This window comes from Coffea arabica, chromosome 7e, assembly GCF_036785885.1.
Source record: "Coffea arabica cultivar ET-39 chromosome 7e, Coffea Arabica ET-39 HiFi, whole genome shotgun sequence".
NCBI classification, from domain to species: domain Eukaryota; kingdom Viridiplantae; phylum Streptophyta; class Magnoliopsida; order Gentianales; family Rubiaceae; genus Coffea; species Coffea arabica.
The window spans coordinates 6,450,202-6,729,975 of NC_092323.1; the positions used below are offsets into that span (position 1 = coordinate 6,450,202).

A 279,774-nucleotide genomic window follows, 5' to 3' on the forward strand; every position below is an offset into this window, starting at 1 on the left:
CCACCGCCTATCCCTAATTTGTTTATCTATATCTCCCTCTGGGAGCACAAATTTACTACTAACACTAGCGTACTACTACTATATAATTTCCAGGACCTCTTCTCAAAGACCAGACCCCAGCAGCATCCGCATTCCTCCACTAGTTGATCAGCTCACACCAATGGACCAAGTTAAAAGACCTGTCACAGCAAAGAGACATGTTTTTGGTATGAGTTTGGGAGGACCATCAAATTGTAGACAACTAGTATCGACTAGTTTTGGAAGATCATGTAAGGATACATACACAAATGAACAAGAGCGCACTAAAACCAATAAAAATGTTCCAAAGGTGTAGGGAATGAAGATAAAGTTAACCAAATCAAAGCATCAAATCGACACTCCAGTGAGTGGTGACATCACCTGACACAGAAACCAAACTCCCAAAACAGACCAAAAGGAAACCAGCAATTTATCCAAAGTAAGAACCGATGTTAAAGAAGCGTATTGCCCCAAAACACCTTGTGTGGTCACTATTGCCCAATATATGCAAGAAACCAAACAGAACCCAAGTGCAGAAAACAGTTCACGAAGCCATAAAAATCTAATCTTTGCAATGAAATTGCACATTACAATCAATCCCCAGACCATCAAACAAATGGACTGATCAGAATAGCAGAAAGAAAGATAAATGCTTTTAAGATTAAATGGAATCAAGAACTCACCTTTGTAGCTGTTAAGCTTCCATGCGCATCAATGCAATCATTCAGCAACTGCTGCGTACGGAAAAAGTAATTCTGAAGGCTCGAAAGATCCCAAACACACAGTACAAGAGCAGTGATTGAAGAGTGGACTAATATACCAAAATACAGGAGAGGACAAAGGAAGGAAGCCACCACAATGGAGTTGCTTAGCTTAATAACTATCATAAAGGATCAGGGAAGAAACACACAAAAAACCACCCATCAAAAAGATGAGTTGTCCCTAATCTTTGCCAGCCACCACAGCAACACCATGTTTTCGCAAAAAGCCAAGCTCAGATTGTTCCCACCCGCACAGTCTCACATCTAGTATCTCTTTAGGGTCAGCTCCACAGCCCCCACCACCACTTCCTTTTTCCCCCACGAATCAGAAATGAACCCACATAAATATATTGCACAAAAGTGAAGAATATATATATTTATATTTATTTATATTTATAATTACTTATGCTACTAGTACTATATTTCAATTTCTTACGGTAATTCAGCTGTAAATGAAAAGTGGGTTGCTTCTTTTCTAGCTTCGTGCGATGAAAGGCATGCCCAGTGCCTCGCACTTTCTCCCACTCCCTACGAATCTACAGTGTTAGGCACGCCAATCTGACACAGCAGACTTTCGCTGTCCCTCTCCCTTTTTTTTTTTTTTCCTCAAATGCAATACCAGTGCTTTACTCAAATTTAGTGAAAGTAAAACTTAGAAAACGACTGATCCACCTGCCTCTCTCGGCCTTTGAATTTTTTTTTTTTTTTTTTTTTTGGGTGCAAACTCCTTCGTATTCGGTGACCACTGACCACCATATTGGATTCTGATTAATCCGGAATCAAACATTATTATAACTCGAGGCCCTTTTTACGAAATATCAAACTTCTTGTCCTTGAACTAACAGTTGATCGTCTCCGCCTTTGATACGACTTAGTACCTCCCGTCTCATATTTTTTTAGTACCTCCCGCCCTAGCCATGGATTATTTGAAATAATTTTTTAAAGAAAATATTTTAACACCTTGGTATCCAATGTATGTAAACTAAAAAAAAAAGTGATTAAAAATGTACCAAAATGCACATAAATAAATTTTGATAAATAATTCACTGTTCAATCAAATAAAATAAAATGTTGGACACATTTAAGAGTAGGCTTTTGTGTTACTATACCATACAACGTACATGACCACATAATCTGCATCGTCCCCTAATTGATTTTTTGTAAAACTCGTTACACAGTATAGTTGAGGTCTGCCACTGGCCATTTGGTCCAGTGGTCATCCCCTTCTTTGGGGATGCTGGAGATCAGAGCTTCAACTCCTGCCTCTCACAACTTGTCACTCTACGTGCAGGGGCGGAGCCAGAAAAAAATTTTAGTGGGGGCAAAAATAACATCAAAATTTTTTATCTACTCTTTTTCTAATTTTTTAAGCAAAAAAATAATAAATTCACCAACAAGTATAAATGGGGGAAAAAAGAAGAGCCGTCGGTTGTGAAGGGAAAATGGGGACTAGAGGAGGAAAGGGAATTGGGGAGTGGGGACCAAAAGAAAAGACTGATATAATTGGTACTTGGCTCTGTTGGGGGAAAAAATAGGAGACCAGAGGAGGAAAGTGAATGATATAAAATTTGTGATCTATTTTTTCACATTTGTTCTAAAAAAACTCTGGGGACACCTTTACGATTATATCAAAATTGTATAACTATTATACAAATTTGAGGGGAGGCAGTGGGGGCCCATGCCCCCAGTGCCCCCACCTTAAATCCGCCCCTGTCTACGTGGCTGGTCTTTGCCCCAGCGGGGTAGCTCGAGCGGTCCGCTCCCCCTCCTTAGGGTATGGCGACCTTCCTGACTTGTCTAGGGTTCAAGTCCTGCTGTTAACGTGTTCGGTGTGGAGTGGGACCTCCTCTCCCGAGCAGCAGGGGATTAGTCGGGCCCCGTAAGGAGTATAGTTGAGGTCTAAATCATACAGTGACACGGGCCTTCAGTTCCGCTTTTCAAGCATTTAAAACTGCGTTCACTGGATCTCGGTGAGTGATCTTTTTTGGTCAAACGGTGAATGATCTTGGTTACACGTCTTTTGAGTTTTGACTCATAGCTTCTTTTAATGTGATTTTGAGCCATACTTACTTTTTAAGTTCGAATTGCTTGGAGGGATTAATGGATCCAATGACACCATCATATATATATATATATATATACATATATGATATATGATCAATCGGCTTATAAAAGCTTGTCCAACGACTAAAGTAGTAATGTGAGCCTAAAAGCTCAGAGAATAATCTGGTCCGGGTCGCAAGTGCCTAACATTCATTGACTTTCCTTGCAAATTTTTGTTATGTTAGGGTCTTACCGCTGGTGTGGGAACCGCCCAAAATGACTTGTGGGCTAAAATTAAATTACTCGAGGTTTTATACTTGGTTGGGGGTCCAAATCTTTGTTTTTGTTCATGGTAGAAACTGTTCTTGTAATATTTAGGTTTATGAATAGAAGCTCCCTTTAAAAGTGAGAACAACTTTTAGCAAGCTTTTACAAGGAAATTATTTTTTAAAAATAAAAAATTTTGGGCTGATGGGGATTAAAGTGTAGCGGCGGTCATTTGCGGGTCACATCACATGGGTCACTCATGGCTTCTGAATTTGAAGGGGTATTTATTTAGGGGTAAAACCGGTACAGCCCCGCAACCGGTACTTTTGCCCCCCGCCCCCTTAGTTTTGTTTTAATCCATTTCAATATTCCGTTTGTTTGCTGGGAGTGTTGAATTGGATGACAAGGAGTTGTATTTTCATCGTCCCAACTCCCAAAGTTCATTTCTTCTTTCTTGGTTCAAGAATTTTACAGTACGATCAAGAAGCGAGTCTTGAGAAACCTGAAGAGCCACGGTGTTGCGATAGCGAGGGAATCCTAACAGTAACAGTAAGAAGAAAAAAAGTTGGTTGGTGGATATAATATTGGATTGAGCCGTCCAATCAAATTGAACAATCTCCCCCCATTCCCCATTCGCCTGGTGGACATTTTGTGACCACAACCATTTTCTTTTGTCCGCTCTCTAGATTCATTCATTCCCTCAGCCTCACATGCCTTGTTTCGAAGTCCACAGTCCAATTCCAATCCCCTCCCCTCCCCTCCCCCACAATGTCACCACAAATCCATTAAAAAAAAAAAACCATTACGACAAAATTTGCACCAATATTCTATTTCTTTCAACACATTTTTCAACGGGGTGTGTTTGAATAGGATATTATTTGAAATAATATTTTAAAAAAATATATATTTTTTAATGTAATTTATATGAGATAAAAAAGATGATTATAAAAATTTAAAAAAAAGATTGAAAAATGTATTTGTGATGTAATCAAAAAATTTTTTTTTACAAATAAAGCTGTATCCAAACACACTAACTAGTAATTCTTAATGCCAAAATATTTATATACAGTATGAAGGAAAAAAAAAAGGCGATATAGTAGTGTATAAGCTACTACTGCCCTCTTTATTTCTTTGCTTTGCTTTAGGAATCCAATGTTCAGTCAGCTGAGACATTTCCTAGTTTTTGCATGCAGAGGATCTGTCAATGATCCCCCGCAGAGCAGAGGAAACTTTGGTTCTAAATTTTTTTTTAAATCCATAACATGTCCCGACTTGAATCCTTAAGATCTGAGCCAACACACTGAACAAGAGGAGTGCGTCACGGCCCCACGCAGCGACCTCAGACAAATCACGAGGATTCAAATCCAGGGTAAGATTCGAACCCAAAACCACAAGAGTTCTTAAGAGTTCGCTTACCGCCGGACCACCCTTGTGAAAGGGTCACTGCATGGGGCGGTGGCGCACTCCTCCAGTTTGATGTGTCAACTCGGATCGTAAGAGTTCGAGTCGAGACTTGTTTCGGATTACCAAAAAAAATGATTTATTTAATTTGTTAAGTTAGATCAGCTTAATAAGCTGACATAAATTTGAATGACATGTTGGATATCCACCTAAGCTTAATGATTTATTTAATTTGTTTCGGGTTACCTTTTTGCATTAAGAAAGATTCTGTTTGGTCGGATATCCTTTCGGACTCGGTCAAAACAACTGCTTCTCTTACACCAAAAATGCAGCAGTTCCCACTTCCCATCACATGTTGCAGTGAATGCACTCGTGGATGCTTTTAAATCCTAGACAGAAAATCTATATAAAATGCAAAAAGGATTTTTAGCAAGTCCAACTCCCAATTCTCTTTTTATAAAATATTGAATCTTTTTTAATTCTTGAAAATCATTTCATGCCTTTTGAATTTAAAAGAAGTAAAAAGTGGTTCCACTAATACGAGAATTTGGCTTGAAATTTATTCACGAGTGGATCAATAAATTAAAAACATCACCACCCCTATTTAAAATAAAAAAATTAAATAATAATATTTTACCGTTCAACTTAGTAATACTAACTAAAATAGTCAAATTGTATAGGAAATACAAAATAAATAACATTCATCGGTTATGGATTTTAAAAAATCAAGAGTTGTACCTTTCATGAAGTCTAAATTAAAAACAATATCGCGATGGGGCTTTAACGTGAAAAATTTAATGCAAAATTTTTATTTTTGATGAAAAATAATAATAAAAACAACACTAGTCCCACCAAAAATAACAAATACATGACAATATAGTTTAAGGAAAAGATATAGAATGTTTGATTCTAAATCATACGTATTTAGTTTTTGTATATATCTAATCCAAATTTGGCTCTTGGTAGATATAAATAAGAGCATGAAACTCAACCACTAAGAATAGTTTTAGGCATTGTTGATTGTTTTGTATATTTTTGTTCTTTTCTTCATATATAAGTATGCAACACTACTATGTCATTTTTATATTCCAAATATTTTTTATTTCGCCATATGGTTACTAGGGATATTATAAGATACTATCAAATTTTCTTTTGCATTTTTCATATGCTAATACTTACCACCATTGTGATTGACTTCTAGTTTTATATGACTTCCATGTTATGGAAAGTAAAGTTAAGTGTATTCTAAAAATGTTAAACCAAATAGCAAGCTATGGTTTTTTTTTTCTTTTTGCTTCAAAATTATCTTTTCAAATTGGAGGTTGAATATAGATTCAACTAAAGAAGTTTTCTTTCGAAACGTTGACACCATTGAATCCAAACTTATACTAAAAATAACTAAACATGGTGCTTTTATTTTGACAAATGCAAAAGCAAGTATGTTTGAAAAATGTAAAAAAAAAATTTGCAAATTCCAAGTTTTGGGAAATTTTATTTTTCTTCAAAATTTATCTCTTCAATTTGGAGGTAAAATACGGATTCAAGTACAAGACACCTAACCTAAATATACTCAATAATTTTAGGGGTGCAAGATTGGAGAAAGAAATTTTTTTCTAAAATACAGGGGAACGAACTAGTTTTAATTTATTTATTATATTATAAAATTTGACATATGGCTATAACACAATATCTTTTGTTGGAAATCGGTAAATAGGTTTATAATTACTCTATCATGTAAAATGTTATCAATTAATTAATTTTATTGAAATTGTCATAAGATATTTCCAGACAACAAATAAAAAAAAATAGGTTTCAACTTATTCAAAATATCAAAATTAAAAAGTGCACTTTGTGTTCATGAAGTTTTTTCTAAAGCATGTTAACATACACGTCTTTGAATTTTTTTTAGCAATTGCCGTATGCTTTTATATACTATAATATATAAAATACTATAGTAATTTAAAATATAAATTCGTGCATAGTATTTTACTAATTTGACAAGTAAGGAAAGCCACCCAAATGCATGCATAGTATTTTACTAATTTGACGAAAAAGAAAAGCTACCCAAAGGCATTAATGTGTTTCTGGAAAAGTATATATAGATGGTCGAATTCAAAAGTAACATGTGGCCCAGCAATTCACAAGCTTCTCGAGAATTATCCAATTCTTCCTTCACTGCCATAAATTTTCACTCACCCCAACTCCCTCGACACACTTGGCTTTTATTTATCTTAGTTACTTGGCGGGGGCACGTAGGGGAGCAAACGAGCTGAACTGAGTCGAATTTTAACATAATCGAGTCGAGTCTCAACCTAAGTTTATGAAGTTCGAGTTCAACGAACTCAAAATGTAAAGTTCGAACTCGACTCAAATTTGAGTATAGCTCGAGTTTAAAAAAATAAAAATAATTATTTTATTTTTAAATAATAAATAAAATAATTATTTTTCTTAATAAGTAATAAAATATTAGGGATATATATAATTTTATTATTAAAATAAAAAATATATATGTATATATATATATAATTGAGTTCGAGCCGACTCATGAGTTAACAAGTTTAATATTTTTAAACTCGAATTTGACTTGGTTAACTCAATATCGACTCGAACTCGATGTTCACGAACTCAAATCGAGTTCGGATTCGAGCTCGTTTACTAGCCGTTTGCAGCCTTAGGGGCATGCACTTGCTCTTGAATTCTTACTAGCTCAGCTATTCAGAGCGACTCCTGATACAATTTTTTTGATTTCATATTAACTTTCAAAGACAGCTGATTTAAGGTTTGTTGCGGTTAGGAAAAAATTAGTATTATATTTTTTAAAATTTTCCTCTCAACTGTCAAGTTGAATAAAGACGGCACAGTCGACCCGCCCCAGAAAGAAACTACTGAGACCGAAAAGTTTTGACAGAAAAAGATGCTGATTCTTGTTAGTAGTATACTAGTTAGTATTAAGTGGATCACATGGACACAGATTCTCATGTTATACACAATTGCGATGGCTAAATCTAATGCAGCAGGGGGCCAATGAATAATCATTCTAGTCTGAGTTCCTCCTAAAGAACCAATGAGATTGAATAAGATTGATTTCACATGCATCCTATAAAATCTACTACTATCATATTTCAGTCCAGGAAAAAAGCACATACTACTACTACTACTACTACTAGTCAATAATCATTGACCTTCTTGATGATTTGGATTTGTTTCTGAGGTCTTGACCCCCCCCCCCCCCCAATGGCGTGATCGATTCTGGTTTGCGCATTCATTTGCAAAAGTATCAGCCGCCTTCACCTTTCCAGTCACAGTAATGAGTCTAATGACTCACTTCAGAGGTGTTAGCTTGCTTTTAAAGTGATACCTTAGTCTAGTATTTAAATTCCAAAAGTAATAATTGTTCTGCATTTCCAAAAGATAAAATAATATCATGATCAAAGCAAGCGAAAAAAAAGAAAAGAAAGAGAGAGAGAGAGAGAGAGAATATTTAATAAAGTTACAGACACGTTCGAACGTTTCATTGAAATCCAAAAGACCTTTTGGTAGGACAGGGAGACCAAATTCACTGATAAGTTGCTTAGTTTGGGGGAAATTGTAGAAATGCTTTATTGGGGGTTTCTTTAAAAGAATTAGGCGGTGAACCCCTTTTTTCTTTCCTTTGGAATTTAGAGAAGTAGTTAGCCTTTCTTTCTTCTTCTTCAATATTTTTATTTTATTTTAAAATTTTCCCCCTTTTGGTGGTAGAAAAGCTTAAAGAAGTGGTCGGCCAATAAGAATAAGAAACAGAAGGCAGACAAAGAATTTGTTGAAAGGTGAGATGAATGAATGAATGAATCCAATATCCGTCTGGATTAGATTATATTCTCATAGATCAGAGGCAACAAGGAGGTCCTACGCAGCGTCAGATTTGTATGCATGGATATGTCCTTGTTTGGAGTATATTCTTGGTTCATGTGATTATATCCCATCCGGTGAATGTAGCAACAATTACGCTTTCCCAGTTAGTAAAACTGAAGAAATCAATCTTATTTCTCATACCCTTTTGCTCTTGCCTATAGACTTTAACAGATTGCTACACAGCATCATGTTTTCCTTTTTGAAGAAGTGCATGTTTTACCCAAAATGGTTCACTTATCAACGTTATGATGTTAGTTAAAAAACAAAAAAAACAACAACTCGTCGATGGTGGGAAGGCATGAAATAGAGCGGTGAAGTTAGATAGATGTCAATGCTTTAGGACTGAATTACGATTGATGCAAACAGACCTTCTTCCTTCATTATCCTCATTATATGGTAACCAACCAGAGGTAGAGATTTTGCAGAATAATTTGATGCATGTATGTATACTTTACTACTAGGAGTAGTATTAAAATGCAAAGAGTGAATTTGAAGGACCACTTTCACTCACCATCATTTTATGCCAACGATGATGAAACAGTGAATTTCGTCCACCATACTTTCTGATCCAGCGAGGCCGCCGCCGCCGCCGCCGCAGCAGATTTAATGATCTTTTCCTAGCTCCAATTTGCCAAAACACACTTTCCCTCTCCCCCTCCCCCTCCCAAAAAAAAAATTTATGATGGGAAAGAAAATGTAAAGAAAAATTGAAAGGAACCCCCGGCTTCCATTTGGCGGTTTTGCATTATCTGCTTATCATCATCCTCATTGGGCCAGAAAACCAAAAAACAAAACAAAAGTTTATGAAGCATGAAAAACATATTTGTGAAAAGAAACTCCAAGGAGACTCTAGGCCCTGAAAATGAGAACTATTAACCTCACCTCACAGTCAATTGGCTAATGTTGACTTTGGACGTATTTGTTTTGGCAGTGGTTCTTAACATATCATCAGGACCCATTCCGGGAGCCACAGGCATAAAGCTAAGTCGAGAGTCAATCTGTACAACAAAAACCCACGCTGGGCCAAAATAAAACTAGCCAGTACAAGAGAGCCCAGAACTTTCATTAGATTGGCTGCTTGGGCCTACCACATTCTGAGCCTCAGAAAATATGTTTCCAATCCTTCATTTCATTACCGTCAGAAATCTGCATGAAAGCAGCATGGTGTCCCGTCCCGTATGCTACGAATGGCAATACGCAGCTCTCGTTCCTCTCTCAAATTTTTCTTCATTTATGACTAGCTCCCAGCAATTCTTTTCTCTCAGAATTTCGTTGCCGTGATTTAAGTATGTGTGTAATGTGTCTTAGACTTGAATGATGGTGCTCACTTTTACTGGTTCATGGACTGAAAAATTGTGCTTCGAACGTCAACCGCTTGTAGTAATGCCCCAGTGAAGCTAATTTGACAGCAGTACTTGTTACTGGTGGTTTTTAGGAAGTACAAATTATTAGAAAAATAAGAGAAACAAATATAAAGATGGCCCGCTTTCTTGATTTTAGGGATTCGTACATTTGTCACAATGTGTCTGTGGCTTAAGCATGTCGTGATTTTCAGTCATTTTTTTTTTGTAAGTGAGCTCAAAATGTTGAGATCCATAAAAGGATTCTAGATTTTGTCAACAAATATCAAAGCACTTGTTAGAATTATTTATGAGTAGATTTTGCGGAAGCTATGAATTCAGTTCACGCTCCTGGTGTCCTCGGTGAAACGTGGATGAGCTTCGTGATCTTGAAATTCAACTACCATCATCATGACAACTTGGAGAAACTTTGTTGATTTCCTTGTGAGCTTTTACCTTTTCAACTCATTGACATTGGCTTTGTATATATGTGCAGATTACAAGATCAAAACGGTTTAATCGTCCTTGCGATGGACCCTAAAAACACAGGAGAGCTGCAAAGGTCGAATTTCCTCGTGTTAATAAAATGAGTGTGAGTTGCAAAATTATCCCAGTTGTGATTTTGGCCTACTTTCTGATTCTGCTTTGGTGCAGGCACTTGGAGAAGCAGAATGAGCTCCTTAGGGATGCCCATAGGTCAATGTTACATGAATTGCATAAACTTCAGGTCCTCTTTCTTAATCTTTCTGTGTTGTTTGTGCTTTTCTCTTTTATTTCTCCCCATGTGGTTTTGTGTTCTTTCTGATGGCTACATTTGAATTGTTATTCTTGAGAATGGCAACTGACTACAGGGTGAGAATTAGCTTCTAGAGAAGGCTCAATAGTCATATCTTATTCATTTCCAAAGTCATCTACTATAGATATATGGTCCATATAGTAGCATTTCTCATCAATGGTTCCCGAAAACTTTTAGTTCCATATTTTTGGTTTATAGGTGGAGGAACAAACGCTAATGCGCAAATTCTACGAATTGTGGTCGGCTCAAGGTCCGAGTCATAAGGTATGTTTCAGCTGCCCTCAGATACTTGTACTAAAAATTTTTCATCAGAAGTGATGCAACTATATGGCTCCTGTAAAATACTGATCTTATATGGAGTATAACTCCACTTCTATGACTTGTCCGAATGGCATGTCATTCTCAGTATCAATTTTTTGTTTTAGTGTCAAGAATCTGTATTTGATTCTTCCATTTTGCAGAATGCAGAGGGAAATTTTGTGCAGAGTGACAAGGAGAATGGCCTTGCCAAAAAGCATCAATGAGTGTAACCGCTGGCAAACAGGAATTTAGATTTCAACTCTCTGATTGGTTAACTAAACGTGTCTGTAAATGTAGTACATTGATTATCTTGAATTAATATGCAATTCACCTCGCCATCTTAATTCGAGCTTCTTTGTAACTCAACTATATTGATGCTTCCGGGGTTTTTTTTCAAATGCTTCCGTGACTGTCAAAGTTCAATTTATGTTTTGTGTTTATTGGATACAAAATGGAAACAAGTGTTGAGGATGATGTGCATGTTCGACAAAGTTGGCTGATCCGAAGCTATAATATACGAGTCTTTTCTGCTTAACATGCGCGGCGATGATATATTAATCTGGCGGCAAAATTCTCAATACCGCAATGGTTCTTCTTCCCACAAGTCAGTTAAACTGTTCAAATGATCTCTGATCCTCCTGCCATGAAATGTCCTAGAATGAAGTTTCTATGATGAAATATCCTAGAATGAAGTTGATAGCTTTCCTGTAAATTGCAAATTGTAACACACAAGACTTGAGAGCAGATTGCGTTCCTAGTGAAAATTTTTGTTCTCCTAGGAGTTCCTAGTGAGATTTTGTGTTATTTTTCCTTATTCCGTTGTTTAAATTTGAATTTACTTCAAATCTGATTGTCATATCTGAATTTATTTCAGATTTGAATCTATGTCAACATATATTATAAGCTTTGTTGGAGTTTACAACTGTTGATTAATAGATTTGACGACTGCAACATGCACAGAGTGGGTTGCAACAATTTATTCTACGAGGAGATGATTTTAAAACTGATGATACTTTTTAGATTTGTTCTTAATTTCTCAGATCTTTTGTATCTGTTAAATTACAGATTTACAATTTTAGTGCATGTTTTCTTTAAAACTGATGATACTTTTTAGATTTGTTCTTAATTTCTCAGATCTTTTGTATCTGTTAAATTACAGATTTACAATTTTAGTGCATGTTTTCTTTGCCATTAGTGTAACGATATATATCAATTGCATGTTTTCTTTGCCATTAGGGTAACGATATATATCAATCGTGCTGGACGATTTTCAGCAATCCGTTACTGAAATATGTTTTGTTATAAAAAAAATGCCTGGAGCATCTAATTTAGCTTGACTTGTACGTAGTTTTGTTTCTTTTTTCCACCAAGAAACCGGAGACCGAGAGATCCCCACAACTGGGGTTTGAAGGCTCAAATTCCAGCACCAAAGACCAATTGATAGTTCATTTGGATATAATTTGATTTTTCTTCCAAATATGCACATAAGTGAATTTCGTGTATAACTCAGATTAGAAATAGGGCATTTAGGATTCTTAACGGAATACACAAAGGCGGTAAAGCAAGGAATATTTCTTAATTACTACAAGGCTAGCATACAATCAAGCCTACATAAAAGGTGATAAAGAGCCTTGCTTTCGCCTTGGGTGCCCCCACATGACAAGAAAGAGGTAAGCAAAATTTCCACAGCCCACATTTTTCAGTACTAGAAAAAGACTACAACATAACGATTACCTTGATCCGAAATCTACATGGAACAAAACTCACTGAACCCAAGCAGTGTGCTTCCCCAACTTCTACAGATCTCACTGGGCAAGAATGAATCGGCAATGGCGATAGCCTGCAATATGCACTCGAGTATCAATTGCAATTCATGAATACTTTTTTTTTTTTTTTGTTTTTGGTAAAATAAAGATCTAGCAATTCGTGAATACTTGAGAAAGATTACAAAACATGGCGCAAAGAAAGTGGTACTAAATATTGTGTTGTGAGGAGTTTTAAACTGAGTATTATATGCGTCTTGCAAAGAAATGCATTTAACCTTAACAAGTTCAATAAAAGATTTGTACTCTTAGATTATCAGATACGAGTATACAAGGGGAAGATCCTTACTCGGGTCAGAGTCGATAAGCATAGCTGTTCCTCCAAATCCACAAGTCCCACCATTCTTCTTGGTTTTCTGCCAGTAACTATTGAAAGCATAAGAAGCATGAGCCGTAACAGTATTAGGATAATAACAACTCCCACGAGGCCTAATGGCTTCACAATCAGCACCTCCTTCACCACAAGCATAGTCTAGAGCATCTTGCAATGTCTCTGGTGGCACACTCGGTTTTGCCACACACCAAAGCCCCCTCCTCACACTTGCCACTGGTGCAGCCACTGCACCACTACCTCCACCACCAGATGGATTACAGGGAGGTAAATGAAGACCATAAGGAGGGTAGGCAGGATTAATCACTGGAGGAAGTTCAGGAGAAACGGGGAAGGACAATGGTGGAGGCGAAACCTTTCCAGGCCATGGAGGAAGTGGGCTTTCGGCAGCATGTGATGGGGCAGAGGAACCCACAGGGGCAACGGCTGGGGCTAATGGGGATGGTCTTGCTGGGAATGGTTCTATAGTCTTTGTGTTATCAAGAATGAAGGTAAGCTTTCTGCCTGTGGGCTTTGGTTCTTTTGCCTCCTTGACTATAACATGGACTTTCTTTAGGTTGAAAAAGCCAAGATTTTCCATGGCCTCTAAGTGGGAGTCGAGCAAAATGTTGGCATTATCTGACAATGTGGGAAAGTGTGACGGTGGGTTCGCTAAATAAGGTGAGTTGATGTGTTGCAAGAAGCTTAGCAGGGGTTTAATATGTGTTTCTGCTATGTCAGACCTGAATGTTCCCGCATTTGGGTGCATACAGCTGGAAGAGAAAGAAGCAGAGACTTTGATTTCTTGATGCAAACCCCACCTGGTAAGAGTGTAGTGGATGTTCTTTAATGATGGCAAAATCAAAGTCAAGTATTCCTCTTGGCCTTTCTCGCAGAGGAGAGTGTGACCAACAACAATGGTGGTAATGTTAATGCCAGGGTAGTGAGCCAGAACATGTGCCCTGGTCCAACTTTCAGCCATGAGAATGCTGCTGGAAACCGCTTTGAGTTGCTCATTTGGCACCACAGCAGCTGTCTGAGATAAAGCCTCTCGACTCACCGGGATTGAGTGGTCATAGAGCTTTAATAGCTCAACTGATGATTCTTGACCTGATGCTGCAACGAAAATAAATTTTTTTTACATCTTCAATATCGAGACATTCGGCACATTTATGTGATGTACTTGGATGGAAGATGACTGGTGCTTACCATATAGAGCAAAAGAGATGAAGAACAAGTAGAAAAGCCTCAGCATTTGGATCATCTCTCAGCAAAAGAGAGTAGAATGTGCAACCAAAGAAGTGACTCCAGCTCCTGGAAGACCAAGAAGTAGGAAGCCTGCTTTCTCAGGCTCAAAGTTTTTTGGCCTACAAAGATCGAAGTAGAATAATAAAATATTATCATAACCACAATGAGATTTATTAATAGCTAATTTAATGTGGTCCTAATTCTTAAAAGTGTGACCGGAGCAGTTACCTGCATAAAAGCACTGGAGGGTAGAACTTAAAATGAGAGTGTACCTTTGGAAGTGGAATCGGACTTAAAAAGAGTAACCAAAATTTTCAACCGCAGTATTCTCTCGATTGAAGATTGAAGAGAGAATCGGTACGAGGAGCAGCAGAAGATTTTTTAAGTAGCGTCGGAGGTGGCAAAAGGTGAGTCGTGGTGTGGAATACTGGGACAAGACCACATGCATTGGGCGTGGGAAGTGCATACCTTGATACGGTTCTAATCTGGGTAGCATCAAGCCAATGGATTGTTATTTCATTCTTGATTATTTGACCCCACCAATTGATTGCTAACATAACATTTGGTCCAATTATTACATTAAGGATTTAATTTCTGCACAGTCCTTGATATTTTTACAGACCATTTTACCTTTTCTTTTCTTCATTATTTTTCCGTCCGACTATAGAGTGATTTTAGTCTCGGAATCCAGCTGTCTGTTGTCCTTGGTAGCTGCGACTTGCGAACCAGTGGGGAGCATCAAATGATCACGAGGCCACAATGAACAAAGGGGTTAGAAAAGTCCAACCATTTCCCCCCGGCTCTTGGATGCTCAAATGGATAAACCGTTTGGGCCAAAACTGTGAATTGAAGAATTGGGTCCTCGGAAAGGGCATCAGTAAAGATGGGATGGGACTACTGAGCCAGTTGACAGCTAACCTCTCGTGGGCCCAAATGGACTTCTGTGCCAACCTGAGTGACATCTCTCAACATCCTGGACCCCTTTTTTTTTTGTAAAAAAGAAACAGCCTACAGAGAGCTTCCTGGTGCTATTTTTCAGATTCGGATCCTTTCGCAGTTGCGCTTGTACTAGCAGAGCAGTTGATTTAAAATTCAAAAAGCTCCGACGGAAAAAACCACACTTCACCAACTGTGGATCCGTGTACTTGCGCTCCTGAATGAGCGCTACAACCAAATTGATTTATGCGTTTCAAACCTTTTTTTTTTTTTTTGGCACAGGAACAGAGAGAAAATTCAGAAATGTTGGGTGGTCATCAGTTTTTTTCAATGGAGTAAGTGTGGAATGCGTGTTTGGTGAGTAGAATGTAGGAAGAAACATGAAATCGTTGTTGAAACTTGAAAGGTGATATAATTGATTCCATTCCATTCCATCCCATGCACAGGTTTTGTGACTGGGGAAGTTCTCCAGGCTTTGCATAAAATGCGGTAACGAGTCCTGGGACGATACTGATTGAATCCTGAGAAGAAGCAATTGCCAAAGGCGTGTTTGCCGTGCGAGTTGGAACTGCCCTTTCTTTTTCCCTGGAATTATTCTAATTTGTACAAAGGGGATTCAAAGGTTTCGTATTGTCCACTCCAGGACAAAACACATCCTAGTAGTAACCTCGCTTTTACCGTTTTTTTCAATCTCATCTTTTGCTGCATCCAGATCCCAGAGCACATAACTTTTCCTCTTTAATTTCTGTAGGGCTATGTTGTTACGTTTCGAATGGTCTCTGAACAAAAAGTAACTTATCACTTATTTTTTGAAATAAGTTTTACCCAAAAAATTCAGCGCCACTTAATTAAATCAGATGTTTAATTTTTTATTAGGGTTAAAATGAAAAAACCCCCTGTGGTATACCTAATGCACAGAAAAACCCCCCGTGGTTTCAAAACATAAAAAACGACATCTCATTTTTTGAACTAAATTATAAATTAACAAAATTCGTTAAACTTAACGAAAATGACGATTTTGGCAGTTAAACTTACCGGATTCCGTTAAATTTACCGGATTCTATTAGTTTACAATTTAGTTCAAAATATGAGGTATTATTTTGTATGTTTTGAAACCACGGGGAGCTTTTCTGTGCATTAGGTGTATCACAGGAGACTTTTTTGTTATTAATCATTTTATTATCAAACGCGCCTAACCATGTTAAGATTTGAATTCACTAGATTTAAGTATTGAATGTGGTCATCAAGCAGGGCCTAATATTTGTTACGGATGATGAAGGCAAGTACAGTCCTATGCTCAAAGCCAGCCGATTCTTAGTGCAGATCAAACAGAAAAGGTAATCGAGCACGAGCAGCAGCTATTTTGCATCTGCCTGCCGTGGATGATTATATACGCTGCTGAAGCAAAGTAGATGCTTGACGTGCAGGACGATAATGGAATTTTCATCACTATTCCAGTATGCTATCCTTAACAAGCTCAATAAACTTTAAGGAGAAAAACACGGATTATATTAGTACCTCAAAAAGTAGCAAGTAGTATTTGTTACGATTTCCAAATAAAGTAGAAAAAGAACGGCAGTGACAACTGACAAATAAATTATAAAAACTTCAAAAAAGGAATTAAGAGCAATACAGGAATTTTAATTACTAACTTCTCCTACACCACTGTTGTCAAGTGCCTCCTTGACCTCGTAATACAAAATCCTGTGCGACAGTAGTTTTGTTTCAATTGCATATCATTAGCTTTGGTGGTGCAGGGGGGACAAATTAACATGCTGCTGCATCTTCAACCCTCTATTGGAGTGCTTTAAGAATTTAAGATACAAGAGCACTACAGGTTAAGATAAATCTATGGTGGGAGTACAGAAAGAACATTTGTCGCATAATAACAGTAGTGTATGAACTCAGGATGAAAGTTGCCCACAAAGGCATTCATTCATAAAGTAAAAGCACACTTGTTTTCCCCTTTTCCGCAACGTTCCACTTGTCTCGTTGCACCTGAAGCAAAGAACATCAGTAAAAATACAGTATCGTGTCTGATATACTTTGTTACTAACAGCGTTGTGGCCCTTGTGGGAAATCCGGAGACTGGATCCTAAGCTCTGGGAACATCATTTATTTAAGGTTCTTTAATGGTTAAACAAGGCCTTAATGGCGCAACGGTATAAGACAAAGAAGAAAAAGGGCTCTAACTTAAGAAAATTGACGTAAGAAAAGTCTAAAGCAATAATTTCAGAAATTCCTGCTGAGCTCCTTGAAGTTTTAAAAATTGTACTCATCCTTCTTATTCGCCTAAAATGATAATACTAGTTTTAACATCTTAATAAAACTTACCTTGTTGGGTATGAATAGATAAAAGATTGGGATTTATAATTATTTTTTTCCTTTCTCTTTCTTATTCCTCCTGTTTATATTTTTGCCAATAAAACCATAAAATATAAATTCTGACCACTAAATGTTGAACTAGTGACTTTTTTGTTTTTTGATGACTTTGAATGTGATCTAATTTTTATTTGTCGATCTTTTTTCTTTATTGGTGTCAAAAGAAACACTGGTTCAAAAAGAAATTACTCAAAAGACTACTTCCAGACTATGATAGTTTTACCAATCTAAAAATCCACAAATTCTAAAAGAATTATAACAATCCTTTCTTTTTAAAATTTAAAAAATATATATATCTCCACTAAGTCACCATTAAAATAACCTATCGTAGTAATAGAACTTTTTGTCATAATTGCTTATCAACAATAAACATGGTATTAAAAAATTCGCATTTTTTCCTTATATTTGTGCTAGATATGTTACGGCTGGTTTGGAAAGTGATTCAAACCTTATAAGCTGTGGATCTTTTAGCGCATTCAATTAAAATTTTGATCAAATTTAGGTCTTGTTTGGCAATTGAGTTTTTTTGTCAAGTTTATATGCTACAAGTTTTTTAAAAACTTTAGCTACAGTAACCACAAAAAAATTCTCATAGTTTTTAAACTATAAATTTCAAAATATTAAAAAATTTACACACTTCACAAATTTTTTAAAAAACTTCTACAGTAAGTTACAGTAAAATTTTGGACAAACACCCAAAAAACTCACTTGCCAAACGGGGCCTTAAAGTTTGGTTACCAAAAGCGTTAAATTAGCGAGAATAGGTGCAATTTTTAAAAATTCAAGGGAGCTCTTTGAAATTGCTAGAAATCTCAGGGAGGCTTATGAAATTATCCCATAGTTTAATAATCACTACTCTCTTTTTCCTCCTGGATGCTATCTTCGTCGACCGTCATGTCAAGTGAATTAGCTATTTTGTCAATCTAAATCTGTTCTCCAATAATGGTCACATCATTGATTCATGGTACAAAGTCAGTCGCGGTGGGCTTTTAGAGTTTAGAGCTAAGATCCTAGGCCTTGCATAGAAATAAAAAATCAGCTTCTCAACACCGACAATTTTTTATCAACTAACTACTCTACTCATTAGGCTTGGTTCTTATATTAAAAAAAAAGAAGGAAAAAAAAAATAAAATGTTCAAGATCTTTTGCACTGGTGGCGTAGAAATAATTTGTGTAGGCTAGAAGTCTGTCTTTAGAAACACTAATAGATCATATTCCTTTCTGGTGGAGAAATTAATCATTCGACTCCAGAGACAAATACGCAGTCCAATGAAACAACTATGTGAGACTAAAAGCTTTTTGTTGAAGTGACTATGATGAGAAATAACCGGTATAATTAATCATGAATGCTTTTATTTTATAATTCTCTCCATGCGGCCATTTTATGCCCATTCAATACTTCAATTGGTATTTTATTTCTTTGAACGAATTGGTCCCAACCAAAAAGTTGGCTGAAGAAAAAATATTTTTTTTTCTTTTTTTTTTTGTGGTAGAGAAGCCAGAAAGCAATTTGGGGAAAAAAGAAAGAAAACAGCAATATAATGTAGGCCACCAAAGTATTAGTCTAGTTTCTGCCGTAGATTTATTTATTATTTGGCTGTGCCTGTTATGATGAAAACGATAGTACCGGGACTGTCCAAACAATAAAAACGCCAATATATATATGTATATATCCAAGAAAAAGTGAAAAAGATGTGTAAAGGAAAAGCAGGATGCCAAAAACAAAAAAAAAAAAGCATATGCCGCTGGACTTGTGCTTTGGGCCGTTTCGCCAATCCCTGCTAGAAATCTAGACTCGTCAGTGGAGGGAGACGTGACTGCTGGCAGAGTCACATTTTGGAAAGATAAGGAAAAAAAAAAACGCTAATCCTGCAATAAAACGCACATCAAATCTCATTTCCTTGGGTCTTACAGCCAGCCATGATAATTAATGGTAGGAGTAATAATTTATTACGTGCATGCCTTAATCATTAGTACAGAGATTTGTTGCCCTATTTGACGTAAACTACCCGCGTAGAATCCTAGCCGTCACGAGTACCATGAAATTTATGGATATGACACGTGGACGATCACGGTAGTGAGATTACAGCTTGTATGAGACGGACGTAAGAAAAAGGTTGGTAGGGTAGAGTTTGGGACGGAAGGGCATACGTACGACTATAACGGCAAACATGAAGAAAAGAAAACGGTGCTACCCAGCCATTAAAACTTGGTGGGGTGGGAGACAAACGTCAAACATGAAGAAAAGAAAACGGTGCCACCCAGCCATTAAAATTTGGTGGGAACCTTGCCTCCCACCAAATGTCACATTTAAAGTGGCTTGGGTTCAAAAAAATTCAACCAGATGCGTAGTGCATCCGTCTGATCCGGTAATAGTTCAGTTCCTTCTGAATTATTCTTGGATTTCCTTAGCTCCGCCCTCTCCCTTTAATATAGAATAAATTAGGTTATACAACAGTTATCGTTTCCCAAAAAAAAAAAAGAAGAAAAGAAAAGAAAAGAAAACGGTGCCAACGTGCAATTACCGTTTTTAACAAGGAGGAGGAGGAGTAAATCCTCTAGTTTGGACGTTCTCTTTTCAGCTCCACAAAATAGGTAGTAGTACTAAATTATATGCTTCGGACAAAAAAGGGCTTGAACGCGGTCTTTCTAGCCCCAACACGACATGGCCATCATAGTCCTTCAATCTCAAAAGTACTGATAAAGTCAGTTGTTCTTCGCCACGTGGCATTCTGTTCCTCAAGAAAACTCATCTCCCTCTTGGGTTTTTTATTTCTTTTATTCCACTGCAAATTTACGGAATGTTTGATTTCCAAGTTTTATTAGCACATAAAGAAATTTTAGTACACAGTTGGAAAAAGAAGGAAACAGCGGCTACTGCTGACATCAAACCATTAACAGCAAGCATCAGATCTTGCAGCCAAAGAGAAGCTTCTCTTTACAGACTCACTACTTCTCTCTCCAGCTTGGTGACCACCGGGAGTTGATAAACAAAAATCAGAGATGAATTGGCGAAGACTAAAGAAACCAGAGATAGGATCATAATGAATGCTCGACGTATCAGCATCTTTTTGACTCTAACACTGATTGCATCTTTCACAACCCAGTCCCCCAAAGCATCCGCTGCAGGCCATGTGTCTCAAGATTTGATTGCACGCGAAAAGCTGAGGAGAATTCTACACCAACCCCTGTACCCAGTGACTTCAGCACCCCCGCCGGAGTCAGTCCCACCACCGCCTTCGCCTCCACCGCCCACACCAGCCAACCCTGAGTTTCCTAATCCAGACCAGCCCTTTTTCCCTGAAGTACCCACTGGCCCAACACCAGATCAGGCTCGACCATCCCCGCAAGCACCGGCAAATGCGACGGCGGTGCCTAATCCGGTTGCCACTCCGGCACAGTTGTCCAAGCCGACTAAGAAAGTTGCAATTGCTATCTCAGTTGGGATTGTCACGCTGGGGATGTTGTCAGCATTGGCATTCTACCTCTACAGGCACAGGGCGAAACACCCTGATGATTCTCAGAAGCTGGTTGGGGGGAATTCACAGACGATCAACGAGGAGTCGCGATTGCCCCCATCTACTTTCCTGTATATTGGGACGGTCGAGCCCTCAGCGCAAACATCAGTGAGCGAAACCAATGCTCCAAATGGCTCACCTTATAGAAAATTAAGTTCAGTCAAAAGATCCGATCGCTATAGGCCAAGCCCAGACCTTCAACCTTTGCCACCGTTAACCAAACCTCCGCCCCCTCCGGCCATAAATTCACCACCACCCATGTCATCATCTGATGAGGAGAGTCATGACACCGCTTTTTACACCCCACAGGGCTCGTCTGTGAGCAACGAGGAAGGGTCTTATACTCCCGGTTCCCGTCAGAATCAACGAAGCAATAACACTAGCCTGGTGACTCAGTCCAGGGCTGAAACTCATGTCAATAGCTCTGTTCCTCATTCCAAGAGAACATCACCAAAATCTCGTCTTCTTGCTTCATCACCTGATGTTAGTAGGCATGCCATCATACCTTCAATCAAGCAGCCTCCAGCTCCTCCTCCACCTCCGCCGCCGCCACCACCACGAACTAATCTAGAACAGCCACCTCAGCTATCTCAGCTTGAGCTCAGCAAACCAGCAATTCCATATGCTCCCAAACGCCCAAAATTTTCAGCCCCACCTCCACCACCAGACATGGCCCGGCTCCAACTAATAAGCAGCCAAGGCCAGGATACATCCAAAGCCCCATTACCACCACCACCACCTCCTCCTCCTCCTCCTCCTCCTCCTCCTCCTCTGCTACTTCCAACACCACGAAAAAGTGCTGCTCCAGCAATGCACACACCTCCAGTGGCTCCCAGACAACCAAAACTGCGAAAATCTGGGAGCCCCAGTCCAAAAACAACTGAAGTTGAGAAACTAGGACCTGAAGAAGAATTTAATGATGGTACAAATTCTTCAGAGAGGCATGATGGTGATGACATGGATGGACTGAGACCCAAGTTGAAACCTTTGCACTGGGACAAAGTGCGAGCAACCTCAGACCGAGCCACAGTGTGGGACCAACTAAAATCTAGCTCCTTCCAGTTAAGTGGATGCATCCAGAACACAGGGGTACTAATAGTTAAGTACTATTATCTGACAAGAAAAACTTATTTTTCTATCTTTGCAGACTGAATGAGGACATGATGGAGTCTCTTTTTGGATGTAATTCTGCTGCTTCAGTTCCAAAAGAAGCCACTAGGAAGTCGGTCCTCCCTCCAGTTGAACAGGAGAATAAAGTACTGGATCCAAAGAAATCACAGAATATAGCGATACTGTTGAGAGCACTGAATGTGACAAGGGAGGAGGTTTCTGAAGCACTTATAGATGGTATGTATCTTAGAAACAAATGGGAATCCTCAAAAGTTTTGGGAGAACATAGGAATGTGAAAGAAGTTCATTTAATTTATCATTTCTATATCTAATAAATCATTAGCCACGCGACCTGATTACTACTTCTATTAGTCTAAAATTTAAAAACAGAAAAATTTTCGGCAATTGTAATTTGCAAAAAGAAGGGATATTAAAATGCACTTCATAGAAATTACTTATTTTTACTTGATAGAAACTACCCCCTCCTTTGGTTTACTACTCTGCCATAAGATAATTCATATCCTCCTAAATAGTACTAGTTGTCATCAGACAGCAATTCTCCCAGTCATCTTCTTATGCTTCAAATGTAATACTTTATGGTACCTATCTACTTCAAATTTTACATTTTACACTTATCTCCCCAGTATCTGGTAAGTTGTTAATTTAAATCTTTTTAGCACAATTAAATCCAAATAACAAAATACTTCATCAAGTATGTGCCATCTAAAACAACAATGTGCTTGATTGGTGGCAACTTCACCTACAACTTGTCAGACATTTGGGCATTCCTATTTCGAATAGTAAATGGGGAGAGGGAAGAGCAGGATGCAACACACATGCAGAGAAAACAAACACACGAACTAAACATTTTTCTCCATTTGCTGAACCACCACCTGCACAATGGTTCCCTTCTTAGTTACAATAATGGACAACTAATGACATAAGAGTGACGCTGATGACATGCACCATCAAATACTAATAATTGAAAGAACTGAGTGTGGGCTGGGGAGTGGAAGCAGCTCTATCCATTTTCTTCCTCTCTGCAACCCACAACAGTTTCACTGTTTCATGCTGGCGTAGTATACCTAGCAATGAAATCAGGAGGTATAAAACCAAATGCCCAATTCAAGATTTTTGTACTTGGTTTATTATGGTTCCTAATTCATGAAACTACTTTTTGGGAAAGCCCATGTTTTTCCATTACCTTGTCATATGGTGTGTGTATTTATTGCAACAGGCAATCCAGAAGGATTGGGTCCTGAACTTCTGGAGACTTTGGTCAAGATGGCTCCAACCAAAGAGGAAGAAATAAAACTCAAGAACTACGATGGTGAATCCTCTAGACTAGGGTCAGCAGAGCGGTTCCTCAAGGCTATTCTTGATGTACCATTTGCCTTCAAAAGAGTGGAAGCCATGCTATACCGTGCAAACTTTGATGTGGAAGTAAACTACTTGAGAAAATCCTTTCAAACACTAGAGGTACAATTTGCAAATCAACTAGAGTTGGTTTCTGCGGTGACAAGACTAGACGTTTTATTCCTAACAATCATGTAAAATGCATTCAACTTCCACTGCTAATGCTAGTTTATCAAGTGTTATAGTTATAATATCATTTTAAGAATTTTTCGACTTGTGGAATAATGCATATTATTTATCAGGAGGCAAGTCAAGAACTGAAGAACAGCAGGCTATTCCTCAAACTCCTTGAAGCTGTCCTCAGGACAGGAAATCGCATGAATGTAGGAACTAATCGTGGTGATGCCAGGGCCTTCAAACTTGATACTCTGCTAAAATTAGTGGACATAAAAGGAACAGATGGGAAGACAACATTGCTTCACTTTGTGGTCCAAGAAATTATTAGATCAGAAGGTGCAGGTTCTGAGCCAACAAATGAAAATATTGCACATAAAACAAATCTGAAAGTCAAAGAGGATGATTTTGAGAAGCAAGGTCTGCAGGTTGTTGCGGGACTTAGCAAGGAACTTGGGAATGTCAAAAAGGCAGCAGCAATGGACTCAGATGTTCTCAGCAGTTATGTCTCCAAGCTAGAAATTGGACTTGAGAAAGTTAGATTAGTTTTACAATATGAGAAACCAAGCATGCAAGGTAAATTTTTTGAATCAATGAAGAAGTTTCTAGAAGAAGCAGAAGGGGAAATTCTCCTCATTAAGGATGAAGAGCAGACGGCCTTGTCCTTAGTAAAGGAGGTTACAGAATACTTTCACGGCAATGCAGCGAAAGAAGAGGCCCATCCTTTCAGGATCTTTGTGATTGTAAGAGATTTTCTCTCTATTCTGGATAACGTATGCAAAGAAGTTGGGAGACTGCAGGATAGATCAATAGTTATGGGTACAGGCAGATCATTCAGAATGCCTGCAACTGCATCATTGCCAGTCCTTAGCAGATACAATGCAAGACAAGATAGAAGCTCCGATGATGATAGCTCATCTCCTTAGGATTTGAAGAAGGTAGCACAGCAAAGGACAACATGTTATGGGTTCAAGCTAGTGACCAAGAAGATAAGGTGTGAATTATCTCATTACTTCAGCTGTATTCAGCATGAAAAGGGCCTTCATGAGTATTGCATGGACAGGGAAAGATCAACCAATCTGCTAGTCAACCCTTAATATAAGAATAAAAGACTTGAGCAAAAGCCGAAGCAAAATAAGGTGCAATACAATGACATGATACAGTATCAAGTGCAGTCGAACGCAAAGCAATTCAGTAGTTTAAGAGATGATGGTAAAGGACTGGAGGGACAGCCTAAGTTATTGTCCAACACATATACCAGTAGGTAAGACATTTTTGTATTGTATACACATATTCAAAGAATCATAAAACGAAATGCCACGCAAAATGGTAGTATTACATAAACGCAGTTTTGATTTCATAATAATCAAGCATAAGAAAATTCTTTCTGTACTTCTGTCTGACTAGTTAAATTGCCTAACTTCGGCCTGCCCACGTTAAATAGGGGAGAAGCATTCGATATCTTTAGCATGAAAAGGGACTGACTAGATGTAAAATTGCAGTTGTTATCCCAGTCAATTCGTATCAGAAACGTACAATGTGAACTCGTGAGTCATGATGTCTTCTAGATTATGTATATTCCTTCAATTTAAGCAGAAGTTGGCAAGCAGGATAGAGCAGACAGACATGGAGATGGCAATGGAAATTATGACAGACAGAGATGAAGACGGCAATGGAAATGCAACCCGCCAAAACAGTCTCAAACCCTCTATGGAAAAATTATGACAGACTATATGAGCAATTAGTTGTCACCCCAGTTAACAACCTTGCTCGAAGTGAAACATGAAGAGGACAAAAATCAGACTAATAAATTAGAAAAGGGTACCAGTATTGGTTGGCCAAGCACATTTTTCCGGAATCTAGGGCAGGAGAATTCCAGCTTCCATTAGTCCTTTCCTAACTCCTTTTTTTTTTTTTGGCGTTTAAATCTAGAAAGTAACAAAGGTCATATTGGGTAAGGTAAGGCAGTGGGCGACCGGAGATGTGCAATTGAGGGAGGGAAAGGCTCGAAAATGAGCACAAGAGGACCGCATAGCGCAGTGGATTAGCGCGTTTGACTTCGGATCAAAAGGTCGTGGGTTCGACTCCCACTGTGGTCGATGGCCCGCTGTGTTTTGCGATTAGAAATTCAGAACAGGAGGCAACAAGGGACCAGCTAATCAAAAGATTAGCATGTCTTTTGCTGATCGTGATTAAATCAAAATGTGGCCGTTACCACTATGAGAGATGTAATTAAATTTATAAAATCACAGATGTCCAAATTGCATTTTATTCCAAAGGTGTGAAATATATATATACTTTTTCGTGCTTTCCGGCAACCAAATCTTCAGGCTAGATGGTGATTTTTCAGGTGATAGATCAATTACGAAGTCCTCCTCAACAATCAATATGACAATATCCAACCTGCCGCCAATTTGTTGAAGATGGTGGATCTGGGAAGTCGCTTGTCAGTGCAAAAATTCTACCGGAGATTTAATTGGACCGACTGCAACTTGGTGAATACGGTCAAGATCAGGGAAGTGAATGATGACAATTTATTTATTTTTCTTCTTTTCGGCGAATACGGCCAAGAAGTGAGGCGAACGATTGTTGAACGTTTTCCTTTCAATTTCAACTTCCAACGTAGCGCCTTTTTTTCCTCAAGTCCAAATCACCCTCTTTTTTTTTTTTCTTTTCAGCTGTTTCGCAATTGGAGTATGGGTTTCCACAATCGTTCATGACAGTTGTACAATATACTCCCTCCGTCCCACTTTAATAGTTCTGTTTCTTTTTTCACACAGTTTAAGAAAAAATAGTTAATTTTATTGAAAAAGTAAATTTAGATTGCTATTTTCTTAAAATACCCTCACATTAAATAGAGTACAACTTTATGAGAACTTGAATTGATGGTAAAAAAAGAATCAACTCTCATTAAATAGGATAGGTTTATAGTAATAGCAACTTACATTGGATAAGAATATTTTAAAAAAATTAAAATACAACTACATTTTTCAATTGGAAAGTGGACTACAATTTGGGACAGACGAAAAAGGAAAACAGGACTATCAATGTGGAATGGAACGGAGGAAGTATCAATGATGGTAATGCACGTTGCATCCTTACATAGCAGCTGTATACATTAACCAAAAAATTAGGGTTAAAAATGATATGTAACTTTTAAAATTACAGAATAACCATTTCATTTTTCTAGACTTAGAATGTGTAAAAAATTAATTTCTACGACGATAATGTGCATATTAATATGATAAAATATATAAAGTATTAACACGTAAAAGATATCTTTTAACACGTTTTACCTTCACGGGTGGATGGTGTATCCTGACTCCTTAGTTGCAAAACACATTATTGTTTTTTGGAAATTATTTATGAAGTCCAATCAAAACCTTTGAATTCGTAAAATTACTCTCCATCTGATGGACCACGAATTTGACCTTAGAATTCGACTTGCAATCGTACAGCCCTTGAGGCTTTACCATTCATGTTCTTTCTTGCTATCAGTAGTTACCTTTCAAGAACGGATCCAAGGAATAATGGAAAGGGACCATTCATGTTCTGGCTATCAGTAGTTACCTTAAAAATGAAATATCCAATTTGCTTATATATCAACACATTTTGTAAAAGCTTCTTGCACACTGGAAGAATTGTACTAATCAAATATTGATTTTGCAATTAAGCACTCGTGCGGTCATGATGATTCCAGAGAGAAGAATGGAGCTCCCGAAATGCTCTTGGATCTCACTATCTTTCTGACCAATATCCTCCACTTAAGCTCGTCCTTCTTGTTCTCTCTCCTTCTCTTGTGCTTGAAATTCCTGAAACGGATGTCTCAAGTGTTAATAGAAGCTTCAAGAGTGATCTTATTTGAACTGTGCTGAACACTAATTCTCATGCCATCAAAAACCGGTTAAATTTGGCAGTTTTAATAATGGAAATGGGGCAAAATTGCACACATTTCTGCTTTTTTGTGATCAAGATACGAGACACAAAAAGAAAAGAAGAAAACTGGGGGAGAAGAAAAAAAAAAGAACGAAAAGAAAAAGAACCAAAGCCAACCTGCACAAAGGAACTCTACAGATGTTTGGATTAGCACAAATTCGAGAATGCAATTCCAAGATTTTCCACAGCCTCTTGCAGTGAATGCAGCCACCAGGAACTCTTCTCTTACATCCAGCGAAATGGCGAACCAGCAGTTCAAGCCCCTTACAAGCGGCATACGGACAAGGTGATTGATCTTTCAGCACAATCTTATCAAGTGGACCAATGGTACGGCATCCATCTCTGAATATATGAACAACAGCCTCCATTGCCTCGTATAGTTGTTCATAAATTTTCCTCTCATTGATCTTCTTAACCCTGTAATCTTGCTTCTGAAAATCAAATTGGCAAAACCATCCAGTTTAGAGAAACGAAACAAATTTCCGGGTCACTATAACTTAGAAGTGAGTAAGCAAGGATATGATAGAAGAAGAAATGCTTACGGCAGCTTCATCGATAATGGATTCAAGAATCTCCCTTTCAAGTACCGGGTGACTTTCCTTCATTACCTTCCATCCCTCAGTAACAGAAACGGGCTTGAAATTTTTGAGGATGAAACGGTGACAAATGAGGCTAAGGCGAGGCGCATCACACAGCATTGCAAGCTGAAAGATATCAATTACATTTTCTGTTGTCAGCAATCTGCGTTCTAGCCACCACTCACACAACTGCTTTAGCTGGGGAACCGCATAGGCATGTGACAAAGCCAAGAGATGCAGAGCATGTTCCTGGAGTTTGTCTTCTTCGTAGCTTCACAAAGAGCACAATAAATACTACAATGGTCAGCAGGCTAGTAGATATGTTACTAATTAAGTAATTATTCGAAGAAGAATTAGTAGGGGAGGAAGAAAATCTTTACCAGGAAGAGTATATGAATCGGATAAAAACTCGGATAGCTTCAGGTGGAACTCCCCGTATTGAGACTGACCGATGACGACCACGATTTTGGCCTTTTGTTTGTTTCAAGATCATCTTGAGAACAGGAGAGGCTACACCCTGTTGCAGACCACATTACATGAAGTTCAAGATCTATAGATTCTATGCATATATATATTTAGGACGAAATCCATTTCTCGAAAATGACGACTGATTGTGAAGAGAATACCATATTTCATCCCCCGTAAAGACAGTGAATGAAAATTAATTAAACGCATTCTGATCCAGAAAATGATTAAAGCGACTTTCCCATATTACTCAGCCGAGAATTTTGTATTCCATCCTTTTTAATCAAGAAAAGCACTCTAATTAATACTACAGAAAGTTCAAATTTGCACCGTCAAATGGAAACCGGTAAATTCAATAACTTACGAGAAAACTTGCGTGTGCATAGATGACGCCGCCATGATCCGTGTGAATTAAAACATCAGCTCGATAACCTCCATCAAATAGCCGGTCCAGTGCTGGATTTCCAGCCGTAGAAGCACGGCAACTTCCCCAATTCTGCGATGCCCTCGGGCTCAGTCTTTTCTGATGGAGGCTGGTTATTGCAGGATAGGGCAATGGAGGTGGGAGTGGGAGTGGGACTGGTGCTGTTTGTTCAGAAGTCAAGGAAGATTCCATGTCCCTGTGATTTCTCTTCACAAAACAGGGCCCCGAACTTCCCTTCTGCAGAGTTATTATAAAAGATAAAATTCAATATCTATTTTCTCAGAGACGTGAATTGCCGAATGCAATTTGGTTTATCTTGAGAAGAAGGATTAAATGCATCGTTTAGGGATTCACGTATTCTATGCATCTTTTACCGTGAACCCATTTCATCTCTAGTAAACATATTTGTCTTGCAGATGAATATTTCTAAATCTCTGGTACCTTTCATGGAGATATTAAAAGCTCTTTAAATGCAGAAGGGTCAGAGACTAATCAAAGGAGACATAAACCACGCTTACCTTTCTCTGTCTGTACAAGAAACACCAAACAAGACCGGCAAAAATGGCGACAGGGTTCGGTGTTCTCTGCTTCTCTTCCCTCTCAATCTCTAATGAATACGTTCCAAATAAGCGTATGTACAGATCTAACGTACAGGTTTATGATTACACAAAAACTAATTCACCGCAATCAATATTTGGAAACCCAATAATGTTACAGAACTCTTCTGACCCTTTGTGTTCTATACTGCCCTGCAATTCTAGACGACGCTACAGTATATACAATATCCTAAGCACCCCCTCTTGTAACAATGGGAAATTCAAAACGACGGAGAGAAGGGAGAAGGAATTCATTGAACGCGAAGCAGGTGATTATATATAGTCATGTTGCGAGTGAGAACGGGACGTGTGAATGTGAGATTAATGATTATTGATCGAGTCCCAGACAAAAGGTTGCTGATGTGGATTGGAGTCAGCTCCATCGCCAATGTTTTGCACAACAAACTTGCGGTGTTTAAAGGTCTGAATAGTCAAACTCGTGTGCAATTTGGATATCTTCACGTGTGTTTTTACAGTCTGTTTCGCCAATTCGCCATCCACGCGCTTCCCGCGTTTTGCTGCTTCCAACCTCCCACCTCAACAGTGCTCCCTTCAATCAAATCAACTACTCCCATAAATAGCAGAAATCCACCTTGCATATTTCCAAAGACACATTTAATATATTCCAATACCAACTCTTTTCTTTGGCGACGCTGGAGGTCCTACAACTTGACACATTACGTGGCTGGTTTTTGTTTCCGTGGGATAGCTCGAGGTGTCCGCTCTCCCTCCTTAGGGTATGGCGACCTTCCGACTTGTCCAGAGTTCAAGTCCCGCTGTTAACGTGTTCGGTGTGGAGTGGGGCCTCCTCTCCCGGGCCGCAGGGAATTAGTCGGACCCCGTAAGGATTGACCCGGACACCCATGTGTCGACAAAAAAAAAAAAAAAACAATGCCAACTCTTTTCTGGCCGAAATAATTTCAGGGTTCAACACAAAACTACCTTTTTTTTTCGGATTAATCTTTTTTACACTGACAATATATATACTGTCAGTATTTGATGAATGATAATTATGTAAAATTTGAATTTGAACTCCAACTTTTGCATATATGTCATGAATTGAACGGTGATAGTGTATACAATATTAGTGTATATAAGATTTATTCTCTATTTTTTTTTTTTTCTAAATCATAAGTGTCTGTGCATTAGAGGTAGTTTGAGCTAAGTAATAAAGTGGAAGGGATTGTAAGCAGCCTTTTTTGTCTCTCTACCTATAATGCTTACCTTTTTTATATGTGTCCATTGCAAGGGTACAAGATTTTCATAATTGAAGCATGAATCAACATATTCTGTCCACACTTTACAACTGGAATAGTCAGGACTCATGACATGACAATTAAAACACTACAGTCTTATGATTCTCTAACCAAGTGAATTGGGTGTGTTCTGCACATCGAAACATTTTAGTCTTGGATCTCTACCTGTTTAAATTTCTGGACGAAATTGAAGTTGTATTGAACTAGCAAAGGTTTTCTAGAGCGAGACAAAACTTCACCGCACATTGCAGGCCGTAAACACCTGTAGATTCGTTGGACACGGCTGATTTACTTTCACAGTGCTCAGGGAAAAGAGGTATCAGAAATCGCACATTTCTTATCTTATCCAGTACTATAACTTTCCTCCCTTGAGTTGCACAAAGGTTACGAGCGCAGCAATACTACTGTTCTTTTTTTTTTAGGGGGGGGGGGGGGTGAGTTGCCTATAACAATAATATGATTTTAAGTATGATTTATCCTGCTTTCGTAGCGAGTCTGCAGAAATCTTTACTCAGAGAGTGCAGCTGAATCCCAGTATCAAGTCTCAATCTCTCTATTTCTGTTGATAAGTTATTAACGTTCATCTTTCATCACCAAAATAATTAAGAAAAGGAGAAATGAACTCGCAAAAATTTTGTCCCTTTTACTTTTCTAGATGTATCGTTGGGCTCTGCTATTCGCCAACGTTTGGTTGTTATCCAGGGCAGTTAATTTGGGCAAACTTGAGTTCATCGCAAATTCATGAAATTGGGCCACTCATGTGATGTTTTTAGCTGTGCCCATGTATTTTGTATTTGGGCTTCGTAAGTTCTTTTTCTTGGTTAGAACCCGGAGACGCAAACGGGCAAGACAAAGATGCATATGTTGGCATTGCGCAATCAAGTTCACAGGAATCCTTTAATTTTGTTTTTCTTATAGTGCAAGTGAAACTCGTGGAGTATATTACCATTATCGATCAATGACATAAATTTTCTTTTAAAGTTTGACATTTGCAAATTAAAGCATAAAATAAAATTGTCCAGTAATACCACAACGAGGAAGAAATTAATAAAGGTCATCTATATTAGGGCTGCAAACAAATCGCACCGAGTCTCGACATAATTTCATTGAACTCGAACTCGAACTCGAGCTCGAGCTCGACGAGCTGACAATTTCAAACTCGAGCTCGAGCTTCGAAAAAAATAAAAAATAATTATTTTATTTTTTAAAAAATAAATAAAATAATATTTTTTCTTAATAAATAATAAAATATTAAAGATATATATGTAATTTTACTATTAAAATTAAAAAATAAAAAAAATATATATACTTAAAATAAAAAAATAAAATAAATAAATAAATAAATATATATATATATATATATATACTCGAGCTCGTGAGCCGGAGCTTAATATTTTGAGCTCGATTTTGACTTGAGCCAGCTCGAGCTCGATGTTGATCGAACTTGAGTCGAGCTTGACTCGAGCGCTCGCGAGCGGTTCGATTCGTTTGCAACCCTAATCTATATCAACGTAACATGTTATACTGAAACACCGAGACATATGGACTAGAAAAGTCAATCATCCCACAAGGTCCCAATAGAATTATTGCAATTATGGAGAAAAAGAAAATTGGGTGAATTGTTAGCTTAATCTTTTCTCATTTCTGCAACAGATTGGCCACTACAACTCGTTTGACCGATAAAAATGAGGGGGAAAAAAAAGATTGGCTTCCACAACTAGTGTTTTGATGAGACGTGGAGCGTCTCCGGTTATGATCTCCCAACTCAGCGGTGGTCCACCTTCCGCGCACACGTGAAGCCGCTCCCATGGGACAATCACGGTCACGTGTAATTACATACCATTATCAATACTCCACTTCTTTTTACAAGTTGACTTCGTTGGCAACAGCAGGCCATTTCTTCGTAAAAGGGCGGTCACGTGTTCGAATGCATTGTTGATGTGAGAGTTGTATTAATAGATAATTTATAAAAACTTTTGTAAATGAGCTATGATTCCAGAGGCATGCCCTGACCATTGCTGGTGACCAGAGACCCAACCAAACTTTTCATTACCCAAAAAAAAAAAAAATCCACTTCTTTTCTTTTGCTAAGAAGAAAACGTGGGGCAAAATTATTTTTCACGGGCAAAATCTTATAGCGTGGACCATATGCTACGTTTTTGTTGCTTTAGCTACAATAGTATTTGCCGGTTTAAGCAAATAGTATCATTAACGGCTTAATCACAGCACTCCCAAATCTATGTGGCAGAGTAATGGCTTAATTGTTAGATCTCGTGTCCTCTTTCTAAATTTAATTGGTTACATTAAGTTACGGTGGAGATATCAAGATGCTGGACAAACCAATGATACCTTAAAATAGAGTAGGAAGTCAAGACACAATTGTCGGGTCAATTAATTATTTGTCTTAAATGATGGCTTTTATGGCTTTCACACTATTATATGTGCTGTGCTTTGCATGTTTGATGATAATGGAAGCCTCAAGTGCTACGAGTCTTTAAGGAGTGTTATTCATAGAGGCCCGCCGGAGGGTATTCCATTGGGAAAATTTGATTACTATTGGCCATTGTTGTTCATATTATTGAGAGTTGCATGCAAATGAATTGCGAACCACAATTGACTGATACGTAAAAAACAATTTGCTGCATCAGTGTGGATTAATGATTTTGCACGCAGAGTGAGCGCAAGCCAAGTTTGATGGATATTGTAATGCTTATGACAACCGGCACGGTTTTATTATCAAATGAAGGGAGGTAATTACGCCATCAATTACACTGTAATCATAGAAAAGAATCAATTGAATTGCTACTTTTAGGAGTTTATATATAAAATATATTGTAATAATTTGAGATATATGAAGTTAAAAAATGATTGAAAAACATGTTTATAGAGAGTATTAAAAAATTTCTATAAAAAACTACTATCCAAACGAGGTCGAGAGACCAAAGCATTAGCTTGTCAAAATTTATTTGAGTGTTATAGTGTTTGAGGAACACTCCCTTTATATAAATCCCCATCGCAATCTCAATAATTTGTTTTCTAGCAAAAAATAGATTCCATTTGCATAAGTTATAACCCAAACTGAACCAGAGGGGATGGATGGCTTGGGTGGTTGAGAGGAAGGAGTGTGAGTGAGAGATTTGCGTTCGAGTCCTTCCACTTACACTGAAAAAAAAACTTACAAGTGAAAGACCGCAACGGATCTTCTGTCCCACACCCTGTCCCACTTTTTATTATATTACTATTTCTCCTTCATAAACATCATGTTTTAACTCTTTTTTGTTTCCTTAAGATCCAATAACTATTAATTGAGTAATACACAAAATTTAACAAACTCAAAAAAATCAAAATGCATAAAAAATGAGATTTTTTATGAATTTTCTGCTGTATTTTTTAATTTTCTATTATATATTACTTTTTTGAAGCTGTTGTATTTATTTTTTACTTAATTAATAGTTATTGAATCTTAAGGAAACAAAAAAGAATTAAAACATGATGTTTATGTAAAAGAAAAAGCAATATAATAAAAAGTGGGACAGAGAGTGGCACAGGGTGTGGGACAGAAAATCCGTTGCGATAAAAGACCCTTATAGAAGATACCTAATTAGAGAGAGAAAGAGGAGTAATTAATGCATAATGGATCCTAGCAAAATCAATAAAAAAAAGTTGATGGTGGTGAAGCTGATCCAATAGAGAGTTTGATTTAAGGAAGACAATGTTGGCATATTAAATCAATACAGAAAATTAGAAATTTTCTATATTCTTATTTAGTAGTGTTTTAGTCAAGTTAGGGTTTTAGTAATTCTATTGGAATCAAGTTATGGTTGTTTTATTGTTTAGAAATTAGTATGTTATTAGGAACTTTCTTGTGGCGTAAGACTTGTTTGTCAAGTCATCTAGTCTATAAATAGAAAGTTGTATTATTGTGTTTAATTGAGAAGAGTGAAGGATTGGGATTTTATGATATGATTAATAGGTTATTATTGATATTATTCCTCTTCTCTCACACATATTTTTATGTTTGTAAATTGCCTCCCTCTCATATTGGTTTTGTCAAATATATATCTCCAATAATTTTTTTAAGTTGACCCTTATAAAATTACCTAATTAGAGAGAGAAAGAGGGGTAATTAATGCATAATGGATCCTAGCAAAATCAATAAAAAGAAGTTGATTGATTAAGGGTAATCTTAGCAACATACATAAAGTTGTGGATCCTAACAAAATCAATAAAAGAGTTGATTGATCAAGGGTAATCTTAGCAACATATATATAAAGTTGATTGAGGGTAATCTTAACATTTGAATAGAATGCGCAGTGCCCTGTACCATGGTGTCAAAATTCAACAAAATCACTCGGCCCTTAATAAAAGCCACCATTGCAATTTTAGAAAGAAAATCAAAGAAAGAGTACTCAAAAGTTAGTATCACAATCCATGTCCTCTGCAAAAGAAGAAATTAAAAGGGGTTAGACAGGGAGCCATTTTTCATATTCACGTTTACGCATGGCATAACCCGGGACACTAGAATTTTGAGAAGTGCTTGTTCGATATAAAAGGGGAAAAGGAAAAAACACACACACACACACACACAATGATTTAGGTACTTTTTTTTTTTTGGGAAAGAAAATGGTTTAAGAAACTTGGATCCCGTACAAAAATCCCGGACTTCATTAACATGAGGAGAAATTAAAGGGTCGAGTAGACGGCGGCCTCCCTAATGTGTTGTTATTCACGCTTACTCGACCACTCCCCGTAGAACATTCTAACTGCTAACTTGCTAAGAAAGACGCTACATACATAATTCTCATCCCAGCCGCTAAAAAAGTAAAAATTTGGCGGCACCAAAACCGCTGCTAAACTCAGCCCCGTTCTTTTACCTCAACCGCCTTTTTATTCCCCGCCCCCCCCCCCCCTCTTCCTAGATTTCAGTAACCTCCGACTCCTTAGATTCAGCTCTCCAGAATCACAATCACTTTACACTCCCAAGATTTTCTTGTGTCGATATTGAGATGGAAACTTCTCAGACTACATCGTCTATCCCTAGCCTTTTGTGCGAAGAAGATGAATCTTGCTTCACTCTGAACAACGAAAGTGATGAAACCTTGTGCCAATGTTGTATTTTTTAGTACGATGATGAGTACATTGAAATGCTGATTCACAAGGAATCTGATTTACAGTCAAATACCAATAAATCTCTTTGCAATAGTTCAATCGACGAGACTGACGAACAGAGTTGGTTGAAACGTGCCCGCTTAGATGCTGTCCAATGGATTCTTGATGTTTGTTATCTCTTCTCTTTCACTACTCTGTGCCATCCTTTTCATTCTGGGATTTGTTTATTATTTATTCTTTTGCTCATTCTTTTTGGGTATAGACCAGAGCTTTATTTGGACTTCACTTCCAGACGGTCTATCTGTCACTGACATACTTCGACGGGTTCTTTTCTAAGCGATCCGTTGAGGTGAGTATCATTTTTCAGTTTCTCGCTCGTTCTTGTGATATTTTGCTCGTCTCGAAATGCGATTCAATAATAGACTTCTCTGATGGTGGAAAATAATTTGTGACACTGCCTGATCGATGTTGGTAGGATGGGAAATTATGGGCTATTCGGTTGTTGTCCATTGCATGTTTGTCTTTGGCTGCGAAGATGGAGGAGTATAAAGCGCCGGCATTATCTGACTATCACATAGATGAATGTAATTTTGAAGGCCGCCTGATTCAGAAAATGGAACTGTTGGTTTTGGATGCTTTGGAGTGGAAAATGAATGTACTCACCCCTTTTCTTTATTTTCGATACTTCATAGCCAAGTTTTATGGTGAGTCAAGACCGAAAGGGCTAATGTCAAGAGCCATCGAACTCACATTGGCTATGCTAAAAGGTGATCCATAGTTGCACTAAGTTGAGTTCCACCTCCTTTTGCAGATAACGTATTTTTCTTAGTTGGCTTGGTTTTTGTTAATTCAGATATTAGTTTAGTAAAATATCCACCGTCCATGATTGCTGCTGTGGCTGTTTTAGCAGCCTGCGATTCTCAGTTGACAATGAAGATGTTGGAGTTCAAGCTGAGCATAATCTCATCATGGGGTTCTTCACATAAAGTGAGTTTCCTTGCTTTTAATTGAAAGTAATGATTTGCGATGCATGATTCATTCTTCCTTCGTTTGCACTTTATGCCCGCGCAGAAAAAGTTATACTCCCTCCGTCCCGAAATGAATGTCGCACTTCGGGTCTTGAGCTTCTTTTCAATAGTGTCGCATTTTGGTCTAAGTTCCAGCGCTGCCCCTTCCGTGCATTACTCCATTGAGTGGTAGAAAGAAAAAGCAAGGATGACAAGATGTGTGGGACCCATACTTTACAAATGTGTCCAGCCATTTTTTTGAGAAAGTAGCTTGCACGGCCATTGTTTGCATTTGCGGTGAGACTCACGCATATTAGAGCAACTCTTGTAGTTTTATGGGACCCATCAAAAACTTAAAAAGAATCTGGTATATTTAAGGGCATGAGATGGAAATGAGGCAAAGTTTTATTGTCAATTATAGTAAGTGACATTAATTTTGGGACAGACCAAAAAGGAAAGCATGACACTTTCAATGGGACGGAGGGAGTACTACCTATCTGATTTCATGTATTGGTAATGCACTGGGACAGGACAATGTGCTCTTATGCTACAATCTAATGCGGGAAATTCAGAAGGCTAAGTCCAACACCCCAAATCTGCAGAGTCCCCTGAGTTTGTCGTTAAAGCAATCAAGCTCACGTGATTGTCGAGAAAGTTGTTGCATAATTGGCACCAAAAGGAGGCTTGCATACCCCGAAAGTGATCAACATCAACCTTCGCAGAGGACTCATCGATCTCCATAGGAAGATCAATCAACTTGCCAGATTCCCAAGTACTACTAATTAGTTACAAGCGATGATTTGGTGTGCATTGGATTTGATGGCAGATCCCAGTTTCCAATATGAACCAGAAGTTTCTGCCTCTTAGACAAGTGCAAAAATACCAATGAAGAAAGAGAAGCACATACTGCTAAGAAGCTGACTTCAGTTTGAAGAAACAAACGATGGCCAAATAGGATGTCCACAAGGTTGCTGGAGAGGTGGAGACTGTAGTAGTGCTTGCTATAGTGGTATCGGCCATCATAAATGAAAAAAAAAAATGTGCTAGTTCCGCCCTGTTAACTTTTTTTCAGTTTGCAAATTGTTCTTATTGTTTAGATCTTTGCTTTTTGTTTTGATGGGAAAAACCCATTCGCCCAGTCTTGGGATGCTTCCTCTGTTCCCTCCAAAAGGCTATTTAATAACCAATGAGCTGTAGGGAATGACAGTTGTCTTGTTTGATTTGATTCATCCGTCTTACATTTGGGCCATCCAAAATGTGCAAAAGTTGGATTTTTTTTATTTTTTTTATTTTTTTTTGGGTGGGTAGGTTGGAGGCTGCTTTGTGATGCTCGGGCAATTTCCCTTTCACTGTTTACTTTTCGCTGTACTTGGGGACGCCACGAACCCGGAAGAACTCAGAGTCTGAAATCATTTTGAGAATCGAACAGGGGACGTGTCCTTTGAATAATGAAGACTAGTAGTAGTAGTATTACCTTATGACCACTGGCTTAGTGGTCACCAGGGAGGGGCTTAAGTCCCTACTGTAGCGTGTAGGTGAGGGTTCAAACCAAGTGCGAGAGGGAATGGATTTATGAACTTATGATGTTATGCTTGATTACCTGTCTGCCAAAGGGAAAATGTACTGTCAAGTTAAAAAGCAATAGGAGGCCGTTTTGGTTAAGTACATTGTTGGTTATTTCTTGCCGTGATAGGACTTCTTTTGTGGGGATAAAAAGGTTTGCTGCTAGTTACTTGTTTAATATAGCGTGCTAAACCAAATGTGGATCCTCATACTTGGCGAATTTCTTGAAATAATGTTAAAACTAAAAATTATCACAAAAGTAGTGTTTTGTAGGGAGTGTGTATATCATAAGGGCCGCTGCAAGTCACAATATCGGCTTAAAGGTTGTTCCACTTTTTTTTTTCATTTTTTTTCACGGCTTAAGAATTTTTTAAGTTAAGATTTTCAATTGCATTTTTTTTATTTTAGCCAAAGATGGACCGTTGATTAACGTATTATAAAGGGTCGTGATTTGAAGGAGGAGGAAAAAAATTTTTAAAAATCTTTGGCCGCAATACTAATTTGTGGCGAATGAATTAAAAATTTTTTTCCCTTAACCGCACATCTGATTTGTGGCGTTTTGGAAAACTTTTTTCGTTAATCGTACATCAGATGTGTGGCGTTAGTTATTGTGAATTTTTCATTGAGAAAAGCTTTTTGACTAGTCAAACGATAGAACTTTCATTAGCCGCAAACGCCACAGCTTTCATTGGCTAACCATATGCTTTATCTTTTCTTAATACTTATCTTCTTTTTTAGGTTTTATTCTCTGTCGCGGATCGGTTCAATTTGTAAGATGTACCTCGATCCCACTAATTCTTCGCAGTGTGCTTATCTGGGACTAACAACGATACGTGAGATGACATTTGAGGCATTACAATACTTGAATTTATGAATGAATTGGCGGATAATATTCTGATTTTAAGATTTTTTCTTGTAAAATCTTTTGTTTTATTATCATTCAAGTTTTTATTGAATTATTGTATCTATTTATCGTTGAATGCTGCATTATTTATCGTTATTTAAATTAACATTAAAATCAAAATATTTAAAAAAAAAGGATGATTTGGCCAAATTTCATATTTAATTAGTTTTTTTTTTATTTTCAACTGGAACCTTAACCAATTTTATAACACGCTTAATCACCACTTATGAAATTAGCACAATTCTTGTAGGTAAATTAAATTTTAGGCTTCCATGGTTTGGGTTTACATATTAGGGTTTTAGTGCTAGGGTTTAGGGATTAGGATTAGGATTAGTGGAAAAATTTGTACTAGTGAAATGACTTAATGAAAAACCAGAACTAGATTGTTCTTCTGCTAACTAGTGTTTCATAGCAGACGTGTGAACCCAGAAATTGAGTCATGCAATTGCAATTGTCGAGTGGCGTAATTCCGTGGAACTTAATCAATTCTAGCTCTTGAAATTGGCTAGCTGAAATCAGAAATTCTTCATCTTTTTTCTCTTTCGCAAAACTTCTTATCCCATATTTCCTGATTTTAACAGATTGTTGATAGATGTCCAAATTGTTTGACCTGCTTAGTTCTGGGTTAGGAGCATTCTAAGAAAACAGATTTGTTACTATTAAAATTAAAAAATTAACATCGAAAGATTTTTTTCAAAAAGTAGATTGGAGGGATCAAGTCCCATCACTTAGGCTTCGTTTCAGAGTGGAGGATTTGGACAAAAAAGAAAGGGAAAGAAGAGAAAGTTAAGGCCTTGTTTGGATTGTCGGTTTCCATGAAAAATTACGGAAAATGCAATCCAAACACAACCTAAGTTTTCCTTCATTTGTTAGTTTTTAGTAGAAAAGAAAAGAAAGGAAATGTAAGAATTTAAGATGATGAATAGTAGCCAAAATTTTTCCTCCCACATTAGAAAGAAATGGGAAGAAAGTTTGAGGAAGTTTGTCAATTTTTTTAAAAATGCCTATTTTGTCCTTAAAAAGATCTTGAACAAATATTTAATGATTTCGATATCCAAAATCATTCCACTATTTTTCAAAACTCCCAAACAACATAACAAAATGTCTTCTCCTCTCTTCTTTTCTCTCATAACTTAAATTTTCCATTCTTTTCTTTTCTATCCTAAACTCCCAAACTAAGCCTTAAAAATTAATTGTGGATTCAAAATCCAGTTATATTTTGATTCAAAAGTTTCTTTGAATGGTAAAATTACGGGATTCTTTGGATTGCTAGTTTAAATTAAAAATATTCCTTACCATTACCTTTTTAGTTCATATACTTCAAGGTGTTATGGTACTACTCCCTCCGTTCTACTTGGATAATCTTGTTTTTTTTTTCACACAGTTTAAGAAAAATTAGTTAACTTTGTTGGAAAAGTAAATTTAGATTGCTATTTTCCTAAAATAGCCTCACATTAAATATGGTACAACTTTATGGGAACTTGAATTGATGGTAAAAAAAGAATCAACTCTTATTAAATGAGGTAGGTTTATAGTAACAACTACTTATATTGAATAAAGGTGTTTTAGGAAAATTAAAATACAACTACATTCTTCAATTGGAAAGTGGGTGGACTACAATTTGGGACAGATGAAAAAGGAATACATGACTATTAAAGTGGGACGGAGGGAGTGCAATTTTTTTATTTTATAAAAATTTCAAAAGATGGCAATCCAAACCGTGACTTTTATTTATTTATTTACTATTTATTTTCTGTTTTCTTCCTCCGATGTTGTTTGTCTGCTTTCCCCTCTCGCAGGCCGCCAAAACTAGTTTCAAATTTGAAAGTAATAAAAGGTACAGAACTACTTAATTGATGGGCTAACAGACCAATCAAAGCTTAACGACACTTCCTGTTCCCCACATCCCAAATCCAATCATGTCTTTCCATCCATCGGTCACCCAAACAACCTTCACAACGCGTAACTCTTAACCGTTCCCTCCCATTCCAAGACACTGACGACAGTAGAAACACGCACTTCCCCACTCACAAAAACGCGCAGCAATCCTTTCGATGGAGAAGAGGCTTCGCTCGTCGCTGAAGACCTCAGCAGAAGAATTCCTCTCAACAGCTAAAAAGCTAGGGTTTGCAAAATCTACAAAATCCACTCTCAAATCCTTAATTTACACCCTTACTCCTCCTTCTGACCTCGTTTCTTCCCTCCCGCCCTCTCTCCACCGCTCAATTTCCCAATCAATTAACAAATTTAAATCGTTTTCCAGTTCAAGCCCCCAAACTTCCCCTCAGACTCCACCTACTAAGCGCGTCCGCCGTTCCTCCCGCCACCTGAAAAGCGATGATGCTTCTCACACCACCGAAAACGAAAAGAAAAGGCAGAAGGAATCCGTCGTCGAAAATCTCGAGATTTACACGTATATTGCGTTCCTCTGCGTCACACATCCGAAAGGTTCATTTTCGGCTGCTGATTTACTCCCTGGAGTTAGCGAGTTGCACGATAATTTAGTTATATTCGAGTCGGATTCGACGTTGCTGTCGGAGATTGCTAATTTGTGTGAGGAGTGGTGGAAGAGGAATTTGCCTGGAAAAGAAGCCCTAATTTCGCAGTCATTGCCTTTTCTGCTATCGAGGTCATTGACTTTAAAGAAGAAAGTGGACGTTCACAGGGTTTACAGTCTTCGAGAGGCGTTTATTTTGTTTGATTTTGAAGATGAGGAAAGTATCGAGGACTTGAAGAATTTGTTAATGCGTTGCGTGATATCCCCCTTGTATTTTAAGACAGAGGAAGGAAGGAAGTTTATCGCATTTATATTTGGGCTGAGTGGGCAGCTAGTGACGGAGGCCTTGGCGATGATTAAGTCGCAGATCCCATTTGGAAGGAAATCCATGTTGGAAGCTTATGGGGAGATTGTTTTTCGGGCTTGGAAGTCCGTGGAAGGAGAGTCGAAGGACGAAATCGAGAACGACTTTTTGCAGGGGTTGATCGAGAGCGCTATACATGCTAGCTCCCCCGCATTTGCTGCTTCTATCAGGACGGTTTTGGGGGCGTTTATCATCCAAAGAACAACACATGGGGTTGAGAAACTGCTCTTTAGGCTTGCCGAGCCTGTGATCTTTCGTTCTCTTCAGGTAATTTTTACCGCTTCATTTTCTTGTGATTCAGTTAGTGGTATAGAGCTGTTTGTTGTGTGCTACCGTGGCTGTGCAGTGTAAAAGCTAACAATTCAGCTCATTACGTTTACAAGCATGATATGATTCTACAATCTGGTTCTTTCTTTTGCCACTCCTCATCATTCAAAACTGGTCTAGGAAATTTTACATTGCATTATCAGATGAAAATTTTAAATCATTTCTTTGCTAGGACCTAATTCAGTAGTCAGAATTGATTGAAAATGTAAAAGGAAACTGTCTTGCCGCTTTATATTACAAGTTGCAGCTTTTCGCAAATAGTTTAATGGGAACTTAACTCATTGACCTATATTGTTGTCTGAATGCTGTCAGGCTGGCTTAGTGATGGTGTGGCAACTGGAAAACTTATAGCTTCTTAGTGAATTGAAGAGAAGTTTGATAAATGGGAAAAAAGCATTACTAGTTACTACTGCAGGACTTTTTTATTTTTGAATATTGAGTTCTCTCACTAGCTCTCAAGTTTGAGGGTCATCATTGGTCTTTCTCAAGCTCAATGGAGGTAGCTACTTGTTTTCCTATAAGAATATATTCATACATTATGGTACTGGTCCATTTTTTTCAGGTAGCGAACTCCAATGTTCGTCACAATGCACTTCATTTACTTCTAGACCTATTCCCCCTTGAAGATCCTGATGCGACAAAGGAGGTTGAAGATACGCTGCTTGATAAACAGTTCTTTTTGGTGAATAAATTACTTACGGATGAATGTCCAGATGTGAGAGTTGTGGCTGTGGAGGGTGGTTGTCGCATACTTAACTTGTTTTGGGAAGTTATTCCTACACCATCCATCACAAAGATACTTACCAAAATTTTTGATGATTTGACACATGACAATTGTACTGAGGTTAGGTTTTCCACGGTTGATGGAATCATGTACCTTCTTGGAAATCCTCATTCCCATGAAGTCCTTAAAGTACTTTTACCTAGAATGGGGCATTTGATTCTGGATCATGCACTTTCAGTGCGCGTTGCTATCATGGATCTGCTTCTTCTTGTAAGGGATATGCGGAACTTTCAGTTTCATAAGGTACTTCCAAACTGGCAAAAATATTTGGGTAAAAATAACTAGCAATTGCTGACTTTCTCTTTTTCTAATTACTGATAACTTTTTTTTTGTAAGTGCACTCGTAAATGTGTCTGTTTGCCTGCAGGTGGTGCAGTTAGAACTACTGTTGTCTTCACTTGCAAATGATCACCCTCTTGTTGCTCAGAAAATCACAAAACTTCTTATACCATCATATTTTCCCTCTCAAGTAACCCAGGAAGAAGCATGTAATCGCTTTATTGCACTCATAAGAAGGTGCCCTGTTGCTGGAGCAAGATTTTGTGAGTTTTGTGTATCAGAGGGAGCATCATTGCAGTCCCTCAAGGAGCTTTTTGGTGTTCTCATCCGTTTAACTCTGTCATCTGATCGGCTTGATGCACAACATATGGATGGTTTACTGACTGCTGCTTCCCACCTTTGTGACAATTTAGTAAATGATCCATCTACCAAGGCTGCAATGAAGGAGGAAGTGAATGATGAAAAGCTGAAGCGAATTTTTGCTGCTGCACCTACTACTCATGCCAAATCTTGTGTTTGCAAGATTGTTACAGCCATTTCTCCTGATGCCGTGGATGGCCTTTTCAAAGATTGCTTGGGACTGATTATGAATTGCAGTGCTATATGCAGTGATATGAACAGGCAAGTTGAACTTAGGTCTGCTCATAAGATGGTCTTGTCTTGTGATTGGTTTGATCTGATGTTTGATGCCATGACAAAACATTTGCAAAAAACTGCACATGACTGCCATGTCGGATTTGGAATAGAACAAACAAAATTTATTGATGCCTCTGCTAAAAGGAGGAAAACTAAATCTACCTCGAGAGCCTCATCAAAGTTGGGAGATGAGAAGAAAAGATCATCCAAGTTTGTCAAAAGTAGATTTTATGAGGATTATGCTATTGCTACAGGAATAGCCTGGCAAATAAAGGAACTACTTTTATCTGAAAATATGCGGACTGCAATATTAACTTCTAGGAATTTGGAAGCTGCTTTTGATGCTTTGAAGGTGATATCTGAGGTTAGCATCTTGCAATGCTTACAGTGCGATACTATGAGTGCTTCTCCAGTATTGGCATATGCAACTCTCACCCTACATATGTCTCTGCAACATGTTAGCACAATTGGAAATACACATTCTAGCTCCAGGGAAGGAGAATGTTTAGACTCTTCAGATTCACCTCTTGAGGCAAGTGAAATGTTGATTCAGATGTATGTTTCCACAGTAAATCAAGTCTGGTGCAAAACACATGTGCTTTTCTTTGTCAAAGTCCTGTTGCTCTTAGAAGCACATTCTGTCAATTAGATTTGCATTTGCATGCTTTTTCTTGTTTCTTTTGATTTATTTTATTCTCACCCATCTTTGTTAATGTCTTGGAGATACTTCTAAAAATGAGCATGTTTGTCCTAAGTAAAATGTTTCATCCTGATATTGATGGTACTTGTACATTAAGAAGTTTGGTTGTTTTGATGTCAAGACCTGTTAAACACAGTGGAAAATTGGTTGATACTTCTTGTAATTCTGAACTGTTACAAGGGAAAGATTCTGATGGGGATTTAAAGCTTGTTTTGAGTTAGAAATCTTGTTAATATAACTATTATTTTCATCATTTTTAACTGTTAATGTTTTTATTTATTCTTTAAATATTTTTGTGAAGAATGTGGAGAGCCAAATGTGTAGTTGAAGAGAGGTTGTTGGCATTTTGTTGATCATCTATCCCCCAGCTTTATGGAACATTGAAACTGTATTGCAATGAAAGTTTGGTGAAGCAAATCAATTTGAACTTTTTTGAATCTTTGGTACTATCTTGACTTATAAATGGATGCTACAAAACAAATCTCCACTAACTTTTGCTCTAATTTGCAGTCCATTTCGAGGAATACTGTTTTGGACTCAACGTTCAATCATTTATTTAATTGTACATATAAGGTAGTCATGGAAGATGGATGTGTGAAGTACACAGATTTGCAAACTGATATGCCTAGACCAACTCATGATGGTGAGTTTCTTTCTTATGCATTCTATTTTTCTAGAACTTCTGCTTCCATTTCACAATGGTACACATTTGAACCTTTCAGAATCCAGCATTTGTGTACAAGAGCTGATACAATTAATTAGGACAAGTGCTTTGGTGGATAGGATGAGCAAACGAGTTGGTGTTGATTGCATCAGCTACACAATGGTTAAGAAATCAGAAGAGCTTTATAGACTAGTTTAAATAATATAGATTAAGTTGGTAGTTCTTTAGATGCGGGATGACTTGACTTTATAAATGCAGAATACCTGGTCGTCTAAGGATCTCCACAACAAAATTGTTGCATTTCTCTATGTGGCATTGGTGTTTTAGAATAGTCTCTGTGTGTGTGTGTTTTTTTTTGGTTTGAGTTCATGAAATTCTTTAACTGAGTCCAGTTTATTGTTTTTTGTTCAATTCTACACAGGATCCAGCTTCATTAAACCAAAAAGGATATCAAATATGTTGAAGGTGCTAACTGCAGTACTCAAGCTCATTGTTGATGCAATTTCCATTGAAATTGCTGATGATAATGAAGAATTATGTATGAAGTTTGCAATGACATGCATAAAGTTCATGATGTTTAATTTGAAAAAGTATTCCAACACTCAGCTGCAGTTCACAGAAGAAGGCTTGAGAGAAACATTTGTTTGTTTGAGGAGTTCGTTCACTTATGTTGCCAAGTTTCTCAGCTTATTGCTCAAAAATTCGTCCAAAGCTTCCCTTCTTTTACCAGCACCATGCAACCTGGCGAATGAGTTGTTTAACCTTTTTGCTTCAGTTGAAGAATGCTTAGGCTATGGATATGCAGCTCGGCTTATTACAGCAGTGAAGCCATGGGTGCCCGACTTAATTTTAGCACTAGGATCAATCCACCTGCTGAAACAGACTTCGGGAGGGACTGCATCTGACTGTGATGCATATATTTTTTCCTTATGGACAACCACTCTAGCAAAGATCGAGTTCTATGAACTTCAAGGCGTTGCCTCAGATGAGGAGGCGGTTCGCGGATCTAAATCTGAGCGGTTTTCTGCATTGAGGAAACTTCTGGGAATAATGGTTCAACTGTTAAGAACAAACCCTGATGTACTAGATGCTGTGGGAGTGATTTTCTTGAATGGTTTACTTCTTGGGCTAGATAGAAAGGAATTTGATCATGTACTGGGCATCCTGCATTTCGTCTGCATGAAGTTAGTCAGGCATCACGAGGAATGGGGGGGACTGAAGCTAATGTTGGCCTCTGTCCAAAGCATATATCCTCGAATCGAGGTGGAAGCACAGGAGTTAAGAGACAATGCGGATGGAAGGCAGCTGCTGAAGAACGCCAGAGCATTGCTCGAACCTGTTTGGCTGCATTATTTATCTGGTGAGCACAGGAATCAAATGGGAGAGGACTGAAAGTGTGTCGCTGCTGTTTGTATTAGGAATATGGCCATTGGGACACGTCATACGTATGTCCGTGGGTCGGGTAAACCTAAATTTGGTTAATTAGCCCGATCCTAATAAGTTGTAATTTAATCAAACCAGATCAATGTCGAGTGTCTAAATATTAAAGTAAAATTGTATCTTCGTGAATGTACTGAATTTGAATTCGGTGGATCAACAATTTCAATACAAAACCAATATGCATAACACGCCACAAATAAAGGAGAAGTTTGTGAATTCATAAAATAAAGGACAACAAGGCAGTAAATTCATAAAATCTTTATGTATTTTATAATGGCAAAATTGGCTGCATCGAGCTCAAAAAAAAAAAAAGAAGAAAGAAAACTTTGATGTACAAGTGTCATATGCTCGACAATCCCTCTAGGTCCAACTTCGATACAAAGTTTTTCTGAAAGAAAATGAAGTTGGAGTATTTTCTTTTAATTAAGTATTTTTAGTACAATAAGGAATAAAAATAAATTGCTCGTTTATGAGTTCTGATTTTGTTTTTTGGTTTTCTTCTCTCTCTGCTAATTTTACTGTCCACTAACTTCTATTGCACAAGATTTTTTTTCTTTTGTTTTCAATTAAATTTTTACTTTAGCACTCTTACAAAAAAAAAAAAAAAGGAAAAAAAATGTTGCAACCTAATAGTAGTATAAAGCGTTGCTGCGAGAAATTTAATTCTTCTTTCAACCAATAGATTAGTTTCCCAAATGTTGTTGTTGATGAGAAATAGGAACACTGTTAATATAATTAATTATTAGAGTTTCAATTTGAGATAACTTATACCATCAGCCCATGGGATTATTTGATCCTATCAATGTGGGATTAATTGAGATGTCTCATGTTGTGCATAAAAGGCAATCAAACATGGAATATCACAGAATTAATACTCGAATTCTATGTCATCCATGAATGAAATGAAATGATTTATGGTGCATGGTTCATTTTTTGGTTTGCACTTCAGTAGCATGCACAAAATTCTGGCATCAAAATGATTAAGTACCATTTACAAGTGACGATTTGGTAATTGATCAGTTGGAGTTGACAAGGACAATGGTCGCTCAAGTACAAGTTTTTGCCTAAGCTGTAAACCATGATGATGCTTTTCAGAGGCAAACACAGAGATAAGCTTTATACAGGAGTTTCAACATCAAGTTCAAGCAACACCGATTGCTAAACACATTCAATTCTACTCTATAGTTGCTCGACAAAAAGAAAGGAACTACCCTAAAGCTGTAGTTGGTCTTATAAATCTTCTGTCATAACCTACTATTCATGCTTTACAATTCTGCAAAAACTTGCCTTGTGAAGATGAAAAAGGGCAATTGGGAGAGAATCACACATCAAGATCTTCATTGGAAGCACATCTGCCAAGATTCCACCCTTGGGGAGTTCCTTATCAGATGTTTCAATTCTTCATGGGATCTTCAAACTGGAATCTGCTTTAAGTACGCAGCAATTGGCATGCCCAGGAAACCAAAAAGTATGCTGAAAAACCACTGCACTATCGAGAGGGGTGTTGTGTTTGCAAAGGTTCCTAGGTATTCAATGATAATAATCTGGAAGAAGACAGTTGCAGTGATGACTGCTACAAAAACTTGGTTGTCCAGTATGCCTTCGAGTACATCAATTTTGTCCATCTCTCGTGAGTTCACCTCATTAAAAACCTGCAAATACAAACAGTATATGCAAGTTTGGATCACTCGAAACAGTGAGGGAATACTGAGATTGCAACCATCCATCCATGGTTTTAAAGAGTTACCTGACAGAATACGAATGTGTTGAAAATAAGGGTGTTAAGGACCAAATCAGCATCAGGACCACGAATGAAAAAGATTGTTTTTCCAAATGCTTGAAGAAACCATATTAATAGAAACTGATACAAGGATTGTCCTAAGATGTTCCTCCACATGACATTTGTAATAAAATTTCCCGTCCTTCCAACTGGGGGTCTTTTCATTAGTTCTTCGTTAGGAGGCTCAGTGGCCAGAGCAAGTGCACCCAAAGTATCCATGATCATGTTGACCCACAAAAGTTGAACAGCGGTAAGGGGAGCACTTCCTGAAATAAAAAATGATATTTACAGTTTCTTTTTTTTTATTAAAAAAATGAATAATGCTCTGATTTTGTCTCAGCATCTTATAGAGACAAAATTGAGGGAGAGGAACAAATGACAAATGCTAACATATTAATATTATTGACAACTGAAATACTACGTACGATTCTTACCAGTCAAACAAGCCGAAGAAAAGTTGACAATCAACGCTACTACATTGACAGTCAGCTGGAACTGCACAAACTTTTGAATATTTATGTAAACAGACCGACCCCATTTGGCCACGGTTACAATCGTGGAGAAATTGTCGTCGAGAATTATAACGTCAGCACTCTCTTTGGCAACCTGAAAATATGTACGAATTTTTCCAAATTACGCTCTACTTTTTTAACGCCCAAATCTGTATCCTATCCTATAAGATAAGTTTAAAAAGTGGAATGGCTCCTTTATATGACGAACCTCTGTTCCGGCGATGCCCATTGCAAGTCCAATATCTGCTTCATGAAGTGCAGGAGCATCATTTGTTCCATCACCAGTTACTGCAACGACTTCATTGAATGTGGTTCGCAAGTGCTTCACCAATGTATGCTTGTCTAGCGGCGAAGATCGAGCCATCACCTTAAAAAAAATTTAAAAAAAAAAAATCGCAGAAATGAGTTGTGGTTTATTAACTACGAAGGTAGAGTAAGTAGGTAGTTGCTCATATATCCTATAAGCATCTATCTAGCACACCTGAATTTTGGGAATCAATTCAAGTAATTCCTCCTGGGTCTTTTCCCTAAAAACTGGACCTTCTATGGCAATTCCATCATCAGTAAGGATTCCACATTCCCTAGCTATAGCTTTTGCGGTATTGATGTTATCTCCTGTAACCATCCGAACAGTCACTCCAGCTGAACGACAGAGGGCCACAGACTCCCTCACTCCTGGGCGAACAGGATCCTTGATGCCTACAATCCCAATACATGTATAACCAGAAACTGGAATAGCATCTTCAGCAGAGAATCCATTTTCAAGTTCCATATAGGCAAGACACAGGGTACGAAGAGCTTCACTAGCAAACTGATCAATGGTAGCCTTCAGGTGTTTGACTGATTCCTCATCGAGAGGCACAACATCTCCATCTGAGTTAATCACCTTGTCACAGGCTGCCAAAACTATTTCTGACGCTCCTTTGCAATGAGCTCTTAGACCTCCTCCTTCTGGAAGCTCCAGTATAACACCCATTCTCTTCTTTGTAGAATTAAAAGGCTCGACTTTTACAAGTTTAGATGCTTGTCTTTCAGCCTGGAAATCTCCACCAAGTGATAATCCAAACTCTAGGATTGCTGTCTCAGTTGGCGTTCCCAATATCTCGCGTTTTCCATTTTTGCTAACCACTACTTCTCCTCCAGTGTTATTAAAAATTGATTGCAGGAGAACTTTAACGACAGAAGTTGGGAGTTCGGAGGACAATGAAGAACCACCATCAGCTGGCTTGCCGACCTCTCTGACATTCATACAAATGCACGATTTCACCACAGTCATGTGGTTGGTTGTGAGCGTCCCGGTTTTGTCACTACAAATTGTTGTGGCAGAGCCCATTGTCTCGCATGCAGCTAAATGACGAACAAGTGCCTTATCATTCATCATCTTTTTCATTGCAAATGCCAGGCTCAAAGTCACAGCAAGAGGAAGTCCTTCAGGAACTGCAACAACAACAATGGTGACTGCAACAGCAAAGTATTCTAAAATCTCCAGTGCATCATCTCCAGACCAGCTCCAGTGTGTTCCATGTTCCAGTTTGCGTCCAAACATCTTCTGCACTAACACGGCAAAAGTCACCACTGCAAAGAAAAGGCCTATCTTTCCAATGATTGTTGCGACTCCATTCAATTTAACCTGCAGTGGGGTTTCATCATCTCCCCCTTCACTAAGAGTAGCCATCAGTTTGCCCCATTGAGTCCTCATTCCAACAGTAGTAACCAGCATCTTGCAAGATCCATCCTGCACCTTGGTCCCAGAGAGCAGGAAAGGGTTTTCAGCACTGACCATTACTGGCTCACTTTCACCTGTCAAACTTGACTCATCAATTAACACAGAAAATCCTGATAGAAAAAGTCCATCTGCTGGAACCTGATCTCCTATGGCAAGATGTACGATATCTCCTGGAAGTAGATCGTATATCGACATCTTTTGCCTGTAACCATTCCTAGTCACTTGAATGGAAATCTTTTTCTTTTCTTTGTCTAAGTCCCTGAACTGTAAAGATTGACGATAATCACTGGTTGCAGTGACAAACACCACTAACAATATGCTGGCAACAATTCCAAGTCCATCATGAGCCCCCTTTGGCCATCCTTCAGTTGCAACACCAACTATCAAAGACACCAATGCGCACACTCCAAGGATCATGAGAGTCATATCCTGAAGGGCTTCCCACACAAATACCCAAAAACTCCGGGCAACACTCTCAGTAAATTTATTTATTCCATATACCTCCTCTCTACGGTTCAGGGCTGCAGCATCAGTTGGAATGCCGTTTGTGGTTGAAGTGACCAGCTTGTCCGCGATACCAGAAACTCCACCATGAAATTTCAACTTTTTCAGGTCATGACCTTCCACAATGGACCCTAACTCATCCCCACAAATCTGGAATCCAGCTTCTTGAACTTCCTTAGGCACGGTGTAGTCACTGGGTGCAACACCTGCAATAATCCACCGAAAAGAATGAATCTCCACAATGTATTCAAAATTTTAGCCTCCAGATCCATAAGAAAGTAGTAACAATAATCTCACCTTGTATAAACTGAAATGCAGCCTTTGATACTAATACTGCAATTCTCAGCTTCTCCTATAACAAAAAAGGCAGATAAAAGGTAAGAAAACTCTTTTAAGTACAGTTGCAATCTTGTTAAAGGCACATAACCGGGCTGGGTTTTTGGGGTCATGTAAGGCAGTCAATACAAGTATTTATTCAACTGGTGGCAAATGCTACAAGTATTTAAACATGGTATCATTAAATCACTTTTTTAATAAAAAAAATTTCAAGTATGAAAAGCATGAAGTCCATGCGTCAAGCCCTTGCAAATTCAGCAATGATCATAAAAAAGCAGAGGTCTTGGCTCAAAGTCACCAGAATTATTTCTGTGCATTTCCTGATTTTCTACTAATTTCCCTTCAATATACTCAAAAAGATCAAGGGATCACGAAAAAATATCATGGGGATCAAGAAAAAAAATTTCTTGATTCCATGTCTTGTAAAAATTCCAGCAGAAAAGAAAGAAAATAGGAAATGGAGGGGACCTGATTGGTACGGCGCATAGCAGCCGCTTCGTAACGCTTGGAAAGATTGGCAGTAAATCGAAACCGCCGCTTGGGATTTTTCACAACCCCACAGAGATCCCTCCATCGTTGCAAAACCTCCTCGGACGAATTCTTAGGCTTCACCTCAAAATTCTCATTCAAGTAGCTCTCCATTACTGTCAATCTTGCAATGATTTTGTTTCGTACACATGCACAATATCAAAATAAACGTTGTTTTCAACCAAGCACTGCGGTGCAGTGTTTATATAAGCAAAAACAAAGGAGGAACTACAAGGAAAAGTCTGGGATCGTACGCGGGCTGTGATTAAAAAAGGAGAAGGACAATTTCAAGTAGAAAGCAAAGAAGCATCCTCCGTTATATGCTTTGAGGATGACGCCAACATGGCGAAGTTTCTGAGCAATTTTCTCTTGGAAGGGGCGGAACGGAACTGAAATGGGACTAAGGGGATAATCAGAAAAGAACGAGACGAGAAATGAAGTAGGTAGAAAGGAGGCAGCAAATGAAGATCCGATTTCCTTGGGTATTAGTACATTACTTGGTGGCGCTGCACTGCACCATAGCCACAAAGCTTGTTGCTTGATGCTACTACTGCTATTACTTCAGTTACAACGGTCAATATGGATTTTGAGGTGTGATTTGAACGAAACATGCGGGATTCATCGCATTTTATTAGACTAGTTTATTGCATAAGCGTTTGCTTTTTTGTCTATCACGAGTTAAAATGTAGGCCCTTTGTTTTTTTTCTTTTTCCTTTTCATATGGATTTTTGAAACAGGTATTCAGAGGGAACTCGGCATCTGACTTAGTAAATTGTACATAATCTACTCAGTAAATATACACACAGTTATATATTTATTATATCTTCCTGCATCTGAATGCTTTTTAAATTAATACTAATATTTTTTAAAACCAACTCTAAGTACTCATTAATTAAATCCTTTATTTCGGTAAGAGTCAAAACCAAAGCTGACGTTAGAAGGAAAGTAACTCCCTTTATTGATTAGGCCGTGGCAGCCTATCGTTGCTTTACAGGTGATGGATTCTTTGGTGGAGGGAGGGTGGGGTCGTCAGTCGTTACGCGGACTGAAACCGTGTAGCAGTAGTTTTTACGCGGTAAGTATTCTTTGTCTATGTGCTAGCCTCTTTATTAAAGGTGTACAAGCGACTAGAAAACTAGATGCTCATCGGGCCACAAGTCGAGAGTTCGAATTCTATATATATAGTGAATAAATTTTTTAACTAGATGCACGTCTTCGAGTGTCTCCTCCTCTTTCGGAAGCTTGGTTACAATTGGCTGCGAGAATCTGTGAACCTGCACAGACATATTTATTAGTATTTGATCTCTTCCACAAGGGATTCTGTATAAAGAAAAAATCTTGGAATAAAACTTTTTCGTTGTTTGGTGTCCTATTGCTGTGACTCTGGTTCAGAGGACTGATGGGCTTTTGCGCGTACAATAATTGAAGGTGAGGGAACCGGATGCTAAAGGATTTCTTTTTTTGTTTTTTCAATTAAATAAGCAATGCTGAAACACAATAATGGTTGGTGTAAAACGCAGGCTGGGCCAGCCACTAGTATTCTGATTTCGTCCAGAGTTGCCTAACTCTGCCAACCGCAACTACCAAATCAACTTGGACCGATTTACAAACTCCAAGAACGTGACCCATGACTAATTAACAGGACAAATGTACTTTTATTATGTCTTCCTCTTTTTCTTTTTCTTTTGTTTCCCTGACTATCAATGGAAGCAATTTATCGAGCAAAAAGCAGGGGCAAATACATCCCATCCAGATAGATCATAATAAGCCTGTGCATAAATATTATTGTCTAGCATGACTTGCGATCAGATGTCAAAGTTTTCGTTTCTCCAAAAAAAAAGACTTGCGATCAGATGAACAAAGTTCTGTCTTCTCAGGACCCAATTTGTTTTCCAACTTTTAGACTGATGTGCCTCTAAAGAAGAAGATGTTTGAGTTTAATTATCTTACCGTCGTGTAAAGCGAGATGAGTTGAGTTGGTTATTTCTTCTCCTCTAATCATTAATTTATTGACAGCTCAGGGGAACGGGTCAACACTTGGCATAAATTCCCCTTTCCGTAAATGATCATTCCTTTATCCTGTTTTAGCTAGATAGCTTCCTTGTATTTGCATTCTCTCTTTCGTACGTCCCGATCAAGCAAATCAATTGCTGTATGGTATGAGACTGCTGATTAGGACTTTGAAGTTTGTCTTGTTTTGACTGAAGTTTAAGCTAGGAAAATGAGCGTACATATGTTGCATGAAGTCTTGACTACTACAAATATTCCTGCAAATTCTTGCTCCCATTGATTGGACCCAGAATTCATAAACCTCGATAGGTTGGGTATATGTATTTGATCTTCCTCTTCGGGACTTTTTAAAGGTACTTATGGAACATCAATATGCATTAAATTAAATTAATTTTTTTTAAAAAAAAAAAAGAACAAAGTACTTGTTATAACAGATGCAACAAAACAAGAGAACAAACAAGAACACTAGAACGATTTTGGGGGAATCAGATTTTATTAGGGTTTTGAAACGAATCAGAATACATTACAGAATGAATAGATGGTGTATATATATATAACCAAACAACCAAACGGGCTTAGGTCCAAAACCAAGACCCAAAATAAAAAAAACAGACACGATAACTAATATATGCCGTAAGTTTCGGAGCGTTGCCCGCTGGACCCCAACTAGCTGACCGGGTAGCGAGACTCCCAAATAACTCAGTGAAGCGCAATATAGTCGAATCGCCATAGGTCGAAGATCTGAGTCAAGGCATCCCAATAGTACTGTTTAGCAATAATAGCATAGTACTTGGAATTCGATAATAACTTGATTTTGTCAGCTGACGATGGAAAAATGACCTAAGCTTTTATATAGACAGCCATATGGATTTATACCTCGTACTTGATGAACTCGAAAGAGACCTCTCATTTAAGGAACACGAAGTTTTGGGGGACCTCTACGCCATTGGATGGTCCTTTCCAATTGTTTTTCAGTTAGGTCAACGTTCAAATTTGTTAGGACTTAGGATAGGTTGGGTACATGTATTTGAACTAGGAATGGCAACGGACGGGAGTCCCCCCCCCCCCCCCACACAACTGCCCGCTAGGCCCCTCGCCGGGACATTCACCCCTCACATTGCTATTGTGTTAAATATAATTAGAAATTTAGTATAGATGTATTAATAAATTTAGCTTAACTAATTAATAGGTTTTATTAGTATGCATGTATAATTGATAATATTAATTATATTATATATACTAATATATATTATATAGTATTTTTAATTAATAATAGCATTATTATAACTTTATAATTAATTAAATTAAATGTTATATATAATTATATTTCTTATTATTATTATTATTTTAACTGGTGGCACCCCGACTCCATCTTTAACCGAAGGGGAAATGCCCCATGTTTCGTCCCACCTCCCACACTATGAAATCCAGAGCATCTGTTTCCACTGTCATCCTTAGTTTTATTTTAATATACTAATATTTATTTGAGATATTTGTGCTATCCAAACACTCACATATTTGTGCTATCCAAACACTTACCTGTGAGTGTTTGGATAGCACAAATATCTCAAATAATATTTCGTTTATATCATAAACACATTTTCCAATCCATTTTTTTATATTTTCAATTATCTTTTTATCTCACATACATCACATCACAAAAAGTGTTACAGTAATTATTCCAAATAATATTCTATTCAAACAAACCTGAAAATGTATGTTTGGAACACCAATTTGCAGTAAAAAGAACAAAGTACCATTAAGCAATAATAGCATGGTAATTGAATACGAGAATAATTTCAACTTTGTCAGGTGATAAAATGAGCCAACAATAACTTCAATAACTTCGGCAAAACAAAAAACAAAAAAAAAACTATTAAATGTAAAAACTCATGGGCTTCTCTCTGGAAAAAATTAATGGGCCCAACCCGATTCCCAGCATTATTTAAATCACAAAGAATAAAAACCACCCGATTCAGATCGACGACCCAGATCCATGGTTGCTATATTCCCCGTTTGCCACCGATTTTGGTGGTGGCCACGAAATACAGTACCCCTCATTTTTTCCCTCTCATCACAGTCCCAGTAGTTGTCGATTCTCCTGATTCTCTCTCTCGAACTTCACTCCCTCCCTCTCCAGGAAAAGATGAGCAAAGGACCAGGTCTTTTCTCCGATATCGGCAAGAAGGCCAAAGGTAAATTCTCTCTTTCCATATCGTCTCTCTCTTTGTTTTCCCCGGAATTTTTATTCGAAATTTCGTTGTAATTCCTCTCATTTTCATCATATTTTTTATGTTATTGTACTCGTTTGATTCGTAGATCTGTTGACCAAGGACTATATCTCCGATCAGAAATTGTCTGTTTCCACCTACAGCTACAGCGGAGTGGTACGACCTTCTTTCATCTCCGTCTGAATTGGACTTCCAATTTTGATCATAAGGACTAGTAACTCCGCTACTGCGGTAGTATCTTTTTCTGATTGAACGAAAATAGCTAGGGTTTTGACTGATTAGTACTCTGTAGATTTTAACGGAATTTGAGATTGAATACACTTGGTTCAACTTATTGTTCTGTAATTATTCTGCGACTAAAATTAAGAGATTTATCATCTAAACTACATTTACTATGCCGTAGTATTAATTTTGTTCATATACTTAGCTGTTTTGATGAGGTCTGTTAATGGCTGCATTATGGTGCATTATTGTTATGTTATTAGGATAGATTGTTTTGTCGACAAAATGAGGGGCCGTAGATTAGCTATTTTGGCTCTTTTCTCTTTTATTGGATTTGTTTAGCCCCAGTTCTCGACGATTCATGGAATTATTCATGGATAAGGTGCATGCATGTGCTGGAGCTCTAGTGCATCATTTCATGGTCGGTCTCGCAAGAGCTTTCATGAGCAAAAATGTTTTTTTGATAATCTAGTCATGATTATATCCTAGAACTTGAATACAACTGGTACCTCTTCGAAATGTAGCATCCCAAGTATGGCAAAGATCTAATCTCTTGTACATCTTTAACTATTGAATGCTAATGTTAGTATTCATATTCAACAACCTATCATGATGTTTTACATGGACGTTTTCTCATTCTAATCAGTGGCTGGATATATTCTCATTCAAATCCGTGGCATTAATGGAGACCCTATTGAAAGTGGTGGAAAATCCATCTCGAGTAAACTTGTGGATTCTAAGCAATCTGGCTAGAGTGCCTTTCAAACCTGACTTCATGTCAGTCTTCCCTTGGATGCATAAAGCATAAGTAGTTACTTTTCTGATTTATAAAATATGTTGATATATGTTCCTTCTCATCAAGTGATGTGATTAAGCCACCCAAAGAGGGGTAATGACTGTAGGGATATCTCAGAGCTTTGCTTCCTTTTTTTGGGCTGGTGATGTATTTCCTAAGTTTAGGAAGTTCTTTCTCAGGAGGTGTCTTGCAGGAAAAGATTGAAGAGAATGGGTAACAGAAGATTTTTTCTGGGGTCAAATTTTACATCTCCTTGGATTTGTACAATTGATGTTTGTGAATGTGTACCTCTCATAATGGCTTATTTTGGAGTTATATCACTATGGTTTTTTCCTGTTAATTAATCTTCCTTTTCCCCATTGTTAATTGGATTTTGTACACTTGCTGGTTCTTCATTCTGTGTTCATTCTTTTTCAATGTTGAACGTCTTCTAGTTAGTTTTTGTTCTGTTTTTCTTGCTATCCTTGTAATCACATTGCAACTGTTTCCATTGCTTTCCTCTTATATTTTGGTTGTTAAGTCCCATGTGAAGTGATTTTAACTCAATTTATCTACCCTCTGGTGTAGGCCCTGACGTCAACTGCAGTGAAAAAAGGAGGGCTTTCAACCGGCGATGTAGCAGCTCAGTACAAGTATAAGAATACTTTGTTTGATGTCAAAGTTGATACGGAATCGAATGTCAGTTACTTTTCCTTGTCATCTCAGAAAATGTGCTTTGCACTCCAGATGGTGTCTTTTCTTATCCTATTTTTCCTCTTCCTTTTTGTCATAGGTCTCAACCACTCTTACTGTCACAGACATTGTCCCATCGACAAAGACCATTGCTTCTCTGAAATATCCTGATTACAGCTCTGGCAAGGTACAAATGTCCTAGATTTTGATCACGTGTTCACTTCTTTTCACTTGTGGCAGCTACCATTTATAAAATTTAAATAATTTTTTTCAGGTCGAGATCCACTACTTTCACCAACATGCAACCTTAACTACTGCAGTTGGTCTGAAGCAATCCCCAGCAGTAGATCTCTCGGTCACCCTTGGTACGCCAACCTTTGCCTTGGGTGCTGAGGCAGGTTATGAGACTGCTTCTGGTACGTTAACCAAGTATACTGCTGGAATCAGTGTGACAAAACCAGAGTCTTCTGCTTCAATAATTTTGTGAGTCCATAACCAGTATTGAGATTTGACAGCTTTTTTAACTGCCGCAACACCACAAACCAAAATGAACCCTTATATGATGGTTGGATTTGTCACCCGAACTAATTTTTTCCTCAGGGGAGACAAAGGGGACACGATAAAGGCATCATATGTACACCATCTAGATCAATTGAAGAGGAGCGCTGCTGTTGCAGAGATTACGAGAAGGTTCTCCACTAATGAGAACACATTTACTGTTGGAGGATCTTATGCTGTTGATGCCCTTACAATCGTGAAGATGAGGCTTAACAATCATGGGAGTCTAGGCACCCTCTTGCAGCATGAAGTCATACCAAAATCAGTCCTCACCATCTCTAGTGAATTTGACACCAAGGCCCTGGACAAAACTCCTAGGTTTGGAGTGGCCCTAGCTCTCAAGCCTTAATAGCATTTCCGGATGCCAGCTGCAATTCTACGTTAGAACATCTCATTTTCTTATCTTCAGGTAGCGCTTGAATCTAGCGCCAAATAATCAGTTCCACATATATTTCCTTCCTAGTTTTTATATACCATTGGTGGTTTTGCACTGATACTTGGGGTATTTTTGTGTTCTTTTCCTAGGTTTTTGATTTGTTACTCTCAATTTTTCGTCTGACCCTGGGCATTTTGAGATCTGAACAATCTTATTGGTTTTGTGGAGGAGCCCTATGGGAGTGATGCATTTTATTTGTGCTTTAGTTTAGTTATTCCATTGCCTATAATTCTTTTGGAGGTCTCTTGCAATTTGTGGTGTATTTTTCAAGATTTTAGAAATTGCTGCAGCTTGTGGCCCTCTTACCAGATGCTGCAGGTTATGTTTATTGTTGCTGCTGAAAGAATAAGCAATTTGGCCACGTTTTTGGCAAAGTCATCAGTCTGTCAACTAGAGCGAAACAACTGTAAATATGCTTAAAAAACTGCTTTTGGTTCATTGAAATGCTGGTAACATAGTATTAATTTGGTATTATTCAAAATTCCTCTCTAGAATAGGGGTATATAGTAACGGATTTTGCTTCTTTCGTCGCTAATCAATTATGCCAATTGACCTATCAGACAATTGAGTAATCGGTACCATGAATCTTTAGGCCCCCGACTTGAATTATTCACAGTGCAGAGGCATTTTGGGAACCGTACCAACATTTTGTGAGCTTTTTCGTACCCATTTTTTCCCCCTTAACCAGTTTCATTGTAGTTTAGAGATGACCCAATTTTTCCCCTTACCAGTTTCATTGATGGCTAGATGCCTAGAAATGGTGTTTTATGCCACAAGGATATATTTAACCATCAATACCATGCGGTCAATCGTCAGATGAGGCAAGGAAATGCTATGGTTTGAATTCTACAATCACCATAAGATAAACTAGTAAGTGGGTATGTGTTTTCGTAAAAACCCATGCAGTATTTGTTTGCAGTTCAGGAATGGCTTTCAGAAATTTTTTTTTTCGTTCTTCTATTTTTTCCTTTTTTCGTCTTTTTTCCCTCCTTCACCAACAGGTCCATCAACCCATAAACTAACATTAACCATCACTTCTGCCGCCACTTCCGGGCACAGTTGTTGAACTTCGAGGTCGGCTGTTCCACCATCAGCTGTTTAAGTCCACCGCCACACATGATTCAAACCGAATTTTTAGTAGATTCGCGTTTATCATTTCAATGGTATAGAAGGTCGAACAAAGCCAGGAGATCTCCACAGCAATGAACGTTGAAATACCACAAGAAACAAAACAGTTTCCTCCATCTTCATGCCCGAAACAAAGTACATAAATTTAGAATCCTTAATTTTCCACAAAGCCAGATCAAATCTATCAATTCATTTTGATACTGAACCTTGCCAGAAGCATAAAAATCGCAAATCATTCACCATCAACAGATTTTTCTGCACGTAGAGCTTGTTGCCTCTGCCTCCATTGGCACAAACAGCCGCCATTGGAGGGAGTACTTGGGAGCCAATACATGCAAAGCCATTGAAAAAAAAAAAAGATGAAAGAGCGAGGGAAGGGGGAGAGAGGGAGGGAGGAAAGTGAAAAGTTAATATCCTGAGCGGAGGAGATAGTCGACAGTCAAGGAGGGAAGAGGAGAGAAGTTGAGGAGCGGGGAGTGAGTTATCATACAAGATTCTATGATAGTTTTTTTTTCCTATTCTCTTTTACAATAAAATAAGAATAAGTGGATAAATCCATGAAATTGACCTATCACGCCCATTGGCCGAAGACAAACTAGACATATGGGTTTGATTGAACTTGAAACCCATTGATGTACCTAAAGCCCACCTACCAAAAATCCTTTTTAAGTACTATTTGTTTGTATTTATTTACAAGACTAATGGTTCGAATAATTTCCATGTTTCCATGTAGCGCAGTAGCTGTAAGCGAGAATTTCCAGGGACCCCCCAACGAAGATACAAAAGCCACACTTAGAGAGTAACAATTACTACACTTGCAGGCATAGGAACGCAATATTCATCATGCCGATCAGAATTACAAAGCATCAAACCTACATTATGCTCCAGTTCGCACACAAATGCCGCATTTTAAGTTAAAAAAATTAATCACTTGTGCATGAGAATGTTATACTTGTCACCCTTGTCTGAACCTTAAAAATCAAATCAGCATCACACTCAAGTTTTTGCACACCGTTTCCAGGAACAAACTTGCAAAAGCAAGTCACCATGTCCTCAAATTTAAAAGTAAATTCGTTTAGCATTAAACAGCTAGAAGATTCACTACATAATTACGCATCTGGTAAGTCGGCATCAGATTCTTTTGCCTTCTATTGCTTGCATCAATTAGCAGCACATACTAGACTATAATGTAAATGAATACAGCTGGATGTAATACAATTAAACGAGCAACTCGACGAAGCCAAGCAACCTAAACAAGCGAAATTTTCAAATATCAAAGTTTTCTTGAAATATTCTAAATCGAGAGGCACCCCCATCCTATAATTCTTAACTAGTCTACGTTACCAAGACAATGCTGCCTCAACTTTTTACAAACAATAAGGATTCTCGAAGGCCACTCCTTACATGAATATAAGCATCACAAGGGAAATAGCAATTCAAACCTAACCATATTTGCTTTTACAACAATCCCAACTTCCAACTAAGGAAAAAAGTCAAACATCCAACTCAACAGGACAGCTAATAATTTCGTATCAAAGACAAAGCTTATAGCAAACCAAACTTCAAAATCATAGCAACTTTTTCCATCTCTATTTTCCTAGCTACACATTCTGCAAATTTCTCACATTTTATTCTATTACAAATAAGATAAAGTGAAATTTTTATTGTAACCATTTCATCTCGGATATAACTCCATACATAACCCGGAATAAACCATAACCATGGCCAAACACGCACCAACCAGCACAAATCAACAGCTAGAAAGCTAATTTAAAACGACAAATCCAAACTAGCAAACATTCAAATGAACTAAAATTAAAGGATCCAACTATCAGCATTTGATTAAAGCAAAAATGATATAATAAGCCCAGCAACAAAATTCCATGCCTTAAAATCCCTAATCACCAAAAGAGTACGCACTTATCATAACATCTCTTCCTCTTACTCTCCCAATATCTAAAACGTAACAGCAAAACAAAATGTACCAAAACGACAACATATGATCAAATTTAATCAACACTCTGCATAATATCCTCAGCAGTGAACTTAGTACCCTTATCCTTATCAGCGGCAGCCCGACCCTTAGCCTTACGCTCAAGGAGAGACTTGCGGTCCTTGTCGAGGCGGAGCTTAGTGATGACGACGTTGGATGGATGGATGCCGACGTTAACGGTGGAGCCGTTCACTTTCTCACGAGTGATGCGTTCGATGTGGATCACCCATTTCTTGCGGTAGACTTGGACGACTTTACCTTCGCGGCCTCTGTAGGTTCCACGCACCACCTGAACCTCGTCGTCTTTGCGAACCGGCATGGACCGGACGTTGTACTTGGTCCTCAGGTCAGTTGACAGCGCTGCGCTCATCAACACCCGGCGCACGCTGGATGGAGCAGTGAAATGGGCCTTCCGGCTCTTGCGGCGGGAGGACGAGACTCTAGGGTTGTACTTCATTTTCTACTTCTTCGCCGCCGACGAATGATTTCGCTTCCCTAATCTGCTCCGAGATGCTGTGTTGAGTGCGGCAACTAGAGGATGCTTAGCTAGGGTTTTTGGAATATATAGTGGATCTAAAGAGGAAATTGGCAATTTGGTCCCTCACGTTTTCGAGATTTCGAGAAAAAAAAAAAAACTTTTTTAATCCCTGATGTTTAAAATCAATCAAAATAGTCCTCGGATATAAAAGTTTTGTCCATTTGGTCCCAAAACTCATTTTTGCTCAATTTTTCAATCAAAAAATGCATGGCCACCTTATCTGTTCCTAATTACTGAGGCAAAATGGAAATAAAATTTTTTTTCTTGGAAAAAAAAGACAAATGATCACACCTCCCCCCTCCCCAATTTTCAGACACTAAAAGCCTATTTCTAATTTTAAGTGACAAACCCTTATTTTCAATAACAAAATTTCAGCAAATGCACATTCACAAAAATGTAATGAAGAAAAAGGCATAGGGATCAAACTGAAAAAAAGTAAAACAATCGAGAAGCACCAATGAATTGCCACATACGATAAAATTTTGTCTAAATAGTGTAATATCATGATTTATTGCATATATTATGTAATATATAAGGCTATATGTGTTATTCATGAATTTGCAAAAAGTTTTGTTGTTGGGAGTTGGGGTTTGGTGTTTGAAAATTTATAAGTAGGATTTGGTGGTTGAAAATTAAGGGACATAGGAAATCTTGTTTTTGTGAAAGGAAATGAATTTTGTTTTATTTTGTCTTTGAAATATGGGTACGTGAGGTAGACATGAGTTTTTGGTTGAAAAACTTAGCAAAAATGAACTTTGGATCAAATGTGTGATTATATCTGAGGGACTATTTTTGTTAATTTTAAATGAGAGGGACTCAAAATATTTATGAAAATCTGAGGGGCCAATTTAATAGATTTTCCTAAATGTAGGGGCCACTATAGGTGTCATTTGTGAGGTATAGTAAGACTTGGATCCTTAGGGTTTGGTCGCGTTTGGGCTGGGCATTGGAAAGAGTTAATGGGCCTAAAGCAAACTCGTGCTTGTATGGAGGCCTAAAGTAGCTCGAAGTCCGTGTAGGTGATCCAATTAATAACAGATTGAATATGGGCAGGGCGACTTGCCGAAAGTGACCATAGCTCTGCCCGATTAACATTAGAAATGGCGACGGATCGGGAGTGGATGGGGAACGTTGCCCAAACATTTCTCCCGCAACCGCCCCGATTACCCATTCCCCCCGCCCCAGCTCACACGTCCTGCAAGTGTACAAAAAAATAAATGTATAATTAATAATTTAGTATAAATGTATTATTATAATTAATTAATAATTTATATTAGTATAAATATATGATTATTAGTATAATTAATAATATTAATTATATTACATATACATAATCTAATACTTATAACAAATAATTTCTATTAGGTGGGTGATGGTGCGGGGTTATAGTTGCCTGTCCTCCTGCCCCATTTTTTAGCAGGGGAGAAGATGACCCCCACCTCATCCCTAGGTATGTCAATAGATCGAGTATTACCCAAATCCAATCAAGATCTAATATATTTGGATAAGGTTTGGATTTAATTTATTAAATCCAGATCCTATCCAGACTCATATCTTATAAGAGAGTCGTGAATTTGGGTAGGGCCTGGTTTCCTAAATTTCATATCCAAATCTAAACACATATCAGATTTTATCCAGATCCATACATATTTAATTAAATAATATATATATTAGAAATTTTATAAAATAATATAATGATTATTGGAACGAATACAGTAAGATTTTTATGGCATTGGAATTTGGATTTAGTGTTCGTGGTTGGGTGATTGATGAAATTCGTGCCAAATTACTTCTAGATATGGTTGAAACATTAGTGACTACTGATGATTAGATTGAATCAAAGAAAAAATGAGTAAGTGCTTATAAATCTTCTTATTCTATTATTTATTTGTCATCGGTCCTTAATCAAATGATTTTTATCTCATTTACTATTTTAGTACTGGATTGCGAGACATCTACCAACATTGATGTTTAAGTAAGAAAAAGAGGTACACAATTACATTTTTTTAATAAGACTAAATATTTATATATGTTATGGTTGTTTTCTTTGTTAAAAACTAATCATAGTTGTCATTGTAATTGGTACAAACTTTTTCAAGAAAAGGAGAAAGGGTAAAGGCAAACAAATGAAATATTGATATGAATGCAGTTGAATATTTAAAAGGGTTAAAAATAAAAAGTCCCATGTGGTATACCTAATACGCAGAAAAGCCTCCCGTGGTTTCAAAACATATAAAACAACACCTTATGTTTTGAACTAAATTGTAAACTAACCGAATTCGTTAAATTTAACGAAAATGACGGTTTCGGCCATTAAACTTACCTGATTCCGTTAAGTTTACCATTAAATTTAAAGGATTCTATTAAGTTTTCCGTTAAATTTACTGGATTCTGTTAAGTTTAATGAATTCTGTTAGTTTACAATTTAGTTCGAAACATGAGGTGTCGTTTTGTATATTTTGAAACCACGAAGAGTTTTTCTGTGTATTAGGTATACTATTGAAGTTTTTTTTTGTTTTTAACCCTATTTAAAAATAAATAGAAGTAGTCAATAATAATTCGTTTTTTGAGTTCAAAATATTGCAGTCAATTTGTTGAATGTTAATTTTATTATTTGAAAACAAAAATTGGATGGTATTTTCTATTATTTATGAACTCTATATATTTTTAATACATTTTTACTTTGATATTTTCAGAAAATACCCATAGATGCCCATTGGATACCCACATCCATAAGGATCTGGATATCAACTTACTTTTTTAGACCCAAAAGGGTCTGAATCTGGATCTGGATCTAACTAAATTAAATGAATCTGAATCTAGATCAAAGGGATCCAATCCAAACCCTACCCATTGAGATACATACTCATCTCATACCCCATTAATCCACCGTGGGGTGGGGTCGGTGCCGCCCCGATTACCACCCTTAATTAACATGCAATAGTGTGCTTGATTAGTAGATTATTTGGAATGATACTAAAAGTCTTTTTTTTAATAGAATAAAATAGTTATTAGAAAGATAGAAAAAAGTAATTAAAAATACGTAATTATAATGCAATTAAACAATTTTTTACAGGTTAAGGGCTGTGAACTTTTGGATATCATGCACCATTTCAAGCCAACGTTTGAACATAGATTCTCCATTTACACAAGGAAAGATATTGAATTTTTTGATTTCATTACACCAACGTTTGGTAGAAAATATACGTGATGCCCATTTCTACTAGAATTTCATGCAAACTCACCAATGAGTTTACCGAGATTTATTCCAACAACTAGGAAAGTAAAAGGGCAATATCACAAATCTATTTTTTTCCTTTTTAATTTGTCGAAAGGGTTCGAGATATAAACGTTTTCTCTTAGGAAGTAAATTAAAAATTAAAATTTATGCTGAATGATTTTTTTATAAACGTGTTTCATTTCTATAAACAGAAATCGTTTGCTTCTTCACTTTATCGTTGCGGACAGACAATGCAGCTAGTGCGATTAATTGCAATGACTGAAAACTCAATAATGGTTTCACGCTCACCATAACTAATCATACTCGTCGCTCTTTATACCAGATGCATTGGACTGATACCCGCCCTCTCCTTCCTGTAACTCATGAAAAGAAAACGTTTGATCCCATAAACTAGATCGATATTTATTCCAAATCTTAAAAGCCAAGAGAATTCTTAGCATCACTATCAATAAAAATTAAAGCCCCACCAAAAGAATGAAGCAGGCATTTATGAATCCTCACATGCATGCCATTAATGCGCCAAGAGAATTCCTCACCTTCCCATTTACCCTAAAGAGTGCACAACACTAAGTGCAGCTACAGAAATCTTCAACAATCCCGTCCAGCAGCAAAATATTTTTGTCCAAACTTCAGAACTCCATGGAAGCTCTGAGCTTGAGGGTCTGGAAAGATTTAGGGGTTGTTGACACTATCTTCGAGGAAGAAGGTGAAGACCCCGCAACCACTCCTTCTGTCTCCCCATTGCTCTCGCCATCTCCCACTACACCTCTCCACTCTCTAGTAGAGGCGTGGTACACAACACACTTCAGAATTTCGTATTTCTTTCGTTGAGAGTAAAGTATATCCAAGTTAATTATGCAATATCTTCTCCGTCTATTTATTTATTCATTCATTTTTTGTTTTGCCCCTTAATTACCAGGTCACTGGCTTCTGGAGATGAAATAGATGTGGTGGTACATGTTGAGGATTCATGTTTCTACCTGCATAAGGTACGGTGATGTGAAGTTTTGGCCCTTTTTTTTTTTTTTAGTGTTTAATTAATTTCTGGCTATGATGACATTGAAGAATTAATGAATGATTAGTAACAGGAATCCGACTAATCAGACTAACTACAAAATCGATGCTGGTCTCGCAAATCAGTCATTTGTCAATAGAAAACAGAAGAAAAAAACAATTAAGAGCACAGTTTGTGGAGTACAGTTAAGATTATACGCTGATAGCTACTAGTGTTAATCCTGTTATTAGCTTTTCTGGAGGTCTGAATGCATATCATTTGAGTGGATTTGTGATCAGACAGCTAACAAAGAGTAAGAAATTGAGAAATCGAAAACTTTAATTGATACTGTCTCGCCATCACAATCACATGACCTGGAATAGAAGAAAAAATTCTCTCCCTATGACTACAAAATCGATGCTTTCAATATGAATGGTAAAAAGTCAAATTTGTGTAGAACGTTGTATCTAACAGTGACAATAATGGCTTGGATCCCCAACTACTCGTATCCTCCATTGACTATGTCAATGATCCTCATGACAATTGTGCAGTTTTCTTGTGACAATAAATCATTGTAAGATTTTAACAGACTAGTGTTCAACAGCATAAAGATTGCATGTTATATAAATTGTAGTAACTCGTTTTTTCCCCCTGATGGATGAAAATAGTTAGCTTGCTAGTTTTTTTTTTTTCTTCTTCTTCTTGTGTTCAGAAGGGGATGTCTTTGGGCTAATTGCATCCCTAGGCTGACTCTAATGTTCTTTCTCCCGCATTCCCCTAATTAATTGGCTCTCAAGCTTCCATTTTCCAATTGACAATACTCACTTCTCTGATTCAAGAAACTGTTATTTGTGGTAATCCTTTTTATCTGAAATCGAGTGTGCGTAGTACTATGATTATCCACAGCAGAGAGTGAGGGTAGTTCTCGCAATTAATGAAAAAGCAGAGAGGCTGGCGCATTTACTCTTTGCCTTTCCCTTTTTTCACTCTTTCGTATCCATCGTAGGCTCCATTAAGATCGCGGAGCGGGTATATGAAACGGCTGCTCAAGGAGGATTCCTCCGAATTAAGCCTCTCTCCGCCGTTAAACATAACGGCCGAGACGTTTTCTCTAGTAACCGAATTCTGCTACGGGGCCCACATTGTCATTACTCCCTTTAACGTCGCACCCCTTCGAATCGCAGCTGAGTTGCTAGAGATGACGGAGGCCAACGGAATTCCAGATGATTGCTTGCGCCAGAAGACGGAAACTTACCTCCGGCGTGCAGTCGCCGTTAACCAGGAGTACGCCACTGTTGTGCTGCGTTCCGCTGTGTCTATATTCCCGGAGGCTGAGACGACGGCGTGTCTCGTTAGTAGATGCATTGAAGCATTGATGTCGATGCATGACGGTGACGACGCCGGAGACATGACTTGCCTGAACGACGTTCTCAAGTTAGGGCCTGATGATTTTCAACTAGTAGTGGAGTCATTGAATCAGCGGTTGACCACTCATGACCTCCTTTACAGGGTACTTGACCTTTATCTCAAGGTAAAATCATTGCCGTCAACTGTCAAAAGTGATACTCTATTTTCGTAACCAAAATTTTACTCCTACAAACATAGCTTTGAATGTTTTGACAAAAAAAAAAAAAAAAAACATAGCTTTGAATGGTTTTCCTTGTTTTCTATTGATAGTAGTATATATGGTTATAAGATCTAAACAGCTGTGACGGGAATCTTGTGATCGTTTGTTGTTAAAAAAGGGGATAATGTGCTTCTCCAGCTGCCACAGTCTGTAATTATAACTTGATAACTAATGCATTATTGGATTCGCGTTGATTTACTGGCTGATTCTCAGCTCGAGCTTTTCTAGCTGTTTAAGGTTATGACTTGAAAAAATTAGCACCGACATCTCGAGTTGGTGACAGAAAAGTAAGACAACAACAACTTTCACGCAAGGCAATTAATTAAGAAAGCTGTTCTGAATGCTAATTGGTCCTCATTTTTTCCCCCCTTGGACATTTCAGAATTAAGAAAGCTCAGAATGATATATGGATGAGGGCTATAAACGTTTTTACCCTATTGGTACAAACTAATATGATCAATAAAATAATGTTCTACCTCGGTCATCATGGCAGACGTAAGATTCAGTCTTTTGCTCTTTACCTGCGTTTTCTTGTTCAATTCTTTTAGTTATCTAAATGTTAATTTGCATAAATGGCACCATGTGAGATCAAGAAGAGGTTGATTTGTTTCTTGAATGAACATCAATGAACGTACAGAACTGAAATTATTCCCGGTACATCTGAGTATATATGTAACGTGTCTTCTTTTTTTTTTTTTTTGTTGAAGAAGCTTCATTATTTCATTTGCGCGTATTGAAAGATCAAAGTAAACTACTCCAAGCAAAATATCTGCAACCATTGGCACTTTTTTTTTCTTTTAATTTCCTTATTAAATCCTGCTTCTAAGTTCCGGCTACTTTTTTTTCTTCTTTTTTTTTTCCTCAATGTCTTTATTGCAGGGACACGTTGGGAAGATAACAGAAGAACAGAAAACCCGAATGTGCAACCACATAGACTGCTCCATCCTGTCCTCTCAAGTTCTAATGCATGCAGTGCAAAATCCTAGAATGCCACTTATATTTGTAGTTCAGGCCATGTTTGTTGAGCAGCTCAACACCCGTCGCTCCATCTTCTCTGCAGCTGATCACCGTAGTCGTAAGAATTCCAATGAAGCATCTGCCACACTTGGTGCAATTCTCCAACGTGATGCAGCACTCCGACAAGTGGCACAGCTCAAAGCGGCCATGAGCACCACAAACTCGCGCATTCAGGATTTGGAAAAGGAGCTAAATGGGATGAGGAAGCGTTTCCAAGAATCACAAAACAGTCAAAATTCACTGGACTCTGGTAGATCACAAAGTTTTCGTTTTAGCTCGGAGAATAAAATCGAAAGAGGGCAAGTAGGATCGGTTTCTTCAGCAAGCTTTCGTATTATGACAAGTAAAGATCATAGAGGTGCAGGGTCTTCTTCATTTGATCAAGAATCGTGCGACAGGAGTCAGTCAGCTGAAAAGAAACTAGGGAGGAGATTAATGGATGGATTGAAGAGCGCGCTTCGAGTATCGAGTTTAGTCTCAAAGAAGAAGTTTGAAAGCAGCGGTGCTGGCAAATTTGGAGGAGATGGGGAGAACGTTACTGAAAAATGTGAAATTGGGAAAGGGGATGTCATAGTCATAAAGAAGGATCTTCCCTATCATCGTTAGTTTAGTTTGTTACCCAAAGTCAAGTGTGACAAATTTTGCTATTTAATTAGCTAGACCCCTATTTTTCTAAATTTAGCTAGGGGAAGAAGAAATTTTTATATGACTAGTGATATTTATTTGCATATGTGATGTTTCCCGAACACATCCATGTACAGATGTCTCGGAAAATTTCGAATTGATCATGAACCTTTTAGTCATTTGGGCGCACCCAAGAAAATGTAGACATGGTATCAATTAGCTGGTGAACTGATCAGTAATTAGGGGGGCCGTTCTTATGACTTTTGTTTGCTCGAGGGGAAAGCGATTTGTAGTCTAAACAATTATCTGCGGCCTAAACCTGTTAGATTGATCATGCACAAAAATTTTCACGAGCTGTACATTCAAAAAAAATGTTTTTTAATCAAACCATGTACATGTATAACATAATGCCTCTCTTCTCTATTTGAAAAGTCAGGTTAATATAACTGGCCGCCATAGTTCATACCAGAAACTGGAAGAGCTGACTAGACACTGGTGAAGGGAAAGATGATTTAGAATAAGTAACCCGCACATAAAGAAACGGATTCCTTTACTCGAGCAGTATAAACGCGTGATCACAAATCGAATTCACTGAGTTCCTTGAATTTCATTTGATTGAGAAGTACGCAATTAGCAGTTAGTTCATGTGTTTGGATTGCAATTTTTTGAACTTTTTATAGGAAACATAATGTAACGATTTGATACATGTGAAGTGAAAAATTAATTGAAAATTATGTTTACGAAAAAAGTAAAAAAAATTTTTAGTGAAAAATCCCTTTCCAAGCAAGGAACACAAGTCTACGAAGGCTTCGGCTCTCTTTGTCCATTCTTTTACGGGCTAAACAAATAGGTGGGATGCATTAATGCCTTAATAATTTAGGCCAGCGGAGTATCTTTTTGTAGCAGGGAGTAGGGTAAGAGTAGGTGACTGATGGTAATGCATGCACAAGTGGCTAGCTTCACTACAAGTGGCTAGCTTATTTGCTGCGTTTCGCTAATCTCGTAGCAGCATTTTTTTTTATCACTAATCTCGTATTTAAAACCGTATTAGTCAGGACAAAATAAACGTGGATATGCATTGATTAGGAGTCACATTTGATGTGTTTGGAATTGGACTAACGCACCAGGAACTTAAATGGTCTCAGTCTTGCGCTTCGATGAGTTGCAGAGAATGTTATAACCGGAAAAAGATTGGGATTTTTGGGAGCAATAATGATGCCAGCTCTCGGTCTTGCGCTTTGACGAGTTACGAGGAATGGTATATATAACCAGGAAAAGGATTGGGATTCTGGGGAGCAATAATGCCATCTTATCAATAGCACAGGCCAGTTGTTGTACAGAGAAAAATAATACCTGCGAGTATTGTGGAGTTGGTTATGTGCTAGTTCTACCAAACACAATAATTCGTTCAAAAGAAAGACCCAAAAAAAAAAAAAAAAACCAAACATAACCGAGTACTCCAATAAATAACCGAGTACTCCAATAAATAAATGCAAGTGAGAGACGCCATGCGTAAGCTCGTACACGAATCAAGAAGAAATCTCTGGCCACAATTCCTACCTACTACTACTCATGAACTAGGATGGACCTGGGGACGGGAAGGGGCCATTGGAAAACTCTGGGGAAGATTGGCTCTTCCATTACTCGTACACGAATCAAGAAGAAGCCTCCTCCTTACAGTTACAGTCCTATGTTCGCACATAAAGCTATCAGTAAGAATTTCACTTCAAAGATAAATAAACACAAATACGTGCAACACTGGAGAGGTGCAGATTCTTATTATTATTATTTTTTTTTTGGATAATGGGAGAAGTGCAGATTTTATGATGGGTAGCTCTGATGTGGAAATGTGATTTTTATATACACCGGGTATCGTACATAACTAGTGTGAATATCCGTGCTACGCACGGTGAATAAAAAAATATTAAAAAATTGTACCAACACAATTAAAATGTAATATTTATCTAACAATAGTTTGAAATATGATAGAATGTGTATATCATTCAAGAACTGTCTTTTTTCGAAAGATCGATCCTGAAAAAATAATAGAAATTTATATTAGAAAATGAATGATAGACAAATAAAAATGAATGTAATTGACTGTTGTTAAAATGAAATTCTTTATTTATTTATTTTTTTTTACCTTTTGTTATTAGAAAAATAATGATCATAAAGGGTATACTATAACAAAGTAGTATATGTTATTTATGAACACAAGTTATTTAATACTGGTGAGAATGGCACACCTTATATGTGTGCAAATTTAAAAGAATTTTATAAAAATATATTTACTTTTTTAGTAGTTGTTGGTTTTGGTTTTAGAAATGTGGAGTAGGGAACGTGAGAGAAATGTAAGGAATATGTGAGCATGATTATAGGATTTGTATGAGCGATTATATGATTAGTTAAGAGATAAGCATTGTTTAATTATAAAAATATAAAATTTTATTAAAATAGCATCCAAACTTTTGATAATTTTGGAAGCGTCTTGTCCAAAACCCCCCTCTGCAATATAGATATAGATATAGATACAGATGGTCCTAAGTTACTGCATTAATTATTTGTGGGCGTATAACGAAGTGCTATGCATTATCCAAACTCCAAAAAGCCCGCCGCCATCCCGGCATCCCGTATGAGCTTGCCACCCTATTGGTTGCTCAAAACTCAAAGCATTGAAATACTACTATGATACTAGTAGTTGTATGATTGTTAAAAGCAGGTTAGCACAAGGCATGATTGTCAAGTTGTTTTTTTTTTTCTTAAAAAAAGGCAAAAAATCAATAAAAAGATTCTCAAATCTCAATGTTTGTTTGGATAGGAGTTTATTTGGATGATTTTTATTTGGATGATTTATTTGAGATAATTACTGTAATATTTTTTGTGATGTAATGTATGTCAGAGAAAAAGGTGATTAGAAAGATAAAAATATAATTGAAATTTATGATACAAATTATTTTATTTCAAATCTTCTCAATCCAAACACACCCATATCTCACTAGAAACTCCATATATTTTTTAAAAAATTTGGATAGGTAAAAACCACGTTTATTGCTGAAATAAAAAAAAAAGATATTATGATAATTTCCTACTGAAATTAAAAAGAAAAAGATGCAAATGCTTAATGGCCAGTGGAAATTAATACATCAAAAGAAGGATCCCTTTGATTGGAAAATGTGTATCCCGTGAAACAATATTTGAGCATTTTTCATCGTACCAAACACTTGAAACACACACACACACACACATATTTATATCTTTTAATGTGAGACAAAATCCAGAAGATTTGTCGTCAAAAAATGAAAAGGGAAAGGAGGACCAATCACCTTATCACCACTATTATTTTTCTTTTGCTGCGGACCTATCACCCCGTTGGACCATTTTTCTGCCGACCGACAAGGGAGAAGAGGAACGTGGCACAACAGAAGACGGGCTTTTAGTGTCTGTCTTCTAATGGAGTTATATTTAAGCGTGGCGGCATCTTCCCCAGTAAATCCATATTCTGCTCCATAAAGGCTAGTCAAAAAGCTAGTCAAAAAGAAATTACACAAGATTAAAAGCTGGTAGAAGACACATTCTCATATTAGTGTAAATTTTTTTTTAAAAAAGTCATATTAGTGCAAAGCACATACGAATCCCAAAAGCAAAACTTTATTATAATATCGTCCTTAGTCACGATATCAACAATTTTGTATTCAAGACCATTAGTTTCTTATCAAGGATATTACCATCATAAAGACGTTTGATAATGGTATCAACAATTGTTTAGATATCCTTTCATTCGTATAAAATTTTTTTTGATTGTGCTATATATACCTTATCCAATCATTTTTTATTATACTGATTACTTTTTTTCAATCCCACATATATTGTATCACAAAAAATAAATGTCAGTGTCAAGGAGCACTTGTTAAGACACATAAATTATACTCGACCTACCATATAAATCTACATATTAACAATATCATCATATGTTACATTTATAAGCTTTCTCTTTTAATTTTCCAATTTTAAAATATTAATTACCATATCTTAACAAGTATTATCATTTATTGGGCATTCGTTAGATAGACTCATTATATTGTGATTAAATCTCATATACACTAATGGTATATATATTATTACTATTAAATTTATGATATACGTACAATTCACATTAGTGTATACACTATTACTATTTAATTCATGATATATGTATAATTTATTCATATATATTGATAATATATATATATATACATTCTTACTATTAAATTCATGATATATACGCAAAAATTAAATTTTACATATTTGTCTTTTATCCATCCTTTATCTATAGGAAAATTAATACTTATATTATTATAAAAAAAATCCAAATAATCGAGTTTGCCGCTGAGACTGTTTTCACACCAAAATTTGGCGCCACTCACCTTCTTTCCTACTGATACACGTGGACACAGATGTGAGCTGTGAAATGTCCCACTACCGCGCGTAGCCCGACCAACTAAAAAGAAATATCGTCACGACAGCCTCCACACCCCCTCGTCGGCGCGTCCATTACACTTCCATCCTCTTATTAAGGTGCCCTGTAGTTGCTAACGTCGTACCATTCCAATCCAATGTACGATGACGGTATTATCTCCAAATATGACCCAACAGAATGGTGATCCTCGTCACTCCCTACCACTCGCCTTCCCCCACTCACCACTAACCCATGGCGGATCCAACCCATTTCGCAATTTCAGGGAGCCACAAAATACATCAGAACCCACCATTCTGTCTAAATTCCAAAATGCGCATCCTTTCACGATTCATCTTTCTCCCCTGACCTCCACCCTTCCTAGAAAATACACCTTGTAATTTGTATAATAGGAGTTGCATTCCTTTTTCCCCCTCATGCATATTAGTAATTGAAGAATTGAGCATCTTTTTTTTTTTTTTAATTTATAGTCAACCCAGATGAACTTTTTATTTTTTATTTTTCAAATTTAGCTGCATTTCAATCCGGAATTTAGCAGCATTGCCCGTTACAAGGAAGAGTTTTTCTATCTCTGCTCCTCTTTTTATTTTTTTTTTCTTAAAAAAAATTGTTGTTGTCAATTTGCGTTGAAGAATTATTGGCCGTTGGATTGACGTTAGTAGAAATGATTGGGGTTACCAATAAGTCGTTGATTCTCCTGGGCTGTCCTGAGTTGGACTTTGGGAAATCGACATCGTCATCGTCCAGGAAGTTAGGGTTCCCTAAGCAACGGGTACCGGTTAGCTTTGATTTCTGTGGAATTAATAAAGGCTTGAGTGGTAGTCCCCCAGTGAGATCGAGCTTTCTGGCGCCACTTAAGGCAATGGACGGCTCCAGAACGTCGTCGACGGCGTCTTCGTCCTACCTCAATGACAAAGTTGCCAACTTTCCCGAAATTCACCTTTCTGGTTGCAATTCCGACGATAACGTCACAGTAAATGATTGTAATGATTCACCACTTTGCTTTTCTGTTTCAGTGACTATGTTTCTCTCTCTTTTGCCTTCATGTTTTATAAAAATGACAAGACTGTTATATATACCTTTCTTTTTGTTGGTGCAGGTATGACTTTCTGGAAATTTCTTTATTTTAGAATGTTTTCCTTCAAAGATTCCTAGATCGTCTGTTGTAATTTTCGTCATTTCATTTGTTTTTGGGTCTCAATTCGAAAAGTTTATGCAGTAGCTTTATCACTTTATGTCAGGTGGGAAATTATATGACTGAAATTTTGACTACTTATTCCGAACAGGTAAAGATGTGTTGAAAACGTCTACAGTGGGGAATTCAACGAATATAGTTTGGCACAAATGTTCTGTGGAAAAAAGTGACAGGCAGGAGTTGCTTGGGCAAAAAGGTTGTGTCATATGGATTACCGGTCTAAGCGGTTCAGGTGTGTGATTATAAGATCAATCACTAAAGGCATTTTTATGATTCTTTATTATTCTTCTGTTACTTTCATGATTTCATCCTTTGTAGCTTAATTTTTGCCTCCTTAACTTTGTAAACTTCAAAGCCTCTACCATAAATTAGCAAGACTTGTTGTCCCATTCAAGACTGAAAGATTCACTCAAAATTCTTGAAATATACGAATCTTGATTTTTGCTTTATGGGCGTCTTCCTGTCCTGTATGTTTACTGCAGGAGCAAATGTTTGTGGCAAATATATAGGCATTACTACTTCAAAACCCCAGATTATCTATCAGCTATCTACTCAACGTGTGTCCATATTCAAATTTAAAATTTGATAGTTCATCTATAGTCAAGTATTGGACTAAATGCTCTGAATATGTTTTGACATCAAATAAAGTATAAAAACAATTTTGGAAATGGGCTATCATTGGTGGTTTTTGTTTATGACCCGCCATAGAGACTATTGAGAAGCAAGGTTGGTATGATGACATACACTGCAAATTGATCTGTGCTACCTGATCCTGTCATGATCACATTGTGTTCTTCTAAATTTGTATTTTGTTTTCCTTTACTTCTGTGTAAAAGTATGGTTTTGTTTCATTTTACGACTACTCAACAGTAGGAGGCATTCTCTCATTTGGGAAAGCTTCTGTCTTTTAATATTGAGCTTGACTTCAGGAAAGAGCACCTTGGCATGTGCTTTATGCAGAGGGTTGCATGCCAGGGGAAAGCTTACCTACATACTTGATGGTGATAACGTTCGGCATGGTCTCAATCGTGATCTTAGCTTTAAAGCAGAAGATCGAGCAGAGAACATTAGAAGGATCGGTATGTTTACTGGTTGGTCTATGATATGAACATAGCTGTAAGAAATTTTGCTTGTCATTGTCTCAGAAGTTAGATCTGATGCCTTACTTTACGTTTTAATTAATCATGTCTAGGTGAAGTTGCAAAGCTCTTTGCTGATGCTGGAGTTATTTGCATCGCCAGTTTGATATCTCCCTACAGAAAGGACCGAGATGCCTGTCGCGCTTTGCTGCCAGATGGGGCTTTCATTGAGGTTAGAGTCTATGCTTGTGGAACTTTTGAGTGTGGTGTGAGAAATTGGTCTCATGACAAGCCAGGTTATTGCTTATCAGATATAACACACTGAAACTGACAAAGATAGTGATTTTGCAGGTCTTCATGGATGTGCCTCTGCAAGTTTGTGAGGCAAGGGACCCTAAGGGCTTGTACAAACTTGCACGAGCTGGAAAAATTAAAGGTACTTGACCAAAGACTTCTTGATGTTAATTGTAATGAGCCTTGATGAGGAGTGTTCCTTTCTTATCTTTTTGCTCATCAGATTTCTTTTTTGTCATTTTTTCTTTTGTGGGTTGGGTGAGTGCTGAGAGTGATTTTGTTTCTTTTTGGTGTGAAATTTAGTAGAACAAAGATTGGCCATCCTCAAGTATATTTCTCCTGGCAATCACCTTTAACTGTTTTTTGGGCATAACTTCTTGTGATTAGTTGTAGAAGGTGTACAGATGCTGGATTTCCAAGCTGATATTTGTCTCAACGAGTTCAATACAATGTTTTCTGTTTTCTTTTGTCGATTTTTTAGACTTTCTGATATTTCATCCTTCAGATGTTGGTTGAAGTTTCTTAATGCCAAAAACCAAGATAGAATTATCCATGGATCCTCATCTAGTTGTAGTCCTTTTTATTATTAATTTTTTTTTGTGTAATCAAACAATAACAGCTTTCACTCATAATTCAAATATTTATATAATATGAGCAACTGCTCTCATGTCTTCTTTGGCCAGACTCGTTAACCAAAGAGGAAAGGAATCTTTCCACTCAATTTCTTTACTCAAGTTAATGGCAAATTTTGCCAATCCGTGACTCACAAAGTTACCCTCTCTTAGTGAAAGAAAAGCAACAATTACAAAAACCGTCTCTCATCTGTTGGATGTCCTCAAGTATGGTTCCAATTTGGGGTCCTCCTGTTTTTCCCTCGTTAATTTTGTCAATTAGGTTTTTGCAGTCGGATTGAAAGCACACCATTTGCTGGTTCTTCCCTGGCCTTGATAAGTGCAAGCCTGATTGCTAAGGCTTTCCTCCACAATGGGGTCATAGTATCTTTCCTCAGGTCCAGCCCAAGTCACCTATAGTTTCCCTTCATTCATGATTCCAAGCTGGAATCCCCCGTCCAGACCTGTTCTTCTTTACTTGTAGTGCTGCATCAGTGTTCATCATCACTGTCCCCTCCAATGGAGGTTTCCATAGTACTTCCCTGGTTGCACAACATGCCTTGTGCTCTGCTAAATCTTCTACATTTTTCTGTACTTGGTCATATTCATTCCATTCTCCAATTGATTTGTTGATTGACGTGACTGGATTCTTTCTTTCATTTCTAAACTGGATTGCATTCCTAGATCTCCAAATCTGCCGGAGCAAATTAACTATTAGATTCATATGATCCTGGTTGCATCTCTTTTTTGCTGCATCCATAACCCTTCCCCAGAGCCAAAAATTATGTTCAGGCCATCCCAACTGAGAGGGGCACCCTTCCACTTTGTAGTCAGATTGTTCGAATAGCCATTTATCTATTTGTGTAATTCTCTGTTTTGTAGGCTTCACAGGGATTGATGACCCATACGAGCCGCCACTTAATTCAGAGGTACGTTTCTGCTTTAGTGGGTCACAAGTGTCATCCAAAATGCAGTAGTGTGCTCTCCTCTTCGAGAATGAACGTAAATATGTCCTGTTTGCAACCATTTTAAAATTTACTGGCATATGAACTGTGCAAGTACCTCGACCTTAAAATACCTATAACTATTTCTTGTCTAGGATTCTGGCCTGTTATTTGTTCATCCTTTCTGGTGCTGCGCACTTTCAGGACTTGATTTGGTGTTCATGGCATACTTTCATGATTGCAGATAGCGTTACACCAGAAGGTTGGGCTATGTGATTCTCCACATGATTTGGCTGAAACAGTGATCTCATACTTGGAGGAAAAAGGATACCTGGAGCCATAATTTGCATATGCCTGCCTCTTCAATGGACATTGAGGCACCGACTGCTGTACATTTCAAAATAATAATAAGCTTCATGTAAAGGAAACTGCTCGTTTCCTTTGTGCACAATTTGTCATGTATCCTGTAAATTTATTACTTCCATTGATTTGAATGTAAACCGTTCGTAGACTCTTTTTTTAAAAGAATGTATTGCGACTTTTAGTAGCTTGATTGCCATGAAGGAGCTCTGGGAACCAAAACCACCTGAATTGATTTGACGCAGGTTGAAGGTGATAAGTGCGAGCATAATTACGTAAAAAGAAAACCTTTGAAGGTAAACACCTCACTAATTTATGGACAGTCATATACATATCCTCACTCACATAATACTCCATTATAGAAATTACTTCTTGTATTAAATCTACTACCCAACCCAACTAGCATAATCTACATATATATATATATATATATATATATAGAAGTTGACCTTTGACAAAAAAAAAAAAAAACTAGCATAATCTACATGCTGGGGAATTCCCAAAAAAAAAAAAATAATAATAATTGGTCTCTTTCCCTCTTATTATTGAAAATTTCCGGAGTTACATTCGATATCCAAAGTCAATAATGAGAATGAAGAGACTCTTCCATCTCTCTGAGGCTCTTCATTCTCATTTTCCACTTATTATTTCGCACGGAATAACATCAACCGAATGGTATTAATTTTTAAAGAAGAGGGACACCCAGTTCACTTCCTCTCCGATAGGCCATTGAGAAGCAGACCATTAGAGCCGCCGTGAAGGACCTGGCGACGGCTGCAACTCCCTCGTAAACCACAGCAAAACGCAGTTCCTGAAGGCCCCAGATTATCGAAATGCACCGTCCCAAAGCGCCAACCACCCCTGCCAACAATAATATTGCCATCCGAGGCAGAGTCCGTAATTTAAGAGCTTCTCTTCTCTACTTCCGATTCTATGATAGTAACTGATTCGGATGAAGGTTAGTCTGAGAAGTGCGAAAGATTGTACTACTACTACTACTTAAACAGAAAAAAAGGAAAAAAGGTGGTGCGGTGTTCCGTGTTCGCTTAAAGAGAGAAAAGACAGAGAGTTGGGTTCATTTGTAGTTGGAGGAACTGGGAAGTTTGCCACCCAACTTTTTTAATCTGCATCAATGTCCACTTTCCTAGAGAATCACGTCATTAATGATAAATCACAAATTAATTAGACATAAAAAAAAAAAAAAAAATTAGACATAGCAACTTGCTATCTTTAGAACTAGAAATTTACTACTATGAAGACGGGGAGGAATTGGTTCTGCTTACCCACTTTTGATGCTGCTAATTAATTGCACCGGTGGCTTTCTGGGCTTTTACTTTTACCAAAAGGGTTAATTACATTAGCCTCCCTTATGGTTTTGCCAAACTGCCGTTGCACCCCTCTAGGTTTGAAATTTTACATTCAACCCCTCAAACTTGATGGATGCTAAATGATGTCAAAGAGGATCCTATTATGACATTAATGCCCAGCACATGACAAGAAAATACCAAAAAAAAAGGGTAAAACAAAGAGCAAAGGTAATTTGGGGAGGAAGGATCGCTGAAAGACGACATTGCAATTTAATTTATTTACTCATTTTTTTTCTTTATTGGCTTGATAAAAGGTAAAAGCTAGGGTTGTTTTGGGAACTTTATGTTACCATTTGGCCTTGCTTGTTGTGTGCACGCTACTCTCTTTAACGGGTTGGGGTTGATTGTTATTAGACTATCAAGTCAAATTGAGGTGGATGTAATATTTCAAACCTCAAGAGGTGTAATGGTAGTTTAGTCAAACCATAAGGGAGGCAAATGTAATTAATTCATACCAAAACGAGGAGCGGTGCGAGCTTTTAGTTTTAGCATGGGTAATTTTATTTCCTGGGAATTTGCTTCTAAAAAATGCCTGGGGACGTAGAATGCCGAGCTTCGCGTGATACTCTGATACAAATTACCATCGACTGGTGGAGATGAGCGAACAGTACTGATCTCTAGGCCAGACAGATTGCCTTGTTTGGATTATGATTTTGTACCGAAATTTTTTTATGTTTCTCAAGAACATTAATTTTTTAATTACTTTTTACACTGCTATTTTTTGACAAAAATTTTTAAAAATAGCAATAGAAACGAAACGGCATTGAATTTTGTATGATAAATGAACTCCGAAATGAGATGATTTAAAGTCAATATTGATTACCAGCCGGTCAATTACAATCACTTCCCAGCGTCCCACAACTCTTTCTTGAGCCATCGCGGAGAGAAGGAAGTTGGGGTTAAAAAATAATAAATAATAAAAAAAGGGGCGAGGGAGAGACCTGCGGGGAGGAATGAAAAAGGAAAACGGAGCACCGCCTTGGCAATTGGATTTTGTAGTTCCGGGTCTGAAGTTGGATATCATACGAGCAGCGGGAGGTTCATAATTTGTAAGTTGATGTTTGCAAGGAGCCCCAGAATCTTTACACGATCCGCATAAAACTCAATCCAGAAACCGCGCTTTCTCGTCTGAGGAAGCACCTCACCTCTAACTCTCTAAGTAGGAGTGGTAATTAGAGTAATAAAAAAAAAAAAAAAACCCTAATCCCTTCGGGAAGGAATCAGGTCTGCTGCAGTTGAATTCAGCTCAACCTCGGCTGAATACAAGTTGGACGATGGGGAAGAAACAGCACAGCAAAGATCGGTTGTTCCTAACGAAGACGGAATGGGCAACGGAGTGGGGAGGTGCAAAATCCAAAGAAATTCGCACGCCTTTCAAACGCCTCCCTTTCTATTGCTGCGCGTCCGTACTTTTTCTAATTTCCATTCATACTCCTCACCTGTTTTTTCTTTCTGGCTAAATCATTTGTTGGATTTTAATCGCAGTCTTACGTTCACCCCATTCGAGGATCCGGTTTGCACCAAAGACGGCAACGTCTTCGACATCATGTGAGCATTTTGTCTTTCACTATATTAATTCGGTCGTGACTCTTTTCTCTCTTTCTCTCTCTACTTGAATACGTAACTTTTTTTATTTAAGCTTGTCAATTTCAATAAGGGAATGTGGCTTTTGATGTTTTCGTTAGGAACATAATTCCTTACATTAGGAAGTTTGGGAAGAATCCAGTTAACGGGGCTCCGCTCAAGCCAGAGGACTTAATTCCACTTACTTTCCATAAGAATGCTGAAGGTGAATATATTTTCTTCAGCTGTCTTGGTATTGAGTTTTCCTCCTAATATTTTGAATAAGATGTTTAATTGCACCTGGATTGATTACTCAGTGCTGAACATCGTGACCGTGTTAATGTTTATATCTGTGATGATGAAACTTCATTTTTAGCTAAAAAAAAATACATATAGAAACTCTCCAGCAACCGTCATTGAGGACTTCAAGTTTTTCTACGTGAACTAAAGCAATTTTCAAAACTTATTGACCTTTGCTGTTGTTTAGTTAAAAGTCATCCCTTGTGTTTCTTATGGTGTAGGCATGTAGCTGATAATTTTCATTTTTCTGTACTATCATTTTTTTCTTTGGGTCATTTTCTCTTTTGGTGCATATATTTCATATACTTTGGGTGATTTTTTTTTTCTGTACATACAATCTGTGATTTAAACTGATTCACAGTGCAGTTGATACAAATCTCTTTCTTTGTCAAGAAACTGGTAGTAATGCATAAATTACTCTCATTGGTACTGGGTTTTGTATTTCTTTCAGCATGTTGATAACAGTGATTTACTAGTTGTCTTCAGTTAGTGTAGGCTAATACAGTGAGAGCTCTTCTGATATGGAAAACTACTAGTGCTAGTCCATGAAGTGGAGAGGAAGCAAGCTAGGATGATATTTTCCCTGTGCGATTTTGCTGAAGTTCAGGATATTGACTTCTCCTTTGCGTTATTGTTCTTATTTTAAGTTTTTATGAATTTCTGAATTACAAACTGATTGGTAGCCAGATTTTACGTTTTTGGGCAGTAAATTGAATCATTCAGTTATTTGCATCCTTTGTTCCTTATTATATTGACCCGAAAGTAGTTTACTATGCATGGTTCAGGATCTGTGTTTTATTCTGTTTTTGTCCACAAAACTGGAGTTAAGCCATGGAGTGGATTTATCAACTAATGGCAGGAGAGTGATTGGTATATCACTCAGTGGATGTTGTATGAAGGGGCAAGAAGTGTGAAGATGTCTCAAACTTTTTATTCTATTTTATTTTATTTCTAAAACTGTTTTCTGTACAGCAGTGACATAACCTGACAGTGCTATTGGTTGTAAACAAATAACGTATATAATCATGAAAAATCATGCTTGTCCAAGGACCAGATGTTTTGTGGCGCTTAAGATATACGCATAGTTTGTATACTATGAACTTTTCTCGCTGTAGTTGTATCCTGACGAATCTTTGTTCTTATTATCGCTGGTTCTCCATTATTACTTGTGCACCACCATTTCACCTAAACTTCTCATGTTCCATTTGGTATGGACAGGTAAATGCACCTGCATGATATGATAGCCATCTTTTAGCATGAAGTTTCTCAGTCTTTGCTCATCTGGTATAGCAATGCAGGCGTTTAATGCCACATATAGTGTTATCCATTATTGTGTTTATGCAGGCGAATATCATTGTCCGGTGCTGAATAAGGTTTTTACAGAGTTCACACACATAGTTGCAGTGAAGACTACTGGGAATGTGTTCTGTTATGAGGTACTTTTTTTTGTACTACATTTTCTGTTTCCTGATGTTAATCCCCTGTTGTCTTGGCACAAATTTACCATAAGATATTTTGTAGGCTATTAAAGAACTAAACCTTAAAACCAAGAACTGGAAGGAGCTCCTTACAGATGAACCATTCACTAGGGAAGACCTAATAACTATACAAGTAAGTTCCAATATAAGTCTCCTGCTTGGCAGTGATGTGCAGTTAATTTAGACATTTGGCAGTGTGATTGTAATACAGTTATCCTGATTTGTTTGATTGTCTGCTATAGAATCCAAATGCACTGGACAGCAGGGCTCTCCTTGATTTTGATCACGTCAAAAATAGTTTGAAAGTTGACGATGAAGGTGAAATATTGGTTTATTGTCCTTGTCAATTAGCTGTTATATGGGTCTACAAGTTTCACTTTTTGAAGCAATTTTTGCAGAATTAAAAAGGATGGAATCAGATCCCACATATAATATAAATGTTACTGGGGATATCAAGCAGATGCTAAAGGAACTTGGCACTGAACAAGCAAAGGAAATTGCTCTGCATGGTGGCGGTGGAATCAAGGCAAAAAATGAAAGAGCTGCTGCACTTGAGGCTATATTGGCTGCAAGGTCACGCATAAAGGATGAGTCCAATGGGAATGGTGAGTCAGCCAAGAAGGCTTATAGTATTGTGGATGCTGCTTCTGCCTCTGTTCATGGAAGAAGTGCAAATGCTGCAAAGTCTGCTTCAGATGATAAAACAGCTGCTAGAATAGCTTTGCACATGGCGGGTGAGAGGACACCAGTGAATGCCAAGCTGGTTAGCATCTTTTTATTTGAAAAGACGCCTGATATTTTAGTCTTGGTTCTGACAGACAATACTTATGTCTTCTTTGTGAATGATCTGCAACATACTAACCATTACTTAAAGACAAGCATACCCCAACTTTACCCTTAGGTGTCTAGACTGAGCTTCCTATTTTCATTCAATTAGTGGGTGTTTTGTGAGAGTGACGAAGGTTAAGATGTTGGCTAAACAAAACTCTCTTTTTTTTGGTTGCTTTGGAATTACCCAATAAAATTGGACTCGAGTAATTGCAGAAAAAGGTGTAATTGTCCCTTTCATTGTTTTACTTCTGGGGTATAAAAAGAATGTAAAAAAATCATTCAATGCCAGATGCTTTTCTTGCCAACAGTAAATACAATTAGGCAAAACTCAAATGATAGCTGAAGAGTTGAGTCATCATTGGTAAATCAGCATGACATAGTATTTTGTTCTTCTGTGTGCTCCAGGTAAAGAGTCGTTTTACCACTGGTGCTGCTTCGCGGTCCTTCACTTCTACTGCTTTTGATCCTGTTACCCAAAATGAGTATGAATACATCAAAGTTGAGAAGAACCCAAAGAAGAAAGGCTATGTTCGCCTGCAAACAACACACGGTGATCTAAATATTGAGCTGCACTGTGATATAACTCCAAGAACATGCGAGAACTTCATCAGTTTATGTGAACGTGGGTATTACAATGGAGTAGCTTTCCACAGAAATATAAGGTACTCTAAGCTTATCTTTTACACCAAAACTAGGCGTAGAAGATCTTTAATGATTGGAATATGCTTGTTGACAAGGAGGATTGTGCTTTATATGATATACAGGAACTTTATGATTCAAGGTGGAGATCCCACTGGGACTGGAAAAGGGGGTGAGTCGATATGGGGAAAGCCCTTCAAAGATGAACTAAACTCTAAATTGCTTCATTCTGGAAGGGGTGTTGTTAGCATGGCCAACTCTGGTCCTCACACAAATGGTTCACAGTTCTTCATCCTGTACAAATCTGCAAATCATTTGAACTTCAAACACACAGTGTTTGGTGGAGTTGTAGGAGGTTTGACAACGCTTTCTGCCATGGAGAAGGTCCCTGTTGATGACGATGACCGGCCTCTGGTTAGTGGTTCCTCTTTTAAGTCTCCTACTCATTCTGAGCTTTTGCAGTGTGTGATACAGGCAACATATGTTTCTAAATTCTTAGTTGTGTATCCCAAACATTACCAGTCCCAAATTTGGCAAAGCCTTTTTTTTTTTTTTTAACAAGAAGACAGAGCCCTTTTATAGAATTTGAAAGTCAGATGTTTAACTTGTACAGTTGTTTGATTATTTTGTGTTTATCTTGGTTGTCAAACTGCTAAAGAGGCGGTGTTTAAATTTTTTGGGCGCAATTCTTCCCTTGCCATTGACTTTTAATTTTCTTTCTCCTCCTGTTCCCTTGCAGGAAGAAATCAAGATAACTGAAGTAGAAATATATGTGAATCCTTATGCAGATTCTGATGAAGAGGACGAGAAGAAGAGTACTAATGAGAACAATGCTGAAGATGAAGAAAATGTTAGTCCTGGATCTGATATTGTTCAAGCTGTCTTGCGTCTGTATTTTTTCCCCCACTTCTACTATTTAAATGGCTTATTTATTTCTTTGCATTTCAGGATAAGGTTGGCTCATGGTACAGCAATCCAGGGACTGGAACTTTAGGGAGTCAAGGTTTGGGTGGTGGTGTAGGGAAGTACTTGAAAGCAAGGAATTCACAGGTTGAGTCTACTACTGCTGGTGACAGCAGTCTACCCGCGGTTTCTGTGACAAAGAAACGAAAAGTGGGTGTCTCAACAGGAGAATATAAAGATTTTTCTTCGTGGTAAGAGTTGCAATAACTGCTAACCTCCCTAGACAACTGAATTTGCTTGATGGGTTTAGCCAATGTTGATACAGTTTAGCTGCAAGGAGGATAATGGATGACTTGAACCCTGTAAATGCAGAAAGTCTGTATTTTATGGTGTATAAATGATGCAATTGAGAGTATTTGTACAGAATCTGTAGTAGCAAAGTTTATAAAGACCTTGGTACTTGAGGCGTTTATTTTAGTTTGATGTTCCCAGTTTTGATGGGTTTTTAGGAACTTTTGGGTGGAGTCCTGATAATGTATTTCTTGCTTCCCATTTCTAGTAGCTGAGGTTGATTTAATTGGATGGGAAGTATAAATGGGGGATCTGTGGAAACAGTTGTGTGTGTTTAGTAGCCTGGACCTGGAGTATCTTGAAAAATGTAGCGGCGGTCTGGCCATCATGGAGCTGGAAGCATCATAAAGCACACAGCGGCTCTAGCAAAAGGTGATGAGAAACCAGCATGATTGGCCCAGCATTCCACGGAAGCATGGCGCTCGGAATTTCTTACTCCTTTGAGAGCCCATACTGATGCCTGCCGTTCCAGTTCCAGTTATCATGGACCGAACATAACCTGCATCTGCGTGCATACTTTCATTATTGGTGGCAAAAGCCGTGGTAGTGGGCCACCTGACTCGCCCTGGACCGAGAGCTTGTCTTACAAAGTTTGTACTACAAATGATGACTTCTGCAAAGCTTATCATTCAGTTCTCAGGGGCCTGTTGACGTACGTCGCTGTGGCTCATTTCTGTGTCTTCTTTTGCTTGGGTGTATTTCGGCTGTTGCTTCAACTTCAAATGTACATTGAGATTGGATGTATACGACCGAGTATGACAATTTCTTACCCTTTTAAGTTTGAATTGTTTGGATTCAATTAAACTTGCCTCTCGTTTCCTACCCAAAATAATAATTAAAAGAATGCCTCTTTTTTGGTCAATATTGATTAAATCGTGGACTTGCATATCTGATGACGGATGATTGTTTGTCCCGAGTTTTCAAGATATATGTGCTTTCTCCCACTCTTGTTCAAATTTTCTTCGTCAGAAATGTATTTAGATTTATTTAAGGCTTTACTTGGTTCTAAACTTTGCTTGGGGTGTTCTTTTGGGGGTTTATTTTTTGGGAATTTTTTTTGTTTGTTTTTGTTGTTTTGGGAAGGAAAAGAATACAAGCTCAATTCTCATTCTATTCTTATATTTTGGGAAATCGAGCAGAGTGATTTGAAAACAAAGAAGAGTTAATGCTGATACATACCCATAACCAGTAAAATATTCACGCTTGTCTATTTTTAGTGCTTTAGTGTCTTCATTCTACAAATTCCTTCATAGTTTCCTCATGGAATTTGAGCTTGTAAGTTTCATCACTGCTAAAGTCAGGAGCTCAAATCCGGTGATGTCTAAATGTGTTTTTTTTTTTTTTTTTTAAACCTAATACACACCTAGGTAGACAAAGGACTAAGTCCATAGACTGGTTTATCAGTCTTTGTTGGCTTTTGTAAAGGATTAGAAAATTGTTAACCCAACCTTACTTACTGGATTAAAGTCATTAAACTACTCGAAGTTTGAATGAAGAAGAAAGAGGTTAACATATACTTTTCAGTCCAACACAGGAAGACTATTATCGTGTTTGGAGTGGCGACGTTTTGTGCATACATTATTCTACAAGGAGATGTCCTTTTGAGGTAGATTAAGTTATAGTATTAAAAGGAAAAAATTGCAGTAGGACCAACAGATCCATTGAAACATCATCATTGATCATATACTCTACAAATCTCTTTTGTCATGACAATTTGCATGAGCGAGTTACTTCAGGAAAAGGATATTGGTCTAATGTGTATGGTCGCTGCGATTATAATAATGCTTCTTGATATGCTCTTTCAATAATCAAGGAATTTAGTACTTGGAACACCTCCAAAACGATATTCTTCTTGGGAACTTGACCGACCCTTGCGATGACCAGCTTGTCCTTTCTCTGCAGAGTGGAAGAGAGGGCAACACACACACACACACACACTCTCTCTCTCTCCCTCTCCCTGTGTTTCCACGGTCGACAATTTGTCTTCGAATCCACTCCAAGCCCTACTCCTCATTTCTCGAAAACGAACAGCAACAGTCCAAACGTGGAATTTTCTTCAATCATTGATGGATATAGCCACGAATTCGAAATTAAAGGAGTCAAGAAAAGGATTAAGTATGAGCTACTCCACTCCTCACAAACTATCCTTCCTTCTTATTCTACCCCTATTCTCTTCTACTATCCCTTTCCAACTTCTCGACTCTTTTCAATCCATTGAATCTTGATCTCCAGTTGATAAATTTGTGCATTAAACACACAAAATAGCCCACAAGAAAAATGTCAAATGAGTAACATTTAGGCAAGATATTTATGTAAAGTACTTATCTCTTTTAGAAATTGTTTACAAAATTTTAACCTTCTTCATTTTTCTAGGTAACACTTCCTAGTCCTATTTTGAACCCAATGCTAGTGAGCTTGTGTGATCCTGTTCATTTGATTATATTAATTTGGCGCAGGCGTTACTCTCGAATCATCACAACAAGCGTGGACGGTGATGCGCTAACTAACGTCCATCTTGGAGACATCTGGTTTACTCAAGGCAGATGCAGGCGAAGATAAAATGCCTGTAAAATTAGTCTCGTATATTCATTGAGAGATGTGGACTTTGTAGTTTTCTAATCTACTTAATTAACAAGGGTTAAGTGATATGTTGGGGTATGACGTCCATATCAAATTCCACAAATTGAACCAACCAAACCGCTTCTTTTCAGAAGATTTGTAAGATTAATTATTTCAGAACACAGAAATTGCTTCAAAGCTCATCGCATCAAACTAACTTTTACTACTACTACTACTACTTGCACAACTATTGCACAATTTGCTAATAGTGGAATGACACAATTAACATGGCTCCCAGGGTTGGCTCGGCTGGTGTTGGGGAAGTCTCTTTAGGTCCTGGCATCGGGCGGTCGCGGTTCGACTTCTGTTTGGGCACAAGCACAGTGGGATTAGTCGGGGCCGGATTATTACTCCGTCGAATCCCGGATACCCACTGTGTTAGTAAAAAAAAAAAAAGAATGAAACAATTAATATTATTATTATTCATCTATATCTGATACCTATCTAGAGCAGGCAGCAGCTGCCTACTAGCTAGGTAGCCTGGTGGTTTCAAGTGTGCTTGGTTATGGAACATGATAGTATATACGTATGGGGTTCAGAGAAAAGTGAAGATGGGGAGCATGCCCTGGATATAGAAGAAGAATGCAAATATAGTATTTTGACGCCAACTTTAACATATAGTTATATGATACAAGCGTGTGGGTTTTTGAAGCGGTATGAGGAAAGGAAAAAGCAGGGAATTTTTGGCAGACTTTGGAGAGGGATCAGGAGGCAAGGAATATCAATTGTGAAGCGAGAAATGGTATGGCTGTGTTGGGATGGTGGTGGGTTGGATGATGATGGTGCACGCCGGCAGCTTTTCTCATGTCTCTTTCTCCATTTCTATCTCTCTCCTCTCCCCACGAAGAACCATTTCTCACGCCTGCTCCACTGAATAATATTTATTATTACTCCATCCCTAAGCTATCAAAAGCTAATCCACTAAAGCCCCGTTGGAGGGTATGGTCATTTCTCGACTCTTGCTAGCTAGTATCGTTTTTTCCTTTTTTTTTTTTTTTTTTTCCTATTCTTTTGTCAGATAAATTCCACAGCAGAACGCATCATGCTATTATCTACTCCGTGCCCACTTCTACGTTTTAATTTACCAAGAATTTCTATTTTAGTCAAATCCCTGTTAAATTTACAAAAAAGAAACTCCAATAACATAAACTAGAAATTAAACAAAGAAACCACCCCACCACCATTACTGTACTCCATTCCTATCATCGATTCCCCAAAAGAAGAAAAGCTAATTTTTGCTCATCAGTTAGATTCTCCCCTCCTCTCTCTTTCGTCTTTCCCCACCCGACCCGTCCTTGCTCCAACATATTATTCCTCTCTCCAATTATGTTTATGTCCGAGAAAAGCTAACTAATTCTTAGTAGCTAAACTCCAACTTGAAGATCCTCCTTTCACATTTCTTCTCTACTCTACTCCAATTCAGCGTTTTTAAACGCAAAACCAACTCCAACATCTGCTCCTCGTATCCGATACTCCCAACAGAATCTCGTTCAAAAAAAGCAAAGAAAACGGGCGTTTTAATTTTTGATGTGCTGTCTTCTGTTAAATGGATACTTTGTTTAGACTTGTCAGCCTCCAACAACCATCTGATCAGTCCTTCAACTCCAGCAGAACTTCAAGCAGCTCTAGATCTTCTAGACAAAACCACCATTACAACCAACATCAACAACAAGAAGAAGAAGAAGAATGCTTCAACTTTTTCATGGATGATGAAGACTTCTCCTCTTCTTCTTCCAGGCCGCACTACAATCCTTACCAGCAGCATCAGCAGCAAACTTCAAGCACCCCAACCCCTACCACCACTAACACAAGCAGCACCCCCACTCACCATCCCTATGAATCAGCTGATTTTTCTTTCTCCCCTGCCAGGGACATAAACCAAGAATTTGCTTCTTCGTTTTCTGGCAAGTGGGCTTCCGATATTCTCCTCGAAACAGCCCGAGCCATTGCGGATAAGAACAGTTCTCGCGTGCAGCAGCTCATGTGGATGCTCAATGAGCTCAGCTCACCCTACGGCGACACTGATCAGAAGCTCGCCTCTTATTTCCTCCAGGCCTTATTCAGCCGCATGACGGACTCCGGAGAGCGATGCTATCGTGCCTTAGTATCTGCGTCAGAAAAAACTTGCTCTTTCGAGTCAACTAGAAAAATGGTTCTGAAATTTCAAGAGGTTAGTCCGTGGACAACTTTTGGACACGTTGCTTGTAATGGGGCGATCCTGGAGGCTGTTGAAGGAGAGCCTAAGTTGCACATAATTGATATTAGCAACACGTTTTGCACGCAATGGCCTACTCTTCTAGAAGCCCTAGCAACACGAAGCGACGAAACCCCGCATCTCCGCCTCACGACGGTGGTGGTCAGCAAGGCTGGCGCCGCCGGAGGAGGAGCCGCGGGCGTGCAAAAAGTCATGAAAGAGATAGGTAGTAGAATGGAGAAGTTTGCTAGACTTATGGGCGTGCCCTTCAAATTTAACGTGTTACATCATGCAGGCGATTTATCCGAACTAAATTTATCTGAATTGGATATTAAGGAAGATGAGGCACTGGCCATCAACTGCGTAGGAGCATTACACTCGGTTTCAACGCTCGGTAATCGTAGGGACTTTCTCATTTCCATTTTTAGAAGTTTGCAGCCTAGGATCATGGCTGTTGTGGAAGAAGAAGCTGATCTTGATGTAGGATTTGATGGTTACGATTTTGTCAAAGGTTTTCAAGAATGTTTGAGATGGTTTAGGGTTTACTTCGAATCATTGGACGACAGTTTCCCGAAAACGAGTAACGAACGTTTGATGTTGGAGCGCCAAGCTGGACGCGCCATAGTTGACCTCGTGGCGTGCCCCGCTGCCGAGTCGATAGAGCGGCTAGAGACCGCCACGCGCTGGTCACATCGCTTACATGCATCCGGCTTTGGACCCGTTTCGTTTAGTGACGAGGTGTGCGATGATGTACGCGCCCTTTTGAGGAGGTACAAGGACGGTTGGTCAATGGCACAGTGCAATGAGTCGGCCGGAATTTTCTTGTCCTGGAAAGATCAGCCGGTGGTTTGGGCTAGTGCATGGAGGGCCTGATCATGATGGTGACTCTCTCACTAAAGAAAATTTTGGAAAATGGTGGTGATCTGCGCACGTGGGAGAGGGGTCTTATGGCACGTGCCTGGCGTGGAGTTTGGGGGTGGAGAAGATCGTGAATTTGTTTTTTTGTTTTTTTTTTTTTTTGGGAGCAGAGAAAGAAAGAAAGAAAGAAAAAAAGAAAGACGAAGAAGAAGAAGAAGATGATGATCATGAAGTTAAAAAAAAAAAAAAAAGAACGCACCAAGGCTTTTCGCATTAATCCAGTGGAGCGGAGTAAGATGGTTTTTTATTAATTGATCATGTAGTTTATTACCATTTGTGATTATTTTGTTGTTTACAAGAAACTCTTCTATTTTGGTTATATATTGTGATCTCTCGTGCAAGTTTCTTGATCGTCGCCTGGCTTTGTTGCATTCGTTCGTTCGTTCGTTCGTTATAGGCCGGCTCTCCCTCTCTCTCTTTTTTTTTTTTTTTTTTTTGGATAATTGGGCTACTATTATTCTTATGGCAGTAGTAATACTATTCCATTCATCAATCATGGTCACATCATTGATGACAGGTCTAACTATCCATTTTGGATATGAGTAACATAGTTGATATCAATTGTCTTTATGGTTAATTCAAGAAATGCTGGGACAAAGAGCTGTAATAACGTCGTTGATGAAACTCCAAATCATCTTGCAATCTCCCCAACCATGTCTGGACAAAACCCCTTCACATACACACCACTTTATTGATAAAAAATAAAGTTGGTTGTCTCTAAACATGACATCAAATTGCTTGTAGCATTTTCAATTAAGGGTCCAAATTAACCCGGGTGGAGTTGGTATTAGGTACGCTTAGATGATATCAGCTCTGAGGTGTTAAAGGTAGTTATTGATTTTTTATTTTTTTTTTATAAAAAGAAATTGTTTCTCAGTTTACTTTGAAAAAAAAGAAAGAAAGAAAGAAAGAAAGGTCGTCGCCATCTTTGTTGGGACCATAGAATCTCCGGACGGCCAAGTTTATGCTTGGGAATCTAACAAAAGGTGTTTATTCATTAGTGGAATTATGGGCTTGTAATACGAATATCAAATAGGAGGGAGAGAGGGAGGGCGGGCGGTGTCTGTGCCTCTCCCTTTCTTTATCGTATTTTTCTATGTTTTTGTCCATCATTTTCAGGGAAGAGCGAGAGCTCCTCTTTTCTTTCTTTTTGCCGTGGGATGGAAATGGGATTGGCCCCCACCACCACCACCACCACCACCATCATCTCATCTCCCACCTCCTCTGCCAGCGATCCAAATTCCCTTTCATCTTATTATGGTGGTGTTGTGTACTTTTGGCCCACGAAAAGAAAGAAATGCAATTTAGTAGTGGGAACTTCTTTTTAGGATTTCATATCTTAATCTTTCATTCTTTTGACGAGACCTGCCCCCCCTCCACGCTAACATTTTCACAAAACTTTTCTACCTTTTCGGTCTTCCTTTTCAAACCTTTCCGCCAATAATTTCTGTCATCTGCGTGGGTTTTAATCTGGGGTTTTAAGCCTCTAAAAAGGCGTGGCCTTGGTCCCATTAACTTGTTGATTACTATTTTATAACTGTGGAAGAGCCTCTTCTTCCTCGTTCTTCTGGTTGGTTTTGTCTTTTCAAAAATATTATTGTTGTATAAGATCGGTTGTCTATGGGGCCAGATTGATGCAAGTTGGCAACAAAGTGCAATTGATGGCTGGCTGATTGAGGGCTAATTTTTGATATCTCGATCGAGCTTCTCACCGATTGGATTCTCGTTCAAGTCAGGCAAACCTCTCACATGTACCGTTGCCCAACCCTCCCCCCTCCTCTTTTTTCCCTCATTTTCAGAATGAAAGTGAAAATTATAAAGATGAGGAGGAGAAGATAGTAAAAGTCACAAATTTTTACTGTACGTTTAGCTCCAAATCCTGCTTGGGGATGACCTTTCATCTGTACATATATATATATATATACTAGGGGAAAAAGCCCGCGCCACGCGCGGGAGTTTAGTACCTGTAATTAAAGATAGTTAATAATTATTATTTGGTATTTTGTAGTATAAGAATTGAAATATGACATTTTTATTACGTGATATTAAACAGAAAAATCATAAATTACATATTGAGTCAAAAAATATAATATGCAATGAAATATAATTATAAGATATGATCAATCATTTTGCGTTTAATTAGATAAAATAAAATATCTACTTATATCTGCTCATGCATTTTAGGGATATTAAAATTTGTTATTTAGTTTGAATTTGATCTTGATATGAGGGTAATCCACCACATTATCTTGTCATATAAGTGAGATTTGAACAGTTAGCATTCTTGAAGAAATTATTGCCAGTGGAATTTCAGTTCTTGCAAGCCAAATTCTTGAATTTATATTGATTCCAATGACATATCATCATGAAACCTCCACATTGACGAATCAATCAATTATGATTTATTGTATGATTTAGGACATATAGCAAAGCATCTCCTTCTCGATAGGGGTTACAGTTACAAAACATCAATTTTTGACCTAGTTGCGAAAATATACAATAACTAACACACTAATCTAGACAAATAATTATCTCAAAAAACATCTTAATCCACTCAATTCAAGAATTAAAAGTAATGAAGTACATACTTTTAAGTAGATGGTTAAACATATTGGGAAATCAAATGAAGTGAAAAATGTCTAAATGGAATCATCAATAAAGTAGCAAACAATTTGAAAATTACAGTAACTAATAGTTAAAACAACAAAAGAAGTAGATGCAATCTATAAATGAAAAAATTTATGATGATAAAATTATTTTAAACCAAAAATAACAATTAATAAATGTGATCTCCTCCCTATCAAGTCTATCTAACATAGACAATTGAATTAAAACACTAAAAGAAGTATTGCATATACAACTTGCAAGATCACATATTTCTTACAACCAAAAAAGTAGATTACCTAAAGAAAACATACCTATTGAGAAAGATGCTGCAAAATGGGAAAGAGGGGTAGCTAATATAGCAACATCCGAATTCAATAGACTATATGATTGTAATGGAACGAAGTTATAAGTAAATGAAATGAATTTGAATAGATGGGGATTACTATGACAACGGCCAAGAAACCAAACTTCTCTACTAATCAGCATTAATTGTGTCTTAACATCTATATATCATAAGTTTGCAAATGACTGATGAGAAAGGCTTTAAGAAATTAAGAGACTTGAATATCAATACAATTAAATGATTATAAGGGTTTTTATGTAATTTTACTAAAACACAAGTTGATTTCAATTGTACCCAATGTTCAATCAAATATCGGTCACATGTTAAACTTACCCCTAGCTTTAAATATCTAAGAGGACATTTAAATAATTATTAAATAACCAAATTAGCTATAATGATTCATATTCAATACTCCAATTGCACTTTAAATACTCTCATATTCCCAAAATAGCCCCATCTTTGCGGTTGAAATCTTTGCCCTAAACTCATTCTTATATAGTATAAGGATATACACACACACAGCTATTCTGCTTTTCTTGTCAGAATCTACCATACTAGTTAAGTACTGTCTGATCGAAGATATATCATTAATTCTTGTGAAAAAATGGCCAATTTAGTTCCTAAACTTTTTTTTTCCGTCGATTTAGTCCCTATATATTATTTGTAACCAATTTAATCCTTAAACTTATATTTCGGTTCCAATCAAGGAACTCAGCGGCGGCACCACCGCATAATTTTCATCATGCTCCTAATCCAGAAACCCAAAAGGGGTATTTTAGGGACTTCAATGTTGGGGACTACCTCCCTCCCACTCTTCCTTTAGTCAACAATGGCAACCCACATATCTGTAAAAATAAATGACACACCCAATTCCACCAAGAACCAGGACATCATAAACCCCAAGCTTTCTTTCTCTCTCATGCCCCAAAACCCACGGTACGACATCAGAGAAAGGCATCAATTTCATCCTCATAAAAAACTTGAAAAACTCACACTTATCATCCATTTGCCCAAAAAAAATATATCCCTATCAGTTGAGCCAATGCATCCCTTACAGCCCATCTCATTAAAACAAATCCAAACAGCCTTCTTATCCCCAAATTTTATCCATCCCAAATAGCTTTGAAAAAGTTCTTGGATTTCCCTAACAAATCATTCGCAACCTGATAAAATACAATTCCTTTGACCCAGCTGTAAGTAACCAAGAATGCCAAGATCGCGTACCCATATGCAACTGATAAAATCCCAACAAAGTATATCAATGCTGTGGTGTCGCATCAGCCTAATTCAAGACCCCCTAGCAAGAAGTGTAAATCAACAACAGCATTTGAATCCTTGGTGGAATCATTAGCATCAGGATGTAACGAGGCGCTTTCTTAAGGAATTTCTAATGGCTCTGGAGGGTGTATAAAGGCAACCACACCAGACCGTACTGCGAAAGAGACACCATTGTCCACAATGGGGTCGGGCGAAAAACCCTAGATTGGAGTTGAAATTGGAGAGAATCACAAAGGTTGAAGATGGAGTGGGCTTAATCGGAATCACCCAAGAAGAAGTCTTCGTCAAAGGTGTGATGACGGCGGCGAATATGGTGAGGGTGGTGGTGGTGGTGGTATTGTTGGTTGCCAAATAGGTTGAGATGGGAGACGAGGGACTTGAGAGAAGGGTCGCCATTGATGGAAGAGATGAGGTAGTGGACCCCCTTCTCGACGTTGAAACAGAAGGCGAAAACGAGATAGATGAGGAAGATAAAGGTGAAGGGATGTGAAATGAAGAATCGGGTGGTTTTCTTGAAGATTTGGACTACTAATTGATTGCTAATCGGGGAGGGAAGTGAAGCTACTGGAGCTGGTTCGGGAGGACGGTGGCGGTGGTTCATGGCGGAAGTGAGTTTGGGTTTCTTGATTGAGTTTGGGTTCATGGCGGGAGGACGGTGCCATACATGCATACTTAAGCCCTGTTTGGCACCTGAGTTTTTTGGAAATTTGTCTAAAACTTTACTGTAGATCACTGTAGAAGTTGTAAAAAAACTTTTATAAGATGAAAAACTTTTTCCTTTTCATTTTCTTTCTTTCTTTTTCTTTTTTCCTTTTTTTCCTTTCTTTCTTTTTTCTTTTCCTTCATCCCTTCCTCCCTTCCCGCTTCTTCTCCCTTCCCCAAGAAAACCGGCACCGGGAGCCTCAGCAACTCTCATATTTCCCCCGGCTCTCCGCAGCTTCCCTCGCCCTCAACACCCTCTCCCCTCGCCGCCCAGGCTGCAAAAAACAAGCCAACCGAGAAATGGGTTGCGTCCGCACCAAGACAGTAAAAAAGTCCTCCAGCCAAGTCATCGAGCGCTACTACTCCAAGTTGACGCTAGATTTCCACACCAACAAGAAAGTCCTTGGCGAAGTCGCCATCATCCCATCAAAAAGACTCCAAAAACAAGATCGTCGGGTTCTCCACCCATCTCATGAAACGGATTCAAAAGGGTCTAGTTTGGAGTATTTCGCTCAAGCTTCAAGAGGAAGAGGGAGAGCGCCGCATGGACTTCGTTCCTGAAGAATCCGCGATCAAGACCGACAGGATTGAGGTCGATAAGGAGACCATTGAGTTGCTTGCCGTCATGGGTATGAGCGAATTGCCTGGTATTGTCCTCAAGGAGGAACAGTCTCCTCTCATGGTTGGATTTTTCTTACACAAAGGAGTATTTATCGGCCCCTTCTAATTAAAAAAAAAAAAAAGAAAACCGACACCTAAAGAGTAAAGAGAAGTGATCGGCGCCGGAACGGTAACGGAGGTGGTGGCCGGCGACAGAGGTGGTGGTGGGTTGGGGTGGGGGAAGAAGAAGAAGAAAAGGGGAAGGAAATTTTTTTTTTTTTTTGTGTTTTGGGTATTTTGAAATGTGTAAGTGAAAAACTTTGAGAAGTTTTTTTAAATTACTGTAGTTAAAGTTGGTAAAAAACTAGTATAAAACAAACTTGAGTAAAAACTCAAGTTCCAAACAGGCCCTTAGTGTGACATTGGGTTGGAAAAAAAAATTACTCATCTGTCAACGATCCCAGTATTGACTAGTTACAACCCAACATTGAAGTCCTTAAAATACCCCTTTTGGGTTTCTCGATTAGGAGTATGATGGAAATTATGCGGTGGCGTTGCCACTGAGTTCCTTGATTGGAACCGAAATATAAATTTAAGGATTAAATTAGCTACAAATAATATATAGGGACTAAATCGACGAAAAAAAAGTTTAGGAACTAAATTGACCATTTTCCCAATTCCTGTCAACAAAGATGGAAAAAACACTACTTATTTTTCCATTTAAAGCTCTTGAGGATCTCTCAAAGCGATAGTTGCAGCAACAACAGTTTCAAGTAATCGCTATTGATTTTATTTCTTTTTCTTCATTTTCCTCGCTTAAATCCAAAACATACGCTGTCAGCATTAGATGTATAACAACTAAATTAAATTTAAATTTAAAGTTCAAATTTTACATATATATCATCAGTTGAGATTCTCTATATCACTGTTCGGCGCTAAATTCAGTGCCAATCCTACTTTATCATGTAATGGTAGAAAAAATTTAAATAAACAGCACATGACAAGTTAAATAAATAAGACACTTGGTATAAATATAAAAGTAGCACTGAAAAAGTGGCTCTGAAGATCTCATATGATATATCATGCATCCAATCACGATAATATATTTATTATCAGTGTATATAAAATTAATTCTCAGAAATAATTTTCTTTTGGAAACGGAAAGGGTTGAGCCCTTAGGGAGCGTTTGAATCTATCATCTTGGGCATCTAAATTGATATCCTTACTTACTGATGATTGGAATTGAACATACTCTTAATGAAAGGGTAAGTAGAGAAAATAATGAGACCATCCTTTTAAAGTTGGCTGATGATTGAGAAAAATAATGCTAAAGCCAGTGATTAAAGTAATACTACTGGGCTTGGCCGTGGACCAGAAACTAAGCAAAAGTTTCAATAATCGCATTCCCGGGCCATGGGACATGGCCCTTGGGCATTTGCTTTAGGACCTAATGCGCGTTAATCGTGAGTTTTAAGCATATTACTTTGCAAGAATATGGTCCCACTAACATCGTGGAAATTGACAATTTATTAGTATTATTATTTGAAAAATGTTATTTGTACTCTATTTTTGGTTATTTGCATTCCCACTATTTATTTTATCATATATTCTAATAAGTGAAAACTATATGATTACAATGATGGTGAGAGTGTAATTACCAAAAATGTGAGTGCAAATAACATTCCCCTTGTTACTTCTGTTGTCATGGTCGATTCTCGTTGTGATCGTGTAAAACAAATTCATAATAAAGTTGCACAAAATTAGATTTTTTACATGACATAGACTCGCATTTTATGTGAATTTAAGGTTTCTCATGGATTAAATCTAGCACATATGGAGGGGGAAAGATAGGGATTAGCAACCTTTAGATGTATTTCTTTCTTTCCCATCCAAAATAAGCACAAAAAAACTGGTGGCTTTTCACGGAAATCCAGCAGAACTGAAGGTACTCCATCCACGGCTCCAGCAGTAGCAATGATTCCCAAAACTTTTTAACTATTAATTTCGCAAACACAACCTTTTTAATTCTCAAAACCAGATTTCATCCATGTCCCACCATGAGACACTGCGTCTATTCGCAGTTCCTTAAAATCAGTTTATAGTAAACCTTTCAAGCTCAAAGTTGGAAATTCCCTAACGTATAATTTGGTAAGTCTCGTAAGACATGTCTTAAGACTAGGAATTTTGAGGATTTACACCTTTCCAAGCATCACAACAGGTTAAAAGGCGAGGTTCACAGATATAAGCATCATACGCCTCATCAGAATTTCACTTCATATGAGAAATCAACACAGTGGAAGTAATAATGCAATATCATCAGGGCCTAAATAAGCAGGGTGAGCTGTAAGCTCAACTCACTCACCTCCGACTCTAGCAATTTACATCTACTTATTGTTGGGTTGAACTGAAAAAGATTTTGAATAAAAATGAAAAGAATAATTATAGGATTGCGGAATATATGGTACACCTCTGTGTCAAATGCAACACGCCTGTCATGTATCATTGCTTTCCCTTCCATCGGTGAGGAAGCCTCCATTTCTTATGCCAATATATGGAAATTCTGGACCACATAGGGAACCCGAAACTGTACTCCAGAGGCTCATCTACAGGCCCTCCAACAGTCAGTGGCAACCATACATACCTTGAGTCCCTCAAATCAGCTGGATTCCATCGATCAGCCACGAAAATGAACGAGCCAGGAAATCCAGGCAAAGGAAGCACACAAGTGCCCTGAGAAAAAAATGTTGTCAGTCGAAAAATTTTGTTACCACCAATGCATGGGTTTCCGATGGTCTCCCATTGTCCCATTATTGATTCAGTAGCATGGGCTAGAGCCTCATTTGGAGCCCAACCAGTGCATCCTGATGTAATCATGTAATATGTGCCCTGGTGCTTGAATAGAGCTGGGGCTTCCCGGTGTTGTCCAACAAGAATCCTTCTCATGATATTTGTCACGTCCAGATAGTCTTCATTGAGAGGTCCGATATGAAGCTCACTGTTGTCCTCTGAAGAGTATACGAGGTATGCCACCCCATCATCATCTTTGAAGATAGTCATGTCCCTGCTATCAAACCCATGAGGTCTTTTGCTGTAAAGATACTTGAAAGGGCCGGTAGGAGAGTTGCCAATGGCCACACCTACTGAAGCTTTTGTGTAGTTTGTATCATCAATATGCATCCACATTACGTATTGACCCGTCTTATCATTGTAAATGACTTTTGGCCTCTCCAGAACATTTAACTTGTGCAGATCATGAGTTTCATTCTTTTCTTCAGCTGCTAGTACGATCCCTTCATTTTTCCATGTCCACAAATCTTTTGATGAATAGCAACCAACGCCAATAACATCAACCTGTAACAAAGAGATTACTACTTTTTTGAGCCATAAAGCTGCAATGTGCATTTGAAAATAACGTCCATGATGCCTGATTTAACAAAACAAAGACACTTAACAGGTAAGCACTGTGTATCAGTTATCAAGAAAAAACACGATTAATCTCCTGTCTAAAAGGCAATGATATGTAATAGGAAGCTTAGTATGGTTTTATGATATATGTCACTAAATATTTAGAGGTTCTTGGTGCTCATAGACACCATTTGCATTGCCATACTCTTCTGACTCTCTTCTACTATCTAAGAATTTTGTCAAAACTACCAAGATTGGGTGGACCATGTAATGAATAAGACCTACTTCTGCTTTTGTCACAAACCGAAAATGAATTTCCAATTTGACAACGATGACTAGTCCAGCTAATTCAGTTGCAACTCAGGCCCCTGTTAAAAGGGAGAACCTACATGAGTTGACTACACATGGAGCATGGGATTACCAAGTTCATCTGAGGATGTACTGCAATTAATGGCTTCGGTCTAAAACTGATTGATTCTCCTTAAGTGTCGGAATTCTTCAAACATCTCCTCAATATTTTCTGAGAGGAGAAAGATTAGAACTAGCTTTCTTCCTCAACTTCTTCCTATTCTGACTTCTTGGGGACTGGTCATAAGTTGAAACTAGAGTGACTCAAAAGTGCACCACCAGTTTACCAGTAATTTCCATTCATATGGATTCCATGCTCAAAATGATCTGTGAAAAGCCTAAAGCATGTCACTTCCGTTCAATCAATTTTTTCTGAAGCATTTCATTTTGAGAACAGAACATGTGAAGAAACTATGCCCCAATGGGGGAAGAGAAATTTATATGTCAAGAATTATATTGACATAAAAAAGTTAGTTTTGTTTGTTAAACAGATAATATGAATGAAGGTAGATTACACAAAAGAGTCTTGCAATCTGAGTACCTCCGTGAAGAATAGACTAGCCAGGGGCAACCAATTATGATCGAAAATCTAAATAGCAATTGCAACTGCTCTTCTGAAATTTGTCTTTAAGCAAATCAGAATGAAATGATTCAAATTTACATTTAGAAAGCAAAGGAAAATTGCAGGCCTACTTAGAAGGTAAAGGTTACTTCATTTTGACCAAGAAGATCACAAGTTCTATTAACAGAACAAGACTCTTTGTTTACAGGGGCTACTGGTTAGACAGCATTCACCGAACTCTCAACCGTGGAGACTTACGCCGTCATTGTCTATTTCTCAAAGAAGCAACAGATGAAGGAACTTTTTACTTTGGTGGCTGGTCATCTGTCTTAGTAAGGGACTAGGATGTATGGTAAATTGAAATGCCAACTCACTGGCTATCAAGATTATACTTTTTATTCTAACCAAGTAGGGTACATAATCTACAAAACTAATATTCAATAGTCAGACATAACAGAAACACCAACATATCCATAGCTCTGCATTTAATGAAGAATCGTCAGATCATGATGCAGTGGCTAAATGCAATCCTTTAAGAGAAGAGCACCACTATCCTCCTCAGAAGAAACATCAGACAAATTCCTACTGTTTGACCTATAAGTACAGCTGACATTAAACATTTTTTCAAACCTACCCGGGCTGCACCCTTTTTGTGAGCATGATAGGTGGGACCATCTTTAAACTCTCCATACCAATAGTATGTTTCTGTCTTTTCATCGTATAGAATACCACCTCCATGGGCTTGAATTGGATTTCCATCAGTATCCAACCAAATTCTACCAGGGAAATAGTAGGAACTTTCATTCCCAGTATCCTTTACGGGATCTATAGCCATAGTCTCATCAGGAAAGAAAATGCGCCTGAGCTGGGAAGACTCGTCAAGGAATTCATCAATCAAGCTAGTGTGGACTTTCCTAGGCCTCCTTTTAGCAGCACGAGGAGATCGTCTTCCCCTTGGTGTGGGACTTTGTATATTCTCCTCCTCAACCTCTTCAAGCTCATGCAATTGCAGGCGGTGGCTTATGCGCATCTGATTTTCTTCATTATGCACATCTGTATCATGGATAAAAGTGTACAGTTGAAGTATAAGAAAAAATCCCACCAAGCTCCATGCCAACAATGAGCATCTGCTCCCTGCATTGCAACGTAAAGTGGTTGGTTTCCGGTATTTGTTCCTCATCCTCATTTTTGTTCCCTTTTAAATCTTCAAGATAACACTGCAGTTAACAAAATGCAGCCTCTAAGGAGATTTAAAACTAGTGTAACAGGCATACAATTTCAACTTTTGAACATGACAACATACACATGGAGACGTGGAAGAAAAGTAGAAGAGCAATTTTTCGTAAAGCATGCTTTAGGGCATCAAATTATCCACCATCGCAGCTCATTGTTGCGACGTATCTTTAGAATAAAGAAAATCAACTTATCTCAAGGTCATAATGGAGCTAAATACAAATCTTTTCTTGAATGATGTAGATAAAATACTTTTACCCTTACCACTGAATTTTGCCTTTGCATACACAATAGGTATATATGAAAAGTCAAAGATTATGGTCCAGACACCATAAATTGTGTCACTCAGCAACTAAAATTACCTAAAGCAATCTTGAGGTGTGACTGAAACAAACACAAGGACACAGGTAAGAACTGAAGAACATTATTGGAGCTCAAGCTCAACCCATGGATAGGTCTAGTTCGACAGAATGTTAACAACAAAACTCAAACTAAATCAACTAATGGTAAAGGGAGAAGAAAAACCTTAATACAAAAATTAAAAGATTTAAAAAAAAAGTACCAACGAGAATGTGAAATCAGCATCTACAACTTAAAATTGAATACTGGAAGAAGATTACCTAGAGCTAGCAATAGTAAAGAAACTAAGAAGTTAGTTCAAAAAGATAATGAAATCCATGGTCGGACATCTATCCATCACAGGCCAATCCAGGTAATTCACATAACTTCCAAGCCAGTATTTAATTTCAAATTGTCTACAGAGCAAGAAAAAAAAATACTAAAAGCAGAAATGCAAACAAAATATACCACCACAACAAAAGAAACACAAAAAGCAATCAGTGAAGTTGCTGAAAAAAAAAAAGGGTTTACCTGAAGAAGAAGACAAACCAGGTGGATATGGAGCACAGATTCTGGACATGGAGTTTGCTCTTCTTTCACCTCATGTACTTAAAAATTCTCCAATCCACAAACATCCCAATTTTTTTTTACCGGGTCAATACTATAATCTCAGGAAGCAAAATCTCAATACTCTGAGGTCCCAAGAATTTTTTTTTTCCTTTTCTTTTATTCTCTGTAGGTAGGAAGGGGGAAAAGGGTCAAAATTGACGGAGGAAGAGCTGAATCAAAGACCCAAATAGTAAAAGAAAAGTAAAAGTCACAGAAAAATGGAAAAAGAGGAAAGAGGAAGTAAACACTAGATAAGGCGGTGGCTTGGGTGGGTTAGAGAGTTTGATGTTGGATCGACACTTGGTATTAAGTTGATGAGCTGAGCTGAGATGATGATGGCGACCGTGTGATTGCCGCATGAGAAATGATGAGGACGACAACCAGAGGCCGATGACTTCAGCCCAAAGATGCTCTCTCTCTCTCTCTCTCAACAAACATACATTAGTAGTACTAAGTCAGTAGTTAGCTAGTGCTCTGCTTCTTTCTGGAAGATTAATGATTGGATTTCTCCCTACAGTATTAAGGTTTAATGCGTAAATTTGGGACATTGGTCGAGTTGACTGCACCTGAATGGGCATACAAGAACATAAAATTATGTATATTATAAAAAATATAAATATACATTAATCGCATAATTATACGAAAATTACAACCTTCTAGCCCTTGTCTACTCGTCCATTGCTACTACGTCAATGTTTTTTTTTTTTTTTCTTTCTGCAACCAAAATTTTCCGATTGGAAACGTTAGTGGCCAAGGCCTAATTCTTGTGGAGTTCATTTAATGAGAGAGAACCCTGTACATATGTTTGTGTTGTTTAGGAGTTGCAGAAGATGGAGGAGACAGTGTACAAAGTACGCCACATTGAAATTTAATTGATTGGTCTATGTCTTATCCTGTTCCGGGGAATGAATGGTGTTGTATTAAGGCTTGGTGGGCGAGAGTTGAAAGGTTTAAACTTTACTTCCTATTAATTGTCATAATATGTGATTTTTTTGAAAAATGTATATGTGTATGTAATGCACTTGTTTAGTACGGTGATTCAGTCTCCATCAGCTCCTCATAAACCCAATTGAACCTCCCCTTAGATTAAATTAGAATAGAGTAATATAGATAAAACGGCGATGACAAAAAAAAAAAAAAGAGAAAGAATGAATGGTGTTATATTAAATGAGCATGGTCTTGAGGTTTGGAAGTAGCTGTACACTGTGTCTTTCTCTATTTGTCTCTAGTAGAATTTATTGTTGTTTAATGATTCGAGCACTAACATTTTTTCAAAATGGATAATTTTAGTGTATTATTTGAAATATTATTTGGAATAATTACTGTAGCACTTTTTGTGATATGATGTGTATGAGATAAAAAGGATGAGATAAAAAGGTGATTGGGAATATAAAAAGGTAGGTTGGAAAATGTGTTTGTGATGCAAGCGAAATATTATTTGGAATAATTTTGATATCCAAACACTCCTTTGTTTATCAGGTTACGTTTATATACCCGTATTAGACATAGGACCCTATTCGAACTTTTGTAGCTTCAAAGTGGTGAACAAGCTGTCCTGATGTTAGTCTTTGGTTGATGGTATATATTTTTTGAGTACGTTCATGTGCCTCGTTAAAAAGGTATGTACTTTCTGGTACCGTACTGAACCTTACAATCGTTTAAAGATGATGAAATTACCAAAAGAAAGAAGTGGGGAAGAAAATGGAACAAAAGTTGAACTGTTCTAAGGATTCTTATTTTTAATTAATGGCCTTAGTGCACATATTTTCATCCATAATGCATAAATTCATATTTATTGTCCGCCAACACTTTCCCTATTTTAACTAGTGGTTTAAGGACACTAAGTGGACTAATCCTGCTTTTAGTCACAATGACATGACTTTAGCATTTTAGGACTGTAGGAGATTATTTGTAAAAATTATTTAGGCCGATAACGTAGCACTTTTTATAATATGATGTGTGTAAAATATATAAAAAAAAAAGTAGGAATTATAAAAAAGTAGTTGAAATTTGTGCTTATGATGCAAGTAGAATAATATTTGGAAAAAGATTTTCCAAATCTTGATATCCAAACGGAAGTGTTTACAATTTTCATTCTATTTAGATAGAGTATCGATTAAAATTTCCAAGACTAAATCACAACGCTGCTTGCACTGAACTCTAGGGCTCAGCCCATCTTACCCATGAAGTAAACATAACAGGGCTAAAATTAAACTTACTCTAAACTTCTCCTATTGAACCACTCCATGTTCCAATCTGCCTTGCGACTTCATGGAGTAAAATTATGTTTACCTACATGAGAGTTCACTTCACCTGCATCTTTTTCCTATCTATTATCTATATACACTAATATCTGTCGCAAATTTTTTTTTTCCCCCTGGTGCTACGCAGGCTTGGGAACAATGGAAAACTTGGCAAAGGATCGGTGTCTATCTCGACAAGTTTTTGCCACCCAGAGTGAAACCAAAACCGTCATGATTAATGACAGCGATAAAGCAGATGACCATAGCATTCTTACTGAGGTTTTGAATGGCTTGCACTGGCGAACAACAATATCAGAAAATGCTTGTTTCACAGAGGTACACTGAGTCAAGCTCAGTAAATCCGGAAACACATTAATCAAGTCTTGAATGGAGTGGCTATAGGCTTCAGCCATCACATAGGAAGCCTCTGGAAGAAATCTTCCATCAATTAAGCATTCTTCAGAAGAATTGCCCTTGTAGCAGGTGAACCTCGATAGAATCTATCAGCCAAAGAGAGGAACTTGTGAGAATCAGCAGCAACTGATGTGATTACATTATGAAGCGCATAACGCCCAAATGTCAGCATTGAGACACCCATGGACGATCACTTACATTTGGTAAATCTCCTATTGGAATAGCATCTTTGTGACAATTTTGAGGTGCATAGACGTAATTGGGTGCACTGGCAAAAGGGTCGCAGATTTCCTGAAATCCTAAGGTATCTTCATTGCCTTCTTGAATTCCAAGAACTGCTTTTAGCTCTGTCAGCTTTGTATTTGCCTGCAGTTCCCACCAAAAAGCGACCAAGGATAAGTTATTTGCTAGGAAATTCGAAAGTTCAGAGTTTCCTCTAGCCTCGAGTTTACCTGGGAAATAAAATTATGAACAGTTTTGCCAATTTGTACCAATAAGTTGTTGGAATCAGATGGTGATGCACAGGGATGTATGAACCTAAGGCTACTGTCATCAGGATTTTCCTCAAACTTCACCAAAGCTGAACATGTGTCTCGTGCAAAACTGCATATCCACAAAATTTTGTATTGCCAAGTTAACCTAGTAAAACAAAGTGCATCTGTGCTGTAGATTGCTTTCATGTATGGACATATCAGAGTATGAGTATCAGAGGAATAAGAAAGATGAAGGGATTGATGCTCACGTCTGGAAGAAATAATCAAAACCTGTCAGAATCCAGCTTAGAGTCGTCAAGATCCAGCAGCAAAATATTATGCTAAAATACATGAGCAAGACCAGTTTGAGATCCAGCAGCCAATTATTTTGCTTAAATACATAAGCAAAGACCAATTGGAGATAAATGTAGCGATCAGGGAGATATGAAAGAAGAAGAAAGATGTTTCAGTTTTGAGCATCCAAAAAGCTCCACTTACACCATAATTCCAGGATACCAATGCAGGATCAGCAAAACTGAGCCAAAGCAGCGACCCATTAGTTAAACTGATTTGGTTTTGTCACACGTTTGTCAGAAACAACAGAATTGAAGTAACAAAAAAATAACCAGTAAATGTAACAAGGGATGCTTCTTTCTTCGTTTATGCATTTCTTCCTATCTATATATAAAGAATAACTTCCTTTAATTTGTATTCTTTCAAATGCCAACCTGAGTGCTTATCTGGGGCTGGTACTAAACCTAAGAAAACCACACAATCGAGCCCCCTCTCCCAAAACCCCAAAGGCTTCTTTCTTTTATTAGCACTTCTTAAAATCAAGTTCACTTGAACCAGCTATAGAATATGATAGGAAGAACGTGGCTACTGTATGTTGTTCAGGTTTCCAATATCAATCGAAAAGGTCATGTTTTAAAATTTATTTGAAAACTTGAAGCACTCGTCTTACGACCATACTGATTTAAGTGTTTGTTAGACATTGCACTATATGCTTGAAATGCATCAATTATATTAGAAAGTCTCACCTAATGCTGCAACCAGCAACATTAAATTGATTGTCACTACTGCAACAGTTGTGGAGTACCTAAAATTAAGTTGGAAATAAGGTACAATGAATTCTTTGAAATTAAAGAAAGCTTAAAGTGAACTTTGAAGCAGTGATTAAAAATTTACAGGATCTCAACTGCTTCGTGGCTTGGATGCTTGGTTTTTGCAACGAAATCTTTAATGAGTAGTGATTCCCTTCTTAGCCGATGGGAAGTTACATTCAAAAGATTGCACGTCTGTGGATCATAGGGACGCAACAAGGCCTGCATATCTACCAACGAATTTATAACTCTACGCATGGCTCCGGAAGCATCGCTTGCAGCACCAAAGACTGTATCTACGAGCATGTTGGCTCTCTTCTGACTGCTCTTACTTGCAGCAAAAACAAAGCTGCTAGCAATTCTTCGATCCAAAAAGAACAAGCATATCAGGTCCTCAGGATGAAATTTCTCATACTTAGGATAAGAACATGTAAACCATTTGGATTTGAGATTTTTTATATACATAACATGAAACAACAGAAACTAAGCTAGACAGGCACTCACATGGCAAGCAAAGTGAATAGAACAACCAGCGAGAACGTTGCAATGTAGAAAGAATGTGGATAATTCACAATTCGAAAACAGCTACCGAACAAGTTCTTCAGGATCAAGTAACTCCCAAATCCCAAGCCAAACAAGAACCATATGCCGGCGACCGCATAACCGTGGATTCCTGTAAATGCTGCAGACTGGAAACATTGGAGGCGGGGAAACATCAGTACAAAGCATTTTCCTGGGGGATGGTACACCTCTGATTATCTGTACCCGGAAATGGGAAAAAGTACGTATTAATCGATCAAACTTACGGCCCAGTAGTGTCGGTTTCTGATATCATAAACTCCATTATAAGGTTTGAAATGGCGCAGGGGATCAGGTCTTTTCAAGCTCTGTTCCGGAACGGGGGAGGCAAACACTAGGCAATTGTAAGTGAATGTAGTAGAAATTAAAAAGAAAAGTAAAGGAGTAACAATCCGGTTTGATTTAGGCATTACACTACTATGTGACTTCGGCTTCTGTTGCGGGAAGTGTGTATTTTTTGGATGATAAAAACAGCAGGAAAAATCAAGAATTGGTGTATGGAGGGAAAGAAAAAGGAATTGAAAGAGAAAAGAAGACATGGATGGTGGATAATCATGGCTTGACTTGATGATTAAGGTAAGAATAGCTTGTTCCGTGTGATCTGCGAACCTTTTGGTTGTTATTCTCTTTTGGTCTTCTCTCTGTTTTAGAAACCAGAACTGGTTTGCTGCAGTGGCGAAGTTTATGGCTGTCCTTCCAAACTCACGCCAAGGACTAGACGACTTTTTGGTACATCCCCACTTCTTTTTCTAGTATCTACGTGATTGCGTACCGTAGTCTGTACTCTGTAGCTAACATTTTAGGGTAAAAAAAAAAAAAAAAAAGAGCTAGCAGTTCCGTTCCTAAATCCTGAACTCCTAATACGGGTTCATAAACTTTCTAATTTTGCACAAGAAAAACGGGAGGAAAATTTAGGTTGTGTTTGGATTGCATTTTCCGTGATTTTTCATGAAAAAATTACTGTAGCGATTTGATGTATGTGAGGAAAAAAGATAATAGGGAAATGTAATCACGGAAAACGACGTAATTTTTCGATTGAAACCGGCAATTCAAACAAGGCTTTAGATTTTGTTTGATAATTCAATTCAACATATAAATTTAATGGATTCAAATCTTAACATATTCATACGCGTTTGATAATAAAAAATTAAACATTTAAACTAATTAAGTGGTACTAAATTTTCTAAACAAAACTTTCTCCAAAAAATAAGTGATATGCTATTCACTTGTCACTGAATGTGATATATACTCAAATGTATTAAATTTAATACTTAACAATTTAATAATTTAATGAATTCAAATAATCAAATTTTAATTTCAAACTTCAATATTATCAAACGCAGCCTTAGCTTAAGGGTGGCGTAAAGGTGGGAACCAACTTCTCAATAATAACTTTTGCAGCATAAATGTTTCTCTCTCCCTCTCTCTGTTTTTTTTTTTTTTGGTCCTATTGAGGGCCTAAGTCCCTAAACTAATTACATAGAATAAATTTAGGGTCAGTGACCCCTCTCGTGTCTGGCATGGAAGTTTCTTTAAAGAGAGATGCCAAATCAAATGTTCTCTCTTTGTGATGGATGGTGTACTAGCATTGGTTAAAACGTACTTGAACTATGTTTTGATTTAAATTTTTTTTTTTTTTTACAGGAATAGCGTCTATATATTTGACAAAATTGAAATCTTTCAATACATCTGCCCAATAGTTAGGCCTACTTGGGTGAAGAACTCTTTAACTTGGAAAACCATCAAATCAACTTAATTTACATGTGAAACTTTAGGTTCATATCACTGAATGACACAAACCAAAAGAAACAAATTATTGACATGTTAGATCTTGCCCGCCAGTTTAGCCTTAAGAAAAATTCATCCAGAAAAAGGAAGGAAAAAGCTATTCATTGCATTTTGTTTTTTTCTTTGCTTTCTTTTCTCTTTTCTCTTTTCTCTTCTTTTTATTTTCTAAAAGCTTCATGGCGACATGTTTCTTTACTTTTTCTCTTTTGTTTCTTATTGCAGGGCCATACATTGCTGACTGGCGCTAATGCAGATCCCTTTTACGTATTGAAGTAATCGAATAAATTTACTAGAAGTTATTTTGTTTTCATCAAATGTGATCCCCAAGCCCACTGGTTCTCTCCACTTTCTCTTTATCATCAATCTTCTCTCTACCGTTCTTCTACTTGGGAGGGAGATTTTGATCTTATGTCGAGATTTTCCTTGCTCTTCATCTGTTTTTGCTTTATATTTAATAAAATCTCTTCTAAAATATCCTAATGACAATTTTGTCTCCATCAGTGTTTTTACCAATGAAAATTTTCTTCTCTCCTAAGCTATCTTAGTTGCGGTTTTGTTTAATTTTTGTTATTTTTTTCCGCAAATCTAAGAGTTTTTCAAATCTATATGATAAATCTAATTTTTTTTTTTTTTGGATCCTTTTGTCAGATCTTAACATCAAATTTGAACTTGAAGCAATTGGATAGTAGATCTAAAGGAATAGACATGCATAGATATTTATGGAGCAACTCATGCAATTCGTCAGATCTTATACTTTTGTAATACAAGGTGTAATATTATATTTTTTGTAATCCTATTAAATTTAATGACTGTTCACGTTATATATATATTTGTGACATGTTATGTGTATTTCTTGTTAGTAGTGTAGCGATTTTTGTCGTGCAAATCGTATTTGATGATTTTCAACTAGTTTATTAATAATATTGACTTCTTTTCTATCAAAAAAAATTTACCAGAAGATTGTGTGAACTGGATAGTTGCAACAATTTGCCTCTTTAGTATATGCTATCCGAACTTGTGAGTTAATTAAATATTATTAACTCTTTGTGTTACTGTGTCTCCCATCCAAAGTGGCCCGGTTAGATGCACTTAATACTAGTTTTTATAATTTGTTCGATCGATACTGTTATCCAAAAAAGAAACAGATATGATGATATTCGAAATTTAAAAATTTGAGACTTAGGTAATCCAATTCCAGGTTGCGCAGACACGTAAAAATCATTGAACTTTAAAAATTGCAAGGGTTGTGTGCTAATGGGCCTCTTTGTCCGGTTAAATTTGTTGGTCCATCTGTCCTTGGACAAAGGGTTGTAGCTGATGAAAGACAGTCCTGTCTTTGACATCCATTACTATTTTACTCGAAAATTGGGCTGGAAGTAAATGTATTCAATGATCTTCTCATAAATTGTAGTCGAAAATTAAAGCGTGAGTTTGGGAATGCCATGCCTTTTTTAGGTGATAAAAATATTTTGAAATGTTTGGTGAACGCGATTCCATGCATTTAAAACAGTAATTTTTGTTGTTAAAAACGCTTTTAGCAAAAAATTCAAATTTGATACTTTTAAAATAGTTTTTTATGTTTTTAAAATAATTAAACATAAAAATTAATTATTTTATCGTCTATTATTATCTCAATAGAGAGATAAATATATTTAAAATTTAAAATCATACATTATCCAATATAATAAATACTTATCAAAGTTTCTAGTAAGTACTTTTATCCAATCAATATACTTATGCATTTAATAAGTACTCTTATTCAAACTTTTATTAAGTTAAGTTAATTTTTTTATAAATCACTGCAACTCTAAACGGGCACTAGCTAAGAAGGCAAAAGGGGAATCGAGAAAGACAAACATACAAGGTTCCTAAACCAAATAATTTTTTTTTAAAAAAAATCATATTCCTAACGCATACATAAGAAAAAGGGGGGAAAAAAAGAAAAAAAATAAAAGCACAGTTGACGAATAAACCCAATGGTACCCAATCATAATTGGACATGAGCACACGTGACTTTGTGTCCACGGACCATATTATCTGCAGCGTCAACCTAAGCCCAGACGCCGTCCAACTTCCAGGTCCAACCAATAAGGCAATAACACCACACTTACGGTGGCCGGCCACCCACGCGCCTGACTCTGCGACTGCCGCTCACTTCATTTTTAAAATTTGACCATCTCGTTCTCCCATTGGTCCACGTACCCCATAGGTACCGCGAATTGTAGCCACGCAGTGGTGTCCTGATTTGCAAATCCGGATTCTCACAGGGCCTTTTGGCAAAACAAAGACAAATCATTGCCATCGCTTTGTACAGAATAATTAACTCGCAATGTAGAACATAAAACGATAAACAGAGAAGGGAAAGGAGAGAAGTTGAACGAAGACAGAGGGAGAGAAGATTGTGGTTTGAGGTCTCTCTGTCTTCTGTTTGTTAGAGCCTAAAACCGAGATTTTGACAGATCTCTTTCTATCTATTTCTCTTTCCGTCCCTCTCGTTGTCGGGTCTTCGCATCTTCTGCAATATGGGTCTCTGGGAAGCTTTTCTCAATTGGCTCCGAAGGTATGGTCATGGTATCTATTAAAACGCAAGGTTCCAATCTTAGCAATTTTGGACGTTGGCCTATGCTGCTACATAGTTTCTGCGTTCTGGGTCTTTCTGTTTAATTGATTTATGCGTTATTTAAAAAGCTTTTTAAAAGCTTTCCAGGATCTGTTCTTTTTCTTTGATTCTGATATTCAGGCCTGATAGTCTGAATTGTAACTTTGATTGTTCATTTTCTGTATTTTGTCCATTTCTTCCCCTTGATTGGACTGGGATAAAGGATTAGTTGTAATTGATTTTGTGATCAGTAATGAGGCAATTGAGATATCTATGCCTACAAGGTTGTTTTGATGAGCTATGCTCCCTTTCTGCATTACCTGTATTTCTACTTTTTTGCTGGATAGTGCAGGATTTTTTTTGGGGGGGGGGGGGGGGGGTGGGGGGCTGTGGGGGCAAGGCACATCAAACATATGTCTGCAATTTTGGGCTTTAGTTTTTACCATTGGACATGTTGCAAAAGGGCTAAGTAATTTGCAGAGATCTTAGTAAGATGACATGCATGATTTGGAGGGAAGAGATCAGAGTTCCTTGAGGATGTCAGTGCCGAAAGTTGCAGAAACATGACTTCTAGCACTAGCTAGATAATTGTAGATATAACTAACTCACATACCTTCTCGGTAAAGTGATGCTTATATATGTCGTTTTCATGTGGGGTTTGGGAATTTGTCTGCTCATTGTCTGCACATTGTAACATGTATGTGATCCTTGCACGAGCCTATGGTGCTACAAAATGGTGAAAAAGATGAAAGCATGATCGTATCCGTACACACGGATCTGATATTATTAGATTAAGTGTTCGATTCTGGATGCTACTTGCTAATGTGGGTTGGTGATGAAAATGAGAGTTCAACTGTCACGTGGTCTTGTTATTCTGGCTTCCTGGTTAATCATGTTGAACAAGATGGAGCTTTGTCTCATACGAAGTTTTTGATGGCTGAAAAGATGAGGACAGTAATTCCATATCATGGTTTTGTTATCTTGTCTCTCTGGAGCTTTAGTTCAAGTTCCTCTTCTTCATCCATATGATTTTTGAACATTTTTAAGAGTTGCAATTAACCAAATTGAATGGTTGATGAAAGATTTACATGATCTTTCCATGGATGCAGTCTCTTTTTCAAGCAGGAAATGGAGCTTTCTCTGATAGGGCTTCAAAATGCTGGAAAAACTTCACTTGTAAATGTTATAGCTGTAAGTAGAGAGCATATCTTATTTTCAGATGGGCCATTATGATCTTTCTCAATTTCATTCAAATTTTAGATTTGATTTTTCCCTTTAATATAATCTAATGAACTAAATCCTGTTTCTTTTTTTTTATACTCTTAGACTGGTGGATATAGTGAAGACATGATCCCTACGGTGAGTTATCTTTCTAGGGGGATTTATTTTTCATCGAAATTTGAACTACATTCAAACTTCATTTTCAATGTTTCTGCCTCTCTGGGCTGTTGCTGATAACATCATGGAGTTTGATTGATCTCTAGGTTGGATTTAATATGCGGAAGGTCACCAAGGGGAATGTTACAATAAAGTTGTGGGATCTTGGAGGTCAACCTAGATTCCGGAGCATGTGGGAACGATACTGCCGTGCAGTTTCTGCCATTGTGTATGCATCTGCCTCTATTATGTTTACTTAGCTGCATAATATGAAGGTTGCTGATCCCCAATTGGACTTTGAGGACGAATATTGAAATGAAAATACTCATTCTTTATCAGTAGTTTAGTTAGGATCTGGGTTGAACCTTTTCCTAGTCAACTGATGGATTTGGGTTGACACACTTGAGAGTAATAGTATTTAGATTAGATCAACAAAATTTTTAGACTTTGTTGACTTTTGTCTCGACTTTTCCTCCAGGTATGTTGTTGATGCTGCTGATCATGAAAATATCAGCATATCTAGAAGTGAATTGCACGATTTGCTGAGTAAACCATCACTTGGTGGGATACCATTGTTGGTCTTGGGTAACAAGATTGACAAGCCTGGAGCCCTTACAAAGCCTGCTTTGACTGATCAGATGTAAGTGAATCAAATTGTATGCCGCGCCAATGCCCTTTATATTTTGTAGCATATGCTTGCCATCATCAAGATTTTATCTGAGGATTTCATCATCCTGTGCAGGGGTTTAAAATCTATTACTGATCGTGAGGTATGCTGCTTCATGATATCATGCAAAAACTCAACCAACATCGACTCTGTCATTGATTGGCTTGTTAAGCATTCTAAATCAAAGAGCTAAACACGAGACTCTTGTATTCTGAATTATTATATGTGGTCAGAAGTTGTGAGGATAGACCCGGTTTGGGTTGGTTTTTGGTTAGATCTGGTAATTGAAGTTCTCTGTTGATTTTTTCTTGTCCTGCATAACCCAAATGATGTGTATTGCAAAGTAAATAGTTTTGGCAATTGAGTGAATGAGCTGTTACTTGTGGTTTTTGGTGGACATATGTCCATCTCACTATGTTAAGAGCTTGCGTTTCTGTGTCAACATTTGTCCATCTTGCCCTGCATGCAGTTCTCTCCTTTCCTGCCCAGGTGTTGTACCTGACTACCTGTTCTGCTCATGGTTTTCTGAAGAATGTATACATTCTCCATGGGTTTTCCGCCCCGCCCTTCCGTGCTATGGCGATCAAATGCTTGTCCGTGGAATTTATTGTAAAACTAAAGGGTCTGTTTCTATACAATCCTAAAGTTATTTTTTTTATTTTTAATTTTTGAGCAGGCAAAAAATGGGTGGGAAAGAAACATTAATAATGTTATAACCTTATAGGAGCAGGAAAATGATTCTATTGATTCTTCCCCCGGATTTTGAGAGAGAACATGACTGGGAAGGGAAGGATTTTATTTGTTCTTGTGTAAACTCAAAAGGATTCATTTTTTCTTTTTCCTTTTTAGTTTGTGCTTGTGTGTTCGTGCCTTTTCGTTTGTTACGCATGGCACACCCCTTTTCTGCTCCTACCATCCGTCAACTCATCCGATCCGACTCGACTCTTGAGAATTCTGAAGTTCAGCAGATGGGTTGGGCTCCGCATAAGACGCACAGGGTGGCTTTTTATCCTCCTAGTATCTTACAAATAAAATAAAATAAAAACTCTTTGAAATTGTTGAGAAAACAAAACAAAGACAAAAATAGTTGAATTGCTAAAATGAAATGGGGACGATTTATGTGATGTGATGCAACACCTTCACAAAGAGATTTTTTTGTAATTATTTAGCTTCGTAGTTTGAAAAAAATATGTGCAGTTTTAGTCGTGTCAAAACTCAGGGGAGTCATCTGTAATTTAACCAAAATATACGGATTTAGGGCTTTCGGGTCGGGTGGCAGGCTTTCGGTTTCTCGGATATTTTCCCTGCATTCTTTCCCCCCATATCTTCTATCTGCAAATTCGCTTCACTCATCAACTTCGACCCCCGTCCCAGTAATGGAAGCCTCAACAGGGCCTCCCCCTCTCCCAGCTCCTCCACCCGAACAAAAAACAGAAAAGATTAGGCAAAAGCTCCTGCAAGAAGGTGTTGCCCCAACTCCCAAAATCATCCACACAATCCGCAAGAAGGAGCTCCAGAAACTCAACCGACGCCTGGCCAAACAAGCTGCCAAACAGCCCCTACCCGTCCTAACAGATTCCCGGCAACAACTTCTTGCTGAAGAATCCCATTTCAAGACTATAAAATCTGAATACAAGAACTTCAGAAATGCAATTAGTGGTGCAAAAAAGATGGTGGGTCGGCCATGGGAGAGACTGGAGACGCTTAAATTGAGAGAGCTTGCGAGTGAGAATAAAGAATATGGCGGAGACAAGTTGAAGACTGAGCACCTGATCGAACTCAGTGACATTATGGAGAGTGAAAAGGAGAAATTTCACTGGCTTTTAGATGATGATATCGAAGTGGAAAAAGATTGGCTCGATAAAGAAAGGAGTACGTGGGTCCCACCCAAGCATTGCCGGAGTGAAGCTGAAACAATTGATATTTTTCTGGAGAGGTAGGCAATCTTTTACTATTCAAAAAGTCTCTGCTTTTCATCTATTATGTGTTTAGCTTGAAGTTTCGATGATGGTGCCTGCCTGTTCTTTGATTTAAAGATTGGATGGTTCGGAGCCGCGTGTGAAGGACTGGAAATTCTCGAAGATAATGAAGCTGTCTGGATTGCAGTTCACGGAAAAGCAGATGCTGAAGGTAGTGGAGGGGCTGGGTGAGAGAGGCAAGTGGAGGCACGCATTGTCTGTTGTGGAGTGGGTTTACAGTTCTAGGGAGCATAGACACTTTAGAAGCAGGTAAGGTTTCTGCTTTGTTTTGCTCTGCGTTTGGCTATATTTTAGCCATACTAAAATTTTTTGTATACGAATAGTTTTGGCAAGTTTTTAATTGTGTATGCCACTGATACTTTATTTAAGTGTTGATCCTTTTTGGCTGAAGGAAGAAATTTACATTTGATTTTCTTGTTTTTGAAGGTTTGTATATACAAAGTTGTTAGCTATTCTTGGGAAGGCCAGGAGACCTCATGAAGTTCTTCGAATATTCAATTTCATGCGAGTAATGATATTTGTTTTCTAATTCGTGTGATTTGAATTTTGATAAAGTACTCTTTTGCAATCTAGTTGGATAGAATCTAACTTCATTTCTACCAAAGAAGTAAAAAGTAACTTCATTTTGTGTTTAGGGGGATGGACATATATATCCTGACATGCCTGCCTACCATAGTGTTGCTGTTGCACTGGGCCAAGCTGGCCTTTTGAAGGAACTGCTGAAAGTAATTGAATGCATGAAGGAAAAACCGAAGATAATTAAAAATAGGAAGTCTAGGAATTGGAATCCTGAGCTTCAACCGGATGTCATCATATTCAATGCCGTAAGGGACAAACTAGATTTATGACAGATATGTAATAATCCAACAATGTACTTCATTGAGCATTTTCCCCATTTCACCAGGTTCTGAATGCATGTGTTCCATCCCGTCAGTGGAAGGGAGTATCTTGGGTGTTTCAGCAGTTGAGAAAGAGTGGTCTTAGACCTAATGGAGCAACCTATGGCCTCTCCATGGAGGTAATCTTATTTTTATTTTTATTTTTCGATTTATCATGGTAAAACAAAAGATAAGTGTGTAATTATGGTACAATATTGATTTTTATCTTAATAAAGATTGACCAGATCTTTCTATGCGGTTAAGTTATGATGTCAGTAATTGACTGGTAAACTCAAATCCATGTCTTTATCAATTAGTCCTTTGCAAGTATTTTAATAGTGTTTCTCTTGTTTGCTGTTTGCTCTTTTTCTTACTGGTGTTGAATAGGGGATGTTTCTCTTCGAAGAGATTGTTCGAAGCAATTCCACTTAAGTTGTTGCCCTCAGCATCTAGTTCAATCATGTGCATCTAGAAAGAGTAGGGTGACATCTTTCTCGTAGAAACTTTGTGTTATTTGTAGTTTCCATACTATTTGGCTTCTATTAACCCATACTCTGCTTATATGCCATTACTGAATTTTCTGGATTGTACCTATGCATCTGCATCTATGTACTAAGTTAGGATCATTTAGTACCCTTCCTCGCAAAGCAATGATATTTGGACAAAATTTTGTTTTACTTGACTGATTTTGTTTGTCCTCAAGTTATACTTGTATTCAAGCCTTACAGGACGTGCTTCTTAAAAGGTAATGCTGCAATCTGGAAAGTATGATCTTGTCTACGAATTCTTTGGGAAAATGAAGAGAAGTGGAGAAGATCTGAAAGCCCTTACTTACAAAGGTACTATGGTGTAGCCCTAGCTGTTCACATTGTCTGCTGTGGTGTTTAACTGTTATGTTATCTGCTACTTTTAGTTCTTGTGAAAGCCTTCTGGGCAGAAGGCAAAGTCAGTGAAGCTATCCAGGCAGTCAGAGAGATGGAAGACAGGGGAATTATTGGGACGGCCTGTGTGTATTATGAGCTTGCTCGTTGCCTTTGCTTCCATGGCAGGTGTCAAGAAGCTATAATGGAGGTTGGTTTTACTGTAATTAAGATTTTTGCTATGGTCCACTAATTAGGGGTGCAATTTGACAATATGTTTGTTGACTACCTGAGATTGCTGTCTGGAAGTTCAAGCTAGATGTTGTAGTAGGAGGAAGTGGAAGTGGGATTTTACCTGTTACAAGGGTCCTTTGAATTTTGATTTTGACAGGAGGACAGCTTCCATAATAACCTTTTAAAGTCTTGTGACTAATAGATGTAAAGTCCCATCTTAGCTTATCTTGATGGTTGATCAGTGAAATTTGTTTGTTTATGTTGCATCAGGTTGAGAAACTAAAGAATGTTCATCGGACTAGACCCGTGGAGGTTACCTTTACCGGCATGATTTTGGCTGCCATGGATGGTGGGAATTTAAATGGTTGTTTAGCTATCTTTGAACATTGTAAAAGATGCTGTAGCTCTGACATTGGAGTCATTAATGCTATGTTGAAAGTATATGGGCTAAATGATATGTTTCTTGAAGCTAGAGAACTATTTGAAGAAATTAGGAGAGATTATCCGGGTTCTGGGATTTTTCAGAATTGTTGGGCATCTTCTCTTAGCCCTGATATTTACACATTCAGCTTAATGCTAGAGGTATCTGCGAGTGCAATGCAGTGGGAGTACTTTGAGTATGTATACAAAGAAATGACCCTTGGTGGACATAAGCTTCATCAAAATAAACATGCATCCATGCTAGTGGAAGCATCCAGAGCTGGAAAGGTAAACTATGGAGGTGTCACCTTTTGTATTGACAATTCTCCTTTGAATGTCATCATTGGTACTAGGAGTTCAAAATTTGCCTTTGGACCAAATATATTTAGTTTGTTGGTTCGGTATTATATTTTCATAATGTTAATAACCAATGTGGTTTCTCCAGGTGACTCTAAATTCTTTAGCCATTTTATATGATACATTTAGTTCTGCATGATTAGAAGGATGTGAAGTTTAGTTGGTCACTACAAATGCTTTCTGCGATAAATTTGCTGTTATAAACGTATTGAATGACCCCAAGATGACAATTACAAGATGAGCTCATTCCTGTTAGAACTAAGTTTGATATTTGGTTGTTAAGCTTTCTATGCTCTTTTGTCGGATGCAGTGGCACTTACTGGAGCATGCATTTAACACAGTTTTGGAGGATGGTGAAGTACCGCATCCTACATTCTTTACTGAAATGGTATGCCAAGCTGTTATCCAACATGATCATGAAAGAGCTGCCACACTAGTTAACACAATGGCTCATGCTCCATTTCAAGTTAGTGAAAAACAATGGATTGAGTTGTTTGAAGAAAATGAAGACCGAATTAGCAGGGCTAGTTTGAGGGAGTTATCAGATGCTTTGTGTAGTCATCATCTAGCAAACGAGGCCACAGTTCTTAACTTTACTCGAGCATTGCAGTTCCTCTGTGGTCCTTCAAGCTTGAGTAGCTCATTGGATTTAATATCTTCTGGCAACAATTTGACGGGTTTATTACCTCCAGATGGTTGTGATCAGTTATCTGACGGCACTGGAAGTATAAATCCCAATATAGCTGGTGTGAATCCACCCAAGAGTCTCCAAGTTAACAGAAATGACAGAAGCAGTTTCGATGGGTTGTCCAGTTACAATAACGGAGGGAATGTTAGTGCTAGTCCACACATAATGCTTGAGCATTCTGGCAATCCTTTTGCGTCTACAGATTTTGGTCTTACTTACTGGGAGAGCAACTCAAGTGACATCAAATGCAACGATCTAGGGGCCTGTGGTGATGATGATGACCTGGAATTTGAGGTGTCAGCCAGTGGACATAGCGATTCCCGTGGATCCAATGTACCTTCAGCCGATGAGATTCTGAAAAGCTGGAAGGAAATGAGACAAACTGATGGCAACTTCTTTTCCCTCCCAGTTGTCCAGAACCAAATTGAGATGCATTAAGCTATAGAGCTTCTTCTGAAGAACTTCTTGGCAGTTGAGTCGGGCATTGGTATACATACATTCATTTAAATTAGGTGTACTTGAGTCAAAGCATCATGTGTATCTGGTGTTATGTTCTATTTTGTTTTTCGATGATACACTTTGGGTGGCAAGATTTTCAATGATATACTTGCAATTCCCACAAATTACTTGTGCATAATGAAGTCCCTTGTTATGTTTCATTTCATTAGGTTGACTTTCGCGAGTTCATCGATGCAAACGTACGTGAGTTAAAAAAGTGACTAAATACATAAAATGTGAGGCTACAGATTACATTTATAATACAAGTAAAATATTACTACTATGAATAATTTTGCTATCCCAACATAAAATTGTTGCGCAGTATGGCAGTGACTGAAGTGAACGGGTATTGTACTAGTTTTGGGATCATGTCAAAGCAAGTTTTCTCGTACTATTAATGAATATGTTTCTACTTATCCGTCCAAACGACATCGTTAAAACGGTTGAAATGACAAAACTGTCCTTTTCCAGCTACGACTTAGAACCCTAGGGGAGGGGAGGGCTGTTGGAACCAGTGAACATCTCTACTGCTGGTTCAGTATCCCCATCGTCAAAGTCGCTCTCAGCAGATGCTGGTTTATATGATTATATTAGTAATTTAGTAGTTACAATATTTAGGATTAATTATATTGGAAAAATGTGAGCAAGTGATTGGAGTAAAATTTGATTTTTTATAATAGTAAAATTGAAGAAAATTTAAAAGATAACAAAAAGTCGTGTTTTAGTCATTCCCAGAGCATTCTCGAAGCTAAAAATCATTCCTTGGGTTCCAAACAAGGCCGCAGTTACAAATCACTACTAGCTGCCAAACATAAATTTAGAACCAACCATATTGGTGAGCATAATTTTCAGTTGCTCTTTGGGGCGAACATAAAATGCAATGCAAAACATATATAAGTTCCCAAAAGTTTTCACTAATTCTCCCTTTGTCGCCCTCACTGCTCTTGCGTATCATTTTGATCTGATACACCAAAAAATTAACTGAATCCCTCCACCGGCCACATAGGAACCTCCGGCATCGGAAAAATGGCGGGCTCTCTTCTACGCCTCGCGAGCCGATCTCGTCAAGCCTATCCATCTTTCCGGACCCCACTGTCGAGACCATTCGCCTCAGACGCATTGGTGGAGACCAAACCTGGAGAAATCGGCGTGGTCTCCGGCATCCCCGAAGAACATCTTCGCAGACGGGTATACTCTTTTCTGTTAACGTGTTTTTTTTTCTCCAATTATTTTTCAGTTATAGTCAGTTAATGGAGGTAATTTTAAGTGAAAAATAAAGTAATTCAATCGATATCTGAGCTAGGGATTTCAGTGGACCACTGAATATTTTCGTTATTTTTGTGTACAAATTGATTAAAGAACTTCTATTGTTGCTATAGTTGATATCATATGACTAAGTTTCTTTCAGAATTCTCATGCGTTACAAGTTTAATCTTGCAGGCTGGGGGTTATGAAATATAAACTCATAATCATTTAAAATATTTAAAGGTGCATAAGGGAAAAAAGGAGTAGTTATCTTTTCCTAAATGTAATTGTTTGTGGCATTATTTTCATTGAGGAGTCCAAAATTTATAGAACACGTTCAATAATTTCATGGCAGGTTCTGATTTATTCACCAGCTCGAACTGCAAGTCAGCAAGGATCAGGAAAAGTTGGAAGATGGAAGATCAACTTCGTGTCTACTCAGAAGTAGGTTTTATTTTCTGTACCTTTCTATTTGTTTGTTATGGGGGTTTGAAGGAAGTTTTGACAGATACGTGACCTCTAAATGCACATTTTGTTTCAGTTGATTTACTGGTTTCACAGTGCTATAGTTGTTCAGTTCTGACTAGGATGTTAGTAAAATATATTGCAGTTTATTTGCCAATTTAAAACAGAGTGCACCAACTTCTATCTGATTATTAAAAATTTGGGCCTTGACACTTCAATTAACAATCTTCATTTTGTTTATTTTTAAGAAAAAGCCTTTTACCAAAAAGCGCAAAAAAGGGAGGTTTTTTTTTTTTTTTGGTTGCGGAGGGAGAGAGTTTCGGATACATATCAGATGATCTGTACTTCTACTAATTAGACACTTTTGAACTTGTGTCTTAGTTACCACATAGTTTTTGAGCTTTGCAGCTAATGACCTGCTTCTTAGTGCATTGGCACCATTACTAGTTTAACTTCAGTATAGTTTCTTGTTTATTGCATTTATCAGACAAAATTAGCGTAGTAATGCCTTCTTTCTGAATGTGGAAAGGTGTTGCTTGCTCTGTTATGATATAGGAAACACTTACCTCTTTGGCCACTAACTAACGGATCACTGCACATTGAATCTTGATTCCCCTTTATGAAACACTGCAGTTTCCTCTTCATGGATGGCTCCTGAGTATGATGAATGATAAAGATGATCTTTATTCAAATTTGTATTGTTTCTGTCATATCTAGATGGGAAAATCCACTGATGGGTTGGACATCCACGGGGGATCCATATGCCAATGTAGGTGATTCTGCTTTGTGTTTTGATAGTGAAGAAGCTGCAATAGAATTTGCTCAAAGACATGGTTGGGATTACACGGTATGTGGACAATCCTCTCTTTTTATGATGGTCTATACCTTTTCCTAGTAAATTGTGTTAAGAAGTAACAACTGTTTTGAAAAATAAAGGCAGTTAGATTTGTAAATATTGTGTTTGAGGTTTCAGAGAATTGAGTGATTAATTGGATCTGTAAAGTGGTGATATGTGATATATACAAGGTAGTCAGAACTACAGGACAATTGAATAGTTCCTGGAATTACTTTTTAGCCTTTTTGTTCTGCAATATTGGGTGTCAACTGTCAATTTGCTAGTAGTCTGATGTTTTGTGTTTCCGTGACTTCTTATTTGCAGGTTAAGAAGCATCATAAACCATTTCTAAAGGTGTGAAACTTCTGCTTACCTGAATGATATCTTTACATGATGAGCTAATGGATGTAAATATAGTAACTGGCTTTATCTTTGGTTGATGAGTAGTGCATGCTTTTACCAAACGAAAGGCCTTTTTCATTTGCAGCATTATAGTTCCTGTATTTAACAAATATCTCATCAAGGGTAGCTCCCGCTCCATGAACTTCCTTCGAAAACTCCCCACCTCCCAAAAAAACCTAAAAATAAAGGCAATAATATGGGAATAACCTCCTTATCAGTATATTTAGATACATGTTTGTTATCAAGTGTTGGTTTGACTAGTTAAAAGCATTGAATTGCATCTTATGCGTGTTCTTTCACCCTTCCACCTTCTCCATGCTCGTCATTTCTATAACCTAAAGTGTAATTTAGTGTCTTACAAGTGCATAGGTCGATGCATCTTCTTTCTGCTTTTTGATGTTTGCATTTGCTCAGATACTACCAGAATCTAATACTACCAGGAAATCTAATTCCACCCGAAAGCCCAACCCATTACTCACGCGGGCCCTCTGCACAGCCACGGAAACCCGAACCCAAAAGCTCGAACGCATCGCCGACGAGCTTCTGGACCTCACTAAGATCGAGAGGCACGACTATGCCATCCTCTTCAGGCACAAAATGGGCCTAAACCGATACGGGCCTGCTGTTTCTGGCGTTGTAACTTCATCCGGTGCTTCAGCTTCCGGGCCGGATTCGGCCTCTGCAGATGCCAAGGCTGCTGAAAAGACCATTTTCGACGTGAAGCTCGAGAAATTTGACACCGCCGCAAAGATCAAAGTTATTAAGGAGATTAGAGGGTTTACTGATTTGGGCTTAAAGGAGGCTAAAGATTTGGTGGAAAAAGCCCCTGTAGTTGTGAAAAAAGGAATTACTAAAGAAGAGGCCGATGCAATTGTTGAGAAGCTCAAGGCAGCTGGTGCTACTGCTGCATTGGAATGATTAATGTTTCGCCAGTTCTTCTTCTTCTTCTTTTTTCCGCTTGCCTGCCTTGTAGAATAATTTGATACGTCATTTTAGTTGGAAATGAAAAAAGAGGTCTATCATTTGGGGCATCAGTTGTCTTTGTTAACCAAAATTTTCCCTTGTGCTTTTGTGAGAAAGTCTATCGTATTTGTCTTCAGACAGGCTATTCATCACCTGCGCAATATGCCATAAGCGATGATCTAAATCTTTCAATGCCAGAGGTTTGTTCCCTGATAATTTTCTCGATATGCAGTTGAAGTTTTGTTGTCTAATGCACGTACGGTACTTGCAAATCATGCAGTAAGGACGTGTGCTCATAAAGGGTGATCATTTCTATCACCAGACCTTTGATCTCACCTCATTGGTTTTTACAGATTAAAGGAGTTGTTCCGCTAGGCACTAAGGAAGAAAACAAGAATACTGGCAATTACAACTTCAACAAGTAGTATCAGAGGAGTTGAATTAGCATTAATGAAGACATTGTAAAAAATAAAAATGGTTAAGAAGAGACGCTGCTGCGAAGATTTTGAGATTTGGAAAAATCTCAACACGATTAACCATTTCATATTATAGTTCAGAGGAGCCTAACACATTTTTTTTGCTTCTGTTAAGAATTGCAAGTGATGAAGTAATTGTCCTCGACTCAAAATAACTTGGTTCATTGCAAGTAAAGCCTGAAAAATACTCTGATTTTTGAATATATTAGTTTTCCTATGAAATGAAGAATAAAAAATTCAGAACTTCTTACCGGCAGTTTTGTGCAGTACGCTGTTCTTTCGGTTCAACATTGACTTTTGAATGGACTTGGACTCGGCAATTCGTAGATGGACCTGTTTTATTTCTCAAGATATATGCCAATATGCATGACAAACTTAGCTAATCCATGTCCACTATTAATCTATGAAGTAAGATCTGATTTTAGTTCCATGAAAGTAGTAAAAAGAAGTGGTCAAGAAAAGAAGAATCTTAAATTCGTACAGGAGTTCGGTAAATTTTAATCACTTTCAAGTCTGCCTGCATGTTACGGGTCATGAGGGAGACGCATCTTTCTTTCCTCGTACATTATCCTCTTTGAGTTCCTTTTATTAAAGCTAATTGACATTTGAGAGAAATTAGCAAGCAATTAGCCTCGTGCAATTTGGCACCCCTTAATCTTAGACGGTAGGTAGCGCATAAATTAGGCGCCAAGGGATGTAACCAGCAGAGAGTGCGGCCAGGAAACCCTCCCAAACAAGGAGGAAGGTGCATAGAGGTGGACTAAGAACACGAAACTACAATTCAGCGTACCCAAATGAAAAGAACACAAGTATGTGGCTCAGAGACATAAAAGATGCAGTGCTTCGCTTCAATGAAGGGCCACAATGTCCGTTGCTCATATTTCCAGTTAAGCATCTGAAACTATATTTAAACTCTCTCCTTCCATTTTCATTGTAAAATCTATCAAAGAGAAGCTAATAATAATCCAAACACTATGGACAAAAACCCCCTTCAGATTTACAAAACTAGCTATATCTACAATTATTAACATGCTTGCAGAAGAGGGGGCAAGAAGGGAGTAACCATTGTCAGGGCATGGCTGAGTTCCAATGATCAAAGGGCGAGACAATCTGCAAGAGGAAAACTGCTATTAGTTCAGCAAAGCAAGTTTCTGTCTATTTGACAAAATTGATAAGAGAAACGTAATGTACAATGCAGTTTCTACTTATGAACAAGGTTCTTCACTCAAAAACAACCATAGCCCGAACTAAATTCAATAAGCTTTCCTTTTTATGCAAATTGATTTCCAATCGAGTAAAAAAGGATACACCCAACATGCACAGGAACACATGGCAAATACCGAAAGGCTACATGAATAGTCATGTCAGACTAAGTGAAGGTGTTTGGATGGTTGAACTGTATATATGAACAGGAATTTGACACCCTTGACTGCTTATACTTAGACCCATTTAGCTATTTACTTAGTGGTCTTCAGTTAGCATTTAGCCTGCTCTGCAGCACAATAATCTAAGAAATGTGGGGGGAAGGCCTATGCCTTTAGCTATGAGTGAACCTCATATGCATATAGCACGTGATCACAAGAGCAACATCCTACCCCTAGTCATTACGCAGGGGCAAAAGATCAAGGACATTGAATCAGCGAATACATCAGAAAATGAATAAAAACCCCTTCAACTAGCTCCAGACAGCATTATGGTTAAGCACCCATCTCAGCACAGGTACAACTATTATGACACAGTGCCAACCAAAACTTGAAATTAACAGAAATTGTACAGCTAAAATCGGAATGCCAAGGGTACAGCTAAACCACCATTTAATGCCCAATTCATCTTCCAGCTAAAATAACACAGGTATGACAAAAGGCAGAACAATATATGACTTTTTGGCATTGAGTTTACCAGACAAGAACAGTTCTACACTTCAATGCCTTCAATGCTGCTTCAGCAAAACACTGTGCCGCTTCTGCCTCTGCTTCTGCCTCTTCAGCTTCCCTTGCAGCCACCTCAGCCTCTGCTATTGCAGCTTCTGCTTCTGCAACTGCTTGTGCAGCAGCTGCAGCAGCCTCCGCTGCTGTCATGCTCCTCAACCTCTCCAGTTCAGCATCAATCTGAGCTTTAGTCAGAACTTTGGTTCCTTTCTTCTCTCCGTTTGAAGAGTCCTTTTGCACTACCTCCAAAAGCAAAGGAGGAGGGTCTATCCCTAAATCAATAGTGGCTGAAGTTGGAGCAATCCTGTACTGATGCTTTACCTATCAATTCAACATCGATTCAATGATCTCAAACCACATGAATGGGTTAAAAGCAAAGAATTTTCATCTTATAGCCAAAAACTGTCCATGGAATATTGCTCCACCGACAACATGGGTTACCTTAATCAGTCGCCCTTTTTCTGTTAAAAGCTTCAAGTTTGCAGCTAACAGTCTCTCAAAATTTGGAGGAGTCAAGTAACGCTCCTGCAGAGAAGAAAAGCAATAATGTCAACATTCAGATTGAATGAGATAAAGGGCAGAACTAGAATGTAGCACATATATTTCATAACACCCTGTGCAATGCTTTTCTGTCCAGTATTTCAAACCCAAATGTGTTAAAATTGAAAGGGACATGGTTTACTAGTACATATCCAGTACATGAACCAAAGATGCAATACAAATTGCATAGCTCTCCCAAGCAAAAGTATAAGATGGCAGTGATCCATGAAAAACTATGAATTGGCAGAAGAATAACTTCCACAAACCAAAGGAAACATGATTCATAAAGCAATATTATCATCCATTAACTGGTGGCACTTTCAAGTCCAAGATCATCATCCATGAAGTGATGGCACTTTTAAACAAGCAGATATTGTATATTTCCATGAGAAATCAAAAACAAAATCAAGTGAAGATCAACAACCATAAAGTTAGAGAAATTCTAAAAGGAAACAGCAACATTTCCATGTAATACTAAAAAAATCAACTGAAGATCAACAACCATATAGTTAGAGAAATTCTAAAAGGAAACAGCAACATTTCCATGTAATACTCAGATGCCATTTTTAATTATACAGCTAAAACAACCTTAACACCCTCAAAATTTATAACCATGGGAAAATCAGAAGTGCTGCTACCCAATGACTTTTTCTAAAGACCAGTATTCTTCATTAATATAACCTCTATGTACAGAGAAATTGCAGCCCGGTTAGAACCACGGGGTTCCTTCAACTTTGCAATAGCCTCCAATATAAGATCATCCAACCTGTGTCAATTTAAATTCAAGTCAACAATTTGATCAGTAAAGACATCAATTTGAGAAAAGGAAAAAACAAAAACAAGAAGGAAATTAAGCATAGAATTTCTTTATTGAATTCCCTCCAATACAAAGATCATCCAAGCTGTGTCATTGTATATTCGAAATTTTTTCCTTCCAACCTTTTAGATCATAACAAACTTTAGTTTTTAATCCAATTTAATCATCTTTATATTGAAATCAATACCAAATCCAGTTCAGAACTTCTGCATCAAGTCAAATCAAGAATAACTGGACAAACTTTCTAATCCACTGTAGCAGATTGATTAACTACAAACGTGAAACAAGCACATCTCCTGCCCAAGAGACATAATGCATGAGCTGGACAAAATCCATTCCCAAAAAAAAATTAAGGAAAAGACTAAATGCAAAGATCTCTTAGTAACCATGGAGCTTTTGATAAAGATGTTGATAGCACATGCATATAACCTCAAAACAGTTAGATCCACAACAATGAGAACATAATTTGCAAGAGTTATGGCATAATCATGCATTCTATTCACAGGAGTTCTCCGGGAAGGATGTCAAAAACAAGAGTTATCTCTGGTATGACTTCAACGTATCACACGAACTGAGCCCAGTCCAATGTACAAATAGTCATATAACCTTGAAATTGGCGTTTTGGAGCTGGAGTTTGGCTCTTTTACACTGATTACTGAAAGAGGTTCAGCATCAACAAGTTCTGGAACATTAGTAACCACAGGGCTAAGGTCCCTAGTAATATCCTCAAGCTTGGCAGTCTGCTGAGCAATTTTATATCCAGGCCTACCTCTCTGCCGAGAGCCCCACCCATTGGCCATCACATTTATGTTTCTCCATTTATCCTGTCAAGTCCAAAGCCTTAAAATCAGCACCTTCCACCAACATGTCAGAGAAGCAAGATTGCAGAAATCACAAAGCACAATGATGCATTAGCAAAATCAGTATAACTGATATTTAGCTTACCAAGCAACTACATTTAGATATTAAACTTCTGTCAATGAATAAAAGAGAATACAGACAAAATGCTCAACATATGTACCTTAAGATCCACATTTGAGCGTGAGCGCAAGACTGCACTGAACTCCGGATCTTTAAGAATTGTACTCCATTTGCCTACACCATACTTTGCAATGCCAGCTTTAAGGGCTGCTTCTTCTTCTGGAGTCCACTTCTGCTTAGGGGCACCCATCAAACAGGTATCCAAGATACTTCTGTAAATTACAGAGAATTGCACCTCACATAGCTACATCATACTGTAAATTATACTGAAAGAGAGACTAAGCTAGCATTAGAAGCAGTTAAATCATCAGAAATGAATAAAAGATGAGATTTGAAAATCGTTATCCATGAAATTGATGGAGTTAAAACATTTTAAGAATACAAAACTGATGATACGGAAAGCAACTTAATTCAAATGTAGTAGATAGTTCATGAACCCCAGTACCTTCAGGAACGGCACAAGTAGTTAAAGCTGTGGCCAGTCCCTACGCTTCTCAATATTTAATTATGAGATTGTATGTCTCTTTCGAAAAACCTTAAAAATTTTACTCAACAAAAAAATAGTAATAAAAAAAATCCAGGGCCATGTGTTAATCTTACATGTCACTAAACTTGGAAAGCTATTCAAGATATTATCTTGTCTAACCAGCAGAGTTTGTAATGCTCAAAATCCTAAAATGAAAAAATTTAGGAATTAATGAAATTACCGAAGAAACAAATCGTTTAGTTGAAAAACTGTCCACTTCAATGAGATTAAAAAAAAACAATTGTACAATTCTTCAAGCACATGCACGTGTCATCAAAGAAGAAATATTATTGGTTGCAAAACTTACCAACGCTCACTATAACAATTTGCAATAAAGTAAAACAACATCAAGCAATAATTTAACAAAAATAACATCCAGCAGCAGCAGTATGCTTTCTAGATTAGCCCAGACGAAAAAGAGTACGTAAATTGAAAGTTGCTGGTTTAGCATACCCGGGAAAGCCAAGGGCTGCGAAAGAATGCAGTGATGGTAAATCAAACGCGACGCTTCTCCTTCATATCGTTATTAAACCATCACAGCAGTCTTTCTCCTCCGCCAGGGGAATTAACACCGACCCAAAAACACAGAACATAAAAAATGAAACCCTAAAAGGAGAGTGAGTGTGTGCGTACGTACTAACTCCAAAGCCAACAGCTGTCGCGGGCTTGCGGCAATTCTCTTTATTCAGTGGGAAAGAAATGAAATTTTGGCCCCCATTATTTAATGGGGGTTCGAGTCCTCCCCTTTTCAATTCCGTTGTTTCTATTTCTCTTTTATTTTTTTTAAAATATAAATGAAAGGATTCGAATTTAATATATCTCAGTTTTAAGAGGTATCAAAATGGGTGATTTGGACGGATTTGGGTTAGGTAAAATGGGTAATAGGTATAAGTGAGTCAATCCATTTATATCCATTTAATTATATGGGTATAAATGGGTAAGTCAAAAAATGAATTAGGTAACCCAATTACCCATTTATAACCCATTTATTTTAACTTTTTGTAAATTCATTTAAATTCATTTTTGCAAACTAAGTTATCAATTTATACCATCCTTTGCACTCATCATTAGTTTTAAATATTTATTTATAATGCTTAATAAATCTAATTATCAATTTTTTTTCCATGTGTACTCTATGTCGCAAAATTGCATACTATTTAATAATTAAATAATAAGAATATAAAAATTTGAACTAAGTACTATAAAAGTTAATATAAAAACTTAATCAAAAATTTTGAATCTCTAGCATTTTTTCGTGTGTAAATTTAAAATTTCATTTTGGAAAAATAAGAAAAGAGGCTAAAACTTGTCATAAATTGGTAATGGTGAAAAATGAGCAAGTTAATGGGTGGGGAAAGTGAGGAAGTTTGGGGGAAGACAATTCTAAATGGATTAATTGACTTTGATGGGTTACCCAATAATTAAATGGGTATTATTGGGTAATCCATTTATACCCATATGTAAAAATTTAACATACCTATACCTATCTATTCATGGACGGCTATGGGTAAACTTAGTTAAATGGGTTTGTTTGCCAGCTAACTTACAAAACTCAATGTTATAACTCTAGATTTTATTCTTGGTTGCTTTAGATATTATAAAATTTAGTTATAGAAATTGATTAGAGAGAATGAGCAAAATCAGCAAAAACTACTATTTGTGTGATTATATATTTTAACCTTTTTTAATCATTAAAAGATTTGTAATCAAAATACAAAACAAAAAAATCAAGAATATCACAGAAACTGATTATCTAAAATTAAAATATATAATCAATTAAAATAATCAATAGAGAATAACCCTATTGTCACATTCAATATATTGTCCTCTAATTTTGATTTTTTGTATTTGATACCTCGGCTTCAACCACGTGGATTATGTCAATCTACATTAAAAGATAATTAATTTGATTGAATGTATTAAAATTATAACTTGTAGTATATTTCCGTTGTTCATTGCATTTGACATTTTGACTGCCATAATATTTTTCAGGCAATTAATTCCCTTTCTTTCTTTTAATAGAAAAAATTTCTTTATTGGTTTGTAGTCCTAATTTTTTGCTTGATTTCTTTCCAAATGTTGGTGTCTATTAGAAGATGTCAACTAACTTGTACGCTTTGTGATCCAATTAATGGGTTTGTAGATTTAAGACTTTTTTAATTTTAAAATAGATTACAAAGAGAGAAGAGAACCACGATAGTGAAAGTAACACAACTAAAAAATTAACTCATAACCAGTGGAAATTACAACTCTAACCCAATTATATACCTAATAAACTCACAGAATCATCAAAACCTCATATATGAGATTTGAACCAGTACAAGACCAAGGCTCGACTTTGCCCCCATTGACTCTAGACTTGTTCTCAATTGTTTCTCATTGTCTAGAACCTGATTTTGGAAAATTAGAGTTAAAAAAATTAGAGGTGTCAAAATGGGTGACTTGGGCAGGTTTGGATTGGGTAAAATGGATAATGGGTATAAGTGAGTCAACCCATTTATACCCATCTAATTAGATGGGTATATATGGGTAAGTTAAAAAATGAATTGGGTAACCCAATTACCCATTTATTTTAATTTTTTGTAAACTCATTTAAATTCATTTTTGCAAACTAAGTTATCAATTTATACCGCTCTTTGTATCCATCATTAGTTTTAAATATCTACTTGTAATGCTCAATAAGCCTAATTACCAATTTTTTTCCATTTATACTTTCTGAAGCAAATTTACATATTATTTAATAATTGAATAATAAGAATATAAAAATTTGAACTACGTACTATAAAAGTTAATATAAAACTTAAACCAAAAATTTTGAATCCTTAACATTATTTTCATATATAAATTTAAAACTTCATTTTAGAAAGATAAGAAAATAGCCTAAAATTTATCATAAATTGATAATGCTGAAAAATGAGCAAACTAACAAACTAAGATAAAATAAAATAATAAGATAAAACCAACAAATAATAATAATAATAATGAAACAAAAGTAGTTAACATCATGACAAAACAAAAATTTTGAAAAAAAAATGGGTGAGGGAAGAGAAGAGATTTGGGAGAAGAGACTTCTAAATGGGTTAATTGGGTTTGATGGGTAACCCATTAATACCCATTTATTAAATGGGTATTATTGGGTAATCCATTTATACCCATATATAAAAATTTAAGATACCCATACCCATCTATTCATGGGTGGGTATGAGTAAATTTAGTTAAGTGGATTGGTTTGCCACCTATAAAAAAATGTATGCTTCTAATTTTCAATTTTTTGAAGCTTAAAAAGTTCAAAATTTGAATGTTAAAAACAGTTAAGAAGACAACTAAATACTTTTTCAAAATTAAAACCTAAAATCAGGTCTTGAAAATCAGTTGAGTATAAGGTTTTCAATAAATTCGTCATCATGAATGCTTATGCATAACTAATATTTGTTTCAAATATTGTTCCACGTCCTGGCGCATCTAAACGTAAAAAAAAAGGATATATATTTTTGCAAGTATACTTCTCCAAAAATAACAACACATGGAAAACAAAAAAAAATAATTTCAAAATTTCCCTAAGCCCAATTTTTGAGTCTAATAATCCCAAAATTACCATAACATCAACTATGGGTAATACTTAGTAGTATAATATATTGTAGTAACTTATAAAACAAAAGGCATTTATCAAGTTCTGAAATCAATAAAAAAAAAAGTGTTACTAAACTTGTTTCACAAAAAAAAAAAAAAAAGCTTTTCCAGAAGTTTTTGATGGTTAAGAATTATACTGCTAGTTTCAAGAGCACACTCAATGTGCATGTAATTAGAAAATAATTAAAATAAATTAATTTTATATAAATTTTGTTTGTAACATACAAAAAATTTATATAAAAATTTCATGAAAGAAGTTTGGTTTATATGATTATAGTAATTTAGCAGTTACAATATTTAGGATAATTATGAATTGTCATATTGGCAAAATGTGAGCAAGTGATTAGGTAAAAATTGATTTTTATAATAATAATAAAATTGAGAGTTTAAAAGATAACAAATTAGTTTGGCCTTGTTTGGCAAGCAAGTTTTTTGCCAAGTTTGTCTGCTATAAGTTTTTTAACAACTTTAACTACAGTAATCTAAAAAAACTTCTCAAAAATTTTAAATTATACATTTCAAAATATTTAAAAATTTACATATTTAAAAATTTTTTTCTACAACTTTTACAGTAAATTATAATAAAATTTTAGATAAACACTCAAAAAACTCATTTGTCAAGCGGGAATGTTTAGTCATTCCTCGAGCATTCTTGAAGCTAAAAATCAGCAAACGCAGTTACAAATCACTACTAGCTGCTAAACATAAATTTACAACCAACTATATTAAACTACTGGGGAGCATAATTTTCAATTGCGCTTTGGGGCAAACATAAAATGCAATGCAAAACATAAGTTCCCAAAATTTTTCACTTATTCCCCTTTTGTCGCCCTCACTGCTCTTGCGTATCATTTTGATCTGATACACCAAAAAATTCAGTCAATCCCTGCACCCGCCAGATAGGAACCTCCGGCATTGGAAAAATGGCGAGCTCCCTTCTACGCCTCGCTAGCCGATCTCGTCAAGCCTATCCATCTTTCCTGACCCCACTGTCGAGACCATTCGCCTCAGACGCATTGGTGGAGACCAAACCTGGAGAAATCGGCATGGTCTCTGGCATCCCCGAAGAACATCTTCGCAGACGGGTATACTCTTTTCTGCTAACGTGTTTTTTTTTTCTCCAATTATTTTTCAGTTATAGTCAGTTAATGGAGGTAATTTTAAATGAAAAATCAAGTAATTCAATCGATATCTGAGCTAGGGATTTCAGTGGACCACTGAATATTTTCTTTATTTTTGTGTATAAATTGATTAAAGAGCTTCTATTGTTGCTATAGTTGATATCATATGACTAAGTTTCTTTCATGCATTAAAAGTTTAATCTTGCAGGCTGTGGGTTATGAAATATAAACTCATAATCATTTTAATATTTAAAGGTGCATAAGGGAAAAAAGGAGTAGTTATCTTTTCATAAATGTAATTGTTTGTGGCATTATTTTCATTTGGGAGTCCAAAATTTAAAGAATACGTTCAATAATTTCATGGCAGGTTCTGATTTATTCACCAGCTCGAACTGCGAGTCAGCAAGGATCAGGAAAAGTTGGAAAATGGAAGATCAACTTCGTGTCTACTCAGAAGTAGGTTTTATTTTCTGTACCTTTCTATTTGTTTGTTATGGGGGTTTCAAGGAAGTTTTGACAGATATGTGACCTCTAAATGCACATTTTGTTTCAGTTGATTTATTGGTTTCTCAGTGCTATAGTTGTTCAGTTCTGACTAGGATGTTAGTAAAATATATTGCAGTTTATTTGCCAATTTAAAACAGATTGCACCAACTTCTATCTGGTTATTAAAAATTTGGGCCTTGACACTTCAATTAACAATCTTCATGTTGTTTATTTTTAAGAAAAAGCCTTTTACCAAAAAGGGAAAAAAGGGAGTTTTTTTTTTTTTTGGGGGGGGGGGGGGTGCGGTGGAGGGAGAGAGAGTTTCAGATACATATCAGATAATCTGTAGTACTACTAATTAGACACTTTTGAACTTGTGTCTTAGTTACCACATAGTTTTTGAGCTTTGCAGCTAATGACCCGCTTCTTAGTGCATTGGCACCGTTACTAGTTTAACTTCAGTATAGTTTCTTGTTTGTTGCATTTATCAGACAAAAGTAGCGTAGTAATGCCTTCTTTCTGAATGTGGAAAGGTGGTGCTTGCTCTGTTATGATATAGGAAACACTTACCTCTTTGGTCACTAACTAACAGATCACTGCACATTGAATCTTGATTCCCCTTTATGAAACACTGCAGTTTCCTCTTCATGGATGGCTCCTGAGTATGATGAATGATAAAGATGATCTTTATTCAAATTTGTATTGTTTCTGTCATATCTAGATGGGAAAATCCACTGATGGGTTGGACATCCACGGGGGATCCATATGCCAATGTAGGTGATTCTGCTTTGTGTTTTGATAGTGAAGAAGCTGCAATAGAATTTGCTCAAAGACATGGTTGGGATTACACGGTATGTGGACAATCCTCTCTTTTTATGATGGTCTATACCTTTTCCTAGTAAATTGTGTTAAGAAGTAACAACTGTTTTGAAAAATAAAGGCAGTTAGATTTGTAAATATTGTGTTTGAGGTTTCAGAGAATTGAGTGATTAATTGGATCTGTAAAGTGGTGATATGTGATATATACAAGGTAGTCAGAACTACAGGACAATTGAATAGTTCCTGGAATTACTTTTTAGCCTTTTTGTTCTGCAATATTGGGTGTCAACTGTCAATTTGCTAGTAGTCTGATGTTTTGTGTTTCCGTGACTTCTTATTTGCAGGTTAAGAAGCATCATAAACCATTTCTAAAGGTGTGAAACTTCTGCTTACCTGAATGATATCTTTACATGATGAGCTAATGGATGTAAATGTAGTAACTGGCTTTATCTTTTGCTGATAAGTAGTGCATGCTTTTACCAAACGAAATGCCTTTTTCATTTGCAGCATTACAGTTCCTGTCTTTAACAAATATCTGGTCAAGAGTAGCTCCCGCTCCATGAACTTCCTTCGAACCCCCACCCCCCCCCCCCCCCCCAAAAAAAAAACCCAATAATATGGGAATAACCTCCTTATCAGCATATTTAGATACATGTTTGTTATCAAGTGTTGGTTTGACTAGTCAAAAGCATTGAATTGCATCTTATGCATGTTCTTTCACCCTTCCACCTTCTCCATGCTCGTCATTTCTATAGCCTAAAGTGTAATTTAGTGTCTTACAAGTACATAGGTCAATGCATAGACGAGCATAATTCTTTATGACTTTGATTAGATGCAATACATTGTTGCTGCTTCTGCCTTCATAGAAGCTTAATAGTTCTCTTAATTTCGTTTTTGAAAACTTAAATAGCTTCAGTTTCCGGTGCCAGCTGATTGTTTTCCTGTTTCTCTAGCCCAAGGCGTATGCAGACAACTTCAGATGGAAGGGCCCTCCAGACACAAAGAATTGATTTCTTTCTGCCATCGCTTCTTTCCTACTTGGGACACCTGCGGCGAGGTCTACGTTGTGCCACAGGCTTGGATCTTATTTGTAGCATATAACTGGACTAATGTGCCGCGTTAGGCTGATTGCAATCCAATTGACCATTTCGAATTGAATAAATCAATAAAACCTTCTACTTTCTTGCTTTTTGTTTACCATCCATTGCGACAAATTCTGCCGGCTTCTTTGGTGTATTGGTGCTGCAATATTCTCAGGTGTATTGGTTTTCGCATGTTATGTGATGAAGATATTTTTGTTTTCAATGACTTTGTAATATGAACCTGCAGCGCTGGCCCAACGTTCGTCCTTATTGTGATCCTTTTAAGATAGAGGGCACATCTAGTCGCGTGGAAGCGTATGTGGACCATTTCGATAGATACTATGGGCGTGATAACTGGAAATTGTAGGAATATTCATCTGATTCAGAGCTTGAACAAAAAATCAGTCAATTTATTTTCCTTACTGAAATGATTTGCCACGAATTTCCTCGTCTATTATACCTGCTTTCATGCAAAATACAAGAATTACGCAACGTTGCGAAAAGCTGATGATGGACCCTAAAATTAGCTTTAGCTTTAACAAGAAAAAGAACATAAAATAAGAAAACAAGGAGCCCGAATTTCAGTAGACTCTCAAAGCTGGTAGGAAGCAGGGTACCGCTCACCTTCCTTCTCGTACAAGTTTATCATGCTTCGTAATTGTGAAAACCTGGTTCGAGAGGGCTGTTTGAACTTCTGGCAAACAAATCTCAACACAAAGGAACTAGGATGCTGACATCCATGGAGTGCAAATTGCAACTCATGGATGAGACCAATGCTGTACCCAGCACCAGCAGCCTCTATCAGCCGTATATTTGGGCTCAGATGACGCAGTTCCATGAATACAGATAGACGATTTTTCCCACAAATAAAAAGAAACGTAGGAAGCTACTTTAAGGGCTCCGGCTTACAGTCTTGCTTCCGAGGAAAGCCGTAAAATGATGTGTATTACAACAAAATTACATCACTTCGCAACTTTCAAATTGTATTCAATCCCAACGCAAACGCCATTTATATATCAAGTCAAGTAAAAGCACCATCCAAACGGATGCCACTCCTGTCAGGTAGCAGCTTCTTCATATAATACTTGGATCTGCGGGATAAGTTGATCTTTTTCCGCCTCTCCTGTGGTATATGTTCGATGGAACACTCAGAGAAGCCACGCCTTACAAACCTGTCGAAAACATTGCAAAGCCATTAATCACAAAATGAAAATAATCACTCTCAAATACATGCATTATCAATGAATAACTCCATTTTAGAAACCCATCTTGACTCTGCAGCAGGGCATAAGTGCGCCTACAAGAACTTATTGATTGCATTTGTGACCATAATTAAGCTTGTGCTACTGATAATATGCTTACATCCACAACGGAAGATTTAAATTGGTACTAGAAGCCTTCCAATTTTGGTGAGTATACTGTTCATACTCTTGCTTTTCCATCTTACTTGAAACCATGAGTATGTATTACACAATAACAGAGAAAAAGAAATAGATCATACCAATCTGCTGTGCGAGTTGTTAGTAGAAAAAGTATTTCTAATCCAAGGGAAGATGCCTTTTTCTCAATGTAATCTGCATATAGCACAGACATCAGTTATAACAATGAAGATGCAACATCATAAATTTCTCAGAAAGAACTGATGATTTAAAACACTAAGCAACCTAAAGAGATAACATGACCCTAAATTCTTAATCATCTGCTGTTTGATTTTCATCTCTTTTTATTTTTCATGAACCAAATTTTCCATCCAACCAACAATTGAAAAGCCACATACAAAGATTTGTCAAATCAGACATCTAGATGCCAGAGCCATAATTTATTTAATGCAGAAACACAACTTATCATACCAAGTAATTTGTCACCCTGTCCTTGACCACGACAGTCAGGAGAAACAGTAATTGCAGCAACTTCCCCACACTTCTCTTTAAAAAAGGGAAACAAAGCAGCGCTAGCAATTATTTGACCTTCTCTTTCCACAACAATAAGGGAATCCAATGCTTCCAGTAGCTGGAATGCAAAAAATACATGATTTAATTTCAAGAAAAAAAGATGTAGTATATATTAGTACAACAAAAGCATGAATGTAAACCTCTTCCTCCGTCCTCCTGATCAATATGCCAGATTCTTCTAAAGGCTGTATTAACTGTTTTATACCAGGGATATCTATCTTCCTCGCCATTCGTGTTCCTTCATAAAGATCACTGAGGTAAAAAACAAATGTCAACTTGGGGGGAAAATCTCCTTAAGTAGCTAATCCTTTGATTGTTTAAAAGGGTACTGATTCAAAACCTAGGAAATGATTTTGTGTACAACAGTACTGCAAAACATGTCCTACCTTGCCACCATAGTCCCTACACCATCTCTTTGAAACAACTCCTTGAGCAAAACACCACCAATCTTGCCATCCAGTAGATGAACTCTCTGAACTCCTCCCTGATGGAAAGAAAGTCAAAAGAGTATTACCTGAAGGGAAATGATGAAAAATGTTTTTGAGGGAAGAAAAATAGTTCTTTTCATGTAATTTCTCTCTGTCATTTTCTGTTAAGAGGTAGAGGGATATAAATTAAGAGGAGTATTTAAATGCTTAGAAAAGGTCTTTTTATTTTTGAAAGCAATCAAGCAAAACACTGCTGATGACTACTATGGTAAACAGAATGACGTTCTTGGTTAGAGTTAACTAAAGAAATCTGCTATTGTGAGTCAGTATAATTCTGAGGCGTACTCTGCAAACAAAAGCTGCAGCAGCTAATTCTGAAAGGTAACCATTTAGCCTGCTTAGCCTCTCTTGACCTCCAATAGCAAAACCTTGTTCACTAGACCATAATCCATTGCCGTTGTCAAAGCCAACACCATTTTGAAATGTTGCACTATATTTATGGCTAAAACCATTCTCGTTTAAAGAAGGTGATGTTCCATGTGAAACATTACATCCCAAACCAGTCAGGTCGTCTTGCCCAACGGCTTTTACATAATTTGCAGCTGTCTCACTTTGTTTAGCGCGTTCACGAATCAGCATGTCTGCATCCTGAAGGGTCAAGAAGCGAATAAGATGTCCGTTGTCATCCAGAATTGGCCCATTTATGATGCAGATAAGTTTTTCTGCACCAAGAGCTAAGGCACAGGCAGTTGCAACTTCATATGTGCTGCATTTAGCAACCAAGATGGCATTAGTGTCGACACTCTGGACATTTACACAGAGTTTATATGTTTCATGAATGCAATATCGCAGAACGGTTTAGAAAACGATCCAGCAATTCAAGCCTAATTAGAATTTTGCAGTATGAGTATCCGCAAGTGTCAAATGCAGCATAATGATATAAAAATGATCAGATCTTTAGATCCTTGGATTAATGTGTAGCCCAATTAGAACCAGAGAGAGAGAGAGAGAGAGTGGTCAATAAGAGATACGTCCGATCCATGTACAAGTACATCTAAAAATGGCAACTCTCAACTCCTGAATCTTTTGAACAAGATAAGCATTGCTAAGCATCACCATACTAGTTCTAAGATGACCACTGCAAATGCCTAACTAATCCTTAAAGAACTTCAGGTAGATAAATGTAATTTAATCAGAATTATTTCACAAAGGACAAATGACATATTCAAAATATTACAAGTCAGAAGAAGCAACTTAGACATCATTAATTAAGAATCAGTACTGAGGATCTAGGTGAAACTTAAAGTAGAAATTTTTTTGGGAATCAGATCTTGTTAGTGGCAACAAAAATACCTACTAAAAGCCAAATAGCATACTTGCAATTTAGCACTTCTCCAGAGCTGGAATAACCGAGATTGCTTAAGATCACTATACAATCCTGATCAAGCCTCTCACGAATGCGAGAAACATCTATCTTCTTTACTTCACCGGTTGACGCATAGTCAGTGCCCTCAACAACTCCTCTTCTCTGCCAAAAGAGAATTCAGAAACACAAACTGCTTTGAGTCTTTGATAAAAAGTTAAAAAGTGTTATCTAGGAGAGATACATTAGATAAAACTTGTCAACTAATTTAGAAAGGTCACCCACAGCATGCAGGGGAAGTTGAAACTGAATGCAGATGTTACTGAGCTTTGGAATCGCACCTTTGCGGCGAGAAAGTTACCACTTGCAACACTAACACCATCATGAAAACGACTATTATCTCCATGTCGGCGAATAGCACTCAAGGAAGGTCCGGGAGACAGCATTGCCTCAATCATGATACGAATTCTGCCAGCAGCATCTATTGCTGCTTGGAGGGAATCGGAATCAGTGATCCTGTAGCGCCCAACATACTTGGCCTCTCTTCCTACAACCAAAAAGACAAGCACGCACATGCTATTTCAGAATACCATTTAATAATGTAAAAATCCAATGCTTCAAAAGTGCTGCTTAAAAGCTATTAACCTCAAGAATATCTTTTTATGGTCTGTTGAGAACTAAGTTAAACACAAAGTAACGTCCAGAAAAGGCAGGACTAATACGTTATGATGCAGAGAAGACAACCCAAACAAGTGAGCAGAAGTGGCGTAATGACAGAGAAACAAAAACAAGGCAAATCATAAGATTGAGAAAGAAATCAACTGGAAACCTCTTTCAATCAAAAGCTTGTCAATTTGCACGTGGGTCCCTGGAACCAGAACAAATTTGATTCCCAGCCCATGAAGAAGCGAAATATCCTGCAAGAAGAAGGTTTACAGCTATTTATACAAGCAAAACTAAAGGAAAAGGAAAGATAAAGGCGGAGAGAGAGAGAGAGAGAGAGAGCAATGAAAGACGTGCCATGAGAATATGATCCAAATCAGAGCGATCAATAATTTCAGCTGAAACTAAAACGACGAATGTGCTGCCTCTGTGAGCTAAAAAATAAGGCCAGGCTTCCCGAAAAAACCCGACGAACGACTCGTCTTTTTTAGCATTAATACTACTGCCGCTGCTTTCCTCCTCTAAAACATTGCATTTGATCAAGTTCCGTTTTCTCCCGGAATTAATAAGACCACCCTTTGAAGACGAGATAACAAAGGATGGGAATCGACTGAGCTTCCCCGAGAAAACATTCCAAATTCGAGGGTTTCTAATACTTGGGCGGTGACAATAGAATTGTGGCTGCTGATGATGGTTTCTGAGAGAAGGAACGCAAGAGCTGGGAGACGAGGCAGCCATGCAAACTCAGAGCTTGGAATATTGAAGCAAAAATGAAACCCCAAATTTATCACTACTTTCCTTTTTATTCCCAGCTTAAGTTGCTGAATTGGATTCGGTTCCGGCTGGAGGCGGCGGCGGTGATTTTACTAAATTTACATCTAATCTACAGCGCCGCGGAGCGTTGAGAAATACAAATACTACTACTATTAATACAGTTTAATTAACTAACTTCAAAAGTCTGATAAAAAAAAAAAGAAACTATTAAAAAAAAAATAAAACCGTGGCTAGGGGTGGACCCCACCTTGATTTCTGCGTATGCGATATGTGTTTTGGCCGTTACGTTCGGGAGAGGTGTTCCCATACCGGCGTTTTCCTTGCCAATCAATAGATAGCTACGCCAGAATTATCTAACACCTACCTATCATGTACTCTCCAATCACTGACTAAGCTCAGCCGCTACTAGGGATGGCAATGCGGGCACCCGTCCCGCGGGGGCTCTCCTCCGCGGCGGGGGGCCCATCCTACGTCCCGCCACCCGCAAAAAAAAAAAATATATAATTATATATAATATGTAATTTAATTAGTTATAAATTTATGATAATGATATTATTAGTTAGATGTATTATATAATGTATAGTAGTATATGTAATATAATTGATATTATCAATTATACGAATAATTAGGCATGTCTACTAATAAAATTTATTAATTAGTTATACTAAATTTACTAATACATTTATACTAAATTTTTAATTACACTTAATAGAATAACACTTTTTTCTCATAAAAAAAGCACAAACACAATAATGAATTAGTGATTGTATTTGTACCAAAAGTGAAAACTTAATTATTTTAGTTGTATTTATTTCATCATGTTGGATTGTATTCAAATAACTTTTGTTTGATTGTTTTTATGAGTTTCAATTGTAAAATTAAAATGAATAATAACTTGATGATGTGTTGATATTTTAGTACTTGATTATTTATTAAAATTTAACTATAATAAAATTTTATTAACTCAACGGGAAAAATTTTATTAACCCTGTGGGGGAAACGGGGCGGGACCGGGGGAGTGGGAGGCGGAGGGAGTTTGTAGGCAGCGGGGTGAGGGATGGGGGAGGGGTCCCCCGCCCCAACCCCGTCCCGTTGCCATCCCTAGCCGCTACGGACAAACTGAGGCGTAAACTTTTACATCCGGAATAAGCTCCGGGTTAGATTTACTATAATTACTAGTGCCAGTTGCAAATTACCCTCCCTCCATCACTACCAATTCCCCTATAATCATCGCATTTTTTTATATTTAAGGGTACTTTAACCTTTCGACCAAATTAATTATCGCAATTATTTAATATCAATTTTTATTTTTTTATAATACACAGTTACACTCGGATTTTAAACCATTATTTTGTTACACTTCATAAATTCATCTAAGATTAAAAAATTAATACTACAGAATTACAGCACGGGTGACGGAAGACGAGTTCAAGTTACTACAGAATTAAAGTTCTAAAAGGTACCAGGATACCTTTTCTTCCCTTTGATTTAAACTTTAAAGTGGACAGATTTCTCCGGCTGTGGCCGGATATGCTAAATTCCTTCTAAAGATTCATTCGATCGATTGGTCTGAGGTCATTGACAAAAAAAAAGAGAAATCCGTAAAAGAGGGGGGAGGGAAAGGTTCAGGTACCAACCTCGAGTATGGAAGGCAGAAAAGGGCTGTCAACAATGTCTGCTGAGAAAACTAGGACGAAGGTGCTCCCCCTGTGGGCCTCAAAGTAGGGCTGAGCTTCCCTCGTGATTTTCACAAACAATTTCTCATCCTTCTCTGACGAATTATTATTAGTATCACTATCGTAGTGCTCCTCTGCCACATTAGTAGCAGCAGCAGCAGCAGCACTACGTACTCCCCAGTCGCCATTGCAGCTGCCGCACCTCAACTTGGACCAGAAACTTTCCCTCTCCTTTGCTCTCAACGTTGATCCCAATCTTAGGTCGGTTCTGTCCATCAAATGGGCCGATACTATAGGAGTAGAGTTCAAGACGGCCATGGAAAAAATTACAAGCAGCAAACAAAGTAGGAGTAGGAGTATGTGCGAACTTGAAGATGAAAGAAGGCAGTAACAACGTACTTTTTTGTTACTGCTATTATGGAATTGCCGCTTTAATTAAGATATAAGAATGCTTAATCTTACAGAGAGTGTCACTGTCTTGTCGTGGCAAAAATATGCAGCGACCCGTTGGTGTGCTAAGATCTTTATCATACGCTGGCTATATATTAGTATTATCAGTTGACGACAAAAAAAGAAAAAAAAAAAATACTCCTATATTTGTTTGTTTAGCTGATTTGAGTTGCGGAGAAGGAAAGGAAATCTCGAGAACAGGCGCCTTCTTTCCCTTCTACCAGTTTCTATGATTGCGAATGCGATGCCCATGACGGGGTTTCAATTCAAATTTTCAATCGACTTGCGAATTGAACCTGATTTTCGGGAAAGTTCACACACTATTCGATTCGATGATAGTAGGTTACGTTGTCGTTTCCAGGGCATTTGCATGACGATGCTGCCATCAATATTTCAACTTCGCCCTCCGATATATCAATTTGGCATTAGACGAGAATTTTGAAGGCCATTGCGATCTAACCGTCTAATACCACAAAGGACATCTTCCATCCTGTCTCTTCATCTTTAGTGGAAGGGTGAATTATTTGATAGGATACCTTTATGGTAGGAATTTCCTAGGCAGCTCCTCAGAGCATGACACGTGTATTTATAAAATGAGGAGTTCACGAACCATTATGTTGCAGTGGTAACATGCGTGGCAATAAACCAAACAAGACATGCCTGAATGCAGCCTTTTTTTCCCTCCAATTCCTCATAAATAAATTTATTTATCGGATAAAATAAAAATAAACCCGTTTTTCAATAAAACACCAGTTCTTTATGGCTTTTTTCTAGTATAAGAACAGAGTACCCATTTTCTCATAAAATACTAGCTCTTTATGACTTTCCTCTATTATAAGAACAGAGTACCCATTTTTTCATAAACAAATTTATTTGTCGGATAAAATAAAAATAAATTCATTTTCCAATAAAACACCAACTATTTATTGAAAATAGCTATTTATTGGAAAACGGGTATATTTTTATTTTATCCGATAAATAAATTTGTTTATGAAAAAATGGGTGTTAAAAAGCTGGTATTTGATGGAAAAATGATACTTTAGGATACCAATGGATAACAATTAAAACACATTCACAGATTTGGTATTTTAAATGAGGAAAAATCGTTCAAAACGTCTCTCACATTTTGCAAAATAACTTTTTTCGTCCCTTACTTTTAAAAATGTAATTTTACGTCTGTGACAGCCCCACCTCCCCCTAAGGCGAACCAGAGGGTTCGGCGGGCCGCCTGCCCAACTCTCGCCGGGACTCAGTCATTCACTACAATTCTCAAACAAATTACAAGAATAAACCTCAAATATTACATCAAATTCTCCAATAATTACATGTCAAAAGCGAATCGGAAATAATTCTCAACTATACATAAAATGATTTCCAAATCCAAACTGTACAAAACATAGGTCATCCAGACATGTGAATAAGCACAACAAGACCTTCCTTCGCTTTGAGCCCTGTGGAGGGGAATAAAATATTTTTGGGGTGAGTTAGAAGCTCAGCAAGTAACCAGTAAAATCCTTAAACAAATATATTTCACAATGTTGCATTTCGATCATTTCGATGATGTCATGATTCAGAGATCAAATGTTCGTTTAGTGCTCTCGTGAGCCAGGGAAATCATAGCACTTGAACACCCAACGCTCAAATAGATCATTTAACATTAACATTAAGAGGGAGCCCCTTCTTGAGCTCCAGATAAACATGAACATGAACCATAAACAGAGTGAAGACGTTGGTGTCCAGCACAAGACTTTCCCAGAACTCATTGAAGCCAAATCATGTCATGAACTCACATGCAAGCACGCATGATATGCAATCGAGTACATAATGCAAGAAACATTTCACAAGTACTTTGGAAATAGTTTAGGGTCACTCACCTCCATGGCTCAGAAATCATCCATCAAATATCATTGCCTTGCTCAAATCCAAGTCTTAAATCACAAACTCAATGCAAACAAGTTCCTTCAAAGTTCGGACAACACTTCCCCTGAATTTGTTAACTTTTCCAGCCATCATGGCTTCATTATTTCCTCAGCCAGTCCCAAAGGTACACACACAACAACAAGTTCATCCAATAGCCATTCAGCAAGCTCCAAGTAGTACTAGTACAAGTCAAGCTAGGGAAAAGTCCGGAAATGAAAGTTAAGCTCAAAACCAGAAAAACAGGTTTTGATGTCATTTTACGGTAATGGTACCAAAGGCGCTACGATTGTTGGATGAAGGTGAAAGATACACCGTTTCGAAGCTAAGAGACAGGACTACAATATTACAGAAGGTCACTCAACCCAGTTTCGAGTGTAACCAGGTCAAAAATGCAAGATACCATACCAGAATCACAAAAACAGATTCACAGAACGCATTCTAGCGGAAACACCATAAAACAGGCTATCCAAGTCCAAATCCAGAAATTCCAAAACCAGCTGAAAGCTAAGAAACAGGGATAAATTTCATCAGAAGACCTCAACAACCAATTCGGAAGCAATTCCATCCAAAACAACCAATTACAGGCGCAATTCTTACATTCGGGTAAAACCAGAACAGCAATAGTAATTTCGACTTTTCTCATCCCACACTACTCCGATTGACCAGAAATTTTGTAGGCACCTTTAAAATGTTATTACCTACAAATTTGATGTTTTGAGTTAAGGCCAATTCGGCCTCTATCTATGAGCTAAAAATTCGGGCAGAATGTTCCTTCACAAAACCTAATTTTCTGAAATTTCTTCCAAAACAGAAATTGATTGCAATTGTCCACTTTTTCCACCTTCTAGAATCATTATATACCATTTCCAATCATCATAGATAGCCACACAACCATGCTTATATTAAAACAGAAAAATTCCCAAAAATAATAAAACTTCATCAAGTCAACCACAACTCAAGATATAATCCATCAAACCATCTTTTTAGCCATCACAAGTCACTAATTTAGCATAATCAAGAACAAAGAAAGGATTGCTAGACATGAACCTTGAAATATCAAGAAAGTTGATGGCTTAGTCCTTTGCCTTCTCTAATCACTCCACCACTACCTTCAATCTTCCTAAACAAGTGACTTTTGTGGAGGAATTTGAAAGTCTAACGGTTGATTCACAAGATTGAGCAAGAAATGGAGTTGGAGTTGAAGGCTTTCTTCTTGTATTTTTGCTCCAAGAGGTTCGGCCAAGACAAGCTTAAAATGGAGAGAAATTGGTCAATTTTTTAGGTTTAGTAAAGGTGATGCAAATTAGTCAAAGTCCAACTTTGAATAAGAAGGTGACACATGTCACCTTTTGGTTTTAAAACTTATCTTTTTGTCTCTCCAATAATACAAATATCTTAACACCTTGTAAAATAATATCACTTAATACAAAATTCCAACAAGTTGTCAAAAATATAATGCATTTACCGCACTTGCGGGTCCCACGTCCAAAATACGCTTTTAATTTCTCAAAAACTAACCGATACTAGAAAATCATTTTCAAACTATCTTTGCTCATAAACTTTATCTGGGGAATTTTTCTAATAAAGAAAATGTAGAAAAGGCGGGCGATTAAAAATAAACCCTAGAAAATTAGAAAATTTCCGGGTTCTCACTCTCATTCTTTTCGGGGCGTCACAACGTCCCTTATAAATTCACATTGGTCAAATTTGGTCCCTACTTAAGTTTCTGACTAGTTTTTTATCGGAATTCACCACTATCTTGCATGTGATCATATTTTAAGGGTAAATTTGTCAAATCAAATTTTATATAATTCGATTCATAATCCCTCACATTTCATAAAATAAATTTTTTCGTCCTTCACATTTTTCAAAATGAATTTTTTCATTTTTTATTGATCATGTGTATGAATAATTTTTTTTAAATCCATGTATATATTTATTTGATTTCACCTGAACAGTATGAATAGCATGTGAAATCAAATAGATATATATTACACACTATTCGTATTGCTCAAGTGAAATCAAATAGATATATACATTGGTTTAAAAAAATTGTTAGTTTTTCACTTATATTCATTTTCTTTTACTCGAAATTTGAAAATAAAGAAGATATTTAATCTTAAATATTATCGAGTGTTTATATCGAATTAAATTTGGATAGAAAAAGTAAACAAAAGAAAAGTATGACAAAAAGAAATAAGTGATTGACACTTTCAAATTTTAACACAATCATAAGATAAGTAATTCAACTATTGGTCTTGAAAGTGTCGAGTAGAAATTTCAGATTTAAACTGAAATTTGTTAGCATAATTATAGAATTCGAGTTAGGACCCATTAATTAGATGAACTTATTATATAACTCAATATATAAATTATTACCAAAAGAGAAATGTCACAAATATTGAATAGGTTCAAATGGTGAAATCATATAAATATATACATGAGTTTCAAATAAAATTATTAGTTTAAAACTCCTATATATATCTATTAAATAGCATGTGTATAACTAAAATTAGCATGTTTAGATGAAATTCAATAGAGATAAATTACATGTTATTCATACTATTCAGGTAAAATCAAATAGATGTATACGTGGGTTTATAGAAAAAAAGCTATTCGTATACATGATCAATGAGGGATGAAAAAATTCATTTTAAAAAATATGAGGGATGGAAAAATTCATTTTTTGAAATGTGAGGAACGAAGCAACTCATTTTGCAAAATGCTAGGGACGAAAAAATTCATTTTGTGAAATGTGAGGGACTATTAATCAGATTATGTAAAAATTTGATTTGACAATTTTGCCCTTAAAAATTGATCACATGCAAGTCACGTGGTGGATTCCGGCAAAAACTAGTCAGAAACTTAGGTAGGGACCAAATTTGGTTAATGTGAATTTGTAAGGGACGTAAAATTATACTTTTAAAAGTGAGGGACGAAAAAGTCATCTTGTAAAATGTTAGAAACGTTTTGAACGATTTTCCCATTAAATAACGAAGATTGGTCCTATTTGGATTAGATATTTTTGCGCAACGGATCTTCTGTCCCACATCCTGTGCCACTCTCTGTTTCACTTTTTATTATATTGCTATTTCTCCTACATAAATATTATGTTTTAGTTCTTTTTTATTTTCTTAAGATCCAATAACTATTAATTAAGTTATACACAAAATTTAACATACTCAAAAAATCAAAATGCATAAAAAATGAGATTTTTTAATGAATTTTCTGCTGTGTTTTTTAATTTTCTATTATATATTACTTTTTTGAAGCTGCTGTATTTATTTTTTATTCAATTAATAGTTATTGAATTTTAAGGAAACAAAAAAGAACTAAAACATGATATTTATGTAGGAGAAATAGCAATATAATAAAAAGTGGGACAGAGAGTGGCACAGGATGTGGGACAGAAGATCCGTTGTGATATTTTTGGGGGTGTTTTTCAAAAACAACACTATAGCATTTCGAACGTGAAATACAAATACTGTACATATCTGCTATTTCTTTCCTTTTTAGACCAATCATTTTGACTTTTGTGCTTTTTGATAAAAAATTTTCATTTGTTTTTTGTGAAAATGCAAAAAAAAAAAATTTAATTATGTATAAATTGAAAAAATTACTAATTTAATTATTGGCACTTTGCTCATACGTTGGAGGACTGGTAAGAAAACCGTGAAGAGTTGGTATTTTTATTCCCGTAAATAGCCTGCTCTTTATGGCTTTCCTTCATTATATGATCAAAGTACCATACTTTTTTGTATTTATCACGAATTTACATATTGTGACTGTGAATTAAAAAATTTTCAAGATCGTATTTTCATTAATTAGTATTTTTTTTTTGTACTATCGTTAGTTTGAATGAATTGCACGGTGTTTGGGAGCAAATTCTAAAGTAACTATATAATCCTAATAATTTTTATAATTGCTTAGTATATTTATGTCATGGGTATATATTGTTGGTATGTTGTTATTAATTTTATTAAATTGTTTGGTATATTAGGTACAGAAAATTATAGTTTCACAATTTTTTAAATGTAATAAAGCAGTGGGGAAAAAATGCACAGTGAACGGAGGAATTGGAAGGGAAAAAAGACTGCATCCGGACATGTCTTGTTTGGTTTATCTCCACACGTGTTACCACTATAATATAATGGTCCGTGAGCTCCTTATTTTATAAATACACGTGTTATGCTTTGAGAAGCTTCCTGGATTTGGGGCAGGGACGGTCATGATGACTCTCAAGATTGGCCAAGATTGGCCAAGATTGGTCCCTGCACGGTTAAGGGCCAAGATTGGCTCTCAAAATTTTGTGCGGCTGAGATTACACCATGTAACTCGATTTTCGCGCCAAGTGTGGGGCTCACTACTATCTGTTGTGAAAATACATCCTGTGAAAAAAAAGTTACACGATGTACAAAGAAAGTTACGCGCAATTGATAATGACTAAAATTGACAGGGACGGTTGCACCTGCAACCGTCCGTGCCCCGAGTCCGAAGCTTCCTACGGTAAGAAGTTCTTACCATAAAGGTATCCTTATTTGATAGGAATATTCTAAGGCATCATCATGGCAGATCTGACGAACTGGCCCTTTTTCGTACGATAGAAAATTACAGTTTTTTCCTTTTTTTGTAGCTTTTAATTTTGATTGCTATATCCGTCTGATTTCTTCTAGGGGACTAAAAAAAAGATGCGTTATTTGACTCAGCAACACATCAAATCCTCCAGCGAAACGAGAAGCACAAGGCCAGCACAAAATTGGAACTCTAGGAAATGTCAATAGTGAGAGAAGAATATTCCTCAATGGCTAACGAATCAAGTTTGATTTTTGGGGCAGAATAAAAAGAAAAAGAAAAGCAATTGTAGCTTCACATTAGTAGTTTTACCCCCTCATCTTTTTTCTCCATAGGAGATCTTGCTCATGGATAAGCCAAAAATCTAAAGACACCTGAATTAGGCAGATAAAATCGTCAGGCCGGGGGAAGGAGGTTTTCATTTACAGGTAACAGTTGACTTCATGAATCAGTGAGTCACTGCTGCTGATTTGATCTTTTACATGCCAATAGAAGCCACTCGATCCATGATGTTCCAAGTAGATAATGAACGTATACGCTATCAGATGGTTAATCTGTCTAATAATATAAAAAGAACGAGAAACTAAATCCATAATCACCTACAAAATCAATTCTAGCAACTAATGTACAATACACGATCAGTATTGGTTGAGCCGCACCATCCCCTCAGCCACCTTGCTCAACAACATACCCTCTATATCGCGTCTTTGCCACCACCTTGCAGTCACTAAAAGCTCAAAGCCAGTGGAACAACCTCTGCAGATAATTGGGTCTGGTAACTTCTTTGTTAGGGGCTAAAGTAAGTCTATCTGCATGAGCAGCAGCCCATATATTGAAATCTGGGGAAGAGACCAGGTTCTCCAGTGCCTTCTTCGTGGAATCTCTGGTAAATTTGTCCCACTCATCCTTTGAAATTTTTCTTCGGTAAGGAGTGGTATGAAAGGTAGAGTAGAACGCTTCTGAGTCTGTCAACTGCCTTGGAGACATGCTGGTAGAACCTGAAGGAAAAGCGGAAATAATTAATAATAAGCAAGAAAGAGAGCTAGCATATGTCTCGGGTGTAAATTAATAATGTTGTGTCAAAAGGTGAATCCACCTTGCAAGGCGCTGGATGGGGCTTCAGTGAAGGGCATAGAATCATGAGATTCTTTGACTGGTGATGCATACTTATCCTGAAATATCTTGCGCTTGGACTTTCTCAATCTGCGAAACCTTCTGCAAGGATTTGGCAAGCACTTTTCCATTAAAGAGCATATTAGACACTAAAAAAAATTTCAATACCATAAATTATGCTTACTTGGCTGAAAATGAGGATGATGCCAAGCATTTTGGCATATGCAACATGGGTAGCTAATACATGAAATGGAAGCTACCCAGAAAGGGCTATTGCAATCTGAACTCATAAGGTGACTCACCTGTATACGCCTTGCAGAAACTCAAGAGGGGTAAATCTCCTTAAGATTGTTGCAACAAAAATTCCACAAAGCAATGCCTCTGCTGCTAGCAGAGGGTCAATAGAACTCTGAAGAATATGAAATCAGTACTCAGGTAGAGAACAAACAGAAGTCTAAGAAAGGTCAAACAAACTCTAAAACACAGATGAGAAGCTAAACCTGCAGAATCATAACAGAAGCCAAAATCCGAATGGACCAAGCTACAAAATGAGATACCCCAACATCAATATTTCCATCTTCTGTCAGTACAAGTTTGCGGACAACCCAAAAGCCCAACCAAGCTCCAGCAATGACAAGAAAAACCAGCAGCAATATTCCCAGCTGCAGAAAGTGACAAAATGCATCAATAACTTTAATCCTAAACTGGAAGTGGAGGTAAAAAAAATCAGCAATACGAGGGATTTGAAAAATAAAAATGCTAAAATAGAGATTGAAGGCCTCAAAGGAAACAAAGAAACCCCGTCAACTTGGAGATGAGACTGAGCAAAATAGACTTAAAATTTCCATCTCAAAGACTAAATCAGTTTCTCAATGCCAAAAGACAAGTAAAGTAAACTATCAGAAAAAATATAGGGAACTTACATACAGGATTGTACATGTCTTCACTAATACCAATCTCAGTGAGAATTGAACGCAACAATCTCGGCAAGTAACGAAGTAGAAAAGTGCCCAAACCAACCTGAAGATAAATTGAGAAGGTTGAACATAATCTTCATTTGCACACACTAAAGAATAGATAAAGTTTGATACCGACCATGGATGAATACAGGACTATCGCAAGTGAATTCTTCCTGCCCGTTGGAAGAAGCTTCATCCCCTGTCGACAGCATATTAGCAAAACAATAGTTAGCTTTAAAACAACAAGTGTGTGTGTGTGTGTGTCTACATATCCAGAGAGATAGATACATAGATATATATATATATATAGAGAGAGAGAGAGAGAGATCAAATGTTAATTCAAACTGCCCATTGCGATCCTTCATTTTAAGTGCAACATTACAACTGATACCTATATGCCTGTCTACAAGCTCGTCTATAATATCAAGTTGGAATGTGCAAAGTTCTTGAGGAACATTTACAGTCAAATAGAAATTCATCTTGTATGAACATCACTGCAGTGTGACATTCATTTTCCATGAATATAAAGGTAAATTTACCAGAAACCTAATGAACCTTACCTGGTACAGGACCATTAATATCACAAGAAGAATTCCCACAGCCATTGCACCACTGTAGTAAAAAACTAAGGAATTGCTAAGGAAGGAAGCCAACATCATAATGATAACTCCTAAAACCAAGAATATAACACGATAGAAGAAAATTTCTGCAAAAAAGATTGCAAATGGTTTGTTAAATAAAAGTATTACTAAAAGGAGCGTCACTTAGTCATTTGATCCTAAGAAAACAACCTTCATCAAGGGAAACCTCAATAGATTCTGTAGGGGAGCCTGTTAGCCGTATATCTAAGAACTTGTGATCAAATGGCGACATTGATCTCATCCATGACCCCTTGGTAAGTTTCTGCCACTGGCTTTGATTGCACATCCCTATACCAACAGTCAAATTCCTGCAATATCAAAGTAGAATTCAAACCTAGTATATAGCATGTGCACACTAAAAAAGAAATTCATTTATAATATGGACAACTCAAAACCTAGCATATAGGATGTGCACATTAAAAACAGAAATTCATTTATACCATGTACAACTCAAACCTAGTAAGGTATTCAAAGTATAACATGTAAAAATTTAATAACAAGTACCACAGCCACTGTCTTCATCCACTACTTATCTAATTCTAAGCTGCAATCAGTAAGCAGCCAGGCTTCTTACTGCTAGGAGAACTATTTTACTTCTAGTGTAAGATCAAGCCAAAAATTGCTAATTTCAATATTATTTACTAAAGAAAGATGTCTTCCAATAGGAAGGCAAGTTAATTGAACCCATTACATACTTTTCAGTTCAAGAACACTTCTAAATAATTATTAAGGCAACTGATGAGCAGTATTGCTATATCTGGAAAACGACAAGGAGCTTCTTTGCCAACAGATTAGTAGAGATGCTAAAAGACTTTTAGGTCTTCTTGAGCTAAAATAAGCTTTGACGTAAAGCAATCGATAGGCAAATGCCCTAAAACAATTAGTTATTAAAAACATGTGCAGTAAATCCAAATTTCGACCTAGACGAGAAGGATGCAGTAACTGAAACCAAAATGCAAAATCACGCACCTGTGGAAACAAACCTCAATAATGGGTGGACGACCACTGCTTCCTACATATGTAACTTTCACTCTGCTAGTATTGGGAAACTTCTTCAAATGCTTCAGCCTCGACAAACCTTGAACCTTAACTCTTTCACAAAGAACTTTGGTTCCAGGTTTTACACCAGGTGATTTGTCAACTATTAAGCTTGGTATTAGCTGCAACGTTGTATTCTCAGTAACAACTGCAAGCATGAAAACAAGCAGTTATACATGCACAAAAAATGTCTCAGAACACAGGCAAGTAGCTGCCCAGGAGATTTGACATTTAAATTTGGCATATATCCACTGTAAGACCAATTCAAAACTTGGGTTTGGGGATCCCTTCTAAGACTTCAACTTCAGGATGCATATTTTACACAACCTGGAGGTGAATTTTAACAAGATAATTACCATGAAGAAAGAAAACAGTTTCAACAGTTAAATAGAGTTGCGCCACTCCCACCCCTCGCGGAAAAATTCATTTCCGGTCTGTGTAGGCATTGCAGCACTAAGTGCTTGTGTATCAAAATTTGAAACTTCTAGATGGATACAAGCACTTAAAGCTTAGTCTACAGTAAATGAGATATAACCCCAAAAAAAAAAAAAAAAATCCCCCTTCTGCAGTACAATTCGTGATACCCAAAAGGCTAGCATATATACCATATTATATACGAGCTGCAGAAATCCATAATAGCGTAAGAATTAAGAAATGATTCATGAAAATGCACGCACTTTCACGAAATTACAGACAAGCGACAAACGCCTTATAAATCAAGATACTAACTAAAACTTTTAACACATCATCCCTTCCTTCTTCCAAGTTTTTTTGCAACAAAGTATATTACCACGACTAAGTTATTCGGCTCCGAGTTCTTCAGCCCTAACATCCAAGCACCAAAAACTTTTCTCTGGTCAGTTATACTTTAATTGCACGAAAAAGTAAAACCAGCCCTCAAGTTTCTAGTCTTTATTTAACTTTCCTCACTGTCACTTTTTCTTGCTCAGAAACAAGCGATTAATAAACATCAAAGGAAAAAATTTATGTAAAGCCCTAGAATCTTGGGAAACATACCCAGTGTATGGTCGTTAGCAGAGACAATGGAGGGAAGAATTGAAATTGAAGTGAATAGGATCCATACAACGGGAAAAATGACCCGAAGCGTCGAGGTTGCAGCAGCTGTAGCCATGTATTCTGTGATTAGAGTAGAAAAGGGTAGCAGTTGAAAATACGAAGGCAGGAGGAGGGTATTATTGTTCTTTTCGGTTCTAAAGTAAGGGGCCTCAATTAGTTGGGCCTCTACCAATTTACTCTTGGGGCCCAAACCAGATCCAAACTTTACCCGCCTCACCGGTAAGCCCATATACAAGTCATCAGAGAAGGGACTACTTGGGTATATCCGAAATTTATCGGCCCAAAATTTATGGCTGGATGGTCGAAACAAAGCATTCCACAACAAAAGACAGAGAAATCTGTGAACATGTCATGCACTTTATCCTTATGGTGATTCTATTCTATTTTTGGATCATAGATTCAAGTATTTCTTTGCTAGACGATGAAGAGGAATGATAAGAAGGGCTTGCAGTAAAATTTGATCGTATTCTGTATTTCTTGAAATTTTCCATATTAAGAAAACCACAAAGAAATGCAGATGCAGACTGATATATGTGTAAAATATGAAATGCAGATGCAGACTGCTAACAGTTAACGACAGATACTACAACTGATCCTAGCAACAGACAGAGAAAGGTTTGTAAAAAGGCTGGGGGATGCCGCCCAATGCAGTTCCAATATCCGTCATGAAAGTGACATACTACTCTTACTTTGGGATGACTTCAGCGTACCGTTTCTTCCTTGATATCCTTATCGCCTTTCGCATCAAAAAGGTTGGACTCTATTTTTCTTATTTGCACTTTCGATATTTGAATAAGAAACTCTTTATGTTGTAATACAGCCGGTTACCTACGTTACCATATATATATATATGTATGTATAAATGCACGTTGTCTTTCCTTCATTGAGCAAGAAGATAAGTTGAATATATCAAGCCCACGAATAGAACATAGAATCTATGATACACAAGGTGGTGCAGCATTGAAGGCAATTAGTTTTCGTGTTTTTAGGTACAGGCGGGGAAGTGTACCGAGATCACTCATTTACACTGGAAAAAAAAAAGAGAGAAAAAAATATACGTGATCAAGAGCTGCAAGGTGCATCTGCAGAAAGCTTTTAAAGTATGACTTAAAAGGCACGACACCTGGGAGTAAACCCTCCACATAAATCCAGCAAAGACGTCACAAGCTAATAGAAATGAAATGGTCCCTCCCGGCCGCTTCTTTCATTCATTTATACAAAAGAACATCAATGCAAGAGGGAATTGTTCACGCAAATACAGAAAACTGGTAACTGATGACGAGTGCTTTTGTACATGCATGAATCATGCATCTTCTGAAAAAGCAGCATGCAAGAGAATCTATAATTTGTGCGGAAAGGGGATAAAGACCATCAGGAGTAGCACTAGGACGTCACTACGTTGTAGTACCAGTCCTGGCAAATCTCTTTAGGCTGAGTTCAAGTTCCAATCTCTGCAATACTCTGTAAGGCTGGCTTCCACTGCCCAACATGACCAATATGATGCCTTCCCACGCCTCTGTTGCTGCTGCTACCACTGTTGCTGCCCATTCCGCTACTACTGCTGCTACCTGCTCCATAGCCCTCGTGTGCACCCTGCAAAATTAAGGACATCATCAGATTAATTAACACACACGCCTTGCTGGCTAGTTTATTAAAGGACATTAGTACGTTAAAACAACTGAATAGGAGTGAGTGTATATAAATAGCTTAAAGATGAAAGCAAGCTAATTTAATCATGCATTACGCCAAATCAAAATTGATTAGTGCTCTTTTTTGGACCAAAAATAAATATAAGGTGGACTTCAGAAATAAATTCTGAGGTTGGCATTGGGGACCTAGCTATTACTATCAAATCTCAGTAGGGCATATATTTAAAAGAAGTCAAACCAATTTCATAATGCAATGGTATAACGGTCGCACAAATTAACGATGCAATGGTAAACGCTCTAATATTAGTCCACGCTTGAATATTCCTTCTTCCATTTATTATTATTTGCAGTTTAACTCCAAATATGAAATTGAAAACCCATGTGACTCTTTATGATTAACCTTACCAGAACCAGCCTATCTGTTAAGGACGCGGGGCTGGAGCGGTTGTCAGAACAACCGCTCCGGAAGGTGTAACACCATTTGTACATGGTGTAACATCATCTGTACAAGGTGTAACAATTGAACAACAGCGAGTAAAATAAAACACCATTTTTGTGGATCCCACACGGCGTGAAAATCGAGTTACAAGACGTGATCTGAGCCGCACAAATTTTTGAGGCTTCATCCAAGCCGTGAACTGCCTGGGACGGTTGTCTCCAGGCCCCTCGTCCATCTGTTAACTGAACTTTACAAATACTCCAATAAATAATTATTCTCCACCAAACTGGTATATTCTCAAAGAAGTTCCCATGCTCTTGTGCGAAGCAAGGATTAGGTTAGATACCTTGTACCTAAGCTAACCTACCAGGTAAACAAGATATTTTTGCTTATATTCTTTTTATTTTCCAGTATTTTATAGTATGCTATTTGATGATTAAATCTTAGTATTTTTTTTTTTTAAATAAAGAAGATGCACAGTGAGTCTCGCTAAATCTTATAATCTATCCCCCTAGTATATATACTTGGGGGATAGTGGTAACAATATGTATTTAGCAATTAAAACAATAATTGGATTTGGGGCCAGCCTATTTTTCAAGGTCTCATTAATTAGTTGTTTTTTTTTCAACTCCAGTAAATGACTTTTGTTGAAATAATTAACCCTAATATCAGATTAACCTCCAAAAGCCGGCAACTCTTGAATTAGTTGTTGGCTTTTTATCTTTTTAGAGCCACCACCATCTTTCCAGCGATTGCAATATCCGAACATCAGCATTCAGCAATAACTAGTAGAGGCTTGGTAGTTGCTATGATAATCATTTTTCTTTAAACTCCACCAATAGTTGGCTGCGTGCCACCTAACTTTTCTTGTACTTGTACATGAAGCAGTAGCACTTAATTAATCCACCATGCTTTCTTTTTTTTTAAAAAATTTATTTATTTATTATTAAAATCGACTATACATGTATGCTTTCTTTAAAGCGCTTCAACATGTGCCTACGTTTAGTGCTCTTAAATTTTAGTACTTTCTACTTGGAATTCATACGATTCCTTCATGTGTAGACATGACAAAAGAAAAAGGAAGGAAGTTACGCACTATCTCGATTCGCTGTGAGAAAAAAGAAAGAATAAACTTGAGTACTAGTAGTACAAGTTAAAGCAAATTTAATATTTGACACAGAATTTTGGGAAAGTAAACAATTGAACTGGGAACGAAATGACGTACTTAGAAGGACATGTTGAATATGTAGTAGAGTTAATTATTATTACCTTAATAAGCGACGAATTTCCATTCACCAATCTGGGCCTGGAATTGGAGTTGGGAGTGGGAGCAGACAAGTTAGTCTTGGTATCCAGAACGAGCCCACCACTCTCCTTTAGCAGTTTTCCAAGTTTCACCGATTTCTTGGCGGCAAACTCTTTCTGTACATCTGTGTTAGTAGCAGGCGAACAACAACAAGACTCCTAATTAATTATCCTGTTTTGTTGTTGCAAGAAAATAAAAAGGAGTTGCAACAAGAAAGAAATAATGACATGCCTTCGAAGCTGACGAGTCGATAAACTTGTCCCATAAGCAAAGAGTCATCAGGACGGAGAAGCTTCAGCTGCTTCACCGGTGTACCATTCTCCGACCTCGTCGCTGTCGATGAGCTGATGACAAGTGCGACGTAGTGGCCGGGGTTGGAAGACATGACCTCGTGAGCGCTGACGGACCAGTAAATCCTCTCGACTTTGTTCCCCGGATGCTGAATCACCACCGTGGCCGCTTCTGCCGCCTGGCAATTCCCCATCGATCAAACCCAAATACTCTCTACAACAACTCGTAGTTGGTACGTAATATTTGCTTCTGTTGTGTTGGTGAGTGAACTTTATTAAGTAGTAGTAGTAGTAAGAGTATTGGTTGAGCTGAATGGTCCTCCCTTTTTGTTTCGTGAGGCCAAAAAATACAAAAAGGAAGGTACGTTGTAGTGAGAATTGAGAAAGAGAGAATTCCCCGGCAGAGAAGGAAAGGCAAAGAGAAGAAAATTTTACTTGAATTCTAGCATGAGCTTTGACCACAAAGCCAAGTCCCTATAATGGTGTAGGAGTAAATGTGAGAACGTAGCGTAGCGTGGCGTAGTGTGACGAGGTGTCTGACGCCCGTCAAGTTCACCGACGCACGTTTAAGAATCCCAGAGAGACGTGACAAAGGGCACTCTAAACAGAAGTGGTTACGGAGGCAAGGAAGGAGGAGGCAGGAGGGAGGGAGGGAAGGAGGGGGACCGAAGGCAAGCCTTAATTAGAGAGAATTTCTTGAGTAGTATCTAGGTATATATATAGAGAGAGTAGACTGTAGAGTAAGCACTAAGCAGCGTGAGATTCCCCCATAAATAAATGGGATAACAGCCGGTGGTTCTCCAGAAAAATTAGGTTGACTTGAGTTGATGAAGCCAACGTTATCGATGGAGAATGGTCGAAGAAGACATTAAGGGGGTGGAAAGTGCATTAGGACTTGTGATAACGATGGATGGATGGATGTTGAGAGGAGAGATTAAATGGAAGAGAGAGAGAGATAGGGGAAAGAGACGTGGAGTGTTAGATGTGCCAAACTGCCCGACTGAGGTATTAAAAGGCCAAAAAAAGATGATGATAAATGCAGATTGGGGTTTATGACTTTGCGTTTGCAGGTGAAGGAAGGTAACAGTAATGCTTCTACCGCTGCTAGACTACTAGTAGACGTAGTGGTGGGTCTAGAACGAATACACACAGTAGAAAGAAGAGATTGTTGGTCAGGACTTGGTCCCAGGCCAAGTTACACGAGTCGTTTTTTTTTTTTTTTATCGAACACGATAGATCTGTACTATTCTATACAAGAATAATTCGAAGAAAATTAAACCCGAGTCGTATATATTATATAAGGTTTCAACTTTCAAACTTACCAGCAACAACCTTTTTTTTTTTTTTTTTTTTTGAGGTACAACCCTCATTTTGCATCATGTTTCTATAATTTGTGTTGTTAGATGATGGAGGTTACTTAACGCAAATGGATGATCATAAGTATTGATAATGTCCTTCTAACCCGCCTTCCCATTCATCCATCATCCATCCCAGAATATAGTACCACAGGGTATTCCTAAAACAATTGGAGTACTTAGAATAAGAGTAACCGACGGTTACTAACCGCTTTACCTCCAATTTCATAGAGAATTAGTAATCATTTTTTTGTTTTTGCCTTACGTTACATATGTCAGTTTAATTTATGGTCCGACTCCATATGCAGTGATGTGATTGCAAGCAAGCAAGCGTACTTTAGATTCCCTCTCTTTATCTCCTCCCCCTCGGCTTGGATGCAGCTGCAAATTGCAATTAATTTCATGGCCTGATCAAGCTCTGTGAACTGTGATGCTGTCATGGTTGCGTAGTCTCGCAATCTTTGCCTTGCCAAAGTTCATTAAGAGCAAACCTACTTTCCCTCGACATCAAAACAACATACTGCTCCTCTCATCCACCACCTCTTCCGAGTAGTACTACTGTCTACTGCTACTACTTGGTGAAATTATATGTTGATGCAGATGTATTTACAGCACCAATCAGTTGTTGATGCAGATGTATTTCTTCCATAGATAAAGATAAAGACGGAGTTTTTGAGCTCAGCAACCCCATTGCCCCTCCCCCCCCAATACTCTCTGGTGATGAAGCAGTAGCATATATATATATATATATATATATATATATATATATATATATATATATATATATATATATATATATATATATATTTTTTTTTTTTTTTTAACCAACGGCAACATCACAGTAGCATATATTTCGAGAAACAAAATTTGGTGGGCAATTTCAAAGTGGTGATACACTTAAATTTTGAGTGCTCTACTGCTGGTAGTTATTTTTGCAAATACTAAAAAAGATCGGAAGGATTAAGGCCACTAGTGATTATGAATTTTAACCAAATTCTCAGTTTTGTTGGATTGGGGAATTCGGCGGGAAAGAGATGGATTCAACGGCGATCGTGGTCCATGGGTGTAGAGCAGAACAAGATGGTCAACGTCTATCCAGCTTGGTGGTGTTTTGCTTGCATTTTGCTTTCATTAAAAGTGGCCCAGTGGGCCTGTGCTCTTTGATGGGCCATTGACAACTCACCTGACAAGGGAGCAAAACGCCTGTTGTTGTCATGTGGTTATATTTGCTCATCGCGGCCCAACTGAAAGTGGAAGCAGAACCTGTTCAATTTTATTATTGGGTGGACTGTTCAAAGGTAATGTCTAGCAAACGAGCAAGCAAAGAACATGATGTGAAAATTGATAAAGAATAACTGAAAGATAAAAATGAGATTGGGAAGCTGGCTAACAATTGTCTTCTCCATGTTCGGATCCTTCCGTCTTCGATTGAGATAATAGAAGAGCGATTCACTCAAGGCCAAGAGTACAAATTTCTCAATCTTGAGATGCAAGAGCAGACAGCATTAAATAGTGGAGGTTGGTATTCGTTTTCAGGAGCCCTTCGAATTTATGTTGAGAACCACCGGACTTGAACCATCACATGAATTAAGCTGTGAATGATGTTTGATATGGATTCTGGATTGTACATGTACTGGGCCTAGGCTTCCTCAATATATATATATATATATATATATATATATATATATATATTTTCGATACGATAGCTTCCTACACTATAGAGAGGGGAGGGCCTAAAAAAGTCTTGGGATAACGCGGAAGGGACTGAACCACCACCGGACCAGACGGATGTACTACGCACTCGCCTGAATTTTTTAAATAAAACCACATTTAATTATAGCAAATTGGCTGAAAGCCACCAAACCTTAATGCATTGATGGATTGGTGATTAGGTTTCCTCAATATTAGACTCAGAATGTTTCGGCAGATTCTGATATTATATATATATTTTTTGAAAAACAAAGGAAAACTATTTATTAGATTGCAAGAATTCGTCCATCACTAACTGTTTAATAATGGTTAGAGGACAATTTTGAAGAATTCGGGCAGGTTCGGTGATTTAGCAAAAGGTATCAAATTATGCGCAACCTTAATGGCATCTTTAAATATCCATATTACACCAATAATACTTTGATCTGACAGGGAAGTGCGAATGTCCTCAATTATCGAGCCAATATCCGAGTAAGAGCTCTTTTGTGCTATTAATCAACTTTTATGATCGAGATGCGTCGCCCTCTAATATGAAAGTAGGAATCATCAGCATCTTTGGATAGGAGATGATTTGGGATAATTTTTTTGAAAAAATATCGTAACACTTTTTTGATGTAATATATATAAGATTTAAAAAGTGGTTCAAAAATAAGGTTGATAATACAAATAAATCAGTGTTTATAAATAAGATGAGATAAAAAGATGATTTAGAAATACATTGATAATGCAAATAAATCAGTGTTTGTAAATAATATGTAAATAAAGTAGAAACCAAACAAATTCAGAGTGCTTTTCTTACAGCATGAGCTTCAGCAAGTTCAACATTGGCTAGACCTTCCATTCTCTTTGATAAGCCAGCAATCAACTATGGATGACCACACCATTACCAAAAACTAAGCGTCAAAATTGACCTTGTAGTGGGGAGCAGGAGGCATTGACCAGGACAGGGACGCTAGCCCCTTGTCAAAGTCCCATCATAACCACGGCATTTTATGTTGATGAATAAGAAACTTGAAAAAAAAAATCTGTTTAACAATTTTAATTTTTAACTGGGAGAAATAATATTGAGTGTCATTTAATTCCTTATCCAAATTCCCTATTTCCTTTTCTTTTTATGCTCATTATGTCTAGTTCTCTTTCATAGTTAAGCTTTATATTTAGTTACTGAACTCATGATGGCTTTTAAAGAGTACGTAGCACTTTTCCCAGATCAATTTTAGTCGCACAACAACAACAACAACAAGCTCAAATATGTAGCCTATAACTTTTTAAGTGACGCAAGCTCAAATATAGAATTAATGAAAAGGAATCAGATGATCATTGACATTATATGGAACGTAATTATACATCAAATGAGTGATTAATATAGCCAGCCTTTAAGCAAGCAGAGCTATTGATTGATAATGAGATAGATAAAAATATTGGCCATCAAGCTTTGACCGTGCCCATCTCCAAACGGGTCTCTTTGAATAACGAAAGCTTTAGGGGCTGCTTGGTTTGAGAGGTTTGGCATGTGTAATAACAATAATTTCAATATTTAGTGTTTGGTATACTGTAATGGCAATTGAAATATTAGAATCATGTCCAATTCATGATTCCTGACTAAATTGGGAGTAATCACTCAAAATCCTCAACTCATTTCCAACAGTTAATAAATAAAAGATAAAATATTTTGTTAAAATTCTTCCTTTCTCCCTCTCCCAGGCTCCTACCATCGAGCCTCCCCTTCCTCCCGTCTTCAACACTCCTCTCTTTCCCATGGCATCTGACAACTCCTCCCTCTTTCCTTATCTCTGACCACTTTTTCCTTTTTATCGGCATCTAACAACACCCCTCATCCTTTGTTTCCAATTTTCTTCCTTTTCCATGGCATCCAACAAATCACTCTTCTTCTCCTATTGTCGGTCACTTCCCTTTCTCCCTAGTTGACCATTTCCTCTCCTCCCTCGCCATCAATTCGTCCTCCTCATCATAATCGATATATTCTCTTCTCTTTGTGAAAGGCTCTAACTGGATTGCATTGTATGGTGTTTCTTATAGGTTTCAGCAGAGGATGCAATTTGTCGTTTTCTTTTGCAAAGTTTTTTGTGAATATTTGAAAGTTCCAGTTGCAACTTGTTGAGAAAAGGGCAAAAATGACAAACATCCAAATCTTTTATTGATTAGTCATGAGTTTTTGTTGGTAATTGTTAAACAAAAAACAAAAAAAGATTTGGATTGGTAGTGATTCGGTGGTGGTCTGATGGTGGGCGTGATTATCAATCCAGAAAAGAGAACAATAATTAAAAAATAAAAAATTAATTTTGATACCATTCCAACTATATTTATACCAAGCATCAGTTTGTAGAATAATATCAGAGGTTCAAACCATACTAATTTTTTGTATATGATTCCATCTCCAAAACCAATTCCAAAGCATGAACCAGGCACCCCCTAATTAATTTATGGCAAATATAGAGCGGACAGGAAGCGGCGGATAGCTGTCCCAAAGTACTCAAAATCCGCGATTAACAACGCCGTAAAGCAAGCAAATTTGCGAGCACAAACATTCACAAAATATTGCTTCAATTCCACCAAAAAAAAAAACATTCACAAATATGAGCCATCAAATCATGTTGACCATGTCCATTGCCAACCTGGTAGTTGCAACATATGTACATTTAACTGGCCCTTTTTTTGGCTATTGATTGATATATTCCCATCCTCCCATTGAAAGCGTCATAATTTTCATTTTATGATATCCAAAAATGTTTGTTATATTACGAAAATCAAAATACTTTTTAGTGTTTTCTTTTAATATTATCTCTTCTTGTAATCGTATGTACATTATCATTCAAATTTAAATTTTGAATTTACGGTAAATAAGATTGAAAAGAAAAGTATAAACATCACAATCAAATAAATTGGAGCGGAGGGAGTACTAGTATAACAAACTTACTAGTATATGCTACCACAACAAACACAACCTGAATGCCAAAAGATGATTTCAAAACCCATACTAGATAGTGCTTAAAATGCATGATATATTGCACCTTAAATCTTCTATATTTTGTGGACATTCAAGACTTTCTTTGTCTTCGTCTAATAAATATTTCATTGCATCTCTTCATTAGTAAGTGAGCAGGCGTTAAGCCCCCTGGGGCTAGACCACCTGGTCTTGGGCTTCTTCCGGAACTCCAAGGTCAGGTGGTCGAATCCCACTTAACGCCTGGGTGCGGTTGGGGTGGCGCTGTACTCCAGGCGCAGGGGATTAGTCGGGCCGCCTTCGGGTCTTGACCCGGACACCCCTGTGTTGACAAAAAAAAAAAAAAAGTGAGCAGGCGTTAATTATTTAGCTAAACAAAAAGAAAAGAGAAAAGTGGTTAATTATATACGTTAGATGTTCATTCAAGTGTGCTTCTTAAATCTCAAGCACCACCAAACTAATACTAATAACAGCACGGGTTACTCCAAATACAACTTTACAAGGAACTACATATATATAGAACCAAGTAGTAGTAGGTACTATAAATCATAATCTCAAACGCTTGTATTATTAATAATTTTACAAATTGCGATGCGGTAGATCTTTAAAGATACCAACATCATATCAAAAATTGAGGTCTCGCAATAGTACTCCCAATGTTTTTAAATATCATACAGCCCTTTTTTATTTCTTTCCTTTTATTGCTTTTATCCTGAGCTAAAATATGAATTTCATGTCACTTTTTTGTTATATGTATATATAAACAGAAATGCGTTGTATTTTATTCTAGGGTTTTTTTTAACAAAATACGAAGTTCACTAAAGAAAGCTTTAGTTTCCATTTTTTAGGGGTGTTTTTGAAAAATTTTGCTATAGCAGAGTTTTTAGATTATATTTTAGAATATTTTCAAAAAATATTTTGAAATATTTAAGAATATAAGAGTTTCTAGAATATACTTTGAAATTTCTTTTAAATTTAAATTAATTTTTAAATTATCTTTTAAAATATTTATTAAATTTTTTATTATATTTAAAAAATTAATTTTTGAAAAACACTACCGTCCAAATGGAGCCCTTCCTCAAGTCACAAGTGGGTAGGCAGGAAGTAGCTTACTGTTGAGATGCTACAATAGTTAGCTGTCCAAATTAGGGATCAATGATTCGACAAAGATAATTCGTTGACGACAGGACCCACCAAAAATAAAAATAAAAAAATGGAGCCGTCAACTTTTGCGAGCTTCCCGATATCCGAAGCAAGATTTCGGTAATTTTGGCGTGCCAAATCCGCAACCTTAAGAATACAACGAAATCATCTCAGCATCTCCGAATCTCCATGAAGAATCTCTCCACTTGCCCCTCTATTCCATTTTTCTTGCTTTCTTGATGGCTTGATATTTATTCCATTGTCACCATCGAATTTCGTCGCCCGTCTTCGCCCTCTAACTTCCGTATTGCTCCTGATTTATATCAGCTCAGCGGTTTAATCTTTTCTCCTACCTCCCAACCATTCATTTAGGCTTTTAAACATTGGATTTGACCCCTTTGTAATTGTAATTCTCGCCCCCAAAGTATTCTTTCTCTGGGCAATTTATCCAGTATAAGTACACACTTGTATGCATATCTCAACCTGAATTAGGATCCTAATCGGCCTTCTTTCTGAATTGATTCTTCAATTTGAGGTGCGTCTTTCATTTATTTATTAAATCCAGGTAAGAAAACAAAAACAAAAAAGACAGTTTTTTTCCCATCAGATCAACTTTATTTCCATCAGATCAAGCGGAATTTTTAGTTTCTTGATCAATCCTAAATGGTTGGTTGAGCAGAAAATGGGCAAGGATCAAAGGGATTTTGCAGAGACAAAAGTTGGGGGAGGATCATGTGACAACGATCAAAGGGTTTACAATTGTTCAAAGGAAGGGAAAGGGAAGAGATTGTGGAAGAAGGTGAAGTACCAGCTGGTAGAGTACCACTCGTTGCCTGGCTATTTAAAGGACAATGAGTACATTCTTGGTCATTACCGGTCTGGATGGCCTCTCAAGCATATACTGCTCAGCATTTTTACCATTCATAATGAGACCCTCAATGTCTGGACGTGAGTATTCTATGCCATTCCACCCTCAATATAGACAAAAAACATTTTTGTTTTGCTAGGTTAGGTTAATTATTGTTCCCTAAATTTTCTGATTTTGCGTGTCTTTGCACAAACAAACAGCTATGTTGACTGGTAGCTAATTGACAAGAAATAGCCAAAACTTTAGTAGCATGCATTAGAATCTTGATGAGTGTGGAGTTCCTCCCGAATTCCCAATTACTAGTACTTTGCATGTTCAAATGAACCTCCAAAACAACTATTTTGCTATTTGGAGTAGGCGTCAAGTCCCTTCTGATGTCCTCAATAGATTACATTTTCTGTCTTGCCATCAAGAATTCGCGGTATTGTAACTGCATACTATGTGGATTACCAATGTGACGAAGGCAAAGGAAGCCTTAGATTAACATTGGCTAGGGTGGCTAAAACTGAATCAATTTAAGTTTTTTTACAACAGCGTTAATGGAACAAATATTGAAGGTTGAATATAACTTTTGCTCCTGTTACCACCACTGCTTTTACATTAGGGCCCTTTCCTTTTTCGCTATCATCACTTGGCGCAAATAATAGATAGGAGCTCCAGTTTTAAGTAAAGCTTCTCACAGAGGCATGAACTGGTGTTTGTTGCAGGCACTTGATAGGTTTCTTTCTCTTCCTTTCCCTCACCATTTATACAGCAATGAAGGTCCCAAGCGTTGTGGAACTTCCTACTTTACAACATCTCCCTGATGTTTTGAAGAAAGCTGATCTTCAGAAATTGCAAGAAGAATTTTTGACTTGCCTTCCTTCCTTGCCACACATGCCTGATTTGCAAAAATTTCGAGACGAGTTGAAGACCTCATTGCTTTCCATGGATTTGTTGCCATCCCCATCTACTTGGCATGTTGTAGAGCTCCTCACCAATTGTTTGCCTGAGCGATTCTTGCATAGCAACCATACTGATGCCTGCGTTCTGGTACTGATTATTCCTTGGCTCTTAATTACAGCAAGGAATCCACTTTGTAAATCAGAGCATGATTTTGTGTTTTTGAATTCTCTCCTGTCTCCTCATTATAGTCTTCCTTAAAAGCAGGAAACTTTCGCAGTCAAATTTTCACCCTGAAGAAATGTGCATTCTAAGAATCTGGCGTAGGTAGTAACTGTTACACTGAGTAAAATAAGCTGTGGCTATCCATGTCATCTTTCTGATAGAGTCCTTAAGGTTTTTTGTTTAATAACTTTGTCTGTGAGGCCTCAAAATTTCAAATTATTTTTCACCTTGTAAGTTTCTTAGTTCTCTTTGATCAGTCCACAATGGCACTTATTTTAGTCTTCCATCCTGTTTGGTTTACTATTTGATCTGTTCATGTAAATCCACTAAATTCTTTTGTGCTCTTATTGAAAAATCAACCCATGTGGAATATACATGAATCTGAACGTAAGCTACCTGGATCTGTGAAATTGACCCATTTATTCGCTTATCTGTCCTTGCTTTCTCTGTAAATTAGTTTGCAGATTCTGATTCTGTAATATCCTCTATATGATATGTTACCTTTTTCACTTGCCTCAGTAGGCATGTGATGTGCTCTGTATGACATATGATCTTAGTCAAATGTATCTGTATCCAAGATAGTTGAAAATTCTTCACACATCAGGTAATTAGGGTCTGCTTAAAGCTCGCTGCAGATTGGCTTACTAGGTATCTGTACAGCATTTTATTCGGGATATTAATTTTTTATTCATCCGAATTTTCAAAACATACATTCACTTCAGAGTTGTCACCAGCAAATTGTGTTTTATCAACTGTTTTGGTAATTCAGCCTAAATTTCTCCTCCATCTTATTTTCCTTGGCTTTAGAAATCATCAGAGATGAGATTACACCAACTTCATTACCTCTGTTGAATTGTTTAGTAGGTTGAATTTTGAACTTCTGATGTGGTTTTACAATTTGATAGTCTTTAAGTGCACGTGATATCTCAATCATAAGTTCAGGATCTTTTTGTCATGGTGTCATGTTTAGAGTCCTCTCCTATGTGATTAATTTCATCCTGAAGGCTTAAAGTTCACAATTTCGGTGCTTTGCAATGCCTTACTTTTGAATTATCTACTGATATAGGAGATGATTTTTTTTAACACTTGTTATGTTGTAACTGCTCATTATGGGGTTGTGGAGTGGTATCCACCCTGCTTTGCTTTTAGAAAATTTCACCAGAAACGATGATGTTACCTCTTCTTTGATTTCTGCTTGTCAGTCATATGACTGTATATATTATTTTGCTTCAGTTTAGATAATAACCTGAAAATTTGCTGGATTAATTTTCTTTTTGGAATTTTGAATTTTAGGTTTGTAGACCTAACAAGCAGAGGTCTTGTATATAGAGAATATTTGGAACACAAATTCTTCTTTCTTAGCCATAATTATTTATTGCAAGTAATTTTGATTCTTTGTCCAAATTTTGGTGTTTTGATGCAAAAATGATTTCATTATCATTGTGCATCTGTAAATGCTCTTGATTCCCTACTTCTGCGAGAAAAATTTCATTTAAAGCAAGTGTATTGAGTCCCTAATTCTGTATTTTCTGTTACTTCTTTCTGATTCTGTGGAACAGAATTTTTTATTGATGATTTACATGCTTCTGATGATCTAGGATTCCCCTCTTCTGAATCAGTGATCTCTTTCTAGTTAAATTGTTTTCTCGTTGAACTTTGTTGGCAAGAATTTCATGTGCAGCATTAAGATGAGCATTCTTTGGCATTTCTCGTGCTGTGTTTGCAACTTGAACTTGTACAGGAGATGCAACGGACCAAAGTAATCTCATGTGAAACTTTCTGCATCTATGAGAAACTAAACGCATGAATTTGGAAATGTTCTTTTGTATCTTGTTCTGTTTCGTACCTTGGATAATTGCTGCTAACATCTTCTCCAACATGACTCGGTGCAGCGTGGCATGAAGGAAGATGTGGCTAACATGATAGCACCGTTACTGGTGAGACCGATTACACGCTGGCCATTCTTTGCTTTCATGGGTGGTGCTATGTTTTGCTTGCTGGCAAGCAGCACCTGCCATTTGCTCTCATGCCACTCAGAGCGTTTATCATACATCATGCTCAGGCTTGATTATGCGGGGATTGCTGCTCTAATCTCGACCTCCTTCTATCCTCCTGTTTACTATTCCTTCATGTGCTATCCATTCTTTTGCAACTTGTACCTGGGATTCATTACTATTCTGGGAATTGGTACCATATTGGTTTCCCTTCTACCAGTATTCCAAACTCCAGAATATCGTACTATGCGGGCATCCCTCTTCTTTGTGATGGGGTTGTCAGGTGCGGCGCCAATTCTGCATAAGCTAATTCTATTTTGGAACCAGCCTGAGGCACTTCATACAACTGGGTATGAACTTCTAATGGGAGCTTTTTATGGTATTGGAGCACTGGTCTACGCCATGAGAGTTCCTGAAAGATGGATGCCTGGAAAGTTTGATATTGCTGGGCACAGTCACCAACTCTTCCATGTGCTTGTAGTTGCAGGGGCTTATACCCATTACCGTGCAGGGCTAGTTTATCTAAGGTGGCGGGACCTGCAGGGTTGCTGAACTTCTTGTGATTAAATGGCTATCTGTTGATGTTGTACTAGGATTTTAAAAATTACTGTGGACTAGTTTTGGTGTGTCTTAGAGTCAAAGTTGGAAGTAAAAGTCTGCTGCCCAGTATGTCTGTAGATCTGTACCTTTCGTTTTTGTTATTGCAGTGAATAACTAAAAGGGAAATTTGCCAAATTGGTCCCTAATATTTACCAAAAACATTTTTTTAGTCCTTTACATAAAAAATCAGCCAGAATGATCCTTCACATTTCAATTGTGAGCCAATGTGGTCCTATTGCTCGTTTTTACTCATTTTTCCGGCTAAAAATAGCACGCCCCTCTCACATGGTCATATTTTTAGGGGCAAAACCGGAAACACATTTCATTACCCGTTGAAAGTAAAAGGAATGGACAACCACCAAAATACACATTTCACCTTTGGCTCTCAAAGTTTCAAGAAACCCTAAATTGCATCCCCGAATGGTGGCGAAAATCCCAGAAATGTTCTTCTGGAGGGTTTCAAGGTCAAGCTTAGGCCTTTCGAAACTCTTGCCAGAAGGGTCACCTATGCGGCCGGTGGCTCCCCCAATGAGGGCAACAGCACGGTGACTGCAGCGGAGGAACCAAGAGAGAACAATAATACCAAGGAGATTGCCGAGGTGGAGGCTGTCGACGGTGGGGTTGAAACCACAGTAGACTCGAAGAGGTGGTTGATTAGGGGCAAAGGAGGAGCAGATGGACCTGAGACTATCGCTGGTGAGAGATTCCAGCAGACCCCTCTGTTCAAGAATTTCCACCACACTGGAGGAGGTATTGGCGGTGTGTGAGCGTGGAAGATGGGAAGCAGCAGCTGCTGCTTCTTGTGAAAGCAAAGTAGAGGTAGAATAATAAGCGAAGTGGTATCAGTATGGAAATGGTGCAAAAGCTCGGAGTCCTTTGAGAAGAAGACAAGAGCAGGAAGAGGTGGAGGGAGAAGAAGGCAGCCTGTTTAGTCTGAACAAGGCGACCGCCCCAACTCCAACAGCAGCAGTAGCAGCCGAAGCCACCACAGACATCTCTTCTGCTGCTAGATATATATATATATATATATAAGGGCATGAAACTAAAAGATCTTTCGAAAAAAATCAGAATTTAGCAAACGCCAACAGCAGTGGAATGCTGAAAAATGAGATTCGAGCTAAATACACACTACTTATTCAACAGCCAACAGCAATTTCAAGAAACCCATTGTGAAGTCCCATTTTCCCGATTCGGTCTGCATCTTTTTGATTTTCTTCATTAATTTATGGCCAAATTTTCTATTATTTCTCAATCACACCTTACAGGTTTGTCGTCGTCATCATCAGCAATACATTTCCAAGTAATGCTTGTTAATTCGGGGATGCAATTTAGGGTTTCTTGAAACTTTGAGAGCCAAAGGTGAAATGTGTATTTTGGTGTTTGTCCATTCCTTTTACTTTCAACGGGTAATGAAATGTGTTTCCGGTTTTGCCCCTAAAAATATGACCATGTGAGAGGGGCGTGCTATTTTTAGCCGGAGAAATGAGCAAAAACGAGCAATAGGACCACATTGGCTCACAATTTAAATGTGAAGGACCATTCTGGCTGATTTTATATGTAAAGGACTAAAAAAGTGTTTTTGATAAATGTTAGAGACCAATTTGGCAAATTTCCCTAACTAAAAAGTATCAATTGGGAGTAATATTTAACTTTAGATTTTGTTCCCGTGTGGATCTGGGTTTTATCTGGGGAGGACAAAAGGGTACGCGATACAGAAGCAGTTTGTATGCATTTTCTGTTATGCTCTTAGATTAAACTTAAAAATGCTTTTCAATCGAATGATATGAGGATAATGCAACGGAAATTGACGTACAAAATTATCTGCTGAAGTTTTTTAGTTGTAACTCGTTGACCTGTCATTTATGAGCAAGGAACCCAAAAGAAACAGGAATTTGGTTTTTCTCACCGTGATGCGTTCAACGTTCCGGTATCAGAACCTAAATTGAAGACGATGCAAAACTGAAAGCTTTGAAAAAAGTAAATATTCTCTCTTCCGTTCAAGAACAAGGGAAACAAAAGTCATCATCAAATGCCGAAGATGGCAAGAGACATTTACGGGCGATCTCCACAAACTGTGGAATGGACAAAATGAACATTATTATTTGTTTGCTCTCGTTGAGAGTCGAACTCAAGACCTCCCGCTTACTAAACGGGTGCTCTAACCAACTGAGCTACGAGAGCGCGTTTGGACAGTGATGCTCTCATTCCTATTACTTTTTTAAATAGTTGGACGCCCAACCCCACAGAATCTCATCACATGACTGCAGTGCCAAATGTAATCCCGGGAAAAGGACCCACTATGATTGGGGTTGGGTGCGGTTCCATCTGATTGTTGTTGTATTTTGTACAGTACGTAGATTACAATTGCATTACATTTGAAATAGAGTATTATTCCCGGGAAATGGTGTGTTTGGATAGACTATTATTTGGAATAATTATTGTAACACTTTTTGTGATGTGATGTATGTGAGATAAAAAGTAATTGAGAATATAAAAAAGTGAATTGAGAAATATGTTTATGATGCAAGCGAAATATTATTTGGGATAATTTGACAATCCCAGGATATTTTACTCAAAGTAAAAGCAGTGTATATGAATGAAATACTTGATATATATTAAGTAGAATATAATAATATATTTGTATACAAAAAGCTTGAACATGTACAAAACAACCGGATGGAATGCACAAAACATAATTGCATTGAGTTCTTATCCGAACTCCTAAAGCGAACCGTAATGAACCAATCTTTATAATGTTTATGACCTTCGTTAGGATTATGATCTTTATTGCCTACCGCATAAGGAAGTATAGCCCACTAAGGGTGCATTTGATAAGGTTAAAGTTTGAAATTTGAAATTTGAATCTATTAGATTATTAAATTGTTAAGTATTAAACTTAATATATTTGAATGCTTATCACATTCAATAGTAAGTTAATAATTTATCATTTATTTTGGTGACAAATTTTGCCTAGAACTGTAATCGAATCGAGCTATTTGCGAGCAGTTCGGTCAAAAACTTGACTTGGACTCGAGTTGACCGAATTTGAGTATTCAGATGCAATGTTCGAAGGCTTGTCAAGTCTTATCTAGTTTTTAATTTTAATTCTTTAACATATTATTATTATGAAATTACCTTTATACAAAAAAAAGTGGTTGAATTTACGAAATTTTTTAAGTTGTACGAAATTTTTTAAAAATGAAATGTCTTTTCACTTAAAATATTATCAAAAAAAATGAAATTTTCTGACTTAAGTTCAATAAAACTTGTATTGACTCGCACCAATGCGAGTCGAGCTCGAGTTCTGTGAGCAATCATCAAGCTCGAGTTCAAGTTTCAATAATACTATTCGCTCGAGCTCGAGTTCGAGTATGGCAATATTCGACCTCGATTACATCTCTAGTTTTGTTTAGAAAATTAAATGTCACTTAATTAATTTAGATGTTTAACTTTTGATTATCAAAAAAATTGAATATGTTAAGATTTGAATCCATAAAATTTAAGTGCTGAATTGGGTTATCAATCAGACCTAAATCTCAGCAAGATTACTTCCTAAAATACGAGCGAGAAGTGGTTAGTTCGGAAAATACTGAGCGTGGCCTCTTCAAGTGTAGGGTATCCAATATACCCTTCATTGCTTTACTTATTCCTTTCTAATTCTTGGGTAGAATTCACTCCATATGTGTATATATATATATATATATATCTTCCGAAAGTCGTCATGGTTTAGGAAAATAAACTTGTAGATTTTGCATAATAGATTTAAGTAGTTCGAAGCTAAATGTATAAATTTAAGTGTATTTGATCTAGGAGCATATATATGCTCTGCCCTTAAAGACCGACTAACGTTTGTTAATGGAGATTTCTTTCCTTTTCAGTTCACAGGACAGTAGCCTCCTCAAATTCCCGACGCAGGGCACTGAGATACGCAGTAAATCCCGAGAATTGACGTTAATAAAAAGGCAATAAATAAGGAAGCCTCAGCTGATCCTCGATCAAAATGTCGGTGCAATTTCCACGTGTCAGAATCAAGAGATGCACCCTCCTGATCCACATTCCATACCAGTCCACAGACGTAAGCGGAACCGACGGACCCCAATTAAAATTTAGGGATAATTTTAGAAACCTTCCTGAGGTTTCTAACAATATCGCTAGCCTCCCTTAAATTTTATAAAATTATGCAAACCCCATGAGATTAAGATTTTGATAATAAAGTACTCCAATTAGAAAAGCGAATAGTAAAAAAATATTTTAAGACGAGAAATAAAATTTTGATTTCATAAATATCCCTTATGCATGCATATAACTTGTATTAGTAAAAGAATGAAAATAATTAAAATTTAGAAATAATTAATACACACATTTCACCACTCAAAAAGTTTATATTTATAAACTTAGACAACACAAAAAAGCAACAAAACTACACTAATGATCACAAGATTCAACAAAATAGACTAGTTATCATTTTTGATGTGATGTTTATTATGATTCTTGTGATTTTGAACATAAAAAATTTTCAAAATTTGTCTTTCTTTTTCCTCCATTCTCCTTTATTAATATCTAACGATTAAGTAATTAGAACATTAATTAATTACTAGTAACTAATTAACAAAAATAGCTGTTGAAAATTTCTTTAATGATGAATGATGACTTGTATTTAGAAAATAACATTAATTGATATACCTAATGAAGGAAGGAGGAAAAAGAAAGACAAAATTTGAAAGTTTTTTATTCAAAATCATAAGAATCATAGCATACATTATTTTTAAAAAAAATGACTAGTCCATTTTATTGATTCTTATGATCATTAGTGCAATTTTGTTGTTTATTTGTATTATTTAATTTATTAAATGTAAATTTTTTGAGTAGTGAAATATATGTATTAATTGTTTCTAACTTTTAATTATTTTTATTTTTTTACTAATACAACTTATATATATACATAAGGGATATTTATGAAACCAAAATTTCATCTCTCTTTTTAAAAGTATTTTTTTTAATATTATCTTTTCTAATTGGACTAATTTGTTATCAAAACCTTAACCTCAGGGAGGTATATATAATTTTGTAAATTTCAAGGGAGGCTAGTGATTTGTCAGCAACCTCCCCTGAGGTTCTGAAATTATCCCTAAAATTTAAAAGCCCCACCCACTCTCAACAATAATCACCACTGTCCATTAAAACAAACGAAACACCGGGAGCAGCGGAGCAAACTCAGCTCTAAACTGCTAAAGCAATGCAGTTGTAGTTGCAGTAGCAAGGAAGGATTACGATCATCACCATCCAATACACAAAAGCCACGCCCACGCAATCCAATGCTGAGCAGCTTTGCTTTTACTTTCCCAGACTCGGCCAAATTACTCTTCGGCGTCCATTCAGTCAAGCGGCGAACCACCTCTAGCTGACGCACTCAATTTTCCAGATGGCCATAAACTCTCACTAACGGACGAACCTCACCTCCTCCACCTAGGTGGCAAAACCAGGCGCAGGCGCTTTCGTAGCGCCCTTAAAATGCTATCTCCAGACCAGTCACACCTTCAGACAGCAGCCACCATGCCTAAGCACAACAGCCTCCTCCGCACCAAAACCTCGTCGTTTTTCTCCAGCTGCTTTCTTTACGCTGCCGGAACTTCCGCTTCCTTTTTATTAGCCTGGGCCTTCTGGTCCTTCTTCAGTAGCCCCGCCCCTTCTGCGAATCCCTCTTTCTCGAGGGGCCTAGCTTCCGAGGCTGCCCTCAGCTGCCCCGCCGGGAAAGCGGGTCACAACCGGAGCTACGATCCGCCCGACCCGACTTTCTATGACGACCCGGAATTGAGCTACACCATTGAGAAGACCATCAAGAACTGGGATGAGAAGAGGCGGGAGTGGCTCGAGAAGCATCCCTCGTTCGCCGCCGGAGCAGCTGACAGGATTTTAATGGTCACGGGTTCTCAGGCGACGCCCTGCAAGAACCCTATCGGGGATCACTTGCTGTTGAGGTTCTTCAAGAATAAGGTGGACTACTGCAGGATCCACGGCTACGATATCTTCTACAACACCGTGCTGCTGCAGCCGAAGATGTTCTCGTTTTGGGCAAAAATGCCTGCCGTGAAAGCGGTCATGTTGGCCCATCCGGAGGCGGAGTGGATCTGGTGGGTAGACTCAGACGCAGCCTTCACCGACATGGACTTCACGCTGCCGCTGGATCGCTACAAGGCCCATAATTTAGTGGTCCACGGCTGGCCTCACTTGATTCACAAGGAGAAGAGCTGGACGGGGCTGAACGCTGGAGTGTTTCTGATGCGCAACTGTCAGTGGTCAATGGATTTCATGGAAGAATGGGCGAGCATGGGGCCTCAAGCCCCGGAGTACGACAAATGGGGCGTGATTCAGCGGACGACGTTCAAGGACAAGACGTTTCCGGAGTCAGACGATCAGACGGGGTTGGCTTATCTGATCCTGAAAGAGAGAGAGAAGTGGGGGAACAAAATTTACATGGAGGATGAATATTATTTTGAGGGGTACTGGATGGAAATCGTGGGGACGCTGGAGAGCATCACCGACGCGTACACGGGGATTGAGAAACGGGAGAGGAGATTGAGGAGGAGGCATGCAGAGAGAGTGGGGGAGAGTTATGGTAAGGTGTGGGAGGAGCACCTTAAGGACGCTGGGTATGGGAGGGGGAGTTGGAGGAGACCGTTCATGACTCACTTCACGGGGTGTCAGCCTTGTAGCGGGGACCACAACCAGATGTACTCTGGACAGTCTTGCTGGGAAGCGATGCAAATTGCTCTGAATTTTGCTGATAATCAGGTGCTTAGGAGATATGGGTTCGTGCACCGGGATTTATTGGATACGTCCACCGTCCTGCCTCTGCCGTTCGATTACCCAGCATCGGACCTTGTTGGAGGCGCTTCCTAGAAATATTTTATTCTAACCAACTGTTAAGTAGTTTTGTACCATCATCGGAGGCTTTACTAGTAGTATCATTATTGATTTATGAAACGGTTAGTATCATATAGAAAGAAGGTATATCATATTTATGAAACTATACTACTGTTACTTAACTAGTATCATTTTGAAGGTTATGGGCTCTTAATAGTAAGTGATTGCATATGTATTTCGTTTTTCATTTTTTTGGGCACCCTGGAGATGTATTTTCTCTGTTGTAAGTTAAAGTTGGGGGTCTTATAAAGAGTGTTAATGCATGTACTATACATGCTGTACTAGTTTTTTTTTTTTTGGGGGGGTTTATCGGGCACGTTCTAGTAGTATAAAAGTTAACATTTGCTTTAGTGATGATGTTTTATGTCCCCTGAACCAAATGAATCTGATTCTCCTCTCACTTATTGCTGGTAGGTGTTTGCGCTTTTCTATTATTCCGATCAAGTGGCTGTAGTTAAGTGGAACAGAGATAGCAGTAGTATTTGGTTAGTGAGTTTTGACTAAGCTAGCTCAACGTCAAATGAATGAATGAATGAATGAATGGGATGGGTCGCAGCAGCTCTTTTTATGCCCGAATTCGATCTCATTCTCGCTGTTGTTGTGTTGTTGTCACCCACGCTTGTAACATACTGGAAAAAGCCTTCACAAAACCATCATTCATTTCTGCTGCTATGCGCTACTTTGAGCGATGAAATTCTCCTATTTAATAGTTGCACGACGCGTGCGACTCAGGATGAAAGGTGTGGATTTACTTTCCCATTTTCCAATTTCTTTGCCGTTGTGCTTTCTCGACCCCCGATCTAACGCGGTAGATACTGTAACAAGCACTAGGGGTGGGCAACAAAATCCGTCGACCTGAAAATCCGAACAATTCGATTCGCCTCGCACTGAAAATTAGGATATTCGATCCGATTTCTATCGGCGGAGTAGATGAGGGTCGGGTGCCCATAAAATTTGGATACGGATATGGATTACAAAAATAAGGAGGGGGAGGGAATAGCATCTTTGCTAGGTGACAGAAAGGTGGAATTGGAAAGTGCAGAACTCGCACTTATTGACTTTGCTGATGCTTCTTAAATAATTAAAGTTTACTTGTGTGTACTTCTATAGTTATTCGCATCAGCATGTAGCATCTCTTTTAGCCTATGATTTCTTGAATTTTAGTAGGCTTGTGAAAGTTGTTGGGTTAGGGGAATTTGTTTCTGGAACCAAGAGTTGCTGAAGTTGATTTTGTTGGCACTTCCTTTTCTGTTTTCTATTTATGTCGAAGCTGAATTTGGCACTTATTCTCTATGTTTTCTTATTCTGGTTTAGTAATTAATTGGAAGGTGATATTTGTTGTGCTTGAAAAATGGATATTAGTAAATATGAATTATAAGGGCGAGTACCTGATGACCCGCCCCTTTTTTCGGGTACTCGGTCCTCGGGTATCCGGAGATGAGTGGAGCAGATTAGAGTCAAAAAAATATTGATCCGATAGGTTAGGTTCGGGTCAGCCAAATCACGTTTGAGGTGGGTACCCGACCCGTGCCCACCCCTAACAAGTACTGCTACTTTGATAAGAAAAAGGAACCCAATGAGTTTGTTTGGATAAGAGTTTATTTGGATGATTTATTTGAAATAATTACTGTAGCATTTTTTGTGATGTGATGTATGTGAGATAAAAAGGTAATTAGGAAGATAAAAAGGTGATTGGGATTTGTGAAGTAAATTTTTTTATTTCAAATGATGTCAATCCAAAGGTGATTGGGATTGTAATCTAAAGGTTCGGAGAGTTAGAATTTGTTTGGATATTAAATTTTTTCACATACATCACACCATAAAAAGTGTTATAATAATTATTTTAAATAATACTATTCTAATTATTCGTTAGAATCTGAGCCATCTACTTATCTTTTTTAGTTTTTCCTTCCTCCTTGATCAGTTGTAGTGAGTGTCAAAAATTAATTATTAGAAATTTAAAATTTATAGTAATAGGAGTCCAAGTCAAATTCACATGAAACAGTTGAAACTTTCGATTTTCTTTGTTAAAATAGTAAATAGTAAATTGAGATAAGTAAAACTATCGCTATAACTAAAACAATAATAATAAAAATATAAGATAAAAATAATAAATAATGAGCCTAACCAAGGACATGAAGATCTTTATTTTGATTGATCATCAAATCCTAAAGACCCAATATTTAATCAACTATTTGGCCTAGGTTGCCCTGGACGTCAGTAATAACTTGCGAATTCTCTGAATTCAACAATCAAATGATGCATTCAAATTGTATTCTTGTTATTAGATAATCTAGGTATTGATGCAATCTCAATTACTCTAATAACAACATTAAGAACCAAGAATCAGCCAAATATGACAATAACTCGTGACGCACGTAGTTATTTAATTAACACCATGATTTTCCCTAAGGGTTCACAAAAGAGGACAACCAATTGCTAGCTTTATTTGTCACGTAGAAATACCAATACAAGCCAATTACTGATTAAAATTAGAATTTTGGCACGAAGAATACATATAGAGAGAATAATTGACCACTTACTCTACCATACATGTATCGATATAGAATAAAATCAAGAAATCATAGATAGCAAATTAATTATTAAAAAGATCAAACCCGATTTTATAATCGTTGAAATTGGAATTGCAAATGAATCGAACCGATAGCAAGTGACTTGAGTTCGAATTGACCAAGTCGAATTCGAACCTGAACTCGAATTGGCCAAGTCGAATTCGATTTCGAACTCGAATTAAAAAAATACTAAATTCATTAATTTGGGAACTAACTAGAACTCGATTATATATATTTTTTATTTTTATTTTATTAGTAAAATTACACATATATCCCAAATATTTTATTATTTATTAAAAAATTATTATTTTATTTATTTTTAAATAATAAAAATAGTTATTTTTTATTTTTTTGACCTCAAGTTCGACTCGAATTTGAGTATAACTCGAGTTCAAACTTGATATTTTGATCTCATCGAACTCGAGTTCGAGATTCGTGAAATTATGTTGAGACTCAACTCAATTAGACCGAAATTCAACTCGATTTGACTCGTTTACACCCCTAGTTGGAATAAATACTTTAATCCTTGGTTGGAATAGAGAACTAGTTAAATATTACCTTTAAAAGAGAAACAGAGTTGTTTATAGTCAAACGTTAGTTCTACTTATTCTAATCTATTCCTAAAAATGTAGAATATGAAAAAATAACGGCTATAAGCCGTTCTTCTTGTCCGGCCCTCCTAGAATCGACCGAAGCCTCCTATTTATAGTGTTAGGAAGTAGGATTTTTGAATTGTAATTGGATAAGTGTGTTAAAACTAAGAAAACACACGTCCAGATAATGTCGGGTCTTAAGCTGGGTTGCAGGACAGACGACACCCATTATCATTTAACTTATAAATTTGAACGAAATCAAGTTCAACTTTGAACGGGCCTTATGTTTGGCCCCTATTATAGCGCCCATTAACGGCTGTTTTCGTGAATTTAGCATTTTCTTTTCAAATTGAATTCCTTGTATATCATTTTCACTCCAAACGCTTTTTAATCTATCCAATCATAAAGCATACCTTAAATAGTACTTTAAAAGATAAAATATGCACAAAATCATAGCAATAGAGGAATATAAAAACATAACAGTTACTCCCTCCCTTTTTTTATAACTGACGTTTAAGGTTTTGCACACCAATTAAGAAAAGTTTTTCATTGTTTAAATCTATACACTACTTTCCTTTTGTACCCTCATTAATTGTCCAATTCACTCATGTTTTCTCTCACTAGAGTATTAAATGGTGCTGTTTTACTAGGCCAAAAGCAAAGAAAGAAGTAATAATTATTAGGAATAGTAATTAAGAGCTCTGTATTGGTAAAGAGAGATAAAAGGGTAAAATTGTGAAAAAATAATTAATGCTGCATGGGGATAATACAACGACAGATAAAAGTACTTAAGAGCAAATTTCTTAAACGTCAGATATAAAAAAAGGGAGGGAGTAGTATTCATCACTCCTGTCGTCCGTGGGGAGGCGTCTGCATGGTTCCTATCTATTAACTTTTTGATGCCCTAAACTATCTGTTTATTAAAGCATCATTTCGAACATGTTCTTTTTTTTCCCTTAGGGGGGATTTTTTCAAATGTTTTTTTCAAGAAGACAGGACTTCCCCCCGACCAATTCACAACAAACAAAAAGATTACACAGATTAAACATTTGATTCAAGAACTTTTCGAGCATATTTGATTATTGTGCATTTCCACCATTTTGTCAATCAACTTTTCGAGCGTATTAATTTTTGTGTCCCAACCAATCAACCCTGCTCAAAGCCGAAGGACTTGGGATAGAAGTGCACCAATACGCCTCTGGTTAAGAGCAAACCTCCATCAGAAGTCTTAATAATACCAAGAGAAAAACTGCGATTTGCCCTGCTTAACATTGGCATACTCTACTCTAGATCCTCCGCCCAAACCCCAAAAAAAAAAGTGTTATCTTTTTTCTTCCGGGATAATTGCAGAAACCTCCCCTGACTTTTACAGTAATAGCATTGACCTCCCCTATCAATTTTGAAATAGCACTAACCTCCCCTATCAAAAGTTGGAGGCAATTTAATAGGTAAAAGTGAGTCAATTTACTAAAGTACCTCTGACATGATTTAATTTTACCAAATGAATGTGATGAGTACTTTCATCAAACCCAACAAAACATTTGTTAATAAAAATTACACTAAATTAACTATTTCTGCATAGTTTAACTAATTAACTAATTAACTAAATAACTAATAATCTAATTAATTAATAACCAATTATCTAATTAACTATTAAATAATTAACTAATTATCTAATTGTTAATAGCTATTAACTAATCAAACTATTTCTGCATAGTTAAACTAATTAACTATTAACTAATTATCTAATTAACTATTAACTAATTAACTAATTATCTAATTAATTAATTAAATAATTAACTAATTTCTGTTTATCTAATTAACTAATCTCTATTTATCTAATTAACTAATTATCTAATTATCTAATTAACTAATTAACTAATTATCTAAAACTGTTGTCTGTCCGAAACTAATAAACTATTTGCATGTTAAACTAATTAACTAATTAGCTGCTTAACTAATTAACTACCTAATTATCTAATTAATTAATTAACTAATTAACTAATTTTTGTTTATCTAATTAACTAAAGTTGTTGTCTATCGGAAACTAGCAAACTATTTTCATGTTAAACTAGTTAACTAATTAACTGCTTAACTAATTAACTAATTAACTAAAGCTGTTGTCTATCCTAAACTAACAAACTATTTGCATGTTAAACTAATTAACTAATTAACTGCTTAACTAATTAACTAACTAATTATCCAATTAATTAATTAACTAATTTTTGTTTATCTAATTAACTAATTTTTGTTTATCTAATTAACTAATTAACTAAAGTTGTTGTCTATCCGAAACTAACAAACTATTTGCATGTTAAACTAATTAACTGCTTAACTAATTAACTAAAACTGTTGTCTGTCCGAAACTAACAAACTATTTACATGTTAAACTAATTAACTACTTAACTAATTAACTAACTAAATATATAATTAATTAATTAACTAATTAACTAATTTCTGCTTATCTAATTAACTAATTAACTAATTATCTAATTAACTAAAGTTGTTGTCTGTCCGAAACTAACAAACTATTTGCATGTTAAACTAATTAACTAATTAACTAACTAATTATCTAATTAATTAATTAACTAATTTCTATTTATCTAATTAACTAATTAACTAAAGCTATTGTCTGTCTGAAACTAACAAACTATTTGCATGTTAAACTAATTAACTAATTAATTAACTAACTAATTAACAAACTATTTGCATGTTAAACTATATGCAGTATGCATTACCTATTTAAAGTATCGGCTTTTTATAGGTATTTTACTTTAAAACATTTAATTTATGATAAAAATATTAATGTTTGTAAGTAAAATTTAAAAAGTGTTACAAAAAATATCAATATTCTTACTTTCAAATATTTAATTTATGGTCCTATGCCCCTTCTTTTTTGTAAGAATATTACTGTAACACTTTTTGAATTTTACTTACAAACATTAATGTTTTTATCATAAATTAAATGTTTGAAAGTAAAATACCCATAAAGAGCCGATACTTTAAATAGGTAATGCGTACTGCATATAGTTTAACATGCAAATAATCTGTTAATTAGTTAGTTAGTTAAGTAGTTGATTAGTTAAGCAGTTAATTAGTTAATTAGTTTAACATGCAAATAGTTTGTTAGTTTCAGACAGACAACAGCTTTAGTTAATTAGTTAATTAGTTAAGCAGTTAATTAGATAAATAAAAATTAATTAATTAGTTAATAATTAATCATATAATTAGTTAATAGTTAATTAGTTTAACTATTAACTAATTAGATAATTAGTTAAGCAATTGTCAAGCAAATAATAATTGTCAAGCAAGAAGAGGGTAAAATTGGAAGAAATTTCTTATCTCACTTCTACAAAAGCTGTCAGGGAGGTTTCTGCAACGAATTGTTACTGTTCAGGGGAGGTGAATGCAATTTCAAAACCTAGAGGGGAGGTCAGTGCAAATGTCAGAAATCTCAGGGGAGGTTTGTGCAATTATTCCTTTTTCTTCCCTACGAGATGGTTATTAACAGTTGAAAGGAGGAAAGTTCTGGTATACAGATTCTACATCGTAATTGGGGAATTGTGCAAAAAGAACAGCACAAAACAAAAGGTGTTAGTCTAATACCCTGCTAATAGTGCAAACAACCAAATTAATTCTCTTTTTATATTGACAAAAAAGGCATTCGTAAAAGCTCTTGAACTTGAAATTCACTCGATTGAGGAACTTGGCGAAGCCTCCGTGAGAATCGTTTGCTTTTGTTCTCTCACTTCACCATTTTGATGGATGGATACAAAGAAAGCAAGACAAAACTATACAAAATACAGACACAACCGCCCTTTACTTACCTCCTCCACTCAACTCTACACCAATTCTTCCTTCTCGTCGGCCGGAAAATCAAAGGGAACTGGAAACACCGACGACCCATTCCCTAAATCCGGGTGCATAAAACCATACCTCCGGAGAACCTGATTATCGGCAAAATTCAGAGACTTCTCCATCGCAACCCAGCAGGCGTTACCCTTGTACGCCGGGTCATGTTTTCCGGTACACGGCTGACATCCGGTAAAATGAGTAATAAACGGCCGTCTCCACCCACTATTTCCAAAACCACCGGCATCTCTCAGGTACCTCTCCCACACCCCATCCAAGCTCTCACTCACCACTTCCGCAACTCTCCTCCTCAGCACCGGCACCTTTGCCTCTGTATCCAAATACTTCTTAATTATGTTATTTAACCTCCCCACAATTTCGACCCAATAGCCATGCAAGTAATACTGATTTTCCAGATAAATCATGTCTCCCCATTTCTTCTTTTCCCTCAATAGTAAATAAACTAGAGACGATTGCTCATCAGCTCCTGGAATCACCTTATCCGAAAGGGTGGACATTAACGTTTCGCTCCAATACTTGTAATCGGGGCTCCGCGGGCTCATGCTCGCCCAAACATCCAAGAACTCCAAGGACCATTCACAATTTCTCATCAGGAAACTCCCGGTGTTTACGGCTACCCAGCTCTTCTTCTCGTAAACCAAGTTGGGCCAGCCGGGTACCACGAGATTGTGCTCCTTGTACCTCTGTAACGGAATTTTGAAGTCCATGTCGGTGATGATGGCATCCGAGTCCATCCACCAGATCCACTCGGCTTCCGGGTGGGCCACCATGGAAGCTCGAATTACAGCTACTTTAGCCCAGACGTTGCACAATTTCGGGTCAAAACAAGCATTACTGTAGAAGATATCGTAGCCGTGGATTCTGCAGTAGTCGGCTTTGTTCTTGAAACCTCTGAGGAGTAGATGATCGCCGATGGGGCTCTTGCAGGGTGAGGGCTGTGATCCTGTGAGGAGGAGTATGCGGTCTTGGACGTTGTCGGCAAACGAGGGGTGAAGTTTCAGCCATGATTTTCTCTTGTCGTCCCAGTTATCGATGGGCTTGTCTAGGGTGTAACAGAGTTCCGGGTCGTCGTAAAACGTGGGTTCTGGCGGGTCGTGGGTTCGGTTGAGGGATTGGGGTTGGGAAGTGCAGTGGTCGGTGGTGGCGTTTGAAAAAATGGCGGAGACGGATAAGTTTGTCCAAGCAGTTTCAGTGAAGGACCAGAGAGCATAAAGGAGTAGAATGGCGACAAATACAGCGAGGATGAAGGGCCTGCAATCTCTGAAAAATGTCGGCGCTTTGGTGTGAACCTTGATTCTGGTCATAGCTGCTGCGTATGGATACGGAGTAGAAATGTGGAATTAGTCTGGAGATTCGGAGAAGTGAGTGGAGACTGGAGAGGGCTTTAGGATTTCATTTTAGCAGTAACTTTTTCCAGTTAGTCGGACTGCGCAGGGCTTTTGGCCATCTGCCATCTGCCAAAGAGAGCAGAGCATGGGACAAAGGGCCCTCTCCACAAATCAAAATCTTTAAATGCATAGAACTGTGGTTGGCCATGGGGGAGGAGTATCTCGTACAGAATTTGTAGTTCGTATATACTCGTACACAAGGCAAATGCTCTCTTTGCCCACGACTCCTGTGAAAGCTTTTTAATTCGCAATATCTATTCTTGGTTAGGCAATAAAAACAAATTAATGACCGTAGAACTATTGGGTAATCCATTTTTTTATTGCATTCAGATTTTTTTCTTTGGGTTTATTTTTTCAATGTATAGCCCGGTAGGTATAAAAGGCTTTTACATTTTGACGGACACAAACCTACCCATAATAAACAAGCCACTATTGTTTAACTTAATTAAGGTTCTAAATCCTTCCACACTTCTTATATGGATCCCCACCACTCTTGTCGTTTTCGTCCAAATCTTGTTGTTTTGGGTAAATCAAAATAACTCCTCCTGATCACCCTTTTACAATTTAAACTTAAACTTCTTTTTGAAAGCAATTTTACCTTCCAAGTTATGACACTCAAATAGGACCGTATCATGTCCCACAACTTTGCTCTCATATTTTTTTCAGTTTGGTTATAGCTATATAAAAGGAGTAAAGGAGGACTCTGTCCCAAGTGTAAGATAAGTTCTGCTGAAAAAACGAGTGGCAATTGCAAGACTTGAGTCTTTAATCAGTAGCAAGTGATTAAGATAGGAAAAATACGTCTTTAATTGGTCATACACCAGCCAATAGCCTTTTAGACCGCTGGTACTACCAAGACTTAGTTTTGATGGGGTACCATATACTAGTCAATTAATTGTGATTGTCATTTTGCTTCCTCTGACGGTACTCCGTCTGCTAGACTCTCTTTTTTTCTTCAAGATTAAATTAAAGTAAGTTATACAAATGTTATCGTTACGATTAAAAAAAATTTGGTAGTATTTTGATCCTGGAGTAAGTGTAGATTAATTTGCCCGAACGAATTTAAAGGTCATGAAATGTTGATTTTTTCACCCCGAAAACCAAAATCTCATGGAAGAAACGAAAAGCATATCAAGTGGCTAAAATTGCAGCAACATATATGATGCCGATTGTCCATCTCTATGGACCAGCACCAGCTGTTGCAGCAGCGATTGCTGCAAGTCTTCCGAGGTCCAATAACCTCATCTGCATTGGGCTCATCTTCAGTTTCACATGATCTTATTGTACGAACGTTAGTACAGTTTATCACATCATTGTGGATATTAGACCCCGCCAATCAAATGCTCGCTGATGTCTCTAGCCACGGAGAGAAATTTAACGACGACGGAAGTTTGATACTACTAAGCAATTGCCGGAGGTTAAATATTTTTGGCTGCCAAAAAGAAATTGTTTTATCTTATCTTACCAGAAATAGATGAAGAAAAATAATTGTACAGCAGTTCCTCCTGCAAAAAAAAAAAAAACAAAGTCCAATAATAATCCGCCTTTGATTGAGGGGACAACATTCAAAATTGAAATCATTGTCCGCTGGATGACTGGCTGAGTCAAAAGTAATCTTCCGCATATAATGGCGTAACCTTTCTTGCTTGTCCACTTTTTCTTAAGCGAGAAAATAATTGAAAGCCATACACTTTAGTAGTATTATAAAGCACACTCAATCAATTCGATTTTGTTGACCAACAGGAAAAAGCATCAACAATATATATTCTCTTTCGTGGCAACAAATATAAGTATCTTGAAATTCACTCAATTACGGAGGAATTTACCACGACTAGCTTGTGAAAATTTTTTTGTTCTCTTAATTTTACGGCCATTTTTTTTTTTGATACTGAATTTTCAGAGCCCAAGTCCTGCTGGCTGCTTTAATCTATAAACAACACTAAAACGGACGGATTTATTCACCTGTTATATTCTTCACCGGATTTCTTTCTTTGCAGCACTTCCGATGGAAAATCAAAGGCTAGGGGTGAAACGTAAGAGCCATGGCTTATATCCCTGTGCACAAAACCCAAGTTACGAAGGACCTGATTATCAGCATAATTCAGAGTCCTCTCCATTGCATCCCAGCAGGTATTTCCAACGTAGGAGGGATCATGGTTTCCGCTGCAGGGCTGGCATCCCGTGAAATGCGTAATAAACGGCCGTTTACCCTCGCCAGCGGTATTATTTTCCAAGTACTTCTCCCGCACCTCACCAACGCTCTCGCTCACCACCTCCGCCCTTCTCCTCCTTAGCAAGGGCAAATTCTTCCCTGCGTCAGCCTCCGTCCTCGTAAATTTAATAAGCTTTCCAACTACGCCTACCCAATAAGCGCTCAAGTCGTACTGATTCTCTAAATAAATCTTATCCCCCCATTTCTTCTTTTCTGTCAACAGCAAATAAACCAAAGACGACTGCTCATCTGCTCCCGGGAACATCTTATCCGAAAGCGTAGACATTAAAGTTTCACTCCAGAACTTGTAATCAGGGCTTCGCGGGCTCATGCGAGCCCAGACATCCAAAAAATCCAAAGACCACTGACAATTTCTCGTGAAGAAACTCCCGGTATTTAGAGAAACCCAACTCTTCTTCTCGTAAACCATGTCGGGCCAGCCGGGAACAACCAGATTATGCTGCTTGTACCTCTGTAACGGAACTTTAAAGTACATGTCAGTAAAGACAGCATCGGAGTCCATCCACCAGATCCACTCTGCTTCCGGGTGGGCCACCATGGCAGCCCGAATTAAAGCTACCTTAGCCCAAACGTTGCACAGCTTGGGGTCTAAACATGCCGTGTTGTAAAAGATATCGTAGCCGTGGATTCTGGAATAATCAGCCTTGTTCTTGAAACACCTTAGAAGTAGATGATCCCCGATGGGATTCTTGCATGGCGAAGGCTGAGAGCCCGTCACGATGAGAATACGGGTGTCGGCACCAGCGGCGAACGAGGGATGAAGGTGTAGCCAGGACTTTCTCTTCTTGTCCCAGTCTTCGATGGTTTTGCCTAGCGTGTAAGTTAGCTCGGGTTCGTCGTAAAAAGTGGCTTCTTTAGGGTCGTGGGTTCGATTTACGGCTGGTGGTTCGCCGTTACAGGTATCAGCACCGGTAGTTGAAATCATATTTTGGAAACTGGGCAAAGTTTCTGTCAAGGAACATATGACAAAGACGAGTAACATGGAGACAAATACAGCGAGGAAGTACGACCTGCTGCTATCTCTAGAAATATATGATGATTGTTTGGTCTGAGCTTTAGCTCTAGACATGGCTGGCCGGCTTTACTCTTGCTTCTTGTTTTTTTGCCAAAGAGAGAGTAGCGACGGTATAACTTTTTTTTTCTTGAAAGCAGAGAGTAGCGTGTAAATAGTAGGAAGACTTGAATGTAGAGAGTGAGTAGTGTCTTGAGTGAGCGGTGGGAGTGGGAGGCTTCTAAATGCCCAGTCCCTGGGCAGTATAATATATGGCAGCTGACTTCAAAGAAAGTTTTCACAACTTATTAGATGGAGCTTTGCGATTGGTTTACATTTGTTGCTAAAATAAATGTGTTGTTAATAGTTCAATTTTAACTTTTAAACGAGCAATAGTAAACTTTTTTTTAAAGAAAGTTCATCTTTTTTCTTTGTCGGGGCTGTAGGTTTATGAGATCTGCACCTGCCAATAGGCGGATAGAGAATCAATTTTTACCATTAAAATTCGCGAGATTCATCAGCAACGAAGTTCAACAGGGCCGAGGACGTACTAATGCGTTATGCGAACCTTATTACATCATGATCATGTGCTGCCAATAATGATGGTAGTAAATCTGATGCCAAAATATTTGTTCAATTTGGTGGAAGTTCCAATCCATCGATCCAACGTGTAAACCCTACCTGAGGCTTTCTTCTCCCAGACCTCAGTTGTCCCCTCGAAAATGAGACCTTATTTACTGGTAGAGGCAGCAGCAACAACAAAGGGATGGTAGAGGCAGCAACAAAGGTCATTTAGATGACCTGATTCATACAACTTCTGATGAAACCGTACGCTTGAAAAAAAAAATGAAAAATCACGGAAGAACGTAAAATTAATTATTATTAAATGTGGTGAGGGGATTTGAAATTTGAAGATTCGAGTAAAACACCAATCTCTTATCATTGAAGACAGACAAGACTTCAAAAGTAAAAATTGGAAACATACACACTAACCAATTATTAATTATTAATTGGAGGGACAAATGGTAATTTGAAGAAGAACCCTTGTCTTTCCACGTACCAAGGAATTTTGGTGAGGATGTATCATATATGGCCACCCATCCCTCCGGTCCCCTTTTCTGCTCTGCCTGTTAAGGTATTTTGTCGTGTCGCTCGTCTGTGTGATAGTTGAATGTTGATAGATTCACAACTCACAAGGGATGTTATTGTCAGTGTTCCTTACGGCTCGGCAAGGCCCAGTTGGTTGAGTTGCCATCTGTGATCTGTCTTTCGTTCAATCACATGCTATTTCGTGCAAGAAAAAAACAACAAAGGCAAAATCAAAGAGTTAATAACCAACTGTAGAGACCAACTGTGTTAAAAGAATGAAGCAAGCGGTAACCCACAACTGTAGAGACATTTGCATCTGCATATGTTCATTTCACATGCATTTTTAACAACAATAAACCTAACAACGTCAAAATCCCTAGCTTTGGATTCAGTTCACCGCAAGCATGAGTCCTTCCCTAGCTTTCTTTCTTTGCAAGCAACAAATGTGGGTACAGATTCTTCATATGCACAAAGAAAATATTGAGTGACTGATTAATCAGTTGGAGCTCAATCTGATGATTTCTCAAATTACTACACGCTTTATATTCATGTTCATATCAAAAGATGTGATCGCTTTGTAAGGGTCGGGGCCACAGCACACAGCCCCAGCAGCAGGGATAGAGCGTGAAATAGGAGCATTACGCTTTAGTCATCCTTATTCATTGACGAAACGAATTACCCTAATCAAAGGAAACAACATATAGTCATGAGTCATTTTTGACAAAAAAAAATATATATATATGATTCATGAAAAAAGGGCTAGGGCTTAAATAAAAAAAAAAAAAACTTTAAAGAACATTGCGCCTCTGATTAAGGAGATGATAGCGAGAGTCCGATTGGTCATATAGAGCAAAATCCAAAACTGGTGATACCTTTGCACTTTGTCAAAAGAAATTTTTAACCAAATCACAGAATAGACGCTTTCAATTTGGACCCTGGTAAAGGAAGAGTCGTATCCGACGCCCACACAACACAATTTTTCCAAGGATCCAACCTTTACCAAACTATATTTTATAGACAGGAAACTGGGATGCCGACATATTTTTGCTTTGGAAGCCTTGGGTATTATTTGCTCAATCATAATAGTACTAACATGATGACAACTTGAACTGTGCTGTGGCAACAGCACAAAATCCCTAGTACTAGCATAGCGTAGCGTTTAGATGGAATGACCGGTAAATTTTTACAGCGTTGACCTCACTGGGTTACAATTTCACGCTAGTGAATCCTCAGATGCCTCTGCTCCCGGAAAATCAAAAGCCAACGGTGACACTGAGCCGTTCCGCAAATCCGGGTGCACGAACCCAAAATTACGAAGCACCTGATTATCCGCAAAATTCAGAGCCCTCTCCATCCCCACCCAGCAGTCCTTCCCCACGTAGGATGGATTGTGGTCCCCGCTGCACGGCTGACACCCCGTGAAGTGCGTTATGAACGGCCGCCTCCACCCGCCTTTTCTGTCGCCCGCATCTTCCAGATGCTCCTCCCACAGCTTCCCGTACCTCTCCCCCACCGCCTCCGCGTGTCTCCTCCTCAGCTTCACCTCCTGTTTCTCAATCTTCTCGTACCTTCCGGTAATATTGTCAATTCTCCCCACCACCGCAACCCAGTAACCATGCAGCGAGTATTCATTCTCCACGTACATCATATCACCCCATTTCTTTTTTTCCTTCAACAGCAAGTAAACCAGGGCCGACTGATCATCCGACTCTGGGAACATCTTGTCCTTGAACGTCGACCTCAGCGTTTGACCCCACCGTGCATACTCTGGGCTTTGCGGGCCCATCCTGGCCCAAGCCTCGAGGAATTCCATGGACCATTGACAGTTTCTGATGAGAAAAATCCCTGCATTCACGGCAACCCAGCTCTTCTTCTCGTAAATCAGGTTGGGCCATCCATGAACGACGAAATTATGGTGTTTGTACCTCCTCAGTGGCACCTTGAAATCCATGTCAGTGAAGATCGCATCAGAGTCCATCCACCAGATCCACTCAGCCTCGGGATGGGCCAGCATTGAGGCCCGGATCAACGGTATCTTGGCCCAATAAGACTTCATCTTGGGATTCAGGTATGCATTGTTGTAGAAGACGTCGCAGCCATGGATTCTGCAGTAGTCGACTTTATTCTTGAAGCACCTGAGGAGTAAATGGTCCCCGGAGGGGTTCTTACACGGCGAAGGCTGGGATCCAGTGAGGAGTAGCATACGGTTCTGGACGCCGGCGGCGAAAGTGGGATGGAGTTTCAGCCATTCTTTTCTCTTCTCGTCCCAGTTCTTAATGGGATTGCCGTCTACGGTGTAACTGATTTCAGGGTCGTCATAAAACGTTGTTTCTTGAGGGTCGTCTGCTCGGTTAAAGAACTGGCCAGGACTACCTGAGCAGTCTGAAGAGAATAAGGTCGGAAAGTTGGAGAAAGTTCCTGTGAAAGACCAAATAACACAAACAAGTAATACAGTGATTGCTGCTGCAATAAACACGGATTTATCTCTAGACAAGGATGGTGGTCTGCTATGAAGTTTGGTTTTGGACATGGCTACCACTTTCTCCTTTCTCAAGGGGAGAGTCTGAGTATCTTCCTTCCTGCTGCCGCTGCCTAACTGTTTATGGTATAGAGTGTGGTGCATAGACCATACGCGTACTCCTGGGCGTGGGCGTGTTTAAGCGCAAGAGGGAGGAGTGTATTTATCAGTTTTGACTACTCCCTCCTTTTTTTTATAACTGACGTTTAAGAAATTTGCTATTAAGTACTTTTATCTGTCGTTTTACTATCCCCATGCAGCATTAATTATTTTTTTCATAATTTTACCCTTTTATCTCTCTTTTCCAATACAGGGTTCTTAATTACTACTCCTAATTAGTTTACATTGCTTTTGGCCTAGTAAAACAGCACCATTTAGTACTCTAGTGAGAGAAAACATGGGTGAATTGGACAATTAATGAGGATACAAAAAGAAAGTAGTGTATAGATTTAAACAATGAAAAACTTTTCTTAATTGGTGTGTAAAACCTTAAACGTCAGTTATAAAAAAAGGGAGGGAGTAATATTTATCTTTAAGCTGGAAGCATATCATTGGCCTTGGTAGTTAGTACTCCCAAAAAAAAAAAAAAAAAAAAAAATCATGGTCTGGCTATACCGCAGCGGCAGCACCTACACGCCTATAAATATATAAACGATCAAATTGGAAAATTAGCATAACTTGTATATGTCATTGGTCCCTAATTTTCTTTTTTAATTTTTCCTTTATGTCCTCTCATTCTCTCTCTCTCTCTCTCTCGCTCTCTTTAAAAAAAAAAAAAAAAATTCTTTTTTGGTGGAGGAAGATACCAAAAATTTTGTGATTGGGAGGAAACGGGAAAGTCTACTATGTAGCACAGTAGTACAGAGTCCAATTTGATAAGATTAGATTTGCTTTGTGACTATTCCATTAATTGATTAAGAGCAGCTTTTGAGAAAAGCTTGGGACACAGCACCTCCGGTTCGAACGGGGTCGGACGTCACTAGCGCGGACATCTAATCAATAGGGGAGGTGTTTAATTGATTTCCGAACCTTTCACGTGCGAAGAATTCTTTGGCCAGATATTTAATATTTGGAGAAGTTTCGATTTGTATTTGTTCCGGATTGTGAAGTTCCGACTTCCGAACGTCTTAGGCGGCTACTTCATTTGTTTAACTGGTCAACTTCCAGTAGGTAAAGTACAATAATGCTTTTCTATTTTATTGATAAGAGTAGTATTTGTATTGTTCAACCCTCAGCGATTACCGGATCTGATCCGAAGAAATTCAGCGGTGTGTTTTTAGTCAATGACAAATGGACGTGCTACCACTGAATCCGGGGGGAGGTCGTTGTTTAAAACAATCGGCAAATAGGAGAATAAAATTGACCTTTTACCAAAAATCTAGCGCCATTTAGAAAAGAAAGAACGGAAGAAGAGTTCTGTGGATATGCATTTTTTTTTCAAAAAAAAAAAAAAGGCCAGAATACCTATTCTAATTACTAGCAATACCCAGTAATAATAATAAGAATAGTAGTAGTAAGTAGCGGTAGTTATTAAAGACAGTAACAAACTAGCGCATTAGTCATTAGACAATTGTAGTTTGTGTTGGCTCTTCAATCAACTAATTAATTGCAAGTGATGGATTTTACCTCGACCAAATGGGTCTGGACCTAGACGTCCTGAATTAATCTATAGGGCAGATTTAAAGAACCAATATGAGTTGATGAATTTACCAGTCATTTCAACAACACGCGTGTCGTCCCAACGAGGACAATAAGCTACCCCTTTTTTTTTATATATATATTTTAAAAGTTCTAAGCTTTAATACAGACAATCGATCTCTAATCTTATCCAACGAAATCAAGGGGTTCGCTTCCCTAGCTGGCCCGATAAACGCTACCAGTCAAAAGAAATCCCCATGATAGGTTAGTTTGTCTCCGCTCAATCCTCATTATTGGAGCATCGAGTGTCCACTTCTGCTTACCCTCCCAATTTGTTAAAGCTTTCTATCCCCTTCAATTGCTTTCTTGGTTTGCTTTAAATTATAACGAGCCATACTTTTCCTCATAAAGCTGTAATTTCCAAAACCATACTCTTTTTCTTCCTCTGGGATTTTCTCACTCAAATTCAAACTTACGCTTCCACATGTCGCTCCCTGGATAAGCACATCGCCTCCTCCTCCTGTCGGTGCCCTAGGCAGAATTTGGATTCCTACTTTCTCTATATTATACTCCATATATTACAGTCCACGTATTGCCATACCAAACTTCACATTGGGGACAGCATATTTTCATTATTATATTTCCATGTAATCCTTGAGGGGAAACGGCAGACTTTCATGTATCGAGAAATGTAGTAGTGCATTTCCATTATGCTGCAAATAAGTGATCCTACCAATTGGGTAAATCTTTCACAGTCGAGCGTGAATTATATATACGCCTATCTTCCGTTCACTGTAAAGCATCCTCATCCCTGCCGCAAGTAACTAAAACGCAAGTTTCCAGCTCAGTTCTTTAATGATTAGTTGATGCTTCTGGCATGTCAAGTAATTGTACATCTCCATTCACAAAATACAAATCAATCAAGCGGCAACTAAGTCTTTACAAAGTTATGCGCTTAGATACAATTCAAGAACTTGAAGTTATCTTAAAGTTGCACGAGCACAAGGAACGCCTCAAGAAACCATTGCATTGGCCTCATCTTCATCCCCTTCTCCTGCTGGAACCTCATTAAACATATACTGGCTCTGGAATTCCATCAAGTATTGAGTTGATCTCTTGACATCATAAAACAGCTCATACACTCGACTGATATCTTCCATCTCTACAATCTTACCGTTCCTCTTTTGGCAAGCCAAAGCAGCAGCCGTAATTAGGTGTATGCCATACCTCAATGATGTATCAACCCCTATCTTTGTAAGTAAAACCTTTGCATCTTCGGACATTTCTACGTCTTCCTCTTGGCACCTGATGTCCAGAATTTTTCTTATATCTTCTTCAGTGTACGGTTGCGTGGAGATTATAAGCAGTCGATCAAGAAAATCAATTGGAATCCCATGTGGAGATTTGTAATTAGTGCCACGGATAGTAGTAATGCCTCTGTTTGTAGCAACAACCAAGATAGGTGCCATATCATTCTCCAGAGCACGGTTTAGGAAAGAAAAGCACTCTATGTCAAGCATGTGCACTTCATCAATGAAAAGAACACCAGGGACAATCTCTGCCTTGCCTTCTTCCCTCCACTCTGCAACTTTTGTGTCAATTTGTTCCCTAACTTCAGCGCGAATTTCACCGGTATCACCAGTGAAGAGAGCTAAAAACCCCTGTGTTCTGAAATCAAAAGATAAGGCCGTACAAGCTGTAAAACTTGGTGCTATTTAGGAGTTAAAGATGAAACATTTAACTGGTATAGCACAGTAACCTTTCAGCAGGAAAGCCAAAATCCATATCCGAAACTCACACAAGCGGTAATACTTTGACTTAGTTATAAATGATACAGAGAAGGCCCCTACTTAAACCAACATATTTTGTCTCTATTGCAGCTGTCTGCCGTGACACAGACACGAGCATTCTGAAATTAGGACCTTCAGATTTTTTAAATAAGTTAAAGTGAAGGAAAGAGGGAAAAGAAACACGACAATAGAAAGATTAAATCAAATAGTAACCATGACTTACAAGCTCAGCACTCAAACAGACGAGTTGAACTCATTAACGGAATGTAGAGTGCAGGCTCCAAGTTAGCAACTTGCAGGACTTGCATGTCAAAGACATACTCAAATGATTGCCAAAGAGAAACAGAAGTATAAGTATAAATATAGGAGAGGCATAATATCCTCGTCCTAAAAAATGTCACGTTCAATTCTCTTTGAAACTATTAATGTAAAGGTTCTTTTACATATGAAAGGTAACAAAATGCAAGACAGTATCACGGTAATATTGAAACTGCAAACAGCTCATTGTGCTGTGGTCATAGTCATAGGTCTAAGAAACAAATCATCATATTGAAAATGAGGGCTCTACATTATTCTTACGGACATGCAAACTAAATCAATTGCAATCATTTGGGCATGCCAGAAGCAGGACTTGAGGGACATAACATCCCAAATAGACTAATAGCATCTCATAAGCACCAGAACATCCCTAGATTCAGAATATCACTATGAACCATATTTGACTGTCGAAACACATGCACTAATAATGAGGTTTATCCCCAAGGAAGGCCTGGAAACCCTACTTTCCATTACCCACGCTTATCCTTGTCCCTTCCCCTCTCTTCTAGCGTATAATTCGGTTCAAAGCAGTTTGCTAAATGGAAGAAAGAAGAGCCTATCATTTTCTACTTGGGCAGAAGGATCAAGTTCATAGCAGTCTGCCCACCAAAAAGTACTTGCTAAATGCTTAGATACAACTAAGACCAGGCTATGTTTTACCAACTAAGCTACAAGATAGCTGCTGTTTGGTACCAAGCAGGATTAATGGGAAGATTTTAACTCAGAGTTATTCGTTCAACAATTTACAAGAATATTACTGGTTATGAGTATCAGAAGTTCAATACTAGAATATACAGCCGAAGAGTTTACATTTCACATCAACTCTCAGAGGTTAAACAATGCAATGGCTCCAAGCTGCTAATTTCGACAGCCCGCTAAACGGTGATTGTTTGTTCCCAAAGGATACAAGCAGTTTGAAATGTATATAACAGTAAGTAAAATCTTTCCCATTTACTATACCAAGACAGCAAAATTAAAACATCCTCTGAAGCAACAACTACTCAATTAGATAAGCATACACCCAAACAAACATTCCAAACTATTGCTCGTTCGATTCACTTTCAAGGAGTAACGTTTCTCCCAAGTAAAAGCATATCGAATATATACCTGCTGTTGATTACATCAATCTCATGGAGAGTCACGCAATGCACAATCTCTTTCCGCTTCTGCAACTCCCCATCTGGGCACTGCACGAACTTCGTCTGTGGGCCCATAGCATCATAGTCTCTCGACCGCGAAAAAGACCTCCCTAGCTTCGTAATCTTCCCAGAAGTCTTATCAATAGCAATAACATCCCCACTCTGCACCTTCTCCTTTCCCAAAGCCTCAATCATCTTCGCCCCCAAATCATAGACCGTCTCCATCTCTGTCGTCTTCAGCGTCAACTTGCCAGTCTTCGACGCAGCTCCAGCAACTGCCGGCCGGTCAATTTGAATCTCCACAACTTCACCTTCAATAACCTCGGTCTCTTCTTTAATTCGAACTCCAATAGCTTTTCTAAAAGCTTGCATGAGAGCTTCAGTTTTCGACATCTCGAGAGAGAAGAGCTCGCTTCCAGCTAGCATAGCAAAAGGGGTTTCTTGGCCCAGTGATTTAGCCATGCCCATGGCAATTGCAGTTTTTCCGGAGCCAGGTTGACCCGCAAGAAGAACAGCCCTGCCGGCGATTTTACCTTGCTGGACCATCTTAACAATAACCCCGGCGGCTTTTCGGGCTGAGGTTTGGCCCACCATACCCTCAGAGACTGCCCGAGCCTCTAGCGCAGAGTCCAAGCCGAGACCACGGATGTGGGAGTGGGCACCTATGCGTTCTATTCGAGTTAGGTCTCGCATCTCTGAGATTTTCAGCTCCGCCATGGCCGGAGGTGCTCAGTTGTTCAGTCGAGAGAGGAAGAGGGGGTTTAGGGTTTTGGAGACCTGCGAGGATCTTTATCTCTGTAATAATAAAGAGGCAATTTCTTTTTTTTTTTTTTTGGGGGGTGTAAGAGTAAAGACTAAAGAGGCAATAGATGAGGGGTTGAGGCGGTTCAAGTTTTTGGATTTTCGATTGAGCCTTCCTTTGTCCCCTTTGCTTTGTGTGATGTACACGTCTTTCGCAGCCCCTTCACATTCTACCCTTCTACACTTTTCGAGTTGGATGGCTAATGGGCTACAGGCTATTGTGGGCCGGATTCAAATAAAATTGGAAATTTCTAGGAGCTTTGACAATTTAAGTAAATTTTCAATTCCTTTTCTAAAAATATATAGAGTTTTGTTTGATATAATATGCGAGGAAAATCACAAAGCTTATTACTCTATATGGTGGAAATAATTCTTTAAAACTATATACTATCGTCTTAATACATTTTTCTGAAAATTGTGTATGCTCACTCAAAATTAAGGTAACATGTGCTAATATTGCACTGAGAAGAATTATGCTGAGAATCGTTACTTTCTCTACCACATCTAGCTTAGTTGGGGTGTGACTACATTGTTTGGAAATGTTTTAATTATGCCTTCTCAAATCCTTGTTATATAGAATAGAAATATTTAGATTGTAGTGATTTCTAAGTTAAATTACTCATTTTTTTAAAAATAAATTTCTCAATTTCTAAGTTGGGGCTTTTTGTTTTTTCTGGGATAATTATGCCCACTACTCTAGAAGGAAAAAGATTATGCTATTGATAAGCCTTCTTTGTTTGGTAAATAAGAAAGTGCAAGTTAATATATATAACAGCTGGAGAGCATACTAGAAGAAATATAATATTTTTATAAGGAAAAATTTTAAATATATTTGGTTGAGTTTAATTATGAAGATGTAGGAAATATTTATAGACAAATTTTTTAAAACATACACAAATTTAGTATAATTAGGACTTTATATTACTTATTTCAATTTCGATTCGTAAATGTGAACTAAATAGTTTTTTCATATTGTTTGCTATCTTAGTATTTTTATATTCAAAATATCATCTTTAGACTATTTTTTTTAAAAAAAATTTTCCAACGGGGGTTGGGTGACTTGGGAAGTAGGGTATTTGGACGCAAGATCTCTAATTTCTATCACCTATGTACCGAGTAGAATAAGTTATCTATCATAAATTTAATCAAATTTTATTCTAACAATGGAACCAAGCAATTAAAAATTTAAAAAGACCTTATAAAAATACTAATCAATAAAAACTAAAAATAATATATAGCTACAAAATTTGAACGTAAATTCTAGGCACCCTCTAGCCGTGAATGTAAATTCTAGGCACCCTCAACTAGTGGTTGAAAATTCAATTTATTCCCCAAAAAAAATTACCATGTGAGGGTTCAAAATAATCAAAACTCATATTCACACCTCAAACTCTGTTTTTGACAAACTGGAGGAAATCGTTTTAAAACTCACAGGCGAAGATTAGCTTCCGCCATTGAAACAGAAGAGGCAGTATCTGCTAGTTCATAACTTAACAAGAAGGCATAATGCATTCATGAAAAACACAGTGGTTGTAGGATTCAAAGAAACTAGTTTGCTGCATCAATGAGGCGTCTACTATCTGAGGAGTGAGGAGTAATTAATCAAGCACTTCCGTTGTCACATATTCTAGCGTCTTCATTGCTGTTTCCCGCGCTTGATGGGTTCATCATGCCTTCACTGGCCAGTTTCTTGACCATTCTTCTCTGCTTTAGCTTGTTTTGTTTCGAGCCTAGTGGTCTCTCTTCGGATTCTAGACAAATATTCAGTTCACGGGGCATTCAATCAGACGGCTAAAAAACAGGGCTGTCAATTGCTGCAAACGGAAAGAACTCTACTACTAGCTAAATAGGTTTTGCCAATTCCGTTTCAAAGTTCCACGCGCTCTTAAAAGAAGAATCTCACCTGGCTTGTCCGCCCGAGCATGATCATCTTTCTCAGCAGCATTTCCTCGAACACCTTGAGGTTCCTCCTCCACGACACCACCACCGCCAACTTCAGCAGTACCATTCTCGCTCGTATTAGGCAAAAGTGGCCCAATAATTTTCCTGCGGCGTGAAGCAGCTTCTTTAAGCTTCTTCTTGCGAAGCCTCTTTCTTTGAGCTCTTGTCAACTTCTTAGGCCCATTCTCTTCCCCTTCATCAGCATCAGTTGATGCCGTAGACCCTCTATCCTCATCCAAATCGTCTATCAATCAATCAGACGCATTAGAACAGGGCAAAATCGTTAACTCCCTACATTGTCTGATTAACACCAAATCCAGATGGGGTTCAGTCAACGATTTGATACCTGGAACACAATCCAAATTGGGGTTTCGGGTAAATGTGTCTACTGAGTCCTGGTTGTCTTCTCTTGGAGCCGGAGGAGGGGGATAGAGCATTTGAAGAAGGGCCTCATGGAACTTTTGTCTTTTGTCTCCCCTCTTCATCTCATCATACAACTTGATCCTCGACGGCCGTCCGATTCAGTTTTATGATTGCCCGGCGGAGGGGAAGGAGAACGACGCCGGATGCCACAAAAGCAAATGATTTCGGGACCTACTTTGGGAGATACGTAACACAAGAATACAAAAAACTGCAAAGATAAATTAAAAAAAAAAAAAAGAGAATAAAGTAAGGTACGTAACAAAAGAATCCAAAACATAATAATAATAATAATAGGAAAAAATGGTAAGTTTTCTTTTATTATCAAGTTCGGAGTTGGCGAAATGATTTTGGAATCTTTTTCTTCATACATGGACGATGGGAGTTTGTGAACTTATTTAAGACTTTACTAGAAATAAATTAGGTGGTGCGCATCCAAAATCGCCCTTCTATAGTTTTTTTTATTTATTTATTTTATATATACTTAGATGAATGATTATTCTTACCAAGAGAATCCAAATTGTTGAGAAAATATTTTTATTTAACTTCGACAGGGCAAACTTGACATTGTAAAAGAATTTCTAAGCCTTGTATTATCAATAGTCTTTTCATCTCTCTCTAAATTGGAGATGAAATAATATTGTTCAACCCGAATAACACTCTAGAATTTCCCTTTCCCTTCCTTGATCTCTTCTTTTTCTTTGGGAATCATAACTATTTAAGTTTAAACAAAAATGACATGATACATAGTAGTATTTGTTTAAACTTTAGAGGATGGGGGTAAATGGACGTGACAATTAGGAGTTTGTGTAAAGTGCAAACAAGGCCGAGAAACACCAAACAAAGAATCCTTCAAATGCTATGTCACCAATGTGGTACTTTCAATCTCCCATAACTAGTAGTATATTGGACAGGATTATTCTATTTTGTAGACGCGGCCAGGGAGGGATTATGTTAAAGTTGGGTTCGTGATGGAATGTGAAATGTGTTAAGATCAAAATTCCAAACAAAATGTTTGCCATTCCATTCAGCAGACTTTTTCCTGTTGATGGCTGAACAAAGACGCTGCTCGATCGGTTGTACCAACCAGAAAAGCAAGGGCCATTTAACTTCTCTGCCTTCATTCGATCGAATTTTCTACCCTCTTATGTCTTGACGGCAATCTAAAAAAGGGATGGCTAAAAATGACAAGCTTGCTTCACAAATAGATTTATTAATTTTTCCACAACTAGGTATTATTGTTATATTATATACAACAATCGAAAGAATGCGGGTCTTATTCCATTTTCATTATAGGATTCTTTTTTTTTTTTTTGCCTTTTTTTTTTAAGTGTAAGTAGAAAGATTCGAACCCGAGACCTCTTGCTTACACTCCCTCCCCCTTCATTATAGGATTCGCTATTTTGGTGGGTATCATTTATCTACAGCATGAGAAAAGCGAATCCGGTAGGCTAGTAGTAATGTTCAACTCCCCGGCTATCTTTTGTTTTTTTCTTTTTCACAATATCTAACCAGAAGTTTGCTGGCTCTTTGTATTTGCTTCAACAGATTGAATTGATATAACCAGTACCGGCAGACCAAGATAAGAAAATTTGCAAGACATAACACTAACATTTTTATCCATATATAGGACTGGGAAGGATCAAATTTAGTTGAAAACAATGTTTTTTTTTTTTTTTGGGTGGAGGAGAGAGAGGTTTGGGGGGGGGGGGGGGAGGGTGGAGGAAGAAGTTCTAGGCAAAGTTGGTGAGATTCTTTTTATGCACTTATTTGTTTGAAAGGATCCAACATTTCAATTTGATTCATAAAGCAAGTTGAGTTTTAAAATCTCAGGAGGCGGTGGCACCTGGATTTTCAATTGGGCGTGGGATAAAGACATTCAAAAAATATACAAAAATTTACCTCTAAATTAGTGTTGATAATCTGTTTTATCATTAGTATTATTTTTTATGGATGAATATGAACATATAATTAGTCTAAACAACTCACAATCTCACATACGATGAGATTTGGACCCATCACGGAGTGCAATTACACATTCATTGATTGTCAATTTGTGAATAGATATTGAGTGATGGTGATTTTTATTTTATTATTTTTTAATTTAGACGCGTAAGCAGTGAGATTAAAAAAATAAAAATAAAAACTAGTCTTTACCTTCCAAATGTTCCCTTACGAATTGAAATGGGTTAATTCTATTTTATTCCCTTAATTAAACTATACGCGAAATCTCATTTCAATCCCTTATGAGTTGAAAAGGGATGATTTCATGATTTTTAAATTCTGACACCTCAATCTTAAGCATTAAATCAACATATGATTAGTTTAAATTTTGATCATCCATCTACTAGAAAACCAACTTCCTCTGAAGAAGTTGGCCATCACATGTATTGTGAGTGGGAGGTCAAAAGTTTAAATCTTACCTCCCATCAATGTGCCACTATATGTGACTTTTTCTAAATCCATACAGGTGGATAATGCATCCGTATGGTTCGAAGATGTGTCGTTATGAAAAAAAAAAAAAAATACTAGAAAAGTGTAAAACGATTTGGCATATTAACGGGGCCCATGGGTTCTATTTATCAAGTCAAGGGTAGAAGTCAAGCCATTAGGGGGTTGTACTTACCGTGCAATATCAAATTGATCTGTTGATATCAACCAGGCTGGATCGAGTAGAAACATTCATAGTCTTTGTTCATTGCTTTAAGCTTCTAATGTAAAGCGACGTTCAGAGCCCCGTCAAATGTCGATAAATATTTTTTCACGGAGTACAATTAAACATTCTTTGATTGTCACTTTGTTAATAGTTATTGAGTGCTGGTGGTTTTTTTTTTTTAAAAAAAATAAAATAAAATTTGGACGTGTAAATGTGTAAGCAGCAAGAGCGAAAAGCAAAAATGACTCTTTACCTTCCAAATATTCTCTTACGAATTGAAAACTATTACTAAAAGAAACTAGACAGCTTCAAAACATCCACTTTTTTTTTTTGGCTCCATGGGTTGAATGGGAGGTGATGATATCAGAGACCGAAAAGAAAAAAGAGAAAAAAAGGAGCAGGTAAGTTGCATATATACTTGGTATCTCCAGCAAGTTGTTGGAGATTGGATCAGTAGCTTTTTATATTTATTGAAATACTAAAGTCCTAGTTATATTAAAAATATACACACAATAATAACATGAACGTAGAGTATCATAATTTCGATATGTATAATGTGTGTGATATATTGAATTTTTACCTGCGAAATACAGTGAGCCGTATGCTCTTATATTGTAGCAAATGGAAATGTAGATTGTGATACTCGGTGGCAGGTGCATCCAATACCACCATATCAATCAGCATTGGATGTTTCCCTTGTCAGCATTTCGAAATGGCTGCCAAATGTTCGCATGCAAATTAAAAACAAAAGAAACTAGACGGCCAAAATCCTTTTTTTTTTTTCCTGCCAAATACGTGAACCAGTCGTGTGGTTCATTGCACCAAATGAAAATGTAGCTTATGGTGTAACCAATACTATTCGATCAGTATTTGATGTTTTTATTGTGAGCACTTCGAACTGTTCTATTGCCAGACTCACGTTCGATACAGATTAAACAGATCAAGCAAGCCTTGTTTTTTTAAATCTCAATTTTCTACAAACTGGAGATTAAACAGATCAAGCAAGCCTTGTTTTTTTAAATCTCAATTTTCTACAAACTGGAGAATGGAGATCAATAGTACCATATCACATCAAAATAGCACACTATAATATGTGGATTTGGAGACTTGTCAATGCTATGATTTGATTGAACCAGTAAAAAAATACACAAGATCAAAGCAACCCTAGAGCAAAGTGCTCCCACTTGAACTAACAACTTCAAGCCCACCAAAAAAGGAAAATGTGGAAAAGAGAGATTCAGAGAAGGTCTAAACAAGAAGAAGAAAGAAAACAATTGCAAAGCCGGCCTTCCATTAATTCTTCTATTTTCTGCTCAACTGTTCTTCAGAAAATCCTTCCTGTTTGTGACTGCATGGCTTCTACTTCTGGGAAAAGCATCTGTTCTCAAAGTTACATCTTCTCCAAAATCACAGGGCTTTTCTTCATCAATCCTTCCAATGGCAATTGTTTGACTGCGCTGCACAACACTTACTCCTCCCATGGGGGGCCGCTGTTGCCTAAGAAACTCTAACTCAATCTTGTTCCTGAGGCCCCTGGTGGAAGCAGCCCTCAGAAGCTCAGCCAAATCATCATCGCTGATTAATGCTGAAGATCTGACACTAAAGCTCTTGGGCAAAGATGGAGCGAGATGAGAAGCAGGATACACCATGCCACCAATACTGTTATACGTACCGACATTTGAAGCGCAATTATTCATGCAGTTGATATAGAAATCCCGGGCTCTAGTCAGGATTCTGGTGACTGCTGTAACGCATGTTCTGAATTTGCCTTGTTTACCGGCCTTTTTGATTATGGTGCTCATACCTGACTAGCTGCACTTATTGCATTACTTGAAAATTCAACGCTTGCCGTGTATATATCGTAGCTTGTAACCCACGCTCAGAGACAGTGTAATTAAATATATTGGTGCTGCCGAATGATGAAGATCTGTGGGGTCTAACGGAGTAATAAAACAAGCCAGCAAGACGTTAAAAAAAAAAAAAAAAAAAAAGCAAGGAGGGAAAGTGCCGGGGAAAATGGAATTAAATTAAATATGGCAAAGCGAAAACTCTTGCTTTTTGTCCATGATGGAACCTAATAGAGATATGTGGAACACTACTTCGACCACGTTGAATGAGCAACACTGTGTTGATCTGTAAGTTCGACCATTAACAAGGTTGAAGATAGGGTAGGCTATTTGATGAAGAATTAATGATTCGAAACCACAATGCTATGGATAGCATGCCTATGTATAATCTTTTGAGAATGTTACTAAATTATTTATTTGTGCTAATTGGGTCACTAAACTATTTTCTTAGCTGAAAATGTCACCGAATTAACCAAATTATATGCTCTGTGTCGTTCCATGTAATTTGACCATCATGACAAATGGAATGAATGTCACCTGATTTGTAAATGGATTTTTGTAGGGGCAAATTTTATTTTATTTTTGTCTACAATGATAGCTGTTTTATAATCTAAACTAGTCTAATCTAGTTTTATTTGTAGGGGCAAATTCATCTGCACAATTTTTATTTGAAGCTTTTCCTCTCTTTACTCACAGATCTCTGTCTTTTTCTCTCTCAACTGTTAGCAGTAGAGAAAAGTTCAAAACTCCCCCCCCCCCCCCCCCCCCCCCCAACAACCCAAAAATAAGCTAAAGAAGTGTTGAACGGGCACGATTTCGCATCTGAGCTAAGAATCTATTGTTTTAGATAGGTTTGTGATTGGGAAAAAAGGGAGCTCGATCAAGTTACCAATAAAATTTTTGTGATTGTGAAAATACCGTCTTCCTTTTCTTAAAATATTATAGATGTTCAATGGCTGCTGAAATTTTCCAAAGGCTTTACCCAGAATAAAGATACTGAGTAGAAGGGATTGTGGTGGATCCCTAACAGTTAATCCTCCTCCCCTCCTCGTGAATAAAATGCCAGACCCAATTGTCGACAACAAAGATCTAGCTACAAATACTTACGAGAGATTCTACGCGCAAGTTGCTACATCGCCGTAGCTTTAATTTGGATTGTCAAAACTTGAATGCCTAATTCAGAGTTTAGGGTAGAAGATAAAATTTGAGAAGGTTTAAGTTAGGCACCGTTTGTGTTAAGTGGACAGAAGATAACCAGAAAGGAAAAGAATTGGAAGGTTTTGATTTTTTTTTTCTTTTATTTGACTGCTTTTTATTGGTTGCAATTTCGGAAAAACAAGAAACAAATTTAAATGAAAAGTTTCATTTTATGTCATGCCCAAAACCTGATTATAAAAATGGCAAAGAGAAAACTAGAAAAAAATCCTCTTCGTTTTTTGGAAGGGGAAGAGACCATGCCCGCTCAAAACACAAAAGGTTGTGTTTGGATTGCATTTTTCGTGATTTTTCATGAAAAAATTACTGTAACGATTTGATGTATGTGAGGAAAAAAGGTAATAGGGAAATGTGATTACGGAAAACGACGCAATTTTTCGATGAAAACAGGCAATCCAAACAAGGCCACGAATCCCAGTCATTTGCTAGTTAGTGATGTGGGAGACGACAAGGAGAAACCCACTTCATATTTGGGCACAAATTCACAAAGGTCTTAGGGTTGAAAAGTAGAATGAAGCCTCATTGTTGTCTATAATGTTCAAGGGCGAAGACAAACATTAACCAAAAAAATTGAATTGATGATTTTGCTTCTCAAAAACCAAGCCTGCAAGTCAATTGATGTCCATTCCTTTTGTCTTGACAGGCAAATTTCACTAAATAAGAAAAAACATGCAATTTGGTTAGTCCAGTGACATTTTCAACTAAGAAAATAATTCTGTGATCTAAATTAGCACTAGTGTACAATATAATGACATATGACACGATTTGCTCTAATCTTTTACCATATACATATTTTAATTATGAAAAACAGAAGGACCCCATTTCTATCTATTTTTGAATCGCCTTAAGCCACGTGGCGAAGGACATAAATTAGAAACAATTGATGGGCTCTCCAACTGGACTTTGTCAGTCTTAAGCCACGTGGGATCATATCATACAAGAACTCGATTGGTTTTCGATTTTACTTTTGTATTTTTTCCCAAACTTTCGCTTTCGATTTTTCGATAGACGCTGGGGTTTTGTTATGTGGGGTAATGAAGAAACCCAAAAGAAAAACAATAAAAAAAAAATGAGTTTTGCTAGTGACAGGTAACGGAGAAATGAAAAAAGGAAAATATATCGGCATGCGTTGTTATGTTTGGTGGTCTACAGATGTTAGACGGAGGTTAATTGTCTTTAGTCATAAGCTGTAGTCAAACTAAAAAGTCACTCACTTTCTATCCAATTAAAAAAAATCTAGAAACTAGAAACAAGAAATCTAGAAATCAAAAGTTATATAGTTTCTATGATAAATCTTTCCATATGGAGATTTGCCTTTCACGCAGCTGAGTGGAACAATTGGATACACTCGTTAGATAACTAAAGCTGCGTTAAGAAATTACCATAGTTCACACAATGTACACCTATTTTCAGTTTTTTTTTTTTTTCTAATGTTTGATAGCAAAGTGTATGTTCTATTTGTTTAATTAATCTGCATCAGCAGTTACACCTTGGATCTCGGTATGTGCATACTTATTGTATATATATATTTTAGAATTTTTTAAATAAGTGCCCACTAGCACTCTAATACTTTAGCTCCTACAATTTACCGTGTAAATATAAATTGCAATATTTACTGTACTCCTATATTTAGGCATTCCCTGAATTGGGAAAAAAAAAAATAACACTTGGGATGCTTTTGACCAATGCCCACTAAGCATTCTTCAGATAAAATTATAGCTGTCAAGCAAATCCATTTAACTAAATTTACTCATACCGCTTATGAATAGATGGGTATGAGTATGTTAAATTTTTGCATATGATTATAAATGAGTTAAATGGGTATTATTGGGTAACCCATCAAACCCAATTAATTCTTTTAGAATTGTCTTCCCCCAAACCTCCTCTCTTCCCCCACCCATTAACTTGCTCATTTTTCACCATTACCAATTTATGACAAGTTTTATCCTCTTTTCTTATTTTTCCAAAATGAAATTTTAAATTTACACACGAAAAAATGCTAGAAGTTCAAAATTTTTGGATTAAGTTTTTATGTTAACTTTTATAGTACTTAGTTCAAATTTTTATATTCTTATTGTTTGATTACTAAATAGTATGTATAATTTTGCGCCATAGAGTACATATGGGAAAAAATTGATAATTAGGTTTATTAAGTATTATAAATAAATATTTAAAACTAATGATGGGTGCAAAGGATGTTATAAATTGACAACTTAGTTTATGGAAATGAATTTACATTAATTTACAAAAAGTAAAAATAAATGGGTTATAAATGGGTAATTGGGTTACCCAATTCATTTTTTGACTTACCCATTTATACCCATCTAATTATGGATGCGACTTCACACTTTGGTAATTAATCCTTCAGTTTTAAAAAAAAATATGTTGCCTAGAAAATTGGGCAATTATGTGCCACAAGAAATTGTATGGAAAGTTTACGTGTAAAATTTTAAGGCAAAAAGGTTTGCCATTTAATTATAAGTTCGGGGGGCCCAAATTTACGTTGTAATCTTACAGATTGAATTCAGCAGATTCTCTCTTCGTGTTCCGAAAGGATTATTCAATGGTGGCACTTGCAGAAGTGCCGTGGATTCCGCAATTTAATAGAAAGAATGAACCTATGAGCCCCCATTTTTTTTTTTAAAAGAAAAAAATTTTGTTCTTTAGAGGATAAATAGAATAGACGGTACGTAACAGCCAGAAGGACAAAAGATAAAAGTATGCATTAGAACATTCCAGAAAAACACAATTAAAGAAAAGATAAGATTGAATCTCAAAACTCCACCTGTGTAGCCCATATTAAGAGGAGAAAAAAAGAAAAGAAAAAGAATTCTCGCCTCTTGAAAGAACCGGGCAGTGTTTCTAGTTGGAGTTCTCTCCTCTTGAAAGAAGATTCTTGATTGTAGGAATTATAGCGCAATACTCAATTGACTCGTTTAATTACTTGGCTTAATTTGTAAGAATTAATTCACAAGTATTAACATTACAAACATTGATGGAATCGGATCTGCCCCGAAGTAAAAAGTTGGAAATTACCGAACCATTCATTCTCTTGTTTCCAACATTTTCCGTACTGTAAAATTCACAAGAGATTCTCTTGTTGTGAAAAAATGTGGCACAGTATAACATAACATATATAAATGGAATTTGTTTAAATAGTGTTGTGATTAAAACTCCTGAACCCCAATTCTATCCGAAAACCTGGTTCTTGCTCATTCATGATACCAGCAAACGGAAGTCCGCATTCAATAGCCGACAGCTATTTGAACTCGGACTTGGACTAACCGTAATTATTATTATTATAACCTTACACCTTGGACTAAGTATGTGATTATGGTCACTCAAGTTCATTTGATTCAAACAAAAAAAAAAAGAAGAAGAAGGTTCATTAGATTCCAAGTGCAAACAAGTGGCTTCAAGAAAACTATTGAAAAAACCAAAGCAGCTAGCAATAACTGTAATTGCTGACCAGAAAAAAATAATACTTACAGAAGTGATATCCTGCTGCTTCATGTGTGGCTCTTATATTGAAAACACCTCTCATGGATTACCCTTGCCATAACTTAAATATGATGATACCTTTAACTTCTTGACAAAATGATCCTTACCAATCAACCCTTTTTTGTTCAAGACGAAAATTTGAGTGAGATCCTTAAAATAATTTAGGTGGACAAAAACAAAACTTTCAAACCATGTAGACCCAGAGAAGCTTCTAACCAGTTGAGTCGATCTAGCGGCACCCTCTTGGGAGTGTGTGTCAATATTAATAATTCGATTCCCCATCTATTTCTAGGGTATTGTTATTATTACATCCATCCATCCATCCGTGATCATTCCTCCAATCTACCTATATTGATGTGTTATACCTATAATTGGTGTGTTATGCATCTCACAAAAAATGCTATAATGAATGTCAGTAACTCGAAGAAGAAGAAGAGGACGGAAAGTTTGATTTGGACGTTGCAATTTAATTTTTCTTCCTCGGATAATTGAGGTCGAAAGACATCAATATCTCCTTTTAAGTGGAGTGAGTGTTAATGGCAGGGCCGGCGGAGCCGCCACCATGGCCAGCGAAAAGCCATTAATTTCTTCTACATGGGGCTGTCAAATTCATCACCGTGATCGGATGCATTATGAATATTACGACCCAAAAGCCAAACCATGCCCAAGTCTAAAGAGTAAATGAGGACTATCCCTGTCAAGAAGGAACAAGTATTTGATTATTGAGAAAGAGCGACATAACTGGGCTCCATGACAACAAAAACCTGAACCTAGCTAGGGTGACATCAGGCGGCTCTTTTTATTTTTCTCCAATTATTGTTACACTGCCTATACTATAGATTCACAACTTGCAGTGGATATTCCACTAATTTATTTAAACTAATAGATTGGATAACATATTCAATGCACCCACCCCGTGTGGTCGTCCTCATGCCCATATCGCACAGCATATTATGAATAAATTATTCGGTCAAAGTATTAGCACAAAAAATTATTCAACTTATACCCAGAGAATATGGCAAAATGCCTCAGCCATCATTTCCTGCCTAAACTCTTTTAACACTGAACCGATGTACTAAAGCAGCAAAAGAGACCATGAATGAATAGACAGATGGGTTTTGGTGGAGTAATCATTCCTAAATTAAACACGGATACAAATATATACTCTAAACACATACTATAACAAATAAAACCCTTCCTTTTGTCCTCCGGTTCAGATGCTGCAGCTAGGTCGTAGATGTAGATTTGAGGAACGAGGATGTAGGTAGGACTTCTGACTCGGTATATCCTCGTTATCTCCAAATATTTCGGGACAAGAGAGTAGCAGGCATGGGTGACTATATCTTAATCGAAATATAATGTTATGGTCAAAATTGAGCACTAGGACTGTTCATGTCCTGTCACTTGCAATACAGCCCCGCCGACGCCCAGGACAAATAAACATTTGAATTTTTCTTGTGACTTTCAAACCTTCGAAGTTTTTGTTTCTTTATAACTGCTGCTCTTTCTGTTAGAGATTGTCATCTTGCAGACTTGCATCCCTTGCCTCCTCCTCCTCCATACAGCACCTCTAGCTAGCTGAAACTACGAGTCTACAATTTTGGAATAAAAGATCTAAAATCTGCATTTGTAAACCTTGGCATGGAGAATTCCTCCGACTCGTACAATTCTTCCTCTTCCACCTCGAGCCAGTTCGCTGCGTACCAACAATATTTAGAAGAAAACAGACCCAAAACAACAACACCCTCATTCTATTCGTCCCTTCATGCAGTCCGCAAACTTCCACTAAAACCAATGAAGAAGCCAATCGCACCTTTGCCACCAATGAAGCCAAAAGTGTACAAGGTGGATTCCGTGAACTTCAAGCAAGTCGTCCAAAGGCTTACTTCTGCACCTGAATTCCAACCCAATGTTTCACCAGCACCAGAAGCGCAAGAAGTGGTCGAAAAGGTCCCTACAGCACTGGCGTTACGTCCCAGACGTCTGGAAGAGGTGGCTCCTCCAGCACTTGACCTCTCATCCACAGCATCACCTCTTCGTTTCTCATCAACTACTCAGTTGTCAGTGCCACCTGGGACTGCGGCTGGGAATGATCACAATGCTGCAGGCCAAGGTCGCTGGGGAGGACAACAGTTTCTTCCTTCTCCCAACAACACTTCACAAATTCCTGCCAACTTCAGTGAGTTGATTGCCTCGGAAAGAAAGCACCACAAGTTTTCTGAAACTTGCGGAGCTCCGAGTCCACTCGGATTTAGCTTCTCACCATCTTCAATGGCCTGGTGTTTGTCCCCGCTTCTGAGTCCGGGAACCCTTTCCTTTTTGGATTAAATTCAACACACTTCTTTAGTTCTTTCGACTACATTAATTACCAACAATTGCCAGCCCATGCGCCCTTAATTTCTGCGTAACCTTTAGTCCTCTATTTTTAGCATTTCAAATGTTTATTGGTAAATCACTTCATTTATTATCATTATCAATTTTTCTGATTAATGTGGGATATTTTGGTTGGGAACCTTTTCCTCTTTTCTTTTTTTTTTCGGTGGTGTAGGGGATTGTAGTAGGGGGTTCTCTCTTTTTGCAACTCTCCGTAAGCTCCTATGTATGGTCCTATGTATTCCTGTAATGAATAAATAAGATTCACAAGGCGCATCTTTTGCTCTGATCAGAGATATTTGAGACTTCGAACTCAATGAGAAAACTCATTTTGCCTCCCCATACCTCCAAGTTTAGAGGCTACCAAAATCTATTCCTGAAAACTGATTAATTGAAGAACACTTCAGCGCTTAAAGGATATACAATAACAATTGGACTCATTCAAGAGAACAACGCGAATAATTTTAGTAACAAACCGGAAACACGATTATCTGGAATTAGACTGGAAACGTCAGTGTTGTTATACAGTAGATGTAGAACTAAATAAGAAAAGTGGTTTTAACTCGTCAAAATGTGTATGTTTAGATACTCTCTTGTTTTTTTTAACAAATATTATTTGACTTGTATCATAAACATTTTTTTCAATCGCTTTTTTAATCCACATATGCCATATTACAAAATGTGCTACGGTATTATTACAATTAATTATCCCAAAAACAATCTCCTATCATTGGTATTATTACAATTAATTAACTAAGCTTCATGCTGTTAGGTTCTGTAAAATCTTACATGAAATCACGCTATAAAATCACGATGTAAAATTTAATGGGTTCAGATTTGAATATCTTTAGATGCGTTTGATAATAAAAAATAGAACATCTGAATTAATTAAGTGACACTGAATTTTTTAAACAAAACTTGTTCCGAAATATAAGAGATAAGTTATTCACTTATCATTTAATATGAAATACACTCAAATACATTAAAATTAGTACTTAACAATTCAACAATTTAATGGATTCACAATTCAAATTCCAGACTTCAGTCTATAAGCGCAAGGAATGGGCGATCAAAACTTACAAAACTTCATTTTCCGAAGCAACGAGAGCCCATGATTGATTAAGTGGCCGAAAGGCCAACCTTGTTGCATTTTGCGAATTGTTGTAATCAATCAATTTTTTTCTCCAAGTAGTACTGTGTTATTTTGAATTGACTTGGTTTGACATACTTAATTTAATGGGGATTTTTTCAATCCATTTTAACTTTCAATATCCTTTAACACTATCTAACAAGAGCATCGAAACCCTCTGGATTAACATAAGCTAATTGGTTTGCTCCAGAAACAAAAGAAAAAATGGTATATGTTTTGCTACCAAGTTTGCCATTAAAAAATGAAAAGGAATGGGAAAAAATAAATACAACAGCTTAAAAAAAGCAATATATAATAGAAAATTAAAAAATACAGCAGAAAATTCATAAAAAATCTCATTTTTATGCATTTTGATTTTTTGAGTTTGTTAAATTTTGTGTATTACTCAATTAATAGTTATTAGATCTTAAGGAAACAAAAAAGAATTAAAACATAATGCTTATGAAGGAGAAATAACAATATAATAAAAAGTGGGACAAAGAATGGCACAGGGTGTGGGACAAAAGATCCGTTGCGTGGGACTAATCACTCAGCGATAAATTAATCAGCCACATGGTAAAATTAATCATACGCGGCACATAAGTTACCAATCAACCACTTTACAAGCTCCTACAGCGTGGTAGATATAAAGGCTATTGGTCCACACATTAATTTAATTTAGACAAGTAATTTTCAGCATAGGAGTTATAATTTGTGGCATACTATATCGTTGAAATATATGTTCATATTTTTATTTCTTTTTGATAGTCATTTTCTTCATTATAATGTAAAGGTAAATTATGTATTCTGTACATAGTACAAATAATGGAATTATGGGCCTTTAAGTCTATGTGATGAGAACTAGGTTTTCTAAGGGATTCCTTGATAGAAATCGTTCTTGCTTAAACACTTAAATAGGAAGGATTAACTGTTTATAGATGTGGAGCAATGAGAATAAAATAAATAATAATATGCACACATTATTTTTCTGGTCAAAGGCGTTGAGCTTATGCTAAAATACGCCCATTCTCTGTTCATCAAACCCTACTCATGGACCGCGAGGCGTCATGTCATTCAACATCTTAGGACAAATTGGGTGCACTTGCATGAAATTTGTCACAAGCAAGCCCAATTGGCCCAAAACTTATTTTCTTATTTGTAATTTTGAATTTATTGCCTAAAAAGGAAAAACATAAAATAGGAGTCGCAATGCCGAAAACCTACCTATAAAACCTTCCCATTGTGATTCGACAGGCAAATCGTCTTCTTCCTCGTCGCATGTCAAAATCTAACATCAATTTTAACAATTACTATTAACATGCAAAATCTTCAGGCGGAAAACGTGGAAGGTTGGTCTCTCCATCTCCCTGTTTTACTGAAGTATTATTCCTCCGCGCTAAGAAGTAACGGCTTTGTTTGTTTGAATAGAAAAAAAATTTTAGTTGCATCATAACGACGATTCGTAAACACCTTTTCTCTCTCTCTCTCTTTTTTTTTTTTGATCTTTTAAACCATTTTTTTTAATCTTAACACAATTTCCAAATAATTTTCTATCCAAACAAACCGATTTTTTTTTTCTTTTTGTTTTTGCAATTCGACGTTGCCAATTGGAGAAGGTCTTACATCTCCATCTTCGGCGAGTGGTGAAGTATATAACGACATTGCTGAGATCATGATTACATCTGAAGTACCTGAAAGAAGAGTGAGGAGACGCCTTGGTGGTGGTGGCAACCCGCTGGATAATTCGTTTTGTTCAGAGTTCTGAACAATCTACAGATGAACTTGATATAGGTGGGTTCTTCCAGAAGATAAGTTCTTTTATGACATCTTTGTTGCTTTTTCATGTGACACTGAAACAGTTCCATCAAGGAGCTAATAAGTTTTTCACAGGCCAAGCTGAATTATGTATCTTGCACTAAGTTGTTAAGATGTGTGACGATGAAACTTATCTTGCAGGTAATCTTCCTTCTGACTCAACCTCTATCTCTGGTGGCTTGGACTCCTACAACAACATCTCAGAGCCGTTTGCGGGTCATCATGGATCCTCTAGTTTTTCTGTCCTCAATTATGACAATGACTCTGAGGATGTTGCATTGCCTAATCCAGAAGTTTATACGGGAACAGTAGCAAACGACCAAGTAGCAGGCAAGCTGTCGGTCATGTGCTGTGTTATCACTTATCAGTTGCATGTTTTGATGTTTAAAATCTAGACGTTATTTAGTCTGATTTCAAAGTATCCGTGGACTCAAGTTAATACTGTCAACGAGGGAGAAAGCTTGGTAAATAGGGACTTGAGTGCAGACGCTGGAAATCATGATGCCGACTCATCCAGTCATACATCTTCTGAAGAAGCTCACCCTCTCGAGAGACTACAAAAAGTATCCTCCTGTGAGAATTCTCTTATTAGCTTTATGTAGCTCTTGTTCTGTGTTGTATCATGTTAATAAAGAAGGTGACTTGTCTAAATTAAATATCATTAGGACCCACCTCGATGATATTCTTGACCTCCAATTAGAGTATTATTTCTGTTTATGATTTTCTTTAGATCCTTCTGTTTGTTGATGCTGTTTTCAATGAGATTATGCAGGATGTAGATGAAGTTAGGGCAGGGGAATACTACATCCCTGTTGCAGTTCCTGATATGACAATGTCGCACTTGGAGGCCTGCTTGTCAATAGAAGATCTGACCACGATCGCTTACAATGGTTGGAGTCTTGGAAACTTAACAGAGGAGGTAATGATCCATATTTGGCATTTGGACTTGATGCAAAGAATATGGCTTTTTCTGTTTTCTTTGTTTTTTGAAGAAAGTAAAGCTTTGAGTGCTGTCTCAGTGCCTTTGCACATAGCAAAGTGCTTCAGTTATCATAGAAACTAAAATCACACAAAAATAATAATAATAAAACAAGCAAAGATATCTTTTTTGGAGCTTCAGTTTGATTTGGAAGATATTGAAGGATTCATGGGAAACATACTTAGCAGGAAAGCGTTGGGCTTTGTCTAGAATGATAGGTTTCAGAAATGTTATATTCTCGTTGTCTTTTTTTTTTAATATGTTAGAAACAGATTAAAGTCCACAACGGATCTTCTATCCCACACTCTCTGTGCCACTTTTTATTATATTGCTATTTCTTCTTCATAAACATCATATTTTAGTTTTTTTTTATTTTCTTAAAATTCAATAACTATTAATTCAGTAAAAAATAAATACAACAGTTTCAAAAAAGTAATATATAATAAAAAATTAAAAAATACAGCAGAAAATTCATAAAAAATCTCATTTTTTATGCATTTTGATTTTTTGAGTTTGTTAAATTTTGTGTATTACTGAATTAATAGTTATTAGATGTTAAGGAAACAAAAAAGAACTAAAACATGATGTTTATGAAGGAAAAATAGCAATATAATAAAAAATGGGACAGAGAATGACACAGGGTGTGGGATAGAAGATCCGTTGCGATTAAAGTCTATCTAACCATATGCCCATTTGGAGGTTTTTACAAGAATTAACTACAGTAAGAAAGAATAGAATCATGGATCTTGTGAAATTTTCTTATACCTCATAAATAATCTAGATAACTAGAAAGATTTGAGAAGATTTCAAATCTTTCGCCAAATCCCTCAATCCAAACACAACTACAGTGCACATGGTAAGTTCATGCGAATTCACTTCGTAGGAGGTCCGTCCCCACATAAAGGGACTTATTTGTAAAGAGGAAGCTGGGATTCTAGAAGGTACCATCTCTAGTCGTTTAAAGACTAGAGTTTATACTCCATCTGCTAATGGCTTGGGCACAAAAGGATCCACAAGTTCAAGTGACAAGCAGGAGAAGTACGGCGTATGCATGGTAAATAGCACATCTTTTCGTCCACGTTGCATCTTTTCCCTGAGTTTTCGTGCTTCCCTTTGAATGATCATATCCGCTATTGAGCAGGAAACGTATAAGATGAACGACAGCATTACTGATCTTTTACTATTGTGAGCAAAACTTCCATGCAGATTGTATTAAAGATCGGCTGATACAAACGAATACTTGCCCGATGTGCAAATCATTAGCTATCATACCCGACCATTTTTTAGATTGAAAGGGTAAGAAGGTCGTTTATAGCTTTTACAGACTTCAGATCATCCGAATTCGCATTTCGCATTCGCTCCACAGGTTCGAAGCTCTCCATCCCCGGGTCCAAAAAGAACTGAAGCAAGGTAGGTATAATATCACAATATTGGAAGGAAAAAATATCACGTAATTAAGAACAAGCAGTACATATACAATGTGTGCTGTAAAAAAATCCATTTGAAAACTTACACCATTGTTGTCGAAGATTTGAGAATTAAGAGTTGAAAGATTAAGATGAAGAAGACAGCACCAAGTTTTTTGAAATTGATCGTTGAGGGGAAAATGCAATAAACGACGTACCGGTACCACTCTATATATACATACACAGTCAGTTAGTTAGTGTCAGTGGGAAGAATCTCTATGATTGCCAAGTGGCTCCCATCGACTTTGACATATAGCTCATTAATCATTTGAGAAAACTATCTTTATTTTTTTTCTTTTTCTTTTGACTTTCTTTTTTCCCCTCCTTTCCTCTTTCCTTTCTAGCAATAGACAATCACAAGAACCCTCATTCTCATCTACGCTATCACTTCTATGTTCAATTTTCATTCTATACTATTTTTATTTTCTTTCTCTTTTTTTCCCTTCACCTAATCGTTTACTCTGCTTTTTTCTCTATTGAATTAGTTGATGCATAAAAATCCAACGTGAATGATGACTATGAAGGAAATAGAGAGGTCTAATGAATCTAAAATTAATCAAAGTCACTTAATTTACAGATAGATAATTATATTTTCATATTTTGTTTTATTTAAAGTTTCTTAATAGCTAAAAATGGTTATTTACTAGATGAGAAGGATGATATGTAAAGGAATTGTTGGGGCTGGCAATTTAGGATATGAATAAAATATTTCGTGTAATCTCTTCATTTTGGGTTACTGACCTATATCCATGATAAGTTGTGTATTTTCATGGTATGATAGTTTGAGAAGAAAAGAAGTGTAAAATTAGATTCTAAAATCATTTGCTTAAGTTGGGTCTATGAATTTGTATTTTTATCACTTTTATTGTCCTTAATGATAATATAAGCTAGATGTGGAACTGGATATATCATGACTATTTGGCTGAAGGAGTTGATAAATTTTTATAAACTCAAGTAGCTGAATTGATTGTGCTGTTAAGGAATTACAATTAGTGATGGAAACTCAAAATTAAGACTTTTAGCCTAGAGTGTGATTCGACAAAAAAATTGTTAAAAAATTCAATCTTGATTAAGAAGACATTTTTGCGATCAAACAAATGGTTGGTTTCGAATTTGTATATGTACATTTGCAGACATGGTAGTTCATATTTTTATCTAATATTACTATTTGTATTCTCAAGCTATTTGGCAGATAATGTTATCACCTATTTGTAATGCTATTAAAAAGGATTTAAATGGATGAATTAACAACTCGCTTTTTCTTTGAAAAAGACAAAAAAAGAAAAATGTGTAGGTTTGTATGTTTTGAAAAGGAAAGAAAAATGTGAAAGTTCGTATGTTTTATTGATGTTGAAAATTGTGACAGATCTTGGCGACTCTCTGAACTTTTTCTAATTATTAAATTGCTAGAAGTATTATGACCACTTTTGGTTTAGTCATAATTAAAGCTATGCTATTGTTAAATTGGCAGTATAGTCTCTCCTTTATTTGGTATTATTATGCACACATAGTATTGATTTAAAAATCTTTGTCCAAATCACAATAAATAGGGGACTAACTTCACAAACAAAATTTCTCTTCATAGCAAATGTTAATTATTTTGATGCTCAAATTTTCTCCTGTACTTACCAAAAAAATTTATTGCTCTATGTTTAACTAAACTTCTAACCTCTAGTACTTTAATAGTTTTGAGGTTAGGAAATAAACGAAACAGCATTGAGACCAGTCTCGTTATGAACTTATGAAAAGGTTTGGAACCGCCCCTCAAAGAAGTTAGATTTTTTTATTATTATTGGAGTTTTTGTTTTTGCTTTTTTTTTTGTGGGTGTTGTTGGGGAGGGGAGGGGGTTGACGTGTACAAGTTACTCTGTGGTGCGGGACAACGGCCTTTCCCCGACATCCAGAAAAAAAAAATGTACCAACTCTTGGATGAGTGGAAAACAAGAAGAGAATAATTGCTCATAATAGCTACCAATAATCACGATAAACTCATGGGGACAGAAAGTTGCTTGTTTATAATAGTCGTAACTCAATGAGATGTTCAATTACTATTTTACTTAATTTTCTAACAAGAAATATCGATCTGGGAGAAAAATCAATAATTTGCTATTGTTTAATTCCAAATCAACAAAGTGTTCTAATTGCGTTAGTTTCATTAGATTCATTCCATAAATGCTTTTATCAAGACTTGTGGACTTGAAACTTTTCAATAGAGTCTAACACCAATGAAGGCCTACTTTTTGGCTTTTTTTCGGAAGAGACTCTAAGCGTGTTTAGATAGAAGATTATCCGAAAGATAAATGTGAAATAAAAAAGTAATTGAAAAAAATTTAAAGTGATTGAAAAATATGCTAAGAACATAGTCATTAAAGTATGTATAATTTTGCAAATAATCTCGAGCCGGATTATAACTAGTTGAATTGCCAAGGGCGGAGTCCCATGTAACACATAGAATAAGAACTATACAGGCATTTTCATGATGTTAGGACAGTTTTCTGCAGCCATTTGAACAAATAACATTTGTATTGGTTGGCTAATCTTTGCTTTTGGCATTTGATTTTCAGAAAAAATGCACTTTTCATCCTTAAAGGTTGGGTTGATGACCAATTTGGTCCTCAAAGTTTCATCAAAAATACATTTCATTCTCAAAGTTCCTGAATTTTGGTCAATTAGGGACAATTGACAGAATAATACTCAATTTGGACGGAAAGCAGCACATTGGAAGCATGTCCCGTTAGAACCAATTTTGCATTCAACAAAAAACAGGTAAAACCTGTTCTTACTTCATTTATGTCCTCTCCACTCCTTTTCTTGTTGTAGTTCTAAAAAAATTTCTAACCACTAAATCCAGTCATTTGCTGGCAAAAAGGTTGACATAAATGGTCGACATCCAGTTATTCATGGATTATAGGTGACTTGGATTTGAGTATCTATCCAAACGCATTAAATTAGCCCAGTCCATTTAATTTAATTTAATTTAATTTTGTATCTATCAAAAAAATATATAATAGAGGAAACCCTATTTGCAAAAATAGAGGAAAGCCATAAAAAACTGGTAGGTTGTTGTTATTTTATCTTGTATAGAAACTACCAGCTGTTTATAACTTTTAATTTTAGGGTTAATTTCAGAAACGTCAGGGGAGGTTTTTGACTATTACAGGTAGGTCCTCTCTAATTTAAAAGATTACACTTACCTTCTCTACTATAGTATTTCAGTAACAATATAAATCCACTATGCTAAATTTGTTCTAAAAATCCTAAAATACCCCTTTGTTAGTTAGAAGGGGGGAAAACTCGCTCATGAATTTCTTCCACATTGCAACTATTGCAATTCGCATAACTACCACCCTAACGAAGTCAATAAGCCACCTTAACTTAATCCTCGTATCTCATAATTTCGAAAGCCCAACTTTGCAGCCTTAAAGCTTCCTGTGCAAATCAATTATGACAATTAAAATTTGCATTCAACCTAATCTTTTTCCTCAATTTTTTTTGCCTAAATTTTGCATCTAAATTGACCAATGTCATTATTCAAATTCAATCAAAATGGATGCAAGTTTGTTGATGCTAAAATACTATAACCCCCCAAAAATACCAATATGGAGCAACCAAAAGCAACATTAGAGACCACATTCTATGTCTTTAGGCAAATTTGATTATAGTTCTTGTATCCCAATTTTTTTTTTTTGCACAATTAGTATAATAGTGTAATCTTCCTCAATCTATGTTTCTTTGTTAGCCATCATTTTTATTTTCTTGTTTATATTCTGTATCACTACCATTCTTTTCATTTTTATTTAGTTTGACAACGAATATGCTTTGACAACCTATCATTTAGCAATGTCAATTCAGTAATACTTACAAAAAAGGAAAACAAAAAAAAAAGAGGATCTATTTCCATAATATTGAGGATTCGGGATGTATTAGATGGTTGTGTAGACTGGAAACACGATTATCTGGAATTAGACTGGAAACGTCAGTGTTGTTATACAGTAGATGTAGAACTAAATAAGAAAAGTGGTTTTAACTCGTCAAAATGTGTATGTTTAGATACTCTCTTGTTTTTTTTAACAAATATTATTTGACTTGTATCATAAACATTTTTTATTTGTGGAGTTATAATTTGTGGCATACTATATCGTTGAAATATATGTTCATATTTTTATTTCTTTTTGATAGTCATTTTCTTCATTATAATGTAAAGGTAAATTATGTATTCTGTACATAGTACAAATAATGGAATTATGGGCCTTTAAGTCTATGTGATGAGAACTAGGTTTTCTAAGGGATTCCTTGATAGAAATCGTTCTTGCTTAAACACTTAAATAGGAAGGATTAACTGTTTATAGATGTGGAGCAATGAGAATAAAATAAATAATAATATGCACACATTATTTTTCTGGTCAAAGGAGTTGAGCTTATGCTAAAATACGCCCATTCTCTGTTCATCATACCCTACTCATGGACCGCGAGGCGTCATGTCATTCAACATCTTAGGACAAACTGGGTGGACTAGCATGAAATTTGTCACAAGCAAGCCCAATTGGCCCAAAACTTATTTTCCCTAAAGGGCAAAAACATAAAATAGGTGCCGAATACCTACCTATAAAACCTTCCCATTGTGATTCGACCGGCAAATCGTCTTCTTCCTCGTCGCATGTCAAAATCTAACATCAATTTTAACAAATACTATTAACATGCAAAATCTTCAGGCGGAAAACGTAGAAGCTTGGTCTCTCCATCTCCTTGTTTTACTGAAGTATTATTCCTCCGCGCTAAGAAGTAACGGCTTTTGTTTGTTTGAATAGAAAAAAATTTTAGTTGAATCATAACGACGATTCTTAAACACCTTTTCTCTCTCTTTTTTTTTTTTTTTTAATCTTTTAAACCATTTTTTTTAATCCTAACACAATTTCCAAATAATTTTCTATCCAAACAAACCGATTTTTTTTTTTTTTTTTGGCAATTCGACGTTGCCAATTGGAGAAGGTCTTACATCTCCATCTTCGGCGAGTGGTGAAGTATATAACGACATTGCTGAGATCATGATTACATCGGAAGTACCTGAGAGAAGAGTGAGGAGACGCCTTGGTGGTGGTGGCAACCCGCTAGATAATTCTGTGGTTCAGAGTTCTGAACAATCTACAGAGGATCTTGATATAGGTGGGTTCTTCCAGAAGATAAGTTCTTTTATGACATCTTTGTTGCTTTTTCATGTGACATTGAAACAGTTCCATCAAGGAGCTAATAAGTTTTTCACAGGCCAAGCTGAATTATGTATCTTGTATTAAGTTGTTAAGATGTGTGACGATGAAACTTATCTTGCAGGTAATCTTCCTTCTGACTCAACCTCTATCTCTGGTGGCTTGGACTCCTACAACAACATCTCAGAGTCGTTTGCGGGTCATCATGGATCCTCTAGTGTTTCTGTCCTCAATTATGACAATGACTCTGAGGATGCTGCATTGCCTAATCCAGAAGTTTATACGGGAACAGTATCAAACGACCAAGTAGCAGGTAAGCTGTCGGTCATGTGCTGTGTTATCACTTATCAGTTGCATGTTTTGATGTTTAAAATCTAGACGTTATTTAGTCTGATTTCAAAGTATCTGTGGACTCAAGTTAATACTGTCAACGAGGGAGAAAGCTTGGTAAATGGGGACTCGAGTGCAGACGCAGGAAATCATGATGCGGACTCATCCAGTCATACATCTTCTGAAGAAGCTGACCCTCTCGAGAGAATAAAAAAAGTATCCTCCTGTCCCTATCCGTTTTGGAATTCTCTTATTAGCTTTATGTAGCTCTTGTTCTGTGTTGTATCATGTTAATAAGGAAGGTGACTTGTCTAAATTAAATATCATTAGGACCCACCTCGATGATATTCTTGACCTCCAATTAGAGTATTATTTCTGTTTATGATTTTCTTTAGATCCTTCTGTTTGTTGATGCTGTTTTCAATGAGATTATATGCAGTATGTAGATGAAGTTAAGGCAAGGGAATACTACATCCCTGTTGCAGTTCCTGATATGACAATGTCGCACTTGGTGGCCTGCTTGTCAATAGAAGATCTGACCACGATTGCTTACAATGGTTGGAGTCTTGGAAACTTAACCGAGGAGGTAATGATCCATATTTGGCCTTTGGACTTGATGCAACGAATATGGCTTTTTCTGTTTTCTTTATTTTTTGAAGAAAGCAAAGCTTTGAGTGCTGTCTCAGTGCCTTTGCACATAGCAAAGTGCTTCAGTTATCATAGAAACTAAAATTACACAAAAAAAATAATAAACCAAGCAAATTTATCTTTTTTAGAGCTTCAGTTTGATTTGGAAGATATTGAAGGATTCATGGGAAACATACTTAGCAGGAAAGCGTTGGGCTTTGTCTAGAATGATAGGTTTCAGAAATGTTATATTCTCGTTTTTTTTTTTTTTTTTTTTTTTTTAAATATGTTAGAAGCAGATTAAAGTCTGTCTAACGATATGCCCATTTGGAGGTTTTTACAAGAATTAACTACAGTTAGAAAGAATAGAACATGGATCTTGTGAAATTTTCTTATGCCTCATAAATAATCTAGACAACTAGAAAGATTTGAGAATATTTCAAATTTTTTGCCAAATCCCTCAATCCAAACACAACTGCAGTGCACATGGTAAGTTCATGCGAATTCACTTTGTAGGAGGTCCGTTCCCACATAGAGGGACTTATTCGTAAAGAGGAAGCTGGGATTCCAGAAGATACCATTTCTAGTCGTTTAAAGACTAGAGTTTATACTCCATCAGCGAATGGCTTGGGCACAAAAGGATCCACAAGTTCAAGTGACAAGCAGGAGAAGTGCGGCATATGCATGGTAAATAGCACGTCTTTTGTTACACGTTGCATCTTTTCCCTGAGTTTTCGTGCTTACCTTTGAATGATTATGTCCGCTATTGAGCAGGAAAAGTATAAGATGAATGACAGCATTGCTGATCTTTACTATTGCGAGCACGACTTCCATGCAGATTGTATTAAGGATCGGCTGCTAGAAACGAATACTTGCCCGATGTGCAGATCATTAGCTATCATACCCGATCATTTTTTCGATTGGAAGGGTGATGACCCAAGGATGCACCGTGGCTATTTCAAGCGGTGTTAACTTCTAGTGTCGTCAAGTTGATCAGCTTGGAAGGTGGGCTGTTTTCATATTAGTATGGTTGCAGACGGGATGTTTTGTCTTCCAAAATTTAAGTTGCTTGATCTTATGATATACTTGACTGTTCTCTCCCTGCACGCTCCTACACAAGCTCAGTTGAGGTTCTCCGACTAGAAATAGACTACTATCGTTTGTTAAAATATGATGATGATGATAATAAGAACAAGGGATAATTGTAGAAACCATCTCCGAGGTTTTTGACAGTTGCACTCACCTAACCTAAGGTTTTAAAAATTTTTAAAAATAGCACAGAAAGATAAGATGAACTTACTTCTATATCCTAAGAGTTTAAGGTTGTCTGTGAACAAATTTGGGCCAAAAAAGTTAGGACAATAAATAAATTCATGGTAACTAATTAAACAAGATTAGCGATTATTTCTTTCCTGATTAGGCATTGCAAGTGCACTTATAAAATGGTGCCACAAAATGGCACAAATTGATGCTCCAATATGATGCCATTTTGTGATTGAGATCATTTGAGAGAACAATCCAATTACTATATTATTTGCATAGAAGAGAAGCAAAAACAAGAAAAATACAGGAGAAAGAAACAAGAATAAATTCGGGTGAGAGAGAAAGCAGAATAAAGGTACAACAATAATAGTCATCAAAGTAATTATCAGATTGATGATGAGTAGTGTGTTGATTGTGGTATTTGGTTGTTCTAACTTTGCCATTTTGGTGAATTCCATGATTCTCCTAGTGGCTTGATGGCTTGATGAAGCCATTATTTTGGCACCACTACTTCACTTTTAGCTAGCAAACTAATCATAGAAAAAAATACTTTTGTTGACTTTTGAGAAGCTTCTATGCACACTAGTGAAGGAAAGTTTTTTTGGAGTTGGTTGTATAATTTATATGCTTTAGACTCTCAAATTTTCGTTGTTTCTTCCAATTGTTACTGTTGCAATTATTCTCTTTGCACTTGTATCCCCATGAGTTTCACTAATTGTTTCTAACTATTAATGTATTTCATTCTTTTACTAATACAATCTCATAAGAGGCAAAAAGGATACAACTGAAATAAAATTATTATCTCACTTCTCAAAAGACTTTTTGAATGGTACTTTTTGTAACATGGGCTAAATCTGCTATTAAAACATTAATTTTAGCGGAAGTCAATGCTATTTTCAAAATCTTAGGGGAGGTGAGTGCAACTATTAGAAACCTCAGGGAGATTTCTTCAATTATCTCTAAGAATAATAATAAAAGTTTGGGTTAATTACATTTACCTCCCTTGAGTTTTGACCAAACCGCCAAATAAACCCTGAGGTTTGGCTAAATAACCAACACTCCCTGTAAGTAACTTCTGTCAAATTATCTTGGACGGAATCAGTGAAAAGACCACTTGCCCACAAATGTTGTAAATTTGAAATACCTCAATGCCATTTTATATTTTTAAGAAATTCATTTTTATTTTTTATATTTATTTTCACCCCCTTCTAACTAATTTTAAAACTTTAGACTACCATCCATAATGATTAGGACCCAAATGGAAGCAACAGTTGCAGCAGTCCAACCAGATCCGCCATTCTCCACCACTGCTGCCATCTCTAGCAACCATCTTCCATTGGTGGAATTTAGTTAAATTTGCTCAATGGGTTCAAAATTTTTAATTAGAGTAAAACTTTAGCCTTATATTTGACAAAAAGTAATTGAAAAGCTATCAAAAAATCCCAAATCAATGGCAGATCTTTTTTTCCTTTACCACCCAAGATCATCATCCATATACAAGAGAGTAATCCTTATGGAAAATATGACACAAATCAGCTAAAGAATTAGGAAAAAAGAAAAGCAAAAACATCAATGGATTCTCTAATCAAGATCCAATTACCCAAAACATCAAAACCCATTTCATTTTGAATCCCCATGGCCATTCCATTGTGATTAATATCATAAAATGACCAAAACTAGAGTTCGGACTTTGACGTAAAATGAGAAATTCTCAGCATGTACATCAAAGTAATCAGAAATGACGGCATCAAAGATTGGAAAGTACATTCCCTTAGATGTATCCCACATCGGGGTTGGGAGGGTTTGGATTGGTAGTTATAAGTCTCCTGTGGGACCTCAAAGGATACTGGCTTTTGGGGTTCCCTCGGGGTTTAGGTTTGTAAAAATTGACGTAAGCTCTTTGGGTTTCGAAAGAAAGATTGGAAAGTAAGGATCGATGGGAGTCTCTCAACCCATTTGATTTTTCGCTCAAAATCTTCCCATCGCAGACCACTGCCAAGGAGCCTTCAAATAGTTAAACAAACTGATTGGTTAACATTTGGTCATCATTAGATGCTTCATTGGGTTTAGCCTCACAGAAATGAGTAACCAATATGTGCAGGGCAATGGTTTGTAATTGACAAATGCTTTTTCTATTTTGACTTCTTTTTTCCATTTTTTCTTTTTTTGAAAAAAAAGCTAAGAGCTAGGGTTATTTTGGTAAATACAAAATTAATCTATAGCCTTTCTCAGTCACTACACGTTGGTTTTTTAATGGTGAGGGGATGATTGTTATTGGACTATCAAATCAAAGGGGGTAATTGTAATATTTAAAATTTGAGGGGATGTAATGGTAATTTGGCCAAACCACAAGGGAGGTGACCCTAAAAGTTTACAGTAGTTACTGGGGAGTGGGGAAGTGTTTAGGCACCCGAGTATTGAGAGTCTTTTTTTTTTTTTTTTTTTAAAAAAATTGAGAGTCTAAATATATCATTTCTTTATATAACGAGTCCTCTGCTGTATTTCAGAAACGAAAAATTTAACAGCACGAAAGACGATTAACACTGGAACAATTTTATCTTAGTCTACCAACTCTATTGGTTGAAAAAGTAAACTACGTACTTTTAGTTTTAAATGCTCTTTTCCGTACTGGGAATGTTCCTTCTAAAAGAAAAAGCGGAGAGAGGAGTAAAAGTAGTAAGTTTACTAAATGCGGTAGAGAAAGGAGTATCTTGTAGAGCTATATAGGAATTGAGAAAAAGGTTTCGATTTGAGTTTAATTTTTGGCAAAGAGATTAGATTTCGTTTTGATTGAAATCCTGAATCAGTTCAAACTTGCAAAGATTCTGCTCGTTAAGATTGAATAATTCTTTATTTTTTGAATAAATGTTTTCATAAATGAAAAGTATATATTCATTATTTGATTATGTATATTGTATAATTATTGATAAACACAACGTCAACATTAGAAAGTAATTAAAAAATCAAAGCTTTTAAATCGAGCAAACAACTAGAGGCATTAGTTCATGGTGTAAAGCATAATTGCCAGCTCAAGGCAAATAACCAAGAATAAGAGTTGCCATACATGATATAGTAAAACATCTATAAATTAATATTTAATAAATTAATAATATCTATTAAATAATAATTTTTTCGATCCCAACTTGGACTAACGAACTAAATTAATAATTTTCATAAAATAATGAGATAATAATTTTTTTTTGAAAATCTTACACAACCCTATGGTTCCATTCATATCATACATTAATAATTCAATAAAATTACATATCATATTTTGGATGCTTTCCACTATAGTCACATAATGCTTTAAGCATTTGATTGGTTATTTATGAACACCCTTGCTATTAATTTAACAATGAGATGTGTAAGAAGATTTTGTGTTTATTTATTATAAGAAGACTTTCTTGTCATTTATATATATAATATTATTAATTTGATTTAATAATGAGATGTGTAGGAAGACTTTGTATTTTTTTATTGTAAGAAGACTTCCTTGTCATTTATATATATAATTTTATTAATCTGATTTATAATAGAATTAAATTACACTAGCAAATCAAGTAGTGGATGGCTTATATTCTATAGGTTTTTTTGCCTCTATTAGCAATTTATAGTTTTATAAAATAAGATAAAACTTTAATTGATTAAATGAGTGTTTTTTGAATTATAAGTACACTCGATAAATTAATAAATTATTGATTAATTAATAACTCCTTAAATCAATAGAATTTGTATAGTTTCAAAATTGTTAATCCATGGAAATTTTATCGTAAGTTGGTCACTGTATATCCAAACAAACCTTAACCCGTTCGGATTCAATGCAATTCCTATATACGCATCGTACGACTAATTGTCTCCTTCGCCGTGGGAGAACGAAATAACGTCAAATTTACCGGTGACTTCTTCAGCGGTAACGTTAGAAGGTTAGTATTTTTAGCTTTTGCTATCTACTACTACTATTAAGTTTGGCATAAAAGCTATCTTGAACTCTTTTGTTTCTTCAAACAAACCCTAAACCCATTCTGATTCAATGCAATTCCTATATACGCATCGTGCGGCTAATTGTCTCCTCCCTCGTGGAAGAAAAATTTATCAGTAATTTCTTCCGCAGTAACGGTAGAAGGTTAGTATTTTTAGATTTTATTATCTACTACTTCTATTAAGTTTTGGCATAAAAGCTATCTTGAACTCTTATTTTTGTTTCTTCAAATATATCTAGTAAACAACACTCCTAGTTAACAGAGACAGTCTAGATATGAAATTGTTGGCAATATCAAGCCAAATAATGAATAAGTGCTGTAAAATTATGTATTTTCATGTTAGAACTAAATTTTCTGGTCAGTTTGTTAGTTGAGTCGAAAAGGGATTTTACTTGTGCAATATGGCGAGTAACGTTTGTTCTACTTAAGAATTTGTTTTGCCTACCAACCCTCTGTGTTGTTGTTGTTCTACTTAAGTTTGTTGGGTCTTTTATTCGTTCTTTGGGTGTTTATCCAAACCATCATTTACCGCCTTGTTCTTTGTTTCTTGAATATCTATAACTTTTCTAATTGCTGCAGAAAAGGATAGACTATCATTTGTTTTTTTACGTGTGCTACAAACTTTCAAGTACTTTGGTCATGTTTGCATATCAACAATGACGGAGCCAAGGGGGCAGAGGGGGGGCCATGGCCCCCCCTAAGTTTTGAGAATTTTAATTCATAATATGTAAATATGTGTGTAAAATAAAATTAGCCCCCCCTAAATTTTTTCAATTTTAGTTTATATTATGAGAGTTGATATATATATATATATATATATATGAATTAGTCATCTTTGAATGGAATTTCAATTTTGGCCCCTCCAAAAAAAAAATCCTGGCTCCGTCACTGCATATCAAAAGGTTCTAAGATAATGAGAAGGGATCAATTCCTACAGCAGCGTTGTTATATAATTAATTAGTATCACAACGCAGTTATTGGAATATGTTAACAAGTTCAAGGGGATGTAATCTGATGTTCTGGATCATCAAAATAAAAGCATTTTAGCACAAAATATTGATGAAACCTGATCTATTCGTTTTGGTCTTCGTGGTTAACATTTCTACAGCAATCAGTAGGCCAAAAAAGTGGAGCATGCATGCTCGTATAATATACCTTAAAATACGCATTTTTCATTGTCAATAGGTCTGTTGACCAGTTTATACTTTTAAGTTTTGCTCCTATGTTGATGTTTATTTTTCAACCTTTTTCTTGCACTTCTGTCTATAGTGATTCCATAATTTTCTTCCTTTTAAACTTGATGGTAAACCAGATTAAGTGAACAAGTGATTGTAGTGATATGGTGTCGCCACTTGCAGTTGGAGTAGATCCTACATCTTCAGAGAGAAGTAAATTAGATAATGACACTGATCAGATAAGGACACTGATGAGATCTTGGTTGTAACTGGATCACCTCACAGAAGAGTAACGAGACGCATCGATTGTTGTGAAGACCTACTAAATACTTCTAACATTCAAGTTTCTGAACAATCCATGGAGAAAATTGAGGGAGGTGGGTTTTTTCCAGAAGAAAAGTTCTTCTATCCCTTTTCAATGTTGTTAATCGTATGATGCTTTTATTAAAGAGCTTGTAAATCTTTGACCAGCCAAGCTGGAATTCTGAGCTTAAAGTTGTGTAGGTGTGCCCTCTAGCTCAAGGTTTATATCTCGTGGTCTAGACTCCCACTCCCACAATACAATCTCAAACTTGTTTTGGGGTCAAAATTGATCCTCAGATGTTCTTGTCCTTGATGATGATGGTTACTTTAAGGTTGGTGCGCTTACTAATCCAAAAGTTTATACAGGAAGAGTGGCAAGTGAGATTACTGACAGTGATCACCGGTCAAATCCCAGTCTGCAGTGCAGTGTTAATCTTCAAGACCAGGAATCTGCAGGTCGGCTGTTATTGAAGCTCAATTGTGCGCTTCATTTTTTATCCTCTTACTTTTAGACAGTATTTGTTCTTACAATAAATTATATTTGGGCTCAGTTAACACTATCAATGAGGGGCAGTGCTTGGAAAATGGGGGCATCAGTACACATGCTGCAAATGGTGAGGCGGGTTCCTCTAATCACACAACTTATGAAGAAGTCTACGGATACAGACCTTATGATGAAAGTAGTGCTCTTTATTGGGGGGCGGTGGTGAAGAGATATGAGAAAGTAACGTTCTTGTACCTCCCAATCTTCAAATTCTCTTTTTTTGCTCTTGTTTCTATTGTATTTGTGTTACTGAAAAGGAAATCGAGATACAGATCTAGATGACTTGTTGAGAGGCCATATCAGGCCACGATGATAATATCCTTGACCTCTGCTAGCCTGTCAGCTTCCTTTTTAATTTCCTTCTAGTTCTTTCTGATTATTGATGCAGTTTTTATATGAGGTTTCTGCAGTTGAGAGCTCGAATCCCCGAAACGAAAACCTATCGTACGTTCCAATCTCCTTATATGACAATTTCGCATTTGGTAACTTGCTTTTCCATAGAAGATTTGTCCAGAAATGCTGAGTATGGTTGGAAGGTTGAAAGATTAACAAATGAGGTAATGATCCACCAGCTGGCTATTAGATCGATGGGTCATACTCTACATATTTTTTTCTTACACTTTTGATGAAAGGAAAGTCAAACACGCATGCAAATACGGAAACGATTCTTATGGAAATTCACACACACACACACGCACACAAAAAGCACATATTGCATGAAGCTAAAGGTAGAAATGGCTTATAAAGCAATCCATCTCTTGTTGCAGTTTGATTGGGAAGGTATGGGAGGATTCATGGGGAACCTTCTTTGTTAGAGAGGATTGTTCTGCCTTTATTAATTTTTCCCCAGAAACATTGGCTTCAGAAACTTACACTATTTTTGTCCTGCTGATCGTATGTTTAAATGCATATGCATTTAGACTGTTTGTTTTGAGTTCTTGTAAGAATAATTTGCATCTAAAAACGAACAAAGGATTTCGATAAAAATGCATTTTTATAGGGGGTCCGCTTGCGCTTTAAGAGACTCATTCGTAAGGAAGAAGCTGGGATCTCGGAAGATCTGATTTCAAGGCGTCTAAGAACTACAGTTTATGCTCCGTCAGCTAATGGCTCGCTTTCGGAAGGATCCCCAGGTTCTACTGACAAGCAGGAGAATTGCTGTATATGCGCGGTAAATAGTCGGTAGTTTTTTCGGTCCATGTTGCAGGTTTCTGCTTTATTTGTGCTTCCAAATTGTGACCTTTACTGTTGAGTACTGAGCAGGAGAAGTATCAGACGAACGACAGCATTGCAGGTCTATACTATTGCGAGCATCATTTTCATGCAGATTGCATAAAGAAGTGGCTGCGAGAAAAGAACACTTGCCCCATGTGCAGATCATTAGCAATCATACCCCCGGAGTTTCCAGATTGGACTGGTGACCTGAGATTGCACCGGGCATTTTTCAAGCGGTTTTAGCTTACGATGGTTGTGAAGTTCATCAAGTTGGAATTTGGATATGCTGGCTGTTATTTTGTAAATTTGATGCTGTAGGATGTTATATTTTTCAAGCTTTTCGACTTTTATTGTAGTGACGTTTTAGCGTCCAAATTGTGGCCATCCGTACGAGTCTTGAGAATCTCGACCGCGTAGTTGTATCTGTGGGATTTCAAAGATGAAGCTTATGCTGGCATTTAAAGTTTTGACTTTTGATAATTAGAAAAAGAAAAGAAAAAAAAAAAACGAATAGCAAAGGGATTTGCATTTTTTAAGTTTTGACAAGTTTTTGCATTTTTTCAGTTTTGAAAAGTTTTTCATCGAGTCTGTGTACTTTGTGAAACCAACAAAGGAAATTAGGATCTTGTGGTTTTATATACTTTTGCCCCTTCAATGGGATAAGCCGATGATAAGGTAGAAGATTCAAGTTAGGACACTCGAAAACGAAAGAATAATCAAACCAGAGAGTAAACATATTGAGTTTGAGTTAGAGCTTTCAAGGGAAACATATACTCTATATTTCAAAAAAGTGACCACGCAGTATAAATTTTTTCTCCAAAAAAAAAAAAAATCCTGCATTCTAGAAACCAAATTATGTACTCAATCGAACTGCTCATTACTACTCGCACACCCCTGTGCATTGAACTTTCTACTTCCCAGCAATTCACGTTGCTCGTGAACATAGCAAGGCAATTTAGACTCTGATCGAACAGATTTCATAATAAAGGCAGGCTCTAGTTTCTTGGCAGTAAAAGTAGATGCTACATTTTACATGTTCCTATGTTACAACCAGTTAATAGCAATGTGTCAACATATCTATCCACCCAGGCCACTAAAATCCTTCGCCGGAAGTATTTAGCAGAGAAAGTCACCTGGCTTTCCAACTTTAACTATCCTACACATGTACACAAGGGTTAACAAGCCACAGAAAACTTTGATAACCAAAGTACTTAGTTCTGCTCTTTATACGGAGTCCATATCAATTTACTAACATCAACATCTAGACCGCCCCGACCAGCTGCTTACAGATGACATGCTGCCCTTTTCTGTATCGGATCAACTCTAATGTTTTGAAGTGTAGTCAAGACATCCTCAGCCTTGATGGCTGTCACGTCACTGAGCTCCTGCGAGGTTGTAAGAAATAGGAAGCAAAGACGTCATGTTACTAAAGAAACATTTCAATTGCTGCAGAGGAGCAAAATTTCGGAAGCATACACCATGATCCGATACAAGCTCATGACACTTTTCTGACTTAAACCATCTAATCTCATTAAATTTAACCATCCTCTGCCAAACAACTTGGAACCTTTTCTTTAAAGACGAAGACAGAAAAGTTTTTTAAGATATTTATTCAGCTAAACAATGAAGACCAAGTTATCCATCACTTCACAAGGTCTTGGCATATTGTGGAATTCCTATAGCCATGAAAGAACCTAGATCTCAAAGAAAACGTTAACAACACAATTGACATAAAGCACTAGGATATTTCAAGTCCCAAATTAGCCATTATGCATTTCTGGTGGTGCCTTTATTTATTTATTTCCTCTAAAGCGCATGCCAGTTAGAAATGTCAAAAAGTATCATTAGATGACTCTGGAATTCAATATCCCAAATCTATCACTAAAGGCAGCTGTCCCTCTCCCTCTCACTCTCCCTCTTCATTATAAATTCTTGTAAAGAATGCTAATTTGGCATTAACTTCTCGCTTCCAGTCATAAATAGACAAGTCCAACAGATCCAGTATTCAGAAGTCAGACCTTGATAGAGATGTTGCCCTTGTGCTTCTTCAATATGTCTAACAGAACACGAGTCCAGTATCCCCATAGCTCAAAAGTCCAAGGTCAGAAAGAGGTCTTTCTGGTGTACCAACCTTGCCTTCATTTTTTGAAAGTTCATATGCTGCGCCACAAGTGGAGAGAGATTAAAATAGCTTGCTTATGAAAGTTAATCATGAAAACCAGAAGCTAAGACATCTAGGATGGGGATTGGGGAGCAATAACTAAGAGAAGAGAGTGCCTCAAATTAACATGACCTATAAATGCATAGCAATGAACAGTATTGTACTCGTAAAGCTTCATTTATCTTTTGTAAAATCCACAATTGACATTCCTTGATGAGGAATTTAAAATTTACTATTGCATCAAGAAGAAAACCAACATCGTCAAACTAGGAGATAAATTGCAGAAAACATCATACCACCGTGCATATCGTAATAGGCAATTATCCGCACTTCTAAACAGATTATTTTGTTCTAGCTATAGTATTGATCTTACAGCAACTGAGAGGATCAGGAAACAGTAAATGTAATTTCCATATGAGGGGCAAATGCCAGTCTCAGAAAATTGGAACGAGAAAAGATAATATCAATGCTGAGAAACAAATACAAACAAACAAGAAAGAGGAAAATTGCCGACGTATACTGCATGAGCTTCAAAAAATAATTACTTAAATTCTTGTCCTCTTGGAATGTACTTTCCCTTAAATAAAATACATGAAAGCAACGTATGAAGAGACTTACAAAAAGCAATTAAAAATTTCCCATAGCCTTTCCTCTGATAAGGAGGAAGAGTCAGAATGCATGCCAAATTGTAGGACTCCTCAGAATGCTTTTCCTGAATCATCAGGCAAACGAGAGCAAGGAACATTTTATTTTATTTTTTACATGCTTCAATAAGTATTAGCTTTCATGAAACATGTAAATCTATTTTCTTGACGATTCAAGCTCAGATTGATGGTACAGTTGATGCAAACGAAAATTGTAAAAGGAACATAAGAGAGAAGAGGAGTAAACATCAACAAAAGAGAAAAAAAGATGGTAAAATAAGAGGACAACATGTACATATAGGCTCAATAAATCCTCCTATACACTTATCAGAAAGCTCATTTGTCCCCTTCCAATCTACAAAACAACTTTATGGCACGATATACATGTGCAGTTGCCAGTCAAACACCTCAAGAAGATAATCACAATCATTGGAAGACACCCAAGAATACACTACCCATTTATGTTGCCCCTTTTATTCAGAGTTTCTACAACAAATCTTACATTCAGAGCAGATAGCATCTTTCAGCTTTCAATAAATACTAGTAAATGATATTTAAGATGTTTTTGCCACATACAAACAAAAAGCACAAGATCATATGCCAAAAAGTTATGAAAGTCAAAGATTAGTACATAATCCAAAGATACTACTTCATTCTCAATACAAGTTTACCGATTTGGTAGCACTCGCCATGCGGATAAATTGAGATACAACTCAATTCACAAGGAATTAGCATCCATTGGTGGTCACCAGTCAGTATTAAATTGAGATTGCAAACATAAATTTTGCTACTAACAGCACCATATTCGCAACTAAAGCCAGTGACATTTCCAACCATCAGAATCACACTAACTAGAGCAGTGCAACAACGAAAAAAGGGTAAAAGTGAATCATGTGAATACCACCAAAAGAGCAAAAGGAGAAAAAGGGGTTTTGCTTTGCCGGGAGGGGGGGAGCTGTAGCGCAATGGGTAGAAGAGAAGGGGGGGGGGGTGTGTGTGTGTGTGGGTGCGAGGCAGAAAACGCAGCACCTGAAGATAAAGAATTACCTTCGAAAAATAGCCAACCATGTGGCAACCACGATCATCACATTCACACAGCACATAGAACAGAAACAAGTCCACATCATACTAAAGGGTCTTGTGATCAAGAAATAGTTTAGCAAGGTAGCATAGGTTCTGTCCATAAACTTTGTTCTTCTTCCCATCAACCTGTTTCAAATGTTCCCAACTTAAACCTTAACTGCAAAAAATAAATATACGTGAAAGCCTATAAATCAACATTTTTCGAGAAGCGACACCAAAAAATCACTAAAAGTATATTGAAGATCATGATTAAGAAAAAGGAAACAAAAGAGTACATTCTTATATCTCAATATAACTTCCTGAATCCCTTTCTCAGATACATTGGAAAAGTTAGGTGACTAATGAGCTCTAAAATCATGTTTCAACACAACAGGAGAATAAAGATATAATGTATACCTCAAACATTGACAAGGTACCACATCAATATATCTCATCACCAGGAGGATGCTTGATATCGCATTTCCTCTACACAAAAAATATCAAAAATCAGAAAATGGTCCTCCACACATAATTATGATCATAAAAGGTTCCCCTGCTGTAACTAATGAGGAAATGATATATAAATTGGTCTTGATAAGATGACATTATACGTAACTGTGTCTAATATACAAGACAACAGAAATGCATATTTAGTACCACAGCTACTAAAACAAGACAATCATAAAGATTCAACCCTTCAGTATAAAGTGACAATTGTGGATGCAAAAACACCCTTGCTTCCAAATACAAGATCCATTAGAAATGCCAGACAATTGGTTGGTTTTGTTCCTAAGGATGAAACCTTGGCACCTTTAGTTAACATGACAAGAATGAGACAACAATGATCTCATTTAGGCCTACAACAGATTATGGAAACATGCTTCACTGCAAAGGTCAAAGAATGCATCCGTTGCACTTAAAAGACTACTTACTTTTGTGCTAAGACACAAAAGTCTGCTTTTCAAGAAACTCTAAGCATATATTCATGAATAAATTGTCTTAAATTATTTGTAAGTACCACAGTGAATAATGCCATACAATCACAGTCTAACACTTAAACCACCATCATGCATCATTGGCAAAATTCAGCTTGAGTATAGGGAAAATCAAGCTAACATCTACAGTATTTTGTAAATATGGTGCTCTGGGTATCTTTAAATAATAAAACTCTTTAAAAATGTAGAAAATTTGTAAGTTAAAGTATCAATGCATCCAATAGGTGTTTCTATGAAACCAACATCAATGCATCCAATAGGCATTTCCATGAAACCAACATCTCCTTAATAAGCCTGATATAATGATTTTCTAACATACTAAGGTTAATAACAGAAGAAGGCCTACCGAGAGCAATATGTTCTAGAAGCTTGAACTATTTATAACATCTCAGAAACTAATGCATATCTTAAATACATCATTATGCTGCACAAATACATACCTATATATGTGTGTGTGCATGTGTGTGTACATATTGCTGATAGGGGGGAAATTCTGTAGTTCACAATTCATGCAACATTCTTCGTTTGATGCCCCTTTTGATGTGTCATGTATCAACAATTCCAAAAGAAAAAAGGAAAGGACTTCCAAATATGACAGAATAAGCAAGTACAGAAGACTAGCATGTAAGAGGTGGTTAGCTAGCCATTGGGAATGCATCTATAAGAAGTGGTACAAATAATCAGTGTACAAGTAGACTTTTTTATTCAAAAAAAAAGCTAGAGACCTCTGGTCCAGAGGCAGAGCATCTGTTAGTAGGGACATGCTATAAAAGGAAAATTTTGCAAACTAGAAGTATTCAAAGCAAGCTCACCATATGCCTCTGAAGCTGTTGTTTGCGCTTCATGAAATTGAGGCAAAATTCACAAAAGTAGAGCTTCACACAGTCATTGTATTCTGGGGGAATGGGGGAGAAGTACCATGTCTCAATCTCATATCTTCCGAGCTCTATTGTGGCAATATTCTTCACCTTTGTGAATCCTTCGTGTTCACGCGAGCTGGCAGCGTCAAGCTCGTCATGCCCCTACACAGAGCAGCATTGTTTAGTTGACCACCTAGAAATAAATCCAAAACATCCTTACAGAGAAATGAAAATGATAAGAAAAGGACAAGTAAATCCAACAAAATGGTAATTTTGTATAATGCTAAAACATAATATTTTACTTCATAAAACTCAAGCAAGATAGTCCAGAAAATAGCCTAAACATGCATGTAGATTAGCATGCCAACTCTCAACAACCAGCACCATGAATGCCTATATGCAGGTACACTGTATCATTTATGTACCTGTAGATGTGTGTAACAGCATGTGAGAGGTGAGAGACGGAGCATGTATCATGATTTTAGCAACGTAGTTAATCTCAAAAAGTGTACATTTGTACAAATTCACTTTCTAGAGCAGATGGCAGGCATCCATATGATTTCAAGAAAAGAAGAATAAAATTCACTGCAATAGCTATTAGGAGCCAATTAAACATAACACAGCTGTCACACACACTGAAAAGTACCCAGAGAATGGATTCTTATTATACATCTCATGTTACACCAATCATTTGATACAAGATCTGCTTTAGACAAAACTTCTAACCCTCACAAGTTCATGTTATAGCATACTGATCCTGAAGACATAGTGATAGCAGCTCCTGGCGTACATGGAGCATAGGGCAACAACAACAGCTGTTAGCACAGAAAATAAGTCAAAAGAATTTCACCTGAACTTGCTTATTTTCCCCAATAAAATTATTACATCAAGAAGTTAAAAGTGGGCATCATAGCTTTCACTGAAATTTTGACTCAATTCATTTCTTTGAAGGTATAGTGGATTTTATGTGGCACAAAGGGACAACTAACCCCAGGAGTGGTAGAATTTTACAGCAGTTTTACCTAACTAGAGATTACATAAATTAACAATAGGTAAATGAAACTTATAACAATAATCAAGTTCAAAAACTGTGTAAAAGGGTCTTCTTGATCATCTGCATAACCACCAAACATAGCAACAAAAGCAACAATAAAAAGTAAAGATTTTGCAACAATGTTAATTAATAATGCATGTTGTAGAAGAAATATCAAATGACCAATGACTACCTCCACGTGTGTCTCATCAATCTTGCGTTTTTTTATGACGAGTCGTTTTCAAGCTTGTTACCTGAAGCAGGACAACAAAGAAATTTAAAATCTGTCGACATACAAAAAACTGATGCAGAACAATTCGTCCATTATCAAGAATAAATATGGACTACTAAAAAGTAAACAAATAGGAGTATCATGAACTGTAACCATCACATATTTTGAGCAATGAGTAGCATGCTTAACCACTCACCATAGAATGACACTAGAATAACATTGACCCAATTAGATGGTCCTCCATTATGGACCAAACCAACAGCAGCTAATTATTCACTGATGAAAAGGAAAAAAGTTCTGCTCACTCAAGTCAGACAGTAACCAAGGTTGGACATGGAAACAATACTGCACATTTTCTGCTTGAAGTCCACTATAGCAGTGACCCCACAGTGGAGTAGAGGACTTGACTTTCCAAAATCTTAGTAAATCAAACAGAGAGGATGTAGATGGCAATTTGGAAATACAAAATTATAGAAGCATCAAATCCCAGCAAAAGTAGTGGCCCAATAATGTTAATGGGTGAAAACAGGGAGGAAACTGGGTGCAAACTTTGTGTGCTTTATGCAACAAAGACAAAGAACCCTCTCCCTAACCCCTTACCTACCAACCAAAAAGGATGAAAAGGAAAACAGAAGAAACATTTAAAGAGAAAATTCATTTCTTCAAACTCAAATATCCATTTTTTCATTTTCACTTTCTTTTTCCTTTTTAAGAAAATCGGGGTTGTTTGCATAAGCACTGATAACTAACAGCATTCTGTTTTGGTTCTTCAACACAAAAGAAAAAACATTCTACTTGATAACATGAATTTAGAACATCATCAAAAATCAAGAGATGGCATAAAATAGTTTTAAACATCGTGGTTCTTCCCTTGTTCCTGTGAGGTCACGGCATCCCAAAAACTCTAAAAGCTTTTAGACAAGATAATGCAGAGAGATGAAGATATTAAGACAAGATATTTGTTATAATTGCCAGTGGAAAGCCCAAACTATCATATCAATTAAGGAAACTAAGAAGAAGTAAAGAAAATGCAGACCTTGTCCTCCACTTTTTCAGCCACAACGGTCTCAACTGAATCAAGATCAAGTTGCTCCAGTTTCACCCATTCATCAAGCCTCCTATTAACTGTCCAAGAAGAAAAGAGAGTAGAAACTAAGAATCCCATCTTTTAGTTGTGAATGATATTAGACAAAAGGATGAGAATCAAAACCATACTCGAATAAGCCATAAACCATACAAATTAAAAGAAAAAAACACAGTATAAGTTGAAGCACAGAGTTCCCAAAAAAATATCTGAATCTGATTCCACAGATAAAATACAAGTAAAGGGCAACTTTAACATCAATAGCGGAGGTCTAGGCACTCTTCTAAGCCAAAAGAAGAAAAAATATGACCACAGTCTATCCTATGTAGGATGAAGGACAAGGCATCAGAAACGGCAGTAACAAACAACCTGCCACAAACTACTACTTGTGTTGGGAAGGACAGATGACAACTTGGGCAAGACCATTATCACATACAAATCAACTTATTAGGGATGTTGCTCAATCTTTTCTTTTTCGTTACGAGGCAGGAAAAATCCAAAGGCCATTTTTCCTAGTAATCCTCAACTAGATGCTTCTCAAGCCATGCACAGAATTATTCCAATAAAGGTGATAAGCGCATTGAGCCTCTTTCCCTACACGAAACAAGACTACTTTGGAAGGTACTCTGAAAACTAAAGACAGTGCTTTATCATAAAGTTTCTCAAAACAGAAGCTTCAACTAGTCATAGCCAAACGGAAAGGCGGATGTATAACGGCTTTGGGCTGATCAGGTGTAGCTGCAATATGCAACCACCAGTAATAATAGTAGGAACTGAAGCTATATCACAGTTGTAGCACCAAAGATTCAAGAATACCTTCCGAATGGGTGTCAGGATGAAGAGGAAGGATAATAAGAAGAAAAATCAATCTAAAGATGCTCAGAGTATCGGCAGACTAATAACCTAACAATTATACTTCCACTTAATCAAGTAATCCCAAAGTAAATAGTTTGAGAACTAAAAAGGTACCCAAATCCGTAGTTTTTCCTGTCATCAAGCTTCTTTAATCAAAATCGTGATGACATCAAAGCTCAAAACTTTGACAAAGAAGAGGCCAAGGAAAAAAAGGGATCCATATTTTTATCCTCCTATATCTCTGTCCAAGTAAAAAATGTCTAAACTATTCTTAGATGTCATTCAACTAAAAGCATAGTACTTTAAGCAAGAATTACAGCAAAATACAGCTTCAGATAGATAGATGACAACAAAGGAAATAATTTTTAACCGGCGATCAGAGGAAAGTTGTGCTCTTATAGTTATAATACTAGTATAATGCAAACCAATAGAGTTCAACTCTTATTTAATTCCTGTAGCTCGAGATGTTCACTCTTCTAGTACTGGAGAACATTTCCAAAACTAAACCACTGAAGGGGGAGATTCTTTTTTGAAGCATCAAACCAAAAGATGAAGAGGATACAGGGCAAAAAACCAAAAAACTTATAGAAATTTTTGAACAGATTGATACAATAGTATGGGTTTTTAGTAGAGAAAAAAAGTAAAGTAAACATCGAGAACTGAGAAAGGAATAACTACTTTCAAAACAAAAGCTGAACTAATCTCAATATGGGACCACAGGCAGGAACGGTTGCAGGTGCAATCGTTTTTAGCAGTTTTGTATATTTTATATACCGTGTAATTCTATTTGCATATGATGTAACTTTATTTGTACAATATGTAATTTTAGAATAAATTTTTATGGATCCTACACACATTGTTAAAAACGAGATACAAAAAATGATTTGAACTGTATAATTTTTTGGGATCAAATCATGACCGTCAACAGTTCAGGAGCGGTCCTGCCCCTCATCCCTCAATATGTAACATCATTCACTTTTTACAATCTCTTACAGACTTACATATGTTGTCCGTTTACAGAATGGCCCTACCAAGGATAATTTCAAGGTACACAGTGTGATAGAAAGTATATATATATATATATATATATATATATATATATATTTTCAGTTGGAGGGTATCCGAGCCTACATCCGACTAGTCCCACCAACTCCGAGGAGAGCGGGCCCCACCAATCCTCAGGAAATTACCCTGGGTTGCTGAGTTCGGGATCGAACCCAGACCATCTCACCCTAATGAGAGCTACACGACCGCCCGAGCAACCCGTGGGGGTTGAACAATCAACTGATGTTCTTTACTCCACTTTCTACTAATACGTGGAAGAGGTCCATGCCCTGTCTTCCACGGCATCTAGAGTTTCATTGTGGTCAGGGTCCTATTCACTAAGCAATTGTTTCACAGTAATCTTTTAAAACTGGCATTAATTGCAAGAGCTTAGCTCTACAAAAAATGAAGTCATGTAGTTTTTCATTCCCTAATGCAAACAATATCAAGTAGCACTGTGTGAAATTTCATTCTCTGTTCCCAGTGAAGCTGAATGATAGGATAAATTAGGCAGTGAGAATGCAGTGGGGTTTTGACCAAAAAGTGTAACCATGGCCTTCTGATATTATGCCCTCCCTAGCAAGTACTACTTGAGTCAAAGGAATTAAAATTTTGTTTATAGTCGGAAGCTTTACCAACAAAATCTGAGCTTTTACATTAAAAACATAAGACAGAGTCTTAAGAGCTCACATATCGAAAACCCAATCTGAACTCAGACACAAACAGGGGCGGATTTAAGGTGGGGGGCAAAATTCCTATAATATTTCTACAATTTTGATATAATTTTAAAGGTGTCCCCAGAATTTTTTTAGAAAAAATGTGAAAGAATGGGTTACAAAATTTATATCATTCACTTTCCTCTTCTGGTCCCCCATTTTCCCCCAACAGGACCAAGTACCAATTATATCAGTTATTTCTTTTGATCCCCGCTCCCCAAGTTCCCTTTCCTATTCTGGTCCTCGTTTTCCCTTCACAACCGACAGCCCCTCTTTCTTCCACACCCTAACTTCTCTTTCTTTTTATCACTTCATCCAATCATCATTTACTTCCTTTGTCCTCACTCCCCAATTTACCTTTCCTCCTCTGGAGTCTGGTGCCCCAGTCGACCCGGTCTACGAATTTATGCTAACTCTCAACGAATTCCTCGAATTTTAGGTGGGATGGGGATTGTAATTATTTCTACTTCTCGAGGAATAATGACAGACCAAGAATTTTCCCCCAACAGGACCACAATCGAGAGTCACTTTTTTTCCACAACCAAGCTTGTGAGTTTTCTAAGTTGGATATTCTTGCACTTGACACTGAATTGGATACTTATATTAATGACTTAAAATCAGTTAAGGAATTTCTCGATTTAAGAAAAATCTATGATCTAGTTCAAAGGTTGGTGGAGACTAAGAGAGATATTGTGTATCCATTGGTTTATATGCTCTTAAAGTTAACTTTGATTTTGCTTGTTGCTACAACTATAGTAGAAAAGGCTTTTTCAGCTATGAATATAGTGAAAAATCGGTTACGAAATAGAATGAGAGACACTTGAATGAATGATTGTTTAATTACTTATATTGAGAAAAATATACTTCGTGAAGTTAAAAATGAGAAAGTTATAAACCGTTATCAAAATATGAAAAATCGTCGTGAACAATTGTAAATAGTTTAGTTTGTTTTTGAAATAAAATTATTATTACATTAATAATTTTGAGTTTGTCTTTTTATGTTGTTCATGGAATATATATATCATTTTGTACTTGTTAGTGAATTCATTTTTTTTTCTTAAAAAATTAGAAAAAGAGTAGATAAAAAATTTTAGTATTATTTTTGTCCCCATTAAGATTTTTTTCTGGCACAAATACTTAATTGCTGAGAAAATTCATATTTTTAAATTCCTCAACGTTGTTTATCAGTTCATCATTTCCTTCCACATAACTCAACCACAACTACAACTAACATCTCTTGATGAACTTCATGAAGCAACAAAACAAAAAGAATAAATAAACTGCCATAAATAATCCAAGCTATAAACACGCTAAACCTAACCCTAATTCACGAAATTCTTCCCCATACATGTTAATGAAAATCTCCCATATTCAATTTCACATACATTCGGTATAGTGGACGTCGTACTTGTGACAGCCCCACCTTCCTTTAAAACGAACTAAAGAGGTTAGCGGACTGCCTGTCCAACTCTCGTCAGAACTAACAAGGCAGTTAAACACAATCTAAAACGTTCCGAAACATTAAAACGCGCTTAAACGAATCAGAAATCGAGAAACGGAGGAACGAAAATCGGAGCCGCACATGAATAGTGTCGACCACGTCAGAATCCGGCCTGAATCTGGACGGATTTCCGGCCGGATTCGCCCTTGACCTTTCCCTTTTTTCGCCGTTTGAAGTCCGAATCTGTCCGAGATCCAACCAAACATCAACATCCATATAAACCGTGAAATTAAACATTTACGAGTCAAAATAACACATAAACATTGCCAACCATGTTTGTACAAATAAGATTTCAAGGTTACAACTCAAAAGAGATGTTGGATCACAATACACTTAGGGTTTCCATTCATTGAGGAGCTATACAAAATGTTAAGGTAGCTCGACTCGGCAATAAAAGAGCATAGTCTTCCAAAAAGTGTTCAAATCCCTGTAAGGAAAACAAAAGTAAAGGAGTGAGCTTTCGCTCAATGAGGTACCATTACTCAAACAATGAAATTCATGTAAGCATAAAGCCAATCAAACCAAATTCTTTCAAAGTGGAGTTCACTACTACCAAACCAAACCAAGAAAAGGATATGGGCGGCTCTCAAGAGCCCTTTTCCTCGCTTGCCATACTTGATCTCGCCTCGTTGACTTTCCGTCAACGTTTAAGGAGTAACCAATACCATAGACTCCACTTCCTCCAATTCCTTCCACCTCACATACCTCTACCGAGCCTGAACTCCAATCAGTTCAGAAATGGTAATACTCAAGTATACCGGAATCAAGAGTCTCATACTCAAGGATTCCACACAACAGTCCCCATGGCTCGTCAATTTTCACGACCAAACCCTTGCCGATTTGATTCAATTGATCACCAAAGGGGTTGAGTTCAGTGATAACGGTAGAGGTCGTTGGATACACATCCAAACGACACCAGTTCACGTATATTCAAGTGGCATTCCATATATACAGTAAACAGTCACATAAGATATAAGGTGTGAAAGTGATAAAGTACACCCTTGTCTCAATCAATTTCAACAGTAAACACAAGCATTCAAGTCATAGATTTCAAGTATATCAAAGCCATGAAGTAACAATCATGTGAGTAGTACACTCACCAATCAAACAAAAGGGAGTTTCACAAATTTCCACCGGATGAGCGTCTTGAATCTACGTCACGCCCTAAAACATTCAAGCAAGTACAATGAGACTCGATTACGAGTCATAAATCCGAACCACACATCATTAATGTACAACCGTAACAACTTGCAAGTAATATAAAATACACTTGGTGCTAAAGGTTTAGACAACCCCAGGGTCACTATTTAACCCCTAAAGCACCCCAACTCCAAGAAAATATGACCCTACAATTTGGATAGCATTTTCCCTTACAATTCAATTTCCAACCTACCATCATTCACTCAAGTTTCCCAAACACAACCACCACTACCATTACAAGTCCTAGACTTTCCAATACCACTTATTAAGGTCACAATACCCTTGAAACAAAGCCAATTCAATGGTTCTATAGCAACCCAATAACAGCCCCAATCACAAACCCTAAATTTGAAATATTCCGTACAAAGCGAAAATTTTTCGCAAACAACCACAATTTACGCATCAAAGTTTCATTCTAGACCATTCCAAACCATCATCCATGGCCAACCAATATAAAATAATTAAAAACAGAAAAATCATGAATAATTATGAAAATTCACCAATCTCCACCAAAAGTCACAAAATCTTTCACAAAACTAACTCTATGACTAACACAAGTCATTAATTCCACATTATCAAAACCAAAGAAGGAATTCCTTAACTACTCACCTGACAACCTCAAGAAAAGAACCAATTTAGCATCACTTTCTTCTAAACCACTTCACAAACAACCTCACTACTACTAAACTAAGGATTTTTATGGAGAAATTTCAAGTTTAATCGGTTGTATTGCAAGATTGAACAAGATTGAGAGCAAAAGAGTTGAAGGTTTCTTTTCTTTTCTTTCTAGAGAGAGCCGACCAAAGAAGCTTGAAATGAAGATGATTTTGGGTCAATTTTGATTAATAGGTAAAGTTAAGGAATAGTAGTCAAAGTCCAAAATTAAATCACAAAGTGACACTTGTCACCCTCTTTAATGCAAAGCTATCTTTTTGTCTTTTTAACACCAATCCATTAGGTAGTCTCTAATCATCTCTTAACACCTGATAAATTAAATCCTATATACAAACTTAACCCAATCGACCGAATTTTACCGCACTTACCGCATTTGTGGGTTCCATATCCGGTATACACTCTTAATTTTCTCGAAACTAACTGATACTAGGAAAATAATTTAAAAACTACATTTACTTAAAAAAATGATCTAAATGATTTTCCTAATAAAGAAAATACAGAATTAGCGGGCAGTTAAATAAAATAAAGCCTAAAAAATAAACAAAATTTACGGGTTCTCACACTCTTTCCCTCTTAAAAGAATTTCGTCCTCGAAATTTCTTACGCTAATTTTCAAACAGTTCAGAGTATTTCTTTTGCATTTCTTTTTCCACCTCCTAGGTAACCTCCACAATCCCGTGATTTCTCCACAAAATCTTCACCAAAAGTATTCATTTGTTTCTCAGCTCTTTAATCTTTCGGTCAAGCAACTGTACAAGTTTTTCCTCATAGGTGAGGGTTTCATCTATTTCGATTTTCTCTGGTTGTATGACATGAGTTGGGGTCGGGATAATACTTCTTAAACATGGAGACGTGGAAGACGTCGTGAATCCTGAACAGACTCGAGAGTAGTTCAAGTCGATACGCTACCTTACCAACTCTCTGGAGGATCTTGAAAGATCCGACGAATCTCGGTTGGAGTTTCTTTCCTCTACCCGCCGTGACGCTTCGTAACGGTTTGACCTTAAGGAACACACGGTCCCCAACATCGAACTCTAGATCTTTCCTTCGATTGTCCGCGTAGCTCTTCTGTCGGCTTTGAACGATTTGGAGACTTTGTCGTATTAATTTGACTTTTTCTCGTGTCTCCTCCATCCATGGAATAGTTACTGGATCTAGCACCTCTCTCTCGCCGATTTCGTCCCAATAGATTGGTGACCGGCATTTTCGTCCATAAAGCGTTTCATATGGAGCTATTTGAATTGACGAATGGTAACTGTTATTATAAGCAAACTCTACTAAGGTCATATGTTGACCCAAGTTACCTCCAAAATCCAAAATGCATGTCCTTAACATATCCTCAGAGTTTGGATTGTTCGCTCTGATTGTCCATCTGTCTGTGGGTATTAGGTGGTGCTTAGATTGAGTTTAGTCCCCAAAATCTCTTGAAATTTCTACCAAAACCTAGATACGAAGCGGGGATCTCAGTCTGAAATGATGCTCACAGAAACGCCATGTAGCCTCACGATCTCGTCCATGTACACCTGAGCTAATTTGTCTATGGAATACTTCATGTTTACCGGCAAGAAATGAGCCGATTTGGTTAATTGATCGACGATCACCCACACGGCATTGTGTCCTCGTTGCGTTCGCGGCAAACCTGAAACGAAATCCATTGTGATGTTTTTTCATTTTCATTCGGGTATCTCAAGAGATTGTAACAAGTCTGATGATTTTTTATGCTCCGCCTTCACTTGCTGGCAAACGAGACATTTCTGCACGTACAAAACGATTTTCTTCTTCATGTTATCCCACCAATATGCTCCTTTTAGGTCCTGATACATCTTGCTACTACCTGGATGGATCGTATACTTGGACCGATGAGCTTCCTCTAAGATCTCCGTTTTTAACATTTCATCTTTAGGCACTACCACTTGGTTTCGGTATTTTAGAATACTCTCGGGGACTAAAGTTAAAGTCGGTCGATCCCCCTTTTTCCACCTTCTCTCCCCATTTTGGTACCATCGAATCCTCCTTTTGTGCTTCCTTAATCCGTTCCAGTAGGATGGATGTTACTTTAATATTACTAAAAACCATCATATGACTCCCAAGGCAGGGTTTCCACTTACAAACAGATTCTAACAAATCTCACTCATTGATCATTAACCCTGCTACTTGAGTCTTTCGACTTAAAACATCGGCCACCACGTTTGCTTTTCCCGAATGGTAGTTGATAGTGCAGTCGTAGTCCTCCAGAAATTTCATCCACCGTCGCTGTCTCATGTTCAATTCTTTCTGTGAGAAAAGGTATCTAAGACTCTTATGGTCTGAATACACCTCGAACGTTACCCCGTATAGATAGTGCCTCCATTTTTTCAAAGTGAAAACAATCGCGGCAAACTCAAGATCGTGAGTTGGGTAGTTCTGCTCATGGGGTTTCAACTTCCTAGAGGCAAATGATATCACATTCCGATTCTGCATCAGCACACATCCCAGACCTTTCCGCGATGCGTCGGTGTAAACGGTAAAACAGTCTACTCCGTTCGGCAAAGTTAGAACTGGCGCTATGGTTAACCTTTTCTTTAGCTCTTGAAAACTCGCTTCGCATTTGACATCCCATACAAATCGATCATGTTTTTTCGTCAGGTCGGTTAAAGGACTGGCTAGTTTGAAAAAATTTTTAATGAAACGCCGGTAGTACCCCGCCAAACCTAGGAAGCTACGAATCTCCGTGGGATTTTCTAGCCTTTTCCAAGTAATCACAACTTCTACTTTCGCCGGGTCCACCGAGATGCCCTCTTGAAAAATTACGTGACCTAAAAAAGAGATTTTCTTCAGTCAAAACTCACACTTACTGAACTTAACGTACAATCGATGCTCTCTTAGGATTTGCAAAACGATCCTCAAGTGCTGCTCATGCTCCTCACGTGTCTTGGAGTAAACTAGGATGTCGTCGATAAAGACCACAATAAATCGATCCAAGTAGGGATTAAAAATCCTATGCATTAAGTCCATGAAGGCGGCAGGGACATTGGTCAGTCCAAAGGGTATAACTGCGAATTCGTAGTGCCCATATCTCGAATTGAAAGTAGTTTTCGGAATGTACTCCTTCCTGATTAACAACTGGTAATACCCCTGGCGAAAATCCAATTTCGAAAAGACCACCGCTCCTTGCAACTGGTCGAACAACTCATCAATATGGGGCAATGGGTACTTATTTTTAATTGTTACATTGTTCAGCCCCGGTAGTCGATGCACATCTGCAGATTCCCGTCCTTCTTCTTCACGAACAATACAGGAGCTCCTCAAGGAGACCCACTCTCTTGAATGAAACCCCGTTTCAAAAGGTCTTGTAATTACAATTTCAGCTCCTTAAGTTCCGCAGGGGCCGTCCGATATGAGGTTTTCGAGATGGGTGACGTTACCGGTAACAGGTCGATTTTGAATTCTATCTCTTTCTCTCTGGAGGTAGGGCTACTAACTCGTCAGGGAATACATTTGGATATTCCCTTACTATGTGCACATCCTCTACCTTCAATTTATCGGTGGGGGTATTGATTAGAAAAGTTAAGAACCCTTGCGCCCCTCTACTTAGCAATTTTTTAGCCTAAATGCCCGAAATCAAGGCGGATGAGGCTAACCTACCCCTTATATCCAATCTTAAGGTTGCCTCACCAGGAATGCGAAATTCTACCACCTTTCTTTGTAATTCAACTGGGCGTTATTTCTGTCTAACCAGTCCATGCCTAGGATTACATCGTACCCCTTAATAGACAGACTTATCAAATCCCCCAATAATTTTTTCTCTCTTACCCAATTCTTGCAGTCCTTATAAACCAAGCTAGTGGTCAACCGATGGTCCCCCGTGGGCGTACTCACTTCTAAGTCGTAAGATAAACTAACAGGTTTTATATCGATATCACACATGAAATTGGGGTTAACAAAGGAATGGGTGGCATCAAGATCTACTAAAACCTTCGCAAAGCGGTGGAATACAGGGATCGTACCTTCTACGACCTCAAAAGAGTCAGGAATCTGTTGTGGCTCCAGCGAATATACTTGAGCCGACACCTTGGGTTTCGCCCCTTCTCTCTTCACTGGTTCGGAACCCGTCCTTGGCGGTGGTTGACTTCCATTTCCATCTTGTTTTAGAATTGGGCAGGTGGCAAGTTAGTGGTCTGCGCTTCCGCAAAGCAGACACTTTCCCACCTTCTTCCAGCAGTTGTCCTTTGTGTGGTTTGACTTTTCATAAAATCTACAGGGTCCACGGAACGCCGAACCCGAATCTCTCTGAAAACCTTCTCCCTGACATCTCCCAGTTGGGCCACCCCTTGACTGAGCCCCTCTACCTACGCCTGACTGCCTTCCACCTCCGACTCCCCGTCCGAACTTGGGAGGGGCACTCTTATCCCCCTGCCCTGAGCTGCTCTCAGGAAATTCTCGCTTCTTCGTCTGGAAGTTTCTCACTTGTAGCCTAGCGCTTTCCACCCGTTGAGCTTTCTCCACGGCCTCACTAAAAGCTTAATTTGGGCCACCGCGAGATCCTTCTGAATATCCACGCTCAGACCCTAGATAAAGCGCCTTATCTGTCATTGTTCGGTCATGATTAACTCGGGGGCAAATTTAGATAAGCGAGTGAATTGACTCTTGTATTTCGCTACGGATTGGGCCCCCTGACGAAGTTGAATAAATTCATCTTCCTTCCGTTCCTGAACTAGAGGAGGGAAGAATTTAGCGTTGAACTCCCGCATAAAGTTCACCCAGGTCCTGGGTGTTTGCTCCGGTTCCCACTTTTGCCGAATAACATTTCACTAAGAACGGGCCGCCCCTTCCAGTTGAAAGACGGTGAAGGTCACCTGCCTCTCTTTTGTATAATGCAGGGCAGTAAAGATATCCACCATCTTCTCCAGCCACCTTTCTGTTACATTTGGATCTGGCCCCCAATGAACTTTGGTGGGGTAAACTTCTGAAATCTCTCGAGAGCCCTGTCCTCGCTCTCCACGTGGTTACCAGGGTTCCCAGGGTTGGGGTTAGAGTTTTGACTCTGTTGTTGCACCACTTGGGCTAGTAAATTAGTCATTTGCTGCATAGCAGCAGCTATTTGGATATTAGGGTCAATCTTAGGTTCAGGGTTTAGTTCGGACAAGGTCTCCCCAGTTCCCTTTTCAGACGTGGGTTGCCTACTCCCACGTCCACGGCTCCGACCACTACGAGTGCCCTCCATGGAATCTAGTCGTTCTAGGCAAACGTAACTATAACATTAAAGATAACGATACAGGTAAGTAAGGAACCAAAAGCTTTTCACACTACAGCATATATACATAATACAAAACAACATCAAACAGTCACACATTAACAGTCAGTCAAGTACAAACAAAGACAGTCCAGAAGGGAATGACATCATTAAAAGTAATATACACATAACTAGTCCAAAGGTACAAAAATGGCTAGCTAAGGCTCTCCCCGGATCTACCATCCCCTATCCTTCCTATATACGGTAGTAAAAAATCATCCAAAATAACCTAAGAGTAAAGGCTTAGTCCGTCGTCGGACCAGTGGACCCACCCGACTGGACGGGTTCACCTCCAACCTCGTCTCCTACACAAGAGGCCTTATCGCTCTCCTCCTCAAGCAAGTCATCGCAAATGTTCAAGATCGACTCGGCTCTAACCCTCACTTTCCTAGCCCGCTTAACCATGCGCTCACGTGCCTCTCCAAGTTGTGCACAAAGGTCGTCCACCCTATCTTGACCTTCAACCACATCATACTCCAGTTCCTTAATTCGCTCAACTTGTTTTTTGTTGGCTTCCCTCAGTTGGTTCACTTCGGTTTCAAGCCTAGCATTATCCGTTGCTAACTCCTTTCTCTCCTCGACCACGGCCAAAACGACCGTATTAGGGTAGGCATAGGTGTGGCGGCACTCACAACGCTGAAAACAGTTAGCCGGACTCCAACGTACCGTGGCCCCTCTCAGTCGGATTTGGTACTTAATCATTAGGAGTACTCCACGGGGCCGCTCCCTAGCTGGACTACCACTAGGGTTGCTATGACCGTCCATCCTACACAAAAGCGTCGATAACTTAAGTATTCTTAAGGAAAATAATCAAAGATAATCCTCAAGTAAAAAATTTCCAACACGTCCAGGCTACTTCAAACCTAAGTTCTGATACCACTTGTGACAGCCCCACCTTCCCCTAAGGCAAATCAAAGGGGTTAGCGGACTGCCTGCCCAACTCTCGCCAGAACTAACAAGACAGTTAAACACAGTCTAAAACGTTCCGAAACATGAAAACGTGCTTAAACGAATCAGAAATCGAGAAACGGAGGAACGAAAATCGGAGCAGCACATGAACAGTATCGGCCACGTCAGAATCCAACCGAAATCTGGCCGAATTTTCGGCTGGATTCCTGGCCGGATTCAGGCCAGAGAGCAACTAGCTGGATACCATTTTTCCTAGGGCAATCCGGCCAAGTTCTGGCCGGATTCGCCCTTGACCTTTCCCGCCAAAATTTTTTTTCGCCATTTGAAGTCCGAATCTGTCCAAGATCCAACTAAACATCAACATCCATATAAACCGTGAAATTAAACATTTACGAGTCAAAATAACACATAAACATTGCCAACCATGTTTGTACAAATAAGGTTTCAAGGTTACAACTCAAAAGAGATGTTGGATCACAATACACTTAGGGTTTCCATTCATTGAGAAGCTATACAAAATGTTAAGCTAGCTCGACTCAGCAATGAAAGAGCATAGTCTTCCAAAAGGTGTTCAAATCCCTGTAAGGAAAACAAAAGTAAAAGAGTGAGCTTTCGCTCAATGAGGTACCATCACTCAAACAATGAAATTCATGTAAGCATAAAGCCAATCAAACCAAATTCTTTCAAAGTGGAGTTCACTACTGTGAGAACCTCGAAAATATGCCTACAGATATATATATAAATACATAATATAAAATATATGTATTGCACCTGTATTCTTATACTGTTAATAAACTTCATATTTCTCTTTATGTGATTCTAATTAAGTACGTAAAAATAGTTTTATGCTACAAACAGTTTAATTGTAATCAATAAATCTTAGACAAAAACGACATAAGTACCCTAAGTAAACTTAGGACGTAAGGATTTCGATAATCAAAGCCTTGCAAGATTAGCGAAGAATTAGGCGTTCAAATCACATTTGGGGATAATTTTTGGAGCTAAGTTAGAACTAAGGACTTAAGTGGATAACAGGAGGAGAAGTGAAAAGACTAAACTACCCCTCACAATGTCACAAAATTACCCCACGGCCATAACCATTCCACGCACCGCCAAACACTCCCTCGGACACAATGATCTTGCATCTCTCCATCCGGCCAATGCTCTTCTTCACCATTCCTACACTCAATTACTTCCGACACTCAACCTTCCTCAAAACCGCAGCACCACTTCACAATTTCATTCCATATCCTCTGCACACTTCCTATCCCAGATAACACTCTACTCTCACATTGTTATCATCGCCAGAGATAGAGAGGGAGAGACCGAGCTGCAACCATTCTGTCTCTGTCGTGAGCTAGAGGATAGAAAGGGGAGAGCTAGTGGAAGTCGTAGGAGCTGCTGATCATCATCATCTTCGTCAACTTCAGACCCACATCCACCAGCTGTAACCAAAATCTGCTGCGTGAGGAGAAGAGCCGAGAGAGAGGGATAGACTTCAGCATCCTGTCGAGTGAGTGAGCATCTTGTGAGGTAAATTTCTGGACTGTAAAATGGTTAACCAGAGGTAGTATAAGCAAGCTTTGGACTTGCATGTGAGGACTTTAAGCTCGGATGATATAATTAGCCATGTGATAATTTGATGTTAAGCTACCAGAAACTGGTTTGGAAGAGAAAGTGGTACTGCCGTGAGTTTGAGCTGGGATGTGGTAGCTTTAAATTGTTATTTGTGGGATGATCAATGATTGTATTTGTGTATTAATCACCTGAAGACAAGATGATAAGTCATGCATGAATTTAACTAGCCTGAATTACACTGGAAAATAAGATATGAAACAGAATTCTTCATACAAGCTCATCCGAGTGTAGTTGCACAAAGTTCTGGAATTATGAATATATTTTGCTGCTGCCGAGCTGATTTCTGGTCTGATGTGTTAGCTAATTAACTCAGCAATTGTGCATGTGAGAATTAAGGGCAAAAAGAAAAGGCTTTAACTGAAGAAAATATTGGATGATGAACTAAGGAGCTTAGAAAATTCTGTTTTGATGAAAATGATTCTGCCGAGAGAATGGTTTGGAAATGCAACTGAAATTCTGTTTTCCTGTGACAACCTGAGCACTCAAGTGTAATTAGCCGAGTGAAACTTAATGATTAAGATGCTTAGGACCCTGTATGTTAATTCTATGAAGTTGATTTATGAATTAAGGAACTTAGGAAATTCTGTTTTGATGGAGAAAATTTCTGCCGTGACTGGTTAAGAAATGATTTGCTTAATTTGCCTAATTTTGACGAGCTGTGGTTATAATCCTAACTATCCAAGTGAAGATAAAATGCTTAAGGGCCTGCATGTTGAGTTACACGATTGGACAATGAAACTAGGAACTTGGAAAATTCTGATTTTGTGAATTGGAATTCTTGTGAACTGAAAATTTCCAAGATCTTGAATTTGATATTTAACTCTCAATCTGTCTTATGGTGATGATATGAGCTGTTATATACGATTAGCTAGTTAACAACATGTTAATTGAAGTTTGCATGAGGTCTTGTAGCTTGGCTAACCAAGAAAATAAAATGAAAGCAGAAAAATTGTTTCATGAATGGTCATCCGAGACTAGTTGACATAATTTCTGGATTTGTGTTAGATGAGTATAATTGTAGTTTGAATCTGGATTTGATTTGGAAACCTTTACTAGCTAGCTACGTGTTTGCATGTCCTAATGGAGTACCAAAAATTCTGTTTTAACCAAAGAAAATCCTGTTTTAGAACCATTGTTATTGCTGAAAATTTTGAGAAAAAGCCGTGAGGTTTAAACCTGGAAATTTTGGGGTTTGTAATCATGGTTTAAATTCAACTCTTGAACTGGAAATGTTCATTGTTTAGCTAAGTAATTGCATGAGGAAGTTGAGAGTTTAATAGCATGTTTTAACCGAGAAAATAAAATGAAAACAGAAAGTTTCTTCATGCATGATTCATCCGTAGCTTGCTGGACAGATTTCTGGAATTTTTGGGATGTTTAAACCTATTGTTCGAATTCGATTTTGAACCAGAAATGTTAATTAGTTAGCCAAAGGTTCACATGATGAATTTGAGAATCTAAAACCATGTTTTAACCAAGGAAAAGTTGGATTTATAAAACTCTAAGTGCTGGAAAAGTATTGATAGCCGAGGGGATGAACCAGAATTTTCAGTTTGTCTTTGGAAATTTTAATTGGGTTCTGGAAATTTATTTTATTCTTCCCTTGGAATATAATGGATTAGTAATACATAAGAGATGTAAATTTTAAGTTGTTTGGCAATGAAATATTGGATATATTGAAGGATTGAACCAAAAATGTTGATATCTAAAGGCTAGAATTTCTTTCGTGGTATCCGAAGGTTGAGTTGGAGTTTTAGCTCGGTTGTGAAATTATTCTTTGAAGCATAATGATTGGAAATGCCTGGAATATGCTGTTTTAAAGTTTTATAAGACATGCAGATGCGAAACACTCGAATTGTGGGTGAATTGCCAATTGATGATTGTCATACTTAGCTGATGACAGATTAGCATATATATGATTTCTTGGTTGAACCATTTACTGGAATCAAGCGTTATTTGCCTTGGTATATGCTGGTATGAATGTCATACTTAAATGTACGGATGGTTTGAATAAAAGCCTTATGGTCTTAAAAGAGAAAAAGGAGTTTTTCACAAGTGAAAAATGAATTTCCAGATTTTCGGATTTCACTGACCAGTCTCAGTAAAATGATTATATCTTGGTGTAGGAAAATCCGATTAAGGTGCCGTCAGTGGCATTTGAAACTAGAAACATAGGCCTTTGTTCTGTAGAAATTTCGTATTTTTCCTCCATGTGTACTGCTGTCTGTGAATCCTCAAAGTGGACTGTTTTGTATGAATGTCCTGTTTCTTCGTGAAACTGAACTTGGATTTGGATTGAGATTTTAGCTTACTTGTGGTTTAAATTCTTGATTGAATTGTGGTTGGAAGTAATTGGTGTTGTCAAGGGCTAATGATTGATGAAGCCCTTGACCATTTGAATGATTTTATAAGTACTACAGGGTGATGAAAGTTAATTGCTGGAATGTCTAGGAGGCTTTACTGTTATTTTTATTTGCTTATGATGGGTTTGCTGAAACCAAGTGCTAATGATTGATGAAGTCTTGGTTGATCATTTTATTTTATTCAGAAATGCACTTGTTGAAATCTAGGGCTAATGATTGACGAAGCCCTAGTAATTTGCTATGTGATTTCTGCCACATTTTTATCCATATTATGATTTCGAAACGGAATCGGAGCTGTGGAAGTTGTATCGACCTTGCGGACTCGAGTAGCTGCGATCAAAATTAATCAAAAATATTTTCCAGCTAGTACTATATTATAAAACTCCATGTCTAGTGTTTTGCCTAAAACTTTCCAACTCGATAATTTTCTTTAGCTCAATCTAGCCTTGATAGCTATAGTAAATGAGTTCTATAGCTTTTGAAAACTCTAAGTCTTATTTTAATTCCTTTTCTTTCCTTAAGCTTTGCACTTGGATAGTTAACTATAGGAAAAGTTCCAAAATACGAGTTTTACTAATCTTAGTGAAAAGCTTGGGAAACTTGCTCGGCAAGAAACCCTATTTTAGGAAAAATAGTTTTTAAGGATAATTTTTGCAAAAGCCGTAACTTTAGGAAAATGTTCAAAGTAACTTTCTAACATTGTTGTTGAGAGATTTGTCGACTTATTTCAAGAAAATGATACTAGATACCTTTATAAGGAAGAGTAACTTACAGAAAACTATAAGAAACATTTCTTCTAAGTTTGTCATGTTTTAACCTAAGGGACTCTTGATTCTTCTAAGGAAAAGTAGACTAGTAGTATATTAAATATACCTCGATGTCTATAAGCTTAAAAGCTGAGTAGAAACTTATAGTTTCAAAATTTGGTTTTTAGGATATTGCGAGGACGCGGAATTCGATTCCCAACTTGATATCTGAACTCCACTCTTGGTGAGTGTCCCTGCCTGTTCTTTTCCTACCTGAATTAAGTGCTTTCTTGACTCGATATGTGATAAATTGCAAAAATGAGTTTTTGATCCATCGAAGTGAGCAGTGTGTACTTTATCGCACTAGCCGTTCGAGTGGTGACTTGCGTGAATCATTTTTCTCATAAATCCTTGAATCTAAAAGTAGTTACGTCGTTGGGTGAATCCCTCGGCACTTGAATCGAACTACAAAAACGTCGTTGGGTGAATCCCTCGACCAATTATCTACGGGTATATCTCGAGTATACTGCGTCTTTAGTCGACGTTCGGGCCCGGGACCGGGGTATGAATGGTGACGGGTTAGGATTAAAATGAGTGGATCTACATGGACTATAAGTAGTGAGAGTTGACGGAGGGTCAACTACGATGAATGGTGATCAAGCGAGGAAAATGGCTCCTGAGAGCCCCTGTATCCTACCTTGTGCTGTTATACGCTTTCCTAACTGTTAAATTTGGTTAAATTATTACTCGCTGTTTGATTTAAGTGACTGCATGTTTTGGGGCACCACTGAGCTTTAGCTCACCCCATGTTTATTTGTTTTCCTTACAGGATGGGAAGTTTGAAAGTATTTGAGCAGCTTATATTTCCAATGAATGTACTTGAACAACTTGAATTTAATTTTCGATTTGTAATGACTTCTAAGCTAAGCATTGTATCTTTCATTTTGGATTATCACTTGAAGCTGGAAAGTGTAATCTCTAATTCTAATATTCGGTATGTATGTTTGTATTGGTATAGTTTGTCTTTAATCCTTGCGAGCGACGCGTGAAGTGTTTAAGAGCCGTCGATTGGCTAAGTTATATGCTGTTATCTTTGAAGTTAATGTGGTGATAGAAATCGATTTATTTCGGGAGAATTATTTTGTAATAGATTAGGATACTCTTCGAAACGATTTGGATTAGAATGCTTGCGTGAGTCCTGGCGAGAGCTGGGCAGACGGCCCGCCAACCCTTTGGTTCGACTCAGGGGGAAGTGGGGTCGTCACAACTACTATCAAACCAAACCAAGAAAAGGATATGGACGGCTCTCAAGAGCCCTTTTTCTCGCTTGCCATACTTGATCTCACCTCGTTGACTCTCCGTCAACGTTTAAGGAGTAACCAATACCGTAGACCCCACTTTCTCCAATTCTTTCCACCTCACATACCCTAACCGGGCCAGAACTCCAATCAGTTCAGAAATGATAATATTCGAGTATACCGGAATCAAGAGTCTCATACTCAAGGATTCCACACAACAGTCCCCATGGCTCGTCAATTTTCACGACCAAACTCTTGCCGGTTTGATTCAATTGATCACCAATGGGGTTGAGTTCAGTGATAACAGTAGAGGTCGTTCGATACACATCCAAACGACACCAGTTCACGTATATTCAAGTGGCATTCCATATATACAGTAAACAGTCACATAAGATATAAGGTGCGAGAGTGATAAAGTACACACTCGTCTCAATCAATTTCGACAGTAAACACAAGCATTCAAGTCATAGATTTCAAGTATATCAAAGCCATGAAGTAACAATCATGTGAGTAGTACACTCACCAATCAAACAAAAGGGAGTTTCACAAATTTCCACCCGATGAGCGTCTTGAATCCACGTCACGCCCTAAAACATTTAAGCAAGTACAATGAGACTCGATTACGAGTCATAAATCCGAACCACACATCATTAATGTACAACCGTAACAACTTGCAAGTAATATAAAATACACTTGGTGCTAAAGGTTTAGACAACCCCAGGGTCACCATTTAACCCCTAAAGCACCCCAACTCCAAGAAAATATATGACCCTACAATTTGGATAGCATTTTCCCTTACAATTCAATTTCCAACCTACCATCATTCACTTAAGTTTCCCAAACACAACCACCACTACCATTACAAGTCCTAGGCTTTCCAATACCACTTATTAGGGTCACAATACCCTTGAACAAAGCCAATTCAATGGTTCTATAGCAACCCAATAACAGCCCCAATCACACACCCTAAATCTGAAATATTCCGTACAAAGCGAAAATTTTTCGCAAACAACCACAATTTACACATCAAAGTTTCATTCTAGACCATTCCAAGCCATCATCCATGGCCAACCAATATAAAACAATTAAAAACAGAAAAATCATGAATAATTATGAAAATTCACCAATTTCCACCAAAAGTCACAAAATCTTTCACAAAACTAACTTTATGACTAACACAAGTCATTAATTCCACATTATCAAAACCAAAGAAGGAATTCCTTAACTACTCACCTTGCAACCTCAAAAAAAGAGCCAACTTAGCACCACTTTCTTTCAAACCACTTCACCAACAACCTCACTACTACTAAACTAAGGATTTTTATGGAGAAATTTCAAGTTTAATCGGTTGGATTGCAAGATTGAGCAAGATTGAGAGCAAAAGAGTTGAAGGTTTCTTTTCTTTTCTTTCTAGAGAGAGCCGGCCAAAGAAGCTTGAAATGAAGATGATTTTGGTCAATTTTGATTAATTGGTAAAGTTAAGGAATAGTAGTCAAAGTCCAAAATTAAATCACAAAATGACACTTGTCACCCTCTTTAATGCAAAGCTATCCTTTTGTCTCTTCAACACCAATCCATTGGGTAGCCTCTAATCATCTCTTAACACCTAGTAAATTAAACCCTGTATACAAACTTAATCCAATCGACCGAATTTTACCGCACTTACCGCACTTGCGGGTCCCACATCCGGTATACACTCTTAATTTCTCGAAACTAACTGATACTAGAAAAATAATTTAAAAACTACATTTACTCATAAAAATGATCTAGACGATTTTCCTCATAAAAAAAATATAGAATTAGCGGGCAATTAAATAAAATAAAATCTAGAAAATAAACAAAATTTACGGGTTCTCACAATACTCATAGTCGTTCACCCCACTACCGGGAAGTTTCCGGCGTTCGATGACTTTCACGGGATGATATTTGTTGTCCCTCCAATGGCACAAGACTTCCCAGCAGGTGATTGAAAAATTTGTACTTGACGTGAATATCTCAGTAATATTTAAGTGGGTAAATTAGCAATTAAGCAGTTATACATGTTGGCGAACCTTCGTACCTGGTCTACTTGAAAATAAAAACGGCCCAGCTTGTCATTACTAGTTACAATCATGATCATTCATGCTTATTACCTGTGCTTCTATTTGTGCATTTGGTTCTAGCTTTTTGACGTGACAGTTTTCCTTGCTGCTAGATGTCATCTAGGGGAATGGAGCTGTTGTGTATAAGGTACCAGAGCTTGAAAATGATCGACTGCTGAAAATAAGCTTAAGAAGCATTGAGAATGAGGATACAACACAAATCTCACAGGTTCTCATCTTTACAACTCATAGCACCTCTCCTGTTCAGTTATGAACATGTGTAGCTAGAGTTAAGAGTTAATACATCATAGAATCACATGCAGGAAATCGGTGGTGGAGGCCATCGGAATGCGAGTTCATTTATGTTAGCCTCTATTGAGTTTAAGAAGTGGAAGGTTCATGGTGATGCCTTGACCAATGCGGCAATTTAGAATATTTTGTGCATGTCATGTAGATGGTGTAAGGTGCTCTAATCATTGTTGATTCTATTATCAATCCATGTGAATCCAATCCAACAGTAATCTATATAGGTAGTATGTTAAAGTCTCCTCTGTTCTATTTTTTCCTGTTTAAAGAGAAGTAAGAGCTTTTTCTTCTGTTACCTCCTAGAAGAATCATTTGCAGAGTTGATCTGCTCAGTGTCTCGCTGGTAAAATCTGTCAAGAACAGAAGTAGCCTGAAAGTTGGGGCTTAGGCTTGAAAGTTGTTCCGTGTTGAAATTCACGGATCCAAGCAGAACCCTAATAAATTCACGGATCCAATCTAATGCTGGTTGGCCAGAAACACTTGTATAAACTGAAATCATCCGGGAGATTTTCCATCCCACAATAACACAAACCATCTAAGAGTTCATCCGAACTTTCCAATGACAAAGCACAACTCTCTAGTTCAATAGGTGGAATTATAAGTAGTCGTCTAATTTAGCCAAAAGCGTGTAAGATAAGCAAATGTCTAGCGCTCTCAGCATTTTCATAAGATTTACCACACACTAAAACAGAACCATTTTAATAAGCTTTAGCCCATTTTAAAATAGAATCTGCAGCAATTTAGGCAAGCAACATGTAACAATCACTTAGAAGACGCAGAACGGCCAGTGTATTCTGTGGAACCAACAAAGGAAATTAGGATCTTGTGGTTTTATATATTTTTGCCCCTTCAATAGGATAAGCTGATGATAAGGTAGAAGATTCAAGTTAGGACACTCAAAAATGAAAAAATAATCAAACCAGTGAGTAAACATATTGAATTTGAGTTAGAGCTTTCAAGGGAACATATACTCTAAATTTCAAAAAAGTGACCACGCTGTATAAATTTTTTCTCCAAAAAAAATATCCTGCATTCTAGAAACCAAATTATGTACTCAATCGAACTGCTCATTACTACTCGCATACCACATGCCTTGCCTCAATCTTTTTCCTGTTTTACGTTTAGTTTCCATGCGAGATGTGTACGAGCGTGCTAATTTCGACATTCTGTTGTGTACTGACAATTTCTTCTTAACATTTTTGACATACAGCCGCAGCAAAATGTGCCTCCCCACTAATCTGGAACAAACTTTTGCATGTGTAAGATCTTAACTAATAATTCACACTCACACAAACGTCTCAAGATTTTAAACCCCTAAAATCTGTAGAAGAAGAAATAGTTGTGGGTACCCTCTTCCAGACTAACATTTTCAAAAGCAAAATGACTTCACACGAAAAGTGCACATAAAGAAATGTGAAAATATTCCTAGCCTACTTCTTTGAGGCTTCGGAATGCAGAATGGCTAGAAACGTCAACATATACTGTGTCCCTTAGAATAACCCAAACAATTCAAGAGTTCATCTAAACTTCGAGGGCGAAGCACAACATCTTGTTCAAAAAGTTTGATTACGACAAGTCATCTAATGTAGCCAAAAGTTTGTTGGAAAGGCAGAGTCCAGCATTCTGATTTCTGATGAGATTTTACCCCGCCCCAAAATAGAATGATTTTCATAAGCTCTACCCTGCTGTAAAATGAAATCTGCAGTAATTTTGCTAGGAGCTTCACACAATCATTGCCACATAGAGGAAAATGCAACTAATTCTTCTTTGGAAAATGCTTAGTTGCCAGAAATATACTTGAAAAATTGAAATTATCTAGGAGATTTATATCCCAAAATAGCCCAGGTCATCTGAATTTTTAAGAAGTAAAGCACAGTCTTGTTGTTCAAAAGGCTTGATTAGAATAAGTCATCCTAGTGCAGCCAAAAGTTTGTAACAGATTAACAAAATCCAATGTCTAACATTCTCAGCATTTTCATAAGATTTATTGCACTTCATTTCATAAGCTCTACCCACTTCAATATAAAATGCATACTAAGTTAGGCAAGGGACGCTAAACGATCACTGCGGCATTAATGAATTTGAAACCAATTCTTCCTCGGAAAATGTAGATTGGTCAGAAACACTAGTATAAATCGAAATCATCCGGGAGATTTTCCATCCCAGAATAACACAAACCATCTAAGAGTTCATCCGAACTTTCCAGTGACAAAGCACAACTCTCTAGTTCAAAAGGTTGAATTATAATTAGTCGTCTAATTAGCCAAAAGCGTGTAAGATAAACATATGTCTAGCGCTCTTAGCATTTTCATAAGATTTACACACTAAAATAGAATCTGCAGCAATTTAGGCGAGCAACACGTAACAATCACTTGGAAGACGCAGAACGGCCAGTAACATACTCAGAACAAATTGAAAGCATGTAGTATTAGATTTTATATCACCAGAAGCTCCAAAAAATACCCAAACCCTTGAATTAGAAATTAGAGAGTTTCTCTCTCAATTCACTACGGTTATCCATCTGTACGCTCCCAAAAGCATCAGTATTTCGCCTTGCTATGATATATTTCATAAAAGAATGCATCAAGAGCCCAGATTCAACAAGCCCACTGCTTTGCCACAGTTGTCGAATCCTTCCGCAGTACAATGCCACTACTAACATGCATATGTCCGCTTTAGATATCGAATTAAGGACTCTACCTCTTATTACAGTTGCTTTGAGGAAGGAATTAAGCAAAATAGGTAAAGTTCAGGAGCAATTTCAAGTGCCGGAATCTTCCGGTTTATTCTATCCAGATTCCAGGGTCGACTCTTCTATCCAAATTTAGGAATGGCGTTTTGTCTGTGGGCCTTGTGGTTTTGGGGGAATGTAGACGTCCTCACCGTCCTACAGTAAGGCATAGAGTAATATATTGTCAGAAGAATAATTTTAAAAAGATAAGAAAGTCATTGAAAAAAATATTGAAAAACTACTTCTTTTTTTCCCCTCAATGCACAAATAAGAGACACTTTACCTCTGTTAACTTGATACGCAAATCAGTAGCCTGTTCATCTAAGGGCAGTAAAAATGCATCTGGCGGCACCGGTGGGAATTGAGGAGCATCTCCAGCATGCCCGTCTTCCTCTTCTTCCTAAGATAGAGAATAAAATAATTCTATTAATCATTCCATTAAGTAAAAATAACGTTTAATTAACAAATAATAATAAAACTCTAAAAAAACTTAATTACCAGTTCATCTAATTCTTGGACCACCTCCCCAGCCACAAAGTCTTCAACATCTGGCGGTAAAAATGCACCTGGCGGCACCGGTGGGAATTGAGGAGCATCTCCAGCATGCCCGTTTTCCTCTTCTTCCTAAGATAGAGAATAAAATAATTCTATTAACCATTCCATTAAGTAAAAATAACTTTTAATTAAAAAATAATAATAAAACTCTAAAAAAACTTAATTACCAGTTCATCTAATTCTTGGACCACCTCCCCAGCCACAAAGTCTTCAATATGGAAATGTAGATCCCCAGCATCACCTCCTTCAGCGTTTGGTTCATCCGGTTCCTGTAAAAATGCATCTGGCGGCACCGGTGGGAACTGAGGAGCATCTCCAGCATGCCCGTCTTCCTCTTCTTCCTAAGATAAAGAATAAAATAATTCTATTAATCATTTCATTAAGTAAAAATAACGTTTAATTAAAAAATAATAATAAAACTCTAAAAAAATTTAATTACCAGATCATCTAATTCTTGGACCACCTCCCCAGCCACAAAGTCTTCAATATGGAATTGTAGATCCCCAGCATCACCTCCTTCAGTGTTTGGTTCATCCGGTTCCTGTAAAAATGCATCTGGCGGCAGTGCAGCAGCCTCTTCAGCATGAACTTCTCCTTCAACATCCTGTCGCAATGTGAAAATTTTTTTTTTTCAAAATTTGAAACATTTATTAAAAGAGAGAGAGAGATAGAGAGATTAAATCTCAAAAAAAGACTTTTCCACTAAGGGTCCGTTTGTTTCGGGTCCTAATTTCCCGTGTTTGATTGCACAAAAGTTACTGAAAACATTTTCCTATGTAAAATATTTTCACTCATCTTATGGAAAACAACTTCCCTTCCAAACTTATTGAAGTTGTTTTCCGAAATGCATGCATCCCGCCTGTAGTATGTTTCAAACTTACTGAAAACATCTTGTAGTATGTTCTTTTTTTTTTTTAGTGTAAACAGGAGGATTCGAACCCAAAATCTCTTCCTTACACTCCCTCCCCCGTACCACCCAACCCTCCCCCTAGTATATTCAAAATAAAAAAAAAATCTCATTCTACTCATCCTATGCTAGTAATTAATTATATATAATAGGGACATTCTTTTCTAGAGAAACTTTCAGCAGTGAGAGTGCAAGATATATGTCACAATAAGCATTGCATGTGATTGATATTTGACACTAAATTGCCAGCAATTTGTTTATTGGTTAAGGAGATATTTTTTATTCATATATACATTTCTCCAAGATTTTTTAAAGTTAAACAATGAGATAAATTTTCTTATTTTGCATGGGAAGAAGTATGTAGTTATAATGTGTAGAAAGTAAAGATAGAGATAAATTTTCTTATTTTCTTATTTTTTACTGCACTTCATTTCATAAGCTCTACCCACTTCAATATAAAATGCATACTAAGTTAGGCAAGGGACGCTAAACGATCACTGCAGCATTAATGAATTTGAAACCAATTCTTCCTCGGAAAATGCAGATTGGCCAGAAACACTAGTATAAACCGAAATCATCCGGGAGATTTTCCATCCCAGAATAACACAAACCATCTAAGAGTTCATCCGAACTTTCCAGTGACAAAGCACAACTCTCTAGTTCAAAAGGTTGAATTATAATTAGTCGTCTAATTAGCCAAAAGCGTGTAAGATAAACATATGTCTAGCGCTCTTAGCATTTTCATAAGATTTACACACTAAAATAGAATCTGCAGCAATTTAGGCGAGCAACACGTAACAATCACTTGGAAGACGCAGAACGGCCAGTAACATACTCAGAACAAATTGAAAGCATGTAGTATTAGATTTTATATCACCAGAAGCTCCAAAAAATACCCAAACCCTTGAATTAGAAATTAGAGAGTTTCTCTCTCAATTCACTACGGTTATCCATCTGTACGCTCCCAAAAGCATCAGTATTTCGCCTTGCTATGATATATTTCATAAAAGAATGCATCAAGAGCCCAGATTCAACAAGCCCACTGCTTTGCCACAGTTGTCGAATCCTTCCGCAGTACAATGCCACTACTAACATGCATATGTCCGCTTTAGATATCGAATTAAGGACTCTACCTCTTATTACAGTTGCTTTGAGGAAGGAATTAAGCAAAATAGGTAAAGTTCAGGAGCAATTTCAAGTGCCGGAATCTTCCGGTTTATTCTATCCAGATTCCAGGGTCGACTCTTCTATCCAAATTTAGGAATGGCGTTTTGTCTGTGGGCCTTGTGGTTTTGGGGGAATGTAGACGTCCTCACCGTCCTACAGTAAGGCATAGAGTAATATATTGTCAGAAGAATAATTTTAAAAAGATAAGAAAGTCATTGAAAAAAATATTGAAAAACTACTTCTTTTTTTCCCCTCAATGCACAAATAAGAGACACTTTACCTCTGTTAACTTGATACGCAAATCAGTAGCCTGTTCATCTAAGGGCAGTAAAAATGCATCTGGCGGCACCGGTGGGAATTGAGGAGCATCTCCAGCATGCCCGTCTTCCTCTTCTTCCTAAGATAGAGAATAAAATAATTCTATTAATCATTCCATTAAGTAAAAATAACGTTTAATTAACAAATAATAATAAAACTCTAAAAAAACTTAATTACCAGTTCATCTAATTCTTGGACCACCTCCCCAGCCACAAAGTCTTCAACATCTGGCGGTAAAAATGCACCTGGCGGCACCGGTGGGAATTGAGGAGCATCTCCAGCATGCCCGTTTTCCTCTTCTTCCTAAGATAGAGAATAAAATAATTCTATTAACCATTCCATTAAGTAAAAATAACTTTTAATTAAAAAATAATAATAAAACTCTAAAAAAACTTAATTACCAGTTCATCTAATTCTTGGACCACCTCCCCAGCCACAAAGTCTTCAATATGGAAATGTAGATCCCCAGCATCACCTCCTTCAGCGTTTGGTTCATCCGGTTCCTGTAAAAATGCATCTGGCGGCACCGGTGGGAACTGAGGAGCATCTCCAGCATGCCCGTCTTCCTCTTCTTCCTAAGATAAAGAATAAAATAATTCTATTAATCATTTCATTAAGTAAAAATAACGTTTAATTAAAAAATAATAATAAAACTCTAAAAAAATTTAATTACCAGATCATCTAATTCTTGGACCACCTCCCCAGCCACAAAGTCTTCAATATGGAATTGTAGATCCCCAGCATCACCTCCTTCAGTGTTTGGTTCATCCGGTTCCTGTAAAAATGCATCTGGCGGCAGTGCAGCAGCCTCTTCAGCATGAACTTCTCCTTCAACATCCTGTCGCAATGTGAAATTTTTTTTTTTTCAAAATTTGAAACATTTATTAAAAGAGAGAGAGAGATAGAGAGATTAAATCTCAAAAAAAGACTTTTCCACTAAGGGTCCGTTTGTTTCGGGTCCTAATTTCCCGTGTTTGATTGCACAAAAGTTACTGAAAACATTTTCCTATGTAAAATATTTTCACTCATCTTATGGAAAACAACTTCCCTTCCAAACTTATTGAAGTTGTTTTCCGAAATGCATGCATCCCGCCTGTAGTATGTTTCAAACTTACTGAAAACATCTTGTAGTATGTTCTTTTTTTTTTTTAGTGTAAACAGGAGGATTCGAACCCAAAATCTCTTCCTTACACTCCCTCCCCCGTACCACCCAACCCAACCCAACCCTCCCCCTAGTATATTCAAAATAAAAAAAAAATCTCATTCTACTCATCCTATGCTAGTAATTAATTATATATAATAGGGACATTCTTTTCTAGAGAAACTTTCAGCAGTGAGAGTGCAAGATATATGTCACAATAAGCATTGCATGTGATTGATATTTGACACTAAATTGCCAGCAATTTGTTTATTGGTTAAGGAGATATTTTTTATTCATATATACATTTCTCCAAGATTTTTTAAAGTTAAACAATGAGATAAATTTTCTTATTTTGCATGGGAAGAAGTATGTAGTTATAATGTGTAGAAAGTAAAGATAGAGATAAATTTTCTTATTTTCTTATTTTTTACTGCACTTCATTTCATAAGCTCTACCCACTTCAATATAAAATGCATACTAAGTTAGGCAAGGGACGCTAAACGATCACTGCAGCATTAATGAATTTGAAACCAATTCTTCCTCGGAAAATGCAGATTGGCCAGAAACACTAGTATAAACCGAAATCATCCGGGAGATTTTCCATCCCAGAATAACACAAACCATCTAAGAGTTCATCCGAACTTTCCAGTGACAAAGCACAACTCTCTAGTTCAAAAGGTTGAATTATAATTAGTCGTCTAATTAGCCAAAAGCGTGTAAGATAAACATATGTCTAGCGCTCTTAGCATTTTCATAAGATTTACACACTAAAATAGAATCTGCAGCAATTTAGGCGAGCAACACGTAACAATCACTTGGAAGACGCAGAACGGCCAGTAACATACTCAGAACAAATTGAAAGCATGTAGTATTAGATTTTATATCACCAGAAGCTCCAAAAAATACCCAAACCCTTGAATTAGAAATTAGAGAGTTTCTCTCTCAATTCACTACGGTTATCCATCTGTACGCTCCCAAAAGCATCAGTATTTCGCCTTGCTATGATATATTTCATAAAAGAATGCATCAAGAGCCCAGATTCAACAAGCCCACTGCTTTGCCACAGTTGTCGAATCCTTCCGCAGTACAATGCCACTACTAACATGCATATGTCCGCTTTAGATATCGAATTAAGGACTCTACCTCTTATTACAGTTGCTTTGAGGAAGGAATTAAGCAAAATAGGTAAAGTTCAGGAGCAATTTCAAGTGCCGGAATCTTCCGGTTTATTCTATCCAGATTCCAGGGTCGACTCTTCTATCCAAATTTAGGAATGGCGTTTTGTCTGTGGGCCTTGTGGTTTTGGGGGAATGTAGACGTCCTCACCGTCCTACAGTAAGGCATAGAGTAATATATTGTCAGAAGAATAATTTTAAAAAGATAAGAAAGTCATTGAAAAAAATATTGAAAAACTACTTCTTTTTTTCCCCTCAATGCACAAATAAGAGACACTTTACCTCTGTTAACTTGATACGCAAATCAGTAGCCTGTTCATCTAAGGGCAGTAAAAATGCATCTGGCGGCACCGGTGGGAATTGAGGAGCATCTCCAGCATGCCCGTCTTCCTCTTCTTCCTAAGATAGAGAATAAAATAATTCTATTAATCATTCCATTAAGTAAAAATAACGTTTAATTAACAAATAATAATAAAACTCTAAAAAAACTTAATTACCAGTTCATCTAATTCTTGGACCACCTCCCCAGCCACAAAGTCTTCAACATCTGGCGGTAAAAATGCACCTGGCGGCACCGGTGGGAATTGAGGAGCATCTCCAGCATGCCCGTTTTCCTCTTCTTCCTAAGATAGAGAATAAAATAATTCTATTAACCATTCCATTAAGTAAAAATAACTTTTAATTAAAAAATAATAATAAAACTCTAAAAAAACTTAATTACCAGTTCATCTAATTCTTGGACCACCTCCCCAGCCACAAAGTCTTCAATATGGAAATGTAGATCCCCAGCATCACCTCCTTCAGCGTTTGGTTCATCCGGTTCCTGTAAAAATGCATCTGGCGGCACCGGTGGGAACTGAGGAGCATCTCCAGCATGCCCGTCTTCCTCTTCTTCCTAAGATAAAGAATAAAATAATTCTATTAATCATTTCATTAAGTAAAAATAACGTTTAATTAAAAAATAATAATAAAACTCTAAAAAAATTTAATTACCAGATCATCTAATTCTTGGACCACCTCCCCAGCCACAAAGTCTTCAATATGGAATTGTAGATCCCCAGCATCACCTCCTTCAGTGTTTGGTTCATCCGGTTCCTGTAAAAATGCATCTGGCGGCAGTGCAGCAGCCTCTTCAGCATGAACTTCTCCTTCAACATCCTGTCGCAATGTGAAATTTTTTTTTTTTCAAAATTTGAAACATTTATTAAAAGAGAGAGAGAGATAGAGAGATTAAATCTCAAAAAAAGACTTTTCCACTAAGGGTCCGTTTGTTTCGGGTCCTAATTTCCCGTGTTTGATTGCACAAAAGTTACTGAAAACATTTTCCTATGTAAAATATTTTCACTCATCTTATGGAAAACAACTTCCCTTCCAAACTTATTGAAGTTGTTTTCCGAAATGCATGCATCCCGCCTGTAGTATGTTTCAAACTTACTGAAAACATCTTGTAGTATGTTCTTTTTTTTTTTTAGTGTAAACAGGAGGATTCGAACCCAAAATCTCTTCCTTACACTCCCTCCCCCGTACCACCCAACCCAACCCAACCCTCCCCCTAGTATATTCAAAATAAAAAAAAAATCTCATTCTACTCATCCTATGCTAGTAATTAATTATATATAATAGGGACATTCTTTTCTAGAGAAACTTTCAGCAGTGAGAGTGCAAGATATATGTCACAATAAGCATTGCATGTGATTGATATTTGACACTAAATTGCCAGCAATTTGTTTATTGGTTAAGGAGATATTTTTTATTCATATATACATTTCTCCAAGATTTTTTAAAGTTAAACAATGAGATAAATTTTCTTATTTTGCATGGGAAGAAGTATGTAGTTATAATGTGTAGAAAGTAAAGATAGAGATAAATTTTCTTATTTTCTTATTTTTTACTGCACTTCATTTCATAAGCTCTACCCACTTCAATATAAAATGCATACTAAGTTAGGCAAGGGACGCTAAACGATCACTGCAGCATTAATGAATTTGAAACCAATTCTTCCTCGGAAAATGCAGATTGGCCAGAAACACTAGTATAAACCGAAATCATCCGGGAGATTTTCCATCCCAGAATAACACAAACCATCTAAGAGTTCATCCGAACTTTCCAGTGACAAAGCACAACTCTCTAGTTCAAAAGGTTGAATTATAATTAGTCGTCTAATTAGCCAAAAGCGTGTAAGATAAACATATGTCTAGCGCTCTTAGCATTTTCATAAGATTTACACACTAAAATAGAATCTGCAGCAATTTAGGCGAGCAACACGTAACAATCACTTGGAAGACGCAGAACGGCCAGTAACATACTCAGAACAAATTGAAAGCATGTAGTATTAGATTTTATATCACCAGAAGCTCCAAAAAATACCCAAACCCTTGAATTAGAAATTAGAGAGTTTCTCTCTCAATTCACTACGGTTATCCATCTGTACGCTCCCAAAAGCATCAGTATTTCGCCTTGCTATGATATATTTCATAAAAGAATGCATCAAGAGCCCAGATTCAACAAGCCCACTGCTTTGCCACAGTTGTCGAATCCTTCCGCAGTACAATGCCACTACTAACATGCATATGTCCGCTTTAGATATCGAATTAAGGACTCTACCTCTTATTACAGTTGCTTTGAGGAAGGAATTAAGCAAAATAGGTAAAGTTCAGGAGCAATTTCAAGTGCCGGAATCTTCCGGTTTATTCTATCCAGATTCCAGGGTCGACTCTTCTATCCAAATTTAGGAATGGCGTTTTGTCTGTGGGCCTTGTGGTTTTGGGGGAATGTAGACGTCCTCACCGTCCTACAGTAAGGCATAGAGTAATATATTGTCAGAAGAATAATTTTAAAAAGATAAGAAAGTCATTGAAAAAAATATTGAAAAACTACTTCTTTTTTTCCCCTCAATGCACAAATAAGAGACACTTTACCTCTGTTAACTTGATACGCAAATCAGTAGCCTGTTCATCTAAGGGCAGTAAAAATGCATCTGGCGGCACCGGTGGGAATTGAGGAGCATCTCCAGCATGCCCGTCTTCCTCTTCTTCCTAAGATAGAGAATAAAATAATTCTATTAATCATTCCATTAAGTAAAAATAACGTTTAATTAACAAATAATAATAAAACTCTAAAAAAACTTAATTACCAGTTCATCTAATTCTTGGACCACCTCCCCAGCCACAAAGTCTTCAACATCTGGCGGTAAAAATGCACCTGGCGGCACCGGTGGGAATTGAGGAGCATCTCCAGCATGCCCGTTTTCCTCTTCTTCCTAAGATAGAGAATAAAATAATTCTATTAACCATTCCATTAAGTAAAAATAACTTTTAATTAAAAAATAATAATAAAACTCTAAAAAAACTTAATTACCAGTTCATCTAATTCTTGGACCACCTCCCCAGCCACAAAGTCTTCAATATGGAAATGTAGATCCCCAGCATCACCTCCTTCAGCGTTTGGTTCATCCGGTTCCTGTAAAAATGCATCTGGCGGCACCGGTGGGAACTGAGGAGCATCTCCAGCATGCCCGTCTTCCTCTTCTTCCTAAGATAAAGAATAAAATAATTCTATTAATCATTTCATTAAGTAAAAATAACGTTTAATTAAAAAATAATAATAAAACTCTAAAAAAATTTAATTACCAGATCATCTAATTCTTGGACCACCTCCCCAGCCACAAAGTCTTCAATATGGAATTGTAGATCCCCAGCATCACCTCCTTCAGTGTTTGGTTCATCCGGTTCCTGTAAAAATGCATCTGGCGGCAGTGCAGCAGCCTCTTCAGCATGAACTTCTCCTTCAACATCCTGTCGCAATGTGAAAATTTTTTTTTTTCAAAATTTGAAACATTTATTAAAAGAGAGAGAGAGATAGAGAGATTAAATCTCAAAAAAAGACTTTTCCACTAAGGGTCCGTTTGTTTCGGGTCCTAATTTCCCGTGTTTGATTGCACAAAAGTTACTGAAAACATTTTCCTATGTAAAATATTTTCACTCATCTTATGGAAAACAACTTCCCTTCCAAACTTATTGAAGTTGTTTTCCGAAATGCATGCATCCCGCCTGTAGTATGTTTCAAACTTACTGAAAACATCTTGTAGTATGTTCTTTTTTTTTTTTAGTGTAAACAGGAGGATTCGAACCCAAAATCTCTTCCTTACACTCCCTCCCCCGTACCACCCAACCCAACCCAACCCTCCCCCTAGTATATTCAAAATAAAAAAAAAATCTCATTCTACTCATCCTATGCTAGTAATTAATTATATATAATAGGGACATTCTTTTCTAGAGAAACTTTCAGCAGTGAGAGTGCAAGATATATGTCACAATAAGCATTGCATGTGATTGATATTTGACACTAAATTGCCAGCAATTTGTTTATTGGTTAAGGAGATATTTTTTATTCATATATACATTTCTCCAAGATTTTTTAAAGTTAAACAATGAGATAAATTTTCTTATTTTGCATGGGAAGAAGTATGTAGTTATAATGTGTAGAAAGTAAAGATAGAGATAAATTTTCTTATTTTCTTATTTTTTACTGCACTTCATTTCATAAGCTCTACCCACTTCAATATAAAATGCATACTAAGTTAGGCAAGGGACGCTAAACGATCACTGCAGCATTAATGAATTTGAAACCAATTCTTCCTCGGAAAATGCAGATTGGCCAGAAACACTAGTATAAACCGAAATCATCCGGGAGATTTTCCATCCCAGAATAACACAAACCATCTAAGAGTTCATCCGAACTTTCCAGTGACAAAGCACAACTCTCTAGTTCAAAAGGTTGAATTATAATTAGTCGTCTAATTAGCCAAAAGCGTGTAAGATAAACATATGTCTAGCGCTCTTAGCATTTTCATAAGATTTACACACTAAAATAGAATCTGCAGCAATTTAGGCGAGCAACACGTAACAATCACTTGGAAGACGCAGAACGGCCAGTAACATACTCAGAACAAATTGAAAGCATGTAGTATTAGATTTTATATCACCAGAAGCTCCAAAAAATACCCAAACCCTTGAATTAGAAATTAGAGAGTTTCTCTCTCAATTCACTACGGTTATCCATCTGTACGCTCCCAAAAGCATCAGTATTTCGCCTTGCTATGATATATTTCATAAAAGAATGCATCAAGAGCCCAGATTCAACAAGCCCACTGCTTTGCCACAGTTGTCGAATCCTTCCGCAGTACAATGCCACTACTAACATGCATATGTCCGCTTTAGATATCGAATTAAGGACTCTACCTCTTATTACAGTTGCTTTGAGGAAGGAATTAAGCAAAATAGGTAAAGTTCAGGAGCAATTTCAAGTGCCGGAATCTTCCGGTTTATTCTATCCAGATTCCAGGGTCGACTCTTCTATCCAAATTTAGGAATGGCGTTTTGTCTGTGGGCCTTGTGGTTTTGGGGGAATGTAGACGTCCTCACCGTCCTACAGTAAGGCATAGAGTAATATATTGTCAGAAGAATAATTTTAAAAAGATAAGAAAGTCATTGAAAAAAATATTGAAAAACTACTTCTTTTTTTCCCCTCAATGCACAAATAAGAGACACTTTACCTCTGTTAACTTGATACGCAAATCAGTAGCCTGTTCATCTAAGGGCAGTAAAAATGCATCTGGCGGCACCGGTGGGAATTGAGGAGCATCTCCAGCATGCCCGTCTTCCTCTTCTTCCTAAGATAGAGAATAAAATAATTCTATTAATCATTCCATTAAGTAAAAATAACGTTTAATTAACAAATAATAATAAAACTCTAAAAAAACTTAATTACCAGTTCATCTAATTCTTGGACCACCTCCCCAGCCACAAAGTCTTCAACATCTGGCGGTAAAAATGCACCTGGCGGCACCGGTGGGAATTGAGGAGCATCTCCAGCATGCCCGTTTTCCTCTTCTTCCTAAGATAGAGAATAAAATAATTCTATTAACCATTCCATTAAGTAAAAATAACTTTTAATTAAAAAATAATAATAAAACTCTAAAAAAACTTAATTACCAGTTCATCTAATTCTTGGACCACCTCCCCAGCCACAAAGTCTTCAATATGGAAATGTAGATCCCCAGCATCACCTCCTTCAGCGTTTGGTTCATCCGGTTCCTGTAAAAATGCATCTGGCGGCACCGGTGGGAACTGAGGAGCATCTCCAGCATGCCCGTCTTCCTCTTCTTCCTAAGATAAAGAATAAAATAATTCTATTAATCATTTCATTAAGTAAAAATAACGTTTAATTAAAAAATAATAATAAAACTCTAAAAAAATTTAATTACCAGATCATCTAATTCTTGGACCACCTCCCCAGCCACAAAGTCTTCAATATGGAATTGTAGATCCCCAGCATCACCTCCTTCAGTGTTTGGTTCATCCGGTTCCTGTAAAAATGCATCTGGCGGCAGTGCAGCAGCCTCTTCAGCATGAACTTCTCCTTCAACATCCTGTCGCAATGTGAAAATTTTTTTTTTTCAAAATTTGAAACATTTATTAAGAAGAGAGAGAGAGATAGAGAGATTAAATCTCAAAAAAAGACTTTTCCACTAAGGGTCCGTTTGTTTCGGGTGAAAATATTTTCCAGGAAAATATTTTCCTAATTTCCCGTGTTTGATTGCACAAAAGTTACTGAAAACATTTTCCTATGTAAAATATTTTCACTCATCTTATGGAAAACAACTTCCCTTCCAAACTTATTGAAGTTGTTTTCCGAAATGCATGCATCCCGCCTGTAGTATGTTTCAAACTTACTGAAAACATCTTGTAGTATGTTCTTTTTTTTTTTTAGTGTAAACAGGAGGATTCGAACCCAAAATCTCTTCCTTACACTCCCTCCCCCGTACCACCCAACCCAACCCAACCCTCCCCCTAGTATATTCAAAATAAAAAAAAAATCTCATTCTACTCATCCTATGCTAGTAATTAATTATATATAATAGGGACATTCTTTTCTAGAGAAACTTTCAGCAGTGAGAGTGCAAGATATATGTCACAATAAGCATTGCATGTGATTGATATTTGACACTAAATTGCCAGCAATTTGTTTATTGGTTAAGGAGATATTTTTTATTCATATATACATTTCTCCAAGATTTTTTAAAGTTAAACAATGAGATAAATTTTCTTATTTTGCATGGGAAGAAGTATGTAGTTATAATGTGTAGAAAGTAAAGATAGAGATAAATTTTCTTATTTTCTTATTTTTTACTGCACTTCATTTCATAAGCTCTACCCACTTCAATATAAAATGCATACTAAGTTAGGCAAGGGACGCTAAACGATCACTGCAGCATTAATGAATTTGAAACCAATTCTTCCTCGGAAAATGCAGATTGGCCAGAAACACTAGTATAAACCGAAATCATCCGGGAGATTTTCCATCCCAGAATAACACAAACCATCTAAGAGTTCATCCGAACTTTCCAGTGACAAAGCACAACTCTCTAGTTCAAAAGGTTGAATTATAATTAGTCGTCTAATTAGCCAAAAGCGTGTAAGATAAACATATGTCTAGCGCTCTTAGCATTTTCATAAGATTTACACACTAAAATAGAATCTGCAGCAATTTAGGCGAGCAACACGTAACAATCACTTGGAAGACGCAGAACGGCCAGTAACATACTCAGAACAAATTGAAAGCATGTAGTATTAGATTTTATATCACCAGAAGCTCCAAAAAATACCCAAACCCTTGAATTAGAAATTAGAGAGTTTCTCTCTCAATTCACTACGGTTATCCATCTGTACGCTCCCAAAAGCATCAGTATTTCGCCTTGCTATGATATATTTCATAAAAGAATGCATCAAGAGCCCAGATTCAACAAGCCCACTGCTTTGCCACAGTTGTCGAATCCTTCCGCAGTACAATGCCACTACTAACATGCATATGTCCGCTTTAGATATCGAATTAAGGACTCTACCTCTTATTACAGTTGCTTTGAGGAAGGAATTAAGCAAAATAGGTAAAGTTCAGGAGCAATTTCAAGTGCCGGAATCTTCCGGTTTATTCTATCCAGATTCCAGGGTCGACTCTTCTATCCAAATTTAGGAATGGCGTTTTGTCTGTGGGCCTTGTGGTTTTGGGGGAATGTAGACGTCCTCACCGTCCTACAGTAAGGCATAGAGTAATATATTGTCAGAAGAATAATTTTAAAAAGATAAGAAAGTCATTGAAAAAAATATTGAAAAACTACTTCTTTTTTTCCCCTCAATGCACAAATAAGAGACACTTTACCTCTGTTAACTTGATACGCAAATCAGTAGCCTGTTCATCTAAGGGCAGTAAAAATGCATCTGGCGGCACCGGTGGGAATTGAGGAGCATCTCCAGCATGCCCGTCTTCCTCTTCTTCCTAAGATAGAGAATAAAATAATTCTATTAATCATTCCATTAAGTAAAAATAACGTTTAATTAACAAATAATAATAAAACTCTAAAAAAACTTAATTACCAGTTCATCTAATTCTTGGACCACCTCCCCAGCCACAAAGTCTTCAACATCTGGCGGTAAAAATGCACCTGGCGGCACCGGTGGGAATTGAGGAGCATCTCCAGCATGCCCGTTTTCCTCTTCTTCCTAAGATAGAGAATAAAATAATTCTATTAACCATTCCATTAAGTAAAAATAACTTTTAATTAAAAAATAATAATAAAACTCTAAAAAAACTTAATTACCAGTTCATCTAATTCTTGGACCACCTCCCCAGCCACAAAGTCTTCAATATGGAAATGTAGATCCCCAGCATCACCTCCTTCAGCGTTTGGTTCATCCGGTTCCTGTAAAAATGCATCTGGCGGCACCGGTGGGAACTGAGGAGCATCTCCAGCATGCCCGTCTTCCTCTTCTTCCTAAGATAAAGAATAAAATAATTCTATTAATCATTTCATTAAGTAAAAATAACGTTTAATTAAAAAATAATAATAAAACTCTAAAAAAATTTAATTAC

General features: G+C 37.2%; 32 protein-coding genes, 1 long non-coding RNA gene, 2 other non-coding genes and 1 pseudogene across 49 annotated transcripts in view; 17 read left to right on the top strand and 19 right to left on the bottom strand.

Moving 5' to 3' along the window:
* Nucleotides 1–839, bottom strand: part of LOC113701748 (phototropic-responsive NPH3 family protein NPY5-like) — a 5,449-nt gene extending 4,610 nt beyond the window's left edge. The window contains exons 1-2 of the mRNA XM_027222512.2: nucleotides 702–839; nucleotides 1–179 (exon numbers count right to left, since the gene is read on the bottom strand). The exon at nucleotides 1–179 is cut by the window's left edge and continues 563 nt beyond it. The gene's annotated coding sequence lies outside the window, so the exon portion shown is untranslated. The remainder of the gene's footprint in view (nucleotides 180–701) is intronic.
* Nucleotides 840–12,296: 11,457 nt separating this feature from the next.
* On the bottom strand, nucleotides 12,297–14,636 carry LOC113701418 (glucan endo-1,3-beta-glucosidase 1). Its single transcript, XM_027222058.2, has 4 exons — nucleotides 14,471–14,636; nucleotides 14,160–14,317; nucleotides 12,930–14,066; nucleotides 12,297–12,657 (listed from the first exon to the last, which is right to left on the bottom strand). Exons 2-4 carry the CDS (start codon nucleotides 14,212–14,214, stop codon nucleotides 12,623–12,625), a joined length of 1,227 nt encoding a protein of 408 aa, XP_027077859.1. The 5' UTR covers nucleotides 14,215–14,317; nucleotides 14,471–14,636; the 3' UTR covers nucleotides 12,297–12,622.
* A 5,660-nt stretch (nucleotides 14,637–20,296) lies between these two features.
* LOC113702166 (formin-like protein 6) lies at nucleotides 20,297–25,066 on the top strand. The gene is made up of 4 exons (XM_027223200.2): nucleotides 20,297–22,095; nucleotides 22,182–22,381; nucleotides 23,382–23,623; nucleotides 23,803–25,066. Exons 1-4 carry the CDS (start codon nucleotides 20,561–20,563, stop codon nucleotides 24,598–24,600), a joined length of 2,775 nt encoding a protein of 924 aa, XP_027079001.1. The 5' UTR covers nucleotides 20,297–20,560; the 3' UTR covers nucleotides 24,601–25,066.
* Nucleotides 25,067–25,699: 633 nt separating this feature from the next.
* On the top strand, nucleotides 25,700–25,773 carry TRNAR-UCG (transfer RNA arginine (anticodon UCG)). Its single transcript has one exon. It is a non-coding gene; the product is annotated as a tRNA-Arg (tRNA).
* A 1,467-nt stretch (nucleotides 25,774–27,240) lies between these two features.
* LOC113701398 (BTB/POZ and TAZ domain-containing protein 4) lies at nucleotides 27,241–29,904 on the bottom strand. Its single transcript, XM_027222025.2, has 6 exons — nucleotides 29,596–29,904; nucleotides 29,018–29,314; nucleotides 28,569–28,705; nucleotides 28,153–28,459; nucleotides 27,728–28,041; nucleotides 27,241–27,486 (listed from the first exon to the last, which is right to left on the bottom strand). The coding sequence occupies exons 2-6, from the start codon at nucleotides 29,267–29,269 to the stop codon at nucleotides 27,360–27,362; spliced, it is 1,137 nt and encodes a 378-aa protein (XP_027077826.1). The 5' UTR covers nucleotides 29,270–29,314; nucleotides 29,596–29,904; the 3' UTR covers nucleotides 27,241–27,359.
* Nucleotides 29,905–35,843: 5,939 nt separating this feature from the next.
* On the top strand, nucleotides 35,844–38,270 carry LOC113700378 (cyclin-D5-1-like). Its single transcript, XM_027220810.2, has 5 exons — nucleotides 35,844–36,205; nucleotides 36,301–36,387; nucleotides 36,514–36,805; nucleotides 36,892–37,025; nucleotides 37,576–38,270. Exons 1-5 carry the CDS (start codon nucleotides 36,074–36,076, stop codon nucleotides 37,786–37,788), a joined length of 858 nt encoding a protein of 285 aa, XP_027076611.1. The 5' UTR covers nucleotides 35,844–36,073; the 3' UTR covers nucleotides 37,789–38,270.
* Nucleotides 38,271–41,459: 3,189 nt separating this feature from the next.
* On the top strand, nucleotides 41,460–47,324 carry LOC113701253 (uncharacterized). Its single transcript, XM_027221815.2, has 5 exons — nucleotides 41,460–42,640; nucleotides 43,263–43,727; nucleotides 43,852–44,931; nucleotides 45,610–45,742; nucleotides 46,185–47,324. Exons 1-5 carry the CDS (start codon nucleotides 41,567–41,569, stop codon nucleotides 47,153–47,155), a joined length of 3,723 nt encoding a protein of 1,240 aa, XP_027077616.1. The 5' UTR covers nucleotides 41,460–41,566; the 3' UTR covers nucleotides 47,156–47,324.
* Nucleotides 47,325–48,207: 883 nt separating this feature from the next.
* LOC113702425 (calcium-transporting ATPase 2, plasma membrane-type-like) lies at nucleotides 48,208–53,178 on the bottom strand. The gene is made up of 7 exons (XM_027223637.2): nucleotides 52,530–53,178; nucleotides 52,023–52,077; nucleotides 49,977–51,931; nucleotides 49,704–49,862; nucleotides 49,418–49,589; nucleotides 48,951–49,249; nucleotides 48,208–48,855 (listed from the first exon to the last, which is right to left on the bottom strand). The coding sequence occupies exons 1-7, from the start codon at nucleotides 52,701–52,703 to the stop codon at nucleotides 48,616–48,618; spliced, it is 3,054 nt and encodes a 1,017-aa protein (XP_027079438.1). The 5' UTR covers nucleotides 52,704–53,178; the 3' UTR covers nucleotides 48,208–48,615.
* Nucleotides 53,179–56,576: 3,398 nt separating this feature from the next.
* LOC113702333 (mitochondrial outer membrane protein porin 2-like) lies at nucleotides 56,577–59,684 on the top strand. Of its 2 annotated transcripts, XR_003451111.2 has the most exons (7): nucleotides 56,577–56,794; nucleotides 56,919–56,986; nucleotides 58,416–58,526; nucleotides 58,621–58,707; nucleotides 58,795–59,003; nucleotides 59,121–59,487; nucleotides 59,604–59,684. XR_003451111.2 is itself a non-coding variant. In XM_027223484.2 (6 exons), exons 1-6 carry the CDS (start codon nucleotides 56,746–56,748, stop codon nucleotides 59,425–59,427), a joined length of 831 nt encoding a protein of 276 aa, XP_027079285.1. In that variant the 5' UTR covers nucleotides 56,577–56,745; the 3' UTR covers nucleotides 59,428–59,684. The 2 variants fall into 2 exon arrangements, 1 of the variants encoding a protein (XP_027079285.1); XM_027223484.2 differs by having other exon boundaries at nucleotides 59,121–59,684.
* Nucleotides 59,685–62,432: 2,748 nt separating this feature from the next.
* On the bottom strand, nucleotides 62,433–63,181 carry LOC113702403 (large ribosomal subunit protein uL24z-like). The gene has a single exon (XM_027223595.2). The coding sequence runs from the start codon at nucleotides 63,090–63,092 to the stop codon at nucleotides 62,652–62,654; it is 441 nt and encodes a 146-aa protein (XP_027079396.1). The 5' UTR covers nucleotides 63,093–63,181; the 3' UTR covers nucleotides 62,433–62,651.
* Nucleotides 63,182–66,972: 3,791 nt separating this feature from the next.
* LOC113701128 (BTB/POZ domain-containing protein At3g49900-like) lies at nucleotides 66,973–70,904 on the top strand. 2 transcript variants are annotated; one of them, XM_027221638.2, is made up of 4 exons: nucleotides 66,973–67,205; nucleotides 67,334–67,403; nucleotides 68,415–68,939; nucleotides 69,915–70,904. In XM_027221638.2, exons 1-4 carry the CDS (start codon nucleotides 67,054–67,056, stop codon nucleotides 70,656–70,658), a joined length of 1,491 nt encoding a protein of 496 aa, XP_027077439.1. In that variant the 5' UTR covers nucleotides 66,973–67,053; the 3' UTR covers nucleotides 70,659–70,904. The 2 variants fall into 2 exon arrangements, with proteins under 2 accessions (XP_027077439.1, XP_027077440.1); XM_027221639.2 differs by having other exon boundaries at nucleotides 67,007–67,120.
* Nucleotides 70,905–75,638: 4,734 nt separating this feature from the next.
* LOC113702170 (adenylyl-sulfate kinase 3-like) lies at nucleotides 75,639–79,799 on the top strand. The gene is made up of 7 exons (XM_027223202.2): nucleotides 75,639–76,112; nucleotides 76,416–76,556; nucleotides 77,254–77,403; nucleotides 77,517–77,635; nucleotides 77,755–77,839; nucleotides 79,191–79,237; nucleotides 79,497–79,799. Exons 1-7 carry the CDS (start codon nucleotides 75,794–75,796, stop codon nucleotides 79,593–79,595), a joined length of 960 nt encoding a protein of 319 aa, XP_027079003.1. The 5' UTR covers nucleotides 75,639–75,793; the 3' UTR covers nucleotides 79,596–79,799.
* Nucleotides 79,800–81,800: 2,001 nt separating this feature from the next.
* On the top strand, nucleotides 81,801–87,829 carry LOC113702064 (peptidyl-prolyl cis-trans isomerase CYP65). 4 transcript variants are annotated; one of them, XM_072060464.1, is made up of 12 exons: nucleotides 81,801–82,381; nucleotides 82,465–82,527; nucleotides 82,665–82,768; nucleotides 84,187–84,278; nucleotides 84,364–84,453; nucleotides 84,563–84,638; nucleotides 84,719–85,083; nucleotides 85,557–85,813; nucleotides 85,916–86,204; nucleotides 86,530–86,640; nucleotides 86,739–86,944; nucleotides 87,253–87,829. In XM_072060464.1, exons 1-12 carry the CDS (start codon nucleotides 82,254–82,256, stop codon nucleotides 87,257–87,259), a joined length of 1,788 nt encoding a protein of 595 aa, XP_071916565.1. In that variant the 5' UTR covers nucleotides 81,801–82,253; the 3' UTR covers nucleotides 87,260–87,829. The 4 variants fall into 4 exon arrangements, with proteins under 4 accessions (XP_071916565.1, XP_027078822.2, XP_071916566.1 ...); XM_027223021.2 differs by having other exon boundaries at nucleotides 81,802–82,381; nucleotides 86,739–87,829; XM_072060465.1 differs by lacking the exon at nucleotides 81,801–82,381 and having other exon boundaries at nucleotides 82,492–82,527; nucleotides 83,329–84,278.
* Nucleotides 87,830–90,833: 3,004 nt separating this feature from the next.
* On the top strand, nucleotides 90,834–93,096 carry LOC113701139 (protein SHORT-ROOT). The gene has a single exon (XM_027221651.2). It carries the CDS (start codon nucleotides 91,210–91,212, stop codon nucleotides 92,728–92,730), a length of 1,521 nt encoding a protein of 506 aa, XP_027077452.1. The 5' UTR covers nucleotides 90,834–91,209; the 3' UTR covers nucleotides 92,731–93,096.
* A 7,451-nt stretch (nucleotides 93,097–100,547) lies between these two features.
* LOC113702196 (uncharacterized) lies at nucleotides 100,548–105,284 on the bottom strand. 3 transcript variants are annotated; one of them, XM_027223263.2, is made up of 3 exons: nucleotides 104,724–105,284; nucleotides 103,255–103,754; nucleotides 100,548–101,656 (listed from the first exon to the last, which is right to left on the bottom strand). In XM_027223263.2, the coding sequence occupies exons 1-3, from the start codon at nucleotides 104,770–104,772 to the stop codon at nucleotides 100,805–100,807; spliced, it is 1,401 nt and encodes a 466-aa protein (XP_027079064.1). In that variant the 5' UTR covers nucleotides 104,773–105,284; the 3' UTR covers nucleotides 100,548–100,804. The 3 variants fall into 3 exon arrangements, with proteins under 3 accessions (XP_027079064.1, XP_027079063.1, XP_027079062.1); XM_027223262.2 differs by having other exon boundaries at nucleotides 103,255–103,824; XM_027223261.2 differs by having other exon boundaries at nucleotides 103,255–103,837; nucleotides 104,724–105,281.
* Nucleotides 105,285–106,823: 1,539 nt separating this feature from the next.
* LOC113701352 (uncharacterized) lies at nucleotides 106,824–110,314 on the bottom strand. The gene is made up of 9 exons (XM_027221960.2): nucleotides 109,841–110,314; nucleotides 109,539–109,723; nucleotides 109,120–109,395; nucleotides 108,972–109,030; nucleotides 108,430–108,466; nucleotides 108,201–108,272; nucleotides 107,911–108,061; nucleotides 107,657–107,824; nucleotides 106,824–107,544 (listed from the first exon to the last, which is right to left on the bottom strand). Exons 1-9 carry the CDS (start codon nucleotides 110,150–110,152, stop codon nucleotides 107,185–107,187), a joined length of 1,620 nt encoding a protein of 539 aa, XP_027077761.1. The 5' UTR covers nucleotides 110,153–110,314; the 3' UTR covers nucleotides 106,824–107,184.
* A 3,432-nt stretch (nucleotides 110,315–113,746) lies between these two features.
* Nucleotides 113,747–116,486, top strand: LOC113702259 (ADP-ribosylation factor-like protein 8a). 2 transcript variants are annotated; one of them, XM_027223376.2, is made up of 6 exons: nucleotides 113,747–113,961; nucleotides 115,110–115,191; nucleotides 115,327–115,359; nucleotides 115,485–115,606; nucleotides 115,856–116,017; nucleotides 116,120–116,486. In XM_027223376.2, the coding sequence occupies exons 1-6, from the start codon at nucleotides 113,924–113,926 to the stop codon at nucleotides 116,235–116,237; spliced, it is 555 nt and encodes a 184-aa protein (XP_027079177.1). In that variant the 5' UTR covers nucleotides 113,747–113,923; the 3' UTR covers nucleotides 116,238–116,486. The 2 variants fall into 2 exon arrangements, with proteins under 2 accessions (XP_027079177.1, XP_071914883.1); XM_072058782.1 differs by lacking the exon at nucleotides 113,747–113,961 and adding an exon at nucleotides 114,832–114,970.
* An 850-nt stretch (nucleotides 116,487–117,336) lies between these two features.
* On the top strand, nucleotides 117,337–122,124 carry LOC113702257 (pentatricopeptide repeat-containing protein At5g67570, chloroplastic-like). The gene is made up of 9 exons (XM_027223374.2): nucleotides 117,337–117,980; nucleotides 118,081–118,272; nucleotides 118,450–118,531; nucleotides 118,659–118,847; nucleotides 118,928–119,041; nucleotides 119,647–119,740; nucleotides 119,815–119,972; nucleotides 120,266–120,703; nucleotides 121,083–122,124. The coding sequence occupies exons 1-9, from the start codon at nucleotides 117,421–117,423 to the stop codon at nucleotides 121,896–121,898; spliced, it is 2,643 nt and encodes an 880-aa protein (XP_027079175.1). The 5' UTR covers nucleotides 117,337–117,420; the 3' UTR covers nucleotides 121,899–122,124.
* Nucleotides 122,125–122,741: 617 nt separating this feature from the next.
* Nucleotides 122,742–125,936, top strand: LOC113702258 (uncharacterized). The gene is made up of 5 exons (XM_027223375.2): nucleotides 122,742–123,146; nucleotides 123,559–123,647; nucleotides 124,386–124,515; nucleotides 124,828–124,857; nucleotides 125,320–125,936. Exons 1-5 carry the CDS (start codon nucleotides 122,985–122,987, stop codon nucleotides 125,821–125,823), a joined length of 915 nt encoding a protein of 304 aa, XP_027079176.1. The 5' UTR covers nucleotides 122,742–122,984; the 3' UTR covers nucleotides 125,824–125,936.
* Nucleotides 125,937–127,158: 1,222 nt separating this feature from the next.
* On the bottom strand, nucleotides 127,159–131,812 carry LOC113702255 (single myb histone 1). 2 transcript variants are annotated; one of them, XM_027223369.2, is made up of 7 exons: nucleotides 131,590–131,812; nucleotides 130,651–130,822; nucleotides 130,236–130,453; nucleotides 129,494–129,578; nucleotides 128,714–128,797; nucleotides 128,244–128,593; nucleotides 127,159–127,454 (listed from the first exon to the last, which is right to left on the bottom strand). In XM_027223369.2, coding segments are annotated over exons 2-7 (888 nt in total). In that variant the 5' UTR covers nucleotides 130,801–130,822; nucleotides 131,590–131,812; the 3' UTR covers nucleotides 127,159–127,453. The 2 variants fall into 2 exon arrangements, with proteins under 2 accessions (XP_027079170.1, XP_027079171.1); XM_027223370.2 differs by having other exon boundaries at nucleotides 130,651–130,876; nucleotides 131,590–131,789.
* Nucleotides 131,813–135,546: 3,734 nt separating this feature from the next.
* Nucleotides 135,547–138,389, top strand: LOC113701865 (NADH dehydrogenase [ubiquinone] iron-sulfur protein 4, mitochondrial-like). Its single transcript, XM_027222724.2, has 5 exons — nucleotides 135,547–135,851; nucleotides 136,255–136,343; nucleotides 137,095–137,224; nucleotides 137,537–137,566; nucleotides 138,146–138,389. The coding sequence occupies exons 1-5, from the start codon at nucleotides 135,690–135,692 to the stop codon at nucleotides 138,200–138,202; spliced, it is 468 nt and encodes a 155-aa protein (XP_027078525.2). The 5' UTR covers nucleotides 135,547–135,689; the 3' UTR covers nucleotides 138,203–138,389.
* Nucleotides 138,390–138,982: 593 nt separating this feature from the next.
* Nucleotides 138,983–145,553, bottom strand: LOC113701864 (probable amino-acid acetyltransferase NAGS1, chloroplastic). Of its 2 annotated transcripts, none has more exons than XM_027222723.2 (10): nucleotides 143,038–143,580; nucleotides 142,847–142,934; nucleotides 142,359–142,564; nucleotides 142,031–142,182; nucleotides 141,000–141,420; nucleotides 140,613–140,710; nucleotides 140,367–140,478; nucleotides 140,125–140,284; nucleotides 139,776–139,848; nucleotides 138,983–139,446 (listed from the first exon to the last, which is right to left on the bottom strand). In XM_027222723.2, the coding sequence occupies exons 1-10, from the start codon at nucleotides 143,416–143,418 to the stop codon at nucleotides 139,296–139,298; spliced, it is 1,842 nt and encodes a 613-aa protein (XP_027078524.1). In that variant the 5' UTR covers nucleotides 143,419–143,580; the 3' UTR covers nucleotides 138,983–139,295. The 2 variants fall into 2 exon arrangements, with proteins under 2 accessions (XP_027078524.1, XP_071914955.1); XM_072058854.1 differs by lacking the exon at nucleotides 143,038–143,580 and adding an exon at nucleotides 145,092–145,553 and having other exon boundaries at nucleotides 139,112–139,446.
* A 7,038-nt stretch (nucleotides 145,554–152,591) lies between these two features.
* LOC113701090 (uncharacterized) lies at nucleotides 152,592–157,057 on the bottom strand. The gene is made up of 10 exons (XM_027221579.2): nucleotides 156,841–157,057; nucleotides 155,755–155,971; nucleotides 154,936–155,093; nucleotides 154,705–154,850; nucleotides 154,281–154,343; nucleotides 154,113–154,205; nucleotides 153,686–153,847; nucleotides 153,488–153,594; nucleotides 153,169–153,287; nucleotides 152,592–153,070 (listed from the first exon to the last, which is right to left on the bottom strand). Exons 1-10 carry the CDS (start codon nucleotides 156,953–156,955, stop codon nucleotides 152,808–152,810), a joined length of 1,443 nt encoding a protein of 480 aa, XP_027077380.1. The 5' UTR covers nucleotides 156,956–157,057; the 3' UTR covers nucleotides 152,592–152,807.
* Nucleotides 157,058–157,983: 926 nt separating this feature from the next.
* On the bottom strand, nucleotides 157,984–161,693 carry LOC113701480 (uncharacterized). Its single transcript, XR_011818003.1, has 2 exons — nucleotides 160,258–161,693; nucleotides 157,984–158,493 (listed from the first exon to the last, which is right to left on the bottom strand). It is a non-coding gene; the product is annotated as an uncharacterized lncRNA (long non-coding RNA).
* A 6,192-nt stretch (nucleotides 161,694–167,885) lies between these two features.
* Nucleotides 167,886–172,461, top strand: LOC113701991 (heptahelical transmembrane protein 4-like). 2 transcript variants are annotated; one of them, XM_027222921.2, is made up of 4 exons: nucleotides 167,886–168,322; nucleotides 168,437–168,705; nucleotides 169,333–169,657; nucleotides 171,625–172,461. In XM_027222921.2, the coding sequence occupies exons 2-4, from the start codon at nucleotides 168,440–168,442 to the stop codon at nucleotides 172,276–172,278; spliced, it is 1,245 nt and encodes a 414-aa protein (XP_027078722.1). In that variant the 5' UTR covers nucleotides 167,886–168,322; nucleotides 168,437–168,439; the 3' UTR covers nucleotides 172,279–172,461. The 2 variants fall into 2 exon arrangements, with proteins under 2 accessions (XP_027078722.1, XP_027078721.1); XM_027222920.2 differs by having other exon boundaries at nucleotides 167,887–168,292.
* Nucleotides 172,462–174,433: 1,972 nt separating this feature from the next.
* On the bottom strand, nucleotides 174,434–174,507 carry TRNAT-AGU (transfer RNA threonine (anticodon AGU)). Its single transcript has one exon. It is a non-coding gene; the product is annotated as a tRNA-Thr (tRNA).
* A 2,979-nt stretch (nucleotides 174,508–177,486) lies between these two features.
* Nucleotides 177,487–179,372, top strand: LOC113702502 (putative glycosyltransferase 7). Its single transcript, XM_027223737.2, has one exon. It carries the CDS (start codon nucleotides 177,838–177,840, stop codon nucleotides 179,224–179,226), a length of 1,389 nt encoding a protein of 462 aa, XP_027079538.1. The 5' UTR covers nucleotides 177,487–177,837; the 3' UTR covers nucleotides 179,227–179,372.
* A 6,658-nt stretch (nucleotides 179,373–186,030) lies between these two features.
* Nucleotides 186,031–187,992, bottom strand: LOC113702281 (galactomannan galactosyltransferase 1-like). The gene has a single exon (XM_027223405.2). The coding sequence runs from the start codon at nucleotides 187,591–187,593 to the stop codon at nucleotides 186,259–186,261; it is 1,335 nt and encodes a 444-aa protein (XP_027079206.1). The 5' UTR covers nucleotides 187,594–187,992; the 3' UTR covers nucleotides 186,031–186,258.
* A 1,358-nt stretch (nucleotides 187,993–189,350) lies between these two features.
* On the bottom strand, nucleotides 189,351–191,195 carry LOC113702294 (glycosyltransferase 6-like). The gene has a single exon (XM_027223424.2). It carries the CDS (start codon nucleotides 190,977–190,979, stop codon nucleotides 189,636–189,638), a length of 1,344 nt encoding a protein of 447 aa, XP_027079225.1. The 5' UTR covers nucleotides 190,980–191,195; the 3' UTR covers nucleotides 189,351–189,635.
* A 1,640-nt stretch (nucleotides 191,196–192,835) lies between these two features.
* Nucleotides 192,836–194,659, bottom strand: LOC113702249 (glycosyltransferase 6). Its single transcript, XM_027223363.2, has one exon. The coding sequence runs from the start codon at nucleotides 194,611–194,613 to the stop codon at nucleotides 193,204–193,206; it is 1,410 nt and encodes a 469-aa protein (XP_027079164.1). The 5' UTR covers nucleotides 194,614–194,659; the 3' UTR covers nucleotides 192,836–193,203.
* A 2,367-nt stretch (nucleotides 194,660–197,026) lies between these two features.
* On the bottom strand, nucleotides 197,027–200,235 carry LOC113702150 (uncharacterized). The gene is made up of 2 exons (XM_027223179.2): nucleotides 199,362–200,235; nucleotides 197,027–197,814 (listed from the first exon to the last, which is right to left on the bottom strand). Exons 1-2 carry the CDS (start codon nucleotides 200,108–200,110, stop codon nucleotides 197,160–197,162), a joined length of 1,404 nt encoding a protein of 467 aa, XP_027078980.1. The 5' UTR covers nucleotides 200,111–200,235; the 3' UTR covers nucleotides 197,027–197,159.
* Nucleotides 200,236–201,543: 1,308 nt separating this feature from the next.
* Nucleotides 201,544–202,806, bottom strand: LOC113701410 (uncharacterized). The gene is made up of 3 exons (XM_027222044.2): nucleotides 202,482–202,806; nucleotides 202,098–202,379; nucleotides 201,544–201,945 (listed from the first exon to the last, which is right to left on the bottom strand). The coding sequence occupies exons 1-3, from the start codon at nucleotides 202,618–202,620 to the stop codon at nucleotides 201,797–201,799; spliced, it is 570 nt and encodes a 189-aa protein (XP_027077845.1). The 5' UTR covers nucleotides 202,621–202,806; the 3' UTR covers nucleotides 201,544–201,796.
* A 3,718-nt stretch (nucleotides 202,807–206,524) lies between these two features.
* On the bottom strand, nucleotides 206,525–207,013 carry LOC113701959 (uncharacterized). The gene has a single exon (XM_027222881.2). The coding sequence runs from the start codon at nucleotides 207,011–207,013 to the stop codon at nucleotides 206,525–206,527; it is 489 nt and encodes a 162-aa protein (XP_027078682.1).
* Nucleotides 207,014–223,814: 16,801 nt separating this feature from the next.
* LOC140010859 (uncharacterized) lies at nucleotides 223,815–226,970 on the top strand. The gene is made up of 6 exons (XM_072058406.1): nucleotides 223,815–224,699; nucleotides 224,865–225,053; nucleotides 225,159–225,286; nucleotides 225,510–225,656; nucleotides 226,214–226,384; nucleotides 226,472–226,970. Exons 1-6 carry the CDS (start codon nucleotides 224,582–224,584, stop codon nucleotides 226,667–226,669), a joined length of 951 nt encoding a protein of 316 aa, XP_071914507.1. The 5' UTR covers nucleotides 223,815–224,581; the 3' UTR covers nucleotides 226,670–226,970.
* A 3,784-nt stretch (nucleotides 226,971–230,754) lies between these two features.
* On the top strand, nucleotides 230,755–234,640 carry LOC113701555 (uncharacterized). 4 transcript variants are annotated; one of them, XM_072058624.1, is made up of 7 exons: nucleotides 230,755–230,883; nucleotides 232,299–232,492; nucleotides 232,785–232,874; nucleotides 232,970–233,142; nucleotides 233,373–233,519; nucleotides 233,963–234,133; nucleotides 234,226–234,640. In XM_072058624.1, exons 2-7 carry the CDS (start codon nucleotides 232,474–232,476, stop codon nucleotides 234,418–234,420), a joined length of 795 nt encoding a protein of 264 aa, XP_071914725.1. In that variant the 5' UTR covers nucleotides 230,755–230,883; nucleotides 232,299–232,473; the 3' UTR covers nucleotides 234,421–234,640. The 4 variants fall into 4 exon arrangements, with proteins under 4 accessions (XP_071914725.1, XP_071914726.1, XP_071914724.1 ...); XM_072058625.1 differs by having other exon boundaries at nucleotides 230,765–230,883; nucleotides 232,253–232,492; XM_072058623.1 differs by lacking the exon at nucleotides 230,755–230,883 and adding an exon at nucleotides 230,918–231,083 and having other exon boundaries at nucleotides 232,253–232,492.
* Nucleotides 234,641–235,131: 491 nt separating this feature from the next.
* On the bottom strand, nucleotides 235,132–243,775 carry LOC113701746 (histone acetyltransferase of the MYST family 1-like; annotated as a pseudogene).
* Nucleotides 243,776–279,774: the final 35,999 nt, after the last annotated feature.

Bases quoted from the DNA above. Each gene is read 5' to 3' on its own strand.
- LOC113701410 (XM_027222044.2), bottom strand. From the start codon at position 202,620: ATGAAGAGGGGAGACAAAAGACAAAAGTTCCATGAGGCCCTTCTTCAA. The intron at 202,380-202,481 runs GTATCAAATCGT...ATTGATTGATAG, and splicing joins CAATTTGGATTGTGTTCCAG to ACGATTTGGATGAGGATAGA. The intron at 201,946-202,097 runs GTGAGATTCTTC...ATATTTGTCTAG, and splicing joins TGCTCGGGCGGACAAGCCAG to AATCCGAAGAGAGACCACTA.
- LOC113702255 (XM_027223369.2), bottom strand. From the start codon at position 130,800: ATGGGTGCCCCTAAGCAGAAGTGGACTCCAGAAGAAGAAGCAGCCCTT. The intron at 128,798-129,493 runs GTTATATTAATG...TCTTCTCTGCAG, and splicing joins CAATTTCTCTGTACATAGAG to GAGCGTTACTTGACTCCTCC. The intron at 128,594-128,713 runs GTAACCCATGTT...TTGAATTGATAG, and splicing joins AAAAAGGGCGACTGATTAAG to GTAAAGCATCAGTACAGGAT.
- LOC113702249 (XM_027223363.2), bottom strand. From the start codon at position 194,613: ATGCACCACACTCTATACCATAAACAGTTAGGCAGCGGCAGCAGGAAG.
- LOC113701352 (XM_027221960.2), bottom strand. From the start codon at position 110,152: ATGTCTTCTTTTCTCTTTCAATTCCTTTTTCTTTCCCTCCATACACCA. The intron at 109,396-109,538 runs GTGAGTGCCTGT...TTTGGATCGAAG, and splicing joins CTATTCACTTTGCTTGCCAT to AATTGCTAGCAGCTTTGTTT. The intron at 109,031-109,119 runs GTAAATTTTTAA...ACTTAATTTTAG, and splicing joins CACGAAGCAGTTGAGATCCT to GTACTCCACAACTGTTGCAG.
- LOC113702166 (XM_027223200.2), top strand. From the start codon at position 20,561: ATGAATGCTCGACGTATCAGCATCTTTTTGACTCTAACACTGATTGCA. The intron at 22,096-22,181 runs GTTAAGTGGATG...CTATCTTTGCAG, and splicing joins CTAAAATCTAGCTCCTTCCA to ACTGAATGAGGACATGATGG. The intron at 22,382-23,381 runs GTATGTATCTTA...TTATTGCAACAG, and splicing joins TTCTGAAGCACTTATAGATG to GCAATCCAGAAGGATTGGGT.
- LOC113701253 (XM_027221815.2), top strand. From the start codon at position 41,567: ATGGAGAAGAGGCTTCGCTCGTCGCTGAAGACCTCAGCAGAAGAATTC. The intron at 44,932-45,609 runs GCAAGTGAAATG...TCTAATTTGCAG, and splicing joins CTTCAGATTCACCTCTTGAG to TCCATTTCGAGGAATACTGT. The intron at 45,743-46,184 runs GTGAGTTTCTTT...AATTCTACACAG, and splicing joins GCCTAGACCAACTCATGATG to GATCCAGCTTCATTAAACCA.
- LOC113702294 (XM_027223424.2), bottom strand. From the start codon at position 190,979: ATGTCTAGAGCTAAAGCTCAGACCAAACAATCATCATATATTTCTAGA.
- LOC113702333 (XM_027223484.2), top strand. From the start codon at position 56,746: ATGAGCAAAGGACCAGGTCTTTTCTCCGATATCGGCAAGAAGGCCAAA. The intron at 56,987-58,415 runs GTACGACCTTCT...CCTCTGGTGTAG, and splicing joins CCTACAGCTACAGCGGAGTG to GCCCTGACGTCAACTGCAGT. The intron at 58,527-58,620 runs GTCAGTTACTTT...TTTTTGTCATAG, and splicing joins AAGTTGATACGGAATCGAAT to GTCTCAACCACTCTTACTGT.
- LOC113702064 (XM_072060464.1), top strand. From the start codon at position 82,254: ATGGGGAAGAAACAGCACAGCAAAGATCGGTTGTTCCTAACGAAGACG. The intron at 84,639-84,718 runs GTGAAATATTGG...CAATTTTTGCAG, and splicing joins TTTGAAAGTTGACGATGAAG to AATTAAAAAGGATGGAATCA. The intron at 86,205-86,529 runs GTTAGTGGTTCC...GTTCCCTTGCAG, and splicing joins ATGACGATGACCGGCCTCTG to GAAGAAATCAAGATAACTGA.
- LOC113702150 (XM_027223179.2), bottom strand. From the start codon at position 200,110: ATGGCGGAGCTGAAAATCTCAGAGATGCGAGACCTAACTCGAATAGAA. The intron at 197,815-199,361 runs GTATATATTCGA...TTTTGATTTCAG, and splicing joins ATTGATGTAATCAACAGCAG to AACACAGGGGTTTTTAGCTC.
- LOC113701555 (XM_072058624.1), top strand. The intron at 232,875-232,969 runs GTCGGCTGTTAT...ATTTGGGCTCAG, and splicing joins TCAAGACCAGGAATCTGCAG to TTAACACTATCAATGAGGGG. The intron at 234,134-234,225 runs GTAAATAGTCGG...AGTACTGAGCAG, and splicing joins AGAATTGCTGTATATGCGCG to GAGAAGTATCAGACGAACGA.
- LOC113702259 (XM_027223376.2), top strand. From the start codon at position 113,924: ATGGGTCTCTGGGAAGCTTTTCTCAATTGGCTCCGAAG. The intron at 113,962-115,109 runs GTATGGTCATGG...CCATGGATGCAG, and splicing joins TTTCTCAATTGGCTCCGAAG to TCTCTTTTTCAAGCAGGAAA. The intron at 116,018-116,119 runs GTAAGTGAATCA...CATCCTGTGCAG, and splicing joins CCTGCTTTGACTGATCAGAT to GGGTTTAAAATCTATTACTG.
- LOC113702196 (XM_027223262.2), bottom strand. From the start codon at position 103,806: ATGAGGATGAGGAACAAATACCGGAAACCAACCACTTTACGTTGCAAT. The intron at 101,657-103,254 runs GTAGGTTTGAAA...TCTTTGTTACAG, and splicing joins ACAAAAAGGGTGCAGCCCGG to GTTGATGTTATTGGCGTTGG.
- LOC113701418 (XM_027222058.2), bottom strand. From the start codon at position 14,214: ATGATCCAAATGCTGAGGCTTTTCTACTTGTTCTTCATCTCTTTTGCT. The intron at 14,067-14,159 runs GTAAGCACCAGT...TTTTCGTTGCAG, and splicing joins CATCTCTTTTGCTCTATATG to CATCAGGTCAAGAATCATCA. The intron at 12,658-12,929 runs GTAAGGATCTTC...TGCATATTGCAG, and splicing joins GCTTATCGACTCTGACCCGA to GCTATCGCCATTGCCGATTC.
- LOC113701991 (XM_027222921.2), top strand. From the start codon at position 168,440: ATGGGCAAGGATCAAAGGGATTTTGCAGAGACAAAAGTTGGGGGAGGA. The intron at 168,706-169,332 runs GTGAGTATTCTA...TGTTTGTTGCAG, and splicing joins GAGACCCTCAATGTCTGGAC to GCACTTGATAGGTTTCTTTC. The intron at 169,658-171,624 runs GTACTGATTATT...GACTCGGTGCAG, and splicing joins ATACTGATGCCTGCGTTCTG to CGTGGCATGAAGGAAGATGT.
- LOC113701865 (XM_027222724.2), top strand. From the start codon at position 135,690: ATGGCGAGCTCCCTTCTACGCCTCGCTAGCCGATCTCGTCAAGCCTAT. The intron at 135,852-136,254 runs GTATACTCTTTT...ATTTCATGGCAG, and splicing joins AAGAACATCTTCGCAGACGG to GTTCTGATTTATTCACCAGC. The intron at 137,567-138,145 runs GTGTGAAACTTC...CTGTTTCTCTAG, and splicing joins ATCATAAACCATTTCTAAAG to CCCAAGGCGTATGCAGACAA.
- LOC113702257 (XM_027223374.2), top strand. From the start codon at position 117,421: ATGGAAGCCTCAACAGGGCCTCCCCCTCTCCCAGCTCCTCCACCCGAA. The intron at 117,981-118,080 runs GTAGGCAATCTT...TTTGATTTAAAG, and splicing joins ATTGATATTTTTCTGGAGAG to ATTGGATGGTTCGGAGCCGC. The intron at 119,741-119,814 runs GTACTATGGTGT...TGCTACTTTTAG, and splicing joins GAAAGCCCTTACTTACAAAG to TTCTTGTGAAAGCCTTCTGG.
- LOC113702281 (XM_027223405.2), bottom strand. From the start codon at position 187,593: ATGACCAGAATCAAGGTTCACACCAAAGCGCCGACATTTTTCAGAGAT.
- LOC113701398 (XM_027222025.2), bottom strand. From the start codon at position 29,269: ATGGAATCTTCCTTGACTTCTGAACAAACAGCACCAGTCCCACTCCCA. The intron at 28,706-29,017 runs GTAAGTTATTGA...GGTCTGCAACAG, and splicing joins ATGCACACGCAAGTTTTCTC to GGTGTAGCCTCTCCTGTTCT. The intron at 27,487-27,727 runs GTTGGCTTTGGT...CATCCGTTTCAG, and splicing joins TGTAGAGTTCCTTTGTGCAG to GAATTTCAAGCACAAGAGAA.
- LOC113701128 (XM_027221638.2), top strand. From the start codon at position 67,054: ATGGAAGCTCTGAGCTTGAGGGTCTGGAAAGATTTAGGGGTTGTTGAC. The intron at 67,404-68,414 runs GTACGGTGATGT...TATCCATCGTAG, and splicing joins CATGTTTCTACCTGCATAAG to GCTCCATTAAGATCGCGGAG. The intron at 68,940-69,914 runs GTAAAATCATTG...TCTTTATTGCAG, and splicing joins TACTTGACCTTTATCTCAAG to GGACACGTTGGGAAGATAAC.
- LOC113701864 (XM_027222723.2), bottom strand. From the start codon at position 143,418: ATGGCTGCCTCGTCTCCCAGCTCTTGCGTTCCTTCTCTCAGAAACCAT. The intron at 142,183-142,358 runs GTGCGATTCCAA...CTCTTTTGGCAG, and splicing joins GTAACTTTCTCGCCGCAAAG to AGAAGAGGAGTTGTTGAGGG. The intron at 140,479-140,612 runs GTAGGACATGTT...TTTTTACCTCAG, and splicing joins GTAGGGACTATGGTGGCAAG to TGATCTTTATGAAGGAACAC.
- LOC113702403 (XM_027223595.2), bottom strand. From the start codon at position 63,092: ATGAAGTACAACCCTAGAGTCTCGTCCTCCCGCCGCAAGAGCCGGAAG.
- LOC113701090 (XM_027221579.2), bottom strand. From the start codon at position 156,955: ATGGCTACAGCTGCTGCAACCTCGACGCTTCGGGTCATTTTTCCCGTT. The intron at 155,094-155,754 runs GTGCGTGATTTT...TTGATATTGCAG, and splicing joins ATTGAGGTTTGTTTCCACAG to GAATTTGACTGTTGGTATAG. The intron at 153,288-153,487 runs GTGAGTCACCTT...AAATCCTTGCAG, and splicing joins TTTCTGCAAGGCGTATACAG to AAGGTTTCGCAGATTGAGAA.
- LOC113702425 (XM_027223637.2), bottom strand. From the start codon at position 52,703: ATGGAGAGCTACTTGAATGAGAATTTTGAGGTGAAGCCTAAGAATTCG. The intron at 49,250-49,417 runs GTAAGAATCGTA...TTTTTATTTCAG, and splicing joins TTCTTCGGCTTGTTTGACTG to GAAGTGCTCCCCTTACCGCT. The intron at 48,856-48,950 runs GTAACTCTTTAA...TTGTATTTGCAG, and splicing joins ACACATTCGTATTCTGTCAG to GTTTTTAATGAGGTGAACTC.
- LOC113700378 (XM_027220810.2), top strand. From the start codon at position 36,074: ATGCTGATTCACAAGGAATCTGATTTACAGTCAAATACCAATAAATCT. The intron at 36,806-36,891 runs GTGATCCATAGT...TTGTTAATTCAG, and splicing joins CACATTGGCTATGCTAAAAG to ATATTAGTTTAGTAAAATAT. The intron at 37,026-37,575 runs GTGAGTTTCCTT...GCACTGGGACAG, and splicing joins CATGGGGTTCTTCACATAAA to GACAATGTGCTCTTATGCTA.
- LOC113701139 (XM_027221651.2), top strand. From the start codon at position 91,210: ATGGATACTTTGTTTAGACTTGTCAGCCTCCAACAACCATCTGATCAG.
- LOC113701959 (XM_027222881.2), bottom strand. From the start codon at position 207,013: ATGAGCACCATAATCAAAAAGGCCGGTAAACAAGGCAAATTCAGAACA.
- LOC113702502 (XM_027223737.2), top strand. From the start codon at position 177,838: ATGCTATCTCCAGACCAGTCACACCTTCAGACAGCAGCCACCATGCCT.
- LOC113702258 (XM_027223375.2), top strand. From the start codon at position 122,985: ATGGCGGGCTCTCTTCTACGCCTCGCGAGCCGATCTCGTCAAGCCTAT. The intron at 123,648-124,385 runs GTAGGTTTTATT...TGTCATATCTAG, and splicing joins AACTTCGTGTCTACTCAGAA to ATGGGAAAATCCACTGATGG. The intron at 124,516-124,827 runs GTATGTGGACAA...TCTTATTTGCAG, and splicing joins GACATGGTTGGGATTACACG to GTTAAGAAGCATCATAAACC.
- LOC113702170 (XM_027223202.2), top strand. From the start codon at position 75,794: ATGATTGGGGTTACCAATAAGTCGTTGATTCTCCTGGGCTGTCCTGAG. The intron at 76,557-77,253 runs GTGTGTGATTAT...GCTTGACTTCAG, and splicing joins TACCGGTCTAAGCGGTTCAG to GAAAGAGCACCTTGGCATGT. The intron at 79,238-79,496 runs GTACGTTTCTGC...TCATGATTGCAG, and splicing joins AGCCGCCACTTAATTCAGAG to ATAGCGTTACACCAGAAGGT.
- LOC140010859 (XM_072058406.1), top strand. From the start codon at position 224,582: ATGATTACATCGGAAGTACCTGAGAGAAGAGTGAGGAGACGCCTTGGT. The intron at 225,054-225,158 runs GTAAGCTGTCGG...TGTGGACTCAAG, and splicing joins ATCAAACGACCAAGTAGCAG to TTAATACTGTCAACGAGGGA. The intron at 225,657-226,213 runs GTAATGATCCAT...TTCACTTTGTAG, and splicing joins TTGGAAACTTAACCGAGGAG to GAGGTCCGTTCCCACATAGA.